General features: G+C 38.4%; 1 pseudogene; it reads left to right on the top strand.

Annotated features, from left to right (window-relative positions):
* Positions 1 to 163,421: 163,421 nt before the first annotated feature.
* LOC149235667 (large ribosomal subunit protein uL2x pseudogene) lies at positions 163,422 to 167,419 on the top strand (annotated as a pseudogene).
* The last annotated feature ends 120,939 nt before the right edge of the window (positions 167,420 to 288,358 follow it).

A 288,358-nucleotide genomic window follows, 5' to 3' on the forward strand; every position in this document is an offset into this window, starting at 1 on the left:
AGTAGGAAGATTGGATTCAATCTTTGTGTTCATTTTGTTTTGGTGACCTTTTTGTTTGCTTAACGAAATCATTTTTGTGACCATTTGCTCCTTCGTTTCGGGAAAGTTGTTTGTTACCATTTTCTTGAAACTTGTCTTTTGATCTTTTGGACTTTCATTGCTGCTTTTGATTGTCAAGAGCGATTTCAAACACATTTATTTTTGTTGGGTTTTCATCATTTGAAAGGTGTCAATTCACAAAAGTGTTTGGTTGCATATTCATCAATCATTGGTGTCAGTATTTCTGAGAGCATTCTTTGAAAAAAGACTTCTTGACTTGATTGAAAGAAAATCTTTTGAAAGTTTGGAGTTTCGCTTTCTTAAACTTGCTTTTCATTTGATTTCCTTTTTTGCGAAGTGAAAGTGCTTTGTGTTTATCTTAGAACTTGTTTTTATTGTTTGGACGAAATGATTGGTAACACATCATCTTCTATCTAAGCATTTTAGTGGCAAGACAAATTTGATAAGGCAACATCTTTCCTTCTTTGTTTTTAGAGTAGTCTTTAAATCGTGCATCCACATATAGTTCTTGCATTAGGATAGATTTGCATCTCTTTTTAGGCATATATAGTTTTGTTAGTTTTTGTGAGTGTGGAGTCTAAAAAGAAAAGGAAAATTTGTTTATATTAGAAGTACCTCTGAACCTCATAGAAATTGCTCTTCATCGAAAACAAAAAGTGCATGTGCATGTAGCTAAGTTTTATTAATTTCTTTTGCGTCCATAAAAACACCACAAGTTTCATCTCCATTACCTTGTGACTTAAAGAACAGCCTAATAAAATCAAGCGCTAATTAAAATCCACTAGAACTTTTTGTTTTAGTCAGTTACACCAACAAGTTTAGGATTTTAGGGCCTTGGATTAGGCGAGCGGAGAGTTAACTCTCCAAGGCCACATAAAACGTCAAACATAAGAGTATGAATAACGAGAGAAAATCCAATAGCGTTAGGAAGACCAGGAAAGCTCTGGATCTGGGAGTTAAGCACGAGGGTCTGTGAAGACAGGGAAGAGAGATACCCCCCCTCCTACTTGTCCGAACTTACCTCACGACTGTTCCGCCTGGCTTCTGCGACGAGTTGGTACCCATAGTTGCCTCTCCTAGGGATCTACACAGGTGGCTGTGGAGGGGAATCCCGTGGCACCTGAGGTTGACGTTGTATCACTCTCGACAGTACTACTGGAGGGCACCCTTGCGAAGCTTGGGGGCTTGCACCGGCGCAGGCTGTTGTTAGGAGGTCAGCGTAACTTCCTCTGATACCTTCGCTGATAGGACTGGGCCCTCATCATCCCAGACTATCTTCGGAAGGCCCCTTATTTCACTTTCTCGTATTTTGGTGTCCGGTCCTAATCACCCGGAGCGGAAATACTTGGAAGTTGTTTGACTGGCTGTATCTTTAGGGACTTTATAGTGTGTGCTCTGTGCTCCTAGTTGGCCTAGATTTCAATTTTTTGAGTCTTTAGTTAGATCATAACAAAAAATTCAAAGTGGCTGACCGATCTCCAAGACGGTCTCGAAGACTTCGTGGTCTCTCGCCACCAAGTTTAGAGCCTTCTCCTAGAAGGCGCAGAGGCAATACTACCGGTGGGGTCCGTCCTACGCCGGTTGATGCATCGGGGATTGATCCTCCTCTCGGGGACATTAGCGGCCAAGCAAGGCCTGGCACTTCTGAGCAAGAGAGGGACACTCCAGTCCTTTCTCGAGTTTGCTTTCAAGCGGAGAATAACGTAGAGGTAGAAGAATTCTCAGAGTCGTTAGGGGCTCCAAATTCTCCACTACCATCTAGTCATCCAGACGTATTGCAATACGTTGGGCCTCCGTTACATAGACCATCAAGTCCAGGTTACGCTACGCGCTTACCATTCATGACCACTACTGGAAGCATGGCTTCTACGAGTGCTATGACTATGCAAACCCCTACATCGGTGCAAGGGGGAGGAACCATTTCCATCCCCTTCGCTTCCTTGTTCGGATCTTTTGCTAGCACATCTTTAGTTGGGTCTACCTCCATTCCGTCCACGAGGGGAAATGCCCAAACCAATGCTTTTGGTACTGGACTCTTCCCTTTTGGCACCCAATCACAGGGTATTCTATCGGTTCCGTTTAGTGCCGCTACGTCCATCATGGGCGGATCAGCTCCATTCCAGGGTTTTCCTTTCGGAAGTGGTCATATACCACATTCCAACCCGACGGTAGGATCCATGCCTTTTTCTTCTATAGGACAAAGCAGCAATCCTTTCCAAGGTTGGAATAACCCTAGGGTTAGTAGCGTGGGAACTGGGAATTCGTTTAACGGCCAACAAGGGAATAGGTCGTACTCCACGGTTAGCATGTTTCAAAGTATTCCTCCCCTTGCTTCGGCTTGGAATCCGTATCAGGGGTTATCAACTCCCTACAATCCTTTAGGAGGAAACTTTGCTGGTTATGGAGGTTATACAGCAGGAGTTGGTCAAACTCCGAATTTTGCTGGACCACAAGGCTTTCCTTTTGGTTCAGCCAGTTCTACTGGTCACTTCAAGCAGCCTGGTGCCTCCCAAATTCCAGGACAATCTTTTCAGAGCTTTGGGAGTTCTGCCCAGTCTGGGTGGAATCCCCAAGGTCCTCCTAGGCTTCCGTTTCTGGCAATGTTAAACTTGCCATATCTCACTAAGTTAACAAACCACCCTATCAAGTACAATCCAGCCTGGCCTCCGGTCCCAACCAAACTCCCTTCGGATATTCCAAAATTCGAAGGGAAGAGTGGTGAGGACCCAGGCGACCACGTAACCACATTCCATCTGTGGTGCTCATCTAACTCCCTTATCGATGACTCGGTTAGGTTGAGACTCTTTCAGCGCACCTTGACTGGTAATGCGGCCAAATGGTATATAGAGTTGCCTGGGGGCAGCTTTACATCGTTCGCTGACTTGGCCAACATCTTCTTAAATCACTTTCAGTTGCCTGTCCGCTATGACGCCGGAACTGAACTTCTGGCCACCTTTCGTCAGGATAAGGCTACTCACATTTCCGATCACATTCAGGAATGGAGACGGAGAAAGAGGCTCATTAAAGCCGAAATTTCTCCGGAATACCGTCTCGAGTGGTTTTTGAAATCTTTACAACCTGAGATCTCCAAAGATGTCTCCATGTCTGGGGTCTATTCTGAGGAGCAAGCCATTTTTAGGGCCCAACAATTAGAATTGATCTACTCTCAGTCTGGGATCCTACAAAAGTACTTGCCATATGCTCCTGGATCTAAGGTTGATTTAGCTAAGCCGAAGCCAGGTCCGCACGCGGATGGTATCGTCGGGTCAGTAGACACAACTACAGTGAACTTGTTGAATCAATTGCAACAGTTATCTTTGCAAACTGCTTCTAATAACCAAGTCACATTGTCTAATCCTCTCGCTTCCCAAACTTCTTCAATTAATGCCATCCAATCCGATAACCCCAAAGGAAATCAAAGTTCCAATGGGAAAAAGAAAGGACGTGGTAAGAAGAAGAACTCGGATGGGAAGCCCAATGCAAATAAATCCGGTAACAACGCTGGTGGTGGTAAAGGTGAGTCGAGAAAGAAAGTTAAGTTTCCTTGCAAGTTATGCAGTGGAGACCATCTAACTCATCTCTACCCTAGGATTGAAGACGCTCAGCGCTTGTTAGGGTAGCAAGGGACTTCTAGTTCGCAAGCTGTGTTAACTAACCTGTTTCCCCAAGGGCAGCAACTTCTTGTTGGCGCGAGTTCGAACCCTGGGACCTCCTCAGGGGGCAACCAGGAAGGGGAAAAAGCATCAAATGTTTTTATGATGGGTTCAAATGTCCATGTGACTACTCGGTCACGTGATTATGGTGGAGCCGAAACATCTAAGGATAAAACTGTTCCCGGAGGTACTGACCTTCATATTGAGTGACCCCCTGTTGAGACTATACCTCGGATACCGAAAGGTTCCGCCAAACACGCGATGATTAACCCTAACGCTAGGGCCGCCCAGAATTACTCCATTGTGGAGGATCTGGCTCAAAGCCCGTGTGCTATGTCCTCTTTGGAGGTTCTCCAGTCGTGTCCGGCTCAGAGAAGTGCTTTACTCTCCGCAAATGGAGCAGTTGATCTGGCTAATTCTTTAGTGCTCACTTTTGACATGTTAAATGTCAAAAAGCGACTCCCTCATCATATGGATTTTCAGATAAAGTCTACATACCGGAAAATCAATATTTTTCGCACCGTTATAGATGAAGGAGCTTCCACATGTGTCATGTCGATGTCATGTTGGAAGGCTATTGGTTCACCTTCGGCTGTTCCTTCACCAACCGTCTTGACTGCATTTGATGGTCATTCTCACAAGGCGCATGGGATTATCCCGGCCTTTCCTATATGTGTTGGAGGGAAGGTCGTTAATATCGAGGTTGAAGTCGTAGATGCTAACCTAGACTATAATCTCCTATTAGGAAGGAACTGGGTATACGAAATGGAAGCCGTTGTATCGACTCTGTTTCGTGTCATTTGCTTTCCTCATGAGGGGAAAATCGTTAAGGTTGATCAATTGGACTATTCCCCAATCGATCCTCAAGCAACCTCCGACTCTACTGTTCCTTTGGTGGATAACCCTCGCCCGCCGACTGAGAATTTAGGAGTAGGGATGTATTCCTCATTGATGGGTACGTTTGATCTTCCCTCTCCTTTTGCAAAAATCAATGCTATTTCATCATCCAAGGAGTCTCCTCGAGAAGAGTTCTTCCGAACTCATTATTTTTCCGACCCTTGGACCTTTCCTTCACTTACGACCACATTAGTTGAAGGACAAGCAAATGGAATGGCGTTTCCTATATCCACAGATGAGCTTAGATATCAGTCTATCGTAGACGCTGCAGATAACCACTCCACTCCTTATTCTGAAGAAGAGTTGGATGGTCATGTGGCCCCAGCCTGGAGCTTAGATTCTATCTCTACCTTGGATTTCTTAGATTCAATTTTACCTTCTGAAGAAGCAATCCTTGAAGCAATGATGGGTATAGATCAACCTTGGGAAGACTTACACCATCGTTCGTATTTTCTTCCTCCTCTGCAGGAAGTGGAATCTAGGTTTTCCGAGCTCTGTACTAGTGATGTTGATATGGTGTCGAACCCTTTGGCTCCAGCACACATTTGTGCCGAAGGTAATATGTCGGTAATTTCAAAAATGATACCCATCAACATCTCTAGGGACCCTAACATCATTGAGAATATCTTCATCGGAATCGAGTGTTCCCCTGAAGAAATTCAAATCTACACCGACCTCTTTAAGGAATATCGTGACGTATTTGCTTGGTCTTATGAAGAAATTCCTGGCATTGATCCTTCTATAGTTCAACATGAGATCAAGACATATGAAAACGCGAAACCTGTTCGTCAAAGACTTCGTCCGGTTAACCCTAGGAAAGCAGCAGCTATCAAATCTGAGGTCCAGAAGCTGCTAAAGGCGGGTTTTATATACCCTGTTCCTCTTACTGATTGGGTTTCTAATCCAGTCCGCGTAGATAAAAAGCAAGGAACAATCCAAGTATGCATCGATTTTAGGGATCTAAATAAGGCTTGTCCAAAAGACAATTACCCCACGCCATTTATTGATCAAATTATCGACGAGTGTGTGGGTAACGAGATTTTTTCCTTCATGGATGGTTTTTCAGGTTATAATCAAATTTCTATCCATCCCGAAGATCAGCATAAGACAGCCTTCATATGTCCCTGCGGTACCTTTGCATATCGAAAGATGCCTTTTGGTCTTAAAAATGCTGGAGCCACTTTTCAGCGGGCCATGTCATACGCTTTCCACGACATCAAACATGTCATCGAGGCATACTTAGATGATCTCACTGCTCGTTCTCGAAAGAGAACAGATCACCCTAGTCATCTTCGATTAGTCTTTGAGCGATGTTGTTTTTATAAAATCTGGTTGAATGCCAACAAGTGCGTTTTCGCGGTTACGTCCGGTCGGCTGTTAGGGTTTATTGTGTCCAATGAAGGGATTCGGGTTGATCCCTTCAAGGTTGAGGCAATAATTCAGTTGCCTCCCTTGTCTTCACTTCGGCAACTTCAAAGTCTTCAAGGGAAGGCTAACTTCTTGAGACGGTTTATAGCAAATTACGCCGAGATCACTAAAGGGTTCATGCGTCTACTACGGAAAGGAGTTCCATTTATATGGGGTGACTTTGCATAGCAGTCGTTTGATGCTTTGAAAAAAGCATTAGTCTCTGCCCCGCTTTTGAGTCCACCAGATTATGGTAGAGACTTCCTTTTATATCTCGCTGCAGCAGAATCAACCATTGGTATGGTTCTAGTTCAGGAGGACGATGCTCTCGCCGAGCACGTCATTTATTATTTGAGCCGAGGCTTAATAGGCCCTGAACTTCGCTATTCTCCGGTTGAGAAGTTGGCCTTGGCAGCTGTCCATGCTGTCCAACGGCTCCGTCATTATATTTTGCTACGTAAAACTTTTGTCTTAGCGGCAGTCAATCCATTTCAATTTGTCGTCAATAGGCGAGTGATTGGGGGCAAATATAATAGATGGATAGTCATTTTGCAAGAATTCGATCTCGAGTTCTTGTCTACCAAGTCTAAGAAATCCATGGTTTTTGTGGAACTTATCTCGGAGCTACCTTGTGGAGATGATATTGTTTATGAAGAAAGTTTACCCGACGAACATATATTCCTCATCTCTGCACAAGACCCTTGGTATGGAGATATCATTGTTTATCTCCAGACTTCGAAGTGCCCCTCTACTTTCTCCAAGGATGAATGTCGCAAATTACGTCACCTGGCAAAAAACTATGTTATTGTTGGTGACACATTATATCGTCGAGGGGTTGACTCAATCCTCCGGCATTGTTTAACCTTAGAGGAAGCAGAGTCCGTGCTCAATGATTGCCACAGTGGAGCTTGTGGTGGTCATCTATCAGGGCTTTCTATAGCCCAACGCATCTTATGTGCCGGCTATTTTTGGCCTTCACTTTTTAAAGACTGTGTGGAAGCAGTCAAACGCTGCCACCCGTGTCAAATTTTAACTCGGAATATGCGTGCGCATCCAGCTCCTCTTTTTCCCATTGTCACTGTCGGTCCCTTTACTAAGTGGGGCATTGACTTTATGACTTGTAATCCGCCTTCAGCGGCGAATCACAAGTACATTATCGTGGCTGTATACTACTTCACGAAGTGGGCTGAGGCCATGCCTACTTATAAGAACGATAGTGACATGGCAGCTTTGTTTCTTTTTAATCAGATCATCTCAAGATTCGGTATCCCAAAGGAGATTGTCACTGACCATGGCAGTCATTTCCAGAATCAACTGATGTCCGAATTGGCTCGTAAATTAGGCTTCCGTCAGGAGCATTCGTCCCCTTATTATCCTCAGGCCAATGGGCAGGTCGAGGCAGTTAACAAAACTCTTAAGACGATACTCCAATGGACAATCGATAAAAATCGGTCCAATTGGCACATTATGTTGTATCCGGCTCTATGGGCATACCGAACCTCCATCAAAACGGCTACTGGTTTTACACCTTTTCAGTTGGTTTATGGGATGGAATCCATCTTCCCGGTCGAATGTGAAATTCCATCTCTTAAGTTGGCTGTTGAACTCCTTCCAGAGACTTCCAGTCTCGAAGAGCGCCTAGTTCACTTGGAACATCTCGATGAGCAGCGTCGAGACGCCGCCACGATGAATGAGGCTCACAAGAAAAGGGTTAAAACGCAATATGATAAGTCTGTCCGTCCTCGAGTCTTTTCTGAAGGTGACCTTGTCTTGGTCTACGACCAAGATAAAGACACCTTGGGGGCAGGCAAATTTAGGCCTATGTGGTACGGTCCTTTCATTGTTAAACGAGTTTTAGAAAAAGGGTCGTATGAGTTAATCGACTTTGAAGGGAACAAGTTGGCGGAGCCCCGAAATGGGCTCTACCTAAAGAAGTACTTTGCTTAGTTCAGGCTGGGCAATGACTTCTTTGTACTTTATGTATATATTTATACATATATCGTCGAGCGTTTTCTGATATCAGTGCTTTTTGGTCTGCTGTGGCAGGTGCTGATGGATGATTTGGTCTATTTTGGGTTTGCCGATGGTGCTAGTCGACACACTCGGAATCTTGCTTCCGCAGCTTGGGTACTTTATTATCCAACTGGTCAATTGATGGTATCGAGAGGCGTGTGTATCGGTCCTGCTTCAAACAATATGGCCGAGTATACAACTGTTATCAATTTATTATCTGAGGCAATCTATTATGGGATCGACTCGTTGGTAGTATATCTTGATTCTCAATTGATAGTGTCTCAATTAAATAACATTTATCGGGTTAGGGATCCATTATTATATCGCCAATATTTAAGGGTGAGGTTCTTGCAAAGATCATTTATTTACATTAATTATTTGCACATTCCAAGATCTCAAAATTGGTTAGCTGATCCTATCGCTAATCAAGCATTAGACTGGCATATCAATCATTCATCATCATAAAATCATGCATCAAAAAGTCAAACTGTATATATATATATATATATCATAAAGCGCCTCGAGTGTACATATGTGTGTCCAAAAATATACAAAATTGGGACTCAAATGCCCATAATCATGTCAGGCATATCTAATGCCTCGGCTCAGGATGAGCGTCTAAGTATGTCACTATAGCATTGGCCACGCGCCGAAAGACGCGAACCCAGTCATGTGGCATGCCAACCACATGACGCTGCATATCTGGAGGAAGGTCCTCTATCTCGGCCATCGGTACTCGGCAGCTCAGTCTCGCCAAGTGTCGCTGGACGTTGTTTAGGGTCCGTTCCGTATCGGCAGCCGCCTCTTCGGCTCCTCGGCCACGCCGTCCATGCCACGGGAATCCATCTGGTCATACAGGCCCAATGTCTGGAACATGATCATCATATTAGTCATTTGAATCTCATCAAAAACTATTTTTCAAAATTCATCATTATATTTGAGAAATCCAAAAAAATCATAAAATCAAGAAAAAATTCTCACCAATCTCGCCCCATGCTGCATCCGGTGGTAACACTAGATCAGGATCTCCTCAGAAATCCAGCCCAGCATAGGGGTAATCATCTATGGCGATGATTTGCTGCTCCCACCAGGTAAAGAAGTCATTGTCAAATGCATTCCTTGGGACTTCCCCACCCCCCAGATGTTTCATCAAGTCAGCCCACTGGCCCATGCGTGGATCACGTGGGCTACTGATGGCAACTGCTACCCTGGGGCAGAGTGCGGGAACCTTCTCAAAGAAGAAAGTGCACAAGATGGTTCCGAACCCAAAGTTCTTGGTATGTCCCCTCCTGATAGAAGTGAGTTGTTCCTTCATGTTGGCCAAAAGAGGAGTACACCAGTCAAACACAGTAGTGAGACAGTCCACTGCCAGGCTCATGGTTACCTGTGACACCTGATGTAGTGAGGATGATCCGTTCACTCGAGCTATGGTGAACAAGATTATCCTGAGTGACAAACTCGCCACATGTGGGATAGAGATCTGGCTCCCGACCTTCCGATGACCCGGGCAGTAAATCTGTACATAGTCATCTACACTGAGGCTATTCCGTGTCCTGCCCCGGGAATGTACTACCTCTCCCCTTCGGGAAAGGCCCGTGATAAAATATATGTCTTCCACTTCTATCCTGAGTGGCATCTGATCAATTATGAATGCTTCCTCATCGACATCCCAATAATCAATGAGCCTCTCGAGCAGACGCGTGTTCGCTTTCATATTTGGCAATTTGAAGAATTTAAGCAACCCGCATCCCCGTAGGGCATCTAATGCTTCATCATTGCCCATGACTTCATTATCCACGGCTGAGTGCTCTCTTTCACGCCATGTGATAGTCATCCTGGAAGAAAAAATCATTTTCATCCGTTAGTTTTGTTTATAAAAATAGTTCGCTGCGCACACGCAGGTTACTATATACACAGTCGCGTGTAGGGCCGTCGTATACGCGAGTTCAATATTGCCAACCCGCGTGTACGCCGCGAAGGAATTTTTTGCAAAAATCCAACGGTGAAACATCAACTAAAATTCCTAAAAACTATCACAATTAATTGCAAGACAAGTTTAAGGCTTACCTGGAAGTTTTCGGCAAGTTTGAACGGTTGAATTGGTCACAGGGAAGTTTGCTCCTTTTGCTCCACAATTTTTGCTCTCCAAGTCAAATGGTGAAAATGGTGAGTCAAAAATGCCTTTTATAAGTTTTGAAAATGCAAAATTTTTTCAAAATTTTATTTTGTTTGGCCTCATGTGACTTTTAACTTGGGAGCTTGGAATGCTGAGTTTGGTTTGTTTTTCAGGACATTTTGGACATTTTTCGACAGTTCGAGACGGTTCCATGACCGCTGACCCGTCATGGCAGGTATCGTGTTTTAACTGGCATATAGGTTAGGGACACCATTTTTCCGTTGCATTATGCATACTAGCCTCCATTTGACCGATACATCTGCCGTAGGGTCCATCCCATCGTGTTATGGTTCGTAAGCCATTTTCACTCGCTGATTCTTTAAATCATGACACGATGTTAGAGCCACCCCTTTACATGGGCATCGTAGTTAGCACCTCACTGACATTTGTTGCCCATGCTGCTTCGTTTTGAGTAGGCTCGGGAGTCCTCTGTAGTCCCGCCATGACTTATGCGTTGAAGACTCATTCCTCTTTGCTTCTTCGCTTCGTTCTGGCCTTATACCCTAGAGGCTCCTATGTGTGTCGAGTTGTACTTCTGCATTGCATGTTGACCATTTGCACCTTTTGGCCTAGAGCCGGCTTCACTTGGACTCGTGTTTAAGCCAACTTTTGACCATGACGTCTGCAAAATCAACCTTGCATACCTTTGACTTCTGCAGCTTGACATACCCAGATCCGTGGAAGGAACACACCTCTGAGTGTCACTGACCAGTTTTCACCTCCCTGCATTGAGCATAGGAACGTTCCTTTCCTAGGAGCTAGATCATCTGTTTCACCGATACTCGTTCTTTCCACTGTACCATAGCATTCTTTTATTCTTTTTCTGACTTAACAGAAAAAGAAAAAAAAATTAAATATTCCAAAAAAAGAGCGGGAATAGGGACATTATTTCCATTTATTGTTGGCAGCTAGAGTCAGTCGTGTCACCCTTGAACAAAGCACTCAAAACAAAGTCTCCTCCGCATGGGTGGGATTTAGTTTGACTTAGGTATGCCATAACCTTGTTATTGAGTCAGTTCTCCCCTGATTGGTTATCTCTTCCAATCATATGGAGGGTTCGTTCGTGCCTCCTGCATGGCGAACTTATACAGAGTCATCATATGCTGCCACATAGGCACATTGAGTCGTGCTTTTGTTCAAGGGAAGTTAGCCTGAGTCGGCCTCTCTGCGGTGTCTCTTGACTCATTTTAAAGTCGGCCATCCCTGGTTGTCAGTATCATGTCTATCATCACATCAGCTATATTGGTCTTTTGCTCGTGCCGGTTTGAGAAGGTCCCCATTGACTTCTTGCTGGTGGGTCTTGTCCTTATCGATGACGACACCTTGCTCTGAGGACAGGCCTAGAGCCGCACCCTAGCCCTATTTTCATTATTGATAGGTCACCTTGTGCTCAGCATCGATCAGTATCATGGGTCTTTGACTGAGTGGTTTCCCTTGTGTTCGACATCAGCATACATTATCACACATTGGGATTCATGCAGTACCTTGGTTTCCTTTTGACCCTATTGGTGGATACCTCGCCTCTGTGTCAGCTTTCATTATTGGTTGGTTCAGAGGGTTTCTGCCGTGCGCTAGCCACATCTTGTGTACGCCCGAAACGTACTTCGGTTGGGTTACTACATCTTTTTCGTCTGATTCCTTCCACATTATTGGCCTACGGGTTACACTCGCGCTAGATTGATGGAGGATGCCTTAATGCCTCCCTTCTAGCGGATCTTTCCCTATCGACTCCGACTCATTGCTTTGGGGCAAAGATCTAGAGTCCATTTGGCAGTACCTTGGGGTTTGCAGTCATTAGTGGCAGATCCTTCGCTATCGACAGTGGGAAACCATCATTGTCTCCTGATCGATAGATTCTTACAGGTGTTCAACTTCAGCTGATCTATTCACACTTGTTAGATTGTACTGGGTACCTTGACGCTCATTATCATTATTGGTGAGTAGTCTCGCGTTTGTTAACGGTATACATCAATGATCGGTAATCAAACGATTTCTCAGATGGTCGACTTCAGATCATTTATTCCCATGGTGTAGAAATGTACCACGGCGGTCGGTGAAGACCTCAGGTTGTATCAGCATTCATTGGTTCACTTGATAGTTGCTCCTGTTGCTGCTAGTTGATACCACTCCACCTTATATGTTGCAGTCAGTCATGGCGACGTTCTATATGCTGGCACCTGAGTTTGCAGTGTAGTACCATCCTATTCCATCATGTTCAGTTGGTACCTTTTGGGATCAGTCTTTGATATCAGTGATCCGTTGCAGCTTTCAGCATCATTGACAGTCTTATATGTGATATTCAGACATGTACTTGCTCATCATGATCAGATGATCCATTATGTATCTTCCAGTCATTTATACTTGTATACTTAGTGGATCCACTTGTACTTGATATGCGGACATGCTTTACTTTTTTTGAGCATGGGTATGCCCACCTCAGACAGTGTTTCTTTCTGATCTCCTTTTGGTGGCTTGGCAGGCTGAATTCTGGTGAAGTCCTCCTCGGTCTCTCGACAGACTTCCTTTCCATGTACTTACATAATATATTTCATCCATCATGTTCCCCTTCTAACCTCATATATTAGGGGGCATCTGTTATAGCTCCAAATCTCACTCTTATGGTTTGTGATGCTGCACTCATGGCCTAAGGCAACCCCTCCTTCCAGACCTGGTCCTAAAATTTAAAAAACTGTGTTTTATCCCTTATACGTGACATTGCCCTGAGTTAAACGCGTGTACACGTGGGTCTGTGTATACCCAACCCACGTGTATGTATTAAAACACTTAAAAAAATAAATAATTCCTTATTTTCGGGCGGAGATCGAGGGTTTTACGTGCTGATCACCTGTTAGTGCCCGTGGCCCAACTGTTCCCAACCAACTCCTAACTAAAAAACTACTTTGGAGATGGTATAAAAAGACATCAAAGGGAAGGCCTAAGGGAGAGAGAAAAGAGAGCAAGATTATTATGCTGAGATTTTTCCCTTAGAGCAGGTTTGAAGTCCTTGGTGCATTCTACACTTCCCCCATTCTGCATAGGAAACCCTTGTTTCCATGTGTATTGGTGATCACTCATCCTTTATATCACCATTGAGTAAGACTTGGAAGGATCTCTTGTTGGAGGCTTGAGGCTGGAACGAATCCAGGAGGAAGCTTTGCTTGGAGCCTGCTGAAGGTGTTTTAGGTGAAATCTTTCCGTCATATGTACTTTACTTTCCTTTATATAAAGAAACACGTCATGGTTCCCGAAACAATCTTTCTTTGTGCTTATGAGATTCATGTTTTGAATTCTTATGCAAGTAGTTACTTAAAGATTTTTATAACTAACTTTATAGCATGAAGATGGTTTCTGTATAAGTATTTGTCCATGTACTGCTATGCTCTTTGATTTGTTTGTTTTACAGGTCAAAGGAGAAGAAGGGAACTCCAAGAAGGGTTTGGACCCTAAAGGCCTTCTCGAACGTAGGACCTTAGGTACGTACCCTCAACATTAGAATTTGCTTACAGTAAAGATAATGGCTCTCTGTGTGTTTCTTTGAATAAGCAATTTTCAGTCTGGTAGAGTCTTAACCCAAAGGACCCTAGGGGTACTTCCCCCTCAACCAGGATCCCACAAATTCACACCCGAGCACCACCTAATGGGAGAGGTTATGAGCAAAACACCCTACATAAATGGGAGGTTCAGACACCTTAACCCACACACCGCTCACCACCGTTTGACAGGAATAAGACAAACACGTCGGTATCCACACCGGATAGCCTTCACCACTTTTGCCATAGACACCCAAGGAATAAATCAATCCACTAAGAACCCACTAATTTTTGCTCGAGCACCACCAGATGGGAAGAGCTCTAGACTAACCACTATAAAGAGAGACGAAGAGACTCACACTCCTTATCCCACACATAGGCAAGAAGGAGTGATGAGACAAATTCCTTCTGCTCGAGCTAGTGACGGGCCAGAGTCTGGTGCTGGCTCACCTTTACACTTATTCACTTCCCCAATTCCTAAGCGTAAAGCGAACCATGAGCCCCAAACCACACCACAGGGCCTTGATCCCCAAAAATGCCTCTCAGCCAAGGTCGAAACCCCGGGGAGCCACCTTGAATACAGACCCAGACTGCTTGCTTACCAAAACTCATCTCCCAAGCTTCCACACTAAACTTCCTTTGCAACCAGCTTGCAATTATAAACATGGTAGGACTCTCCCACATACCTTTGTATTGAATGCACTGAGTTTTCATGAGTGTGAAGTTATGAAGCACATTGAGCCGGATCAAGTCTCGAGGGCTGCTCTGGTGCCACTTGTACCACTATCCAATCACCTCCATCGAGGGGAGGAGAGTCTTTTTCTATGAGGTCCCAAAGCAGCTGAGCATTCCTAGGGTGTAAGTTAGCTGCATCAAGAACTTCGTGTCAAGGGGAGGTGAAATCACGATACTTATGTGATTCTCTACTGTTAGCCAACCAGTCTGCCACTTTGTTACCTGCTTGGAGAACATGACAAATAGTGACATAATCAAATCTTTCCAAGATATATCTTATGCATTTGAGTTGAACCTCTAGCTGTCCACTCTTGGCAATTTTGGTGGTAGGAAAACCATTAATAAGCTTATGGGACATCTAGATGAACAATTTTGAGTCTCCTATGATATGAACTTTGTGACAATCCAGATTCTGAGCAAGTAAGAAGCCTTTCTCAAGAGCCATCAATTCTTCTACATTGTTTGTCATGGAGCCACATAAGGCAACATAGATCCCAAAGGGAGAGTCATTAGAGGATCTCATGATACCCCTGTACCCAGTAGGGCTTGGGTTTCATTTAGAGGCTTTGTCAAAATTGATTTGAATGAATCCTTGTGGGATTAGTTGGAATATAGATGGTGAAGAAACATGGTGATCTTTCCTAGAAGTCATTTGAGGAATGGACATGTTCTAAGCTAGTTTAAGGGATACAAGAATGGTTGTCTCATGCAGGTTGGCCTTCCAATCATCTAGATTGCATCTCTTTGACATGACTGTCTCCCTTTTGTTTTCTTTCACAAGACCCCAAGTAGAGACACTTGAAGAGGGTTGGTCTTGAAATATAGCTTTGTTCCTTTCTTTCCATACATTCCAAAGGATAAATCCTAGGATTAGGCTCCAAGATCAGTTAACAATTGGGTTTTTGAAATAGTTGTTGGGATAATGCTCAATCATAGCTAGAGATTCCTGTTGATTAAGATTTTTGGTTCCAAAGAGATCAACAACAAGATCCCACACTTCCCTAAGAAAGGGGAAAATGAGCAAAAGGTGCTCCATAGTTTCCTCCTAAACTCAGCACAAAGGGCACTGAGAGGGACCAACAAAGCCATGTTTCAGCAGGCGGTCTCAGATAAGGATCCGCTTGTTCCCTATCAACCAAAAGAAATGAGAGAATTTGGGCCATATGTTGTCCCCCCAAAGTCTTCTCCACATTTTCTGTCTCGGTGTGTTGTGGGCCTGAGTCTTATTAATATAGGACTCTTTAAAGGAGAAAGATCTCGCAGATGAGTATTCCTAACACAGTTTATCATGTTCTAGGGAGAAGGGGATGTGTCTTTTTTGCTACTGCATAAAGTGCTGCTAATTGATGAGCGCTAATATTACAACAAGGACACTGCAACCCATGGGCTACTAGCTTTACTTATCAACCCAGGTTTCATACAAACTTGGAGGTGATAGTGCTATATGCACAAGTAGAAGTGAAGGTCATGCCCATTGTCACTTGTTCATCTAGCGAGAGACCCCAGATGTTCCAATCCAAACTTCTATAGAGTTGGAAGAAGCTTGATTCTTTGATTGAAGAAGAGAAAATCTATTCTAAGAGAGCTACTCTACTGCAGCAATGAAGAAAACAACATTTATTGCTAAATCACACCATATCCTAATTAACCATTTAAACAACTATGTTAAGAAAAATTGCTAAATCAACACTAACCTAATGCTACTATTTAAGTTATAGAAGTAAAAAGAATCAAACCAAACTAACGTGTAAGCAAGGAAACTAGACTAAATCTGTTTTCGTGTTTTTGGTTTTTTTGGTAAAATCAAGCATGCAAGGAGTCAAGCGGAAGAGCAAGTGAAGATAGAAGTCAGTGAAAGGAGGACGTAACAAAGCAGCAATGCATGGGAACCATTGGATCAGTCAGATCAACAAACAACATAAATCGAAGAGGAGCAGTGGAGATCATATTGCTTGGGATTAAGTGGATAGAGGTATGAAAAGGATTAACGGGAGATGAATGGTGGAGATCTTATTGCTGGAATTAAGTGAATTGATGGATGGATCGATCAACAAAGAAGATTAATAGGAGATGAATGGTGGAGATCTTATCACAGAGTTTAAGTGAATTGAGGGATGAACAGGATTAATGGGAGGTGAATGGCGAAGATATTATCGTGGTGATGAAGTGAATAGATGGATGGATCACATCAAGTCACGTGGTGACAGAAGGGTAAAAAACGTGTGGAATTATGGAGTGGGTTTTGTAGGTGGTAAGAATTTTCTTGTGCATCCTCAAAGCTTTAAGCTGTATTTCTAAATTTTATGCGATTAGTCTAAGTGAGTGACACGTAGCACGAGAAAAACACTTTTCTTGCGTGCTCATGAGCAGATATTTGCCATGCAGGAATTCGCACAAGATTGCGTGATAGTCGTTGGATCATGTAGGATTGATCAATGGTGGAGATTAGCCAAGCTACTTGGCGATTGGGTGATGTGATAGCTATTGGATCGAGGGCATGACAGATCGATGGTGGAGATTTGGAGCGCATAAATTAGGTGGAAGAATTCACAATAGCCATTGGATCAAGCTAGACAGATCGACGGTGGAGATCTGGAGTGCATAAAGTCAAGCATTGAAATGAATCAGACAGTGATTGGTCATGTTTGTTGTGGATCGAATGGTAAGGAAATCTACGGTTATAATCTGATCAAGACGTGTTTTATTAGCTTCTGCTTCAGCATTTTGTGCTAAAGGAAATGAGCATATGAGAAAAAAGTGACAAAAAAGGACAACATTGAAATGAGCCTCATACTGAATCAAGACAACAAACTTCATGTAACAACTCCTGGCTAACCTGCTAATTGAAAGAAGGCACAAACAGAAGCAAACTAAAACACAACTAATCTACGCTACACTACTGTAATGGAAATGCATCTACTTAATAAAATGAATGATTAAACCATGAATCTACACTAGCGTACATGTACAATAAAGAGGAGCCTTAGTTTCTTGGGTTGGGCCCTAACCTAAGAACTTCAGCCCTCTGAGTTAACTCAATGCTGGCTCAAAACAAAACTCATTCTTATTATCAAAACAATGGATTACATCAAAATTGTCACAAGTCTTGTAGATCGAAAATACAGTAGATTTTTACAATAAAAAATCCAAATCCGACTGAGCTCCTAGGCCTCTCTACTTATACCTCTGAAGTCTCCAACGACTTCCTTAAAATTAGTTAGGCTCATCTCTCGAACTCGATATAAATTGTTGCTTTGACTTCCACTTGCTCGATTGCCTTCTAGTCCTCATGATTTGGCTATTTGTACTCTGATCTGATGGAGGAATATTCGAATTGGGGGTAGTAAATGGGGAGGATTTCCGTCCTATAATTCCCATCCCTTCTCCCATTTGAGTTTTGACAAAGGTCTTTGCTAAAATTCCTTGCTTTTGTGCTTTAATCCTACATTAAATGCACATTAGACCACAAAGCAAAATATCCAACTCTAACTCATCTCATAAACAAAATATGATCAAAAGTATGCAAGAAGTTGTGAGAATAGTTGGTTTGACTAAGCTAGGAGGTGAATTAAGGACCATATAATTACCCAATGATGTGGATCATCATCACTCTCCTACTGAAAGTGTTTCTCATCCTCTGAGCAACTTAGTCAATGTCCATGGCCTTCATGGCTCTGGTAGCCTCTCTGACATCCCATGCTTTTGTTGTGGTCTCTTCTTCTTATTCATAGAAGCCTGATTTGCTTTCTACTTCTTCCCACTACCTCTTTTCCTCTTCTTCTTTTCTACCTTCTAGCATCCCTAGGAGTAGTGGTGGACTGAGTTTTAGGCCTATCCAATTGACCTTCAACCTTTTCCTTGATTTCTTATACATTGGTGTCCTGTTGAGTGCCTCCCTCAACCTTTGAGGGAAGTGATATTATCTGATCTTCAAGCTGTGTGGTAGTGTGTTCCATCTCCTTAAGCAGGCATGTATACTATCTTCTCCTACCAACCTAAACATATCCTCAAAATGTGAAATTGCTTGCTCTTGGGCAACAATATATCTAGGTTCCAGTTGAGGATCATTTGCAATTAGATTATGGGTGGTGATTAGGGCCATGGGATTTGATTGTTCAGCTCTGATGAAAAGAGGTTCATTTTGCTCTTTGGCCAATATTATTTTCATCTCTGCAGCCCTTAACTCCTCATGGTTCATCCATGATGCCAAAGCCATTAATTGTAGATCTCCTAGCTCGGAATTAGGATCCCAAACATTCATGTCTCTGAGGACCATGTTGTGCAAGTAAAACTCAGCCATTTTGGCCCTCTCCTCTAGTGTACTTTTGTCACCAAGATCAATAAACTTCCTATAGTCATGAAATGGAATGGTGCTCTTTTGTGCTACTATTTTAATTTGAAATTGCAGCCATTGTTCTCTGAGGTAAAGAGCATAGGATTTAGCTGGCATCCTACACTAGATGGCCTCCAAGGAAAGGCTGGCCATACATGCTAGCTGGTTTTCCCTTTCCTGCGACTGTCCTCTTAGCTATGCATTTTCCCTCTCAAGTCAATGTCTCATTATTGCTTCTATGCCCCTTGCTGTAGGGGAATCTTCAATCTCAATAGGGATTTTTGTTGATATTTATGGCTTCCCTTCTTTGATTCTTGTGCTCTTTCTTTTTCTGATATATAGAGGACTTTACCTCCTTCTTTTCCTTTTTTGCTTAACTGGGGTGTTGAGAGCAGTGAAGGCAGCTACTACCTCCCTCTAAGGGTGTTGGCATTTTGACATAGGTTTGGCACTATGGCACAGGTGTTGTCCTTGATGGCAACTTACTCTGATGGAAGATCTCAGTTCAGGCTCTCAGAATGAAAGAAAAAGAGATATACGTTGGTTCCTCTTAACCAAGTCGCGTATACACGCAGGTTTGATGATCAAAAGGCACGTATATGTATGCACACACTTTCATGCAAGGAAAAGCATGTACATGTGGGAAAACTTATTTTTGGTCCATGGAATTTAGTCCTTGGTATTTGGACCTATGGTTTTGGACCATGGTATCTCATCTAAAGTGTTGAACCCACGTATTGGGTGGATGGTATTGATTCTCTATGGTTTTGGACCATGCTATTGAGTAAGGCCTAAGACTATAAAAGGGGAAGGAGATCATTAGGCAAAGGAATTCACTCAAGCATTGAATATCTTATGAAAAGAAAGATCTAGAATTGGGTTATGGTGCATAGCTGGACCTGAACCAAGGAGGAACCTAAGCACTAGAAGAAGCATAAGTTCTATTGTTGGGTCAAGATCTTAAGGCTTGAATAGTAGTATCTTTGTGTGATTTTGATCTATTATATTTGGTGCATGACTTGATATATAAATCTGATAATCTGGGTATAACTAATGTCTGAATAAGTGAAAAGGGTAAATTATCTTTTATAGATCTGTACGCAGGTTCGGCACAGCAGAGGTGCGTATACACGGTTAAGTAAGTCAAAACAATGTATACGTTGGTTGGCCTTAATACAGAAGCATATGCATGTAGGTTCTACATATTGAAGTAGCGTACATCTCATGAAATATGTTTTAACTACTTTTGTTTATTGCTGCAGTGTTTTGGGTTCGCGATTGGTTTCTAGTTACTGTTAATGTATTCTGGTTACAGCATTCAGAGAAGTAATTGTTTGATTCAATTTTGATTGAAGCAAAGGAGATTGGTTGATGCAGATGTATTTGGTGTTTGATTATTGTCATTGATGGATCCAGTCTGAGAGTTTATGAAATGTGGTCCCTGGAAGAAAGAGAAGGTTGTAGCCTTCTGTAGGTCAACACCTACGTACTAGTACATCAGCTAGTACAAGAACTAAGGGGGTTGTAGCTCCCTTCCAGGAGAAGCTGGAGAATGAGAGAAGGTAGTTTCCTTCTGCAGGTAGAAGCCTGCGTACTAGTATAAGACTGCACCAGTACAGAAATATTGTAAAAAGGAGTTTCTTATTAAAACAAGATAGAGAGGAATTGCAGCAGGTGGCTTTCACCCACATTAGGATTCCACCTTATATATTGTGTCCATGTGTCTAATGATCTGTTCTGTTTTACTGCACCTGTTTACTATTCTTATGGTTAATGAAGTTCTGATGCACTAATTAAATATCAACATTTAATGAATCATAAGTTTACTGATATATGCTGGTTGCTTTAGACACAGTAGCGTATATATGCAGTTTCCCATAACTGAAGTAGCATATACAAATCTGATTGTGAAATGAAAAATAATTGATTTGATAATACTGATTCACCCCCCCTCTCAATATTATTTCCAACAATTGGTATCGGAGCAGGTCCTTCAGAAGAAGCTTGATCGCTTGAAGGAAGATCTATCATCATGAGCAACTACGAAAAAGAAGCATCTATCAGGCCACCAATATTTGATGGGAGAAACTTCGTCTATTGGATGGTAAGAATCACAACCTATCTTTAATCTCTTGGTACAGAAGTTTGGGATATCGTGGAAGAAGGATACACATTTCCATCAGCAACTCCTATAGATATGGCTGGTAAGAAGCAGTATGAAACAAATGCAAATGCTGTCAATACTCTATTAGGGAGTTTATCTCAATCAGAATTCGTGAGGATTATGCAGCTCAAAACCACAAAAGAAATATGGGACAAGATCGTTCTAAGCTATGAAGGAGACGATCAGGTAAAACGTGCAAAAATACAATCTCTCAGAATTCAATATGAAAATATCAGAATGCACAATGATGAAAGTGTGGCTAATTATTTCTTACGTATAGATGAGATTGTTAATCATATGAAAAAATTGGGTGAAGAGATAAAAGAAGTTACTTCGGTTGAAAAGGTTCTAAGATCTTTGTCTTCTAAGTTTGAATCAAAAGTTTCTGCCATAGAAGAAAAGCAGAATCTACAGAGCATTACCATGTCACAGTTGCATGGAATCCTAACTACTTTCGAAATGAGAAAAGGGGAACCATCAGATAGGAGAGAAGCCGCATTCAAGGCTTCAGGAAAAGGAGATTACAATGAGTCAGGACATATGTCAGAAGGAGATGAAGAATCAAACTTTGTCAAGAACCTTCAACGGGGTTCTGGAAGATTCAGAGGTAAGTTGCCTTTCAAATGTTTTTCTTATGGAAGAGTCGGTCACTATGCAGCCAAGTGTCCTCATAAAGATAAGCTTGACAAAGGTAAGGAACCAATTAGATGGAACAGTAAAGAGAATGTAAGTAAGAAGAGCTATTATACACATGAAGATAGTGATGGATTTCCAATTAGTGATGAAGATGAACAATGTAATGACTATAGACTTTTGATGGCTTTTGAAGATAATGATTTCTTGGATGCTATAAATGAAGATGATCTCTATGAAGAAATTTATAAACTTAAAATCTGTTTAGAAGAAAAAAGTATGATCATAGATACTCTAACATTCCAACTCATTGAAAGGGAAAACCACAATGAAAATTTAGAATGTGAAATTGTGGGACTTAGAAAAGATATTGAGAAAACAAAAGCTCTTAATATTAGATTTGCTAAAGGATCTGAAACCTTAGATGAGATTATCAATGTGCAGCATTCTCCTCTAATCAAGACAGGTCTTGGATATTTTGAAGAAGCATCTCAAGCACAAAAGCCATCCACCTCCAGAAGTTATCTAGATGCAGCAAGGAGAAGTGAACAGGTTGACAATCGACAACAAAGGCATAAAGCAGATCACCAGGTAAATCAAGGTCAATCTACTCCAAGGATGAACAGAGATCACCAAGTAAATCAGGGGAAATCTACTTCAAGGATGAATAGAAATTACAACCAAGTGCAGGTAAATCATTCTCAATTTGTCTATGGAAACTACAATCACCTGGATGATAGGTTTGACAATCGCAGGAATTTCTTCAATGGCCAATGATTCTCTTGCCATAACTTTGGACATAAAGCTACTCAATGTGTTGCCTACAAGACCATCATGACTAGAGAAGCACGAAATCAAAGGAGTGTGACTGGGATCATGAAAAGTACCTACAATAACTTTTCTACTCTTGAGAATGAAATAGAATGTTCTATTTGTAACAACTTTGTTCATGAAGATTCTGAATGTAGGAGTAGGTTTCGGCAAACAACTCAGAAGGATCAAGCTTCATTGAGTCCCAAAACATGGAGAAAGAAAGAACCAAAACTAGAAAGATGTGGTATAGCCTTATATGCAGAAGGATAGGAAAATCAGTGGTACATCGACAGTGGATGCTTGAAACATATGACAGGTGATAAAGAAAAAATTCAGTCATATAGTGCCTTAGAAAAGGAAAGGAAGGTCTCATTTAGAAATGACACCCCTGCACTCATAAAAGGTAAAGGTTTTGTTCTTTTGAAAGAAAAGGTCAAAGCTAGAAACATTATGTATGTTGATGGCTTAAAGCATAATCTATTGAGTGTCAGTCAAATGTGTGATCATGGAAATGAGGTAATATTTCGATCAAATTGATGTATTGTTCGTGAGCTTGATACAGGAGAAACAATGATCAAAGGCATAAGAACTCCGAATAATTTATACATACTCAAGGGAGGACAAAAACAATGCCATCTAAGCAAGAATGATGAACACTGGCTATGGCACAGAAGATTGGGGCATCTAAGCTTCTCTCAGATAAGGAAAGCATGCAAATATCAAGCGGTTCGTGATATTCCTAACATCAAAATTCTAGACAATACAATATGAAAATCATGTCAGTTTGGCAAACAAACCAGAACTAATTTCCCTGAGAAGGAAGGATCAGCTAGTAAGCCACTTGAACTTGTCCATACTAATGTATGTGGTCCATCCACGAAAAGGTCAGCTCGAGGAGAAGAATACTTTATATTTTTCATTGACAACTTTTCCAGGATGTGTTGGATAGGACTTCTAAAGCATAAAGATGAAGCTTTCGAAAAGTTCAAAGCATTCAAAGCCTTGGTTGAAAACGAATTAGATCGTAGAATCAAATGTCTTAGGTCTGATCAAGGAGGGGAATTTACCTGGGATGAATTTTTCGATTTTTGTGAAGAACGTGGAATAATAAGGGAATTATTTATTGCAAGGACTCCTTAGCAAAATGTAGTAGTGGAAAGGATGAACAGAACGATTCAACAAATCTCTCATGCTATGCTTGATGAGTCTGGAACTCCTACAACCTTCCGGGGTAAAGCTGCATTTGTTGTAGTTACTATTCTCAACAAGACAAACGTCTGGGTGAACAACACTCAAACTCTTCATGAACTTTGGTATGGTAAGACTCCTACTATAAAATACTTCAAAATTTTTGGAAGCAAATGTTACATCAAAAGAACTGATGAAAGCCTTGGCAAGTTTGAACCTAGAGCAGATGAAGGCATTCTCCTTGGTTACTCTTCCCAAAGCAAAGGATATAAGTGTTACAATAAAAGACTTGGAAAAATTGTTGAAAGTATTGATGTAGTGGTTGATGAAGAAGCAAACAATCCAAGGCAGGTAAAATCCAAAGATTTCGAAGATGATGAGGACTATCCTTCAACATCAAATCAGACTTATGATGAAGAAGAAACCTATGAGGCACCAGAAGAACAGATAAGGGTAGAAGAAAATACTCCATCCAGGTATGTCCAGAAGAATCATCCAGAGACTCAAATTTTAGGGCAGAAAGAGGCAGGTGTACAAACAAGAAGAACTATTTCAGAAGCTTCAAGCTATCTAGCATTGCTCTCCTCCACTGAACCACGAAATGTAAGTGAAGCATGCAAAGATGAATGCTAGGTCAAGGCCATGAATGAAGAACTTGAGCAGATTGAAAAGAATAACACTTGGGAGTTGGTTCCTAGACCAACCGATAAGAATGTCATAGGGACAAAATGGATATTCAAAAACAAGCTGAATGAGAATGGAGATGTTATTAGAAACAAGGCCAGACTTGTTTGTAAAGGGTATGCTCAACAAGAAGGTATAGACTTTGAAGAAACTTTTGCACCAGTTGCTAGACATGATGCCATAAGAATGTTCCTTGCTCTTTCTAGCTTTCAGGAGTTCAAAGTATATCAAATTGATGTGAAATCTGATTTTCTAAATGGAGACTTAGAAGAAGAAGTGTACATTGAGCAACCAGATGGATTCATGCTTGTGAATGATCCAAAACTTGTATGCAGACTCAAAAAGGCTCTCTATGGTCTTAAACAAGCTCCAAGGGCTTGGTATTTTTGGTTGGACAAATATCTTTATCAACAAGGTTTCTCAAAGGGATCAACAGATAGCAATCTATATATAAAAATTGACAATGATAAATTGCTAATACTTTTTGTGTATGTTGATGATATCATCTTTGGTAGCAATCAAGAAACCATGAGTCAAAAATTTGCTTTGGTGATGCAGAAATAATTTGAAATGTCCTTACTTGGTGAGCTCACATATTTTCTTGGTTTACAAGTCCAACAAAACAAAGACGGTATTTTTTTGTCAGAAACCAAGTACCTCAAGCAGATCTTGAAGAAATATGGGATGGAGGATCCAAAACCAGTATGTACCCCTATGGTAACACGATGCAGCCTCAGCACAAATGATGAATCAGCAGCAGTACATCAACCAACCTATAGATCCATGATTGGTAGTCTGCTCTATCTGACAAGTACCTGACCAGACATCATGCATGCAGTGGGAATAGTTGGAAGATTCCAGGAAAATCCAAAGGAAGCACACCTTCAGGCAGTTAAGAGAATTTTCAAATATCTTCAAGGAACGCAAAATTATGGCTTATGGTATCCTAGAGATATAGATCTCACACTTCATGCATATACAGATGCAGATTGGGCAGGAAGCGTGGATGACAGAAAAAGCACTAGTGGTGGTACATTCCTTATGGGTTCCAGATTAGTATCTTGGTTCAGCAAGAAACAAATCTCAATTGCATTATCTACAACTAAAGCAGAATATGTGGCTGCTGCATCTTGCTACACACAACTCCTTTGGATGATGCAAACATTGCAAGATATTCAAATCACTTGTACTCCACCTATCTCCATTTTTTGTGATAATACAAGTGCAATCAATATTTCAAATAATCCAGTCATGCATTTGAAGATCAAGCACATACCTATCAAATATCATTTTCTCTGGGAACAAGTGCTTGAACAAAAGGTCAAATTGGAGTATGTTCCCTCCAAGGAATAGGTTGCTGATATATTCACCAAACCACTACCTAGGGAGACATTTGAATACCTTAGACAGAAGCTGGGAGTAGTTGATGCATCATCTTGCTGTTGAAATTATCTGTTTCAGAGAACAGTGGTTGTACGCGAGTTTCATGGAGCGTATCTGCGTACATACACCAGTTTATGTGGATACAGTCGTGTATATGTTGGTTTGAAGAAAAACAGTGGGGCCAGACTCAGGATGAAAAGAGTTTGATATGGATCTGACAGAGACCATCTGGCACAGGTTCAGGAGGAGCATATATTTCTAATAATGCATTGTTGACATTATTTTAGAAGATCTTAGATCAATTTCACAACTATTTTTGTTCAGATGGAATAGGTGCAGAGGAAGATCATGGTTGCAGGTGTGAATGATGATTGACAGATGCTGCTGATGTTAGTTGCTGATGATTATCATAGTCTTGTCTTAGATATTTAGTCTCTATGTCATGTATTTCTTTTATTATCAAGGTCATGTAACGGCCTATGTTGGTTTCCCCACTATGCCTGGGATGGATGATGTAATGTTCTTATTTCATCATGTGTAAACTGTTGGTGTATCCCCACTTGGTTGGGAGATGGACGTATGTATGAGTCTTTGATGATAGGAAGGTCATTTATCATGTATAAAGTCATGTTTCTTCTTGTAGAACATCTTCTTGCAGACCTTGCCTATAATTAGGGGGAGCATGGACAGCACAATAGAATAAAGATTTCAGCATGTACTCAGGGGAAGCATAACTCTTTGCCCTTGATGACAAAGGGGGAGAATGACTTTGAGTGACTTGGGGTTGCCATCAAGTCCAAAGGCAGAGATTGCTGGAATTATGACACAGGTTTGGCACTATGGCACATGTCTTGTCCTTGATGGCAACTCACTCAGATGGAAGATCTCAATTCAAGCTCTTAGAATGAAAGAAAAAGAGATATACGCAAGTTCCTCTTAACCAAGTCGTGTATACACGCGGGTTCGACGATCAAAAGGCACGTATACGTATGCACGCACTTTCATGCAAGGAAAAGCATGTACATGTGGGAAAACTTATTTTTCGTCCATAGTATTTAGTCCTTGGTATTTGGACCTATGCTTTTGGACCATGGTATCTCATCCGAAGTGTTGAACCCAGGTATTGGGTCCATGGTATTGATTCTCTATGGTTTTGGACCATGGTATTGAGTAAGGCCTAAGACTATAAAAGGGGAAGGAGATCATTAGGCAAAGGCATTCACTCAAGCATTGAATATCTTATGGAAAGCAAGATCTAGAATTGGGTTATGGTGAATAGCTAGATCTAAATCAAGGAGGAACCTGAGCACTAGAAGAAGCATAATTTCTATTGTTGGTTCAAGATGTTAAGGCTTGAATAGTAGTATCTTTGTGTGATTTTGATCTGTTATATTTGGTGCATGACTTGATCTATAAATCTGATAATTTGGGTATAACAGATGTCTAAATAAGTGAAAAGGTTAAATTATCTTTTATAGATTTGTACGTAGGTTCGAGACAGTAGAGGCGCATATACACGCTAGTTAAGTAAGTCAAAACAGCGTATACACTGGTTGGCCTTAATACAGAAGCGTATGCATGAAGGATCTACATATTGAAGTAGCGTACATCTCATGAAATATGTTTTAGCTGCTTCTATTTATTATTGTAGTGTTCTGGGTTTAGGATTGGTTTCTGGTTACTATTAATGTATTTTGGTTACATAATTCAGAGAAGCAATTGTTTGATTCGGTTTTGATTGAAGCAAAGGAGATTGGTTGATGCAGATGTATTTGATGTTTGATTATTGTCATTGATGGATCGAGTCTGAAAATTTATGAAATGTGGTCCCTGGAAGAAAGAGAAGGTTGTAGCCTTCTGTAGGTCAACATCTACGTACTAGTACATCAGCTAGTACAAGAGCTAAGGGGCTTGTAGCTCCCTTCCAGGAGAAGCTGGAGAAAGAGAGAAGGTAGTTTCCTTTTGCAAATAGAAGCTTGCATACTGGTATAAGACTGCACCAGTATAGAAATATTGTAAAAAGAAGTTTCTTATTAAAAGAAGATAGAGACGAATTGCAGCAGGTGGTTTTCACCCACATTGGATTTCCACCTTATATCTTGTGTCCATGTGTGTGATGATCTGTTCTATTTTACTGCACCTATTTACTGTTCTTATGGTTAATGAAGTTCTGATGCACTAATTAAAGATCAACATTTAATGAATCATAAGTTTACTGATATACGCTGGTTGCTTTAGACACAGTAGCATATATACGCATTTTCCCATAACTGAAGTAGCATATACAAATCTGGTTGTGAAATGAAAAATAATTGATTTGATAATACTGATTCACCCCCTCCCCTCTCAGTATTATTTCCAACAATTGGTATCGGAGTAGGTCCTTCAGAAGAAGCTTGATCGCTTGAAGGAAGATCTATCATCATGAGCAACTACGAAAAAGAAGCATCTATCAGGCCACCAATCTTTGATGGGAGCAACTTCGTCTATTGGAAGGTAAGAATCACAACCTATCTTCAATCTCTTGGTACAGAAGTTTGGGATATCATAGAAGCAGGATACACATTTTCATCAGCAACTCCTACAGATACAGCTGGTAAGAAGCAGTATGAAACAAATGCAAAGGCTGTCAATACCCTAGGTGACTCGTCCTCATGTTCTTCCCATTCTGTTTGAATGCCTTCTTCCTCTCTGTTTTTCTTATCTTCTTCCTCTTGTTGTTCTTTGTTCTCTCCATCAGTTTCTTCCTTCATTTCCTCCTCTGTTTCAGCATCATCCTACTTCTCTTCTCCTTCATCATGTTCCTCTATATTAGTTTCTTCTTCATCCATCTCATCCCCATCTAACTTTATATCTTCTTCTTTTAGTTTGTCTCCTCCTCACTAACAGAAGGACTAACATCATAGGTGAGGGTTTTGATTTCATCCTCTATTGGTAAGTCTCTGAAGAATGACCATGTTATAAGGATCCTGAGGTTTTGGAGGGCATCCTCAATGAGGATCCTTATCAACCCATTGTGAGACAATTGTTGGGAATTCCCTTCCTTTTCTTTGTTGTTGGAGTCTATGAGTGATTGCATCAAGAAATAGGGTATGTTGAGTCTTTTGTGAACTGGTGTTTCTACCCCAAATCTTAATTCTTCAAGCATCCTAAAATGGTAGCCATAAACAACATTGTATCTACCCTCACATGAGATATATTTGATGAGTTGGTAACTTACCTCACTCCATGGGTATGGTAAACTATCTCTCCTTACTCCATTTTTATCCTCTATGGGTTCTTCACCTTCTAAAAAGAATTTCATTTTTTCCATCTCACTATCTGCTTTGTCTTCTTTTCTCCACTATGGGAAGTGTGGTGACCCTACTGATGAGCTCTGGTGTGATATCTATAGTGAGCCCTCTAACTATAATAGTGGTATGGATTCTGTTGTGTGGAGTGAGGGAATGAGCAAATTCTTGAGCCACCTCATCATCATACCCTATGAATTTTTTGAAAAACCCCATTCCTTGGTGTCTTATAAAGATTTCAAGAACTTGGGGGTGTTGTTGTATCCTCACAATCTTTGTGGGTTCTCTCCTATTAAACCCTCTTATCATCTTGCTTGTGAGGATTGAGGATGAAATGAGAGGTTTGACACAAGAATTTTAAATTCAAGAGAAAACAGAGTTTCCTGTGTATGTAATTCACCTCCCATAGTTGCTATATGCACTAGCTTTTAGAGCAAGTCTAGTTCATTTGCTTGTAAATGGGGATGGATTTTTAGATCCTACCTCTTTAGAATGGTCACAATGGACAGTTCTCGTGATATTCCCTCTTCAGCCCCTATTTTCCTATCTTGTAGACTACCTCTATGTATCCTGTAGACTGCTCGTATAGACTGTCCCTGTAGGAATTCCTGTGCATGCTCCTGTAGAAATTCTCTTGCAGAATGATGGATCCCTACTTTCGATGGGTGGCCAGAGTTATAAGCGCGACTTGAATGATGGATTTTAGAGGAGGTGGAATGCATGAATGCATGAAAATGATGTTGTATTTCCCACTCCTCATAATCAGCTCCCACCTCTTAGATCTGTAGTTAACCACTTCTTGTCCTACTCCTCCTCTGTCTTTGAGTTGACTACGGCCATGTGTGAGAGGACACTCGGTTTTGTATGTGATGACTAAATGAAGGTGGCTAAGTTAACTGGTCACCTTTTCACTTATAAACCTAATACCTCGTAACCTTTACAACTTTTGATCGAATTATGCATATGGGTGACTAAGCGGGATACTTACTTGTGGTCTCAATGCCATGCTACAGTTGTCGAAGATCAGATGTGTTGTGTTGTTTATTTGTTGCATGGTCATTCTTCTTCCTCCTCTGCTATCTATGACTTAAGAACTAATGTTGTTGTTGCTGTGGAGCTCCTGGATCATCCTAGTGAAGACCTATAGCTGATGATTGATATGCTGTGGGATAGGCTACTACAGGACCTAACCAACCTACCATTCACCCTCGGATTGCTTATTGTAGGTTTTCAGGGGATCCTGTAGGAATACAGGGGATCCTTTAGAAAACACAGCCTTCACCTAAATAGAATCAATTAAGTGAAAAAACAATTGAATTGATGGATGGATGCATGGTAAGGAGTGGAGGAGATGACTATATGTGATGCAGGGTTCCCTTTGGATCTTCCCTTTTCTCCTTGATTGTCTTTCCCACCCACCTGAAAATAACAATTATGTCTTTTTCTCTCTTTTTTTTTTTGAAAAAACACCTAGGCTGCCTCAGAGAGCTTTTCACCCTAGATATTTGCCATGGGCGCCTCAAGGAAGGTTTTCAGCTAGGGATATTCTTATTCCTTTTTCATTTTTTTTCATCATTAGGCTGCCTCACGAGGTTTTCAACCCAAATATGGGACTCAGGGGCCTCATGGAGATTTTCACCAGAATACTCATTCTTTTTTCCTTTTTTTTTTTTTTTTTTTTCAGTGACTTGATCAGGGAGGAGCTGGAACTTACTCCACCATCATCACTATATTATTGATATTGTCAATGAACACTTGTTTTGATAAAGGCCTCTTGTACATTTTCAATCGGTGTCCATTAACAAGAAATGGAATGGCTTCTTCATATATAGTCCTAATTTTCATTGAACCATTATCATGGCATCTTTCCACCACATAAGGTCTGAGCCATCTTGTCCTTGGCTTGCCCTTGAAGTCTTTATACCTAGAATCATATAACAATGCCCAATTGCCCTCTTGAAATTGCTTCTCCTTAATATGCTTATCATGCTCGATCCTCCTCTAAAGCTGAACTATTAATGTATGTAGGAGTGTCTGCATTCTGAATTCATCCAAGCCATTCAAAGGGAACAATCTTTCCTTCTATGCATGATTGAGATCCAAATCTAGTTGCACTACCATCCTAAATGTGTTATATTCAAACTCAATGGACAACAAAGCATTTTTCCAATAGACCAGCTCATAGGGTGTAAATCTAGTGGTGGTCTTCCATGTTGTATTATAGGCCCAGGTGGCCTCAACTAGTCTCTCTACCCAATCCTTCCTGCTATTGCTCACTACCTTGGTTAAGATGCTCTCCAGTGCTTTGTTGGTCACCTCCACTTGCCCATTAGCTTGTGGATGATAATGAGTGCAGGTACTATGCTTGATTTTGTTATGGCTGAGTAGTTCTTCAATCATGTTGGAGGTAAACTAGCTGCCTTGGTCTGTGACTAGCTCTCTATGGTACCCAAATTTGTAGAATACATTCTCCTTTAGGAACTCAGCCACCTTCTCTTCTGTTGATGCCTTAATTGCCTTAGTTTCAGCCCACTTAGTCAAATAATCAGTGTACAAAATAATGCACTATTTATACTTTGAAGGAGGGTTGATAAGACAAATGAAGTCCTGGCCCCACTTGTCAAATGGATCAAAAGTCACTTGAGGTCGTAGGGGCATTTCATCTCTTGGAGTAGGCTTTCCCATCCTCTAGCACCGATCACACTGACTAATGTACTTCTTCACATCCTAATGAAGAGTGGGCCAATAATAGTCCGCTTGTAACACTTTGAATGTTGTCCTCTTTGCTACAAAGTGAAATCCACAAGGCCCATGATGACAGGTCAGAAGGACGCCAAAAAATTCATCTTCTGTTACACACCTTCTCAAGATTTGATCTGGGCCAAGTTTGAAGAGATTGCCCCCAATCCAAGTTAAGTGGGTGCTTTTCTTGACTATCTTGCTCTTTTCTTTGGAGGGCAAGTTTGGTCGAAACTATGTTGATACCAAATAGTTTGCTATATCAGCAAACCATGGGGAGAGAACTGAAATATAAAACAAATGCTTGTCTAGTTGCTGGTAATCCACCATTCCTTCTTCACCTGCAGGTAGATTCATCCTAGATAGAAAGTGTGCAACAACATTTTCCTTACCAGGCTTATCAACAATAGTTAGATCAAACTGTTGTAACAAAAGCAATCATCTTATAATTCTAGCATTCACATCTCGTTTGTTCATTAAATATTTGATTAAAACATGGTTACTATGCACAAATGTTTGATATCCTGTAATGTAATGCCTAAATTTTTTTAATGAATGCACAACAGCCAGGAGTTCCTTTTTGGTCACAGTATAATTTAGCTCAGCCTTTAACAAGTTCTTACTGATAAAATAGATGGCATAGGGAAATTTCTCCTCTACCTGACCTAAGGCCGCTCCTATGGCTTTGTGTGAGGCATCAACATGAATATGAAAAGGGAGGGCCCGGTTTGGGCCTCGAAGAATTGGTGAAGTGGTTAACTTACCCTTTTAAATGTCTAAGGCCTCTTGACAACTCTTTAACCATATAAACTCATAATCTTTGGCCAACAACCCAAATAAAGGAGAGGCCAACTTGTTGAAGTCCTTTATGAACCTTCGGTAGTATCTAGCTAACCCCAAGAAACTCCTAACATCCCTCTACTTTTGAGCAAGTGGGACCCTTTGGATGATTTCTATTTTGTTTGGGTCCACCTACAGTCCTTGCTGGGATATTGAATTGCCTAGCACGGTCACTTTAGTCATTAAGAATTTAGATTTTTCTAGACTAAGAGACAGGTTCATTTCAATACATTTGTGCAATACCTTACCTAGGTTAGTCGGTGGTTCTTGAAAATCATAGCCATAAGGTGTAAAATTATCCATATAAATTTCCACCGCATCATGTACTCATTCAGCAAAAATACTCAAGATTGCTCTCTAGAAAGTGGCAGGAGCATTGCATAGGTCAAAAGGGAGGACCCTATAGGCAAAATTACATCAAGGAAAGGTGAATGTGGTCTTATCCTAGTCTTTTGGGAAGCTTTTGATTTGGTTGTACCCACTGACTCCATCTAGGAAAGAAAAGAACTTCTTCCCTGCCAGGCCATCTAGAACTTGGTCAATGAAGGGTATGGGAAAATGATCCTGTAATGATCCTTCCTTGCTAGGTCATCTAGAACTTGGTCAATGATCCTTGTTTGTGGCTTTGTTCAACTCCCTGTAATCGACACAAATCCTACACTTACCATTTTTCTTGGGAACTAACACTAAAGGAGAGACCCACTCACTGTCAGAGATAGGATAAATGATTCCTGCATCTAGCAGTTTCGCAGTTCTTCTTTGACTATATCTTTAAGGGCTAGATTCATCCTCCTCTGTGGTTGCTAGACTAGCTTGCAACCTTCCTTGATGTATATGTGGTGAGTACACAATGAGGGGTGTACTCCCTTCACTTCCTTGTAAATCCTAGTGAAGGCTTCTAGGTTTTCTCTCAACATGTTGCATAGCTTTTCCTCCTCGAGAGTAGAAAGAGATGGATTAATTTTAAAAGTTTTCTCTAGGCCAAATTCTATGGTTTTGACACAAAGTGGGTTGGAATTGGCCAAGCATAAGTCATTTGGATGATTTTTTTGGTTTCCTTTACTTATATTTCTAATGGTAACGAACTAGGAGTTGGACTTTGGAGTAGGTGTTCAATTAAGTAATCATTATCTTGTTTTCCTCCTCCTATGGTTGCTTCCAAAGCATCAAGTTGTGTTGAATAAACCTCGTCTTCTTCCTCCTCCTCCAACCATAAAGGTAAATCATGCTCTAGAGAAGGTTGAGCAAGAAGTTATAGGACTAATTGATTGGACATATGCCCATTCTTCATGGTCATATGGTAAGCTCTACAGCTAATGTAAGCATCAACTGTGGCCAACCATAGCCTCCCAAGGATGAGAGGGTAACCGGTAAGCTTAGCCTTAGGCTAGAGAACTAGGAAATTTGCAGGGTTCTCCCAAGAATCAATTTAGACCATCACATCCTCCACAATTCACTCAGGGGTGACTGTGGAATGGTCTGCAAGTTGCAAAACTATTGTGGTCTTCCTCAATGCCCCTTGGAGGTTGAGCTTGAGCATGGTGTCCTTGGTCATCACATTAATAACAACCCCCATGTTAGCACTCAGGTTGTTCCCTTTGACTCCTAAGGGAATACGGCCGAGGTAACCACAGACCAATCTTTGGATCACAGGTTCTAGCCTACCTGCAATCAGAGAGGGCTCTCTCTTTAGAATTTAGCTTTGTTTTAGTAATGTTTTTAGGCTAGTTATGATGCACTGAATTTTGTTTAAAGTTTTGGTTGAATGATGTCTTCTAACAGCTAAAATGTAATCTTCAGGGGTTTCAGTCCATTGGGCATTGGAGTCTGTGATTATGTGTTGTTTGAGGTGTTGAGTGAGAGTGATGAAACTGCAGGGCCATATGGGTACTCATGAAACAATCTTCAAATTGTGGAATATGGACTATTTCCAGCCAGTGAGAAGGCAACTAAGAATCTTTCACTATACTGGTGATATGGAGAAATGAAATATTACTCAGGAGCAGGTCAGAATTCCTGAACAATATTTACTATGAAAGATTCAGTGTAAATGTGAGCAATTAAGAATTTCACATTCATAACCAATTCTGAAGAAAACATTCATAACAACAGAGATTGAGTTTAGGGTGTTCAATGAACAAATCCTGAACTATTCTTTTTCTCTAATGCTAAACCTATGAAACATACAGCATAAGTGGATTATGAAAGAGCGGAATACATAATAACATGGTTCAGAAAACTTATTGTGACATGAAATAGCGCAGGAATCCTGTAGCAGCAAGCAAGCCCATCACAACACTCCAAACAACTCAAAACTTCAAAAATTCCATTAGCTTCTTATATTAAAGTCTGAAATTAGAGTATAGCTCTTCAGAAGAAAAATCAACAACCCCAACAAGTTTATGCGTGGGGTTATATATACAATCGTTTTACAAAAATATCTTAACGATGAGTCATTTGCTCAATAACTGTCTTTACCAACTTTCAAAAATAGCAGATGCAATAGTTATTGCTACTTTAAATGAACAATGAATGACTGTTCACTTCTGTCAGAAATCTTTTGACTTTTGGAGGCAACCGGGTCGGTCGGGTGCATCGCACTAATTTGAGGAATCTGCCCTTTACTGCCTTGTCATGGTATGGCTGCCTTAGCCCCGTCATCTGCATCTGTAGGCATCTGCTTTGGTTGCCAGATTCGATTGCTGAGTTGGCCCTGTCCACTCCTTTCACAGTCAGAGCAAATATTTCAATTTTCTGAAAATGCCAACTCACGATCGATGCACAAAAATTTGGTGATAAAACCTTTTTCTTCACAGCAACGTTTGTATCATGCCCGTCCACCATTCCTGTGTAGGCAATTGGTGTCTTAGGATTATGCCAAAAGTCTCATCTGCCTCAGTATATTTGTAATAGTTTGGAGGCACTTCAAAAAGATGTCTAATCTCATTCATAATAAAAAATAAATTCTCTAGTTTGTCATAGAGACTCTGCCCAGATGGAGGACCTGTTTCCTCTGGGGCACTTGCTGATGCAGTAATCTGGTTTGTGGCATACGTGTTGACTCTTTTGGCATATTTTTCATGAGATAGTAACCTTCCTGCACTGGTTACCAAGCTGGGAAGACCTCTGTTATGTAGTGCTGTAATTTTCTCAATGAATTTGTTCACATCTGCCTGCATTTCTTGACACCTTCTATCCAATGTCTGTACATGATTTCTCAAGGTAAGCACTCTCTTTACTAGTAAAATGGTATTAGTTCTCTTAGTGATACCCATTGCTGCTAGCTGGGGGCCAGTGCGATTGTTAAGGACATTGATCATCCTGTTGGCTATTTCAGGCATATTGCCTAGAGATGCTCTTGCTCTTTGACTTTCTAATTGGGCCCTGCCTATGAGATCCATATGTTCATGGATAGTTTCAATGTATTGCCACTGATCTGTAATAGATTGACCAATATTGGCCCACAGGATTTTCTTGATTTCAACTACAACCTTATCAAGAGAGAGCTCTTTCTCCAGTTCCTTTATTCTCTTCTCAAGAGCCCTTACCTCTCTTGTTTTTTCAGCTACACTCTGCTTTGATTTATCATACTTTTCTTCAATGGCAGCCAATTTATCCTTGGTCTCTTTTAGTTCAGCCATCTGTGCTTCTAAAGCCTCAAGCTCCTTCATCATGTTCTGCATGCTTAGGCTGGGTCCCTGTTCTGGTGTTGTTGCTGGCGCTGATACTCCTGTAGCTGGTGCTGATGTTGAAGGGCCTGCCTCTGATGTTTGTGCTGGCTGCATTGGTAATTCAGCTTGTCTTGTTTTCAATGCTACCTCCAGTGCACTCTCTGTTTCCATCAATCTTTTGTATAAACTTAGGAGTAAAGCCACCACATCCTGATCCTTCTTTTGCTCTGCCACCTCCCCAGTCTGAGGGTGAAGGGTAGCTGGCAGCTTGATATGCTTTCTCATAGCTGCTATATCTTCATCTCTTTTCTTTAATAATGCCTGCACACCCTTAGGGTCCTTTGGATCATGACCCAACTCTATAATGATCTCTTCCAAGGACTTGATTCTGTTGTCCTTGGCTTGAGATGATGCCTTTTCTAATTCAAGCTGGGCAGTAGTATTGTGTAAAGAATTTTGTAATTGGTGTGCCAGTAGGGTCTTATCAGCTAATGTGGAATAGAGCATCTCCCCGGTTTTCCTGTGTAGCTCAATTTGATCCATGGGGTGGATGTCTTTGGCAAAAATTTCCAAATTAGTTCTGATATAATCGGCAGTTGTTTGAGGTTGCTGCATAGTAGGCCTGAAATGACTAAGAGTCATTTTTTGTTCTTGAATGTCATAAGCAGACATTAATCGTTGCTGATTAGTTGGTGCCATTTTCAAGAGTTGGTTGTAGATTTGGTATTTGAGGGGCTCATTCCTTTTCTTGATATCTATGAACTGCTGCTTGATGCTAGAGTCCTCCTTAGATCGTTGCCTTGAAGAGCTCACCTCTGCCCCATGTGGCATGTCCTGTCCTTGCTGTAAGGAGCTGGTCGATGTTTCAATGCTAGGAGGGGGCATAGTATCAATTGGTCTCTCTGCTAATTCCTCCTCTGAAAAGGGATTTAGCCTCTGTCGTTTTTCTCCTTGCTGATCCGCTGAAGTAGTTGGAGGAGTGTCCTGTTGGCTATCTCTTTTTCTCATTCTTTCCTCATTAGCAGGTGTTTGTAAAACTGAGGATTCAACTGTTACCTCCTGCCTTGAAGGGATTTTCTCTTGCGTTTGCTGTTCTGTGGAGGCAGGTTCCTTGGCTGTACCTTCCTGCTGCTCTACTTGTTGTTCCACATTTGGAGGTGACTCCTCTTGTTGTACTGCTTTGCCTTTGGCCATGTTTGCTGCTTGATCAGTTGTTTTGGCAGGCTGCTGGGGAACGGTGGATGAAGAGGCAGCTTCTCCAAGATGCTGAGGGGCTGAAGACCAAACCTGTCCAAAATATTCCAAGTCAACTGCCTTTTCTAAAGTTTTAATGGCTCTTTCTGCTAATTCTTCTTCAGAATAATCTTCCACTAAGGTGCCTTCCCTCCACTCTAGTTGGTTAGCATGTTTTTCAATTTCTAGAATGCTAAAATGATCATAGGTGGCAAGCCTATACTTGATTCTTCTGAGGCTTATGAAATGGTTAGGGTGATAGGGTGCCCAATAGAAGCTTGTCTTGAGGAGGAGGCTTTTTAGAATTTTGTCTACCTCTTCCCAAGCTTCTTCCCTCTTATTAAAGATAAATGGACCCAATTGATGCTTAATTTTCAGCTGTGCTTTCTTGTTTCTGCTATGGAAGTGAATCATATCTGCATTGCCGAACTGCCTGAAGTATTCTAGTGCAAAGAGTCTCATGGGAACATACTTTGGTAGCCTGTATGGTGCTAACTCACAGCCATATATTCTGATCACTGTGTGGTCTTGGTAAAAGTACCAATCTCCAATGCTATAGTTCTTAGAAAGCTGGAGGACTTTTTGCATATCATCAGTGAGTCTAGGAGGAGGGGAACTCTGCAGCAGTGACAAGGCTGGGTGAATGAAGAGGTCAATAAACTCACAGTAATTGTATGGTGAGTAATGAATATGATGGCAGACTGATGTCCAGAACATTACAGATCTTCTATTTCCCTTTGCATCTAGTTTCTTGAGAAAAAGAGGAAAGCCATCAGGCTGATTGTACAATAGCAGATGATATATATAGGAGGTGTACTTGAATACCCTCTCTCTCTCCAAGTTCATGAACTGTTCATGAATTTTGTTGGCTATAAATGTAGCATAGTCATACTGGACAGCAGGGGGCTGTCCTGGGGTAAAAATGGATAGCACTACCAATGTTGTCTCATCCACAAACTCACTGGTTTTGAACCCTAGGATGGAGGATATCATGTCTACTAGCAGTCTCCCTATGTCATTGAACCAGACATGTAGATAAGGGGGAGGCTGCTTAGGCTGAAATTCTGGAAGCATAAACAATTGGCCAATTCTTGTAATTTGTGAGTTGGAGAGCTTGGCACCTTGTTCTAGTAAAAGCTGCATAGTAAGAGGAACCAGTGATTTTGTAGGTTGAAACTGTAGCATTTGGTTGATGGCTTCAGGAGTAATATGGAATAAGACAGAGCCTGAAGGACTCAGAACAGCCCTTTGATTGGGGTCATAGTTTGTGCAGCACTGGTGAATCAAGTCAGGGAACTCATTGACCTGAGGGAGATAATAGATTGGCAAATGGGATTTCCAGATTCCCAGGAGGTCTGTACCATCTCTGTGTTTCTTTCTTAACTCACAAACTGTTTCTATGTGGTATTTGTTACACAGCTCTACAGTTTCTCTCATCTGATAATCTCTGTCAGCAAGGGCCAACCATTCCAGGTCCTTATGTGGGGCATTCAAAGGTGCAATGTTTAATGCCACAGGGGTCTCCATGGTTAACTGATACTTGAAGTTGTGTTTGAACTTGATTTTCTGGGCACAGCAATATAGAGCAGTGAATTTTCAATGAGCAGGGAAATTTGCAGAGAGGACAAGGTAAATTGGGGTGAAACTGAGTTGAAATGCTCCTGGGAGAGATTTAAAGAGCAAATGCTGGGACTGAGAACTGAGAATTTCTTTTTCGGTGGATTTGTCTGGCAATGGTTTAGATTCGCAAATGCGCAATAGGCAGTGAATTTGTAATAATTTGGCACAATGGGGGACCTCTGTAGGTGAATTTGGGATTACAGTGGGGAAATGAAGCTCCAGTTATTGAGGATTCCTAGCAGTTCTTATGTTTTCCCTCTTTTCTTGTTTGCTTTAGTGAATTATGCAAGGACCAAGGTATACAGAGGGAATCTGATAAATACCTGGGCAGAGTATGACGATGGTGTTGAAAGTCAGGTGGACACACGGCGCCAGCAGCGAGGGAGCAAGCTTCAAAGTTGGCGGATAAGCAACGTAAACACTCATGCAGGAGTACAGTGCGTATTTCGGCGAAAAAAGGGGAAAAAACGATTTTTGCGCACTTATATAAACAATTTGGTATTTGGCACCTTTTTAGTGGATGACATCATCATGATGTCATTGGTCCGACAAGGTACGGAGGAGTGACGTGGCAGCTAGTTGTTGGGAGTGACATGGACGGGCGATGTGGCAGACAGGTCTGAGGAATGGCAGGGAGTGGGGTGAGGTAGAGCTGATGTGGAGATGACGTGGGGCAGGAGCGGGATAGTGGTAATGAAAGCGGTTAGTGGTATTTATCGGATCGCTAAGAGTATGGGCTTGGTAATGGTCAGAGGTCACCCACTCCAATAATAGGCGGGCACGTGTCCCTGGCCCTACGTCACCCTCTGAAAAATTTCGGGCGGTAAAGGGCAGATGGAGGGAGTGGTCCAAAATTGTTGTGGGCCGTCGGATGGGAGGGCCCAGATCCGACAGACAACGGGCTGCAGATGTGCGAAGGCAATACGGCGGGACTCAGCGGGGATTTTGTTTTTTTAATATTTTTTGTTTTTTGGTGGGGCGCGCCGAAATACAGACTTTGGAAAAGCGGAAAAAAGTGGGTTTTTTAACAAAATTTATACAATGGCGTGGATAATGCAATGTTGTGGGTTTGCAAAGCGGATAAGGGTAGGAACGGGTTATTAAACTAACCAAATGTTAATCCAATCCCCAATCTTTAAAGTGACCCAAATACAAGAACCCTTTGATTCTGTATCATTCTCCAAACTTTGAAAATATGGCTATAATGCCCAAGGGGGGGGGTATTTACATATTTTTTGGGCTTTTCTCACAATAGTGCTATAGTAGTAGGGGAAAAGGGGCACTTAGGGATTTAGATAATAAAGTTAGAAGTCAATGTGAATTGGGGATATGAAAGATTGAAAGTGAGGAATAGAAAACTAAGTTTAGTGAGTAAACCTAGATTTTTAGAAGTAGATGGGGAATGATTTTACACAAGAAATGTGGCTTCTTTTTGGAGAAGAAGGTGAAAACCTGTCATGAATTTTTCCAAGGAGAAATACAAGGAGGACTATTTTAGGAAGGTCCTAAAGTCCTCCAGGGGATGTTAGAAAGAGAGTCTTTGGGGGAAAACAGGGGGAGTTAGTCATGCTTCTATACTTTGCCTTCAAAATGCTGCATAGATACCTCTGCAATTGCTAACATGTGCCTTCTTGATCAAGGCCAAAACTGAATAGGATCAGGATTCTGCAACTTCTGGCTACCTACCCAACCTAGTACCTAGCATTTTTTGTTACTTCAGGGAGGGTGCACTTAGACTTGCAAACCCTCATATGCTCTTTTATTTTAGCTACCCTCCTGTCTAGATCTACCCTTATATCTTCCAAGGGCCCAGATTAAGCTGGTGGGCTCCTTCCTTTCTCTATCCAGCTAGTCATCTGTCAAACTTGAACTGTTTGAACAGGTACTCATTACCTACTCTAAAACAAGCAATTTAAAACATGGCATGGCCCAGCTTGAACTGTTGAGCCATACATCAAGATAGCAGTGGCATTTTGATTGGCCACTTTCCTGGTCTTTCTTTGGGGTTCATTTCAATTATTTTTTCTTTTGACCAGTTCATTTTCTTGCCTTTTGATTATTCTTTTAAGGCATACCCTCTTTACATTTTTTAACTTTTTGCTTTGTCCACAAAAATGGAACCTTTGTATCACCAAAGATGAACATTTTTAGCACTTCCACTGTCAATCATGAAATATGAAACCCTATTGGTATAGGAGGCTAACACCCCAGATCAGTCAAAGTGTGTGGGACAATGGTGCCATTGATGTGCACATTTACTATAGGGCTTCTAGGGTCCAAATATTTTGGACATATTACCTACCCCAACATTAATTTAGACAACTTCCCAATGACATTAATGGTAGGGGCATCCAATTTTTCTTATTCCTAGATGCTTGAAGCATTTCTCCTTAATCAACTTATTCTAAATGGGAACATCTTTTATTGCTTGGAAAAGGTGGATCCTTACACATAGATTTTTCAATTCTCCCAGAAGTTTAGTTTCTTCTGGGGTAGGCTGGCATGGTTGGGCTAATCTCCTAGGAAAGGGTGGATTTATTTTAAGGTTTCTTTCCTCTCTTTCTTCCACAACCTCCCTATGTGGATAGGGAGGTTGGTTATCTTGGAGAATTCTCCCAGATCTTAGGTTGATCTCCTGAATTTCGACAACATAAGTTGGGTATGATGTCTCTCCATTGTATGCTTGTTGAGCCTTCCTATTGTTCAGGTTCAGATTTGTCTAGGTAAGCATGTGGGGTTGCTTGGGTAGAGTAAAGTGTACAAGTTGTGGTTGGGTAGGTGGTGGAGGCAATAGAGCTGAAACATTGTTGTATTGGGGCCTCCACCCATGGAGTGGGGTATTTCACTGAGGTTATGGTGGAACATAAGGTTGAAATGACTCATTGGCTGGCTAGGAATGATACTGAGATGCATAGGACCAAGGAGAGGGTGTAGACCAGGAAAGATGAGCAATGGGTCCCAAAGAAGGTATAGTTGTGGTTTATTTGGGGTTGTAATATCCATGGGATGACCCTTGCATACCCTGCTAGTATGGTCTAGGCCCAAGGAGTCTCCTTTGGTTGATGTAGAGAAGCTGCTCAGTGACCCCTTTAGCTCCTTGATATACAAATTTGAGTCCGAGTAAAGAAGGGCACTTATCTGTGGAGTGGTTTTCTTCATAGACCGAGTAAATATCAATGCAGTTCAATGGACATTCGTTCCTAGGATGCCTCTTGGTGCATCTAGGATGAAAGATGGCCAAGGCTCTCTTTGCTTCCTCTTGCTTCCTTTTGATGTTCATGGTGTCCAATTGTAAGGCAAGGGTTTGCAACACCTCACTTTTGAAATCTTCTAGCATATTTCCAATTTCACCCTTGATGGATGAGTTGGAAGATGATGTACTGGCCATAGGCTGAATACTCCTATCCTTTTTCCTGGCTGCCCTAGAATGGTTTTTAAAGAAAGTCTTAATATCCTCATAGGGTAATTGGTAGATATCCCCTCCTACTAAAAAGTTTAAGGTATCCAGAAGATCTTCCCTTACTCCTCTAAGCAAGACGAGCTTTAGTGACTCGGGGTCAAGTGTGCACCTGGCCCTTTTGTAACTGAGCTAGAATATTTCTTCATAGTCTTCTAAGGATTCATCCTAGTCGATGGTCATCCTGAAAATCTCTTCTTTAGTATCCTTTGACCTACAGTAGTCCCTATATTTGTTTTTGAAAGCTTGTTGCATATGAGCCCAAGTTGTGATGCTATCTCTAGGTAAACACATGAACCAACGTAATGTTGCATCCTTGATGGCAGATGGAAATAATTTTAACCTTTTCTCATCATCTGTATAGTCATAGGTTCGAAATATAACAAAAAAATCAAATAGGAAAGTGTCTGAGTCCTCTCTGGTCAGGCCATGGAAATGAGGTACGACAGAGGGGCTTATATTCTTCATCTTAGTGTCCCCATTGGTTTCCCTGATGGGGAAGGCACCCTCAACTCTCTCTCTATTCCCTCTGTCATTTCAGTTTTCAGCCATTGGTTCAATAGGAATGGGTTCTTCTTCTTCTTCTTACCCTATAGTTTCTTCAAATATGTCAGGTTGCTCACCTAAAGGTTTCTCTAGTTCACAGCCACCGAAGAAGAGATAAGGTTGGCTGTTGGATGCAGTGGGGGTATTTGGCAAGAATTTCCCTAAATTGTCCCTACTCCTACGAGGCATGAAAGTAAATGTTTTTGGGTTTGCTTTTAAGAGATTTTTTTTTTTTAAGCTGGAAAGTAATTTGCTGAGATGAAATTGCTGATTGAATGAAAACTATTGACAGAAAGAAAAGTTACTTGCTGAATTGAAATTCTACATGTAGAATGGAAAGTAAAGTAGATAATGACAAAAGAAATAAAGGAAGCTACTAGAGTACATTTGTAGAAATAAACTAATGGAAGAAAGTTGAAGACTAGAAATAGAAGGAAATAAAGAGGACTAGAAATAGAAGAGAGCAGTACTCACATTCTACTCAGACACCTCCCTGGCAACAGTCCCAAAAAGTGATGAGTTCTAGTATTATAGCAAGGATGTTGCAACTCCTTGGCTACCAACTTTACTTATCAACCCAAGGTTCATACAAACTTGGAGGTGACAGTGCTATATGCACATGTATAAGTGAAGGTCCTGCCTGTTGTCACTTGTGCATTTGGCAAGAGACCCTTGGGGTTCCAAGCCAGACTTCTGTAGAGTCAGAAGAAGCTTGATTCTTTGATGGAAGAAGAGAAAATCTATTCTAAGAGAGCTAATATACTAAAGTAATGAAGAAAACAACATGTGATGCTAAATCACACCATATCCTAATTAAACATTTAAATAGCTATGCTAAGAAAAATTGCTAAAGCAACACTAACCTAATGCTGCTATCTAAGTTATAGAAGTAAAGAGAATCAAACCAAACTAATGTGTAAGAAAAGAAACTAGACTAAATCTGTTTTCGTGTTTTTGGTTTTTCTGGTAAAATCAAGCATGCAAGGAGTCAAGCGGAAGAGCAAGCAAAGATCGAAATTAGTGAAAGGATGACATAACAAAACAACAGTGCATGGGAACCGTTGGATCAATTGTATCAATGAATAGTTTAAACAGAAGATGAGTGGCAAAGATTGTATCGCATGGGATTAAGTGGATAGAGGGATGAACATGATTAACGAGATATGAATGGCAAATATCTTAAGTGAATAGATGGATGGATCGATTAATGAACAAAATTAACAGGAGATGAATGGTGGAGATCTTATCATAGTGTTTAAGTGAATCGAGGGATGAACAAGATTAACGGGAGATGAATGGCGAAGACCTTATCCCGGTGATGAAGTGAATAGATGGATGGATCACATCAAGTCACATGGCAACAAAAGGGTAAAAATTGTGCAGAATGATGGAGCGGGTTTCGTAGGTGGTAAGCAGTTTCTTGCATGCCCTCAAAGTTGTAAGTTGTATTTCTAAATTTTGCACAATTAGCCTAAGTGAGTGAAACATAGCACAAGAAAACCACTTTACTTGCGTGTTCTCGGGCAGTTATCGACCGTGCAGGAATTCGCACGAGATTGCATGATAGCTGATGGATCATGTAGGATTGATCAATGGTGGAGATCAGCCAAGCTAGTTGGTGATTGGGTGACACGATAGCCATTGGATCAAGGGTGTGATAAATCGAAGGTGCAAATTTGGAGTGCATAAAGTATGTGGAAGAATTCACGATAGCCGTTGGATCAATCTAGATAGATCGACGGTGGATATATGGAGCACATAAATTCAAGCATTGAAATGAATCAGGCGGCGATTGGTTAGGTTTGTTGTGGATCAGATGGTAAGGAAATATACAAGTGTAATCTGATCAAGATGTGTTTTATTAGCTTCCGCTTAAGCATTTCGTGTTGAAGGAAATGAGCATATGAGAAAAAAGTGATGGAAAATGACAACAATGAAATGAAGCTCATACTGAACCAAGACAAAAAACTTCATGCAAGAACTCTTGGCTAACTTGCTAATTGAAAGGAGGCACAAATGGAAGCAAACTAAAACACAACTAATCTACGCTACACTACTATAATGGAAATGCAAATACTTAAACAAATGAATGATTAAACCATGAATCTATGCTAGCATACATGTAAAATAAAGTGGAGCCTTAGCTATTAGGGTTGGGCCCTAACCTAAGAGCTTCAGCCCTCTGAGTTAACTCAGTGCTGGCTCAAAACAAAACTCATTGTTATTATCAAAACAATGGATTACATCAAAATTGTCACAAGTCTTGCAGCTCGAGAATACAGTAGAGTTTTACAATAAAAATTATGAATCCTACTGAGGTCTTAGGCCTCTCCAGTTATATTTTTGAAGTCTCCAATGACTTCCTTAAAATTAGGGAGGCTCAGCTCCAAAACTCAAGATAAACTGGTGCTTTGACTTCCACTTGCTTGGTTGGCTTCTAGTCGTCATGATTTGGTTATTCGTACTCCGAGCTGATGGAGGAATATTCAAATGGAGGGGTAGTAATGAGGAGGATTTCCCTCCTATAATTCCTCTCCCTTGTCTTATTCGATTTTTGACCAAGGTCTTTGCTAAAATTCCTTGCTTTTATCCTTTAACCCTACATTAAAAGCACATTGGACCACAAAGCAAAATATCCAACTCTAATTCATCTCATAAACAAAATATGATCATAAGTATGCAATAAGTTGTGAGAATAGTTGGTTTGACTAAGCTAGGAGGTGAATTAACGCACATATAATTACCCAATGATGAGGTTCATCACCAATCAGCCTGAGCGACCTCTATATTCCAATCAAATTGAAATTTCCATCATCACCATTCTTATAGAGCTTGGTTCTCAATTCAGTAATCAACTATACAACCCTAAGAATGATGAAGAAGCGAGAGGTGAAGAGCCTGTATAGAGGCTTATTTAGCCAGGCAGGGCAAATGTTGCCACGATTCCTCCCAACAGAGTGTTTTTTTTCCATTTTTTATTTCCTAGAAGAAATGGTCTCTAATGAGGTGGATATTCTAGTTAGCCAAGCTCCAAATGGCAGAGCCTTGTGGGTAGGAGTGATCTCTTAGTAGCATACTCTGCATTCTTCTTTGACCATACTCTTGGGACCAAATTTGTTTCCATTGCTTTGTTCTACCATGTACCCAATGCAACCATAGCTTCACCCCCAGTGTCGTGTTAATATCTCTAGGATCTCTCAAACAAAGACTCCCTGGGTCCTTGGGAAGACAATGTTTTTCCCAACCAACAAGGGGCATTTTTGTTTAGGGTTTGCACCTTACCATAGAAACATCCTGAAGATAGAGACCATTTCTTTGTATATTTCCGTGGGGGTAGGGAGAATAGAGAGTTGATAAATAGGGATTGCTCACAGGACCAAATTTAAGAGTGTGGCTCAACCATCTAGATTCATAATTCTAAAGGTCAAATTTGATAGTTTTTTCATTATTTTGGTGCATAACTCCTTCTAGTGGCTAATACAGAGAGGATTTACCAAAAATGGAATTCCTAGATACTTTGACAGAAGGGCCCGAATAGGGAATCCTAGAATATGGGCCAAAAACAGTTGAATGGGCCAAGGAGTATTGAAAAATAGACATTAGACTTTTCCTTGTTTAGAAGCATATGTGAAGTAGCTTGGAATTCTACTATGATTGCATGATACATTAAGGCTTATTAAATTGTCACTGCCACATACAACAAGTTATCTTCCACAAATTGTTGGCAGGTCATTGAGATGTTAGTGCGTAGGATTTGGATGCCCTTCAAATCATTCTTCAATTTTTCCACCTTAATCGCATGACTCAAGCCCTCAAATGCTATAATAAATAGAAATGGGAAGACATGATCTCCTTGCTTGGGCACTCAAGAGGATTGGAAGGTAGGAGAAGGAGCCCCATTGACCAAGATAGAGAAGAATATGGTAGAGATCATTGAGTAAATACAATGCAACCATTCATATTCAAAGCCAAAATCTCACATCACCGAGATGAGGTAAGACCAACTAAGTTGATCATAGGTCTTTGAGAGGTCCAATTTAAGTAAAATTCCCCTTTCCTTTCGGCTCATGAGAGAATGGATGACTTCATGAGTGGAGACTATTCCATCCAGAATTCGTGGTACCTTGACAAACCCAGATTTCTCTTGGCTGATGATGTAGTGAGGGATGGGCTTCAATCTTTGGACCAAAGTAAAGGACATGATTTTATAGATCACATTGAAAAGGGTGATCAGTCTAAATGCACCTAGGGTATTTTCCTCTTTGGTCTTAGGGATAAGGGTGAAGAAAGTAGCATTGATACCTGACTAGATTTGAGGCCTTTAGAGAGACTCTTCCATAATATATACAATCTTAGAGCCCAGGAAATGACAACATGCTTTGAAGAATTTATAAGTTAAGTCATTCAGATTAGGAGCCTTACTAGAGGGAATTTCGTTCACCACCGCCTCCACCTTTTCATATGATACACGTCACATAAGAGCCTCATTCTGATCCTCAATCACAAGCCGAGTAATATGACAGGTGATTCTCTCTATTTTTGTCCTTGTTATGTCTCTAGAGTCTACCTAAATTCCTTTTTTCTGGTATAACATTTCTAGATCAGTCTGTTTTGGTGCTTATCCTTCTATTTATAGGATCTCATATTGTGTCTTGCTGAATAGGGGACAGAGTTGAGATCAACAAACCTAAATTCAGCCTTGTTAGAAGAATCAATAGGGTTATGTGTTGAAGATCTTTTCAATTATCTATTGGAATGAATGATGTTGTTAGACCCTACGATCCAACAAATTACATGCTAAATTTTCTCTTAAAACAGGCCCAACTTTTGCTTATTTCTGTGAGATGGATGTCCAGCTATATAATATCAACAAAAAATAGGATGCAAACTTGGACACTTTATGCAAAGGAGATCAAAACATTGATCACAAATTTAATATCATTGATGGATATTAAGTCATTTATTCCATATGGATTTGAAACAATGCCTAGATGTCTCCTCGAAGTGCTTCTAACATTAATAGAGCTTATTCATTCTCAATATAAAAAGTACCAGGAAACGGAGAACCAAATATAGATAGGAAGCATCTAGGAGATGTCCTTTGTGATGTTTCTCTTATGAGCTTGGAATTTCTACATGTTCTTTGCAGTTGTGTTGAAAAAACAATGTTACGAAGCTATCTTTAGTTGTAATTGATATGCTCTTAAAACTGTTCCTGGCACCTAATACCTAGATGCTTGTTTTTCAAAATACTTTTCCCATACAATGTGTAATTAGTTGGCTTAAACATGATAGTTGGAGAGATTCAGCTCCTGTAATCTTGAATTTTTGTTTATTTCTAGCACGTGTTAGAGAAGCTGTTGAGATGCTGCAGTCTGTTGGGATTTTTTCAAGCTTGTCAACATTTAGTCACTTCCTATGGGATGAACTTTCATTAGACTCTAGAGACAGAGAGGGTCCATTCTCAGTGTTGCATAAAGATAGACAATGTGATGGGTTATGGGACATAGAGCTAACCGTTGTAACAATGATGGTGAATTATCTTGGAGGAAATGCTACTCGTGATTCAATTACTCATGGAAGTTAGAATGTAACAATGACTATCTTTTTATTTTTAAGAAACATCTTATATTTATTTATTGTTGAGGCATGTGGACACAAATGTTTTGGATACAAGTTGCAACACATTCTTTTTTGAGTACTTTGAGGAAGTCACCTTTGCAGAGAAACATGATTATTGTGAAAGAAGCAATGCACGAAACCTACACATAGTTGGATATTTTATCCATTTGTCATAATTTTACTTGGTGTTAAACCATTATGTATAACTCCAATGCATGCCAGATGATTTCTATTAATTTTCAATTGAATTTATATAGACTAAGTGACTCTTCACTTCATTTTCCCTCAAAATGATAGAAATTGGACCCCTGTTTAGCATAATTTCCTTGCGCTCATACCCATCTATGATACCTCGTGCATGCCCATTTAAGAACACATCACCAAGGTATTCAGTGTAGCCAAATGGGTGTTCGAATATGGTTAAACATCTCATAAAATGCATTACTCCCATTACCAAAACACTTGGATATTCTCATAATGCAAGGAATCCTTCAACTACAGTCTATTCCTATGTATACCATTTTCTAGGAGGGAACTTCACTTCCAGATTCTCCCATTATGCAATATGAAACTACGTCTCTAGCCATGTTCATTTTCTTTCAATTCATTTTCACCAACCATCATGTACCATGCCACGTCCTCTATAGCATTTGTACCTTGCATATCATTGATCCTTCCAACTCCACCTTTCTTTGAGGGGAAATCTTAACATTAATGTCCCCACACTTGCCTCGGCATTTGGAACTGATCACATCAATTTTCATCTCCCTAACATGCATTAGAAAGTGCCTTATTGTCATGTAAGCATGGTTTGTCTTGGGCATGACATATGGATGAAGGTTGTAACCTTTTTGACATCTACATATGTTCTTTCTCCTCATTTTGCTATATTCATGCCTTCATGTACTTAGGAGTAGTCTCTGAAGGCTCAACAAAGATGGATTAGTCTATTAAGGTATAGAGTGATCCACTTTGATGTGTCTTCTGCTCAGATATATATAAGACAAAAGTCAAAGAAACATCAATATGCTATTTCAACATCGTCTAGACACTTTTTGTTATTTTGGATGATAGATTCATTGAATTTCATATGGTTCTTAGAGTTGTGCAGAAGGTTGGCTGGTTTACATTCTTATTCAAGAGAGAAGAGGTGTTGTTTTCGTCTATGGGGTGACCAACAAATTATTGTATTTATGTGAGCTTTCATGGCCCCCCGGGTCAAAAACTTGCCATATTACCTCAAAGAGGACAAAACCATATTGAAAATTTTGATTGTACATGTTCAAAATCCTGCATATCGAAAGAAGAAAAGTTTTACTACATGGTTTCTAGAAGATCAAAGGATTATTGAGGTCAATTAAAACTAGTTGCTTCTAAACCTCAAAAGTATCAATGAGAGAATAGTGAGATTGGAGATAAAAAGGGTGGAGTTATGATTCTGTGAATACTTGTATGACTAGAGAGCCTACTTCATCTCTTGTACTTTGGTCCTTACTTAAAATAAAGTAAAAGAGTAGGTTATTTTGTTACCTCCTTTTAGAGGACATTGAAGTAGTCTAGAAAATTGTACATCTTGAAATCATTACAATTATAAATTGCGTTGACCAACTGTCCAAAAGATGAAGTATAGCTGGGATTTTGACTAATCATGCAATAAATTATATGCATGACATCTCCTCTTCGATAAAACGAGCTAGGACCACTGGCAGCATATCATTATTCTCCTTCAACAACCAATAAAGGCCAATTCACAGTTTGGAAGGATGGTATCTCTACTATCTATATCAATCCAATTACATCAAAAGGAGATTCAGATTGTTTTATGAATTTTTATGGTCTGTAAATATGGTGCAAATTGTTTATTCAAACATTGAGACAATTTCACTAAGTAGGGAGAAGATCATGGGTGTTTTAGTCTAGATTATAAGAAATTTTTGGGCCCATTACTATCTCATTTCATAGGGACATGTATTTTAATATGTTTTATCCTCTAATGTGTCCAAGTGGTTTGGTAAATTCAATTTAGCAATTAGTATATTGTCTCTCTAGGTAGTGGGAAGTTACTTTATTTGTCGAAAATATGGAAGGAGCATTTTCTCTATTTAAAGAACCAACTTTTGTAGGTACATGCCTTTTAGTATGACTTTTCGTCTAATGTGTCTAAGTATTTTTGTAACTCTCATTTAGTAATTAGAGTGTTGTCCTTCAAGGTAATGGGAAGTTATGCTAGTCAAAAAAATGGAAGTCCTTTTTGAGAGTGAAAACTGCTACATGGTTTAATAATCTTTCCTAAAGTTTTCTTGCCCTTTTCCTATGAAATGGTTGTTCTCCAGAAAATAAGATAAGAATTTATTGAGAGAATTAAAAGAATGGAACACTGGTGGTCGCTTATCATTCCATCAACCTCACTAGTGAATTCACATCATGTTGGCTAGTATCAGATGCTTTTTAAGTGGAAAAAGTAATTCAACTTATGACTGTGTTCTATCATTTGATATATTTTTAGTTAGAATATGAGTCATACAACCATGAACTATGGTGTCATATTTGTGGTAATGGATTTATTGAAACTTATTTATAGAATCAAGTGGTGGTAAAGTATTATTGCAGGATAATTTGGGTTGGGAAGGATGGACAATTGTTGGGTTGTGTTATATTCTTTCCACGACTAGCCCACATAGTTAACCGGGGGGTTAAAAGGGGAATAGAGCCCCCCCTTCGTTGCACTGATTGCATAGTGAGGGGAGTCACATGGGGTTTGAGGGGTGCAGGTAAACCCACTCTATGGGGTCCAGGGCAGCGCCCTGAAAAATTTTGTTTTTTGGACCTTATATTAGGTTGGGCAGACCTACCTATGGTTTTGTGAATTTTTTCGCACATGGTTTTGGACGCGATGGTTTTGGGTCCATGGTTTTGGTCGCGATGGTTTTCGGTCCATGGTATTGGATGCTTTGGCATGTATAAATATGTATTGTAACATTGAAAGGAACATAATGAAAAATCAAGCTGGTAGTCCCGGTTTTGGAATCCAGGGGAAAATATTTGTGTATATGTGTTTTATGTGTTATGCTCTCACATTCTTTATTTTCTATGTTTTAGAATTCATATGTAGGTAATTTATGTATGGGGTTAAAACCTACATTAGTATTAGAGTTGTTTTGGCTTCAAGGGAATGACTTTGTTGCTGAGGGGTTTCGCTTGGGCCTGTGGTAGACCCTGTTCAGTGGGAGATCTATGAGATCGATTCTAGGGGTGAAAGAAGATGGCGAGCAGTGGAAAGATAGAGATCATTTAATTTAATGGTTAGAGTTTTTAGTTGTGGAAAATAAAGATGGAGGATCTGTTGGTGGATAAAGATCAATGGATCGTGGTAGATCTGGGTACTAAACCAACGGGAGTGTCTGATGAAGAATGGAAGAAGTTGGATCGGAAGGAAAATAGCACAATATGATTATGATTCTTGGATTCAGTATTGTTGAATGTATCAGGGGAAGCTACGGCTAAGGTTTTGTGGGACAAGTTAGGGACTTTGTACCAATTTAAGTCCCTGGTGAATAAATTGTTCCTGTGGAAAAAGTTGTATAACCTGAGGATGAAAGATGGAGACTCGGTGACAGAGCATCTGAATGCATTTAATACTTTGGTAAGTCAGTTACCATATGTTGATATCAAAATTCAGATGAAGATAAGTGCATTATTTTGTTGTGTTCTCTACCAAATTCACGGGATAGTCTAATTATTGCAATAGGTAGCAATGCAACTTCTTTGCAGTTTGATGAAATAGTCTCATCCTTGCTGACGGAGGAGATGAGATGGAAAAATATGTAGAGCCAGAATGTTGATGCCTTGTCTATAAGAGGACGGTCCCAGAATAGAAACAAAAATAAGTCATCAAGTGGGAGATCTAAATCTAGAGGGAGATCTAAATCTCTAGGAAAACCTGTAAATGCAGGGTGTTGGAAATGTGGAAAGGAAGGGCACTACAAAAGGGACTGTAAACCTAATTCTCCTGACAAAGGAAAGGGATATGATGATGCTCCTTCTAAAGAGGTGAAAACCACCTCAAATGAAGGTGGGGATGTGTACTTGGCTTCTTCAAGTACACATGTAGATCATGAGGCATGGTTGATTGACTTAGGTGCATCCTTTCACTTCACTCGCCATGGAGAGTGGTTCTAGGAGTATGAGAAATACGATGGTGGTGATGTCTTCTTAGGGGAGGATAGGAAGGCTAGAATCGTTGGTCGCAGAAAAGTAAATTTGAAGTTGCAAGGTGGAAGGGTTAGAACACTTTCGGGTGTTTTGCATATTCCTGCATTGGCTAGAAATCTGATTTTTGTAGGAAAGATGGATGATATAGGTGTAAAAATAGTGTTCGAGAAGGATACCTGTAAGATGGTTCGAAGGGCACTGGTATTGATCTGGGGAGTTCGAATTGGAACTCTGTACAAGCTGCAAGGTAGCACTATTGTTGACGGGTGCAATAGTTCTGTGGTTCCTGAAAGTGGAACGGAAATTCTAGTGCTCTCTAGACAGAAGACCATCCTGGGGCATCAAAGGCTTGGACATATTGGAGAGAATGGCCTTTGAATACTTCATGGTAAAGGTATTGTAGAAGGTATGAGTAATAGCTCTCTGGATTTGATTTCTGTGAAAATTGTGTATATGGGAAGCCGAATCGGGTGAGTTTCCCCTCTAGTGGTAAGAGGGCGAAACAAATATTAGAGCTTGTGCACAGTGATGTGTTTGGACCTGTGAAGGTTCCATCACTAGGTAAGTCTGTGTACTATGTATCATTTATAGATGACTTCTCAAGGAATACATGGATATATTTTCTTAAGAAGAAATCTGAAGTCTTTGACATGTTTAAACAATTTAAGGCTCTGGTGGAAAGCTAGAGAGAGAAGAAGATAAAGGTGTTGAGGACAGATAATGGTGGAGAGTTTTGTAGAAAGGAATTTGAAGAATTCTATAAGAAGTGTGGTATAGCATGACAGAAGACTACTACATATACACCTCAGCAAATTGGAGTTGTAGAAATAATGAACAAGACGTTGCTAGAAAGGGCAAGAAGCATGCTCAGTGGTGCCAGGTTAGGACAGGAATTCCGGGCAGAGTTAGTGGAGACAACATGTTACCTGGTCAACAGATCACCTTCATCAGTGTTGGAGGATAAGACTCCACAAGAGGCATGGACTTGTAAGAAACCCTCTCTTTCACATCTGAGGGTATTTGGATGTGACGCATATATACTTGTTCCAAAGGAGAAATGAACCAAGTTGGATAGTAAATCTGAAAACTTCATCTTTATTGGGTATAAGGATGGTTTAAAGGGTTATAATCTTTGGAACCCAGTAACAAAGAAGGTTGTGTACAGTTGAGATGTGGTGTTCAGAGAGGTGAAAGATGTTATTAAACATGCAGTCCAACCAAAGGAACCTCAGAAGATGGAGTTTGAGCTAAAGGAGGAAGAATCAGTCTCTACGGTAGAGGAGGAATCAGAAGATGAAGAGACACAAACTCTGGGTGTGAGAAGATCAGTTCGAGAAAGAAGGCATCCAGAAAGTTATAATCCATCTACTTTCTATTCAAATTTTTCTTTATCTGTTACTGATGATGATCCCATAACTGTGAAGGAAGCAGTAGATCCAGAGGATGGAAAACTCTGGAAAGGGGCGATGGTTGATGAAATGGCATCTTTGCACAAAAATGAGGCTTGGGATCTGGTGGAGCTGCCAGCTGGAAGGAAACCCATTGGAAGAAAATGGGTGTTCAAGAAGAAGACAAATGCAGAAGGAAAGGTGGAGGAATACAAAGCTCAGTTGGTAGCAAAAGGTTATTCCCAAGTACTGAGAATTGATTTTGGTGATATTTTTTCTTCTGTTGCCAAGGTAACTTCTATTAGATTAATTTTATCTGATGTTGTTGCTTTTTATTTTGAGGTAGAACAGATGAATCTGAAGACAACATTTCTTCACAGGATCTGGAAGAGGAGATCTATATCAAGAAACTTGAAGGCTTTGCAGTGAAGGGTAAGAAAGAAATGGTATGCAAGTTAAAGAATTCTCTATATGGGTTGAAACAGTTACCAAGGATGTGGTATCAGAAATTTGATGCATTTATACCGGGACTTGGCTTCACCAGAAGAGAAGCAGATCACTGTGTGTATTTTAAATTAATTGGTGACCGTGTTATTTATCTGGTCTTGTATGCGGATGATATGTTGCTGGTTGGAAATGACAAAGAAATTATCTAGGATTTGAAGACCCAATTATTTTCCAAATTCGACATGAAAGATCTTGGTGTTGCAAACTATGTTTTGGGCATGGAAATTAAAGGAGGTCGGACAAAGAGGAAGCTCTGGTTAAACTAGAGGAAGTATGTCGAGACAATATTGCAGAGGTTTAATATGCAGGATAGTAAATCGGTGAAGGTTCCTATTCTTGTAGGTGTAAAGTTATCTGGTGAACAATGTCCCAAGACACAAGAAGAGGAAGAGGACATGTCCCATGTTGCATATGAAAGTGCAGTCTGTAGCCTGATGTATGCAATGGTCTGTACTAGACCAGACATTTCACATGTAGTGGGATTATTGAGCAGGTTTATATCAAAACCAGGGAAGGAGCACTAGACAGCAGTGAGGCAGGTTTTCAAGTATTTGCGTGGCACTAGTGATTATGGTTTGTGCTACTAAGAAAGACCAGGATTGGACAGAGTGTTAGATATTCATGGCTTTGTTGATACAGACTAGGTTGGAGATTTGAATTAGAGAAGATCTACAAGTGGGTATGTGTTTAACCTATTTGGAGGTGCAGTTAGTTGGATGAGTAAGAAACAATCTCTAGTGGCACTATCAACTACAGAGGTAGAATACATGGTAGCCACTCATGCAAGCAAGGAAGTAGTTTGGTTGCAGAGATTGTGTTCAAGTATGGGGCTAGTACAGGGAGCTATAAGGATAGACTGTGACAACCAAAGTGCAATCTTCTTGGTAAAGAACCCTTCATATCATTCAAATACAAAGCAAATTGATGTTCAGTATCACTTTGTGAGGGATATGATAGAAGACAAAAATGTGTTGATGGTAAAGGTGGACACTTTGAAGAATAATGCAAATGCATTGACAAAATCTATGAGCTCGAAGAAGTTCTCTTGGTGTAGAGAAACAATGGGTGTTACAGAGCTGGATAAATGACTAAGCTCTCTTGTGGCCCCCTGTGGAAAGAAAACAACTAGTGGGAGAATGTTGGGTTGTGTTATATTCTTTCCACAACTAGCCCATGTAGTTAACCAGGGATTTAGAAGGGGGGCGGAGCCCCCCCTTCATTGCACCGATTGCATAGCGAGTGGAGTCACAGGGGGTTTGAGGGGTGCAGGTAACCCCACTCTATGGGATTCGGGAAAATGTACCTATGGTTTTGTGTAGTTTTTCGCACATGGTTTTGGATGCAATGGTTTTCAGTCCATGGTATTGGATGCTTCGACATGTATAAATATGTATTATGAAATTAAAAGGAACATAATGAAAAATCAAGCTGGTAGTCCCAGTTTTTGGATCCAGGGGAAAATCTCTGTGTATATGTGTTTTATGTGTTATGCTCTCACATTGTTTATTTTCTGTGTTTTAGAATTCATATGCAGGTAACTTATGTACGGGGTTAAAACCTACAACAACTACCATATATACACTTTTAAGGTCTGCACTTCACCATACAAACACAATTCAACAACAAAACATTGCCACTTAATATGATTCTTGCCACCGGGAATCAAAAAGTGCATTTGGTATTGGGAAATGGTACATGTTTAAAAATGTCACTTATAGATTTCTAGGAAACTCAGAAATGACGTGACACAATAATTAATGTGTAAATGAAAATCTGCTATAAATGAATTGCAATGTAACTAGTTTGACATAGGAGTATAGGAATAATTTTTTTTGAAAATAATACAAATATAGTTTCCTAGATTTACCATGGGAACAAGTTTTCAATCAACCTTTCTATTACAAAAGACTCTACATATATTGTGAGGACTTAGCCATCATGTAAATTTTGAAGCCACAACCTCTTTTATTGTGGATTTCTAGGACTCTTATGAGGATTGAGTACATATAGGCGTTGATCTTGTCTTGATAGAAAACTAGTTTGTCATATAGTACATGAAATTCCATCAAGCGATAAATAATCTAGGCTTATTAATTAAGCATATATGGATGATCATCATTAACTCCAAGTTTCCATTAATTCATGCATATGCTTTTGGTACCCTGAAATTATGTTTGACATTTTCTTATGTGACATTAGGTTTGTCATCTTTCACTTCTTTTGTTGCGACTTTTCTATTTCCTAATACTCCAAGTCTGGACTTAATAGGATCCCCTTCATCACTATCTGATGGTTTTCTATTGTAAGCAATCTAGACATAACCAGTCCAAGATAGATTAGATTCCTTAGTCTCCAATTTTTTATGCATTTACCTTTTGATCACAAGGATAATAACGCCATCAACATTTTTTACATGGAGGTTGTCAATGCATGTAGGGGTCTCTCAGAGGGAGAAGGCATTATTCCCTACAAAAATGAGTGATTTCCATTTTTTATCTCAAGTGCATCCTTTGCAGTAAGCACTGGCCTGACATACATCTACTAGTTTGCAACTAATGCCAACGATAGCATGTAGTCTAGCTCCCCAATGAAATTTGATGTCATATACAAATGCATTGAGAAAGGCTAAAGTTGCAATTCCAAATCTCTTATTATGGGTCTTTCCATATCTAACATTTTATGATAGATGTCTCCTAGAAGAATATCCAACTCTTTTTTCTTTGAAGTACGATAAAAATACACTTCCTCATGTTTCTTTTCACCTGCACAAGCAAACTCCACATCTTTAAGATTTTCCAATTCACTATTGTCGAGTTTTAGTCCAGAAAGGCACAATTGTTAACCAATTTGAGGTATAAACACAATAGACCTGTGTTTGGGATTATAAGCTTGGCATGGAAGGCATTTTAGCTCAAGTGATGAAATCTCCTCAAGCAAGCCCTCATCTATTTCCTTCAATTCATCCAACTCTAGAAAAATCATGTATGCAATCATCATTCCGTATTTGTTTCTATTGCTTTGATGAAAGTCAAATAATCCCTTTATTAGTTCAAATTTAATAGATATGGACAAGCTCAATTTTAATGCATGTAAGAGTTTGTCTTACAATATTCAAATTGAACGTTCCTGCATGCTCATGCTATCTTTATAAAATCCTGATTTCAAAAAATTTCCTTGTATGTAAAATGGAACTCATACACTTTGACATTGCTATCTAATAAGCCAATGTTGACAGATAACTTGAACAATGAAATCTTGAGTAGATGTGGAATATCTTTCACATTTTTCGAAGTGTTTTGCAGGGTTGGCATCATTTCATCACAGTGATGTCATAGTGGTATAGTGGTGAGATGCCCATTCAAGATGTTGAGATCTAATATAGGCCTTAATAACCAAGTTCTTAAAAGACCTAGCTAACGACAATGAAATAGTTGTTAAACATGTCAAATAATAAAATGCCTTCCTTTTCTTTGCCAATACCCATGCTACTTCAACGATTATCAACTTGAAAAATTTGCAAGGCATCATAACTTGTACCATCAACTTTTAGAATTTTTTTAATGAGATCTCTGAAACCCTGTCAAATTTTATTGGTGCGGTGTAATATTCCTTCATTTCAATAGTGTTGATAAGCATCTCTAGTTGTAGCCTAGAAAGAAGGTCCACAACAACACAAACTTGCACATCACTTTCAATGTTCATCATGGAATTGAGCTGCTCATGAGCACATGCACAAACCACTAAATGATCATGTTCATTAAAAACTTCCAAACACTTGTTAAAAAGCTTAACGTGCTTCCACATGTAGTTTGGGAACTTTGAAAGTAACAACTTGTGAGCCAGCCAATACTCAAGGCTTCGAGCAATTCCTAAAAAGGTAGCTATTAGATCACCATAATACAAGAGTTATCATTTCCAAAAAATTTGTAGTACATACGAAGTTCAGGTGTAATAAATAAAAAGGTTTCATTATTTATGAGGTCATCTAGAGAAAACTTGAGAACATGTTCCAAGATTGATAAACTAAAGTGACTTGCCCTTATATGCATCTGCAATAGCTCTAAACAAAATTTGTAGGAAAACATCTCTTTGTCATAAGAGTCTTGTTTTGAGAGCATCCTAGAGTCTACATATACATGGATGTCTTGAGCTAATTTCCCATTTACAATCTATATGCAGGAGCTGGAGGATGGTAATGATTTTCTGTGATATTGCTCACTGAAAATCAATATTGCAAGGTCCCAAAGAAAAATGAAATGTAACCAGATGTGTTGGTATCGAGTGAATTCATTTCTTTGGTATTTTGGGTGTAATTTTTTCGATGCCCAAACTTCGTTGGGGTTACATCCAAAGTGCTACATTGAAGGATAATTGGTCTAACTTCATGTAGACATGGTAGAACAACTGATCCAATGGCTATTGATTGAGTGCCATCGAGAAATACCTTGTACTCCTTTGAGAGCACACACATATGTAGAAGTGTATGATTTCAGGGAAGCCCAATTCAACATTGTTTGAGGAGGGTTGGGCCATTTGGAAAAAATGGTACAATGCATAATATTCTATAACGTCAGGCTTACTCTTCATGCAACAATATGCATATTCCTTGATACCTTCATGAGGTGCAAGAAGTATTATTTTTACCTTACATCCAATATATTTTACAAATGAAGGGTAATAGAGGCATCCAGATGTTAACAGTGGTGATGCAACCAAAGTTTGAGTCTACCCTGTTTAGCACATAGAGTAAACCACTCCAAGATAGATTAGATTCCTTAGTCTCAAATTTTTTATGTATTGACCTTCTGATCAGAGGGACAATAGTGCCATCAATAGTCTATACAAGTAGGCTTCCAATGTTTACATGGGTTTTTGAGAGGGAGAAGGCATTATTCCCTTTAGAAAATGAGTGATTTCCTTTTTTTTTTATCTCAAGTGCATCCTTTGCAGTGAGAACTGCCCTGACATACATGTACTGGTGTGCAAATAATGCCAAGGAGAGCATGCAATCCAGATCCGTAATGAATTTTGATGTCATATGAAAATGCATTTAGAAATGCTAAAGCTGTAATTCCAAATATCTGATTATGGCTCTTTCAATATCTAACATTTTATGATAGATGTCTCCTAGAAAAAGATATGACTCTTTTGTATTTGAACTACGAAAAAAATATGCTTTCTAATGATCCTTTTCACCTACACAAGCAAACTCTCTGTCATTAAGATTTTCCAATTCACTATCATCGAGATTGAATCCAAAAAGGCACAATTGATAACCAATTTGGGGTATATACACAATGGTCCCATGTTTGGGATTATTAGCTTGGCATGGGAGGCATTTTAGCTCAAGTGTTGAAATCTCCTCAAGCAAGCCCTCATATATTTCCTTCAATTCATCCAACTCTAGACAAATCCCAAATGCAATCATCTTTCCATATTTGTTTCTATTGTTTTCATTAAAGTCAAAGATTCCATTTATTAGTTCAAACTTCATAGATATGGACAAGATCAATTGTAATGCATGTAAAATCCTATCTTACAATATTGAAATTGAACATTCCTCCATGTTCATGTTGTCTTTCTGAAATCCAAATTTCAAAAAATTTCCTTGTATGTGAAATGGAACTCATACTCTTTGACATTGTTTTCCAATCTTCTAATGTTGATATATAACCTAGACACTGAAATCTTGAGTATATGTGGAATATCATTACAAATTTCAAAGTGATGTGTAGGGTTGACATCATTTCATCACAATGATGGAGCAGTGGTATATTGTTGATACTACCATTCAAAATGTTGAGGTCTAATATAGGCCTTAAGAATCAAGTACTTAAAAGTCTACACCAGCCCATGACAATAACACAGTTGTTAAACATTCCAAATAAGAAAATATTACCTTTGCTTTGCCAATTCCCATGAAATTTTGCAAGGCATCATAACCTGTAGCATCAATTTTCATAAATTTGTTTAATGAGATCTATGAAATGCTTTCAAATTTTATTAGTGTGGTGTCATATTTCTTCATTTCAATAGTGTTGACAAGCATCTCTTGTTGTAGCAGAGCAAGAAGGTCCCGAACATCATGAACTTGCACATCACTTTCAATGTTCATCATGGAACTTAGTTGTTCATGAGCACATGCACAAACTGCCAAATACTCTTGTTCATTCAAAAATTCCAAACACTTTTTCAAACACTGAGCATGCTTCAACATGTTGTTTCAGACCTTTGAATGTAAAAAACTATGAGCCAACCAATACTCAAGGCTCCCAACAACTATTTAAAATGTAGATATTAGATCACCATGATTAGGAATATCAGAGTTATTATTTCCAAAAATGTTGGAGTGCACAAAAAATTTAGGTGCAATAAATAAAAAGATATCATTGTTTATGTGATCATCCAGATAAAACTTGAGAACATTTTCCAAGACTGATAAGACTAAAGTGACTGCACATATAAGCATTGTTGGGTCTCAATTTTGTCTTATTTTATTTATTTCTCTCATGCTTTCGATTGGATAAATGAGTATTTTCAAAGAGTATTTGTTACTTCTTTGTTTTAACATGATTAAAATAGCATTAATGAGATTTTAATTAAGGTTTCTATGTTGCAGGATTAAAACCGGTTTGATTATACTTTGGGATGTGCCTACACCATTGCATTTACCTGCCTACACCATTTTATGGCTTCCTGCACTATGTTGAACTCAAACTTGGTCTTATGTCTATTCATGAAGGCAGTGATGTGACTAAGTATTTTACTGGCAGCAGATTTGCACTTGTCCATGCAAACTCTTACACTGATATCATCATGTTTGAAGTTGTACCTGTACTCAAACCCTCCAGTTCATGGGGCTCAAATTGTGGAAAATGTTATTGGCAATCCTATGATAATCTTTCTGCTATCTCTACACATTATGGATTGCTGCAAAAAAGGGACTATTTTCACTCGTTATAAACCTCCAAGTACCTGTTCTGACACACTGAAGCATGGTCATATATTTCAAATCGAAGCAGTTGTTGCTGGGGTCACTATCACAACATTTTATAGATAGAGATGATGAATTTAGGAATAGCAAGCTGAAGGTTATTCCATCTGTTCCAAAGGGTTCTTGGATTGTGAGGCAGAGTGTTGGGAGTACACCTTGTATTTTGGGCGAGGCCGTTGACTGTAATTATTACCGTGGGCAAAAGTACCTAGAGGTAGATGTTGATATAGGTTCTTCAATTGTTGCTAATGGAGTGTTGGGATTAGTGAGTTGGTCCAATATTGGATGGTATCGGGTGTCTAGATGCTAAAGTTATGGTGCAAGAAAGAAAATTTAGGGAAATTCTTATAGACAAATCAAATTTAGAGTCACTGCAGCAAATGAATGATGAAACAAGACAACGAAATATAGCAACATTAAAAGTGGATGAATAGGGCTCGAAAGCCACACTTTTAACTGTGAAAACAGAGAGATCTGGCCTTGGGCAAAGGCTTAGTGAAGCACAACGTTTATCTAGGATTGAAGTTGGAAATCATTGGCCTGAAGATAAATTTTCCCCTTCTGATATCTTTTCTTGCGAGCCTTGTGCCCATCACGGCCCATAGAACATGCATCTCCCACATTAGGCTGCTATATAGCTAATGTGCCTATGGTTCCTCCTGAATTCGCTTCACTGAAACTACCACAGAGAAACGAAGCTATTCCCAAAACCATGTCTAACAATAGATTACCTGAAAGTTTAGAATAGAATGGTAGCCACATCAACGCTAGAGTCAACACAATGCCATGTCCACATATATGCCAAGTGGTTATGAGACAGTGTTGCACCCATTCTATGTGGATTCCAGCAACATCACCGTTCTAGGAAAAGAGCAACGATTCACCAAAATTGTCCTTGTTTCGACATTCAGTTGCAAACCAACTTTATTCATGGCAAATTGTTGAGATCTTCTTCATATATTCTAATCAGCTAGTTAAAAAGGCCCAGTTTGTAATTCAATGCTATATAAGAGATTGTTGGGAGCATGAATGATAAGGTTAGTTAGTAAATTAATCAGATAGATAGGAATCAAGAAACCAATCCAGAGGCATTGCACACGGAAGGAAGCACATAAGGGAGGAGAAGTTGTCCCAATGTAGTAGCACGTGGATTCTAGTTGTGGATCACTTCTCCTACTTACTGGAGTTAAGCCAATGTCTGCTTGATGTAAATATTGTTTTTCATGAGTTAATATAAGCGATTTTTATCCATGAACTATCTATTTATTTTTTGTATGTAATGGCATTAATTTCTTTGTGAACCAGGCACTGAAAGAGGGTGTGAGATGGTTGGGTTAGCCGCCAGACCAGCTTGACACTGCTCTCATCTTTTAAACTAAGTAGCATTTCAATTCTTATTTGCTGTGCAAATTTTATTTGTTTATTTACAGTTCTTTTCCTTCCTCAAGTTAATATTATTTAATTTGCTGCAACGTTTTCCTTTCAGATATAAACTTCATTGATTTTCCGTATTAAGAAATTATTCATGTACTTCAGGTTTGTGCTTACACTTGGGATATTTCTCCATTTGTTCTTATTTACAAGATCCGCTAATGCATTGCTGAGTTGTCATTGATCTATATTCCAGAACATGAAAACGATGTGAGTGATTATGGTTTTGAGGTACTGACATATTCATTTAAAACCATATATTACTTTTATGTCGCAGAGCCAATATTAATGAAAGAAAATTGTGTCATCTTGAAAACAATAATATTTGCTTTCCATTAAATTTCTAGACAGTTCTCTAAGATTTATTTTCAGTGACAAGGAAGGAGAGATTCGTATTAATTTAATTTCTTTCATAAGTTTATTTACACAATCAATTTCCTTGATTAAATTAGTGCAGGTAGAATTAGTGCATGCAGAATGGTTTTGAATTTCTTTTGAATTAATTCCAGCAATTACAGTCTTTTTGTTATTGTTCTAGCATGCTTGAATTCTAGTTCTGATTTCCCTTCTAGTTGCTCATACATAGAATTTCCTTTTGCATCGTTAATTGCCTTTTATTTCCAACATGATTTAATTGTTTGGGTTGGTGTTTTCTCGAATTCTCTTTTAGTACAAGATTTCATTTATTGATAAGATTGATATGCAAGATAGACTAGCATTTATTTTGTAGGTTCTCAGGGGCTTTCTCTGGCATTTCCAGTGTTGCATCTCGAAGTTCATGAACTTTTAGGATTGAAAAAATAAATGTTGGTACATTTATAAACCCTATACTTCACCGAACATTTTGGCACCATTGCCAAGGAGGCGCTTAGGGGATTGACCCTGGTGATCTGCCACATTTGGTTTTTTTCCTTCACCTAGTTTCTCTTGTAATTTTATGTTCTTTGAATTTATTTATTTTCTGCATTGTTTCTTTAAGGTTTCTTATTTTCTTTAATGTTGTAAGAACCCCCCACCCACGCTACACATATATATACATCATTCAGGTCCTAATGAATGTACCAGTTGGCTTGTTAAAGACAAGAAAATGGTATTTTGAGGAATCATTCAAATGACGAATTTTTTTACTGCTACGGAGACATACAATTCATCCAATGAAGAATTAAAAATTTAAAATTTTAATATTTTGATGAAACATAAAAATGGTATTATTAAATCTTTGATTTCAAAATTGGATGATTTGCAGGAAGAGTGGGAGCAGGATGAAAACCCACCGCTTATCTTTTGCACCAACTGTAGAAAGAGACACCTCCTTGGAAGGTGTCCACTTAGTAGCCTGAAAATTTGCAAAATTTGTGAAGAGGATCATCCAACAGAACGTTGCCCATCACTACTTTGATGACTACATGTACTTGGGAAATCAAGTGAGGAATTAAATAAACTACTAGGTATAACTCAAGACCCATCACTATTTGATACTTGGAATATGGTTTATTATCCTGAGTAGGTTCCCCAACATGTTTATAATCCTGCAGTTTCTTGGAAAACTTTTAATCCTCCTCCAATCAAATATCCTACTTCATGGCTATAGTGGCCCTCTCCTTGGCCCTCATCCTCAAGCCAGATATCACCATAGCCTCAAGAATTGTTTGGATCCTTATCTCTAAGGAAATCTCCCATGAAAATTAAATCATATGAGCACCAAAAACAACCACAATTTATTTCCAATGCACCATTAAGTCATCCCCCTCCATGGTCTTAGCCGCATGTTCAACCTTACCCTAGCCTTAATGCATACCCTACCCCTTATCGTAATCCTTACCCATACCCTAGCTCTCATTCAAACCCTAATCCGTACCCTAACCCTAGTCCATACCCTCATCCATACCCTAACCCTAGTCCATACCCTTATCCATACCCTAGACGTAACCCTAGTCCAAACCCTAATCCCAATCCAAACCCAAGCCTTAGTCCAAGCATTAACCAAAACCCTAGCCCAAACCATATCATAAACCCTAATCTAAATCATGAGGTTTCACAACAGTTGGAACCACTTATTATTCCGGTTGATTCCCATCTTGAAAAGAATAATACATCTTCCATGTTTGGAAAGGGAATGAATTTGGAAACTTCCCCCATTACTATAGAATATTCACCCCAAGAAGTTATCATTCAAGAACCACCAGAGGAGCAATCTTTCATTGGAACTTGTTCTTAACAGGTTGTTGAAACTCGAAACCCTAGAATCTATTTCAACCCTTCTTGTCAATTTGAAAATCAAATATTTGAGCATGAATTTGAGGGATTTATTGTTTGTCTTTCACCAGATTCTTTGTGCCTTCAGGAAAATGACTATCAAATTGTTGAAGACTTGCATTAGTTGGAGAATCATATATATGTGGATTCCATTGGATCCTGGTTTCGAGTAGTACTCCGACCACCTTATTTCCTCATAATTTGGAAACACTTGGTACCATGTCAATTGAAGCATTTGGTTTCTCATGCTTTGGTATGTCTCAAAGTCTATCCTTTAAAACTAAGTGTGATTATAATCAACATTTTGTTACGCACATGGCTTCATTGGAAGTATGCCTTCACTTAAAGGTGATATTTATTTCCTTGAAAAAAGTGTGGGATAATATGAGAATAATGAATAAAGATTTTTAACAACACTCTTGAACTTGTGATTCCCTAAAAGAAAAACTTTTTGAAATTTCTATTATCATGCACTCTCATGGTAAGACTTGTCGAAATAAATTTACACTTAATACCACATATTTTAAAGTTACTTTGATTATGGATTAACATGTCAATCAAGGATAGTGTTTTAAGTTACATGTAATACTTTTTCATATTCTAACAAACTATCATACGGAAATATTTTCAAATTCTTCTTTGAAGGGACCAGTGAAAAACTTCCTATGGTGAACCACACCTACAAAACTCTAATAAGCTTTGATAAAGAACCCTGAGATGATCAATTCAAGGAATATTCTTGGTCGTTATCTGAGATGTTTTCAAAATAATTTCTTAGGATTGAACGACCAACCAGTAAGGAATAGTAATTAAAAACTTTTCACGCCATCCTGCACTCTTAAAGAGTATATTTTCTTCCCCACCTATTAAGTAACCCATCTGAGGTTAATCATAATCAGAGTTTTTTTTCTAAAATAAAAACATAAATGAATTAATTGAGGGAGAGGAGGTCTCATTGTGATTCGACCTACTATGATCATGGTTCCTAAGGAGAATGAAATTATCGCACTGGTCACCAAGCCAAGGTAATGGCTTTCTGTTGAAAAACTGGAAGACGAGAGGTCCCATTGTGAGCCGGCTTGTTCATTCTTGTTAGTTCTCATGAATGGCACTGTCGATAGCTGGTTACCAAGTGAAGACATTGGCCTTCAATTTACCTCTAAAAAGAGAAAATGTAAAATCCTCTTAAATAACTCTGAATCTACATCTAATAGGTGGGACACAAGCATTTCATGAGGTTAAAAGGTATCCCTATCAAGGCTATAGATGCCTACTGGTAGCAGGGCCATGTCTGTGGTATTAAAGTTAATCTACACTATAATTTACTTGGTTGTTTTTGGTTTCCTTGAACTCATTATCAATTTCTTTGAGGATGGATTTAAAATCCTTCTGTTGTTATACCTTGGAGTTCTATCTTTTTGGAATGATTTTTATGAACGTGGGACCCTTAATGCAGGTTATTCACTGTGCCCAAACAAGATGAGCTTCAAATATACATGGATAATGGTAAAATGGTCACTATGGGAAGGTATTACTATGTCTATTTTTAACACCATGCTTTTAAATCATGTCACTCAAAATTTACAATGAGGATTATAAAGTGTAACTTCTGATCAAGGATGTCTGCAAGATATTCTTTTGGAAATTTTAAAAGTTGGCTATTTTAAGCAAGTAATAACACCATATGTGCAATTTAGTTTTTATGGTAGTTTTCATTTTAGGTTTTCTTGAAATCAGTTTAAGCAAATAAAGAGTCGAGTAGACACTCTATTTTAGAGCAATATTTATCTAGTGCAGGAAATGTGATCATGAAAAATTGCAGGAACATCATTTTGAATGCCTACAAATGTTTCTAATTTTGTTTTTTGCGAGGACGTAACAGTACTAGATTTCCTTGCATGAGGACATGCAAGATGGTCAACATGGGGGGATGTTGGGTCTCAGTATTGTCCTATTTTTATTTATCTCTCTCATGCTTTTGACTGGATAAATGGGTATTTTCGAAGAGTATTTGTTACTTCTTTGTTTTAACAGGATTAAAATAGCATTCATGAGAGTTTAATTAACATTTGTATGTTGCAGGATTAAAAATGGTTTGTTTATACTTTGGGACGTGCTTGCACCACTACATTTATGTGCCTGCACCATTGCATTTACCTTCCTACACCATTTTATGGCTTCCTGCACTATGCTGAACTCAAACCTGGTCCTATGTCTATTCATGAAGGCAATGATGTGGCAAAGTATTTTACTGGCAATGGATTTTCACTTTTCCATGCAAACTCTTACACTGATATCATCATGTTTGAAGTTGTACCTGTTCTCAAACCCTCCAGTTCATGGGGCTCGAATTGTGGCAAATGTTATTAGCAATCCTATGATAATCTTTCTATGATCTCTGTACATTATGGATTGCTACAGGAAAGGGACTATTTTCACTAGTTATAATAGCAGGTTGAAGCTTATTCCATCTGTTCCAAAGGGTTCCTAGATTGTTAGGCAGAGCATTGGGAGTACACCTTGTATTTTGGGCAAGGCAGTTGATTATAATTAATACCGTGGACAAAAGTGCCTAGAGGTAGATGCTGATATAGGTTCTTCAATTGCCGCTAATGGAGTGTTGGGTTTAGTGAGTTGTGCCAATATTGAATGGTATCGGGCATCCTGACACTGAAGTTATGATGAATGAAATCAAAGTTAGGGAAATCCTTATGGATAAATCAAATTTAGAGTCGCTGCATCAAAGGAATGATGAAACAAGACAACAAAATATAGCAACATTAAAAGCAGAGAAAGAGGACTCGAAAGACACACTTTTAAGTGTGCAAACAAAGAATTCTGGCCTTGGGTAAAGGATTAGTGAAGCACAATGTCTATATAGGATTGAAGTTGGAAATTATTGGCCTAACAGTAAATTTTCCCCTTCCAATATCTTGTCTTTCCAGCCTTGTGCCCATCACGGCCCACAAAATATGCATCTCCCGCATCAGGCCGCTATCCAGCTAATGTGGCCATGGTTCCTCCTGAATTCACTTCACTGAAACTACTACAGAGAAACAAAGCTATTCACTGAACCATGTCTAATAGCAGATTACTTGAAAGTTTATAATAGAATGGCAACCACATCAACACTGGAGTCAATGCAATGCCATGTCCACATCTACGCCAAGTGGTTATGAGACAACGTTGCGCCCATCCTACGTGGAGTCCAGCAGCATCACCATCCCTAGAAAAGAGAAACAATTCACCAGAATTGTCCCTGTTTGAACATTCAGTTGTAAACCAACTTTATTCATGGCAAATTGTTGAGATGTACTTCCCATATTCTAATCATCTAATTAAAAAGGCCCAATTTGTAATTCAATTCTATATAAGAGATTTCCAGGAGGAAGAATGATTAGCTTAGTCAGTCAATTAATTAGATAGACAGGAATTAGGAAATCGATCTAGAGGAAATGTGCATGGAAGGAAGCGCAGAAGGGAGGGGAAGTTGTCTCAATGTAGTAGCATGCAGATTCTAGTTGTGGATCACTTCTCGTGCTTGCTTGAGTTAAGCCGATGTCTGGTTGATGTACATATTAGTTTTTGGGAGTTAATTGAAGTGATTTTTATCCATGAACTGTCTATTTATCTTCTGCATCTAATGGTGTTAACTTTTGTGTGAACCAGGCACTCAAAGAGGGTTTGAGCTGGCTGGGTTGGACACCATACCAGCTCGACACTGCTATCATATTTTAAACTAATTAGGGTTTCAATTCTTATTTGATGTGCAAATTTTATTTGTTTATTTACAATTCTTTTCCTTCTTCAAGTTAATGTTATTTAATTTGATGCAATGTTTTCCTTTTAGCTCTAAACTTAATTGATTTGCTGCATTAAGAAATTATTCCTGTACTTGAGATTTGTGCTTACACTTGGGATATTTCTCCATTTCTTCTTATTTACAAGATCCGCTTATGCTTTGATGAGTTGTCATTGATCTATATTCAAGAACATGAAAACAATGTGAGTGATTATGGTTTTGAGGTACTAACATATCCATTTAAAACTGTATATTACTTGTATGTCGGGGAGCCAATGTTAATGAATGAAAATTGCATCATGCTGAAAACAATAATATTTACTTTCCATTAAACTTCTGAACAATTCTCCAAGATTTATTTTTAGGGACAAGGAAGGTGAGATTCATATTAATTTAATTTCCTTCCTAAGTTTATTTACACAATAAATTTCCTTGATTAAATTAGTGCAAGTAGAATGGTTTTGAATTTCTTTCGAATTTATTCCAGCATTTACAATCTTTTTGTTATTGTTCCAGCATGCTTGATTTCCCTTCTGGTTGCTCGTACTTAGAATTTCTTTTCGCGTTGTTAATTGCCTTTTATTTCCCACACAATTTGATTGTTGGGATTGGCGTTTTCTTGAATTCTCTTTTAGTGCAAGATTTCATTTATTGATAAGAATAATACATAAGATAGACTAGCATTTATTTTGCAGGTTGCCAGGGGATTTCTCTCCCATTTCCAGTGATGTGTCTCAAAGTTCACAAACTTTCCAGATTGACAAATTAAATGTTGATACATTTATAGACCCTATACTACACCCAACAAGCATCTACAAGATCTCCAGACAAAATTTGTAGGAAAGAATCTCATTTTCATAAAATTCTTGTTTTGAGAGCAACCTGGAGTCTACATTTGTATGGATGTATTGAGATAGTTTTCAATTTATAATGTAGATGTAGGAGTTGGAGGATGGTAATGATTTTGCATGGTATTGGTCACACAAAATCAGTATTGCAAGGCCCTGTAGAAAACTAAAATCTTGTATTCCCAATTGAACCATGACACAACTAGACGTGTTGGTATCTAGTGAATTCATTTCTTTCGTATTTTGGGTGTAAGGGTTTCCATGCCCAAACTAAGTTGGGGCTGCATACAAAGCGCTAGATTGAAGAATAATTGGTTTGAATTCATATAGATATTGTAGAAAAACTTATCTAATGGTTATTGATTGAGTTCCATCGAGATATATCTTGTACTCCTTTGAGAGAACACATATATGTAGAAGTGTATGATTTTGGTGAAGTCCAACCCAACATTGCTCAAGGAGTGTTGGGTCATTTGAAAAAAATGGTACAATTACATGTTATTCAGTAATTTCATGCCTACTCTTCGTGCAACAATATGCATATGCCTTGAAAACTGTGTGAGCTTCAAGAAGTTTGATTTTCACCTTACATCTAATCCGTTTTACAAATGAAGGGTAATAGAGGCATCCAGATGTTAACAATGGTGATGCAACCAATATTAGGGTCTACCCTCTTTAGCACACAAAGGAAACCAATCCATGATAGATTATATTCCTTAGTCTCTAATTTTTTATGTATTGATATTTTGATCATAAGGTAAATAGTGCCATCAACAATTAAGTTGTCAATGCTTGCAGGGGTTTTTGAGAGGGAGAAGGCATCATTCCCTACAAATAATGTATTCTTTCCTCTTTTTAATCTCAATTACATCCTCTGCAGTGAGCACTAGCCTTACATACAAGTACATATGTGCAGCTAATGCCAACAAGAGCATGCATTCTAGCTCCCCAACAAACTTTGATTTCATATGCAAATGCATTGAGAAAGGCTAAAGCTGCAATTCCAAATATCTTATTATAGTTCTTTCCATATCATAACATTTTATGATAGATATCTCCTAGAATAAGATGCAACTCTTTTGTCTTTGAAGTCTTTTGTCTTTTAAGTACGGTAAAGGTATGCTTCTTGATGATCGTTTTCACTTGTAAGAGAAAACTTTGTCTCCTTAGGATTTTCCAATTCACTATCATCGAGTTTTATAGAAAGGCAAAATTGATAAAAAATTTGATGTATATACACAATGGACCCATGTTTGGGATTATTCGCTTGGAATGGGAGGAATTTTAGCTCAAGTGCTGAAATATCCCCAAGCAAGCCATTGTATATTTCCTTCAATTCGTCAAAATCTAGAGAAATGTCAGATGCAATCAACATTCCATATGTGTTTCTATTGCTTTGATTAAATTCAAAGACTCGATTTATCAGTTCAAACTTCATAGATATGGAAAAGCTCAATTGTAATGCATGTAAAAGCCTATCTTACAATATTCAAATTGAACATTCCTTCATGCTCATGTTGTCTTTTTGAAATCCCAATTTCAAAAATTTTCCTTGTATCTAAAATGGAAATCATACTCTTTGACATTTTTTTCCAATCATCTAATGTTGATAGATAACATGGACACCGAAATCTTGAGTAGACATGGAATATTTTTCACATATTTCAAAGTGTTCTGCAGGACTGACATCATGTCATCACAATGATGGAGGAGTGGTATAGTGTTGAAACAACCATTCAAAATGTTGAGATCTAATATAGGCCTTAAGAATCAAGGCCTTAAAAGACAACAACTCATGATAATGAAACACTTGTTAAACATACCAAATAACAAAAATCCTTCCTTGGCTTTGCCAATGCCCATGCTACTTGGATACTTATCACCTTGAAAAATTTGCAAGGAATCATAACTTGTAGCATCAATTTTCAAAAAATTATTTAATGAGATCTTTGAAACCCTGTCAATTTTTATTGCTGAGGAGTCATATTCCTTAATTTCAATAGTGTTGACAAGAATCTCTTGTTGTAGCATAGAAAGAAGCTCCTCAACAACACAAACATGCACATCACTTTCAGTGTTCATCATGGAATTGAGTTGTTCATGAGCACATGAACAAACCATCAAATGCTCTTATTCATTTAAAAATTCCAAACACTTGTTCAAAAGCTTAGCATGATTTAACCTGTTGTTTGGTACCTTGTGAGCCAGCCAATACTCAAGGCTTCCAATAATTATTTAAAATGTATCTATTATATCACCATGAATAGGAATAATAGAGTTATCATTTCCAAAATTGTTGTAGTACATACAAAGTTCAAGTGCAATAAATAAAAAGATTTCATTGTTTATGCGATCATCCAGATAAAACTTGAGAACCTGTTCCAAGATTGATAAGGCTAAAGTGACTGCCCATATAAGCATCTGCAAGAGCTCTAGACAAAATTTGCAGGAAAGCATCTCTTTGTCATAAAAGTCTTGTTTTGAGAGCAACCTGGAGTCTACATTTGTATGGATGTCTTGAGCTAGTTTTCCATTTATAATGTAGATGTAGGAGTTGGATGATGGTAATGATTTTGCATGGTATTGCTCACACAAAATCAGTATTTCAAGGCCCCAAAGAAAACTAAAATATTGTATTCCCAATTAAACCACGATCCAACTAGACATGTTAGCATCCAATGAATTCATTTCTTTGGTATTTTGGGTGTAAGGATTTCCATGCCCAAACTTCATTGGGACTACATGAAAAACACTAGGTTGAAGAATAATTGGTCTGACTTCATGTAGATATGGTAGCACAACTGATCTAGTGGCTATTGATTGAGTGTCATCCAAAAATATCTTGTACTCCTTTGAGAATACACACATATGTAGAAGTGTATGATTTTGGAGAATCCCAATCCAATATTGTTGAAGGAGGGTTGGGTCATTTGAAAAAAATGGTACAAATACCTGATATTCTGTAATGTCAGACTTTCTCTTCATGCAAAAATATGAATATGCCTTGACAACTACATGAGCTGCAAGAAGTTTTATTTTCACCTTACAACCAATATCGTTTACAAATTAAGTGTAATAGAGGTCTCCAGATGTTAACAGTGGTGATGCAACCAAAGTTTGGTTCTGCCCGATTTAGCACATAGAGGAAACCAATTGCCCATCGACATCATGTACCTCTTGACCATTCACTAGGTCTACACAGTTAAGCTTGTAAGATTCCACTGGTATTGGAAAATATTCATGATAGAAAAACACCTCATTTGACTTTGAACTAGTAGAATTATACCTGTCAGCAAGAGAAAGCCCCATGAGGTTCTTTTCATTTTATACCCCAAATATGTTAGAATAGGGTCGCAAAGTATACTTCTTGTACTTGTTGCCAGGTTCCAAGGCTTGAGTGTGCCATCAATTCAAGCTGAGATAAAGTTGGTTGAGTCAAGAGACTTCATATTATCCACATTTTTCCTGTGATGTGCCAAAATGCACCATGTTGTTTTTATCTTTCAAATATTGTCACAATGTATTTTATAATATGCAAATCTAGATGGAAGTAGCTAGTGGAGAGCCTGGTGGAAACTGAAGAAAACTTTCTTCCTAATTAATATTTTGAAGTTTCACATAGCCATTGCCCATTTGCATAGTGCTCATTTCTAATAAGCTAGTGCAATTTGTTAGACTGTCAGGCCTTTTTGATTACTTAGTAATGGGTTCCAATATGTTGGTTCTACAATTTATTCCATTATTTTGACACCATATACTACAATATAATTTTACTTCTTGCATTTGTTGGAAACCACGAGCCAGTTAACTTGTAGGATTGGGAAAATTTGTAGTGTTTGTGTATAATTATCCATCTCTTATCGATTATGCGACTATAGATTCTTTTCCTCCAAAACGTCTATAGAATGGCCCACCTCTATAGTTGAGAAATCCTCAAAGAGACTGTAACCTCACATTTTATGCGTATATCTTCCCTTTCCTTGATCATAAACTATAATTGTGTTGTCAAATAACTTAGTAAAAGGATTTTGGTCAGCAAACAATGAAACTAATTCGTTCGTTGCTGAAAGTACTATGTGTTTTTTGCAGTTCTCTGTCCTATACTTTTCTTCAACAGGAAAAATTCCTCCAAATATGTCCTTGATATCTCGATCTTGGACTTCACCTTCAAATATAGGAGTTGCATCTTTTGTAGGATTTAACATCTTTCCCATACCTTTATTTATCTTTTGGCACAATACAAATGGTTTTTTCAAAGATTCAATCGCATCTAGATCCTCTACAGAATCAACTGCTTCCATGTCTTCATCATTATCTATCTTCTCAACTAAATGTCCTAAGCCTTCAGTCCTACTTGTATCAACTTCAGGTTTGTCATTACTTCTTCCCTTCTTGGAAGCCCTTGATGATAACCAGGTTTCCAAGAGTTTGGTTACCTTTATGAGGGCTTTTCGATAGTCTTCAATTTTTTTATTTGGAAACTTTTTTCTTCCTAGTTACCTTAGACCTTTTTATTCTAGTTCTAAAATTCCTTTTCAATATGTTCTAGTTCCATAGTTGGCAAGGAGCATGCTTTGATACCATTATGATGTACCAATTCTAAATTATGCAATTTTTTCCTTCCTAAACAAACTTTCTTTGAGAAATGATTAAAAATAGTTAAAGTGAAATAATTTCATCAAACATGTGGCGTGCACAATAAGGGAAATACTACAACAAGAGGAAATTGGAGGCAATCATTAATTTTATTGCTTAATTTAGAAAGCTATTATAGTATAGGAAGATCAAGGAAACTAGATATACTGATCTAGATTTAAACAAGAACACAATAAAATACAGAGATAACCATAACGACAGATATGCAACAGAAATAATACTTCATTTCATTACTGTAAAATACTGAAATATGCTTACAAATAGAAATGGAAATAACCCAGCTAGGGCGATGGTAGCTTATCTCTGAGAAGAGATGTGGTGGCTACATGCCACTGAACTGTCTTACAATGAGGCTCAAGGAAATTTTTATTATTGAACAATAAGAGAAAACCATAAACAACGAAAACCCTTACCCGAGGAGATGTAACACCAAGAGTTTGTGGGCCCCGTTCGGGTGAGTTGGACAGCCAACCTCCGAGGGTCACGAATTGGTCATATTATCTCAATTTGGCATGCATGATAGCCCGTTGGAAAGATCTCTCTGAGGACTACAACGAAAAAGATGATTTTAGATAGAAAATCGTTGGCGGTATATTTCCCAAAAAAAAAATGTTGTTTAGGGCGTCAAAATGGCTCCGAAAGTTTATGACCCAAAAAACTGCTAAAAATAGTAAACTGTGCTATAATTAAGGAAACTGAAAAAAACTGAAAGAAGCACTGGTGGGGATCCAAGTGGAATTATCAGGTGACCACCAATATCCACCTGGATCATTCCTGCCCCCTTAGGAAGCAATGGTCCCCATTGCATTGAGTTCCTCCATGAGATGAGGGAACTTCTGCTGAACTTGGTCCCTGGTGAACCACTTGCCCTGGTGAAGGAGTTGGCCTACTTTAACAACTCGATACAGTCGGATATTCTGCTGGCGAGTGTGCTTGATCTATGTGTCCATGATCCGATTAGTTGTAGCTTGTTCCATGCAATTTGGATTTAACTCTATGGGTGTGAGCTATTCTGCAATGTGGGATGTGTCTAGTAATGGTCGAAAGGGTCCACATTGAACGCTGGGTGCAGGCCAAGGAATGGGGGAATGCTGAGATCAAATGCATTGTCTCCCATAGCCTTGGCAATGGTTTAAGAACAATATCAAAGTGGTCTGAGTTTCCGATAGGCTCCAGTAAGGCATTCCTTTTGCAAATGCAACCAGACTTTGTCGCCCACTTTAAACTTGTGTGGCACTCGATGCTGGTCATGTCGCTGCTTGTACTTGACATTTGATTCCTCCAGAATGTCATGGACCTGCTGGTGAATATGTTGGATGTGATCAATGAAGTTGTTTGCCTTATCTGTTTCGGACTGGACATGAGCAGAATCTGCGTGAGTAGCTGCAAATGGCATGGCCACATCAATGGGACATAGTGGCTGGAATCCCAAGCCCAACTAAAAAGGGATATGGCTGATCGAGCCGTGGAGAGCCTGGTTGTAGCTGTGTTGAACATAGGGGAGGCTCTCGTCCCATGTGTGTGGATTCTTTGAGTTGTACATGTGTAGAATGTGTACGATCATCCTGTTGACGACCTCTGTCTGACCATCAGTTTGAGGATGGAAGGCCGTGGACTTAGTGAGTTTGGTGTCCAACATCGACCAGAGACTAGACCAAAATGTACTAAGGAACCTGCTGTCCCGATCTGAAATGATAGATTGTGGGATCCCAATGTGTACCCACACTCGTCCAAACAAGAGTTTAGCAGTGGCTTCTACTGTGATATTCTTCTTGCAAGCTACCCTAATGGCCATCTTCGAGAACCTGTCGACGACCACAAAAACACGATCATTTCCATGCTTAGAGGAAGGAAGGCTTGACATGTAATCCATGGAGATTGATTCCCAAGGTCGACTAGGGGTAGGCAGCGGGGAATAGAGGTGTTGCTTCTTGATGGTCGATTTGGCAATGGTGCAAGCAGTGCATGATTTGATGTACTTCCCGACATCCTGTCGAAGATTCAGCCAATAGGAATATTTCTGTAATACTACCACCGTTTTTTCAACCCCGAAATGCCCAATAGCTTGATTATAGTGTGCTTCCCAAATCATCTTGGCACGCTCGCTTAAAGGAACACAAAGGTGACCTAGGTGGCATAACAGGTCATCCTAGAGGTGAAAATCTGGAACATGCTGACCCTCCAAGAGTGTCTGGTATGTGTGGCCGAATTCCGGGCCACTTTTGTAGAGCAGTGTCAAATCAGAAGTCTCGTTCCCATAAGAGTTAACCACGATGGTTAACGCCATGATCGGTGGTCGACTGAGGCAATCTGCAACATTATTGGTGTTGCCCTTCTTATACTTGATATTCAAATGGAACTGTTGCAGGTATGTGGACCACTTCTGATGGCGATCATTCTGCAATTTCCCTTGGGTTTGTATGAACTGCAAGGGTCGGTGGTTTGTGTGGATGACCCTTTCCTTCACCAAAATGTAATGCTTCCATTGTCGGTAGGCCTGCACAATGGAATACATCTCTTTGTCATAAGTGGGATACTTCCGGACTGTGTCTGAAAGTGTCTCACTATGATATGCTACTAGATGCCCGTGTTGAGTAAGGACTGCCCCAATAGCATAGTCAGAGGCATCTGTCTCGACCTCAAATGGTTGTTGCAAGTCTGGTAATGCAAGAACTGGTGTTATGCAGAGGCGATATTTCAACTCTGTGAATGCCTTCTATTGAGATTCAGACCAAAAGAATTTTGCTTTCACTCCTCCCTTGGTGACTTGACTCAAGGGCCAAGTGATATGATAAAATCACAACACGAACCTGCGATAGAATTTGGCAAGGCCTAGAAAGCTGCGAAGCTCTGTCAGAGTGGTTGTAGATGGCCAATCCTGAATGACTTGGATCTTTGCTGGATCCATATGCACCCCCCGTTCATCAATAATGTATTCTAGATACTGAACCTGGGTCATGCCAAAAGTGCATTTCTCGAAATTGGCACATAACTTGTGTTGCCACAGTGTTTGGAGAACCTATCGGATGTGGTGGAGGTGCTCTTCCCAACTCTTGCTAAAGATCAAGATGTCATCCAAGTATACCACTACAAATGATTTGGTGAATGGCCGAAAGATGTCATCCATTAGCCTCATGAAGGTTGCAGGAGCATTCGTCAATCTGAAATGCATAACCAACCATTTGAAAAGGCCCTCCTTGGATTTGAAGGCAGCCTTCCACACATCAGAGGGTTTGATTGGTACCTGGTGATATCCTGACTTCAAATCGATCTTGCTGAAATATGTTTCCCCCTTTAGTTGGTCCAGGAGGTCATCAATCCATGGGATTGGGTACTTATTATGGACAGTGATCTTGTTCAGTGCCTGATAGTCAATACAGAGTCTCCAAATCCCATCCTTCTTCTGTACCAGCACGATCGGGCTCTGACAGGGCAAAGAACTTGGACGGATGTGACCATTTTGCAGCAGCTTCTGAATTTACCTCTTGATTTCATCGTTCTCTAGAACAGAGTGCCAATAGATTGGTCCATTGGGCAGCGGCGAACTTGGGGTCAAATCAATGGAGTGCTTGACCCGACAGTGCAGAGGAACCCCTGCGAGGGAGGTGAAGATGTCCTCATACTCCTCCACGACCTTGTCCATCTGTAGTTGTCGTGCGGAGGGGCCCTGTTTGGAGGTCGTGGCCACCATCTTCTTCTTTTCTTGAGGGCATATCATCAAGAAAACAAATTTCCTAGTTTTGGAAATGATCTTACTGCATTGTTTTGCAGGAACCAAAGAGATGGCGGTAGGCGGTGCTACCTCTGGTATCCTGTACAACTTATTTCCCAAAGTAACAATAACAGCACGCGACCTTGACTCATACATAGCATGTCTCTTCCACAAGTATGGTTGTCTTAATAACACATCATAAACTTCAAGGGGAGCAATGTCACACAGTACCTCATCCGTGAAGGGCTTGATGTTGTATGGAAGGCGACACTGTTGGCTCACACGAAGATCCCGTCCTTGGTGTAGCCACCCGATGGTGTATGGTTTTGGATGTGCTGTGGTCGGTAAGCCCAGCCATTTCACAACCTCTACCAAAATGAGGTTCTTTTGGCTCCAGTTGTTGACAAAGAACTATAGTGGGGAGCCCTTTACCCACATCTGGGAGTGGAAGAGCGGCTCCTCCTCCTCTGGATCTTCAAGTTCCTCCTTTTGGATCTTCGTGGTGGCAACGGTGGCGTTGGGCTCCGCATCAATAATATGCTTCCCTTTGTCATTCCCCTTATCGGGTTCTGACTCAGAGTCAAAACGTGCATCTGATTCTAAAACCTTTAGCTCAGCCACCAGTGACTGCTTGGCCCGACACTCACTTGTGTTGTGAGTGGAGCTCTTATGTAACTCACACCACTTTCCTGTGTCCTTTTTCGGCTTCGCGGCGTTGTTCCTTGCTTGCAATTTTGGCGGGTTGTCTTGGGCTGCCCCGCCTTAGCTTTGTCCTTTGTTATGTGGTTTGGGGGCACCTTTCCCTTGTTTCGAATTCGCAGACCCAAAGTCTCGCTTCTTCTATTTAAACTTTTGCTCGACCTTGACGACATATCAGTATGCTGTGCCGAGCGAGGAGATGTTCAGGAACACTATTTCTTCTTGGATGTACATGTGCAAGCACCAACAGTATTTGAGTACCAAATGCTACTCTATATCCTTGATACCCAACTTTGTATGAAGGGTATGGAAAATATTGGTAAACTCTGGTATGTCTTGGTCCCTTCCCTGCCGCAGTGTGGTCCACTTTATGTATTGATCCTCATAGCTTCTGATAGGGTAGTACTACTCCTTGATGGCATCCCGGAATGAATTCCAAGTCAATGCGACTCAAAAATAGTGAGCCTATGCTTTCATCCTTCTGCTCGTAGTAGGTTTCCCACTAATCCTTGACGTGGGGGGCTGCTTTGAGAAGAGCGAAAATAATCTTTTCCTGATTGGAAAAATCATGAACAGAAAAATAACCCTCTAGCACATTTAACCATTTATCGACGACATCTATGTCTATTTGACCCTTGAATATGGGGATTTAAAAATTATCTTGTACCTTAAATGGTGTGGCAGTTCCAGAGGTGCTGTTGGAAGCCGATTCGTCGCCCCTGGGTAGTCGCTGAAGGATTTGGGCAAAGTTGTCCATCATCTGATTCCTTTGTCGCTTGAGGGCTTCTTCAAGCAAGATTTTGATAGGATCTCCTGCTCCCTCGTCTTTCTTTTCATCCGCCATGGGAGGCCGTTAGGATTTGCAAGGCTAGTCTTGTAAAGGTTCGACCAGTTCAAGCCCTAACACCTTATATCCCGACCTCATTGGGGACATGCAAAGAAAAACAGAGAAGAAAAGCAGACCGCTCTGATACCACTGATCCGGATTTAAACAGGAATGCAATAAAATACAAAGATAACCATAATGACAGATATGTAGTGGAAATAATACTTCATTTCATTACTGTAAAACACTGAAATATGCTTACAAATAGTAATGGAAATAACCCAGCTAGGGCGATGGTAGCTTATCTCTAAGAAGAGATGTGGTGGCTACATGCCTCTGAATTGTCTTACAATGAGGCTAAAGGGCCTTTTTATTATTAAACAATAAGAGAAAACCCTAAACAACCAAAACCCTAACCCGAGGAGATGTAACACCAAGAGTTTGTGAGCCTCGTTGGGGTGAGTTGGACAACCAACTTCCCGAGGTCATGATTTGGTCATATTATCTCTGTTTGACACACATGATAGCCCGTTGGAAAGATCTCTCCGAGGACTACGACAAAAAAGATGATTTTAGATAGAAAATCTATGGCAGTAGATTTCCCAAAAAAACGTCGTTTAGGGCCTCAAAACAGCTCCGGAAGTTTACGACCGGAAAAACTGCTAAAAATAGTAAACTGTGCTATAATTAAGGAAACTGAAAAAACTGAAAGAAGCACTAGTGGGGATCCAAGTGGAATTAGCGGGTGGCCACCAATATCCACCTGGATCATTCCTCCCCCCTTAGGAAGCAATGGTCCCCATTGTGTTGAGTTCCTCCATGTGATGAGGGAACTTCTACTGAACTTGGTCCCTCGTGAACCACTTGCCCTGGTGAAGGAGTTGACCTACTTTGACATCATGTACCTCTTGACCATTCACTAGGTCTACACAGTTAAACTTGCAAGATTCCACTGGTATTGGAAAATATTCATGATAGAAAAACAACTCATTTGACTTTGAACTAGTAGAATTATACCTGTTAGTAACAGAAAGCCCCATGACATTCTTTTCATTTTATACCAAAAATATGTTAGAATAGGGTCGCAAAGTATACTTCTTGCATTTGTTGCCAGGTTCCAAGGCTTGAGTGTACCATCAATTGAAGCTGAGACAAAGTTGGTTGAGTCAAGAGACTTGATATTATCCACATTTTTCCTGTGATGTGCCAAAATGCACCATGTTATTTTTATCATTCAAAGATTGTCACGATATATTTTATAATTTGCAAATCTAGATGGAAGTAGCTCGTGTAAAGCCTGGTGGAAACTGAAGAACACTTTCTTCCTAATTAATATTTTGAAGTTTCACATAGCCATTGCCCATTTGCATAGTGCTCATTTCTAATAAGCTAGTGCAATTTGTTATACTGTCAGGCCTTTTTGATTACTTAGTAATGGGTTCCAGTATGTTGGTTCCAGATTTTATTCCATTATTTTGATAGCATATACTACAATATGATTTTACTTCTTGCATTTGTTGGAAACCATGAGCCAGTTAACTTGTAGGATTGGGAAAATTTGTAGTGTTTGTGTATAATTATCCATCTCTTATGGATTATGGGTCTATAGATTCTTTTCCTCCAAAATGTCTATAGAATGGCCCACCTCTATAGTTGATAAATCCTCCAAGAGACTGTAACCTCACATTTTATGTGTGTATCTTCCCTTGCCTTGATCATAAACTATAATTGTGCTGTCAAATAACTGAGTAAAAGGATTTTGGTCAGCGAACAATGAAACTAATTCGTTCGTTGCTGAAAGTGCTATGCGTTTTTTGCAATTCTCTATCCTATACTTTTCTTCAACAGGAAAAATTCCTCCAAATATGTCGTTGATATCTCGATCTTGGACTTCACCTTCAAATATAGGAGTTGCGTATTTTGTAGGATTTAACATCTTTCCCATACCTTTATTTACCTTTTGGCGCAATATAAATGGATTTTTCAAAGATTCAATTACATCTAGATCCTCTACAGAATCAACTGCTTCCATGTCTTCATCCTTATCTATCTTCTCAACTAAATGTACTAAGCCTTCAGTCCTACTTGTATCAACTTCAGGTTTGTCATTACTTCTTCCCTTCTTGGAAGCCCTTGATGATACTTGGGTTTCCAAGAGTTTGGTTACCTTTATGAAGGCTTTTCCATAGTCTTCAATTTTTTTATTTGGAAACTTTTTTCTTCCTGGTTACCTTAGACCTTTTTATTCTAGTTCCAAAATTCCTTTTCAATATGTTCTAGTTCCATAGTTGGCAAGGAGCATGCTCTGATACCATTATGATGTACCAATTCTAAATTATGCAATTTTTTGCTTCCTAAACAAACTTTCTTTGAGAAATGATTAAAAATAGTTAAAGTGAAATAATTTCATCAAACATGTGGCGTGCACAGTAAGGGAAATACTACAACAAGAGGAAATTGGAGGCAATCATTAATTTTATTGCTTAATTTAGAAAGCTATCATAGTATAGGAAGATCAAGGAAACTAGAGCTACTGATCTGGATTTAAACAAGAACGAAATAAAATATAGAGATAACCATAACGACAGATATGCAGTGGAAATAATACTTCATTTCATTACTATAAAATACTGAAATATGCTTACAAATAGAAATGGAAATAACCCAGCTAGGGCGATGGTAGCTTATCTCTGAGAAGAGATGTGGTGGCTACATGCCTCTGAACTGTCTTACAATGAGGCTCTAGGGCCCTTTTATTATTGAACAATAAGAGAAAACCCTAAACAACCAAAACCCTAACCCGAGGAGATGTAACACCAAGAGTTTGTGGGCCCCGTTGGCGTGAGTTGGACAACCAACTTCCCGGGGTCGTGAATTGGTCATATTATCTCCATTTGACACGCATGATAGCCCGTTGGAAAGATCTCTCTGAGGACTACGATGAAAAAGATGATTTTAGACAAAAAATCACTGGTGGTAGATTTCCCAAAAAAAATGTCGTTTAGGGCCTCAAAACAGCTTCGGAAGTTTAGAACCTGAAAAACTACTAAAAATAGTAAACTGTGCTATAATTAAGGAAACTGAAAAAACTGAAAGAGGCACTGGTGGGGATCCAAGTGGAATTAGTGGGTGGCCACCAATATCCACCTAGATCATTCCTCCCCCCTTATGAAGCAATGGTCCCCATTACATTGAGTTCCTCCATGAGATGAGGGAACTTATGTTGAACTTGGTCCCTGGTGAACCACTTGCCCTGGTGAAGGAGTTGGCCTCCTTTGACAACTCGATACAGTTCGATATTCTGCTGGCGAGTGTGCTTGATCTGTGTGTCCATGATCTGATTAGTTGTAGCTTGTTCTATGCAATCTATATTTAGCTCTGTGGGTGTGAGCTGTTCTACAATGTCAGATGTGTCTAGTAATGGTGGAAAGTATGGCCGAAGGCAGTCCACATTGAATGCTGGGTGCAGGCCAAGGAATGGGGGAATGCTGAGCTCAAATGCATTCTCTCCCACAGCATTGGTAATGGTGTAAGGACAATATCAAAGTGGTCTGAGTTTTCGATAGGCTCCAGTAAGGCGTTCCTTTTGCAAATGAAACCAGACTTTGTCGCCCACTTTAAACTTGTGTGGCACCCGATGTTGGTCATGTCGCTACTTCTACTTGGCATTTGATTCCTCCAGAATGTCATGGACCTACTGGTGAATATGTTGGATGTGCTCAATGAAGTTGTTTTCCTTATCTGTTTCGGACTAGACATGAGAAAAATCTACGTGAGTAGCTGCAAATGGCATGGCCACATCAATGGGACATAGTGGTTGGAACCCCAAGCCCACCTGAAAAGAGTTGTGGCCAGTGGAGCTGTGGACAGACCGGTTATAGCTGTGCTGAACATAGGGGAGGCTCTCGTCCCATGTGCATGGATTCTTTGAGTTGCACATGTGCAGAATGTGTACGATCATCCTGTTGACGACCTTTGTCTGGCCATCAGTTTGAGGATGGAAGGCTGTTGACTTAGTGAGTTTGGTGTCCAGCATTGATCAGAGACTAGACTGAAATGTACTAAGGAACCTGCTGTCCTGATCTGAAATGATAGATTGTGGGATCCCAAAGTGTACCCACACTCATTCAAAGAAGAGTTTAGCAGTGGCTTCTGCTGTGATATTCTTCTTGCAGGCTGCCATAATGGCCATCTTCGAGAACCTGTTGACAACCACAAAAACACGGTCATTTCCATGCTTAGTGGAAGGAAGGCCTGACATGTAATCCATGGAGATGGATTCCCAAGGTCGACTAGGGGTAGCCAACGGGGTATAGAGGCCTTGCTTCTTGATGGTCGATTTGGCAATGGTGCAAGCAGTGCATGATCTGATGTACTTCCCGACATCCTGTCGAAGATTCAGCCAATAGAAATATTTCTGCAGTACTGCCATCGTTTTTTCAACCCCAAAATGCCCAATAGCCCGACTGTAGTGTGCTTCCCAAATCATCTTGGCACGTTCGCCTGAAGGAACAGAAAGGTGACCCGGGTGGCATAACAAGTCGTCCTAGAGGTGAAAATCTAGAACATGCTGACCCTCTAAGAGTGTCTGGTATGTGTGGCCAAATTCCAGGTCGCTTTTTTAGAGAAGTGGCCTATCATAAGTCACGTGCCCACAAGAGTTGAGCACGGTGGTTAATGCCATGATCGATGGTCAACTGAGGTAATATGCAACATTATTGGTGTTGCCCTTCTAATACTTGATATTCAAATGGAACCGTTGCAGGTATGTGGACCACATCTGATGGTGATCATTCTGCAATTTCCCTTGGGTCTGTATGAACTGTAGGGGTCGGTGGTCTGTGTGGATGACCGTTTCCTTCCCCAAAATGTAATGCTTCCATTGTCGGCAGGCCTGCACAATGGAATACATCTCTTTGTCATTAGTGGGATACTTCCGAACTGTTTCTGAAAGTGTCTCACTGTGATATGCCACTGGATGCCCGTGTTGAGTAAGGACTGCCCCAATAGCATAGTCAGAGGTATCTGTCTCAACCTCAAATGGTTGTTGCAAGTCTGGTAATGCAAGAACTGGTGCTGTGCAGAGGTGATTTTTCAACTCTGTGAATGCCTTCTGTTGAGATTCAGACCAAAATAATTTTGCGTTCTTTCCTCCCTTGGTGACTTGACTCAAGGGCCCAGTGATATGAGGAAATCCCAACACGAACCTGCGGTAGAAGTTGGAAAGGCCTAGAAAGTTGCGAAGCTCTATCAGACTGGTTGGAGATGACCAATCCTGAATGACTTGGATATTGGCCGGATCCACATGCACCCCTTGTTCATCAATAATGTATCCCAAAGACTGAACCTGGGTCATGCCAAAAGTGCATTTCTACAAATTGGCACATAACTTGTGTTGCCGCAGTGTTTGGAGAACCTGTCGAATGTGGTGGAGGTGCTCTTCCCAACTCTTGCTAAATATCAAGATGTCATCCAAGTATACCACTACAAATGAGTTGGTGAATGGCCGCAATATGTCATCCATTAGCCTCATGAAGGTTGCAGGAGCATTTGTCAATCCGAAATGCATAACCAACCATTTGAAAAGGCCCTCCTTGGCTTTGAAGGCAGTCTTCCACACATCAGAGGGTTTGATTGGTACCTGATGATATCCTAACTTTAAATCGATCTTGCTGAAATATTTTCCCCCCTTTAGTTGGTCCAGGAGGTCATAAATCCATGGGATTGGGTACCTATTACAGATAGTGATCTTGTTCAGTGCCCGATAGTCAATACAAAGTCTCCAAGTCCCATCCTTCTTCTATACTAGCACAATCAGGCTCCCATAGGGCGATGAACTTAGACGGATGTGACCCTTTTGCAGCAGCTTCTGAATCTGCCTCTTGATTTCATCGTTCTCCAGAACAGAGCGCCGATAGATTGGTCCATTAGGCAGCAGCGAACCTGGGGTCGAATCAATGGAGTGCCTGACCTGACAGTGCAGAGAAACCCCTGCGGGGGAGGTGAAGATGTCCTCATACTCCTCCATGACCTTGTCCATCTGTAGTTGTCATGCGGAGGGGCCCTGTCTGGAGGTCATGGCCACCGTCTTCTTCTTTTCTTGAGGGCGTATCATCAAGAAAACAAATTTCCTAGTTTTGGAAATGAGCTTACTGCATTGTTTTACAGTAACCAAAGAGATGGCGGTAGGCGGTGCTACCTCTGGTATCCTGTACAACTTATTTCCCAAAGTAACAATAACAGCACAGGGCCTTGACTCATACACAACATGTCTCTTCCACAAGTATGGTTGTCCTAATAACACATCACAAACTTCAAGGGGAGAAATGTCACAAAATACCTCATTCATGAAGGGCTTGATGTTGTATGGAAGGCGACACTGTTGGCTCACGCAAAGATCATGTCCTTGGTGCAGCCACCCGATGGCGTACAGTTGTGGATGTGCTATGGTTGGTAAGCCCAGCTATTTCACGACCTCTGCCGAAATGAGGTTCTTTTGGCTCCGACTGTCGACAATGAAATGTAGTGGGGAGCCCTTTACCCACATCTGGGAGTGGAAGAGCCGCTCCTCCTCCTTTGGATCTTCAGGTTCCTCCTTCTGGATCTTCGTGGTGGCAACGGTGGCATTGGGCTCTGCATCGATAATCTGCTTCCCTTTGTCATTCCCCTTATCGAGTTCTGACTCAGAGTCAGAACATGCATATGATTCTAAAACCTTTAGATCCGCCACCAGTGACTGCTTGGCCCGACACTCACTTGTGTTGTGAGTGGAGCTCTTATGGAACTCACACCACTTTCTTGTGTCCTTTTTTGGCTTTGCGGCGTTGCTCTTTGCTTGTAGTTTTGGCGGGTTGTCTTGGGCCGCCCCACCTTGGCTTTGTCCTTTGTTCTGCGGTTTGGGGGCACCTTTCCCTTGTTTCTAATTTGTAGACCAAAAGTCTCGCTTCTTCTGTTTAAACTTTTGCTTGACCTTGACAGCATATCGGTATGCCGTGCCGAGCAAGGAGATGTTCAGGAACTCTATTTCTTCTTGGATGTACATGTGCAAGTAGCCACGGTATTTGAGTACCAAATGCTGCTCTGTATCCTTGATACCCAACTTTGTGCGAAGGGTATGGAAAATATTGGTAAACTCTGGTACGTCTTGGTCCCTTCCCTGCCGCAGCATGGTCAACTTTATGTATTGATCCTCATAGCTTCTGACAGGGTAGTACTGCTCCTTGATGGCATCCCGGAATGAATTCCAAGTCGGTGCAACTGAAAATAGTGAGCCTGTACTTTCATCCTTCTTCTCGCAGTAGGTTACCCACCAATCCTTGACATGGGGGGCTGCTTTGAGAAGAGAAAAAATAATCTTTTCCCGGACTGGAAAAATCATGAACAAAAAAATAATCCTCTAGCACATTTAACCATTTATCAATGGCATCTTTGTCTATCTGACCCTTGAATATGGGGATTTCAAAATTAACTTGTACCTTAAATGGTGTGGCGTTTCAATAGTGTTTATGGGAAAACTAGTGTCTTTTTTATTGACTAGCCCTCTAGGTTTGGTAGCTACCCTAGAAACAACAGTTCAAAGCAAATCACGATTTCTTCTATGTATAATAGATAAGAGAAAGACAAAGGAACCAACCTGGATCTTCCGCTTAACTCCTTGCTTGATCTCTCTCCCCCTTGACAGAGCTTGCAACTCCTCTCCGTACTTATCCCACCTGGAGAGTACCTATAGAAACATAGTAGCAAATAACCGTCAAAGCATATTGATCTATTATATCATAAGAATTACAGAATCAGAAATATAATGAACATATAATAACATTCATAAATAATAACATTCACAATTGCACAGTTATATGGAAGAAAACTCAAAGAACTTTAATAAATAGAAGGGATAATTACAACCCAGTTGTCTGATCCAGCATCATCCTCCCAGCATCAAAGCCCTCTTCACCTCATGAAATAGCAAGATCACACCAAAAATACAATGCTCTTTCTCAAATACAAACTATCAACACTTCCTTGCAAATTACAAAATTCCAGCCTTTAGATCTCTTAGATGAGGGATCCATTTATAGATGTGTGCAAAGGTGTGAGTCATCTCTGGGTTTTTGATTTGTGTCATTCCACTTGTTGCATTTGGTTCCACTTGGAGATTTATTGGATCTCTTACTCATCCTTGGGTGAATTCAGAGAGGCAAGTGTCATAGGAGAAGTTTCTAGAAGATTCCCTGATCATCCACTTAGCAAACTGTCTCATAAATTTGTCCATCCTCACTCATCGCACCCTACAGAAGGCCTCATTAGTATGCATCATACCTGGCTAGTGTAGAAGTCAGTATGCATCGCACCTTGACAGTGGAGCAGTCAGTATGGTCCAGTTTAGGCCAATTCTAGATGGTTTTTCAGTTGGAACTTTTGTGGAATGATGTAATCAGTTGACCATGTTCTTTTAGGGTATGAAACAATACTTTTAGGGGTTTAAGAGCCCTAGTTTATCTAGATATAATATTTGGGTTGAAGTTCCAAAATATGTCTATAACATTTTCCCCCTAAAGCATGAAGTCGTAAATCTTTGATGTTAGGTGAAATGCTTTATCATGAAGATCCGAGGTTCCGAATTGGAAGGTGACCTGTATAAGTTACAATACAATACATCATCATAATATAATTTTCATGATCTAGTTGAGGTGGGAATTCCCATGCTCAACTTTATAAATTCATTTCATGTACATAGAAAAGATAGTTGTCTGCATACGCATACTGGTGATTCTTCAAATGTGCGCCTTTTGTGTACATTTGATGTATTTATTTCCCTGAATATATTGTAGCCCAGATGGATGAAACTAGATTCAGTGTCTTCAAACTCGTTCAATCTTTGCCTAATGTACAAGTCAATCCATGTGAAGATATGTTCTGAAGTCGAACATGGAAAGACATCGCCTAATTACCAGCCGATAATGTGAGTTGTTAACAGACATGAGAGGAATCACTGATAATGATAATGACCCTCAAGGTACTGCAGTACAATTCATGTGGTGTGAATATATGATCTGATGTCGAACACCACAAAAAATCTTTCAGTCAAAGGGCATTGATGTTAACCTGTCACCGGAAGTGAGAAACTTGCCATTGAGGCATGCAAACTTCAAAGTACTAAAAGGGGTGTTTCTAGGTCAAATTCTTGGATAATGAGCTGATGTTGATAGGAAGTGACCCATTGTAGGAGGGCCTTAATGTATCCCACATCTACGACATGAAACGAAGCAAATGATTTTCTAGAAGTGAAAACGATCTAACGACACAAGGTTCAGGAATGGCGGTCATGAAAACTGGAGGGTGAAGGTATTGTAGTGCATGAGGCATTAACTGGAGTGTGGTTTCTCAACTGAATGACTTCTCTTGAACATATCGGCAACCCTGAAATGGATTGATAGTGTTAACCCCAATAGATGGATGGTGTGGAATACCAATGGTGAAATGACCGGTGAACGGAATAACCCAACCCAACTCAATCAAGGTGATGGAGTGAAAGTGTCATGTTCAAGAGAAACTTGCTACCATAAAATTCTTCAAGTTTTCTTCCCTTTTTCCTCTGTCATTGCTAACCAGTACCTCTTTATTTTTTCCAAGCTCGAGGAGGATAACATATGCTTGTTCTATAATTTGCCCTTCCAGCAAACCTGTCCTTATGTTTTAACGAGTCTAGCGATAGTGAAACTCATTCCTGTCTAGGGGACAAGTTTTTCACTATTGTTTTAACAAGTTTAATGACAAAGACAACTCGGTCCTTTTCATGTTTAGAGATTTTTAAAAGGGACGAAAAGGAAACTCCAACAGTTCTTTTTCATAAATTAATCCCTTAGGTCCGAAAAAGGATAAAATATTACAAAACGGATGACTTTTCCGATCACTTTAACGAGCCAAAAAAGATAAGCACTCGAAATTTTTCGTGAGATAGTCCCTCAGGTCCAAAAAAGATTAAAATATACATGAGGGATGGCAATTCCAATCACTTTAATGAGATAGAAAGGCCAATTGCTCAACAATCTTTTCATATTTAATGAGTCTGAAAAGAGTTTAAAGGAGACTCATTTTTTAGGAATGAGTGGTGTCTAGGGTAGTGACTTGTTCCAGGTAAGCTTGGAACTTCTCAAAACATGGTGATGTGGAGAGGTTGGCTAACAAGAGCACTCATCACAACTATTCCTCAAAAAGGGTAAACGATCAAGTGGAAGCATATGATCGGCCAAAAGAATGGAGGTGATGGGAGGAACACAACCAAGGCTCAAAAGGCTAATAGCATGGCAATCACAAAGGTTATTTACCAAAGTTGGGTTCATTTTTTAATGAGCTTGAACCATGTGGGAACATATGCTCTATACAGGTTTCATTTTTTTTACAAGCTTGAAACGAACAAACATATGCTTTGTCGGTGGTCAAAAATGTTTAATTCACTATTTAGCACATCATATTATTTCATCAATCGTTCAACCTGCTCAATCACTCCATCAAACTGATTAGAAATACATATATATGTATGAAAAATGAATTAAAACTAACATTTTACTTGAAGTACGTGAATAGTAAACATAAAAAGTAGTTTTACCTTTCATTTTCATCATTCTATTTCAAATTTGGGATTTTGGAGCTCTTGGAGTGGTTTTCCCCCTCAAATTACATCAGTCAATTTTAGGAGATCCGGTGGACTATTCTCTATGCCGTCAGGACTAGGTAGGAGCTAACCCTGAGCTCTTCATTTTCATTCCATCTTTCTTTGATTCTGAGCAAGTTTTTTCACATTTCTGGGCCCTTGGGGTTTGAAGATCTCGTTCCCCAATCATCGCACCTAGCCAGTATCGAAAGGTGCGATTCATACTGAGCTGCCAACTGGCTAGTCAGTATGCATCCCACCTTGCTCAAAGGCAGGGTGTGATGGGCGCAGAAGGGCATCTTTACACAATGATTTTTCATCAAATTTTTGCCTGTTTTTGCTCAAATTTGGATCCTAACTCATCTTTTGTTTGCATTTCAGATTTTTGTTGGATCAAGATGGTTGTCACATGGCGTGAATGCGAACATGAAGAAGAGGACATGATTGCTTTACATGACCAGGGCACAGTTGCTGCATTAAGAAACTGTGGTTTCCTGAAGTTCTTCCGTATATCCAGCATGAGGCAACAGATAAGCTTTTTACGATATTTTCTCAATGCTTGGGACCTAATTGATCAGGTATTCCAGATTAGAGGTAAATCCATTCCATTAACATTCGAAGACATTTACTTTCTGACGGGGTTGTCGAGATGTACCGCCCCTCCTTCACTTTCAGGATTCGCTCGTGGGGGTGAATCCGTGAAAGATTACATTCGTTAGTTCTATAGAGATGGATCTCAACCCAACAGAGATGGTAAGATCAATATCTGGGATGTCACTAATCGGCCCCTGAGGACCATTTTATTTACCTTTTCTAGATTGGCTTGTAGCGCAGCTTTGCATTTGGCAAACAGATCTTACATGCAGTACGCCCTCGAATGCCCGGAACTGAAGGTGTTTAGTTGGTGCGAGGAGGTACTTCTAGTCATAAAAGAACAACTCTGCAAAGTAAAGAATGGAAGAACCAAGAATTTTGGCCATGGTTCCATATTGACTGCTTTTTCTTTGGAGAGGATTCCACTGATGCAACCTCAGAACATTTCATTGGGATTGTCAGCACTGAGGGAACCACGGATGCAGAGATGGGTTGATCTTATGGCTAGACATGCCGGTCAATCACAGATTTCCTTCTCTGATGCCTTTTTCGAGTGGTTCGACCGTCAAAAGATGGTGTTTGTGGAGTATCCATACATCGGGATGGATTTCCGAGGCGACCTGGATTTGGCGTTACCAGCGGGCAAGCAGTGGAGTGCTATAGGTAAAATGATTCGACCACATCTTTGTTTCTCTGTTTTATAATGTTTTTGTGTTTTTAAACGTTACCAAGACTAATCAAACTTATATGCGTGTGTAGATATTGGACCAGTGCAGCCAGTGGCGTGCCCGCGGGCGACAAATGACACTCTGGCAGGAGAGGCTGTAGGGAGGGCTGTCCTTCAGAATCTGGACATATCAAAGACCCTGGCAGTGCTGCAGGATCATATCAAGGGCCTCACTCTCAGTATTCAATATGTCAAGACCGATGAGTTACCTTTTAGGTTACAGCGCCATACTACTAGCATGCCAAGTTGATGGACTAGGCTCCTGCACATGATCGCATAGGCGATGACATGTTATCACCAGCATCATTAGTCTAGGATGCTTCCCTGCATTCATTTTTTTGAGTTTCTTGGTCATATGACCGATTTTTTCTTGGACACAAAACATTTTGTAAAAACTATAAACAGTTACATATTTTTTATTTTCAAAGTTTTATTTTGGTTAAGTTACGCAATATTGATGCAAATGTTAATGTAAAATTATTTCTTTACAAATGCTACAAATGTCTATCTAACACATAGTTTTCTAATGAATCAATCAATGTGTTTAAGTTTGTGGAAATGTGTTGATATTGAAAGGAATCAAACTGTCTTTCCAAAATCCTGACCCTTAGAAACATGCGATAAATAGCTAGGTTCCGAATGGAATAAATTCTTGTAAGCTATAGAATGACGAGTTGTGAATCTAGCCTGACAACGAGTCAGCGTATGCCATGTGAAATGGCATCAGAGAGAAGTTCAATCAACACGCTCTACTTAGTGATGTTGTTCGTTGATCGACCAATACATATCCCCCTGAAACTCACTAACTCACCGCTTGGAGCGAAAATGGCCCAGGCCGCAAAGGATAGGTTCTGTATACTATGACTAGATCCATCGGCATACCCAACAAATGGTTCCAAAAAGTCTGACATCTACAACAAAAGCGAAGTGGATTACCTAACCAAAATGACAACTCTGAAAGAAAAATAAAAATCATATATACCATAAGCGTACTACACTTAATCATGCATAGTAATGTTTAATATATAACCCGTTTCGGGGTTGTGAAAGTGGAATCCCATCATAATCGACCAATTCATACGCTCCTTTTGTCAATACTCATTCAAAAATGTAGGGGCCCATCCATGATGGTTCGAATTTACCTGCTCCTAATTTGTCAGAGTCCTGATCGTAAAGCAAGACCAGTTCACCTTCTGAGAAGACACGAGGCTTGATATTTTTGTCAAATTGTGCCTAGACACATTTCTTATGTGCTTCGTTAGCCAATGCAGCATCACGACGGGTTTCATCCAAGTAGATTAGTTCCAAGAAACGAGCCTCTTCTTCATAAGTTTCAGGAAGCAGATCAATTGCGAGCTTGAGGGATGAAATCTCACACTGAATTGGTAAGACAGCTTCCAGACCATACAGCAACTGAAAGGGTGTAAATCCCATCGCATTTCTCATTGAAGTCCTATATGCCCACAGACCCAAGTACAGGATTAAATGCCAATTCCATTTGTGGACTCCAATCATTCTCTGCAGCATGCGCTTAAGGACTTTGTTGATTGCTTCAACTTGTTCGTTAGCCTGTGGATAATATGGAGTAGAACTATCATGGGATAGTCCTAATTTGGCAGTCAATTTGATCATCATGTGATTGTGAAAATTTGACCCATGATCTGTGACTATAGCCTGTGGTACACCAAATCTACAAACTACATGGTTAAAAAGAAAAGAGTAGCCGTTTCGCCACTATTGTTTAATGTATGCATCGCCTCGGCCCATTTTGTAAAATAGTCGACAACGACTATAATATACCCATGCCCCCCAGCCAAATGGCCCAATGACAACTACTGGATGCAGTGGTGCAAGTGGTAATCTGGTTTTGTGATCAAAAATCCGACAAGCATGGAAACTTCAAACTATAGTTAGGCAATCTCTGAATATGGTGAGCGAGAAGTAACCTGCTCATAAGATCTTTTGTGTAGTAGCATAACTAGATAAATGCCCTCCACAAGCACCTGAATGACAATCATTCAAAACTTTTTCGGCCTCCTCATGCGTGAGGCACCTTCGTAGAACTGTATCGATACCATGACAGTAAAGCATATCACCAATGATCAGGTAGTCTTTGGCTTGGTATCAAGTACGCCATTGTTCAGAGAGAGAGGTGCTAGGCCTAAAAGTTTGGGTTTGGAGATAGACCAGTTTATCCCCATACCACAGATCGCTTGACAATATCAGAAACGAAGTCTCATCCATGATTGATGCTTTGGATGTCAAATTGTTGGATGACGGTGGAAGGCCACAAAGTAACTCTATGAAGACGAGAGATTTCTTTGATTTGGATTTGGTGAATTCCAGATCAAACTCTTGCAAAATGGCTATCCATTTGGAATATTTGCCCCCCAGTAATTGACGTGACAAAATTTAGGTCATAGGGTTGCAATATGACACAATGGTAGTCTTGCAAAAGAGAACATAGTGTCGAAATCTCTGTACTACTTGAACGGCTGCTAAAGCCAGCTTTTCAACATAGGAGTATTTTATTTCTGTATCATTAAGGTTTCTACTTAAATAATATATAGGATGTTCTATTCCATTATCTTCTTGTACTAAAACCATGGTGATGGTTGTATCTGCGGCGGCGAGATACAGGTTAAAGTATTTTTGATAGTCAGGAGCGTACATTAATGATGCTTTTATCAAGGAATATTTTAAAGCATCAAAGGAAGCTTGCACAACCTGATCCCAGTGGAAGGGTACTCATTTTTTCAAAAGATGCGTATAACCTTTAGCGAGTTCAGCATAATGTGGAATCAACCTCCTCAAAAAGTTAGCTTTCCCCTGGAGTCTCTAAATCTAAAGCAAATTTGAAGGTGGAGGCATGTCAAGTATTGCCTGAACCTTAAAAAGTTCAAGTAAAATTCCATCCTTAGAAACTACGAAACCAAGTAATCGACCAGAACCAACACAAAAAAAACACTTGTGCGGATTGAGTCGTTTCTTGTAGTGTCGGCAACATAGGAATATGGATCTCAAATGTTGTGGATGATCAGTCCGCTTTCGCGAATGAGTCGGTAGATCGTCGAGATACGGTTGAATGATGTGTTGCATGTCATGGAAGGGGTAGTTCACTGCCCTCTGAAAAGTTTCCCCTATGTTCTTCAAACCGAAAGGTAATTTATGATACGCGAATGTGTCCCACGAACATATAAATGCAGTCTTTGACTAGTCCTGTGGGTGGATATTGATTTGATTATATCCAGAAAATCCATCCATAAATGAGAAGATTTCACATCCTACACATTCATCAATTATCTGGTCGATGAAAGGTGTAGGATAGTTGTCCTTTGGACACACTTGATTTACATCCCTATAATCAATGCACACTCTAATCATTCCTTGTTTTTTCATTACAGGAACAATATTCGATACCCAATCAGTGAGAGGAACAGGCTAAATGAAACCATCATGCAAAAGTTTTTCAACTTCTACCTTAATGGAAATGGCTTTCTTCGGATGGATAGGTCAAAGCCATTGTCATACTAGTTTGACATCGAGATACATCTTGATTTCATGTTCAACAATTCTCAAGTCAATGCCTAGCATTTCTTCATATGACCATGCAAAGACATCTCTGAATTCATGAAAGAGAGCGCAATATATTTCCAGTTATGATGGAGAACATGATTTGCCAACATGAATATTCTCCACAACATTTGGTTTGGTCGAGATGTTAATGGCAATAGTTTCTTCAATATTGGATAGATTTCGCTCGGAATCCACTATATTTACAATATTTGATAAAAAATAAAAAACTGAAGGATGATTAAGGTCGCTTGAATAATCTTCATTGTTATTTTGAAGGTGGGAATGATGGTGGTAATCTTCCCACGGTGTCTCTCCTATCATCATTGACTCGATGATTCCTTTGTCTGTAGAATGTATATGAGACCAAGGATTGGAAGAGGTACCATATTCTAGAGACCTATCTATCCAAACACTCATCGAGTGTTGATTTGGGTTTGCCGCCCAGGCCCAGAAAATTGATTGCTACAAAGATTCTATGGGGCTTGGGGGCAACAACTCATGGTGATCCACACTATCAAAATGGTCAGAGTTCTTCTTGATCTCAGGTGATTTAGAAGATATCATATGATAGGTTTTCACTGTGGTCACTTCCACAAGTCCAGGTGGAGGCGGGAGGGCAAAAGCACCCATTAAGGAAGGGTCTTTTAGGAGACCTACTCCGACATTTTGAGGCAATTGAGAACTTCCATGGATCAATGGAATTCTTCCAACAACTTGTGAACTGTTAGGAAAAAAGGCTAGTTGGTCAACGATTGTAATTCCACCTTGGAAGGGAAATGCAGTCTTTCTAAAATATGTAGACACAACAGCAGCCATAGCATAAATCCAGGGCCTTCCCAGTAAGAAATTGTAGTCAAGGTTTCCATCAATGACCTCGACTTCAATCTCTATTGTCTTGCCCCCCAGTTCGACTTGCAAGTTACTTAAAATCCCATACGACGTGTATGTTCTTCCATCTAATGCTTTTAATGTCATTGATGATCGTGACAAGGGTGGTGAGCCTAGAGTTTTCCAGCAAGTCATTCACATAATACACATAGGTAGATGCCCCCTCATCAATGATTGTTCGATGAACATTTTTATTGAGGGCTTTCATCTGTATAAGGAAAGTGTGTTGGGTTTGTAACTGAGGTGTATATCCTTTATGATTAAAGGCCACAAGATTGGAATCTGCTAGATCAATCCCACCTATTGCTGATAACAAAGCCTGCTTTTGGGAGAGGCAATTTTGCAGTACTTCAAGTGTCGACATAACATATGGCGATTGAGCCAGATCCTCCACTATATTATAATTCTGTGCAACTCGAGCACGAGGATTAAACGTTAATTTATATATGACTCCCTTTGGTGGCTTTATAGTTAATTCAGTAATAATGGGTGTAACAAATTCTAGTGAAGTCATCATCGAACTAATAAGTTTATCTATAACCTGGTTATTTGACGACGATGGATTCCCATAATATTTATTCCTTGTCGATATCAAAGTATCATTTTGTTGTTTTGAGATGGATAGCATAAGCACTTGGGATGTGGAAGCTTGATCAATAGCAACCAGATTAGTTTCTGGGTTCGGAAATAGATCAATCAACACCACTGAGGTATTTGAAGTCTTTAAAAGTTTTGCAATCTCAGCTCGATGTGGACAATCTCTCCTCCGATGCTCCTCGTTACATATGTAACATGGAAAACGAGGTTTCTTTTTCCCAGTAGGGTTTTCATAACATATTTCAGGAGTTGAATTCTCTTGTTTCTTCTTATTATTTTTCTCTTTCTTCTTGCCCCCTGGTTGCTTTGGAATCTTGCCCTTGTCAGATGACACGACATTAATCTTCGAGGCAAGAGGTTTGTCATTTTATTTTTGACTAGAAATTGCAAGGGATTTACCAGATGGAACCGTTGCAGTTTGTGTGCTTGAGGTACTGATCACGCCATCACCGGCGTGAGAGTACCTGTTCGATTTAGGAGGTGGAGGAACATAAAATTTTGGTTTGGGAGCATCAGGAATTTTGTCGTAGAGTGTGCTAGACTGAGTATAGATCAAGTCTAAATATTGGGCACGAGCTATGACTTTCTCTTCAGTGACAACTCCTCCTTTCGCCATGTCCTCAGTGATCGAAGGCAATAAGGACTTAATAAACGACTCAGCCAAAAGCTGATCAAGGGCATACATCTTTACCATTCATCGACGATGTCACCACTCATGAATATGATCAAATATGTGAGTAGCGGTGGTCTGTTTAAAGTTGGTAAGGAGTTCTATTCCCATTTTGTAACTTATGGGTAACTGAAAGTGGGTTAGAAAAGTAGTGGCAAGGGCGCTGAAGTTATCAAACGAAGCTCTAGGCAATTCAATATACAATTTCACTTCGGACCAGTGAGAGTTCTCTAAAAAAGGCAAAGTCTAATTGAATCATCATTTAGGGTGTTAGATGAGCACCACAAATGAAAAGTCATTACGTGATTCGATGGATCTTCGCCTGGATTTCCATTGAATTTAGGAATATCGGAGGGAAGTTTATGAGGAATCGCTAGCCACCAAGGGGCATATACAATTGGATCATTCATCAGCCGGTTCAAATCTAGTAATTCTAGAGTTGCCACAAAAGGCAACTATTGATTCAGGTTAGGTGAAGCATACCCAAGATAAGACAGAATCGCCTAAGCAGTAGATCTTTGCATACCAGCATAATATATCTGATGCTGGTAACTTTGATAAGGTTGTTGGACATAATTAGTATAGTGTGGTTGTTGATAACCATTTTGAAAATGCGGTTGTCCATTACCTACAAAGCCTTGCTGCTCAGGTCCTTGGTAGGTTTGATATTGACCACGCCCAACTTGAGGTTGGGTTTGCTGGAACTGCGGTTTTTGGTATTGCACCAGCCATGGTTTTTGGACCATTTATTTTTGCCCAATACTGGAAGATTGACCAAGATGCAAATGATAATACCCATTTGAGCCTGAGTCATTCTAAGTGAGGAAACAGTAACTTGAGGTTGTGATTGAGCCGTATAGACAAGAGGTTGTTGTATTGCAACCTGAGAGACTGGAGGTTGAGACACAACACGCAGTGCTTGTACTTCCAACACAGTCACAATAGTAGGTGTAGAGGGAATATTTGACATAGGTTGGATCGGTTGCATTGAATATACAACCCTTGGTTGTTTTGGCAGTATTAGTACCCAACTGTTGGATGTAATTCTCGTTTGACCTAAATTTTGTTGTAAACTCTCATATGGTTTTTCTCTACGAGGGAACAATGAAAAAGCATACTGCCCTCCATATGGCAACAGTCCAATGTTCAAAGGATATATCGGTCTTTGAAGACTGGTCTGTCCAAATTGATACTGGTCTGCAGGATCAATTTGCTGAGTTTCAACATAAGAAATACCAGATGGGACTCCGGATGAATAAATAGGAGTAGACCATGTCGTTGAAATAGCCCCTGAGTGGACTCCAGCTAGTGACTGATAACTAGCTGGGACAGATGGTATACCAGCAAACATTGTAGGAATGGCAGCAGGAAGTTCTGTTGTGGATGTATCAGATGACACAGTCCTAGATGTTGATGGCTGCTCAAACATGTTTAGTCTATCTAAAAGATTTCCTAGCTATTCAACAGGAACTTGCGATGAAGAATGATTAAAAGAACCAACTTTAGGAGTAGAAGGATACAGATGAATCCCAGTTCCAAAATGTAACAGGGTACTGGATGGAGGGTCCTCTACTACCTCCTCTATAGCAATCAGTCTAGGTGGAAGAGGTAGACCGTTAGGTCCATAAAATATTTTTGGAGCCGAAGAAGGTGTAGCTTTTGTAGTGACAGATACGGGAGGGGTGACACCTTCTCAATTCAGGAACTCAACTTCTGGATGTTTAGGTAAGTGAACTTCAGTCTTCGGATCAACTCTAGAAGGAGTTGTTTCAGGTATAGAAGTGTCTACCATTACACTAGGATCAGTTCTAATGTCCTTTTGTAATTGCGGAACTTCTTCTCTAGAGGCAGATGTACCAGAAATGATTAGAGTAACTGTAGTCTTTGATGACGTTGAAACAAAAGTTTCAAATAAACTAGATGAATTGGACTCAGTTAAATGAGACCGCTTTTCCCATAATGGTTTCATTTGCGGAGTCAAAGATGTTTGAGTCACTAGTCTCTTCAAATGATGGGGTTTTGATTGACTTTCTTCCACAATTGCAGATTACTTGATCAATGGAAAATTAAGGGGAAAATAGTATTATTCCGAATTCAATAAATTTTAATAATGCTTTGACACAACTTTTCTTTTTCAATTTTTAAGAGTCGAGAAAAAGCTAAAGATGACTCTAGTCCCCTTCGATTTTTAATGAGCTTGAAGTGACAAGTGCTCAAATGGACCTTTTCTTTTAAAGAGTCGAAAAGGAACGAAAGTGACTACTCTGGAAATCTAGATAGAGGGATTACCAAACCAATCGCAAAACTACAATATACATCTTGGTGATAAATTAAAGAGAAATTATGAAGGACTTATGTATGGCAGTCAATCTTCTCGAATGTTGTGTTCAGTGCATTGCAATCAATAGGGCGGCAGACACGGCTTCCTATGGATAAAGGATGTAAGCCTATTGTGGTCTCCCAATATATACTCAATGGTACGGGGAGCACAAGTCTATGCTAGCACTTATCATATCAAGGAGGAGGAATCACCCAACTTCGATGAAAACAATAGTTACTAGTTTTTACGACGCCGAAACACGTCTCTAGCCTAGACCTCTAGATGTGTTGCGTTAGGTTCCAAAGCGCTGTTAGGTTCATTGAGATTTATTTTAGAGTTGATCTTGTTTAGAAATTTGCCTTTCAATGGTTCACCGCGTGATGTTGATTTGAAATTCCTAAAAATGCAATCTATAATGATAAACAATCATTGTTTATTTTGATCAATGAAAATCCTAGCTACTAGCGAAAGAAAATTACGATTCTTTCAAAAAAAGAGCAAAGAGCACACACTAATGCACTTTCCTAAATCATTTTTTTGCACGCAAACTAAATGCAAATGCAAATGAATGTATTTGTTTTCCATTCTCCTTAATGTGAAAAATGCCAAAAAGGAAAATCAAATGTAGCAAAGATCTGAAATACTTTACTCAATGCGACATTTAGACAATTTCTTTTTCAAAATAGAAAGGAAGACTAAATGAAACTTTTCAATTTTGAATAGAAAATTCATTCGACACTTCGAATAACAACAAATCAAATTATATACTTGAAGAAAAGTTCAATCGACTATTCAGGGAAGGAAGACTCAACGACACTTCTCTTTTTGACACAAAACGACAGTAACGACACTTTTTGTACCAAAACGACAGATCGATTTAAGCGACTTTTTGATAAAGGGTTGTAAATGATGGACAAATACATAAAAACATTTACTAATCCTAATCAATGGAGGCTGATCTATGTGATGCAAGCAGGCTTTAGTAAGGAGGCATTGTTCATAGGCAGCAAATCAACTAAACAGAACTGAAAATATGAACAGAAACCTAAAATTTCAAGAATGGAAATGGGTTCAGTCAGTCATTGAACCTGGGCTTCACAAAAACAGGGATGAATCGCATCTACTACACTCAGGAAGTGTGATGCATAATGGTTGATAGTGACAGACACTGCGATGGGCTAGGGAGCACAACTAAAGTGGGTTTTGGTTCAAATTTGCAACTGATTTCAGTGAGTTAAGCTGAGCTGTGATAGATAGTAAAGAGAAAAGTATAGAGGAATGATCTTGGGAGGTTACTGAGCTACCAAAAGGGCATCTAGAATCCTTGTAATTCAAATGTTCAATTCATAAACTAAACCGGAGATTAACTGAAGCAGCATTCATCTACTATGCAATTGTAGAGAAAGAGCAGTTCGAAGGCTACATGGATGACTTTAGGGTCCATCTATAGTTTATAAAAAAAACAAAAACAACCAACAAACATCTATTCGATCCCCAATGGAGTCACCATTTTTTTTTTGGGAAAACTAGTGTCTTTTTGATTGACTAGCCCTCTAGGTTTGGCAGCTACCCTAGAAACAACAGTTCAAAGCAAATCGCGATTTCTTCTATGTATAATAGATAAGACAAAGACAAAGGAACCAACCTGGATCTTCCACTTAACTCCTTGCTTGATCTCTCTCCCCCTTGACAGAGCTTGCAACTCATCTCTGTACTTATCCCGCTTGGAGAGTACATGTAGAAACACAGTAGCAAAGAACCATCAAAGAATCTTGATCTATTATATCATAAGCATTACAGAATCAGAAATATAATGAACATATAATGGCATTCATAAATAATAACATTCACAATTGCATAGTTATATGGAGGAAAAGTCGAAGAACTTTATTAAATAGAAAGGAGAATTACAACCCAGTTGTCTGATCCAGCATCATCTACATGAATCAAAGCCATCTTCACCTCATGAAATAGCAAGATCACACCAAAAATATAATGCTCTTTCTCAAATACAAACTATCAGTACTTCCTTGCAAATTACAAAATTCCAGCCTTTAGATCTCTTAGATGAGGGATCCATTTATAGATGTGTGCAAGGGTGTGAGTCATCTTTGGGTTTTTTATTAGTGTCATTCCACTTGTTGCATTTGGTTCCACTTGGAGATTTCTTGGATCTCTAACTCATCCCCGGGTGAATTCAGAGAGGCAAGTGTCATAGGAGAAGTTTCTAGAAGATTCCTTGAGCATCGACTTAGAAAACTGTCTCGAACATTTGTCCACCCTCGCTCATCACAACCTATAGAAGGCGTCATCAGTATTGCATTGTACCTGGCTAGTGTAGAAGTTAGTATGCATCGCACCCTGACAGTGGAGCAGTTAGTATGGTCCAGTTTAGGCCAATTCTAGATGGTTTTTCAGGTGGAACTTTTGGGGAATGATGTAATCATTTGACCATGTTCTTTTAGGGTATGAAACAACACTTTTAGGGGTTGAAGAGCCCTAGTTTATCGACATATAAGATTGGGGTTGAAGTGCCCAAATATGTCTATAACAATTAGACTCAAAACAATAGTAGAAAATGATGAAATTAGTGACTATGTGACTAAAAAAGTTAGTCACCGCAATTATTTCTAGTGAATTACTACTAAATTTGAGAAATTTTATGTGATTGAACTAAAAATGACTAACATAAATGACTAATTTAGTCCAGGACTGAAATATATGACAAGATAAGAAGTGACAAAATTAATAAGGATTAACGTAAATGACTACTATAGTCCAAGAATAAAAATATGACCAAATAATAAGTACAACAAGTATATGAATTAGTCATTTAAGTTAGTACTTTTTAATTGTGTCACTTTGGAAATGGAAAATTTCAGTTTTGATACAAAAGTGTTTCATTTCGCTACAGGGGTCTCTGAATCTATATTCTATAGTGTTAAAATTCAAAATACCCATATGTCTCTAAATTTTAACACTGTAAATGGATTAAGATATTCTCAACATCAGTTTGACCTTATTTTGTCGTCGAGGCAAGGCTCTCCTTCGCCAACTCATCGAAGGAGGGCAAGGCCAATGACACTTGATATGAAGGACAAGAAAAAAGATACATTTAAGTAATTCATAACTTATGAAAACCCTAAGAAAGTCATAATACATTGCATGTATTTCTCTGATCTCTAGGATGAAAGGGAAACCAAACTCAAAGCTAGACAACCCCAAGAAGAGTTTTTAATCCCTTCACAAATGGCCTCGAGCCCTGGGTTGGCCGAAACTAGAGGACCTAAACTATGCACAATTGGAGCAGAGGTTAGGGCCTATGAATCGTTAGAAGATTATTGTATCAAATTATTAACTTTGATTTCTAAAGACCTAGTGAGATTGAAATCTCAGACATGGTGACATTTCGATCTAACTTCCAAATGCAAATGGATAAAATACTTATGCTGAACCAAATTTGTTGAAAACCCCCTACTCCAATGCATAATCCACCAACTCCTCCTCCTTCACATGTGGTTATGATAGTAAGAAACCAACATCTCATCTGAAAAAACATATTTGATGAGTAATTGTGTGTCTTCGAAGGATTTATCATGACAATGATATTTTTACTTAAAAAATATACATGATGTGAATAAAAATCTCATAGTTATCATTTAATCTTATTTTGGATTTTGACAAGGATATCAGAGCCTGGCATTGTCCATAGCCCATTCACTCTTCATCAAAATTATGCCTCGCTCTAGTCAGAAACTCCACACCCCTTTCTTCGCCTGCAATTTTTCCATGGACATATAGGGTTTCTCCATAATTATTGAATTCCTCTTCCATGGTGGAGATGTTGTGATGTCCTCTTTAACATGCATACATACATACATACATACATACATACATACATACATACATACATACATACATACATACATACATACATACATACATACATACATACATACATACATACATACATACATACATACATACATACATACATACATACATACATACATACATATATATATATATATATATATATATATATATATATATATATATATATATATATATATAAACCATTCTACGGAGGAATCAAATATTTCATAAGGTGCTAACATAGAAAAATAAAATAACTTGTAAATTAAACAACCTTTCTTTTCGAAAAATATTAAAACATTTATAACATTAGATAACTTTAAAAATATATATATATTATTATATTTGAAAACTATTTTTTACAATATAAAAGTATTTGGGACTTTTCATTTGGAATATAATTTTCCCACTCATCAAATTTAATATTTAATAGGATATGCCAAAAAAGGACTGGTGGGGTATGGAAAAAGAAGATTGGCTGGAAATAACATTAGGTTAACATAAAAATAGAGGGTATTGCGAAGGAGGATAGGAAAGGAACAAGCTGATAACATTATTTAAAAGCATGAATTAGTGGAGCCTTAAGACTCTAGATATTGCATAGGATAGTGCATTTTATAGTTGATAAAATTGAATTTGGGATTAAAAATGGGATTAGAGAAAGGCATGCTGACATTGTTTACGTAAATAAATTATTTTTGCGGATTGCCAAAGTAGTGGGAGTTTTCAGTGATACATAGCATTTGAAACACGAATATGAAGATTTGAAAAGTATATGAAAGATACCATATTCAGAAGAAAAAAAAATGAAGCAAAGGCTCTACAAATGGAACAAATCATTCAATTTCTTCATTCTTGAGATGTGGCATCTTTTGCCAAAGAGAGGGATACAATATATTAGGAGAAAAGGATCTTTTTGGGAAGTCATTCCTTTCCTACCTTACAATCCCACTATAATGTGACGAAATTCGATGAAGAATCCACAATTTATTCTTCCTGTGGACTGGCAGTGGTGTCGCAGTCTAATTAGTAATGGACATGGATTGGCACAGATAAAAATGTCAATAGGAAGCCACATATTAGTAATGGTTACAGACTGGCACAAACCAAAATCTCAACAAGAAGCCACATCTGATGCAGAGATTATTAGAGCCAATTTATTGTTCCTATGGATTGGAATTGGTGTCGTAGTCCAATTAGTAATATTATGAGAAAAGGATTTTTTTAGGAAGTCATTGTTTGCCTCCCTTACAATCCTTTTATTGTCTAAATTCTTGAGAGGTAATGAAAGATCTTGTTGAGATATCTTCTTGTCAAATGTTTGATAGAAGTTCTATTGAAAGATGGTTTACAGAGGCACGCACTACTTGTCCCATGACTAATCAGGCATTAATCAGTAAAGAGCTTAGACCAAATATCATACTCTGAAGGTATATAGAAAAACAGAAGGAAAGAAATACAATGGTCGCAATAGCTTCATTGAAACCTAATCTGGATTTTTTTGAGGAACAAACTCTGTTGTATTCTCTTAATGAATTACTAAGGTTAAGAAATGAAAAATAAAAGCAACATTGATTCAAGAAGAGCACAAGTTTTTTTTCGAGGATACTCAGCCTCTCATTTCAGGTAACAACCCAAATGGCGCACTGGAAACTTTAGGGTGGCCATTAAATCTATGAATATTGGTAGCTTTTTGTAATATAACTCATGGTGACCTCTGTCAAAAACCTATGAATGTAATTTTTTGCTTAAATATCTACAATGTAGTGGAGGGCAATGGAATTATGTCTGATGAATACTTCCAACTTGTAGGCCTTATTTTTTTTTTGTTGGGTGTTATTCATGTTTTACATTAGGAAGATATTGTATTTGTTGTAGGACTAAAATTGCAGTGTGGAATTTGTGAGGTCACCATTCTTAGTTCAAGAAGGGGAAATCCCTTCTAGGAATGGTAGCATGAAAGAGACCCTCGGGTTGGATGTGATGGATAAATTTTCTCCCAACTACAAGAAAGCATATGCCATTGTTTTCAATACATGGCATTGGTGGAGCCATGGAAAAACTTCTTGATGGTATTTGTCCTCTCCTTATTTTTTCCATAACACATATGTAGTGAGATCAAGTGAGAGCCAGGGTCTCAGTGGCATAGTTTTGTTTAATTTTATTCTTGCTTTCTCTAGGCCATTTGAGATTAATTTTTATATCATGATTGTATTGAAGCTATAATAGGAAGGACAATTATCAAGAAGGGAACAATGTTTAACCGTTATTGGATGGGCTTGAAGCATTCAGGAAGGCTATCAGGATGTGGGGTCATTGGTTAGATAGCAGCATTGATTCAAGAAGAACACAAGTTTTCTTTCAGAGATACTCAGCCTCTCATTTCAAGTAACAACTCAAATGGCACATGGAACACTTTACGGTGGCCATTAAATCTAGCAATCTTTGTATATATTTGTAATATAAGTCATTAGGACCTCTATAAAAAACCTATGAATGTCATTTTTTTGCTCAAATATCTACAATGCAGTGGAGGAAAATGGAATTTTGTCACCTAAATACTTCAAAATTGTAGGTCTTATTTTTGTTTTGTTGGGTGTTATTCGTGTGTTACATTGGGAAGTTATCGTTTTTGTTGTAGGACTAAAATTACAGTGGGAATTTGTGAGGGAACCTTTCTTAGCTCAATAAGGGAAAATGCCTTATGGGAATGGTAGCATGAAAGAGACCCTCAGGTTGGATGTGATGGATAACTTTGCTCCCATGTACAAGAAAGAATATTTCATTGTTTTCAATACAAGACATTGGTGGAGCCACGGAAATACTTCTCAAGGGTATTTTTCCTCTTCTTCTTTTTTCCATAACACATATGTAGTGAGAGCCAGTGAGAGCCAAGGTCTTAGTGGCATATTTTTGTTTAATTTGATTATTACTTTCTCTAGGACATTTGAGATTCATTTTTGTTTCATGGTTGTATTAAACCTATAATAGGAAGGACTATTGTCAAGAAGGGAACAATGTGTATCCACTGTTGGATGGGCTTGAAGCATTCAGGAAGACTATCAGGACGTGGGGCCATTGTTTAGATAGAAAAATTGATTCAATAAGAACACGAGTTTTCTTTCAGGGATACTCAACCTCTCATTTTATGTAACTACCCAAATGGCACACTGAACATTTTAGGGTGGCCATTAAATCTAGTAATCTTTGTATATTTTTGTAATATAAGTCATGGCGACCTCCATCAAAAACCTATGAATGTAATATTTTTGCTTAAATATCTACAATGTGGTGGAGATCAATAGAATTCTCTCTGCAGAATACTTCAAAATTGAAGGTCTTATTTTTGTTTTGTTGGGTGTTATTCGTGTTTTACATTGGGAAGTTATTGTCTTTGTCATAGTACTACAATTGCAATGTGGAATTTGTGAGGGAACCTTTCTTAGTTCAAGAAGGGAAAATGCCTTCTTAGAATGGTAGCATAAAGGAGACCCTCAAGCTAGATGTGATGGATAACTTTGCTCATGTTAGAGCCTAGATTTACCTCAGGCTGAAAAGGTAAGATTCTAGGTCCACATCAAACCACGCTCAGCCTGGTAGCTAGCCCTACCAGGTCAGGAGAGGGCTCTCTCCAGGTCAATCTCAGCAGATTATGATCACTAAGTGCTTGACATTGACTGATATAGTTACTGATCTTAGGCTAGGTATATAAAAAACTAAAGCAAACTTCAAGTAGAGCATTGCAATTTCAATGTATTCTACTTACACTCTTGTTTGATTTAGCTGAGAAGAAATAAGAGAGAAATGATATACATAACTCATGAATAAATTCACAAAGACATAAGAAAGCACTGTACCAAAAAAAATTCCATAGGGATCCCAAAGAGTGTTGCAAACCCTGGTCTCAATTCCTTAGCCAAAATACTGATATGAGTGTACAATGAAGCTCCTTGCTTTCTCAAGAGTCCAACCCTGCTAATGACTGAAAAAATACATAATATAGACATAGCATAGCTCATCCTTTCCTCTAGGGGTCAAGCTCATATGTTTAGGAGCTGTTCTAACTGATTCTAAACTAGGAACTAGAAATCAGGCAATGAAACAACATGCCTCTAGAAACAAGGGAACTGATTCATTCAGTTTCAAACAACTTTTTAACTGATGAATCTACCTAAACAAGTGAAAATTTGACATATTTACATCATGATCCATCAATGTACATGAAATTACATCACAATTTGACATTAAGAAAGTGAAAAAGTCAAACTGGCCAAAACTGGGCGAAAAACAGAGCAATACTTGGTCAAACTGGCAAAATTTCCTCTATGCGCCGCGCCTGTTTGGACCCACTTTTGGAGGCCTTCCCGATGTCAAAATTAGCTCCAAGTATGCTTGTTGGAAAGGTCTACCTGTCTAACTTCTAAACGAAGTGGAATTTTCCAATTTTTCCTTCATTTTCCCTATCAAAAATCAAATCTCCCAAGACTGCTTCCTGTGTGTCAAAATAGGGTCAGTAAGGTCATTTTTTAAAGTGTTTTTGACCTTTTTGAGGGTTCAAAACCTGCCCAAATTTCTTGGCCATAGGTAGGAAAGCATAATTATTCATTCCAAATCCAAAAATGTTGAGTTTTTTTTTATTTAAAGGCTCCTAGCAAAAGCGAGCGCCACATGGCACAGTGCATAGGGCAGAATTTCCTGTTTTTGTGCCAAAAAATTTCAAAAATGCAAAAAGTGCTCCAAATTTTTTGAAATTTGGGTTGAGTCTTCTCTATCAAGAACTATGTTGGGCCAAGGAAGCCTCAGCCAATATCCAAAGTTGATCATGCTCCTTTCGCCTCTTTGATGCCTTCTTCAATTTTTCCTTTAAACTCCTTATTCTTGCCTTGCAAACTTTGTTCCTCGCCATGTAATGAAAAGCCATGTGTCTCAACAAGTCTTTCTCCTTGTTAGCCTTCTCCAAAAATCTCTCTAAGTGGATATTGACTCTCTCGAGCCAAGACTCCCGATCGGCATTGATCTCTTGCTCAAGTGAAGTGAACTCCACCCTCCTTCTTTGGGCAGCTTGGCGATTCTCCCGAATGTTTTGTAACTCCATGATCACCTGCTGATCTTCAAGCTGCTTATTCCTTTGCTCCAAGTATTTTATAATCCACTTAGCCCTCTCCAAGTTGAGGGACAAGGCCTTGATGTCTGTCTGCTGCTCTTGGATGATTTCTTTGAGATTTGTGCTTTGTGGGCCCATGTCTGTATCATCATCCTCAATAAGAATAAAGTCCCGCTCACCTGAAGGCCCCTCATCCTGCATTGGCCTCTTGCCTTTGTCCTGAACCTGTGGTGTTGATGATGGAAGTGAGACCCCTTCCAACCTAGGTGGAGATAATACTCATTTTGTTGCTGCGAATAACTGCCTAGTGCCCTTTTGATAAGTGATAAACACCCACATACTGGTGACCTGTGTCTCATGACCCTCATGCTGATAAGAAGGTCCACCTGTCTCATGCAAAGCCTCTGAAGGTCCCTGAGGAGCTGTGAAAAACTCACGAGAGATGAAATCCTCCCAAGTGATACCCTGTAAGCCAAGCTGATGGATGACCATAATTTTGATGAGAGCAAAATGGTAAATACTGTTGAACTGCTGCTGAGGAGTTTTGTGCTGCACTAGAGTGGTCATCCTTTCGATATTTTGGCACATGAAGTAAGGGATGTTCATCATCCGTACCCGGGTAAAATGCATCAGCAGCCTGATATGATAAGCATACAAATGGGAGAACCGGCCCTCACAACTGAAATACTTCATGATCAGTTTCATTAAAGGAGCATATTCATCTCTGAGGTACCGAAAAGGAAACACTCTCTTGAGCTGTCTCAAAAATCCGGGCTTGATGTATGGTTCATAATGCTACCGGTCAATTTGCTGCCTCTTGTTCCATTGCTCTCCAATGTTGGGAATACCGGTTGCTAGTGAAATGGATTCTAGTGTTAATGTGAAAGTGACACCAGCTAGAGTGGCTTGACCATCATGTAAATTCAACACAAATAAGTAGGCCAACTCATGGTGAAATTGAATGCTGGCAACCTTCTCACAAAATTCATAGCAGGACTGGTGTCGGAAACAAGAGATGGCAAGTGGGCAAGCATGTGACTCAGCAAGAGTGGTTGGTTCTTCTCGAATATGTTTGCCACCTCTATGAGGCCTCCTGGGTGCATGTACCTCTATTGGTGAATCACTATGTGTCTCCTCTTCATACTCATATTAAGGATTAGATGCCATCTCTACTAGTGGATAAACTGTCTTGGAGCTGCTTTGATGAGAAGTAGGTGATTGTGATGTTTCTGACTTTTGCTACCAAGGGAAACAATGACATGAGGGATTGTGGAGGGGGAAAATAGTGAGGGATTTAGGGACTGTTGGGGTAGGGTTTATTTAAGGGAACAAGGAATTAGGGAAGGGTTTATTAATTTTTATATAGGACTAGGGTTTGGGAGTGAGAGAGTATTTGGGATTTTTGGGAAATAGGAATTGGGATATGGGATTAGTGAACTTTAGGGATATGTGAGTTTAGGGATAGGGAGATCAAGAGAAAAATGGAATAAGGGAGTGGTGAGGGAATAAAGGATGGACTTGGTAGCAAAACAACAATTTGAAACCCTAGGCAGCAATTTGCTTTGAGAAATTTCAAAGGTAGGGGTTGGTTTCTTTTGAACACTCAACATACAACGAACACCATCAAACCACCATCAAATTTGGATGAAAAGTAGTGAAAGAGGGTTAACCTACTTGAACAAGTGATGATCCACAAGTTTCGGGTGATTTAGAGCAAGTTTTGGCAGTTTCGGGCTTTTTGGCTATGTGCGCCGCACGTCCAACCCAATGCGCCGCACCCAGTGTATGCGCTGCGCCTGTGCAAAACTGAACTGGAGGTTGTAGCTCAGTGTGTCGTGCCAGTTATGTGTGCTGCGCCACCTGCCAAGTGTGCCGCGCCCAGTGACTTGGAGCGATTTCACCAATTTTGCCTTGCTCAAACCCAAAACGACTTTTCTTTGCTTCCAAGAGTGCAAATGAGCTTTAAACATTTGGAGACATGACTTATACATGGAGCTTTTTAAAATTTTGATTGATAAAACCCACTTTCATAATGTTTTGAAAATGAATTTATTTTTAAACTCTGTTTTTGGACTTTTTCACTTCTTTGGAGCTTTGTGATGAACAAAATGACTTGTGCTTTGCTTGTTCTGCAGGTGTTGAAGCTACTGGGGATAGGGAAAGTGACCAAGGTTGCAGTGGAGTAATTTACATATGAAGAAAATAACATTACATGATTTTTGTACAATAAAAACAATAATACTATGTTTTTCCTCAAAACTCTGTTTTGAGGAAAGACACATCTCTAAACACTTGATGATGAATTTTATTGATGCTAGAACCTCCTCATGTGCCTGTTGGGTGTTATTGGACCTTTTTAAAACAATTTTCGATGAAACCCTAATGAAGCCATAGACCTAAATGACAATAGAGCCTTAAAACAAAACCTTTGCAATCTTTAAGACAAAAGATGACTGTATATGCTTTTTAATGAGCAAACATGAGCTAGCAGGTAAATGACATGAGGTAAAAAAGTAGGAGAAACCACTACCGTTAGATGATCCATGCACCTAATGGAATGCAACTGACTGGGCGGGACACATAATATAAAATGAAACAAGAGGATTTGATCTCTGACGAAGGGATGAAGATAGTGACACTAACAGCTCCCAAGTACAAGAAAGAAAATGTCATTGTTTTCAATACAGGGCATTGGTGGAGCCATGTTAAAACTTCTCGACGATATTTTTCCTCTTATTCTTTTTTCCATAACACATATGTAGCGAGAGCCAGTGAGATTCAGGGTCTCAGTGGCATAGTTTTGTTTAATTTGATAATTACTTTCTCTAGGCCATTTGAGATTCTTTTTTATATCATGGTTGTATTGAAGCTATAATAGGAAGGACTATTACCGAGAAGGAAACAATGTCTATCCACTGTTGGATGGGCTTGAGGCATCCAAGAAGGCTATTAGGATGTGGGGTTATTGGTTACATAGCAACATTGATTCAAGAAGAACACAAGTTTTTTTTTGGGGATACTCAGCATCTCATTTCAGGTAACAACCCAAATGCCACACTGAACACTTTAGGGTGGCCATTACATCTAGTAATCTCTATAGCTTTTTCAAATATAAATAATAGTGACCTCTGTCAAAAACCTATGAATGTAATTTTTTTGCTTAAATATCTACAATGTAGTGGAGGGAAATGGAATTTTGTCTGCTGAATACTTCAAAATTGTAGGTCTTATTTTTATTTTGTTTTGTTATTTATGTTTTACATTGGGAAGTTATTGTGTTTGTTGCAGGGCTACAATTGCAGTGTGGAATTTGTGAGGGCACATTTCTTAGTTCAATAAGGAAAAATGCCTTCTAGGAATGGTAGCATGAAAGAGACCCTCAGGTTGGATGTGATGGATAACGTTTCTACCAAGTATGAGAAATAATATGTCATTGTTTCCAATACAAGGCATTGGTGGAGGCATGGAAAATTCTCGAGGGTATTTTTCCTCCTCTTATTTTTTCCATAACACATATGTAGTGAGAGCCAGTGAGAGCAAGGGTATCAGTGACATAGTTTTATTTAATTTTATTATTACTTTCTCTAGGCCATTTGAGATTCATTTTTATATCATGGTTGTATTGAACCTATAAAAGGAAGGACTATTATCAACAAGGGCACAATATCTATCCACTGCTAGATGGGCTTGAAGCATTTAGGAAGGCTATCAGGACATGGGGTCATTGGTTAGATAGCAACATTGATTCAAGAAGAGCACAAGCTTTCTTTCGAGGATACTTAGCTTCTCATTATAGATAACAACCCAAATGGCACATTGAACACTTTAGGGTGGCCATTAAATCAACTAATATATGTATATTTTTGTAATATAAGTCATGGTGACCTCTGTCAAAAACCTATGAATGCGATTTTTTTGCCTAAATATCTACAATGCAGTGGAGGGAAATGGAATTTTGTCTATTGAATACTTCAAAATTGCAGGTCTTATTTTTGTTTTGTTGGGCTTTATTCGTGTTTTACATTGGGAAGTTATTGTGTTTGTTGCAGGACTACAGTTCCAATGTGGAATTTGTGAGGCCACCTTTCTTAGTTCAAGAAGGGTAAATTCCTTTTGGGAATGGTAGCATGACAAAGATCCTCAAGTTGGATGTGATGGATAACTTTACTCCCAGGTACAAGAAAGAAGATGTCATTGTCTTCAATACAGGGCATTGGTGGAGCCATCGCAAAACTTCTCGAGGTTATTTGTCCACTTCTTCTTTTTTCCATAACACATATGTAGTGAGAGCCAGTGAGAGCTAGGGTATTAGTGGCATAGTTTTGTTTAATTTGATTATTACTTTCTCTAAGCCATTTAAGATTCATTTTCATATTGTGGTTGTATTGAAGCTATAACGGGAACAACTATTATCAAGAAGGGAACAATGTCTATCAACTGTTGAATGGGCTTGAAGCATTTAGGAAGGCTATCAGGATGTTGGATCATTTGTTACATAGCAACATTAATTCAAGAGGAACATGAGTATTCTTCTAGGGATACTTAGCCTCTCATTTCAGGTAACAACCCAAATGACACACTGAACACTTTAGGGTGGCCATTAAATCTAGTAGTCTTTGTATCATTTTGTAATATAAGTCATGGTGACCTCTGTTAAAAACCTATGAATGCAATTTTTTGCTTAAATTTCTAAAATGCAGTGGAGGGTAATGGAATTTAGGTGGGAAGTGCCACAAATAATCTCAACCAATTTTTAATGAAATTTATATCGCAAAACAACCACCAATGATGGATGTACTAGAGTCTGTGATGAAGGAGATAAGACACCTATAACCTACCTAAAAATCATCAAAATCATAGATTACCGCAAGAATGCTCATCCTTTCATTTACTGCAAGCAATACCTTTCTCAAAACGAGCAACTAACTCTAGAAAAGTATCAATATTGCAGCCACTAGTGCTTACCTAGAGTTCCAGACAAATGGAATGAACTCTTGTATGCATCATTATTGATGACAAGGCAAGTTTTATGGGCACTCTGACCATACCATGCATTTTTCTTAATGTAAACTAGACCATAGTTGTGCTATTAGCCTTTGACAAAAAGTATAGATTGTGAGGGATATGAACCAAACTAAATCTTAGCAGGTTAGAAATTACTTATTTTATTGGTACTTTATGACTATCTTCCCCCAGTCATTCTAGGGCACAAGCAGTGAAAACACAACACACCAATAGTGCTAGGAAAGCTCCTTTTCGTAGGTGTACCCATTTCTCTCTTTAAATGAAAGGTTGGTTTAAAAAGAGTGTTTGGGAAGATTTTGATGTATCAATTAATCTACTCAAATCACTCAATGCCTTTCAAATTCCACTTCTGGTAGCATATGTGTTGAGCTAAGTTTTGAGAGCTTGGAATCACATTAAGTACATTTTCAAAGGATTTTATGTTTGTTATTGAAACAGTGGATTTCCTTTTATCCTTTCCCCTATAGTTAATTTAGTTTGGAAAGAAATATATATAATATTATTGTTGTGCTCATTGATGTGCCTTCAGCCTTGTATTTGGGCTTTGTCTTCTCACAAAGAAGTATAAAAGGCTACAAAAGGTAAAGTCTCCTCATTCCTTATGGAATCAATTGAGAGGGTTTGGAAAAGAGTAGTGTTCTGGGTTTTTTGTTTGGAAGATGCTTATTGAATGTAAAGGATCAACCTATGCGCATCTCTAAAATTTTCATATCAAAGGAAAGGGGTTCATGACAAATAAATATCATTCCAAGTATCTTGAAATCTGAAACACCATGTTCTAAAATCTCAGGAGTTTCTCAGGGAACTTCAGCAATTACAACAAATTTGTTGCACTTTGCAACACTTAAAGAGATAGGATGGCTAAGAAAAGACAAGCAAGTACATGTGGATCCTTCCTAGCCCCATTAACATTACAAGAAAAGTATTCAAGTGATTATTTGATGCATCAAGCTATCTCTTGTTGAAATTGTCTGGGACAAGAAAAATTTTCTGGCTCTTCTTTCAAAATAGTGAAATCTAATAGCCTATTATAATAGCCTCAAATCGTTTGCAGTAAATCCAAGTCTTGCATTAAGACTAATGTGTAGATGTATCATATCTACAACCTGCAAATATCATCAAAAAATCCCATTTGTATGGAAATCTATGGTATGTTCTCAATTCACAACATGCTCATTAGTCATCATATGCAACTCACATATGGATGGAATTACATAATTGATATAGCAGTGAGGCAGATTTACATTGGCACAATATCATAGTATCACTCCATTTATATTTTTCAAGATGTTGCTAATGAATTAAAAATTATTAATAGGTACAAGACTGCATATGCTCGTTAAACCTTTCATGGTATTTTGGATATATGGTGTCATGAATATATATATATATATATATATATATATATATATATATATATATATATATATATATATATATATATATATATATATATAGATAGATTATGACGTCAATATCCTGTAGCATTTTTGAGATATATGATGAAATATCATCTCCAATGAAATCCTAATGACTGTAAGATATCTTATGATTGAAAAAAGTATTGACAAGATCGATAATAAAGACAATATCTCTCTTAGTTATTTCATTCAACTCACAAATATAATTGTGAACTGACTTATATTTAGTATTTACTCTAGGAGGTCTGTTGGTATATCTCATCGTACATTATATCTCAACTAAAGGAAGGGTTTGTTCAAAACTGAGGGATAATAGATATAAGGGCAGTCTCCCAGATTGATGTTGCAGTCAACTCCACAATATTTTTTATAAAATCAAATATTTTATAGTAAAGGGTCCATTTGATGAAAACTTTCAATAGTTAAAGGATTAATCCCTGCAAAAGTCTTTTTCTATCTAGTAGTAGTCCCATTATGTTCAAAATTTGTCCATTGTTGCAGAAGTATGGTGGAAGGACAACTTAATTCAAGTATCATAATAAAGGTCCTCTTTGATATGATTGGAGATGTTTGGAACAATACTGATAAAGGCTAGTCACCTTGATGTAATCAAAATTAGAGCAAATCATTCCAAAGAAATCTTAGATCAAGCCTCGTGGAATGTCCATGTAGTCAGAGTACCTGTAATATTGAGGTACTATCAATACAACATATTAATATCTCATTCTAAACAAGAGGAGCAAAGCTGAATGTCCAACTTAGGTAAGACCTTAGAGGGAGCCATAAAATCCCTATTAGAATGGACAACCTTGGTACTTCGTACGATTGTAGAAAAACTCAATATCTATGCTTCGTCCAAGATAATTTGTGTCAAGATATAGTGCGTTCAGAAGATTATCCTCTCCAACAGTAGTTGATTTTTTTAAAAGGCCATCATTAAAAAAAAAAACAGGTCTGATGAAATGAAGAAGTTGTTATCCACATATAGACAACTTGAGAAGATCCTGGCAGACACCCTGATATTTCACCTCAAAAGGATAGGACAATGAAAGGATCTTGTCTAACATATTTACTGATGATGCCTATAAAGCTCCTTTGAAGCTCCCTTAGGAATTTGAGGAAAATGAATAAGTGAATGATGATTACATATTTAGTGTCAAAGAGCCTGCTGACCTTTCCTAGCAAAGGACATCCTTGTTTATGGAAGAGCAATGACTAAATTATGACATGTTTGATTGCATCAAATTATTATCTACAAGGAGGACGGATCTGATGATGAGCAGGATTCTAGATATACACTTTGAAAAGACAAGATTAAGCTTATGGTCTCCCTAACAGGGAGTAAGAATGTCAAATATTTTCTTCATCAAGATATGCAAATGGCAGAGGATTATTGAGTACTGCCAAGATCTCTTCTATATACACATCTATAGAAGTGGATTCGACATTGAATGCGAAGTCAACTTTACCAACCCATGAGCTAGGAGCCCCATCAACTGAAACTAGATCATAACTTATAAGAGACAATAGAAAGAAGGCTTGGGTATGGTGCCACTAATGCAGTATCACAATCATGATCATCAACGTAACCACAAGACAAAATAAATGTCTTGCTCAAGCAAGAATGAGTTGTTAATATTAAAAGGTGTAGTTCTCTCCCTTATACATTTTTAATCACTTACCTATCAAAAATATGGGACAAGAAATGAACAATAGAAGGTATAGTTCTCTCCTTTGTTTGGCCATACTATATCCAGTTTTAGGTGTTGGGCTTCACTTTCCTCTTGGTAGCTTTAGATGTGCTCACATCAGTTGAGAGTTGAGACAGATCACGATCTTCACCTGGTAGAAATGATTTGCAGACTTTTCTCTTTGCATGAGGTGGAGACTAAGGAGTACTTTATGTTTAAATATTCTGTCTAAATGAGATAAGAGGGAGGTTTGATTTCATCTACAGGAGCCTGGGTAGAATTTTATCGAAATTCTTCAAGCACTTCAATCAGCAATTCCTTGCCTTGCAAATTGGAGATACATTTTCTCTTAGATTGTGCCTCTTTAAAAGAAATTCTAGAGAAGCTACCCACAACTCCTCCTCTTTTCATCAGATCCAGGACAATGGGGGATTGAAATTCTTCATGACACATAGTTGGAAAACGTAAGAACCATCCATCATTGCTCCCTACACTGTACCACCAAGGCTCTAGACTTTGCCACGTTGAGAGTACCTATGAAAATAAAACATTCTCAAAAGCATCACCACTGCAGAACTCCTACTCAAAGAAGCATTACCAGTTTCTCCCCATCTAGTAGGAGTGTAGATTCTACAAAATGTATTCAAAATTTCATCAACTTCCACCTTTATCACCACCATTTCACTCACATGTCACAACTTCATGACCATATAACCTTTCATTAGCCTCCATTTTCATAATCATGTGCGTTCCATTTGTGTTTTCCAAAAGTTAATGATTTCTAGTATTATAAGTGAATTAAATGGTTAAAACTTAGAAAAATGGCATATAATTAAAAGTGGCTTGAGTTTCATGACATGTGTAGGTCATTTGGAAGCTTCCAATGCACCCTAATGTGGCCTCCAATGTTCAAATTCGAATTTCCTTCAAGATATGGAAGAAGATTTGGATAAAGGTCAAAGAGGATATGTGTCTCATCATTACCTATTTAAGTTGTAACTATATGAGATTTTCTAAGGATGTAGAGAGAGAATAATGGACCTCCATTAATGAGGTAGCTTCTTATGTTTTTGTATAAATAGGAGAGCCTTATCCTTCCAAAGGCATGTGAAAAGTTGGGGAAATGCTCATGTTTTGAATATAGAATTTTGATTTGGCACCATGCTCATGAGTGACGTTCACTTTGATTTGATTATGCTTGTATTTGGAGCCTCTAAACTTTCTATCACTCATAATTTTGGATTGGCCACCTATAATGTGCAAGATTTATTGTTTTTCATAGATTAAAATTTATTTTTTTCATAGATTTAGATTTATTGTTTTTCATAGATTAAGATTTATTTATTTCATATCCTTTCCAGTGTGAGATGTTAACAGTGATTTTTTTTACTTGCTTTCATATCTACAGGTTAAGAATGATTGTTTTTGCTTTCATTTCATATCATGTGGTTTTGATTATTCATTTCATAGGATCTTGATTTGATAATCCACACATGATCCCTTAGAGTAGATTTCATTTCATACAATTTCATTTCTGAAATAGTGGTGTGCTTTTCAATTCCTCCAAGTGTGGTAGATCAAGATTTAAATTCCTACAAGTGTGGTAGATCAAGATTTCAATTCCTACAGTTGTGGTAGATCAAGATTTCAATTCCTACAAGTGTTATGGATTAAGATTTTAATTCCACGCACTGTGCTATAATTTCTTTTGAATTGATTGTTGAATTAGAATAGGTGATTTGGTTTGTCGTTATTTTGTTTCATGCTTAGATTGATCTAAATTGAATGTTAATTCCTAGCATATACAATGCACGCATGCTTCACAAGTTTTACGAAACCCCCAGGTTGACAATTAAATGATAGGTAATTAATTTTCCTCAACATTTTGGCACCGTTTCTAGGGAAGTGTCCATAGGAACTAGCTTTCAATCTAGAGTTCATTTTTTTTTAGTTTTTTCTAGATGCATGATTAAAGCATGTAGATGCATAAATCATTTACTTGCATATCATTTTTATAATATATATATATATATATATATATAGATATATATATATATATATATATATATATGTATATATATATATATATATATATATATATATATATATATATATATATATATATATATATATATATATATATATATATAAACCTTCAATCACCTACCACCCCCACTATATCACATGGTGCAGTAAGAGCCACACATCCACATCATGAATTCTTATTTTTGTAGGTAGAAGAGATGACAAAGGAGAATGAAAAAATGGATGGAGATCCTTTTGGATTTCCCATTCAAGAAACTGATGTTAATGTTCAAATCAAGAACATCCCTCCATCCGTACTTCCTAACTTCAAAGCTATGAGATCAGAAGACCCAAAAAATTTTCTTTCTAAATTTGAAATCATTTGTAGATCTTATGGCTACTCATTACATATTCAAAAGTTAAATTTGTTTCCAACAACATTGAAGGATAAAGCTCTTAGATGTTTCATGACTTCGGGAAAAAATTCTATAAGGACATGGGATGATATCGAAAGAGTATTTTTGGAAAAATATAAAAATCATTACAAACACCATGACCTTAGAAATGAAGTCTTTAAGATGAACCAAAAAAAGTATGAAAACCTAGAAGACCTAGTGGAGAGATTTACTTATAATATCAAAAGATCTAAAATGCATAATTTAGGATGAGACATATTAAAAACTCTCCTACTAAATGTTATAAAGGATGAATGGATTGATCTTCTTAACCTAGTGGGAAAAGGATATATTTATCAATTGTCATTTCAAAAGATTTGTGAACTATGCAAGAACATATCAAGAGGAGAAGCAAAGTGTGGAAGATCTCCTCAAGATCTAGTTACAACAAGGGAAAGTAAGTTGACAACGGGATTGGTAAGTCAAACTGAACTTAACAATTTGCTAAACATTCTTGGTAATTGAAATGAACAAATTGAGATGCTAAGAATGCAAAACAAGAAAAATGTTTAAAATGTTGCTTTGCATGAATGTCCACCTGATAACATTAAAATTTGTAAAACTTGTGCATGGTCACATGCTACTAAAGATTTCCGATCATTACCAGGGTTAAAGGCAGTTTACCAAAATGATAGTGGAGTGAATCAAGCTCCAAGAGGACCATGGCAGCCTCATCAACCCAATATGATGCAATATCCTTGTGCACAATTTTAGGGTTATGCACAACATAATTAGCAAACACATTTGCTTTGGTAACCTTGGCCATCTCAATCCCAATCTCAAAACCAATCTTGGAAACAAGGTTGGGAAGAGCCTTATAAAGGAAATCCACCATATACTCAATCTTTCCCTCACTATCCTCAATACCAATATCAATGTTATCCATACCATTCACCTCCACCACAACATTAGTTTCACCCTCAATTAATCTCAATTCAACCTTTCCCATTACCACACACACAAACACCCCAAAGATCCATTCCCACTAAACTACCTGCACAAAAATTTGGAATCCCCAACAATAAAACACCTCAATCCACTTACAATGTTGAGGTATTGCAAAATGATTCACTAGCTGCCATTGGAGAACAATAACCAGAAGAAGAAGATTCAGATAACGTCCGAGAATCATGCATGCCCATCGATAAAGAACAATTGCTGGAACCTAAGATTGAAAAGTTTCATGCATGCCTATCACTAGATTCTATAAATGGAGATCACATATGTGAGGACTTGCATGGCATGATAGAAGGAAGTCAAGGAAGACAAAATTATATTAAATCTTGGTTCAAGACAGTCACTAGATCCCAGTATTCCATTCTTTAGTATCTTCTGACATCATCTTAATCAAGACAGTTGCTCTCTCAAACATGGGTATGTATCAAAGAATATATTTCAAACCCGCATATGAGCATACCTATCATTTTGTTACACACATGGCTCCATTGGAAACATTCATATACTTAAAAATTAAAAAAAAAAATCAAGTAGATAAATTAGGAAAAATAAAATAAAACTTGATTGTATTTTTTTTAAATTTCTTAATTGCATTTTTATTTAGAATTTAGAATTCTTAAATTGTATTTATTTTCTTTCATTTTAATAATTTGACAAAAAAAAAAAAATTTAAAAATGAAATAATAAAACATTATAAAAAAGTAAAAAATAAAATAATAAATAAATAAAAACAAAAAGACAAAATTGAAAATAAAACAAATTTAAACCAATCAAACAATTAACAAAACCCAGTTAATAAAAATAAAAAATAAAAACTCAAGGGGTTCTTGAATTTGGAATTTTTTATTTTATTTTATTTTTTATTTTATTTTCATTTCTTAGGCTTTTGCCTCCCTTAGACTTGCAAATAAACCATTTAATATAAATCCCATCAACCTTTCAACTCTGGTTGGATGTCAAAATAATGTTGCATTCTCTTGATTTAAGAAAAAAACGAATTTCACCCAGCAGTTTCCTGAAGAGAGGCCAAATACATAGAGGTTAAAAACGTCATTTTTTCAAATGAATTTTGTGACCAAATGGGAACAAATTTCATAAATCTAAAACATGGGTTTTTCTCAGAACGAGGTGAATTATGTTTATCATGGTAGCTTTCCTCAAAATTCGTAACCATTTGAGAGATTTCCAGGGTTTTGTAGAGGCTTATTTGCTAGGTTGCGTGGAGAAAAAAAACGGTTTTCAACTAAATGTAGCCAGCAGCCATGGCCAACCAACGACCTAACTACAGAGCCATGGTCATCTAGAAATGTTGCCATGCTACAGAGAAAAAAATTAATCAATAAATTTAAAAAATAAAATGATAAAAATAACAATTTTAATAATTAAATAACAAAAGAAAATATTAATTAAAAAATAAAAAAAAAATAAAAATATAAAAAAATCTTACTACAGAAATTTTCAGAAATGATATTTTCTCCATACTTACAGCCTACAACAAAAAAAATTATATAAAAGAAATCATAAACATTTCCCAAGCTTTTATAGCATAAAAATTGGTTAAAAATCCACTTTCTAGGCAAAAATGACGAGTTCAAAAGATATGAAAAATGATTTGGCAAATAGTTTGGAATCTCATTTTCCTAAAAATCATAGAATGGATGAATTCAAAAGATATGAAAATATTTTGGAATCATATTTTCCTAAAAATCTTGGATTTAGATTGGCCACTTGTCAAGTTGTTGTTTCAATTTTCATTTTTAGAATAATTAAAATTTCCAAAATTCCATTAAAGTCATAAATGTGACTTCTGATCTATTGGTATGTCATTCAAATTGCATAATGGATGTCATGAGTTCAAATTTTATGGGGATTGAAATTTTTTAATTACTCTACAATTTTGACACAACATTAATTAAACAACAATTTTTCCACCACATGATAGCAGAACATTGTTGGCATTATGATTCAAGTGTTGTCCTTGATGGCAACTCACTCAGAGGTTGGTACAGGTGCTCAGAGGTTGGTACAGGTGCTCAGAGGTTGGTACAGGTGATGGCAACTTAATCAGAAGACAGATCTCAGTACAGCATGCCAAGGAAGTTCATACACGCCATTTCGTTAAGCCCAAGTCGCGTGTACACGCTAGTTCGATTCAGAAAAAGCGCGTGTATGTGGAAAGGTTCCTTTGGTCCATGGTGGTTAGTCCTTGGAAGTTGTGCCTATGATTTCAGACCATTATGTCTCGACGGGCGTGTCGATCCCTAGTTTTAAAGTTGATGGTATTGTGTTACTATGGTTTTGGCTCTTGGTATTGAGCAAGGCCTAAGGCTATATAAGGAGAAGAAGATCATTAGGCAATCTCATCTTTCGACAAGGCTTGAATATCTAAGAGAGAAAGAGATCTGATATGCAGGGTTCGGGTTGCTTGATATGAGCTAAGGAGAAATCACATCGGTGGATGGAAGACTAGATCTAAGGACAAATCAGAATCTAATGGTTTGAAATGCTCTATTATGATATGGTTGATTATGTGTATTTCTAGATCTGCATACTGTCGCAATATTATGTTCTGGATCTAACTGATGTCTGGTACAGCTGCAAGTTGAGAGAATCTATTTTTAGATCTGTACGCAGGTTGGCTTAAGTAAAAACGCGTGTACACGCGGGTTTCGCTCATTGAAGTAGCGTATATCTCTTAAAGCTTGATTTTTAGGTTTGCAGTTGGATCTGACTGTTATTGCAGAGTTCTGTAGACTGCTCTGGGTTCTGGTATCTGGTGATTGACAGGGTTCAGTGGTTCAGTGATTCAAAGTTTGATAATTCTAGTATTGGTTGTTTTATGCTTCATGGATCTGTTATGAAAGTTGAATGAATTGGGTTCTACAGATTGAATGATGTGCTTCAGGAATATCCAGTCTGAAAATGTATGAAAGGTGGTACCTGAAAGAAAGAAGATTGTAGGCCAGCACCTACGTACTAGTATCTTGGCTAGTACAAGAGCAAAGGGGGTTGGAGCTCCCTTCCAAGGAAGTTTGGAGAATGAGAGAAGGTTGTAGCCTTCTGCAGGTTGTAGCCTGCGTACTGGTACAAGGCTGCACCAGTACAAAATATTGTAAACTGAAGTTTCTTATTAAAGAAAGATAGAGACAACTTGCAGCAGGTGGTTTTCACCCACATTGGGTTTCCACCTTATATCTTGGTGTTCATATGTGTGGTTTTTGATCTGTTCTGTTATACTGCACCTGCTTACTGTTAATGTGGTGAATAATGTCCTGATGAACTTAACTGAAGAATAAGCTAACTAAATTATGAGTTTTCTTCTTATACGTTGTTTTACTTAATCACAGTAGCGTGTACACGCTGGTTCACCTAACTGAAGTAGCGTATATGTTTCTGAGCATTGAAAAGTTTGATTGATCTGATAATACTGATTCACCCCCCCCTCTCAGTATTATTTCCAACAATTGGTATCAGAGCAGGTCCTTCAGAGAAGCTTGATCGCTTGAAGGTAGATCATTCATCATGAGCAGCTACGAGAAAGAAGCATCAATCAGGCCACCGATTTTTGATGGGACAAATTTCAATTATTGGAAGGTAAGAGTTACTGCATATCTTCAATCTCTTGGTACAGAAGTTTGGAACATTGTAGAAACAGGCTATGCTTTTCCTTCAGCTACTCCTACAGATCCAGCTGAGAAAAAGAAGTATGAAACAAATGCAAAAGCAGTCAGTACTCTATTAGGAAGTATATCTCAAACAGAATTCATGAAGGTCATGCACTTCAAATCAGCAAAAGAAATATGGGACAAAATGATCACTAGCTATGAAGGAGATGAATAGGTAAAGCAAGCTAAACTTCAAACTCTCAGGATTCAATATGAGACTCTCAAGATGTATAATGATGAAAGTGTGGCTAATTATTTTCTTCGGGTAGATGAGATTGTTAATTGTATGAAAAATTTGGGTGAAGAAATAAGAGAAACTATAGTAGTTCAAAAGATTCTAAGATCATTATCCCCCAAGTTTGAATCTAAAGTATCTGCAATAGAAGAAAAAGAAAATCTCCGTGTTCTCACTATGTCTCAGCTACATGGAATTCTAACCGCTTATGAAATGAGAAAGGGAGGTCCATCTGACAGAAGGGAAGCTGCTTTTAAGGCATCAGGAAAAGAAGATTACTATGAAGCAAGCCATGTTCCAGAAGAAGAGGAAGAAGAATCAAATTTTGTCAGAAATCTTCAAAGGGGTTCTGGAAGGTTCAGAGGTAAGCTACCTTTCAAATGCTTTGCTTGTGGGAGAGTAGGTCATTATGCTGCAAAATGTCCTTATAAGGATAAAGGAAAAGAACCTGCTAGATGGAACAAGAAACAAAGTGCAAATAAGAAAAGCTACTACACCCATGAAGATAGTGATGGCTTATCAAACAGTGATGAAGATGAACAAGGTAATAAATATAAGCTGTTAATGGCATTTGAAGATGATGATTATGAGGATGCTGTAGATGTGGATAATCTCTATAATGAAATCACTAGACTCAAGAGAGGCATAGAAGAAAAGAATGTGATCATTGATACTTTGCAATTTCAAATTGATGAAAAGGAAAAACATCTTGAAAAACTAGAAGGTGAAATTGTTGGTCTCAGAAAGGAAATTGAGAAAACAAAAGCTATTAATCTTAAATTTGTCAAAGGATCTGAAACTTTGGATGAGATTATCAGTGTGCAGCGGTCTCCTCTAAACAAGACAGGTTTGGGCTATAATGGAGAAACCTCTCAAGCATCCACCTCAAAAAGTTATCTTGATGCAGCAAGAAGAAATGAGCGGAAGAACAATGAAGATAATCAGGTAAAGCAGGGACGAATTACAAACAGAAACTATCAGGGACAATCCTCCTTAAGGATGAACAAAAGCTACAACCAACCACAGGTAAAATCTTCTCAGTTTGGCTCAAGAATAGATGAAAATAGAAATTACAATCAGTTGGCTGGTAGATTCAATAACCGCAGAAGCTTCTTCAATGGACAATGCTTTTCTTGCCACAACTTTGGTCACAGAGCAGCTCAATGTGTTGCATATAAAACAATCATGACTAGGGAAGCTCAAAAACAAAGAAGTATGACAGGGATTACAAAAAGGACCTATAACAACTTTTCAGTTCTTGAAAATGAAGTTGAATGTTCTATTTGCAATAATTTTGGTCATAAAGACTCTGAATGCAGGAGCAGGTTTCAGGAGAAAAAGGAACAAGCCACGAGCACCAAAACATGGAGAATAAAGGAACCTCAAACAGAAAGATGTGGGATAGCATTTTATGCAGAAGGACAGGAAAATCTATGGTACATTGACAGTGGATGTTCGAAACATATGACAGGTGATAAAGAAAAACTTGAATCTTATTCTACTTTAGAAAAGGGAAAGAAAGTTTCTTTTGGAAATGATACTCCTGCAACTATAAAAGGAAAAGGTATTGCTCCTTTGAAAGAAAAGGTCAAGGCTGGAAATGTTTTATATGTTGATGGATTGAAGCATAATCTTCTAAGTGTCAGCCAGATGTGTGATAAAAAACCGAGGTTATTTTTAGATCGAATGGATGTCTTGTTCGTGATCTTGATACAGGAAAAACAGTTCTCAAGGGCAAAAGAACTCCAAATAATCTGTACATATTTGAAGAAGGACAACAAAAATGCTATCTTAGCAAGGATGAAGAGCACTGGTTATGGCATCGAAGGTTGGGACATCTAAGTTTCTCACAAATAAGGAAAGCATGCAAATATCAGGCAGTTCGCGATCTTCCAGATATCAAAATTCCAGACAACACCATATGCAAATCTTGTCAGTTTGGAAAGCAAACCAGAACTAACTTTCCAGAGAAGGAAGGATCAGCTAGCTTGCCTCTTGAGCTAGTCCATACAGATGTATGTGGTCCATTTAGGAAAAGGACACCTCGAGGAGAAGAATATCTGATATTATTCATTGATGATTTCTCAAGGTTTGTTTGGTTAGGGCTTATGAAGCACAAAGATGAAGCATTCGAAAAATTCAAATCCTTCAAAGCATTGGCTGAAAATGAATCAGGACACAAAATTAAGTGCCTCAGATCTGACAGAGGTGGGGAGTTCACATCAAATGAATTTTTCGATTTCTGCGATGAACATGGGATAAGAAGAGAATTCTCTACAGCTAGAACTCCTCAGCAAAATGGGGTTGTGGAAAGAATGAACAGAACTATCCAACAAATGGCTCGTGCTATGCTCGATGAATCAGGTACTCCTGCAACCTTCTGGGGTGAAGCTGCACATGCTGCTGTTATTATTCTTAACAAAACAAATGTCCGAGTAAACAGCACTCAAACACCTCATGAGCTTTGGAGTGGTAAAACTCCTTCCGTGAAGCTCTTCAAAATCTTTGGGAGCAAATGTTATATCAAGAATACTGATGAGCAACTTGGCAAACTTGAACCTAGAGCAGATGAGGGCATTCTTCTTGGTTATTCTCCACATAGCAAAGCATACAAGTGCTACAATAAAAGACTTGGCAGAATTGTTGACAGTATTGATATAGTGGTTGATGAGAAGGGATATATTCCTAGGCAAGTTCATCATGAAGACATTGAAGAAGATGAAGGTTACTCTCAAAGGCGAAATAATGAAGAAGAAGAACCTCAAGAAGAAGAAGAATCTCAAGAAGAACCAGAGGAGCAGACAAGAATAGAAGAGAAGACTCCATCCAGATATGTTCAAAAGAATCATCCAGAAACTCAGATTGTGGGGCAGAAAGAAGCAGGAGTACAAACAAGAAGGACACTTGCAGAAGCTTCAAGCTACTTGGCATTACTCTCCTCCACTGAACCACAAAATGTGAAAGAGGCATGCAAAGATGAATGTTGGGTCAAAGCAATGGATGAAGAACTTGAGCAAATCGAAAAGAACAACACTTGGGAATTAGTTCCTAGACCAAAAGATAAGAATGTAATAGGAACAAAATGGGTCTTCAAGAATAAATTAAATGAAAATGGAGAAGTAATTAGAAACAAGGCCAGACTTGTTTGTAAAGGGTATGCACAGCAAGAAGGAATAGATTTTGAAGAGACCTTTGCTCCTGTGGCAAGACTTGAGGCCATCCGAATGTTCCTTGCTCTCTCAAGCTTTCAAAACTTCAAGGTATTTCAAATGGACGTGAAATCAGCCTTCCTGAATGGAGACTTAGAAGAAGAAGTATATATTGAGCAGCCAGATGGTTTCATTCTTGGGAATGATCCAAACCTTGTATGCAGATTGAAAAAGGCACTCTATGGACTCAAACAAGCTCCAAGGGCTTGGTACTATCGGTTGGACAAATATCTTCACCAACAAGGCTTTTCAAAAGGATCAGCAGATAGCAATCTCTATATAAAAGTTGAAAATAACAAATTGCTAATTCTTGTTGTTTATGTAGATGATATTATTTTTGGCAGCAATGAAGAGACTATGAGTCAGAACTTTGCCTTGGTTATGCAGAAAGAATTCGAAATGTCACTTCTTGGAGAATTGACATATTTTCTTGGATTGCAAATCCAACAAAATGAAGGAGGTATCTTCTTGTCTCAAACCAAATACCTCAAGCAGATCTTGAAGAAGTATGGCATGGAAGAGTCAAAGCCAGTATGTACACCCATGGTTACAGGATGCAGCCTCAGTGCAAATGATGAATCAGCAGCAGTTCACCAACCCACTTATAGATCCATGATTGGGAGTTTGCTCTATTTGACAGGTACTCGACCAGATATTACACATGCAGTAGGAATGGTTGGAAGATTTCAAGCCAACCCAAAGGAAACTCATCTTCAGGCAGTCAAAAGAATCTTCAAATATCTTCAAGGGACCCAAAACTATGGCTTATGGTATCCTAGAAATACAGATCTCACTCTTCATGCTTACACAGATGCAGATTGGGCTGGAAGTGTGGATGATAGGAAAAGCACAAGTGGTGGTGCTTTCTTCATGGGTTCCAGATTAGTATCTTCGTTCAGCAAGAAGCAGAGTTCGATTGCCTTATCTACAGCTGAAGCAGAATATGTGGCTGCAGCATCTTGTTGCACACAACTTCTTTGGATGATGCAGACCTTGCAGGACTTTCAAATCACTTGCACTCCACCCGTCTCTATCTTATGTGATAATACAAGTGCAATCAGCATTTCAAAGAATCCAGTCATGCACTCAAAGACCAAGCACATACCAATCAAGTACCATTTCCTTCGGGAACAAGTGCTTGAGCAGAAGGTCAAGTTGGAGTATGTTCCTTCTAAGGAACAAGTTGCTGATATTCTCACAAAACCACTGCCCAGGGAAACTTTTGAATATCTCAGACAAAAGCTGGGAGTAGTTGATGCTTCATCCTGCTGTTGAAGCTTGTCTGTTCTACAGAAAAGTTGGTATACGCAAGTTACGAAAGGTATATACGCGTATACACGCGGATTTATGGTGGGAAAGTCGCGTGTATGGTGTACGCATGTTGCAGAGAGTATATCCGCGTTCATACGCCGTTTTGTGCAGGATAAAACGCGTATATGGAGTTCTGAGCAGCAAGGGCAAACTCTGGAGTCCTGAACAGCAATGGGTATGTCAGAATTCTTCAAGCACGGTTTCAGGGGGTGTAGCAGGCACAGGTTCAGGGGGAGCAGCTTAAAAGTCTCATAAAGTTTTGTTGGCATTCAGATGTTTTGGTTGTTGATTTCAGGAAAAGGAGCTCGGAAAGAAATCCTGGTTGCTGATCTAAAAAGATGTTTATCATATGCTGCTGGTGACTTTCATAAGTCTTGGTCTAGATCTGTTGTCTCTATGTCATGTTTCTCTCTTGTCAAGGTCATGTAACGGCCTATGTTGGTTTCCCCACTATGCCTGGGATGAATGATGTAATATAATTGGTTGTTTCTGATATGTCCCTTCTTGGTAGGGAATATGGATGTATGTATTGAGTCTTTTGGTGATAGGAAGGTCCCTTATGGTGTATAAGTCCTGTTGAAGAACATCTTTTGCAGATCTGGCCTACTGTCAGGGGGAGCATGAGTCAGCACAGCAAGCAGAGGTATCAGCATGTCCTCAGGGGGAGCACAGCCCTTTGCCCTTGATGTCAAAGGGGGAGAATGACTTGGTGTGGTGGTTGCCATCAAGTCCAAAGGGGGAGATTGTTGGCATTATGATTCAAGTGTTGTCCTTGATGGCAACTCACTCAGAGGTTGGTACAGGTGCTCAGAGGTTGGTACAGGTGCTCAGAGGTTGGTACAGGTGATGGCAACTTAATCAGAAGACAGATCTCAGTACAGCATGCCAAGGAAGTTCATACACGCCGTTTCGTTAAGCCCAAGTCGCGTGTACACGCTAGTTCGATTCAGAAAAAGCGCGTGTATGTGGAAAGGTTCCTTTGGTCCATGGTGGTTAGTCCTTGGAAGTTGTGCCTATGATTTCAGACCATTATGTCTCAACGGGCGTGTCGATCCCTAGTTTTAAAGTTGATGGTATTGTGTTACTATGGTTTTGGCTCTTGGTATTGAGCAAGGCCTAAGGCTATATAAGGAGAAGAAGATCATTAGGCAATCTCATCTTTCGACAAGGCTTGAATATCTAAGAGAGAAAGAGATCTGATATGCAGGGTTCGGGTTGCTTGATATGAGCTAAGGAGAAATCACATCGGCGGATGGAAGACTAGATCTAAGGACAAATCGGAATCTAATGATTTGAAATGCTCTATTATGATATGGTTGATTATGCGTATTTCTAGATCTGCATACTGTCGCAATATTATGTTCTGGATCTAACTGATGTCTGGTACAGCTGCAAGTTGAGAGAATCTATTTTTAGATCTGTACGCAGGTTGGCTTAAGTAAAAACGTGTGTACACGCGGGTTTCGCTCATTGAAGTAGCGTATATCTCTTAAAGCTTGATTTTTGGGTTTGCAGTTGGATCTGACTGTTATTGCAGAGTTCTGTAGACTGCTCTGGGTTCTGGTATCTGGTGATTGACAGGGTTCAGTGGTTCAGTGATTCAAAGTTTGATAATTCTAGTATTGGTTGTTTTATGCTTCATGGATCTGTTATGAAAGTTGAATGAATTGGGTTCTACAGATTGAATGATGTGCTTCAGGAATATCCAGTCTGAAAATGTATGAAAGGTGGTACCTGAAAGAAAGAAGATTGTAGGCCAGCACCTACGTACTAGTATCTTGGCTAGTACAAGAGCAAAGGGGGTTGGAGCTCCCTTCCAAGGAAGTTTGGAGAACGAGAGAAGGTTGTAGCCTTCTGCAGGTTGTAGCCTGCGTACTGGTACAAGGCTGCACCAGTACAAAATATTGTAAACTGAAGTTTCTTATTAAAGAAAGATAGAGACAACTTGCAGCAGGTGGTTTTCACCCACATTGGGTTTCCACCTTATATCTTGGTGTTCATATGTGTGGTTTTTGATCTGTTCTGTTATACTGCACCTGCTTACTGTTAATGTGGTGAATAATGTCCTGATGAACTTAACTGAAGAATAAGCTAACTAAATTATGAGTTTTCTTCTTATACGCTGTTTTACTTAATCACAGTAGCGTGTACACGCTTGTTCACCTAACTGAAGTAGCGTATATGTTTCTGAGCATTGAAAAGTTTGATTGATCTGATAATACTGATTCACCCCCCCCTCTCAGTATTATTTCCAACAAACATCGGCCAATATTTGACATTCATCACCATATCATCAGGCAACATGTCACATCATCTATTTGCCATGTGAGCCACTGCCACATCACTATTACACAGTCACCCTCCATCTTCCAGCTCATTTTTCAACACTAAAAATGGATCAAGAATAAGAATGATAAGGGTGCTTCATCTACAAGATTATTGTTTTGCAAAATACCTTGAAGAGAATCCTATAGATGGAGGATTGAATCGTGTAGACATGCATTTTCGTTTCATAAAGTATTTGTATATGATCATGTTTCTTTGAGTCTTGTTGATACATAAGCCAACGACATCACAAACAGGAAAATTTTATGTCATGACTTAGCCGATGAAGATTGACAAGATTTTTAGATGCAAGAATGGCACAATTCTGCAACTCAGAAACCTCATGACAATCTTCACTGTTTCACCCACATTTGAAATCAACCTAACTTTCTCATATGACATCGGATTTTGAGGATTCAAGCGTCGTTGGAAAGATCTCGATGAGATATACATAATGAGAAAGTTATCATCAAATTTTGAAACATAGAAAGAATTAGTAAATTTCTAACAAGACACAACAGGTAACCTGAGACACTAGTTTGGATACAAGTAAAACTTCGTTTGGTTTTCTTTTGTGAATTTGTTTTATTAGTACCGATTCTCAGTTTTTTATGTAAATGTCATTAATAGAGAGATTGATCACCTCTGTCTTTTGATAATATTACATTCCATTGCAGAAGAAGTAATAAATTTTTTTTAGGTTCCAGGAGGAAGAATAGATGACCATAACCGAACAGTGTCTCTCTCAAAGACCACATTTATTTCACAAAAACATGATCAAAGAAACATCAAAGATGAAACATCAAATCATGAGCATATGACGTCAGATCAGATCCAACACTTGAGAGCTTTCATATGCTAGTCTCACCATTGAATTTCTCCATTTTCAGTAAATAAAACCTGTTAGGGCCTAAATCTACCTTAGGCTGAGAAAGGCAGGATCTAGGGTAACATCAAACCACGCTTAACCTGGTAGCTAGCCCTACCAGGTCGGGAGAGGGCTCTCTCCTTGTCAATCTCAGGAAAATATGATCAATAAAGCTTGAGATAACTGATGTAAAGACTAATTTTAGGCTAGGTATATGCTCAGAGGAGTTTGATTGAATTCAATGTTGGTTTGCTGGCTCAAATGTGAAAGGCAGATTTGGGTTTGGGGAATGGACACAATCTTGCAGAGGTTTTTGTGGGGCGAGGTAGGCAAATGATTTAGTACTTTGAAATTGAGTGAGATGGAGAGTCTTAAGACTGGTGAGGAGTTGGAGAGGGCATGAAAGTCTTAGGGATCCCCTTCAAACAACTGAAAACATGAATAACTAAACAAACCTTAGGTAGAGCACTGCAACATCAATGAATTATACCTTTATCCTTGATTCATTTAGTTAAGCTGAACAGAGAGAGCTAATGGCATACATAAAAACATGTAAACTTGAATTACAGAAGGAAAGACAATACCAAATCAACTTGCCACAAGAATCCCACAAAATGCTACAAACCCTGGTCTATTCCTTTGCCAAACTGCAGAGATGAATGTACAATAATGCTCAAAGCATTCACAAGAGTCCAACCTTTACCAATGAATGAAAAACTACTAAATATAGGCAACAAACAACTCATGCTAGGATTTAGGGGTCAAATTCATGAGTTTATGAGCTGTTTCAACAAGATCTAAACTAAAAACTAAAAAAGTAGGCAATGGAACAGCTTGCCTCTAAATCCTAGGAAACTAATTCATTTAGTTTCAAACTACCTTTTCATGATGTATCTACCTCCATGAGTGAAATTTTAGCATATTTACATCAAATTCCATCAGGTTACATCAAATTATGTCATGAGTTTGACTATGAGAGAGTGAAAAGTCAAACTGAGAAAAAGCTAGGTGAAGAAAAAAACGTTTTTTGGCAAAAAATTCAATTTTCCATCCTATGCGCCGTGCCTCTGTCCCTGTGCATCGTGCCTTTTTGCAGCTAATTTTGGAGGCCTTCCCATGCACCAAATTTTTTCCAAGTGGGATTTTTGGAACGATCTATCTGTCTAATTTCCAGAATAGGTTGAATTTCTGAATTTGGTGTCCATTTGCCCCTCCAAATGTGAGTTTTCCCAACATTGCTCCCTATGTGGCCAAAAAAGGGCAGAGAGGGAATATTTAAGGTGTTTTTGACCCTTTTGGAAGCTCAAAACTTGAAAAAATTTCTTGGACATTTGTGGGCATTCATATTTTTGCATGGGGAATCCAAAAATGCTGAGTTTTTCTCCAAAGGAAGTCCCTAGCAAAAGCGCGCGCCAAGTGGCGCGATGCACTAGGCAGAAAAACCTATTTTTTAGGCCAAAAAGCCAAAATTTGCAAAAAGTTTCCCAAATTTCCTGAAATTTGGGGTGAGTGTCCTTCATTAAGTGCTATGTTGGGCTAAGGAAGCCTTAGCCAAGATCTGGAGTCTATCTTTTTTTTTTCTCTTCCTCAATGCTTTCTTCAACTTGGCCTTCAAAATCCTTATTCTTGCTTTGCACACCTTTTTTCTCGCCAAGTAGTGGTAGGCCATGTGCCTCAACATCTTTTTCTCTTTGTTGGACTTCTCTAGCATCTTTTCCAAGTGCATGTTTGCCCTCTTAATCCAAGATTCACGATTAGCTTCAATTTCTTGTTCAAGTGGTGTCAACTTGACTTTCCTCCTCTTGGCAACTTGTCGGTTTTCTCTTATATTTTGGAGCTCCATGATGGTTTGCTGATCCTATAACTATTTGTTCCTTTACTCCAGATAGTTGATTATCCACTTGGCTCTTTCCAGGTTGAGAGACAAATCATGAATGTCATCTTGCTGCTCTTGAATGATGTCCTTGAGCTTTGAGCTTTGGGAGCCCAAATCAGTGTCATAATCCTGAATGAGAATGAAATCTCTCTCTTGACCTTCTGAAGGCCCCTCATCATGTAATGGCTACTTACCCTTTTCCTGTACTTGCTTTATTGTTGAAGGAAACGTGACCCGTTCCACCCTGGGTGGAGATAGTACTCATTTTGCTACTGCAAACAATCTCCTTGTGCCCTTTTGGTAAGTGACAAACACTGGCACACTAGTGGTTTGAGTCTCATGCACCTCTTACTCATGTGAAGGCTCTCCTGCCTTATGAAAAAATGATGGGGGCACTTGTGGACCTGTGAAGACTTCATGTGAAATGAAATCCTCCCATGAAACATTCAATAAACTAAGCTGATGCAAAACCACAATTTTGATTAGTGCAAAGTGATAGATGTTGTTATACTACTGACGAGGAGGCTTCCTTTGAACCAATGTGGTCATCTTTTCAATATTTTGACAAATGAAATAGGGGAGGTTCATCATCCTCACCCTAGTGAAATGCATTAATAATCTGATGTGGTAGGCATATAGGCGAGAAAATATGTCTTCACAGCTGAAATATTTAATTATGAGCTTCATCAATGGAGCATATGTCTCCTGAAGGTACCTAAAAGGGAAAAATCTACTAATCTACCTCTGAAAACTAGCCTTGATATAAGGCTCATAATGATCTCTGTCTACCACCTGCCCCTTATTCCACTGCTCACCTACATTCGGAATACCGATTGCTTGAGATATAGTCTCAGGTGTCAAGGTGAATGACACATCTGCCAAATTGACTTGGCCATTGTAAATATGGAGTACGAATACTTTGGCAACCTCATGGTGGTATTTGACTCTTTCCACCATCTCACAAAATTGGTAACAAGATTGATGTTCGAAGCATGTGACACCAAGAGGACAAGCCAATAGGTCAGCAAGTGAAGTAAGCTCCTCTCGGTTATGTTTTCCATTCTTGTGGGGTCTCCTTGGTGCATTAATTTCTCTAGAAGAGTCACTGACTATTTCCTCATTTCTATGATAAGAAGAATGTGACTCCATGTTTGCCAATGCTTGATTTTACTTAGATGAGTATGAAGAGATTTTATAGTGTCAATGGGTATTTGCTGCTAAAAGAAAGGGTTTGATGATAAGGACTATGGAGGGACTGTGTATGAGGGATTGGGGATGCTGCTGGTAGGGTTTTTGGGGAATAGAAGGGTTTGGGGAATGATATTTATGGTTTAGGATTGTTGATTAGGGTTTGGGATAAGTGAAGGTAGGGATTAGGGTTAGTAGTTTTAGGGATGTGGGGAATAGGGAATGGGTAAGTATGAATGAAAAGGGAGGGAGAAAATGAAGTGAGGGAGTGAGGGAGTGAAAATGATAGGGGTAGGATTTAGCAGCAAAAACAACAATTTGTAAACCCTAGGCAGTGTTTTTTCAACAAACAGTGCAAAGAGCTAGGGTTTAAATTTTTCCCTATTGAATCACCATGAACACTGAAGCAAACTCATGCATTGAGCATATGGGAGTGTGAACTTACTTGTGCAATGAGGAATTTACAATTTGAGAGCCTTTGGAGGAAGATGTGAACGATTTCGGGCCTTGTAGACTGGTGCGCCGTGCCACCTCACAGGTGTGCCGCGCCTCTCTGGTGCATCACGCCAGTTATAAATTACAACGTGGAGTGGGCTCTATGTGCACTGCGTTGTCTCAGTGCGCCATGCCTCGACCCAGGTGCACTTCCCCTCAGAATTTCTCACTATTTGCAGCCAACTCACTCCTTTGGCTCCAAAAACATGATTTAGCACTTGCTCTTTCTCCTTTGGCACACAAATGAGCTTCTTTGACATGAAAAGACTTTATATACAAATGATTTTGATTTTTCACTTATGAAAACCCACTTTCCTAATGTTTGTATTTCACTTGCTGTTTTAAAACTCTGTTTTGGTAGTTTGAGTTGCTTTTTTGCCTTTGATGGACTAAATGCTTTGACTTTTTGATTCTTTTGTAGGGGTTGGAATGCAGGAGCTTGGCAAAGTGACCAGGGCTGCATCTTGAAATTATTACATATAGGAAATGTTAGTGTCAGTCTTTGCAGTCTTCCTCCACTGATCAAACATGCTCTTACAAAGTGATTTTAAGGTGTCAAGGTCAAATTTTATCATTTCAGTGAGTCTTCAAGCAAAATTTGGTCACTAGGTATTAGGTCTAGGATTTGAATTTACTCCTATCAAATTTGTCCAAATGTCGGTCCATGTCACCATTCAGCTGGGTGTACAATCATTCAGAGGGTTTTCATCATCATGTCAAGTTCCACTTGGTCATTTTACACCTTGTTCATGCTTCAGTTGTGCCTAGGTAAAGTTCATTTCCCTCTCCTAGGGTTTTGAAGGCAATTTATATTGGATGGTCAAATCATCAGAAAAAATTGTATCCCGATGTTCATACACCTTCCCCTATCCCTAATGTACCTTATTAAACACTTCCCATCACTGAGATCCCCCAAATTCCTCATTTTCGTACAAACCCTAGTTTCTTGCTACAACTTGGCAATTTTCTAGGCTAGGCCTATGTTTTGCTCTTTTGGACCTCTTCCCCTCCCTCAATCTTTGGAATTCCACTTTCCCCTACTTCCTAACATCCCTCCCTACAACCAAAAATTTTCTCAATAATTTAGAAGTACCTTATCCCCTTCATTTCGCTTCATTTTGACAAATCCCCTGTTCCACACATCGGGGTAGGTTTTACTCAAATGATGTTTCTGAGAAAGAAAAGGTAAATTTTGGAAACATTAAAGAGTTTTTTGTCCAAAATAGGCCAAGGACAAAAAAACTCCTTCACGTTTTACACAGGTGTCATGGTTTTAGAGAAATGTCAAAAATACAGTCGCCTCGAGAGAATTGATGCACCTCTGAAGTTACCTTGGGAAAATCAAGTTTTCTCCTAGCATGGTTGGCCAAATTACTTTCTTGTTGAGTCAAATGATAATTAGACACAAATATATTTCCAATGCGCTATCCTGAGCTCAATTTGGAGTTGAGGAACACCTTCAAAAGTTGACTGTAACAGCACTCTGCCTTTAGGCAGCCTCATTTGGCACATTTTGACCAGTCTTGGGAGATTTGATTTTTTATAATAAAAATTAACTCCAAATTGAAAAATTCTAGTTGGGTTGGAAATTAGACTCAAAGATCTTTCCAACGAGCTATCCTGTGCCCAATTTGGACACCGAGAAGGCCTCCAAAAGTCTCTTGCAAAAAGAACTATGCATAGGGCAGGTGGCGCGGCGCACATAACTCGCGCGGTGCATTGGGCTCAAATTTCCAGTGTAAAAATACACTGGCGCGGCGCATAGAGAAGGCGTGGTGCGTTGGGCTTGAGGCGCGGTGCATAGAGCTGCCAAGGCCAATTTTTTCAAAAAATTTCTCCAAATTTCCAATAACTCAAACGGATTTGCCAGGTAGAGCCTCTATCTTGATGTTTCATCCAATTTTGTGATATGCTATGGTGGTTTATGGATGGTGATGGTCTAAACATATAATCAAACCCTACCTTGTCAAAGCCCTCACATAAAAATGGCTGCCTAGGGTTTCAACAACTGTTTTCCACCAAGTTTATTCTCTTCCCATTCTCCCTTATTCCATTTTCCCCTGATTTCATTGTTCCCTATTCCCTAAAATTACTAAACCCTTATCCCAAATTCCCTTTCCCAAATTCTCAAATCCAAAACCTCAAACCCTAACCCTATGCAAAAATTCCCAACCCTATACATAAATTCCCAAACTCTCCCATATTTCCCTAACTGAGTTTATCCCATCAGTCCCTTAATTCTCCACTATCTTTCCCTCACCTTAAACCCATCATCCCTATTAAATCCCCTGTTCCTCTACATCCCAAATCACTTATTTCTAAAGTCCTATTTTCCTATCCCTAAACCCTACCATACCCTATTACTCTCTCTTTCCCATACCATTTGCAAAATTCCTAAATCCCCAAACCTCACACTCCTAAAACACAATCAAGTGACTGTCCTCACATTGAAGACTTCACTTGATTGAACCATATCCTTTCCCTCACTCCATTATACCTACTGTTCCATATTTCTCACAATCCCTCATTTCCCTTTGGCATATTTGGCACTTGGAGACAAAGACATCAAGTCTTCATTTCTCATTTTCAACAAACCAAACATACACTTAACATACACCTTGCAGCACCATGGAGATGGACACCGACATATCATATGAACAAGACAATGATTTCCACCACTGAAACTGCATGCACCAGGAGGACACTAAAACGTCGAAAAAGAGGATGAAGGACTTAAAATCTTGGCTGAGGCTTCCTTGGCCCATCTTAGCACTTGATAAAGATGACTCAGCATTGACATTTTGAAATTTTTTGCACTAAAAAACAGGGTTTTCCTCCCTATGCACCGCGCCACGTGGCGCGCGCTTTTTCTAGGGAGCTCCAAATTACAAAAAATTTGCATTTCTAGATTTGGCATGAAAATTCATGGTTTATGGTGCATGGCCAAGAAATTTTGGCAAGTTTTGAGTCCTCTAGAGGCCAAAAACACTCAAAAAATGACCTCACTGCCCCTATTTTGACACACAGGAAGCAGTCTTGGGAGATTAATGTTTTGGAGGGGCAAATGACATCTAAATTCAGAAATTACACTTGGGTTGGAAGGTAGATAGGCATGGATTTCCAACAAGCACACTTGGGCTCAATTTGGACTTCAGGAAGTGCCTCAAAATCAGCTCGAAAGTGGCGTGATGCATAGAGAATCAAGCACGACACATAGGGGATTTTTGCCCATTTTTCACTGTTCAGCTCAGCAAGTCACCCAGTTTTGACCAGTTTTGCTTATTGATGTTATTCTTGACTTTTCATGATGTAATTTGATAACCATGATGTAATATTGGCACATCTTTACTTGTTCCAGAGGATTCATTCACTAAAAAGTGAAAATTAAATGAATGAATCAGTTTCCTAGCATATAGGGGTAAGTTGTTTGACTACCTAGATTTTAGTTCCTTGTTTAGAATTGGTTCAAACAGCTCCTAGAATGATGAGCTCGACCCCTAGAGGAATGAGAAGGAGTTAGGCTTGTCTATATTATGTAATTTCTCAGACATTTTCAGGTTTGATACTGGGGATTGCTTGGGACTCTATTGTACATTTCATTTCTGCAATTTTGGCAAAGGAAAGACCAGGGTTTTGCAGCACTTGTTGGAATCCATGTGGCTCTATGTTTTGATGGTGTGTTTCTCTATGTATTTGTAAGTTTACTGATGTTTATGTGTATCATTTTCCCTTCTCTTGTCTTCTGCAATTAAACAAATGAGTGATTAACGTAGAATTCATTGGACTGTTATGCTCTGCCTTGATATTTTGTTAAATTCTTCATGTTTTCATCTGTTTGAGGAGGACTCTTGAAACCCGCTTGCCCTCCTTGGCTCCTCACTAGTTTGATCCACCCATTCATTCAATACAAAGCATCAAAACGATTGCCTTCCTTGCCCCAATCAGAACTCTGCAAAAATTTGGTCTCATCCCCAGACCCAAAATTTCCTTTCCATCTTTCCAACAAAAATCTCCCAAAAACTCAAATCAATCTTTGCACCTCATACCTAGCCTAATATTAGTTGTTAGATTGGTCATCTCAAGCCCCATATGATTATCCTTTGTTGAGATTGACCCAGAGAGAGCCCTCTCCTGTCCTCGTAGGGCGAGCTACGAGGCTGAGCGTGGTTTGATGTGGACCTAGAAGCTTACCTTTTCAACCTGAGGTAAATCTAGGCTCTAATAGGAAAAATGAAATTACATAAAATTATATATATAAACATAAAAAACTCTGTTTTTCCTCAAAACAAAGTTTTGAGGAAAAATCAATCACTGAGCATGTGAGTATTGAAATTTATGTTGTTGAGACTTTATTTGACCTCCTCATGTGCTTGCTAACCATTATTGAGATTTTACAAGACTTTATGGACAAACCCTAGACCTAATGAGACCTAAAACCTAAAAATGACTTTTTGCAAATGTAAAGACAAAAATGACTATAAATGACCTAAAAATGGGCCAGCAGTTAAAGATCATGAGGGAAAAACTTATAAAATGCCACTACCATTAGATGATCCATGATCCTAATGGAATGTAGATGATCAGATGAGACACCTAAAATGCAATGCAACAAGAGAATTTTGATCACTGATGGAGGGATGAAGATACCAACAGTAATAAAACCTTCATTGCATTTCCATTTCTTCAGTCAATAATATTTTCATTCCATTTTCCTTTTCATGTTTTCAAATAAAACCTTGATCCACTATTCATTTTCCCTCATAGTCATTATACTTTCTTGCTTCTCTTTCACTAAACTTTAAACCCAACAATAAAACCATTCAGCTCCCCTACAAAGATGATTCATTCCATTTTCCATTTTCTCTTTTGCAAATAAACCTTGAATCCACTGCAAAACTTTTTCATTCATAGTCCTTCAAAATCATTCTTTCATGCTCGCGTTAGATAATGGAGGATTCCTTAAGGCCTCCCTTCTAACAAGTCTTGGCCTATCGACATCAACGCATTATCTAGGTTCAAGGCTAGCATCCTTATTAGTACCTTGAGGCTTGTATGCATCAATGGCAAGTTCTCTGGCTGACAATCATGGGAATACCTCAATGTCCTTTGATCGTTAAATCTTGCAAGTGGCTCGACATTAGCTTATCTATTCGCACTTTGCAAGATGTACTTATGTACCTTGGAACTCCGTGACATTAATGGTTAGTTTGCCTCACATTGGTTAACGACATTCATCAATGGCTGGTAATCCAATGACTTCTCTTCATGCTCGACAACAACACATTTATTCGCATGACTAGAATTGTACCATCGGGTTTTGTAGCAGGTGAAGACTATATCATTTCAGCGTTTTGCAGTAGATACAATAGATTTAGCAGCAGCAATAAAGAATCCACTTTCACCACCTCATCCACCATTTATGTAACCAAGAAGCAGATGAAATTCTACATTCAATTCCATGATCCAGCAGCAACTACAAATTCTCTACATATGCACAATTTGTCCACTTCCTAGGTAAGTAAAGGTATGTTCTTTTCTAGCTTTTAATCATAGAATTTCTTCAATACTAAAATTATAATTTTTGGAAAATACTTCACCATATTTCCTTTCTCATTTGAAAAAAACAACCATAAACACCTTTAGTTGGGGGGAAGGGACATCCATTTATGATCACTCTTCATATAACTTCATTCCATTCCACTTCATTTCATCCTAACATGTCCTAATCAATTATGATTGCATTATGGTTCAAAAGTTATGTTATTTGCAATGCCTAAAAGATGAGCATATTATATGGCTAATATATGCATTCTTAAACATGTTCAATGAATCTTGCTACAACAAAATGAAACAAGGTATTGAAACACAAGAACCAATACCAACTAAGATTTGGTTGTCACACAACAACCAACCAAATATGTTGCAATTCAATATATGACAAGGAATACTTTGCAAAATGAAATAAAATTGTCAAATACTATCAAATGCAAAGTTTAAGGACAATTGATATAAGCCAAGCTCATTCAAAAGAACATCATGATTAAGCACTGCAGTAGATTGCATGAGTACATGCAATAACATTAGTTGGGGGGTATGTAGAGTCTCTAAAATTTATTCAAAATATCATCCACTTTCAGCTTTATCCCCACCATTTCACTCACATGTCGCAACTCCATGACCATATAACCTTTCATTAGCCTCCATTTTCATAATTATATGGGTTCCATTTGTGTTTTCCAAAAGTTAATGATTTCTAGTATTATAAGTGAATTAAATGGTTAAAACTTAGAAAAATGGAATATACTTGCTAATACATAAAAGTGGCTTCAGTTTCATGACATGTGTAGGTCATTTGGAAGCTTCCAAGGCACCCTTATGTGGCCTCCAATGCTCAAATTCGAATTTCCTTCAAGATATGGAAGACGATTTGGATAGAGGTCAAAGAGGATATGTGTCTCATCATTACCTATTTAACTTGTAACTATATGAGATTTTCTAGAGATCTAGGGAGAGAATAATGGACCTCCCTTAATGAGGTAGCTTCTCATGTTTTTGTATAAATAGGAGAGCCTTCTCCTTCCAAAGGCATGTGAAAAGTTGGGGAAATGCTCATGTTTTTAATATAGAATTTGGATTTGGAACCATGCTCATGAGTGATGTTCACTTTGATTTGGTTATTCTTGTATTCAGAGCCTCTCAAATTTCCCTCCCTCATGCTTTTGGATTGGCCACCTATAATGTGTGAGATTTATTGTTTTTCATAGATTAAGATTTATTGTTTTTAATAGATTGAGATTTATTGTTTTTCATAGATTAAGATTTATTTCTTTCATACATTTTCTAGTGTGAAAGGTTAAGAGTGATTATTTTTATTTCCTTTCATATCTAGAGGTTAAGAATTATTGTTTTTGCTTTCATTTCATATCATGTGGTTTTGATTATTCATTTCATAGAATCCTTATTTGATAATGCACACATGATCCCTTAGAGTAGATTTCATTTCATGCAATTTCATTTTTGAAAGACTGGCGTGCGTTTTAATTCTTGCAAGTGTGGTAGATCAAGATTTCAATTCCTACAAGTGTGGTTGATCACGATTTCAATTCCTACAATTGTGGTAGATCATGATTTCAATTCCTGCAAGTGTGATAGATTAAGATTTCAATTCCACACACTATACTATAATTTCTTTTGAATTGATTTTTGAATTAGAATAGGTGAATTTGGTTTGTCTTTATTTGGTTTCGTAGTTAGATTGATCTAAATTGAAAGTTAATTTCTAGCATATACAATGCACACATGCTTCACAAGTTTTACGAAACCCCCAGGTTGACAATTAAATGATAGGTAATTAATTTGCCTCAACAAGGAGTTCTTCAACATTGTATGTAAGGAGTCGTTGTACTTCTTGTACCTCCACTTCAACCAATAATCAAGAGCAATTTTATGTCAGCCAAGATTACTCACCACAACCCTATTAGTCCAGGCATCTTTCTAGAATAAATTATTTAGCAAACATGTGGTGTTGATGCCCATACCATTAATTTGGATGATGAGAAGGAATTTCCACCTCCTCTAGTGGTAGTGGCACCTTATTTTAGGAAATGTTTCTTTTACTTCCCCTTCTTCACTTTCTAGGGTTTTCCTTCTCGGGACAACACTCTTATACATCAATGTTTATCTCATTTGATGTTTCTCTTGTACTCATTTTTCATTTCATTTTAAAGGGGCTTTTGTTTCACCCTACTATCTTTTGTTTGGCTACAATTGTTGGTTATCACTAGTTCCTTAGTTCATATTGAGTTAGAAATCTGATCAAACTTTGACCAGATTTGTCCTAACCGTATGAAATCTACAAAAACATGTATAGATACCAAACACACATTGGACTAAGCAAAACGACAGTTATATAGATGTTTGACCTGCCCATACAAACTGTATGGACATATGTATGAATTGTCTATGTAAATGTATGGATCTGAAAAATACTTTCTTTAAGATTGTACAAATATGTATTGTGCTATCCACACAGAAGCCAAAGACTAGGGGATCCTACATTTCATTTGAATCAAATGAAAAAAATCCATGTAAACACAAATAATAGTTATCTTTATTGGAGTTTGATATAGATGAGACAATGAGTTTACATTACAAGTTATGAATCACAATGTTTAAACTGTAAACTAGACTTTCCAAGTGACTACTGATACGGTTGCATGTACCCAGATGTAGGCTACCCTCAACATGGATTAGTCATGAGGACTTCATCCAAATTCATATCCAGACATTGGTTTGAAAATGCCACCTACTATCTTGGGCATTGATGCCCAATGGGAGATGTGGGCACTAGAGGTACAGTTGGCATGGAGGACAAAGTGGATCTTCTTGGCATCCTATGTTCAGTGCACGTTCTATGCCATTTTATTTGTGCCCAATAGCTATGTTGTCTAAAAATTTCAGAAGGAAAATTCCAGGGGATCCTAGAGTTCATTAGAATCAAATGAAAAAGTCCATGTAAACACAAAGAATAGCTATCTTGATTGCAATTTGATATATATGAGACAATGTGTTTACAGTCCAAGTTATGAATCATAGTGTTTAAACTTTTAATTGGAATTTCCATGTGACTACTTATCGGGTTGCATGTACCTAGATGTGGGCTACCCTCAACGTGGATTGATCGTGAGGACTTCATGCAAATTCATATATAAGAATTAGTTGGAAGATGCCACCTACTAGCTTGGGCATTGATGCCCAATGGGAGATGTGGGCAATAGAGGTAAGTTTGGCATGGAGGACAAAGTGGATAGCCTACCAATTCTCATGGATATTATAGAAAAGGACTGGACAATGAATGCAAAGTCAGTTTCAGCAACCCATGAGATGGGAGCCCTATCAACTAAAACCAGATCATAACTTATAACAAATGGCTGCAAGAAGGCTTGGGTATGGTGGCACTAATGTAGTATCACAGTCACGATTATCAAGGTAATCATGAGACAAAATAAATGCCTTTCTCGAGCAGGAATGAGTTGGGAATATTGAACAAGAAGTGAATATAAAAGGGTGTAGTTATCTCCTTTATACATATTTAATCAGTTATCTGTCAGAAATATGGGACAAGAACTGAACAACATAAGGCACAATGCTCTCCCTTGTTTGGCCATAATATCTCTAGTTCCATATGTTGGGCTTCCATTTCCTCTTGGTAGCTTCAGATGTGCTCACATCAGTTGAGGGTTGAGACAAACCACCATCTTCCCCTAGCAGAAATGATTTTCATACTTTGCTCTTTGCCTGAGGTAGAGACTAAGGAGCACTTTATGTTTAAATATCCTCTCTAAATGAGATAAGAGGGAGGTTTTATTGCATCTATAGGTACTTGGGTAGAATTTTATCAACATTGTTCAAACACTTCAATAAAAAATTCCTTCCCTTTCAAATTAGAGATACATTTTCTCTCATATTTTCCTATTTCAGAGAAATTCTACAGCAGCTACGCACAACACCTCATCTTTTCGTCAAATCGAAGACAATGGGGGATTGGAATTCTTCATGATACTTGGTTGGACAATGCAAGAACCATCTATCATTGCTCACTGGCCTACATCACCAAGGCTCCAAATTGTGCCACCATGGCTCAAAATGATCTCAAACTACTTCTTATGTTCACATTGAACCTATGCATAACTTCGCGTCTGAGCTATAATTCTCAATAATGAGATTTTTAGTATCGCAAAAAGTGTCAAGTAAATCAAAATTAATGGCAGCAACAAGAAGAAAATATCTTGGAAAAAATTTTCTTGACCGTAAAATATGGTTAATATGATTGATTGACCATCATATATCACAAATCATCTAAGTTCAAAAATTATTTTTGAAAATTTGCTTCTTTTGGAAATTGCCTTACTAGTTCACTAAGCCATGTAATTATTACATGTAACCCCTCTAAATCAACTGATGTGTTTAAGTTTAAGAGAGACACATCACATATAGTTAAGTGATAGACTTGTGTAAACTGATCTCTATATAGATGAAATGTAAGGGATATAGTGCTTGGTTAAACTCCTCCATTATGTATTTCTTTCCCTAGTAGGTTTCTCAGCAAAATTTAGAAGTGAGCTTCAACAATATTAGTCCACTGTCTCAATATAAATTCCCAACTTTTTTATGTAAATTATCCATGGATTCTTTGCAGTCAGATTGAAGTTTCTTCTCATTTTTCTCTATATTTTTCACAAACTCTTTACATTTATATTGAAGTTTGTTTGAATAGAATTGCTAAAACATTGATGATGGAGTTTTAGTGATTTAAAAATTCCAAATCCATTTGATTTATGTTTTTTCTTGAAGCCCAACTGTATTTAATGTTGAAAAAAATGGTAAAGCACAAAATCACTAAAGCTTGTGTGAACTTTCATTGTTGTTTGCAGCACCATGTTTGCCTCAGTGGTGTTTTATTAGAAATTTTGATGGATGATTTGTCCAAGATTATTTTTATCAATTTTGATGGGTTTTTTGTCCTTGTTTATTTTTAGCAATTTTGTCAGATATTTTGTTTAATTTTCAGAGAGAAAGATTGTAGACTGGAAGTTGGAAGCCGTATTAATACTTGCATGGAGCATTGAGCCTATCTCAAGTTTCAATTTTTGGTTACGATCCCTTCACTCAAATTTTGATGTTGCCTCACTTTGTGGGATGGCACTATGAACAAGTAAGAATAAATTGATCTCAACAATAAAGAGCAAATGTATTGTTAGAATCTATTCTCAAAGTTGCAAATTTTATTGAAACTTGCAATATGTTTTGAATTTGAACTTTGAGTTAAATCCATAATTGCACATAAATGGTAAATGGTAGGGTTTCTGTACAAAGAAATTTCAAACTGTTTGTGATAATTTCATTGGAATATAATGCTATCAAAATTGTAATTTCCCATGTAGAATGTGTGCTAAGGAGAAAAGTGAGAAAAGATAAATTACAAGTCATGATGGTAATCTTAGTGTGCCTATTAGATGAGTTCAATGTCAAGAGTTTTTGGGGGTGAGATATGTTTCTTACATCTGTCGAAGTGTTAATCAAAGGTGATGTAGCACTATATATAAAACATAGTGAAAATGATTGTATTTTCTAATGGAAGAGACAATTATAGCTCAAAACCAAGACATTATTATTCATATTCTTCTCAACATGAAAAGGCATGTCCTTGATGAGTATTGCCTCCTTATATGTCAATGGTGGCTTGGAAGAGATGCGTTTAGCTTCCTCCTCCACTTACACTATTGCTTCTATTGTGACCTTAAGAGTGTCTATCTATGATGATGATGAGTATCTCTTATCATGATTTATATGTTTTTCTCTTTGACAAATACCTCATATATTTCCAAATGTAGATCATCGAAACTATGGACCTCATCTCTCCACAACTTTTGGCACAAGCTAGTAGGCTGCACCACTACCACCCTCCTCCAAGGCACCAATATGTGATCATTGATATCTTTCCTTTATGTCGAATTTCAAGAGAGTCATGGTTAATTTCATCCAACTTCTTTCAAGAAATTCTCAAACATGTTCTCGCAGACACACACTCTGCAATAATTTTGTGTGTATGTTATGTGCAACTTTAGTAAAAATAAGACTTAAGCAAAGATTACTAACAAACCAACACATCCCTTCCAAGAAAGCTTAGATAAGAAAACCTCTAAGATAGGAGGGAATGCATTGTTAAACAGCTAATTACTAGGAAACTCACCCCCCCCTCCCCCCGCCACTAATATTTCACCATTAGAAATGTAAACCGAAACACCTTAGAAATGCCTCAAAAACTACTAGAAATATTTCCAAATAAAATATTGCTCTTTCCAACCTATAGGGGTGTTTCCAATTCCCATAATTATTGATTATGCCTTTGTTTATAAAAGGAAATAAAAATAATAAGAAATAAAACCACTTATAATTTTCAATGATAGGAAAAATACCTTGCAAGTTAGTTAATTTCAAGCATTTTTGGAAACTTTTGTTAATTTATGTACAAATACAACCTACATAACTACCACCATGCTCTACATATGAGGGCAATGAGATACATATCATGGAAAAAGTCAGCCCTTAAGTGTGGCATTGCTTGTAATAAAGTAGGGGAAGAACGTTTTGGATCATTTCAGTGGAATTTAGCCCTAAGTTGGAAAATCTTAATAAATATAACAATAATTTTATTATTTTATGAGTCTTTTATTACTTTGTTGACTATGTTTATCTTTATACTTTTCTTGACAATTTGCTATTATAAAATATATGTAGTCTACTTTAGATTATATTCTAGTGTTATTTGTCCTTCATATCTTATATTTTACATTGTATATTCTTTCATTTTCAAAAGTGGAACTCATTATTGATGGGAAGAATGTTATGAAACTAGCTCACAAAAAGATAGAAAAGATAGTTGAACGCCTTAGAATTCAGCCTCTTCGAGGGGGAAACCTCCTTTACATTACACAAATGAGCAATTCTTGGATGATTCAAATGACAAAACCTCCTTTCTATATATAGGAGTCTAAGGGGTCACAATATAACCAAGCCGACCTAACAATAATAATATAAAGGCACAAAAATAACAATAGAGGGATTCTGTGGGGCACAATAATAACAATATGGGGACAATAGGGGCACAACAATATTAATAAGGGATACAACTATAATATTAATGGGGGAATCACTAGTATTATAGCGACCTAACATGCCACTCTCCTTCAGCGGATAAGTTCTTCCACTTGTTGAGATACTCTGAAATGGATCGATTTCGTAGTTGTAGAGTTCTTGTTTCTATTACTGCTTCCAGTTCCAATATAATTTTTCCTTCCTCGTCAAGTCATGGCAATATTGTTTGAATTGGGATCTTGTCGCCTATAACCTTCTTTAAACATGATACATGGAAAACTGGGTGCACTCGAGAAGCTGCAGGAAGCTCCAATTTGTATGCAATAGTACCAATCTTTTACAACACCTTGTACGAACCATAATACTTTGGTGACAATTTATTATCCTTCTTAGCATGCTTGAGGGACATTTTATTATATGGTTGTAGCCGTAGGAATACCCAGTCACCTACATCAAAACTTCTTTCACTGTGATGTTGATCTGCCTGTTGTTTCATTCTATTTTGTGCCAACATGAGGTTATCCTTTAAGAGGTGGAGAAATTGTTGTTGATTCTCGATGTTATGTTCCACTGCTTGAACCTTAGAATTTTCTCTTAAATATGATGTGATGGATGGTGGCTGATATCCATAAAGTGCCATAAATGGGGTCATTTTTGTTGTAGTATGGAAGGAATTGTTATACCACCATTCAGCCAGAGGCAACCATTTGACCCATTGTGTCTATTTATTAGATACAAATCAACAAAGATATCCTTCCAAACATTTGTTTACTGTCTCCACTTTCCCATCAGATTGAGGATGATAAGATGAGCTATGAGCTAACTGAGTACCAAGACAAGAAAATAATTCTGTCAAAATTTTTTTGGAAAAATTGGGATCTTTGTCACTTGCAATAATCTCTGGGTTTCCATGTAGCTTTTGAATTGTTTCAATAAATTCTGTAGAAACTGTGCTGGCTTTAAATGGATGTGATAATGCACAAAAGTGTGCATACTTGGTAAGTCTGTCAACTACCACCATGATGACACTCTTTCCCTCAGACTTGGGTAAACCTGTGATAAAATCCATTGAAACCTCCTCCCAACGTTGGCTTGGAATGGATAAAGGTTGTAATAGACCTGGTGTCTTAATTGTTTCAGCTTTATTTTGTTGGCATACCAAACATTCCGCCATAGACTTTTGAATATCCGATTTAAGGCCATCCCAAAAAAATTCCTTCTTAACCCTATGGTACGTTTTTAGAAATCCTAAGTGCCCTCCTAAGGTAGAAGCTTGCAATTCTAGAAGAATCTTTTGTTTGAGTTGGGAATTCTTATAGAGGTATAAGCGATCTTTGTACCATAACGAATCATTTTTCCATCTAAATGTATCAGATGTACTAGAATCTTGTTGTAACTTTCGAATAAGTTCCCACAGTTCTCCCATTCCTCCCTTGCTTCGTTTATCCAATCTGGTTGGATAATAGAAATGGCGCACAACAATGCTTCCACATCCTCATCCTTTCTTGAGAGTGCATCTACCACAACATTTTGCTTCCCTTTTTTGTATATGATTTCAAAGTCATAACCCAACATCTTTGCGACCCATCTTTTTTGTTCTTCAGAGAATAATCTTTGTTCTAAAAGGTATTTAAGGCTATCATGATCCGTTTTTACCTTAAAGTGTCTTCCCATTAGGTAGGGTCACCATTTCTTAAGTGCATGTAGTATTTCCAACATTTCCTTCTCATAAATAGCTTTGTGTAAATACATTCCCTTGATTGGACGACTTTCGAAAGCAATGGGTCTTTCATCTTGCATTAAAACAACACCAATTCCATTTCTGGAAGCATCACGTTCCATAATAAAGGTTTTTGTGAAGTCTAGTGTAGCTAAGACCGGTGCTTGGCACATTGCCTCTTTAAGATATTCAAAGGCCTTTGTTGCTTCTGGAGTCCATCAAAATGCATCGTTAGAGGTGCTGCTATTTTCCCATAATTCTTAACAAACTTGTGATAATACCCTATCAACCTGAGAAATCCTCACAAATGCTTTATGGATGTGGGGATTTCCCATTCCTTAATGGCTTTAATTTTGCTAGGGTCTACCTTAACTCCTTCATGAGATACAATATGACCCAAATATTCCACCTCTTGTACTCCAAAGAAACATTTGGATCTTTTTGCATATAATTGTTTCTCCTCCAATAGTTGTAGCACCCTGTCAACGTGTTCAACATGATCCTTCCAAGACTTGTTGTAGATTAGTATATCATCAAAAAATACTAACACAAATTTTCTAAGGGTTTGAAAATGGAATTCATCAAACTTTGAAATGTAGAAGGTGCATTAGTAAGGCCAAAATGCATGATCAAAAACTCATAGTGACCCTCATGAGTTCTAAATGTTGTTTTCAGAATGTCTTGAGTCTTCATTTTGATTTGATGATATCCTAAACGAAGATCTAACTTCGTGAAGTAAATTGATCCATGCAATTCATCCAATAATTCATCAATGATAGGAATGGGAAACTTATCTTTAATAGTGAGCTTGTTGAGGTCCTTATAATCTGGACACGTGCGCCATGATCCATCCTTCTTGTGCACCAATACTACTGGAGTAGAGAAAGAACTTTGCCTAGGTTGAATTATACCAGCCTCAAGCATTTCTGCAACCATACATTCAATTTCACTCTTTTGAGCATAGGGATACTTGTACGGCCTGATGTTTGGAGGAACACTTCCTGGAATCAAATGAATAGCATGATCATGATCACGAATAGGTGGGACACCTTTTGGAGTCTCAAATACCTTCGAATGATTTTCCAAGACTTTTTGGAGATCTGGAGAAATAGATGATTTCGATGTGGAAACATCTAGCGAAACAAATGTGTAACTACACCTCGTTGTTCCTTTTTTAGAAGCTTTGTCATACCGTTAGAGCTTATTATCTTTCCCGGTTACCCTGCAATACCCCATAATTCAACTTCCTTTCCTTCTGCATAAAATTTCATGAAAAGTTCTTGAAAGTTAAAAACTATTGTACCCAAGGATTGTAGCCATTGGACTCCTAGTAAAACATCAGCACCTCCCATTGGAATGGAAAGCATTGGGCTCTTCAATACATATTCTCCAATGGATAGCTTGATATTATGGTGCTGTCCTGAGAAATTTATCGTTCCTGCATTTGCAACCATCACTTGACACTCCAGTGCTGGATATAGGAAGCAATTCAATTCTTTTGCTATCTTACAATGAATAAAATTGTGGGTACTTCCTGAATCAATCAACATTATTACCTTTTTCTTCTTGATTTGTCCTTCTATCCTGATGGTTTGAGGAGTGGTAATTCTAGCCAATGCATTACAAGATATGGTCGGATTCATTTGTTCTTTATCTAGGTTTTTCTCCTGGAGTATATCCTCTTATTTTGACTTTTCTTGTTCCTTTTCTTCCTCCTCTTCACAATCTATGTAGAATAATTTCTTCTCAGCAGCCTTTTGACCTTTAGTGTATTTGCTATCACAACTGTAACAAAGCCCTTTTTCTCTTTTTTCTTCCAATTGTTGTGGTGCCAACCTTATAGGTTGTGGAAGGCTAGGGGCAACAACACTTCAATCTTTATAGTTGTGAGTGGTATGCTTCTTGGTTGCCATAATTTTTCTTTCCATTTTTTTTGCTAACCTAAATGCCTTCTCTAATGAATTAGGTTCCCAAAGGTGAACATCATGTTGGATATTATCCTTTAAAGTCCCTATGAACACATCAATCCTATGCTCCTCGAGAATATTTTTTACCCTTATGTTCAATTTTTGGAACTCCTCAATGTGCTCCATTATTGAATCATTTTGTTTGAGACTTATCAATTGGATAAAAAAAGTGTTTCTTTTTGTATCCTCATAATGTGCTGTCATTTCTTCCGTAAAAATTTCCCAAGTGATAATTTGTTTTCGAGAGCAAAGCCATTGATACTATACAAACTGATTTGGTTCCAAATATAAAGTTACGATACGTACCTTTTGTGTGTTTTGCACATTATTGAGATCGAAAAATTGCTCCATCTGTAGTATCCATGTTGTGGGATCCTTGCCATCAAACTTCCTCATATCAATTTTTGGAATATGGTGGGTCTTCGATCCAATATTAGATTCTATGAAATCATGATTAACATTTCTTTTGTTCTCATCATGAGTTTCCTTTACTACCCTTTCACCATTAGTAAGAATTTCTTGTAGAAACTTTGTCAAACCTGTCTTCAAATCTATACTCAAATCTTCCATGCCTGTCTTCAAATCTTCCATGCTTGTCTTCAAATCTGTCTTCAAATCTATCTTCAAATCATCCATCTTAGCTTCCACGTCATTCATCTTAGCTTCTACGCCTTTCTTTAAACAATCCATCTTAGCTTCTACGCCTTCCTTTAAACAATCCATCTTAGCTTCTACATCTTTCTTCAAGCCATCCATCTTAGATTCTGTTACTTTTTGTGCAAGTGTCACTTCTTGCACTTGGTCTCGTATTTTTGATATATCATGTTGCATTTCTTCCTCTTCTTCATGAGTCATGCTAGAGCTTTCAGGTTGCTTACTAGGTGTTTGCATTTTCTTTCCTCGGGGCATCAATTACTGATAATAATGCTTTACTATGCCCTTTGAATTCCTTCAAACTAAATTTTCAAACCAAGCTTATGAAAAAATTTAAAAAAAGAACTACACACCTTTTTTTACTTTGTAGGAGCTTGATATTGAATCTGATGTATCTCTATAATTTCGGATCATCCAGTTCTGAAATTGTGACCTGTAGTAGCCCTCTGTGTCCTCTTTCCAATGCTACCAGTCTTATCCAAATTGGATTCTCCAGGGAAGAGTTATGTCAAATCTCCCACAGTGACCTGATTATAGACTAGTTCAGTAGAGCGAACTTGTATGACATGCCACATGTAACTGTTTCAACCTTTGGCTCTGAAAAATATATAAAAAAACTACAGTCCGTCCTCTTTCTGTACCTTCTTACGAAATTTCAATCCGATGCTCAGAGAGAAAGTTTTGACGATTTTTCCCAGGTCACCTCTTTGGAATGTAATTCAGGAGTCTACAAAAGGACCAAATTCCTTAGATCATATCTCCGCAAATATAGTGCGAAAAGCTCTAAAATTTGTACCCGAGGTTCAGTCCGATTTCGTCTCAAATGGGGTTTTTTTTCGCTTCTGAGATGTTGCAGAAAAAAGTTATAGCGAAAATTCCATGATGACCTATTTGGAGCAGCGAAACCCTAAAATCCAAAGCTTCGATACCAAATATTATGAAACCAGCTCACAAAAAAGATAGAAAAGATAGTTGAACGCCTTAGAATTCAACCTCTTTGAGGGGCCAACCTCCTTTACATTACACAAATGAACAATTCTTGGATGATTCAAATGACAAAACCTCCTTTCTATATATAGGAGTCTAAGGGGTCACAATATAACTAAGCCGACCTAACAATAATAATATAAAGGCACAAAAATAACAATAGAGGGATTCTATGGGGCACAATAATAACAATATGGGGACAATAGGGGCACAACAATATTAATAAGGTATACAATTACAATATTAATGGGGGACTCACTAGTATTATAGGGACCTAACAAAGAAGCAAGAATTGAATAAAAAGGTTAACAATGTCTTGCCAACACAGTATGAATTCATTTACTAATCTGGTTGTTTTGAAATTCATTTGCTAATATTTTATACAAATTTTTATGTATGATGTTTTAAATTTCTACCATCATATCAATTTCATGAATAAATGATTTCTTTTTGTTTTTAAATAGACGATTGTGTGAGAACTACCTCCAAACTCAACTGTGAAGGATTTGCTTGAAAAAATAGCTTGTGGTAATTCACTTTGTACATCATATAGTTTGGCAATACAAGGGGAGCGCATGTACTTGAGCTATCAACTTTGGAAATGTTTCTAGGGATTACTATGGTTTTTAATGTTTTGATTCTTTAACCTCGTGGTTATTTTGGGCAAGCAAATGGTTTAGGAATGCTAGACAAGACACCGGTGGACAAGTAAACATATATTTTATAATTGCAATGTCCATTCCACGATATCTTCTCTTTTTTATTTGATTGTATTTTGAATGTTTCCTTTGATTTTGTTTTTCTTTTAAATATGAAATTGAAAATACTTGGTATCATGTCCATTTAAACAAAATCCAAAGATTGAAGATGAGATTAGTAATACACGATATTAATTGAAATCCTTTTCGTTGTTTTGTGTTAAGAAAATTCCATGACTATTAGAAAAGTTTACCATGATATTGTTATTTAAGCACAATTTTTCTATATATTTGACCAAGTTCATGCATTACAAAATGAAATTTTGTTGCGAATAAAATGACAAGGATTAGATATCACACCTCAAATTATTTGTTTTCACAAAGTATCCACATCCTAAGCATTTTAACGTGTAAGTTCGCATGATTGTGCTTAAGATTTCTCTGGAGGTTAACTACTAAGCTATTAAGGTGTTCTTTTCTTTGGGGACATTTTTTTTGTTTTGTTTCTACATGACATTTGGCCACATAGTGGCCACTATCACCAAAGTGAAGAAAAATTGTTCGAGTTTCTTACTTTTATGGGGAAAAATGGCATTGACATTACTAATGTTGAGGTATATGTCGTATAAATATTTTATAGTCTGCTTTAGTTTATAACCCAATATTCATTGTCTTTCATGTCTTATAATCTTCATTGTATATTCTTTTGTTTTCAGGAGAGGAATTGATCAATATTGATGGTAAGAAGCAAGAATTGAAGAAAGATGAGAACAATAACATTCACTAGTAGAAAATTATGAAATTATTGACTAGGTGACTAAAAACGTTAGTCACCGCAATTATTTCAAGTGAATTACTACTAAATTTGAGCAATTTTAAGTGACTGAACTAGAAATTACTAACTTAAATGGCCAATTTAGTCTAGGGATAAGATATGCAACTAGCTAATAAGTGACTAAACGAAAAGCAACTAACATAAATGACTAATTTAGTCTAGGATTAAAATATATGACTAGATAATAAGTGAAAAAATTATTTCATGACGAGACTACCCTACAAGCCACCAAATTTCTATCATATCCATGAGGTCAATAGAAATTTGTTGTTTAAGAGATAGCTAATTTGGAACAAACTTAGCTCTAGAGCCTAGGAGTTTTTTCCACCTCTAATGTTTATGGACAAAGAGATCAATTTCTAAAGCATGTGGGAGCCAAACTATCACCTTTCCCATGTTGTCTCCCTCTATTGAACATCATGGAAAATCTTCATAGATTAGTCATGCTTACTAAAACAAACATTTCATTGGAAATGATCATTAATCCTATCAGATTACTACTTCACTATACTTTTTGACCACACAAAGCTTATTTTGATGTCTAACCTTATTATTTCATGACAATACTACAGTACAAGCCACCAAATTTCTATCATATCCATGAGGTCAACACCAATTTGTGGTTCAATATACAACTAAGTTGGAACAAACTTAGCTCTAGAACCTATGTTATTTTTTCACCCCTAATGTTTATGGAAAAAGAGATATCAATTTTCTAAAACATGTGAGAGCCAAAGTTTTACCTTTCCCATGTTGACTCCCTCTATTGAACATCATGAAAAATCTCCATAAATTAGTTATCTTTATTAAACCGAACATTTAATTGGAAATTATGATTGATCATTACCATGACATTGCTAGTTTTCTGCAGTTTTTAACCACACAAAGCTTGTTTTGATATCACCATAATTCACTTTTAATAAATCAACCAAAATCCCCTCAAATAATATTGGTGACATCAATACCTAACAATTTTATAAATTAATAATTATTTATAATTATAATTAACTCCCACTAAACGCAAGAAAATACTCAACATTTTATTTAATGGAATTCACTTCACCTTGAAAACAAAAAAGAATTTAAGACAACCATTTCATTTAAGTTCCATTCAAGGTTTCATGGATTTGTTTCTTTCAAATATCAATTTTTTTTATTTTCCTCCATTTGAAAGGTTTGTCTAGGGGGAAGAAGGAGAAGGAGAGGCGTGGCCATGCCATCACACATATGATTTGATTCACTTGGTTGAATTCATGAGATTGGATTCTCCATGCCTCCAATCATGGTGAGATTGAATTTGCACAAGATTGCCCATGCTACTAGGTGATGGCCCATAACCAAGCCCTCCATCTCTCTAAGCAACTTAAAAATACTTCTAGACAAGGACAAATAGGTGCTCAACTAGCAGAGATCTATTTGGGAGAGTCGGAAATGTTAGGAAACCTAGCTATGGAAATGGGAATGAAAACGGACCTCACCTTTAATAAATATAGCCATATCAAGGATACTACAATCCATCAATCAATATTTCTTGTCAGATTATGTATTGGGGCCTAGAGGGAATCCCTGATACCAGTGGGGTTGGGAAGGAAAAAATAGGTTCCTAAAACAGGGATTCGAAGGTTAAAGCCCATGTTTCATTAGGTTATTTCCATTGTCAAATAGGATTGGATGGAGAAGTTGTTTGGTTGGTGCACCTCACACTAATTAGGAATTGTTTCTCTATCAGTGTAAGCTAGATCGACTATATGTTTCTTTTTCTCTCTTGTCCTCCCTGACTTGTATTATGAGGCCATACGTCCATGATTCCATGGAGGAAGATGAACCCAAAGGAATAAGCGATAATGGCTTCACGAAAGAAGACGACATGTGCCTTTTTGACACAAAAATCATCCAAGAAAATAAGCAGATAAGAGAGAAAGAATGCTTTTACTATGACAAGGAAATCAGATATCCTAAGACCATATGTGGTCACAAGGTAGATGCTCTAGTGTAGATGGATTCTTATGATCTAATCATCCCTAAAAATGATAGAGACCCAAAAAGAACCACAGATTCGCCTAGACCAGGGCTTTTGAGAGTCCCAGAGCAAAGAAATAAGATTTCGAGGAAATGGACTTGGGCTCAGACAAGAAAGATTGAGGCTTTGCACCAGAGGAGAAGTTTACAGAGGCCAAACCCACTCAAAAGGTAAGTAGCAAACTAGATTTTATCTTTATTTTTTAATTATAATAATTACTGATTCTTTCCCATGAGGAACTTGAAAGAGTCTCAAGCTCTCTAGGATGAGACTACAAAGCCAACCTTCCACTTTATTAAACACAAAAGAAAATGAATATGTATATATACAATGGGATGAGCCCCATGGATAACCTCCATAGTGGGAAAATAGAAAAGCTATGTGAGCTTACAACTCACAACACAACAAAGAAAACTAATTTTCTTTCTTTAGAAATTACCAACACCAACACCCCCCCATAAGCAAAACGTAGTGAGGAAATAAACAAATGGGTCGCAACAACTAGGCCTGATGAGGTACCCATGTACAACAACAATGAACCCCATAGAAACCGAGAAACAAGAAAACAAAGAAAAAATAAATTAGTGAAGGTAGGAGGATTTAAGAGGACCCCTCAAAGACTACTTCCTTCACCCAAAGCATCAAATGAAGTTGAAAACACCTAGGAGATGCAAAAGGTTTAGTGAAGATGTCATCCACTTGCGCTTTAGTAGGCAGATATTCTAGATGTATAACACTATCTTGGATCAATTGCTGGATAAAGTGCATGTAGATCTTTATGTGTTTTCTTCGCTAATGTTGAACTGGATTTCTAGAGTTGTTGATGGAGCTTTTGTTATCACACCTAAGTGGTAAGATGCTCCTATTCGATTACAAAATCCATCAGTAACTATGAAATCCAAAGTACCTCTTTACTAGCCAAGATTGTAGCATGTTATTTAGCCCCCATGAAAGACATTGCAATTACATATTGTTTCTTGTAGGACCAAACAATAGGAGCTGAACCAAGATGGTAAACAAAGCCTGATGTAGACTTCCGAACATGAACAGAACCAGCCCAATCAGAGTCAGTAAAACCTTCTGGATCAGAAGAACCAACGATGTACTGAATGAGAAACTTGGAAGTGCCTTGAATATAATAAAGAATGGACTTAACTGCTTTCCAGTGACTCTCATGTGGATCCTAAGAGAACCGACAGACAAGTACAACTGCAAAAGAGATGTCTGGTCAGGTATGTTTCAAGTACAACAAAATCCAAACCAACTATCCATACAAGGTCAGATCAACACTGAGTGGTGAGAAACTAGCAGTAAGTGTCACACCTGACTCAAATGGAGAGGGCGTTGAGTTACAATCAGCCATGGCAAATATTTGAAGAAAATCAAGAGCATAGTTTTGCTGATAAATGAAGATTCCATCTAAATATTGATGGACTTGCAAACCAAGAAAATAATGCATAAAGCCAAGATCTATCATGTCAAACTGCTTCATCAACTGTTGTTGTACACTCTATATCATGGATGAATAACTCTAGGTAATAATCAAATCATCCACATATAGAAATAATACCAAAGATTATTTCCCTCTCTTTTAGTATAAATTGTAGGATCTAAGTGACAATGAAAAAAGTTTGTAATCAATAGAAAACTATTCATCATCTAATATCAAGCTCGCAGAGCATGTTTGACACCATACAAAGAACAACAAAGCCTACAGACAAGAGAAGAGTCCTGCACGAAACCAAGAGGCTGCTCCATGTAGATTTCTTCCTGCAAATCTCCATGAAAGAAAGCACTCTTCACATCCATCTAATAATGTAACCTGCGTTGTGAGGTAGCAAGAGACAACAAAAGACATATGGAATTCATTTTGGCAACAGGGGAAAAAGATTCAAAGTAATCAATACCTTCAACCTGTGAAAACACCTTGGCCACTATTTGTGCCTTATACATGTCAACAGTACCATATGCAACATAATTTGTCATATAGGCCAATTTTCAATGAACTAGTTTTCTTCCCTTAGGAAGAGGAACGAGATCCCATGTGTGATTTGTCATCAAAGAAGAATACTCTTCTATCATGGAAGCTTCCCATTAAGGTATCCCAACAACATCAAAAAATTGTTGGGGATCCTCTGAAATGGCATGAATGAAAAGATAAATACCAACTATCTTGGGTTGAATATTGCTAGGAGTAGGAGAAAAATAACTAAAATCAGATACATCATATCCATGCCTTTCAGGCTGCTTTTTCTAGGGAAGGTTTCTCCACCCTTGTTCTTGATTAAGTTTGTTCTTGTGTAGGCTTATCAACTGCAGGAAGTGGTTGTTCTTCTGGCTGATTTTCATCTTCAGGAGGAAGATTCTCATTATCCTCTTGATCATCAAGAATAAAACTATCATCATGACCTACACCATCATGGTAATATATGGAGAGAGTGGCTTATGATGATTGTTTGAAGTTATCATCAAAACGAATAGGTCTACCAAACAAAACATCCTTTGAAACGGGATCAAACAATATATATGCTTTCGTGTCTTCACAGTAGCCAACAAAAAATAGTGGTTGGCTCTTTTTCTCCATAGCTTTACATTTCTCATTTGGAATCAAGGCCCATGCTGCAATGCCAAAGAATCTAAAAGTAAAGACATCAGGTTTGACAATAGTCCGAGCTTCCTTTGGAATCATATATAACACTGCTTTATAAGGCATATGATTCTGAATATAATTGTCACAGTTCACTGCTTCAGCCCAGAAGGAGGATGGAAGGTTCTTGGATTGAATCATGCAATTGGGAATTTCTTTCAATGTCTTGTTCTTCCTTTCAGCAATGCCATTGTACTAAGGGGTGTAGGGAATAAAATGTTGATGCAAGATGCCATGTTCTTTACAAAAATATTTGAATGCCTAATTGACATAATCCCCACCATTATCTGTGCGAAGATTCTTTATATAAAGAGATGATTTCTTCTCAACAAAATCTTTAAATGTTTTGAAAGTAGCCAAGAATTCACTTTTAAACTTAAGAAAATATACCCAATATCTGCATGAGAAATCATAAATGAAGGTAGTGCATACTAAGCTCCTAAAAATGAATGAGTTGGAAATATCATAAGGTCACTATGCATCAACTCGAGAGGAATAGTAACCCGTAAAGCTTTCCATGTTGGAAAGGGGCCTTGATATTGTTTGCCAAGAACACATCTTGGACAAACTCCATCTGTGAATGGCGCCTAAGGAAGCCCAAGAAAAATATTTTGAGAATTCATTTGCTGAAAATATATGTAGTTAAGGTGCCCAAATATTTCATTCCAAAGCTTACTTAATGAATCTGCATGTGCAATAAAAGAGTTACGAAAAGAAGGTTCAAAACCTGGAAATCTATATAAGTGAGAGTTGTGATCTACCTGTCCATATGCAACAAATGTTCTTGTATCTTGTAGTTCTTGAATGACTATACCATTGGGAGAAAACTCAACTATTTTCCCATCCCCGGAATGGTAGATCTAATAAATAGAAAGTAAAGTTTTGGAGATTTTAGGCACAAGCAAAAAAATTTTGATGCAACCATCATCTACCTGCATAGTGCTTGATAACGAACATCAAGTTGTGAAGATTCTCCCACTTCAATCTGGGAAACACTACAATCAGATGGAAATGGAAGCAAATTACTAGAATGAGTCATATGATGAGATGAACCTGAGTCAAATATCCAATTGTTGAGAATGCATGTAAGGCTCGAGTAGATAAAACATGGTTTGCTTGACTATTCACACACTTATGTTTGTTAAGGAACTTCCCTTCATTACTCATTGACCTAGCTTAGCTCAATATTTAAGGATTATCGCCTAGACAAGGATATCCTTCTTGTAGTCTAAAGAGTGAGAGAAGGTCACCAAGGTGACATTTGGTGGCTTCCTTGAGAGTTTCCTTTTAAGCATTTTGGGTGGGGTTAAGATTTTTTTTTTTTCTATGAGAGTGTTTGAGTGGAGACATAATTTAGAAAATGCTTACAAGGAAATTAGTTTCCCTTGTTGAGATCACCTAAACTACTTCAAATAAAATCTTGTGCTTTTACTAACATCTAATTTTGATAAATAACTAATTTAATAAAATTGAAAAAATAAGATTAATATGATTATTGTTATTTTTTGTATATGGTAGAATCTATAACTATAGCGAGCTTGTACTTACGTGACAGGGGACCGATTCTATCCACTACCACAATCACCTCCAAGTGTAAAAACATTGCCTCACACGTGGCACACTGAGCTAATTGAAGTTTAAACCAATAACATCATAAGAAATTCCTTAACAAACCATTCTATCATGATCTACACCATGGGGCAATTTAAAAAAAAACTTTTAATATTAAAAAATATAGCCATTTTATTTTATTTGAAAATCAATTTTAATAACTAATTTAAGGGAGCCGACTAAAATAAAACTATTTTGCAGGTGAGAGGAGTATAAATTTTCAGGTTGGATGCTATGGGTAAAAATAGGCATTTCAAAAGCAATGAACAGGGGGATCACATGAAACAAACAAAGGCTTCGTGTTGGCTTGATTGTAACACATGCATGCGAGATCAGTAAGCCTCTCCCATTTACATAATTTTGCTAGCCATCTTTTGACCATCTTCCCATGCCTACCCAAATCCTCTATTCTGCACTTCAAATTGTTGGGATTCTAAGGTGTTTTTCACTCTCCTTGTTTTTCTCTTTTTCGCAATTCACTTTTCTTGCTTTATTGTTTGAGTTCTTCCTCTACTTTTATTTTCTCATCGAAATTTCAGCTCTCATTAAGGATGTTTTTCCATCATGGTATAAATGTGTGGACTAGAATTGGTTGATCACAAGGGAAAAAATGATTAAACTGTAGAGGCCATAAATTTGGGGTTTTGGGTGCCCTGGTGGTAAACCCCAAGGGTTATAAATTGTAGATCCTTCCTTGATAATTGGCATTGTTTTACAACTTGGCATTGTTTCAGTGATGATAGCACCTCGACCATCCAGATCTTTGTAGTGGGGTTGGATTTTCAATAGATATCTATGTTTAGTGCCCCTAAATCCCAGCATCTCAACCACCCGAGTGATTTCAGATTCTATTTGTGCTTATAATTGCAATTGAACTAGGGACAACTAGTTCTGAACTACCAATTCCATATCTTCCATATATGTTATATTATGGAATTGCACCATTTTACTAGTGTATCCAACCTTTATCGATATATTGGGTGCACAATTTGAATTTGAATTGTATTTTCCATGGCATGATTGATTCTTCCACCCTTACAAAGTTTGTAGTGCGTGCTATTAAATCATGTAATAGTTCATCTTCTATGCAATCCCTATATTTGGGGTCATGAATAGAGGAATCGTGGGATTTGCGTCAAACAACCGTTGGATACAGACAAAACCTCTTCAATCACATGTCTTCAAACCATAGTTACCAAGATCGAATTCGGATTCATATTTGAATTCGATACGATATGGTAAAAATTCGAATAATAAATTTTCAATTCTAAAAAAATTCGACAACATACATCTTAAAGGTTAACAAATATGTAGTTTTCTTTCTATAACAACCACTGCTTTTGCTCATTTCTTTCCATTAATTTTGAAATTTAAATAATTTCTATTAATTTTGACAAATATAAACAATTTTAAAATTACAATTCACCAAAAAAAAAGGGCATTTCACTCCTCCCTCCAAAAATTTATTTTATTTTCAAAATTTAAAACTTTAATCGAAAATCTAAATATTAAATATTAAAAATATATAAAAATTCTTGTTATATAAACCTACTAAAATTTTCAATTAATTAAATTTAAAAATTAATATATAATTAAAAATTAAATATCAAAAATATAAAAATTAATTAATTAATTAATATAAATATATATAAAATTTCAAATAATTTGCATTACAAATCAAACTTTCTGACTTCAGAACTCAAATTCTTCCATCCTACAGCCATTTATTTTGGCTTTAGTGGCCACCCCTCTATGTATGTGGATATAGAATAAACTCTCAACCCAATTTCCTTATAGGCAGATGATAAACTAATCCTGTAAAACGAATGGAATTTTTTCTGAACAATTCGATATACGAATGGAATTGCCAATTTTCATATTTTTCACAACAGATCCAAAATCTTTGTGTAGTGATTTTCTTTGGTCTTCAGACACAGGTCACATTATTCGTGCACAAAGAAAAGGAGCAAGCTCCCCATTCAAATCCCACACCCATCACAGGAAGGGACCTGCACGTTTTAGAAGCCTTGAGTATGGCAAGCATAATGGATACATCAAGGGAATTGTAATTGGTGACATACACAACCCCGGCCACGACACTCCCCTCTGCAAGGTGACCTTCAAGAACCCATTCCTTTACAAGCATCCGAAATAGCTCTTGGTAGCAGACGAAGGTATGTACACAGGACAATTTGTTTACTGCGGAAACGAGGCCAATTTGACCGTGTGTAATGTGCTTCCCTTGAGGTCTATTCCAGAGGGAGCCATTGTTTGTAATGTGGAACAGAATGTCGGTGATCGGGGTTCTTTTGCTATGTCTTCTGGAGACTATGCCATTGTCGTCAACCACAGCCTCAATAACGACACTACCAGGTTTGTTTTTCAATTATATTTAGGGTGGGTTTGTTTTTGGCACCACTGGTGTTGGCCACAATCCTGACCATAGCACTACAGGTTTGATTGGTTTTTATATCTTAAGGATGATGGTTTTCAAGGATAGAAATTCTTAGGGTTTCGTTATGTTTTCCCCCATGATAGTTGTATTTGGAGATCTAATTGCTTAATATCATTAGGTTGAATTGCATTAGCGGGTTTGTTTTCAATGCCTACCTCTAGGAGTTTATTGGTAACTGTGAAAACCTTAAGTTGGGGTCTTTGTTAAAAAGGATAAGTCTTAAATATATTCTTTCAAAAGATAAATTCTTTGTGTTTATCTTTAGTGCTTCCAAAACAATACTTGGATTTGTGAAACGTCAACGGTACTACAAGATAGGCTTGACCACCCCACTGGCCTACATATGCTAGCCATGCCTATCCTCTCTTCATGAATTTATCTGAACATGTTAGAGTAATGGGGGAATTGAACTCTACTGGGCGTATCACCACCCCCGCTTGAAAACTAATCAAGTCTCTAGTGAATAAACAATTTGTGTTTTCCCTCAATTTCATTTTTGTTGCAAGTAAATAAAAGTTTATTAGAGAGAAATTAATGTACAAGATCTCTACGTCAAGTATTTATCTTATAGGATACATTGTTTGGTCTTTAGGTAAATTATCGATAGAAACTTTATACTTCGAGACTGACAACATTACATATTATACTAGCTAATTAAAAACCCTATCAGGAAGTTGACCAAAAAACATCAATTTATCTCACCTCCCCTTGATTGAATGGTCATATAATCTGAACGTTTTCCCCTTTTATTTCTTATTTAACTCAAATTCAATTTAACCCTTGTCATCATATTTCAAAGAATAATTCTCTAAAGTTCAAGGTTCCTTAGGAATCATGATTGGCCTTCACCTATCTGTTTATTCAAATGATTGATTTCCAACATCTTCCCCTGCTCAGAACACACATTAGCCACATCATTTGCTACAATTTCATCAAACATCTTAGGACCAGGACTGGCCCGATGAGGATGTAAGATTTACATTCAACCTTAAGCTTATCAGAAAGATCTCGTTTTATTTTCTTTTAGCTGCAACATCTCCCCTAGCTAATATGACATATTATCCATAATATTATTTGCTACAGTTCCCCTAACATTGGTAGGAACAGTGCTAGTAACAGAGGAAGCTGAGCATTTCAGAGTCAGGAGGGCCTGATATCATAGTTATGTGATATTTTTTCTACCCAATGGTGATTGAACACATTGTCCTCTCAGCATGTGTTCCTCTATTTATGTGTGTACATTCATGAGAAAAAGTTTCAGATTTAGCCGTTAGACGAGGTTATGCTCAGAAAGAAATGTGTTCATAATCCAACATTTATGTCCAACTACAATGATTATAATATATCATAAATTTTCCTGTAAGAACCTTTCTTAAATCAATTTAAAGTATTTGGGTAGAGGTATAATTTGACAGATCAGCTATCCTTGTGGGCATGAAAACAAATCTACGAAAACATTTCTAATTGCATTGAGCGAGTTGGAATTTAGACATCTAATAGGTAGGCTAGACATTTGCGCCTAGATAATGCCGAAGGATAAGAATTCAATGAATATATTAAAACCTATCTTCCATGGCATTGGAAAAAAATATCTAACCCTCCATAAATCAAGTCATATTGTACATAAGATTTTCTTTGTCAAGAACAAAGATAAATGCAATGATCAAAAACTCTTTCCCCTGGGGTGTATCACCATAGTAGTTTGCAAGAAGAATCCTCAAGACCTAGATAGACATTGATATCTTTCAGCATCAGAAATACACTATTTAATATATAATCAACCTATGGGAATGGTAGTAAGACTCCTCCACCTTAACCTAGGAGGCATAGAGAATCATAACCAATATCAAGGTTGGCTTGTAGGTGTAAAAGAATGAACATGAGGGATTATTTGAGATAAAATAAAATCCTTTAAAGAGAAAAATTTTTGGGTCATCCCTATATTGCTTTGATCCATAAAAGAAAATGGGATTGTTTCTTTGTCAAGTGGAGCTTTTCGAGGAGCCAAGCCAATTTTGATTGAAAATCTAAATGCCTATATGCCCTTTTCATTTATCATATATATAGAGGGACATTTGGAGTAGGTTTTGGGTCATCACTACCACTGAGTGTGAAACCATAAGCAGAGAGATTGTGGTGATTGAATATCCATAAGTGGATGGTGTATGCCTGCAAAGACAACATGAGATGTTTGGAGCCCAATAAGCATGAAGTTGTGTTTAGCGTGAAAGCATAATCAAAAGCTTCAAACAAGTTAACAGACTTTAGCTTGGATGTTTAGGAGACATTCTCCTGCCCACCTAGATTTGAATCGTTCTTTTGACATGTGGTCCTTGTGGTCTATTTGACTCTCCAAGGAGCCATTTCATGTGGATGGGGCAAAGAACAATCCTTGGGTGACTTTGATGGGTTAGATTCCGACCAGTCAGTCGCATAGCCAAGAATTGACTCCACAAATATGCTAGTAGATATTAGCTTTTCCAATAGATCGGGGAGTAAACACTATAGGAAAAACCAAGAAATATGAAAAGGTCAAATAAGCCATATCTTAGATTTGCAAATATACATTCAATGAGTTAGAAGAATATTTACATGAGTAACAGATGAATCAGCTTACATAGCCTTATTGGATGTGTCGTGCCCATAATATTTATCGATAATAGATATGCAAGGTGGCATGTAAGAAAAATGGAGTTCAAAATAAGAGAACATGATCTCATGTGGTGATTTCGTCTAGCTTATAACACCATGCATAGAAAAAATAATATAGTCAACATTAACAGATTTATTTAAATGACTTTAAGCTAGAATATTTGGTAGTGGAAACATGAGAACAAAGAGTGGGACTGCTTAACTTTTATCATGGATCCATAGATCTATGTTGTCTGAAAGGGAATATTAGAAAGAAAAAATAATTATTTTAATTCTTCTTAAAATTTATAGGAAACATGTTAATCATAGTTTACAAGATACTTGGGGCCCTATTTTCATATTGTATGTTGAATCTTGGTTCTATGTTGAAGTTCAATTTTGTTATATGATGTGATTGTCTCATTTTCCAGGGTGAAGCTTCCCTCTGGAGCTAAGAAGATTGTGCCAAGTGGTTGTAGATCAATGATTGGTCAAGTTTCTCAAGGTGGAAGAACAGAAAAACCAATGCTCAAGGTTGGCAATGCATACCACAAATACAAGGTCAAAAGAAATTGTTGGACCAAGGTTCGTGGTGCGACTATGAATCTAGTTGACATCCTCATGGTGGTGGTAACCATCAACATATTGGTCATGCTAGTAATGTACGTCGTGATGCACCACAAAAGAAAAAATTTGGGCTTATTTCTACCATAAGAATTATTCGTCTACATGGACAAGCTGCATCAGTAGGTGCAAATATGGAAAACTAATCTTAGTTCATTTATATTTGCAAGGATTTCATTGTCTTACTTTGGTGTGTTATTTTGTCATAATGTATCTAATGAATTCTCCTATGGATACAAGGATGTGGACACTAGTTGAATGACCTACTTAGCCTTAGGCACCATTGAGAATGGAAGCGGATGGCAGTCTCTTAGAGTGGGTATGCAACATTTTTCCCCATTTTCATTTTGTTTATCATTCAATGTTTGTGCTGGTTCTGATAACCAATTTTAATTATTTATCTTTTTTTCAATTTATATCATTAACATTCCATGTTTCCCAGGCCAGGTAACATTTTTGGTTGTTTTATATGAGCAACCTGTAGGATTAGGATGTTCCTAATGAGTTTTGAACATTTGTCAAGTACGCCTTGTCGATTCTAGATTTTCGTTGTAGGTTATCACTTGAATTGTTATCAGGTTTTACATTTGATTGACAATGAAATTCCCTACTTCTTATAAATTAGTTGTATGTCAATTTTTAAGATTATTTAACAAAATTGTCTTCTATAGCCACACTTCAAACAATTGATTTCACGCTACCAGGTTTAAGGTTTGGGTTATTTATTTGGTTAAAATTTCCCAAGATTTATATCATATATCAGGTGTTAGGTTTGATTTATTATTTGGTCAAAATTTCCCAAGATTTATATCATATCTCAACCTTTTGAAATTCATTTCATTCGAGTGTAACAGATCATGACAAGGATGAGCCCTATTAAGCTCACCAACTCTTTTACTACGCTTCATGAATCTTAATGCAAATGGACTCTGAATTTAATTATTTTCCTTGAATAAACAGTATTAAGCAAACTCCTCTGAGTTAATCTTAGCCCCAAGTCATACTAGAAATTTTGACATGTCAATAATATTGGCTCAGCAACGAGTTTGACACGCAATTCCTTGCAAGTAAGACAAGACTGTCTGTTTAAAAAATAAATTGATCACATCCTTAAACTTTTAGCCCTTGGACTCCCTCATTAAAGAGAATATCATTCTATGATCCTAGTAATGTTCCATTGTAAGAGGCATCCACTGATTCACATTCCTCAGCTCATGACCATAACGATAATTCTTCTTGAACATTTTGCCTAGATCTGGACATATAGTCCTTATCATCATCAAGTATATATTTTCTTTCTTCACCTGTGCTCCACCTCCCCCCTCAAAATTTTAAATAAGAATCAATTTCTATTGCATGCATCCCTTCGATTGAAAATTTATACACATACTTGACATCCTCATCTTGATCCTGGTTCTTATGCTTCTCTTATTCTTCTAAGCTAAGCAATTGAGAAACCATTACATCCCTACCACCATGAATAGTTAAACCATTTTTCCCCGTCTTTCAAGCTCCATAGGAGGAATACTAAAAAAACTCTCAACTTGTTTCTCCCTCTGCAATCACCAACGAAGCATCTTGATTTGGACCAAATCCGTCTATTATGTTCGTAAGATTGGCTTTAGAACTGTCAAGGTCCTTCAATGGTGGGGCATATCCACATATTAAATGAAAAGGAGGTACATTTGAATTTCTAGCCCAAAGAAAGGTAGCTCTCAGTTTATTGATATAAGCATTTGAAAAGAGAAACTAGTCTAACCAAACCTAGAGAGCTTTCATCACTCTCTCCTGCAAGAATGACAAAATATAAATGTGAAAAAATTCATAGAGTGATCCAAAAAGTTATTAAACTTATTATGATATTTATTATTTTATGATTAAAAATTACGAGTTGCCTTGCTAATTGATTATCATTAATGTAATATTACATACACTTTTCCCATAGACAAGATAAATCAAATCTAAAACTGTCAAATAAGTGGTAAATATAAGATAGACTAGCATTAAGTTTCCTATGAAAACTCTCAAGCAGCTCAAAAATGTCCAGGAATTGCAAACACTATGATGGTACCAATGCCATTATAAATGATCAAAATATAAAAACTTGAAAGTCCTAACATGGTGCTTCTCAAAAATGAGAATCTTAAAACCTAAGTTTTATAAAGAACCATTTATTCATCCTTTCCTTGAACCTCTCCTCAAAGGATGATATCGCACCACAACCCTGGAAACGCTAATGTCACTAGTAGTAAACATAGAGCACTCATAGGTCATGGGTACACCCATGTAACAACGTCAATAAAAATTGTAGTAAAAAGGGAAAAACCAAGGCTATGGTATAGAGAATCTGATCTAGTGTCTTTATTAGTCACGAGGCCTATTAACCCATATTCAACTTCTAATCTTTTTATGTGGGAAGAGATATTCTTTCAATTTCTCTGACATTCTTAGTGACACGTTCTTCAAGAGACTCAAGATACTGATGAGTGTTACCTCCATTTGACGTTGATTTTGCCTGATATTACACGTTTATAGTATCAAACCAGATGGTATATATATAAAGGAACAAAATAAATTAGCATCCTAGAGGCAAGGAGAATCACCTGCGACCTTCATCCATTCCACTGTCATTAAGAGTAGAAGCAATGTTTTCCATTATGACTTCTTGTTTGTCTTCTTTCCCAGAACCCCCAAATATGTCATCGCTACCAGAAGAAGAGTAATTCAAACCAAGTCCCTTAAGCTCTACATTATCCTCTATATCAGTTCCACCATCCTCACAAGTCCACTTTGAAGCCTGTAATATAGGATGTGTTTCATAGAATTTCATGTTAAAGGTCTTAGATCTAGTTGTGGGAATGATGAATTTGAGGTACCCACCACACCAACATATTTTAGTAAAGTTCCACTACAAGAGGCATTCATTTATTCACGTTCCTCAAACCCTTACCATAAAGATGATTCTTCCTGAACATTTTTCCTATATTTGGACATATATTCCTTATCTTTATCAAGCATGGATTTTCTTTCTTCACCTGTGCTCCACCTTCCCCCTCCCAATTTTAAATTAGCATTAGTTTCTTTTACATGGTTCCCTCCTATTGCAGAGTTATACCCATGCCTGACCTCCTCATCTTGATCTTGGTTCTTATGCTTCTATGCTTCTTCTAAGCTAAGAAATCAGGAAACCGTTACCTCCCTACCACCATGAATATACAAACCATTTTTCCTACACCGTCTTTCAAGCTCCACAAGAGAAATACTAAACAATTCTCGAGTTGCTTCTCCCTCTCCAATCACTAGAGTAACATCTTGATTGGACCAGATCTGTATGTTATGTCTGTAAGATTAGCTTGAGAACTATTAAGGTCCTTCAATGGTGGGGAATCTCCACATATTGAATGCAAAGGAGGGACACCTGAATTTCAATTTTGAAGAAAGGTAGCTCTCAGTCTGTTCACATAAGCATCTGAAAAGAGAAACCAGTCTAACCAAACCTGGAGATACTTCATCACTCTTTCCCTCAAACCTTTAGCAATAATCGACCAGTGATGTTTCGGTATAATTCATTAAAGTTTTCCATAATATCATGCAATGTTGCTTCAAACTGTTTCCTATATGCATAAGCATTTTTGACAGGAGCACAATTATTGTAAAGAATATCATAAACTAACATGAGTCTTGCAACTTTAGATGGAATAGGAATCTTCTTTAGAGTCAAAGACTGTGTAACTACCTCAACTACCCTGCCAGTTGCGTCGACATTGTCCAAAGCAAACCCCATTGCTTATTTTGTTTCATTTATTTTCAAGGTTAAAGGATGAAGGATATCCTCAAATTCATCTCTTTGGCCCTCTGTTAAGGCACGTTCCTGATCCACTCTCTTGGTCCTTCTACCAGCATAAGTTGAAGTTTAGGCTTTCTCATGCTCATGGACGTGTTCATATTTAATCACACGAGTGGGGGAACTTAGACATATTCTGAATTGATAAAATTATTATTATGGAAATATGTCTATAAGATTTATTTCTTGCAATGAAAGCTGCATATTATTTTCACAAGCATGAAACAAATCATGTTACAAAGATTCGAGGGAGGGATTGCTTTAAAAAGTCAAGTTTTAGCCTACCTTTAGGCTGGGTTAGTTCCTATGGAATTATAAAGCACCTAAATATAGATTGTATGCAGACCAACAAGAATAAATGTATACCAAACTAGAGAAATCGAAGCTACAGGTACAATGTTGATATTTAGATTTGAAAATCCTCTAGACTATATAAGTTTTCAAGTAATTTTTGGAAAGGACAAACCGTATTCTTTTAGATGTAGACCCAATATATTCTTGATTGTTTTCATAAAATTAGAAAACATGGAGAATCTAAATCTTAATGAAACTTAAAGGCTTTTGATCTTCATACATGATTTGTTTTCATCATTATTATCCTCAACATGTTCTATTATTTAGAGTGGGATTTCATGAATTGGTAGGCATGTTTTCCCACATTGTTGTTTTTATATCCCACACAATTGGAATCCTTATATATTTGGCCTCCTCTACTTCCCTAGGCCACATGTGTTAACACAAATGATATGTTCTTTTACCATAAGTTCTCCTCATTTTTTGGATGGATTTTGTGGAAATTTTACGCATGCCTATTATGTGGCAGGAAACAATGTTCCATTATTCTTTTTTATCATATCTTGTTTCTGAGTTAGCATGCTACTATTGTACTATTTCATTAGGCCTATTTTATGTGAAGATCGAGTTGAGTGGGTTTTAGATTTGATTTCCGCTATAGTCAACAACTGAATATATATGTTTTTTGTGTAGGTTGGATGATGGGACGACACAATTTGATTTACACTATTGCTCTCTTTTTCATATACTATCACAAGTGCACAAATACAAACTCACTTTTTATTTCCTGGATAAGAAAATAATGATAGCCTTGTCTTTTGTAGTGACAATGATAACTATGTATTGGAGATAGACCTTGAGCCCTTCAATTCATCCTTTCCTTACCTAACATGACCATCTCCTATTGGTAATGTAGTTCAATTTTTGAATATACATTTCTCTTCAATACTATTTCATGATAAAGAAAGCACACAATCGTAGTTGGATTTTCTTCGAGCACACAAATACTACAGTCATGTCATTTTTCTTTCCTTGGTTAATATATTTCATCGTTGTGTTTGATAGTTTGTTAGGCCCCTATACTACTAGTGTAACCCCTTATTGTTATTAGTACAACCCCCTATTATATTGTTGTGCCCATGTAGTCCCCATATTGCTATTATTGTGCCCCATAGAAGCCCACTATTTCTATTATTGTGCCCTTAAATTATTATTGTTATGTCAGCTCTGATTATATTATGATCCCTTAGACTTCTATATATAGAAAGGAGGTCTTGTCATTTGTATCATCTAAGAATTGTTCATTTGTGTAATGTAAAAGAGGTTTCCCCCTCAAAGAAGCTTATTCTAAGGCGTTCATCTATCTTTTCTATCTTTTTGTGAGCTGGTTTCATAACATTTGGTATCAGAACTGTGGATTCTAGGGTTTCACTTCTCCAAACAGGTCATTGTGGTATTTTCACTATAACTATTTCGCTACAAAGTATCAGAAGCTAAGAAAAAACCCATTTGAGACGAAATCGGTCTAAACCTCTGCTCCGAATTTCAGATCTTGTCTCACTATATTTTCAGAGATGTTGTCTGAGGAAGTTAGGGTTTTTGCAGACCCCTGAATTACATTCCAAACAAGTGACCTGGGGAAAATCATCATAACTTTTTTTGTGTGCATCTGATTGAAATTTTGTAAGAGGTTACAGAAAGAGGACAGACTGTAGTTTCCTGTATATATTTTTGAGATCCTAAGGTCAAAACAGTGACACATGGCACTTCATACAATTTTGCTCTTCTGAAAAGGTCTATAATCAGGTCACCGTGGAAGATTTGGCATAACTCTTCCTTGGAGAATCCAATTTGGATTAGAATGGTGGGATTGGAAAGAGGACACAAAGGGCTACTACAGGTTGCAATTTCAGAACTAGAAGATCCGAAATTACAAAGTTACATTCGTTTCAAGATTGAGCTCCTAAAATCAAGAAAAAATGAGATGAGGAAGTTTGATGGCAAGGATCCGGTAAATTGGATACTACAGATGGAGAAATATTTTGATCTACATGGTGTACCACTGTTACAAAAGGTATGTATTGCATCTAATTATTTAGAACCGAATCAATTTTTATGGTATAAAGGGCTTTTTTCTCGTAAACCACTTGTCATGTGGTCAATTTTCACAAAGGAAATGATAGCACATTATGAGGATACAAAGGGAAACTCCTTATTTAGCCAATTGATAAATCTCAAAAAAAAGGGTTCAATGGAAGAGCACATTGAAGACTTTCAAAAATTGAATATAAGGGTAAATTATATTCCAAAGAAGAAAAGGATTGATGTCTTCATAGGGACTTTAAAGGATAACGTTCAACATGAGGTTCGTTTTTGGGAACCTGATTCATTGGAGGAGGCATTCGAGTTGGCAAGAAAAATTGAAAGTGAAATTATGAAAACAAGGAATCCCACCACTCATGACTATAATTATGGAAGTGTTTCTTCTCCTAGCCTTCCACAACCTACAAGGCTTACACCACAACAATTGGAAGAAAAAAGAGAAAAAGGGCTTTGTTCCAATTGTGACAGAAAATGCACTAAAGGTCATAAGTGTGATAAGAAGAAATTATTTTACATAAAGTATGAAGAGGAGAAAGAAAAGGATCAAAAAACATTAAAAGAAGAGGATATACGCTAGGACCCAACCCCAGAGAAAGAAGAAATGAATTCGACCATATCTTGTAAAGCACTGGCAAGAATTACCACTCAAACTCTCAAGATAGAAGGACATATCAAGAAGAAAAAGGCTCAAGAATTGAAAGATCACATCGAGAAAGAAGAAATGAATCCAACCATATCTTGTAATGCATTGGCCGAAATTACTACTCCTCAAACTATCAAGATAGAAGGACATATCAAGAAGAAAAAAGTTCAAGAAGTTAAAGATCACATCGAGCATCAAGAAATGTATCCGACCATATCTTGTAAAGCATTGGAAGAAATTACCATTCCTCAAACTCTCAAGATAGAAGGAAATATCAAGAAGAAAAAGGTTCAAGCAGTGAAAGATCATATTGAGCATCAACAACAAGTTCTCCAACTTTTAAAGGATAATGCCACATTGGTGCAGAATCGAATGAAAAAATAGGTAGATCAACATCACAATGAAAAATGTTTTGATATAGGTGATTGGGTGTTTTTACGGTTACATCTCAAGCAAGCTATTTATGAAAAGGAAATGTTGACAATACTACATGCACTTAAGAAATGGCGACCTTACCCAATGGGAAGACACTTCAAGGTAAAAATGGATCATGATAGTCTTAAATACCTTTTAGAACAAATATTATCTTTAGGAGAATAGAAAAAATGGGTCACAAATATGCTGGGTTATGACTTTGACATCATCTATAGAAAAGGGAAGAAAATTTTTGTTGCATATGCACTCTCAAGAAAGGATGAGGATGTGGAAGCATTGTTTTTTGGTATTTCTATTATCCAACCAGATTGGATAAACGAAGCAAGGAATGAATGGAAGAAGGACAAAGAAGTGTGGCCACTCATTCAAAAGTTGCAGAATATCCCAATTCAAACAATATTGTCAGAACTTGAAGAGGAAGGAAAAATCATATTGGAACCTGGAGCAGTCACAGAAACAAGAACCTGACAGCTACAAAATTGATTAATTTCATAGTATGTCATCAAGTGAAAGAACTTACTTGCTAAATATTCCACATGGGATGACACGAATTTTATATAGGAGCATCAAGAACTACTCAAGCGTTGAGGACAACACTTTTTGAAGGAGAGGGACATGTTAGGCCCCTATACTACTAGTGTAACCCCTTATTGTTATTAGTACAACCCCCTTATTATATTGTTGTGCCTGTGTAGTCCCCATATTGTTATTATTGTGCCCCATAGAAGCCTACTATTGCTATTATTGTGCTCTGAAATTATTATTGTTATGTCAGCTTTGATTATATTATGACCCCTTAGACTCCTATATATAGAAAGGAGGTCCTGTAATTTGTATCATCTAAGAATTGTTCATTTCTGTAATGTAAAGGAGGTTTCCCCCTCGAAGAGGCTTATTTCTAAGGTGTTCATCTATCTTTTCTATCTTTTTGTGAGCTGGTTTCATAACATAGTTAATTCATTATTATTTTATTCACAAGAAATCTCTATCAAATAGAAGAGAAGTATGCGCTTGTTGTTTTAGAGATATATAATATGAATTGATTAAAAATTCACAGGGCTATTTCAATTCTCATCTTTCTATTTCACTTCATTAGAGAAAACTATATATTTAAATACAAACTCAACTCAAACCAAACTAAAATAGAGAATCCTAATTATGTATATGTTTCTCTCTCCATACCTTGCAATGGCATTTTTTTTCTCTGAATTATACTTGAATTTCATTGATGATAACCTGGATTTATATATTGCTTTTAGCACCAAATCGACATCATGGTAAACATACAAATATCCCATTAAATATGACCTAAAGATGATTCAAATAATATTACCTTTAGTCTAATCACATCGTAGAGTAATTTCTAAGGTGTGATGTTTTACTAAAGGCATTGTTTGTTTGTTTGTTTGTTTGTTTAGGTCAGATAAGGGTATTCTCTTGCTTTTATGTGACTTTCAATTTATCATATGTACCATGTTGAGAAATGGGAAAGAATAATGTGGAACATTCATCTTGCAGAAATTGACGTTGAACGAAAGGATATAGAGTTTAACGAAGCTACAATCCACTTTGATAAAGGTAGATGGACATCTTAAAAATCTACCCAAGAATAGACCATATACAGAGTTTGAACACAAGTAATATATGGTTTTTTCTTTTGCAGATACGTTCTTTTTTCTATCCAAGATATCGCAACAAAACAGATACAGATATTATAGAAATTGTTAGAGGACCTCATTGAGGTTGATTTTTATGATGTACTACTTGATTGATACCTTCTCATGACATGAAGGCTTTAAAAACAAATTAATATGTTCTCAAAACAAATTAGACTCAAAGTTTATAGATATAAAAGATAAAAATAAATGTAAATGACTTCATTTGATTGTTACCTGATTTTGGTGTGGGTAGGTTACATGAAATGTGATTGGAAAAAGGATGGGGAGACAATGTAGATGACGTTTTGGATATGATTCATTTGTTGTTAGAGATGCTTCAGGCACTTGAGTCATCGACTTTGGAAATGTTTCTAGTAGGTATTCCTATGGTTTTTAACATTGTCATTCTTTCAACTAATGGTTATTTTGGGAAAGCAAATTTTTTAGGAATGTCTGATAAGACATCGATGGATAGGTAAACAAATTTTTTATAATTGCAAATGTTCATTCCATGATGTCCTCTCTTTATTGTTTAATTGTATTTTGAATGTTTATTTTGATTTTTCTTTGTATTTTAACAATGAAATTGAAAATTATCATGTTTGTTTAAACAACAACCAAAGCTTGAAGATGAAATTAGTGTTACATGATATTGATTGAAATCCTTTAAACTGTTTTGTGTTGAAATATTTTGATAACTATTAGAAAATTTTACCTTCATGTTGTTATTTGAGCACATGTTATTTATATAGTTGACCAAGTTCATGTGTTAGAGAAAAAAATGTTGTTGCAAATAAAATGAGAAGGATTAAACATCTCACGTCACATTATTTGTTTCATAAGATATTTACAACTTGAGCTTTTTAGCATGTAACTTAATTGGAATGATTGTGCCTAAGTTCTCCCTGAAGGTTGAATACTAAGGTTGTATTTTCTATGGTGACATTTACTTGTTTAAATAGGTCATCTGACCACATAGTGGTATTTATCGCTCAACTGAAGAAAACTTGTTCGAGTTTCTTGCTTTTGTGGGAAAGAATGGCTTTAACATTCTTGGTGTTGAGGTATATGTCAAATAAATCCTTTATAGTCTACTTTAGTTGATATTCTAGTGTTCATCATCTTTCATGTCTTACACTCTGCATTGTATCTTCTTCTTTTTTTAGAAAATGAACTCAATATTGATGGTAAGCAACAAAATTTGAATAAAGTGGAGAGCACTAACACTGGAGCGACAAATGAAAAAAGGGAGAGAAGAGAACTGGTCTAGTGATACCCTTAAAGTCAATATCCCACATAAGACACAGACATAGAGACCTATGCTCAAGTCTTTAGAGTTGGTGAATTAACCTGCAATGACTTGTCAACACAATGATAATATTTTGTAGTGATGAAACTACATTTCATGTGTAAATTGTAGTCCTACCAATGTTAAGTTGAAAACTCATATTGTAATCCTTGACATTTCATATAATATAATTTATGTGGTTGAAATTATTTATAGTTGCACTCGATATTGTTTAGTATTTTAATTAACATATGTAATTTTTCATTTTAATATTAGATAAATCAGTGCACATTGTATGACATTTAATTTAGTTGCAAAATCATACTAATTAATTTATGTTGATTAATAATGTACACATAAAATTAGTCTAAAACAACTAAATTAGTAGTTTATATTGATTAATGATGAACACAAATAAAATGAATATGCGACTAAATTAGTCATTTATAATGATTATTAATAAAAATAAATGAAATGAATATAAACTACTAAATTAGTCATTTATATAATGAATATGAAACTACCAAAAAAATATAAATGACTACTGCGAATGATTAATTTGTGAATACAAATGACAACTAAATTTTGCATATATACGACTATTAGTAGCTAATTTAGAGTGTCTTATAACATGACAAAAATTTAGTCATATTTCTTTGGTCATTAATTGGTTTCAAATAACAACTAAAATTTTCATATATATGACTATTAGTAGCTAATTTACAGTATCTTATAACACAACTAACATTTTGGTCATATTTATTTGGTCATTAATTGGTTTTCGTGGATGATCATATAGTAATATATTTTGTTATATATTTGGTCATTAATTGTGGAAATTAATGACTAAATCAATGACCAAATTAATGATCAAATTTATGACTAAATATACTACTAGATGATAAAATTGAGACAACCAATTAATGACTAAGCTAAAAATGAATAAAAGTTCATCACGTTATAAGATACTGTAAATTAACTACTACTCGTCACCAACTGAGAAATGGTTGTTTATATGAAAATTTTAGTCATTGTCTTAGTAACTAATTAGTCAAATTGTACTAGTGATTGGAGTAGCAAATGCAAAAAGCAAGAGAGAAGAAAACTGGTCTAGTGATGCACCTGGAGCCAATATCTGGCATAAGACACACACATAGAGACTGATGGTCATGTCTTCGGAGTTGGTGAATTCACTTGCAATGCCTTGGCAACACAGTGATAATGTTTTGAAGTGATAAAACAATATCTCATGTGTATTGTAGTCCAACTAATTAATATCAAGTTGGAAACTAATATTTTAATACTTGACATTTTATATAATATAATTTGTGGTTGAAATTATTTATAGTTGCACTTGATATTATTTAGTATTGTAATTAACATATGTAACTTTGTATTTTCATATTATATGAACATGCACATTGTATGCCAAGCTTTTTTAGTTTAGTCGCAAAATCATACTAATTAATTTATGTTGATTAATAACGAATACATAAAATCGCTCTAAAACTACCAAATTTGTAGCTTATATTGATTAGTGATGAACAAAAATAAAATTAATACACGAATAAATTAATCATTTATAATGATTATTAATGAAAGTAAATGAAACGAATATAAACTACTAAATCAATCATTTATATAAAGAATATGAAGCTACCAGAAAAAGGATAAATGACTACTGCAAATGATAAATTTGTGATTAGAAATGATGACTAAATTCTGAATATATACGACTATTAGTCACTAATTTACAGTATCTAACACAATGGGAACTATAAACTAAAAACGAGAACTCTAGCCCAAAAACCCCGAAAAACATTAAAAATAGTGCTAAAAGCGAAAAGTGTGTATACTCGAACGATGGTTTTTTTTAGGGTAAATTTTGAACATGTTTTAAAAATGGCAGTGAAAACAAATTTTGTGTGCAAAAATTGTGCAAAAAATGCCTTGAAAATTAAAATCGTTGATACTGGAATAATGGTTTTTTTTTTCTAGGGTCAATTTTCAACATTTTTAAAAAATGCTAATAAAACTGATTTTTTATGTGTAAAATTTGGGTAAAAACCGCCCTCAAAACGAAAAGTGTATTGCTGCAATAACGCCTTTTTTTTAGGGTAAATTTTCAACATGTTTTAAAAATGGCAGTGAAATCCAATTTTTTGTGCAAAATTTGTGAAAAAAACACCCTCAAAATGAAAAGTGTTATGCTTGAATAACAATTTTTTTCCTGGGGTAAATTTTCAACATTTTGAAATAATGGTGTAAACGATTTTATCATGACTTCGGAAAACATTAAAATTTCAAAAGAATAATGAAAACATAAAATTAGAAATAAAAACAAAATTAAAACAATGAAAAAAAACAAAAAATAAGTTAAAAAAAATAACAAAACGTAAATAAAAATATATATTTAAAAAATAAAAAATAAAAATAAAAATAAAATAAATCAAATATACAAAAAAGACAAAAAGAAAAATATTCAAAATTCAAAAAAAAATCAATCATAAAAATGTCTAAAAAAAACAAGATATAAAAAATATGAATTAAAAAACTATAAAACAAAATTTAAAAAAATACAAAGAAATAAATAATAAGAAAAACATATTTTTAGAAAAAATTACATTTTTTTTGTTTTATCTCGTAAACCATAAAAATAAATAAATTGGAAAAAGAAAGAAACACCGAATTTTAAGAAAATTAAAATATTAAGCAAGTAAAAATAGAAAATTTTTAAAAAGCATATACTTATAAAAAAAAACAAAAAAAACTAAAAAAAACAAAGATATACTGAAATTAAAAAAAAAAAACAAAAACAAACACCAAAAAACTATTTTAATTTTTAAAAAATATATATATTTTCAAATTTTAAAAAAAAATCAGAAAGTATTTAATTAAAAAAAGTATATATATATATATATATATAGATATATATAAAAGAAAAACATTTAAAATTTTGTATTAAAAACTTAAAAGTTAAAAAAGCTAAATATATTTTCGATTTAAAAAAAAAAAAAAAAACATTCAAAATATTTAAAAAAAAATATGTATTTTAAAAATATATATAAAATTAAAAAACAGATCAAACATTTTTTTTTAATACATTTAACATTTAAATTTAAATAAAAAAAATCTTTTTCCAAACATGTTAAATGTATTAAAAAAAAAAAATTTAATGTTAAATGTCTTTTTAAATTTTATATATATTTTTAAATATTTTAAATGTAATTTTTTTCAAATATTCTAAATGTTCTTTTTTAAATCAAAAGTATACTTCGTTTTCTTTAATTTTAAATGTTTTTTATTTATTAAAAATGTAGGTTTAAATTTTTAAATGTTTTTTTAACGAAATTCAAATATATATATATATATATATATATATATATATATATATATATATATATTTTTAAATTTAAAATATTTTTATTTATTGTTACTATATATATATATATATATTTTGGTTTGGTTTTTTTAGGTTTTTTGTTTTTGTTTTTAATCTTAGATTTTTATTGATTTTTTTTAATCTAGTTTGTTTTTAATTTTTAATTTTTATTTTAGCTTTTTGTTAATGCTTTTTAAAAATTTTCTATTTTTAGTAAACTCTAAAATTGAAACAACAAATTAATGACTAAGCTAAAAATGACTACAAGTTGGCCGCGTTATAAGACACTGTAAATTAGCTACTATTGGTCACCAACTGAAAAATGGTCGTTTATATGCAAATTTTAGTCATTTTTTTAGTAATTAATTAGCTATTTTGTACTAGTGAAATAAATTAAAATAATACCTCATTGGTAGCTTGTTAATAAGGTACACTTGCAATTCTGCTTACTTCCTATCACAATAAGTAAAACTAGCTCATCGATCAAATCATCATATATAAGCATATCACATCTAATTAGCTCAAAATGCAACCATCATAAATCAAAGTCATATGCATAAAAAAACTGAAATAAAATATTGATACTTGTCCTTTAATTGGTCCTCACTTCTGCCTCTGTTAGTTCCATAGACAAATTGGTTCAGTTGCCGCACCAAGCAAGCACCTAGTGCCTTCGCTTCTATTCAATTATGTACACTACACATAGTGTACACCACAACACATGCACTCACACACATCATACAACACCAAACAATACATGCACCTACACCCGTCATACAACAAAACACATACAGCTACACCCGATGTACAAAATAACATGTACACCTACAACTAGTGTAAAAAAAACACATACATGTACCCCTAGTGTACAACACAACACATACTCCTCACTACAAGAAAAACGGTCATTGGTGAGGGTCATGCCTATGACGGACCTTTAGGGTCCATCACCAATGTCACATATGGTGACAGTCTTTAAAAAAGCGTTCTTGTAAGTGTATATAGTGATGGTCATTTAAGGTTTGTCACCAAAGCCATTTTCAATGACACTTTTGGTGAGGCTCATTAAAGGCTCGTCACTAATTCTCTCTTTGGTGACACTTTTGGTGAGTTTCGTTAAAGGCCCAACACTAATTCTCTCTTTGGTGAAACTTCTAGTGCCGATCTTTTATTGACCATCACTAATGATCTTTTTGGTTACTTTTGGTGACAGTCAATAAATGTTCATCATCATTGATCATTCCAATGATTTTTTGATGACGCTTCATGCCTCTGATGGACCTTTAAGGTCTGTCACTAATGTCGCATATGGTGATGGTCTTTAAAAAATCGTTGTTGTAAGTTTATATAGTGATGGTCCTTTAAGTTTTATCACCAAATCCATTTTCAATGCAACTTTTGGTGAGGGTCGTTAAAGGCCCGTTACTAATTCTCTATTTTTGGTGACACTTTTGGTGAGGGTCGTTAAAGGCCCATCACTAATTTTCTCTTTTGTGACACTTCTAGTGACGATCTTTTATTGACCCTCACCAATGCTCTTTTTGGTTACTTTTGGTGACGGCCAAAAAATGTTCGTCATCATTGATCATTCCAATGAGTTTTTGATGACGCTATGTATCTGTTACTATATTTTTTTTCAAAATATAACAATTTAAGACCATTGTTGTGGATTATTTTTCATTATGTGTCCAGGGTCATAGTTGTTATAATAGTCAATCAATTTGTTAAGAAGTAATTCGTGTGTATCATTTCCTTCAAGTCATAAGAATATAGTTTTCCTATGAGTAAACACATGATTCATCTCTATTAGGTTTATTATCAAGAAAATTTCCTTTAAAAAAAGTTCCACTGGTGTGTCTAGGAACTATATTATTTAATACATAATCAAGCTCTGTCAATTCTATTAATGAGAGAGACCTAGTACTCGTCAACACTCATGGCACACCTTAACATGCTTTGGAATAGTACACTAACATTCCTTGGCACCTCACATGTCTTGGAACATCATTGTACCTGGAACATCTTTGTACCTAGAACATCTTGCCATGAGTAGGAAGCCCAAGCACATGTTGGCATGCCCTACCATAGGATAGCACTCCCCTATCATGTGTTGGCATGACCTGTAGTCCCTAGCATGCCTTGGAACACCTTCGCATAATATTGTGTTGACAAACATTAGCACCTGGCACACATTGGCACTTGGTATGTATTGGAACATATTATTAGTGTGCTTAGCATGCCCCTTTTGAAAAACATAAAGTCCCGACTTATTAACCCTCTTATGTGTTCATTTCCTTGCAATTTAGCTTGGTTATTTCTTTTCATTCCTTGAAACTCCTTGATGCATATTGACATACTCTGGCACCCTGCACATCCTAGCATGTCTTAACACCTTGCATGCCTTGGTGCTATTTGGCACATGTTATCACACCCCGAAAATACCTATCACACTCTAGCACTTCTTGACATTCCCTGATATTCCATAGCATGTCTTACCCATTTTTAGCATACCTTTTCACTCCCTCCTTGGCATGACATCTAGCACTCATTGACACTCCTTGACACAACCTAATATTCATTCCCCTCCATGCATTTTGACCTAGTGCTCCCTTTTGTTTTCTTAGTACTCCCTAACACTCCTTAGCATGCGTTGACACTCATTAGCACACCTTAGTAGTCTTCAATATGCTCTGCCACTTCATAGCATGCATCACACTCCCCAATGCACATTGGCACTTCGAACATGTTGGCACTTGGAAAGTGTTATAAGCATGTTTGGCATGCGTTGAGATGACTTGGTATGCTTTGGAATGGTTTAATATTAAAGTTATTTGAGATCAATTATTGGAAACTAGATGAGAAGAAACGAAGGAAGATTTGGCACTTAGAATGCTTTGACACTTGGCACTTGGCACCTATTGTTGGTGTGCCTAGCACGCCCCTCATGGAAAAGGTAAATTGATGACTTATTAACCCTATTATGTGCTCATTTCCTTGTAGTTTAACTTGTTCCTCCTTTTGTTGCCTTGATAGTCCATGGCATGCATTATCACACCCTTGTACTTCTTGGCATGCCTTAGCTTGTTTGAAATGTCTTCGTACTATATGACACATGTTAGCATGCCCTAGCATTCCCTAACACACCTTTGCAGTCATGACCTCACAACTAGCATTACACTTTTCCATGACTTGGGAACCTTACTTTCACTACGATACCTTGGCACTCCCTAGTTATCATGCCCACTGCTATCCTCCACAATGTCCCAGGATGATGAGGATATCGACGAGGTAACCATAGAACAAGATTTTAGTTTGGTAGGTAGCCCTACCAAACCAGAGAGGGCTCTCCCTATGAAATCATTGCTAAGAGATGATTGGAATGTAAAGGATTCTAGGCTAGATAGATATGCTTAGGTGGGTTTTGTAAAATTTAGGCTCATCATGTTTGCTTGATCATCCCACCTCCATGGGTTATACTGACATGGTTTGATGCTAGCTTGGTGAAGTGGTTATATGCATTTTCAAGGCTGCCTCAATGAAGGTGTCTCATGTCATGTTCTTCTCTTTCACTTGAGGGAGTACTATAACCTTTATCAGGCTATGGTGAAAGAGGCTAGGATAATGCACGTTTCCTTTCAATTGCACCCTTTCATACATTTTGGTTAGGCTCATATACAAGTAGATAGACAAATTTAGAGACTTGTGAGCTGTAAAGTGCATGAGCAGTGTTATGTGGTATTGATATAGCCTAGAAAATCTTCCCTCACATGTGAATAACTTCATGACAACCTTCATCAATGGCGCATATCTCTCCAACAAGTATCTGAATGGGAAAACATGTGAGTGAGCTCCTTTGTATTCTGATTTCAAGTAGGGTTTGTAATATTCTAGTTCTAGGTTCATGCCTTTGAACCAATTTTCACAATGGTTTGGTATGCTTGTAGCTTGAGAGATGGCATCCACTGAAAACATGAAATCACTCCCTACAATGGTGATCTTGTCTTCCTTCGGGGTGAGGAAAAATATACCTATGAGATGCTCATGGAAACCTACTTCGTGCACTGTTTAAAAAAACCCTAAACAATTGACATCTTCAAAGCATTTCATGGCAAATGGGGAGGAGGTGATTTCATTGCAATTAGAGGGCTCAAACCTCAGTATCTTTTCCCCCTCAGTATCTTTAGACCAAAAGAATTGATGCTATTATAGCTAGGTACCTTTGGGCTAGGCATAAATCCATAAATAAGATACTTTTGGTCTATTTAGAGGTGCTTGCGAGACATGAGAAGGATTTAAAGTGGGTTATAAAGGACACAGAATGTTTTAGAAAGGATTTAATTGTCAAGAAATTATGGAAAAATTTCCAGGGAAAAGGTATTTGGTAATAGGTTATTAAAGAGAAATATCTAAAAAATAGACAGCTTAAGCAATGGATTAAAGAGGCGGCTCCAAACAAGAAGGTGGCATCTTATATATGGAGAAGCATGATGAAAAACAAATATTGGCGACTGCAAAATCTAAGATGGGAGGTTGGAAGTGGGAATAGGATAGCAATAGGACTAGATGATATCAAAGGAGTGTTGGGTGTGTAGCCTGATTATCTTCTGTATACAAAGGTATTGCCTCATTGGACCCCCGTTCAAAATGGAGATGATATCAAAGGAGTGTTGGGTGTGGAGCCTAATTATCTTTTGTATACAAAGGTATCGCCACATTGGACCCTAGTTCAAAATGGGGTGGCAACACTGCTCGTAAAATATTTGTTGCAGGGGGGGTCCGGGGGGGTGGTTGCGACCTTTCGGGAGCCCCACCTAGTGGGGGGTTTCGGGGTAGCACCACTGAAGCTAAGAATAGATGTAAAATTGCCTTGTAAAATGTTGTAATATCGTAGTAAATCTGGGACGTTCATTATGCGGAGATCTGACGGTATAAGTTATGTTTAATTTATGGTTTTTTCCCCTAGAAGGCAACCCCTCACTATAGATGAGGGAATTGTATTGCGTCTATGTATATCTTAATTCTGAGTGAGGAAGAGAGAGGAGATTGAGATCAAAGAGGGAGTTACAGCGGATCTATTGTAGGTTGTATCTCTTCAGTTTGTTAGATAATATAAAAAGAAGGACTGGTTATTTCTCCATGGACATAGCCCAAACTAGGTGAACCAAATATATCTGTGTCTGTCTTGTTTTATGCGGTTTCTGTGTTTATATTTATGTAATATTTTATGTGTTCAATTTCTCTATAATATATAATTTACTAACAACTGGTATCAGAGCCGAAGGTCTATTTCGATGATAAACTCATAGGAGAGAGAAGGGTTCCTAGTTCGAGTGGGAGCAATGGCGGAAGATGGTAGGTTTAGGGTCAAAAAATTCAACGGCCAAAACTACCAGCCGTGGAAGATGCAGATGGAAAATTATCTATACCAGAGAGATATATACCTACCATTGAGTGGAAAGACAAAGAAGCTGACGAGTATGATAGACACAAAATGGAATATCCTCGATAGAAAGGCACTTGGAACAATACGGTTGTGCCTAGCGCCATGAGTAGCGTTTAATATTTCAAAGGAAATGATAACAGAGGGTTTAATGTCGACATTGGCCAAACTATATGAAAAACCCTCGGCCTCAAATAAGGTATTTCTTATGAAGTGTTCATTTAATATGAAGATGTCAAAAGGTGGATCGGTTGCAAACCATTTAAATGATTTTAATATAGTTACAAGTCAGTTAAGTTTTGTAGGGGTAAATTTTGATGATGAAGTTAGGGCTCTGTTACTTCTATGCTCATTGCCAGAAAGTTGGAATGGTTTAACTATGGCCATTAGTAACTCTGTCTCTGGATCTAGTACATTAAAGTTTGATGATGTTGTCAGTGTAATCCTTAGTGAGGAAATGCGACGGAAAAGCTCTGGTGAGACTTCAGGTAATGCTTTGAGTATAGAGAGTAGGGGAAGAAAAATGGAAAGAGGAAAGAGCCTAGGATATCGCAGTAAGTCAAGAAAAGGTAGATCCAAGTCCAGATCGAGGATAGTGTGTTAGAAATGTGGGAAGAAAGGACACCTGAAGAAAGACTGCAAGTCTTGGAAGGGAAAAGAAGGAGACGCGCAGCAAGAAACTAATCATGAAGAAAATGTAACAGGTGATGTGTTGCAATATGCTTTGATTCTTTCATTAGAAAATATTATTGATTCCTGGGTGGTAGATTTAGGGGCCTCATTCCATGCCACACTTGATAAGAAACATTTTCATGATTATGTTTAAGGAGATTTTGGACAGGTTCGATTAGGTGATGATAAACCCTGTAAAGTCATTAGAATGGGTACAGTTTTCATAAAACAACAAAATGTAAATCAGTGGTTATGGAAGGAGGTAAGGCATGTTCCAAATCTAAAGAAAAATTTTATTTCAACAGGGTAGTTGGGAGGTGAAGGTTGTGTAATTGCTTTCACAGATAAAACCTAGAAGGTCACTAAAGGATCCTTGGTAATAGCGAAAGGAGGAAAGGTTGGTACATTGTATTTATGCAATGGTATTTCTAATTCTGTTAATGATTTAACCTCTACAGGAGAAGATACGGCATTGTGGCATCATAGGCTCAGGCACATGAGTGAGAAGGGGATGAAAATTCTTCACTCAAGAAATATGTTGCTAGGTTTGAAGCATGTTGATTTAAAATTCTGTGAGAATTGTGTCTATGGAAAATAGAAGAGAGTCAGATTCCTTAGTGTTGGGAAAGAAAAGAAGAGCGGAAAATTAGAGCTTGTGCAAACAAATGTATGGGGACCTGCTCAGGTATCATCTCTTGGTGGCTCTCATTATTATGTTACTTTTATTGATGAAGCAACCAGAAAAACTTGGATTTATTGTATTCGAAATAAATCTGATGTATTTGATACTTTCAAGAAATGGAAAGCTTTGGTTGAAAATGAGACAGGAAAAAGGTTGAGGTGTCTCAGATCAGAAAATGGAGGTGAATATTGCAGAAAAGAGTTTGATAGGTATTGTTCAGAGAATGGAATTCGTAGAGAGAAGACAGTTCCAGGAACACCACAATAAAATGGTGTGTCAGAAAGGATGAACAGGACAATCATGGAGCGTGCAAGGTGCACGAGATTGCATGTAGGATTGCCTTTACAATTTTGGGTAGATGTTGTAGATACTTGTTTCTCTAATAAACAAAGGGCCTTCAAGTTCCTTGGATGGTGGTATTCCAGAGGAGGCATAGACAGGTAAAAAGGTAAACTACGCTTTTTTAAAGACTTTTGGTTGTGAAGCCTTTGTCCACATTAACAAAGAAAATAGAAGAAATCTTGAGGAAAAATCAAAGAAATGTACATTTATTGGATATGGTGTTAATGATTTTGGTTATCGCTTTTATGATTATGAAACACACACAATTATTAGGAGCAGAGATGTAATATTCAATGAAAAGGTTTTGTATAAGGATCAACTGTAGGAAAAGAAACAGGAAAAAGAAAATAGAGAATACACAGTGCTTGACGAGATCACAGAAAAAGTGATGGCGCCTGAAAATCATAATGATCAACAACCAGAATAGCAACCACAACATCAAAAAGCACTTCAAACACTTAAAAGTGATGTTAGGATATCTACCAGGATGAGTAGATCCCCTGAACGATACTCTCCTTCATTATATTATGTATTGTTGACTGATTTTGGTGAACCAGAATTTTATGAAGAAGCAGTGCAGGTAGAAACTAGGAAGAAGTGGGAGCAAGCCATGAAAGAAGAGATGGACTCCTTAGCACATAACCAGACTTGGGACTTAGTCAGTTTTCCTGCAGGTAAAACAAAATTACAAAATAAATGGGTTTACAAGTTGAAGGAAGAAGATGGAGGTAGAAAAAGGTACAAAGCTAGACTTGTGGTGAAGGGGTTTGCACGGAAGAAAGGTATTGATTTTGATGAAATATTTTCTGCTGTTGTTAAAATGACTTCAATCAGAACTATTTTAAATCTAGTAGTATTTGAAGATTTGCATCTTGAGCACTTAGATGTAAAGACAACCTTTCTCCATGGGGATTTGGAGGAAGAGATATATATGCAGCAAACACAACGATATGAGGTAAAAGGGAAGGAGAAAATAGTGTGCAGGTTGAAGAAGAGCTTGTATGGCTTAAAACAGGCTCCAGGGAAGTGGTATCTAAAATTTGACAAGTTTATGTCTGAACAAGGTTATTGTAGATGTCACTCTAATCATTGTGTTTATCTGAAAAATCAAAATGATGGAAGCCATATTATATTGTTATTGTATGTAGATGACATGCTTGTTGCAGGGTCTAACATGCAGGAAATAAATGTGCTCAAAAGAAAACTGGCAAATTCATTTGCAATGAAGGATTTGGGAGCTGCAAAACAAATCCTTGGTATGAGAATAACTAGAGATAGAAAAAATCGCAAATTAACATTGTCTCAGAATGAGTACATACAAAAGGTGTTGAAAAGATTTAAAATGCACAATGCAAAACGAGTTAGTACACCTTTTGCTAGCCATTTCAAACTTAGTAAGGAGATGTTCCCAAAGACCCAAGAAGACATGGATTATATGTATAAAGTTCCATATGCATCAGCAGTTGGAAGCTTAATATATGCAATGGTCTTTAGAAGGCCTGATATTGCACATGCAGTGGGAGTTGTAAGCAGGTACATGAACAATCCAGGAAAAGAACATTGGATGGCGGTGAAGTGGATTTTTGGGTATTTGAGAGGTACCACAAATCAAGCATTATGCTTTGGTGGTTCAAACATTGCTCTACAGGGATATGTTGATTCAGATATGGCGGGTGATAGAGATAACGGGAGGAGCACAATAGGGTATGTGTTTACTATAGGTGGAACACCTGTCGGTTGGGTCTCAAAACTGCAAAGTGTTGTTGCACTCTCAACAACAGAAGAAGAGTATGTTGCTGCCATAGAGGCTAGTAAAGAAATGATTTGGTTACAAAGGTTTCTAGATGAATTGGGTAAGAAGCAGGAGTTGAATAGGTTATATAGTGATAGCCAGAGTGTCATACATCTTGCAAAGAACTCTGCATTTCATTCCATGACTAACCATATACAGCCCAAGTATCATTTCATACGGTCAACATTGGAAGATGGACAGTTGAAGCTGGAAAAGATACACACTAGCCAGAATCCTGCAGATATGCTAACAAAAGTTGTAACCAAGGAGAAACTGAGAATCTACTCAGTGTCAATTGGTCTTCAAGTATGATAAAGAATATGAGAAACAATCAGGTCCAAAGTGGAGTCATTGTCTAGCAATTGAAGCAGCGGTGCAGTTGTTGTAATCAGTCTCCAAGTAGGAGATTGTTGGGTTTGGAGCTTGATTATCTTCTGTATACAAAGGTATCACCACATTGGATCCCAGTTCAAAATGGGGCGGCAACCATGCCCGTAAAATATTCATTGTAGGGCAGGTCCAGAGGGGTGGTTGCGACCTTTGGGGAGCCCCCCTGGCAGTGGGTTTCGGGGGAAAAGCCCCCGAAGCTAAGAATACATGTAAAATTGTTTTGTAAAATGTTGTAATTTCGTAGTCAATCTAGGCCATTCATTAAGCAGATATCTAGCGGTAGAAGTTATGTTTAATTTAGGGTTTTTTGCCCTAGCAGGCAACCACTCACTATATATGAGGGAATTGTATTCCGTCTAAGTATATTTGTATTTAGAGTGAGGAAGAGAGAGGAGATTGAGAGCGAAGAGGGAGTTACAACGAATTTGTTGTAGGTTGTTTCTCTTCAGTTTGCTGAATAATATAAAAAGAAGGACTGGCTGTTTCTCCATGGACGTAGCCCAAACTGGTGAACCACATATATCTATGTCTCTCTTGTCTTATGCAGTTTTTATGTTTATATTTATGCAATATTTTATGTGTTCCATTGCTCTATAATATATAATTTACTAACAAGGAGTGGAGGGAATACATACTCTTTCTATTCGCATCCTTGAGCACTTACATAAGAAAATGATTTACTTTATGAACTAAATCTCTTGTGATTGAGGATCTTCTTTTGTTACAAGTTATCAGCTTGATTTATTTGAACTTGGGTTTCTAGAGGATCTATTTGTGGAATGGGCATGTTTCGTAACACAATTAAGTCTAACAGGTTTAAAACTCATAGAGAAGAAAGAAAAGCTAAAATGGGAAGGTGTTATGTATAATGAGCAGATCTTGGTTAAAGAGATTTCTAAACATATTTCTCATGGACGTGGCTTGAATGATAATGCTTTTTGGTTTCATAACATATGGAGATGGGATATACCTCTCAAATTAAAGTGTTTTATGTGGCCGGTGGTCCATAACAATATTTTAACTTGGGATAATATCCATAAAAGGGGCTTTCATGATATTGGAAGATGCTCTTTATGCAAAGAAGATTTAGAAGACATGGAACATCTATTTCTAACATGTCCTTTTGCGATCTTGGTATGGAGTGGGCTTCTTCAAACACTTAAAATACGTGTAATATAGAACATTTTTTCCATTCAGAGATGTATCACTCAATGGTTTGAAGGTTTCAAGACATATCGTTCCTTTCCTTTCTATATTTTGTGGGGCATATGGAGAAGGAGGAATGAGAAGATTTTTGAACAAACAGAACCAGATACTAGAGATGCCTATTTAAAGATATTTGCATATTTTATGGAGATATGGCTAATGAAGGAGGAACAACCTAGAAGACATTTTCGACTCATGGAGCTATGGTCATACTTTTTTTTCTTATCATTTATTTTTTATGAAGTATCCACCAACAGGGTTTATGGAAGTGGGACACATTTGGTTTTGAAGCCAGACAACACCTTCCATTTCAGTAGGTATAATGGCATAGGGTCAAATAATAGAGTTGAGCTAATCATACTCTTGGGGGCTCTTCTATGTGCTAACTAGCTTGCAATTGAAGATTTACCTGTTTGGAGATTCCAAGATGATCCTAGATTGGGTACTGTTATCACTCAGGTTGTTCCCTTTGACTCCTAAGGGAATACGACCGAGGTAACCACAGACCAATCTTTGGATCACAGGTCCTAGCCTACCTGCAATCAGAGAGGGCTCTCTCTTTAGGATTTAGCTTTGTTTTGGTAATGTTTTAGGCTAGTTATGATGTACTGAATTATGTTTAAAGTTTTGGTTGAATGATGTCTTCTAGCAGCTGAGGTGAGATCCTTAGAAGGTTCAGTCCATTGGGAAATGGAGTCTGTGATTATGTGTTGTTTGAGGTATTGAGTAAGAGTGATGAAACTGCAGGGCCATATAGATATATCATGAAACAAACTTCAAATTGTGAATATGAAATATGTCCAGCCAGTGAGAGGAAACTAAGAATCTTTCACTAAGCTGGTGATGTGGGGAAAGGAAATATCACTCAGGAGCAGATTTGAATTCCTGAAAAATATTTACTGTGAAAGTTTTAGTATGAAAGTGAGCAACTAAGAATTACACATTCATAACTAATACTGGAGAAAACATTCATAACAGCATAGATTGAGTTTAGGGTGTTTTAATGAACAAATCCTAAACTATTCTTTTTCTGTGCTACTAAACCTGTGAAATATAGAGCATGAGCGGATTATGCAAGAACAAAATACATAACAAGATGGTTCAGAAAACTTATTGTGCCATGAAATAGCATAGGAATCCTGTAGCAGCAAGCAACCACACCACAACACATCAAAACAACTCAGAACTTCAGAAATTCCATTAGCTCCCTGTATTAAAAGTCTGAAATTTACAGCATAACTTCTCCAGAAGAAAAATCAACAACCCCAGCAAGTTCATGCGTGGGGATATATATACAATCGTTTTTACAAAATATCTTAGCGCTGACTCATTTGCTCAATAACTGCGTTTACCAACTTTCAAAAATATTAGAGACAATAGTTATTGCTACTTAAATGGTCAATGAATGCCCTTTCAACTCTGTCAGGAGCTCTTTGACTTTTGGAGGCCACTGGGTCAGTTGGGTACTTTGTATTAATTTTGAATGATACTCTCTTTATTGCTCTGTCGAGGTGCGGCTATCTCAGCCCCATCATCTACTTTTGCTGGTCAAGCTGGATTGCTGAGTTGGCCTTTTCCTTAATCTCTCTCCCAGTCAAAACAAATATGTATTAACTTTTTCTGAAATTGCTGACTTCTATGATGAAAATACAAAAATATGGTGGACAATCTGTTTTCTACAGCAGTGTTTGTATCATGCCTGTCCACCATTCCTGAGTAGGCAATTGGTGCCTTAAAATTATGCCTAGAGTTTCATCTGCCTCAGTATATTTGTAGTAGTTTGGAGGCACTTCAAAAAGATGTCTGATCTCATTCATAATAAAAAACAAATTCTCTAGTTTGTCATAGAGATCTTGCCCAGATGGAGGCCTTGTTCCCTCTGAGGTACTTGTTGCTGTAGTGATTTGATTTGTAGCATATGTGTCTACCCTCTTGGCATAATTTTCATGAGAAAGTAATCTTCCTACACTGGTTACTAAGCTGGGAAGGCCTCTGTTATGCAATGTTGTGATCTTCTCAATGAATCTGTTCACCTCTGTCTGCATCTCCTGACACCTCCTGTCCAATGTTTGCACATGATTTCTTAAAGTGAGCACTCTCTTCACTAGTAAAATGGTATCAGTCCTGCTAGTGATACCCATTGCTGCCAGCTGAGGGCCAGTGCGGTTATTCAGGACATTGATCATCCTATTAGCTATTTCAGGCATGTTTCCAAGAGATGCTCTCGCTCTTTGGCTTTCTTTTTGGGCCCTGCCTATCAGATCCATATGGTCATGGATAGTTTCTATGTATTTCCACTGGTCTGTAATAGATTGACCAATGTTGGTCCACATGATCTTCTTAATTTCAATCACAATTTTATCAAGAGAGAGTTCCTTTTCTAATTCCTTTATTCTCTTCTCAAGAGCTCTTACCTCTCTTGTTTTTTCAACTACACTTTGCTTGGATTTGTCATATTTTTCCTCAATGGCAGCCAACTTATCTTTGGTTTCTTTCAGCTCAGCCATCTGTGCTTCTAGAGCTTCCAGCTCCTTCATCATGTTCTGCATACTCAAGCTGGGCCCCTGATCTGGTGCTGTTGTTGGTGCTGATGTTGAAGGACCAATTTCTGATGTCTGTCCTGTGGGAGGTGCTGCTGCAGTAGCAGAAAGTGGCACACCTTCAGTAGATGCAGATGTCTGTGCTGGCTGCATTGGTGCCTCACTTTGTCTTGTTTTCAGTGCCACCTCTAGTGCACTCTTTGTTTCCATTAACCTCTTGTATAAACTCAGGAGTAGAGCCATTACATCCTAATCCTTTTTCTGCTCTGATACTTCTCCAGTTTGAGGGTGAAGGCCAGCTGGGAGCTTGATCTGCTTTCTCATAGCTGCTATATCTTCATCCCTTTTCTTCAATAATGCTTGCACACCTTTAGGGTCCTTTGGATCATGGCCCAACTCTATGATGATCTCTTCCAAGGACTTGATTCTATTGTCCTTGGCCTGAGATGATGCTTTCTCCAATTCTAGTTGAGCTGCAGTGTTGTGTAGAGAATTTTGTAGTTGGTGTGCCAACAAGGTCTTATCAGCTAATGTAGAATATATCATTTCCCCTGTTTGTCTATGTAGCTCAATTTGATCCAAGGGGTGGATATCTCTGGCAAAAATTTCTAGATTAGTTTTGATGTAATCTGCAGCTGTTTGAGGTTGCTGCATGGTAGGCCTGAAATGGGTGAGAGTCATTTTCTGCTCTTGGATTTCATAGGCAGACATTAATCTTTGCTGATTTGTTGGCGCCATTTTCAGGAGATGGTTGTGGATTTGGTGCTTAAGGGGCTCATTCCTTTTCTTTATATCAATAAATTGCTGCTTGATGCTGGAATCTGCCTTTGATTTCTGCCTAGAAGAGCTGACCTCTATCCCATGTGGAATGTCCTGCCCTTGCTGTAAAGAACTGGTGGATGTCTCAAAACTAGGAGGGGGCATGTAGTCAATCGGCCTTTCTGGTAATTCCTCCTCAGAAAAAGGGTTTAACCTTTGTCTCTTTTCTCCTTGCTGGTCCATAGAGGTAGTGAGAGGAGTGTCCTCTTGCCTATCCCTCTTTCTTGTCCTGTCCTCATTTATAGGTGTTTGTAATACAAAGGTGTCAACTGTTACCTCCTGCCTTGGAGGAATTTGTTCATGTGTTTGCTGTTCTGTGTGGGCAGGTTGTTTGGCTCTGCTTTCCTGCTGCTCTGCCTGCTGCTCCACAATTGGAGGTGTTTCTCGTTGCTGCACTGTTTTGCCTTTAGTCATGTCTGCTGCCGGATTAGCTGTTTTGGCAGGTTGCTAAGGAATAGTGGATGAAGAGGCAGCTTCTCCATGATGCTGAATGCCTGAAGACCAGACCTGTTGAAAATATTCCAAGTCAACTGCCTTTTCTAAAGTTTTAATATCTTTCTTTGCTATTTCTTCTTCACTATAATCTTCCACTAATGTACCCTTTTTCCACTCTATTTGATTAGCATATTGTTCAACCTTTGGAATGCTAATGTGGTCATATGTAGTAAGCCTATGCTTGATCCTTCTTAGGCTTATGAAGTGGTTAGGGTCATAGGGTGCCCAATAGAAGCTTGTCTTGAGCTGGAGGGCTTTTAGCATTTGGTCTGCCTCATCCCAAGCTTCTTCTCTCTTGTTAAAAATGAATGGACCCAATTGATGCTTAATTTTGAGTTGTGCCTTCTTGTTTTTGCTATGGAAGTGGATCATATCTGCATTGCCAAACTGTCTAAAGTACTCTAGAGCAAAGAGTCTCATGGGGACATATCTTGGCAGCCTGTATGCTGCTAACTCACAGCCATATATCCTGATCACTGTATGGTGTTGGTAAAAGTACCAATCCCCTATGCTATAGTTCTTGGACAGCTGAAGGATTTTCTGCATATCATCTGTGAGCCTAGGAGGAGGGGAACTCTACAGTAGTGACAAGGCTGGATGAATGAATAGGTCAATAAATTCATAGTAGTTCTATGGTGAAAAATGGATGTGAGGACATACTGATGTCCAGAATGTTACAGATCTTCTGTCTCCCTTTGCATCGAATTTCTTGAGGGAAACAGGAAATTTGTCAGGTTGATTGTATAGAAACAGATGATATATGTAGGACGTGTACTTGAAAACCCTCTCTCTCTCCAAATTCATGAACTGTTCATGAATTTTATTGGCTATAAATGAGGCATAATCATACTGGATAGCAGGAGGCGGTCCTGGAGTAAAAATAGATAGAACCACCAGTGTTGTCTCATCTACAAACTCACTGGTCTTGAAGCCTAGGATGGAAGATATAATGTCTACCAGCAGTCTCCCTATGTCATTGAACCAGTCATGCAGATAAGGGGGAGGCTGTAAAGGCTGGTACTTTGGGCGTATGAATAATTGTCCAATCCTTGTAATTTGTGAGTTGGAGAGCTTGGCGCCCTACTCTAGTAAAAACTGCATGGAAAGGGGCACCAGTGGTCTTGTAGGTTTGAACTGCAGCATTTGGTTTATAGATTTAGGAGAAATGTGGAACAAGACAGAGCCTAAAGGACTCAGAACAGCTCTTTGATTGGGGTCATAGTTTGAGCGGCACTGGTGAATCAAGTCAGGGAATTCATTGACCTGAGGGAGATAATAAATTGGCAAATTGGATTTCTAGATTCCCAGGAGGTCTGTACCATCTCTATGCTTCTTTCTCAACTCACAAACTGTCTCTATATGGCATGTGTTGGTCCTCTCTACAGTTTCTCTCATCTGAAAATCTCTGTCAGCAAGGGCTAACCACTCCAGGTTCTTGTGTGGGGCATTTAATGGGGCAATGTTCAATGCCACTGGAGTCTCCATGGTCAACTGAATTTGGAATTATTTTTGAGAATTTTTCGTTGGGCACAGTAATGTAGAGCAGTGGATTTCCAATGACGGAGGCAATTTGCAGAGGAGAAGAGGCAAATTGGGGTGAAAATAAGTCAAAATGCTCCTAGGATAGATTCAATAAGCAAATGCTGGGATTAGCGACTTTCTTGTTCAGAGAGCTTGCTTGGCAATGTTTCAATTTTCCGAATGCGCAAATAGACTGTGAATTTATGGTAATTTGGCACAATGGGGACTTCTGTGAGTGAAATTGGGCTTACAGTGTGGAAAAGGACCACTGGTTCATGAGGTTTTCTGGTTATTACTATGTTTCTTCTTTTCTTAGTTTCTTCAGTGAATTATGTAAAAAACCAGGCACGGAGGGGGTAAACTGATAAATACCTGGTACAAGCGGGCAATGGTGGGAATGTAGGTGAATTCAGGGTGCCAACAGCAAGGAGTAGTCTTCAAAGTTGACAGGTGAACGATGTATTTTCTCATGCAGAGGTACAATGAGCAAACTTTTCAAATAACGCAAAAAACGAGGTTTTTGGGCAAAATAGGGAAAATTTGGCTTTTGGCGCGTTTTTGTCGGATGACGTCAGCATGACATCATGGGTGGGGTTGGGTACGGAATGATGACGTGGCGGCCATGTTAACGGGAAAAGTGTCTATTCAGAACGACCCTATCCCACTGAGGTGTGACAGTGACCTCAGAAACAAACAGGGAAAACTACTTTCGTATTCCCCTTTATGAACTATAAACGAAGAGGAATAGGATGAACCAACCTGTGTCTTGCGCTAGTCCTTTGATCCAATCTCTCTCCTCTTTGACAGCTTCCAGCTACCTGCTCCCTTACTTGCCCAGCTTCACCAAGTTCCTGTAAGATCACAGAAGAAGGAAACTACACAAAGACATGGATTTATATTCATAAATAGCTTAGGATCAGATTTAAGCTAAACATACAAATGTAAACAACATCAATGATATACAAGCATGTAGGAGAAACTCAAATAGTTTTATTGATAAAACAAGAAGATCCAGGAGGAGTTACAACCGATGATTCCTGATCCAGCATCAACCTCCCAGCATAGAATCCCCTCTTCACCTCCAACAAAGCATAAATCACCCAATACTCTGATATCTATCTCAAAACCAACAGCAATTCTCTGCACTGTACAAAATTCCAGCCTCTGGATCTCTTGGTGAGGGATCCATATATAGATGTATGCAAAGAGGATGAGTCAGCTCATGAATTGATTAGTGGCTTCTCTCTGTCAGTTCTTGCTTCCACTTGGAGACTGAGAGCCTCTTACTCATCACTGGTCGAATTCAGTGAGGCAAGTGTCATTGGGGAAGATTCTGGAAGCTTCCATTGTCTCTCCACCTCGTGGAATGACTCTGCCACTTGTCATTTCCCGCTCAACGCACCCTGGTAGTGCATTTAGGTGCGTTGCAACACACCTAGCTAGTGTATTTGGGTGCTTTGCAACACAGCTGGCTAGTGGAGCAGCTGAAATGATCCTGATTTGACTAGTTCTGAGCAGTTTCTGGTGGAGAACTTCTGGGAGAAGCTATAATTTGTTGACCTTGTTTCTTTAGGAGCTGGAACAACACTTCTAGGGACTTAGGATCCCTTGGTTTATGGACATTTCATGCTTAGAGCTGTAAGGCACAAAAATGTCTATAACAGTTGTCCCCTAAAGTATGAGGCCGTTTATCGGGTGAAATGCTTTATTAGGAGGATCCGAAGTTCTTTCAATGCTGGGAGGAGACCTGTAATAAGATACAATACAATACATTATCTTCATACTGTTTTCATGATCTAGTTGAGGCGGGCATTCCCATGCTCAACTTTATAAATTCATTTTCATGTACATAGGATAGACAATCGTCTGATGGTAGACTGATGATTCTGATGGAGTCATCATCCTTTTGGTAGGATGATTATCTGTGTTGCAATGCTGTACATTTCAATGTCTTTATTTTTTCTGAATATATATCGCAGCCCAGATGGATGAAACTAGATCCGGGGTCTTCAATCTCATCCGATCTTCACTCGAAGTACAAGTCGATCCACGTGAGAAATGTTTTGAAGTCGAACATGGAAAGACATCGCTTGATTACCAGTCAATGATGTAAACTGTTAACAAGCGCGAGAGGAATCACCGATAATGATAATGACCCTCAAGGTACTGCAGTACAATTCACGTGGTGTGAATAAAGGACTTGGTGTCGAACACCACGCAAAATCTTTCGGTCGAAGGTCATTGATGTATACCTGTTGCCGAAAGTGAGAAACTTGCCATTGAGGCATGCAAGCTTCAAAGTACTGAAGGGGTTGTTCCTAGATCAACTTCTTGGATAATGAGCTGATGTCGACAAGAAGCGATCCATCAAAGGAGGGCCTTAATGAATCCCACATCAATGACATGGAACGGAGCAAATGATTTTGATGGAGGTGAAAACGATCTGATGATATATGGTTCAGGGTGGCGGTCATGAAAGAATGAGGTATAATGTATTGTAGTGGATGGGACACAAGTGACTTCTCTGGATGAATTCTCTTGAACATGTCGGCGACACTTATGTGATGGATTGGTAGCATTTACCCCAAATTTGGATGGTGTGGCGTGACCATGGTGATGTGACCGGTGAATGAAACAACCCAACCCGACTCAGGCACGGAGTGGAAGTGTCATGTTCAAGAGCGACTTGCTACCAATAAAGTTTCTTTGAGTTTTCTTCCCAATTTTTCCCCAGTCATTGCTGACCGGTACCTCTTTATTTTTGTCAAGCTTAAGGAGGATAACATATGCTTGTTCTATAATTTTCCCTTCGGGCAAACCCATCGCTATGTTTTAACGAGCCTAGCGATAGTGAAACTCGTTCTCGTCTAAAGACAAGTTTGTCGCTATTAATCTTTTTAACGAGTCTAACGACAAAGATAACTCAGTCCTTTTCATTTCTAGAGAGTCTGAAAAGGTACGTAAAGGTAACTCCGAAGTTCCTTTTTCGTCATCTAATCCCTTAAGTCCGAAAAAGTATAAAACAATACAGAAGGGATGAATTTTCGATTAGCTTTAACGAGCCGAACAAAACAAGCGCTCGATCTTTTTGTGCAATAATCCCTCAGGTCCAAAAAGATTAAAATCTAGAGGAGGGATAGCACTTCCGGTCGCTTTAACGAGCTGGAAGGCCAAAACTCGGCAATCTTTTCATATTTTACGAGTCAGTTGAAAAGAGCTTAAAGAAGACTCGTCTTTTGAGGAACGAGTGATAAAATGGGTAGCAGCTGATTCCAGGTAAGGTTTGGAATTTTCCAATCACGGCAGTGTCACAAGGATGGCTAGTGAAATCACTCTTCACAGCTGTTCCTCAAAATGGGTAAACAATCAAATGGAGGTGAATGATCGGCGAATGGAAAAGTGGAGGTGACGGTGCAAACACGACCAAGGCTTTAATGGCTGAAAATGCTTCATTCACGGTGGTTATTTACTGGGGGGATAGTTCATTTTTTAACGAGCTTAAAGGTGGGTGGAAACATTTGCTCGGTCTTATGTTTATTTTTTAACGAGCTTGAACTATGCGCTAAAACTGCTCGATTAGATGGTCTTGTTTTGATTTTTACCATAAATAGCTTTGTCCTTCCAAAGATAGTACTGTATTTTCAACTCTCATTTTACCATTTCATTTGAACTTGGTTTGTTGGAGCTTTGGAGGTGTTTTCCCCCTTGATTTTCATTAGTTGATTTCGGGAGATTCTGTGGACTATTATCGGCGCCGTCTGGACCAGGTAGGAGCTAAACCTGAGCTCTTTCATTTCATGGTCTCCTTTTTGCATTCTGTGCTTTATTCCCTACTTTTCGGAGCCCCTGGGGTTTGATGGGTTCGTTCTGCCATCAACGCACCCTCAGCACATCGAAACCTGTGTTGAATGTTGGCCTGTATGAAGGCAGTTTGACATTCAACGCACCTGGAACACTGTTGCAAGTGCGTTGGGCGCAGAAAGGGAATTTGTTGCACAGTTTTTGATGGAATTTTTGCCTGTTTCTCATCAAAATCAGGATCTAACTCCTCTCTTGTTTGTTTTTTCATAGATCTCGGAGCAAAATGACCCTTACATGGTGAGAACGAGAACATGAAGAAGAGAACATGATTGCCCTACATGATCCTATTACAGTGAACGCGCTGCGGAATTGTGGCTTGCTGAAGTTCTTTTGCATCTCTAGCATGAGACAGCAAATTAACTTACTGAAGTATTTGCTTAACGCCTGGGATCCTATCAACCAGGTTTTCCAGATTAGGGGCAAATCTATCCCCTTGACTGCAGTAGACATCTATTTCTTGACTGGCTTGTCGAGGCGGGGAGCCCCCATCTCTTTGTCAGGTTCGGCCCGAGGAGGCGATTCTGTGAGAGATTATGTCCGCCAATATTGCAGGGAAGGATCTCAGCCGAGTAAAGACGGCAAGATCATCATCCGTGATGTCACTGACAGGTCCCTTAGGACTATCCTATTTACTTTTGGTAGTATGGCCGGTAGTGCGTCTCTTCATGTAATCAACAGATCCTATATGCAGCATGCCTTGGAATGCCTCCAACCAAAGGTGTTCAACTGGTGCAACACAGTACTTCTTGTGATGAAAGAACAGTTGACCAAGATAAAGAATGGGAGGTTGAATAACTTTGGGTTCGGTTCTATTTTGACTGCCTTTGCCTTGGAGAAGATAGCACTGATGCAGCCGCAGTACATTGCACTCGATTTACCTTCTCCTACTGAACAACGTATGCAGAGATGGGTTGACCATATGTCTAGGCATGCTGGCCAGTCTCAGATTTCATTTTCTGATACCTTCTTCAGGTGGTTTTATCGTCAGGAGATGGTTTATTCCGAGTATCAATATGTTGGCATGGACTTCCGGGGTGATCCAGATTTGGTACTGCCAGATGGCGAGCAGTGAGGTGCTATTGGTAAAATCTTTGACCATATTGTTGTTTACTGTTTTCGTTTATAATGTCCTTGTGCTTTATTCTATCAAGACTTTTAATCAAACTCATGTGTACATGCAGATGTTGGTCTTGTTCATCCAGTAGTTCGCCTGAGAGTACCAGCTGTTGCCCCAGCAGGAGAGGCCGCCGGAAGGGTTATTCTTCGCGACCTCGATGTGGCCGAGACTCTCACAGCTGTGCAGGAGCAGGTTGAGAGCCTTACTCTCGGTATTCCTGATGTGAGGATCGACGAGCTACCTTTGCAGTTACAGCGGCACACTACTGGTGTGCCCAGACGATGGACTCGTCTCTTACGCATGATCGCACAGGCTGTGACTTGCTATCACGAGCATCATTAGACTAGGGTGCTTCCTATCATTTTGAGTTTTTGGGTCGCGTGACCGATTTTGTCTTGGTTACAGAACATTATATGTAAACCATAAACAGCTATATATATTTTTGATTTTCGGAGTTTTATTCTCGTTGAGTTATGTGATCCACATGTAAAACATTGATGGTGTGTTTCTTTTTATAAATGTTGCAAATGTCTACCTAACACATAGTTTTCTAATGAGTCAGTTAATGTGTTTAAGTTTCTGGAAATATGTTGGTATTGAATAAGATCAAACTGTCTTTCCAAAATCTTAACCCTTAGGAACATGCGATAAATAGCTGGGTTTCGGACGGAATATATACCATTGAGTTGTAGTATTACGAGCTGTGAGTCTAGCCTGACGATTAGTCGACGTATACCATGAGTGATGGCATCAGAGAGAAGTTCTATCAATGCGCTATATTCAGCGATATTGTTCGTTGATCGACCAATACATACACCTCTGAAACTTACTAACTCGCTGCTTGGATCAAAAATGGCCCAGGCTGCGGAGGACAGGTTCCGCGAACTACGACTTGCTCCGTCGGCATATACAACACATGGCTCCAATGGGTTTAACATCTGTAATAAATGTAAAAAGGTGGATTACTCGACCAAAACAAACATTCTAGCAAAAACAAAAATATAACAAAAGCATATTGGTTACTACTAGGCGTAGTAACGCTTGAGGTACAACCCATTACGAGGTTGCGCCAGTGGAATCCCGTCGTAATCCATGAACTCGTAGGCTCCTTTCGCTAACACTTGTTTAACAATATAGGGGCCCATCCATAAAGACTTAAATTTACCTGCTCCCAATTTATCGGATTCTTGGTCGTAAAGCAGGACCAAGTCACCTTCCGAGAAGACACGGGGTTTGACATTTTTGTCGAACTGCGCCTTGACTCGTTTCTTATGGGCTTCGTTAGCCAAAGCGGCGTCACGACGGGTTTCATCCAATTGGATTAATCCCAAGAAACGAGCTTCTTCTTCTGAAGTTCCAGGGAGGAGATCAATTGCGAGTTTGAGAGACGAGATTTCACACTGGACTGGTAAGACTGCTTCCAGGCCATATACCAGTTGGAAGGGTGTGAACCCGGTTGCATTCCTTATCGATGTTCGGTAAGCCCACAAAGCTGAGTATAGGATTAGGTGCCATCTTCTTTTGTGAACTCCGATCATCCTTTGCAGCATGCGCTTCAGGACCTTGTTGATCACTTCAACTTGTCCGTTGGCCTGCGGATAATATGGAGTAGAGCTGTCGTGGGATAGCCCTAGTTTGGCAGCTAATTGAACCATCATGTGATTGCAAAAATGTGATCCGTGATCTGTGACTATAGCCTGTGGTACGCCGAATCTGGCAACTACATGATTGAAAAAGAAAAGGGCAGCTGTTTCACCAGTATTATCTAATGTAGGCATCGCCTCTGCCCATTTGGTAAAATAGTCAACTACGACTATGATATACCCATGCCCCCCGGTCGAGGTGGGGTTACATGTCATGAAATCGATGCCCCATTTGGCGAATGGCCCAACAGCAACTATTGGCTGTAAAGGTGCGGGTGGTCTTCTGGTTTTGCTATCAAAAATTTGACAAGCATGGCAACTTCTGACTGCGGTTATGCAATCTTTGAACATTGTTGGCCAGAAGTATCCTGCTCGTAATATTTTTTGTGCTGTAGCATATCCAGATTGATGCCCCCCACACGCGCCTAAATGACACTCATTCAGGGCTTTTTTAGCTTCCTCATGGGTGAGGCACCTTCTCAGACCTGTATCAACACCGCGACGGTAAAGCGTATCACCGACGATCATGTAGTCTTTTGCTTGGTATCGAATACGTTTTTGTTCAGAGTGAGAGGTGTTTGGCCTGAATTTTTGGGTTTGGAGATAAATGATTATATCCCCATACCACTCATTGCTTGTAGATATCAAAAACAAACTTTCATCGACGATTTATTCTTCGGATGCTTCATCGTTGGATGACGATGGGAGATCGCATAATAATTCTGCGAAAACTAGAGATTTCTTTGACTTGGATTTTATAAATTCCAGATCAAACTCTTGAAGGATTGCTATCCATTTTGAATATTTGCCCCCCAGCAACTTTCGCGACAATATATAAGTCATGGGGTTGCAATCTGACAGAATGGTAGTTTTCCGAAAGAGGACATAGTGTCGAAATCTATGTATCGCTTGAACAGCTGCAAGCGCTAGTTTTTCTACATAAGAATATTTTCTTTCTGTATCATTTAAGTTCTTACTTAAATAATATATAGGATGTTCAATTCCATCGACTTCTTGAACTAAAACCATTGCGATGGTCGTATCTGCTGCAGCCAGATACAGGTTAAAATCTCTTTGGTAATCGGGGGCGTACATTAATGATGCTTTCATTAGGGAATCTTTTAAAGCATCAAAGGAAGCTTGCGTAACCTGATCCCAGACAAAGGGTACCCCCTTTTTCAAAAGACATGTATAACCTTTAGCAAGTTCGGCGTAATTTGGAATGAACCTCCCCAGAAAGTTTGCTTTCCCTTGGAGTTTCTGAATCTGAAGCAAATTTGAAGGTGGAGGCAAATTTATGATTGCCTGGACCTTACACGGGTCGAGACGAATCCCATCCTTGGAAACTACAAAGCCAAGTAAACAACCAGAACTGACGCAAAATACAGATTTGTGCGGATTGAGTCGTATCTTGTAGTGTCGGCAACGTAGAAATATCTCTCTTAAATGCTGCGGATGATCAGTCCGCTTTCGCGAATGAGCCGGAAGGTCATCGAGGTAAGGTTGAACGATGTTTTTGATGTCATGGAAGGCATAATTCATTGCCCTCTGAAACGTCGCCCCTGCATTCTTTAAACCAAAGGGTCATTTTCGATATGCGAATGTGGCCCACGGACAAATGAATGGAGTCTTTGACTGGTCCTGTGGGCGGATATTTATTTGATTATACCCAGAGAATCCATCCATGAATGAAAAGATTTCGCTTCCGGCGCATTCATCAATTATCTGGTCGATGAAGGGTTTAGGGTAGTTGTCTTTTGGACAAGCTTGATTTACATCCCTATAATCGACACACACTCTAATTGTCCCCTGTTTCTTCATAACAGGGACAATATTCGATACCCAATCTGTTAGCGGAACCGGGTAGATGAAACCAGCATGGAGAAGTTTTTCAACTTCCGCCTTAATGGCAGTGGCTTTTTTGGGGTGCACCTGCCTTAGCCGTTGTCGTACTGGTTTGACATCTGGATACATCTTAATTTCATGTTCAACGATACTCGAGTCGATACCTGGCATTTCATTGTATGACCAAGCAAAGACATCTCTGAATTCGCGAAAAAGAGTGTTATATATTTCCAGTTCTGAAGGAGAACAACATTTGCCAACATAAATATTCTCTACAACATCTGTTTTAGTCAAGATATTTATGGCTATAGTCTCTTCAATGTTGGATAAGTTTCGCTCGGAATCCACCGTATTTACAGTATTTGATAGAAAATCAAAAACTGAAGGATGATAAAGGTCATTTTGAGTCTCTTCTTCACAATCCGGAAGAAGGGAACGATGGTGGGAATCATTCCATGGTGCTCCTTCAGTTACCATAGCTTAGAGAATTCCTTCGTCGATGACATGCACCTGCGACCAAGGATCTGAAGGAGTACCATATTCTCTAGACCTATCTATCCAGACGCTTGATGAGCGTTGATTTGGGTTTGCCTCCCATGCCAGAAACATTGATTGCTATAATATTTCTATCGGGCTCGGGGGCAAAACCATTGCATGATCCATGTTGATATCGCCTTCTGAGATCTTTGTGGAAGATATCATGTTGCAGGTTCCTATCGATGCTACTTGCGCCAGATTGACTGGAGGTGGAAGAGAGAAAGTTCCCATCAATATAGGATCTTTTAATAGGCCTACTCCGATATTCTGAAGCGAATGGGGGCTTCCATGGATCATGGGAATGCTTCTTGTAACTTGAGAACTATTTGGGAGGAAGTTTTGCTGGTCGACGATTGTAATCCCTCCTTGGAAATGAAATTCAATCTTTCTAAAATAGGTCGACACAACTGCCGCCATGGAATATATCCATGGTCGTCCTAGTAGGATGTTGTAATCAAGATTCCCATTGATGACTTCAACATCTATTTCTACTATTTTCCCTCCTAATTCAACTTTCAAGTTATTTAGGATACCGTATGGGGTATATGTCCTTCCGTCGAATGCTTTTAATGTTGTCGCAGATCGCAACAAGGTTGGAGATCCTAAAGTTCTCCAGCAACTCATCGACATAATACATGTAGATGCCCCCTCATCAATAATCATTCGGTGAACAATTTTGTTGAGGGCTTTCACTTGAACAAGGAAAGCTAATTGAGCTGGTAACTGAGGATCGTACCCTTTGTGGTCGAAGGATACAAGATTGGAATCCTTTGGATCAATCCCACCAATGGCTGATAACAAAGCCTGCCTTTAGGATGGGCAATTTTGTAGTACTTTAAGAGTCGACATAGCGGATGGCGATTGGGCCAAATCTTTCACTATGTTATAATGCTGCGCCGCTCTAGCGCGAGGATTAAATGTTGACTTGTGTACTACTCCCTTTGGCAGTTTTATTGTCAATTCAGGGATGGTGGGTGGTACAACTTCTGTCGAAGTTGTTGTCGAACTACTTGGTTGATCTTTATCCTTGTTGTTCGACAGCTGCAGATTCCCGTAATCTTTGTTCCTTGTCGAAATCAAAGCATCATTCTGCTGTTTTGAAATTGACAACATTAGCACTTGAGATGGGGAAGCATTTCCACTTTCAACAAGATTCGTTCCTGGATTCGGAAACGGATCAGTTAACATTGCTGAGGTTTTTGAATTCTTAAAGAATTTTTTAAGCTCAGCTCTGTGTGGACAATCTAAAGTCTGATGATCCTCATCGCATATCATGCATGGATATTTTTGTCTCCTATTTCCAGGAGGGTTTGAAGAAGATTTTTCAGGTGATGTTTCATCCTGTTTCTTCTTCTTCCCTTTGCCCTTCTTCTTGCTTACTGGTTGTTTGGTTTCTTTGCCCTTATCTGTCGATACGACATTTACTTCTAAAGCAAGAAGTTCATATTTTTCATTTTGATCTGAAATCTTACGGGCCTTCTTGGACATAGCCTTTGTCGATTTCGTGTCTGTTGTGCCAATCACGCCATCGCCAGCGTGAGAGTCATTGTTCGATTTAGGAGGAGGAGGAATTGAGTATTCCGGTCTAGGGGCGTCAGGTATTTTGTCGTAGAGCGTGCTGGACTGAGTGTAAATCAAGTCCAGATATTGTGCACGAGCGATCACTTGCTCTTCCGTTACGACTCTCCCCTTTACCACATCTTTCGTGATGGAAGGCAGTAATGACTTGATAAACCATTCAGCTAGTAGCTGATCGGGAACGTACGTTTTTACCATCCTACGACGACGTCGCCACTCATGTATATGATCAGATATGTGAGTGGCCGTCGTCTGTTTGAAGTTGGTAAGCAGTTCTATTCCCGTTTCATACCTTATCGGTAATTGAAAATGGGTTAAAAAGGTTGTGGCTAAGGTGCTGAAGTTGTCGAACGAAGCTCTAGGCAATTCAATGTACCATTTTGCCACTGGACCCGTTAACGTCCTCTGAAAAAGGCGAAGTCTTATCGAATCATCATTTAAAGAGTTTGATGAACACCATAGATGAAATGTCATCACGTGATTCGATGGATCTTCACCCGGATTTCCATTAAATTTAGGAATATCTGATGGAAGTTTATGCGGAATCACTGGCCACCAAGGGGCGTAAGCAATTGGATCGTTTGTTAACCGGTTTAAATCAGGTAACTCTAAAGTTGCCACGAATGGTAACTATTGATTTAGGTTAGGTGAAGCATACCCAGGATACGATGGAATCGCTTGAGCAGTTGGACTTTGCATACTGGCATAATGCATTTGATGCTGGTATGTTTGGTAAGGTTGGTGGACTTGACCATTATAAAATGGTTGATTTTGACCGTTTTGAATGTATGACTGTCCACTGTTTGCAAAGATTTGCTGCTCAGTACCTTGGTATACTCGCTGGAATTGTGGTTGTTGGTATTGCACCAGCCACGGTTGTGAAGCCATGTGTTGTTGCCTGATACTAACCGTTTGACCAAGGTGAGGGGTAATTGTACCCGTCTGGGCCTGTGTCGCCCCACTAGTCGGCGATTGTGGTTGAGTCGCAGGGTCAAGGGGCTGTTGCATTACAACCTGAGAAACCTGAGGTTGGCATACAACAGGCATCGCTTGAACTTGCGATACCGTCACAATAGCTGGTGTAGTCGGTATGTTCGACACAGGTACGCATTGTTGCATTGAATATACAACTCTTGGTTGTTGAGGTAGTATAGGTACCCAACCACTTGAAGTAATTCCAGTATAACCTGAATGTTGTTGTGAACTCCCGTATGGATATCCTCCCGGAGGGGATAATGAAAGGGCATACTGCCCCCCATACGGTGGTAATCCAGAACTGAACGGAATTGTTTGCCCTTGGGGACCGGACTGCCCAAATTGACCTCCAAATGGATCAATTTGTTGAGACTCAACATAAGAGTTTCCGGATATAATTCCGGATGAACAAACAGGAACGGACCGGACTGTCGAAATAGCCCTTGGATGGGCTCCTTCTAGCAGTTGTGAGCTAGTCGGGACAGATGATATGCCCACGAACATTGTCGAAGTGACAACAGGGAGTTCTGCCGTCGTTGTGTCAGAAGACACAATCCTAGATGTTGACGGTTGTTCAGACATTTGTAGTCTATCCAAAAGATTACCTAGCGATTCTATAGGAACTTCCGCTGGTGGTAGACTAACTTCTGATGTCGAAGGAAATAGAGTGATCCCGACTCCAAAGTGCGTTGGAGTACTTGCTTGAGGATCTTCTACAATTTCTTCTATCGCAATCAGACCAGGTGGAAGGGGAAGACCATCAGGTCCGTAAAATATTTCTAGTGCCGAAGAGGCAGCGACAGATGTTTGAAGAGTAAGACTCTCTGAACCGGTTATAGATGGAACTGGTTCAGTAACACAAGGGTTTATTCTCAAACTAGGATCAGTACCACTGTCCTTCTGTGGCTGTTGAACTTCTTCTGTCAAGGCAGGGATTCCATAAATGTTTGGAGTAACCGGAGTCTCTGATGTCGTTGGAACACTTGTTCTAACTTTGATAGGAGACTTGGATCCAATTAAACGAGTTCGCTTTGTCCGTACTGGTTTCGCTTCTGGAGGCAAAGACGGTTGACTCGTAAGCCTCCGCGAACGACGGGGTTTCAATTGACTTTCTTCCACGATTGCGTATTACTCGATCAACTATTTTTTTTCTGAAGGGATTACTCGATCAACTAAAATAAAAGGGAAAGTATGTTTCCGTATTAAATGAATTTTAGACGCTTTTGACACAACTTGTTTTTTCAGTTTTTAAGAGTCGAGAAAAAACAAAAGATGACTCTAGTCTCCTTCGATTTTTAATGAGCCTGAAGTGACAAGTGCTCAGATGGACCTTTTCCGTTAAGGAGTCTGAAAAGGAACGAAAGGGACTGCTCTGGAGGTCTAGGTAGAGGGAGTACCAAACCAATCGCAAAACTGCAGAACACTTTTTATGGTACGGTAGTCAATCTTCCCGAATGCTGTGTTCGGTGCATTGCGATCAGTAGGGCGGCCGACACGGTTTCCTATGGATAAAGGTTTTATGCCTATAGGGGTCTCCCAATATATACTCGACGGTACGTGGGAGCACAAGTCCATACTGGCACTTATCGTCTCAAATTGGAGGAATCACCCAACCATCAGTGAGGACAACAGTTACCAGGCTTTACGACGCTGGAATACGTCTTTAGCCTAGACCTCTAAATGTTGTGCGTTAAGTTACAAAGCGTTGTTAAGTTCATTGAATTTATTTTAAGTTGATCTTTCTTATGAAGTTTGCCTTTTGGGTTCACCACGAGATGTAGATGTAATTCCTAAAATGCAATCTAAAGATGATAAGCAAGCTTTTATCTCTTTTCAGCAATGAAAATCCTAGCTACAAGGGGAAAAGAAAGACACAATATTTTCTCAAAGAGCAAAGAGCACACTGTAAATGCGCTTTTCCTAAATCAAGACAAACAGACTGTCAATATACAAATGCACATGTGAATGTATTTGTTTTTCACTTTCTTAATATTGATGCCTAAAAAGAAAGTTGTTGTACAAATTTGAATTCGTTTTCAAGTGAAAAACACAAACAAGCTTCTTTTCGAAATCAAAAGGTAGAGATGATTACGACACTTTATGATTTTGAAATAAACACTTGTTTTGACACTAGAAATTCACAAATTCAAGCCAAAGGAAAAAGTAAAAGCATAATCAACTGTCAACAGCAAATAAACTTTTTCCTAAGATCAAAATCGACACTTACGATAGATCTAAATCAAAGGATGACAGTATGACTATTCTACTTTTGCAATGGGAAACTGTAAATGACGTAAAAAACACACAAAAGCATATACAGTTTCTTTTATACAACTGAGGCGGAATCAAGGCAAAGAAAAGGGGCTTTTAAAAAGACACACACACTAATCACAGGCTGCAAAAATCAGAGACAAAACTGAAAAAATTGAGCAAAGAACCTCAGCTGCACAAGGTTAGGCTGATCAACGCACCTGCTACACAGAGAAACTTGATTGCAACGCAGGTTTCCCTCTCGGGAACTGCGCTGAAATGCAGGATCTCTTCACAGAGCCTGCGCTGGGGTAGAAACGAGAATTCTATCCGGGTTCTGGGTCACGGTTTGCAGTTTAATCTATGGTTTTTGGCCGGGTAAAAGAAATCAGTAATGCACAATCAGAGGGTAGATTTAAAAGAGGTTTAAGAGCTATCACAAAGGGTAATCATATCATTTGTGAATCAGCTATTCAAATCATAAACAGATCCAGTGAATGGATTGAAGTAGCAGATGTCTACTTTGCATTTGTTAATGGCAAATGCAGTTCGATTCGCTACTTCTAAGTTTATGAAACAAACAACAAGAGAAACACAAACAAACTAACTAGACACGATCCCCAGCGGAGTCGCCATTTTGTTAACGGGAAAAGTGTCTATTCAGAACAACCCTATCCCACTGAGGTGTGACAGTGACCTCAGAAACAAACAGGGAAAACTACTTTCGTATTCTCCTTTATGAACTATAAACGAAGAGGAATAGGATGAACCAACCTGTGTCTTGCGCTAGTCCTTTGATCCAATCTCTCTCCTCTTTGATAGCTTCTAGCTACCTGCTCCCTTACTTGCCCAGCTTCACCAAGTTCCTGTAAGATCACAAAAGAAGGAAACTACACAAAGACATGGATTTATATTCATAAATAGCTTAGGATCAGATTTAAGCTAAACATACAAATGTAAACAACATCAATGATATACAAGCATGTAGGAGAAACTCAAATAGTTTTATTGATAAAACAAGAAGATCCAGGAGGAGTTACAACTGATGATTCCTGATCCAGCATCAATCTCCCAGCATAGAATCCCCTCTTCACCTCCAACAAAGCATAAATCACCCAATACTCTGATATCTATCTCAAAACCAACAGCAATTCTCTGCAATGTACAAAATTCCAGCCTCTAGATCTCTTGGTGAGGGATCCATATATAGATGTATGCAAAGAGGATGAGTCAGCTCATGAATTGATTAGTGGCTTCTCTCTGTCATTTCTTGCTTCCACTTCGAGACTGAGAGCCTCTTACTCATCACTGGTCGAATTCAGTGAGGCAAGTGTCATTGGGGAAGATTCTAGAAGCTTCCATTGTCTCTCCACCTCGTGGAATGACTCTGCTACTTGTCATTTCCCGCTCAACGCACCCTGGTAGTGCATTTAGGTGCATTGCAACGCACCCAGCTAGTGTATTTGGGTGCTTTGCAACGCAGCTGGCTAGTGGAGCAGCTGAAATGATCCTGATTTGACTAGTTCTAAGCAGTTTCTAGTGGAGAACTTCTGGGATAAGCTGTAATTTGTTGACCTTGTTTCTTTAGGAGCTGGAACAACACTTTTAGGGACTTAGGATCCCTTGGTTTATGGACATTTCATGCTTAGAGCTGTAAGGCACAAAAATGTCTATAACAGGCCGGTGAGCGACCCTACGTGGATAGGTGACATGGGGGACAGCTCGGAGCAAAGGCGAATGGGGCGGCAACATAGTGTTGAGGAGGCAGTGACGTCTGGGTGACATGGAGGTGACGTATGGTGGAGAAACAATGGCGGTAAGTGGTAATTTCAGACTGCTTATAGTACGGGAGCGGTTTTGGCAGGAGGCCGCCCGATACAACTTGGGAACGACACGCGTCCGAGCCCTGGCGTCATGCTCTGACAGATTTCGGGCACTGTCATTCCGGCATCGGAGGTGGTCCGATATTGTTGTGAGCTGTCGGATGGGAGGGCAAATCGCCAACATGATACGGTGGGACCCGGCGCATTTATTAATAATTTTTCGTTATTTGGCATAGCGCGCCGAGAGGTAAAAAACTTTGGATATATGAAATTTGTGGGTTTTGCGATGATTTATAAGCCAAATGGGTTAATTGATATTTATTCGCAAAATGGGGTTAGGGCTGTTAAACCAAGCAGATCTTGATTTAATCCCGAGACTTTGCTTTTTGCGCTATTTTGCCTATTGCGCTTAAATCTCTTAGCGCTCTGACCTTTTGGAACTATAAGGCTATATTGCCTAGGGAAGGGGGAATATACATATTTTTGGGGTTTTTTATATACAATGGTGATATAATAATAGGGAGAGGGGGAACATAGGGAATTAAGTAATAATAGATTTAATAGTTAATATGGGAGGGAGATATAAATGAGAGGTAATAGACACTAAGTTTCTAGGGAACAAACTTAGTTTTGAGAGTAGATCAAAATGAAAATATTTTTGCACAAGAAATGTGGTTCTACTCTATAACAAACGTGATATTGGGATGTTAGTAAGGAGTTTGATAGGGAATGATTGGGAAATTAGACCTGCTTCACTTTGATACCACCAAAATGCTGAATAAGAGAATCTACTCTGGCCACCATGGGTTTCCTTTGCTAGGCCAGCAATATGAGAGGAGACATGCTTCTGCAACCTCACTACCTGCCCATCTTATTTCCTAGCATTTTTTGTTTCTTCAGGGAGGGTGCACTTAGACTTGCAAACCCTCATGTGCTCTTTTCTTTTTGCTGCCCTCCTATCTAAATCTACCCTTATATCTTCCAAGGGCCCAGATTAAACTAGTGGGCTCCTTTCCTTCTCTATCCAACTAGTCATCTGTCAAGCTTAAACTGTTTGAACAGGTACTCATTACCTAGTCTAAAACAAGCAATTTAAAAGATGGCATGGCCCAGATTAAGCTGTTGAGCCATACATCAAGATAGCAGTGGCATTTTGATTGGCCACTTTCCTGGTCTTTGTTTGGGGTTCATTTCAATTCTTTTTCTTTTGACCAAATCATTTTCTTGCCCTTTGATTATTCTTTTAAGGCATACCCTCTTTACATTTTTAAAATTTTTGCTTTGTTCACATAAAAATGGAACCTTTGATTCACCAAAGATGATCATTTTTAGCATTTCCACTGTCAATCATGAAATATGAAACCCTATTGGTATAGGAGGCTAACAGTGGCTCCACTTGGGGATGACTTTTCCAGATGAAAAGTCAAGATCAGCAGGTCAGATTGCCTTCTTTTTCCACCTTTCTGCAGTTTAACCTTTCCTTTTGTTGGAGACTGAATATCTAAATCCATGAAACTTGCATGCAATACTACTTAAGCTGATCTGCTGTGAAATTACAGCCCTGTTTTTGCCTTGCTTCTTTGATTGTTTCTCATTTTCTAGATAATTTCCAAGTACTTTCTCTCATTCTCCCATGCCAAAGTGAATAGTATTTATCAAAATAGTGTAGCACCTTAGTTCTTCTCAAAATTTTCTTTATTTGGAGCTCTATCTATCCACTGAATTTAAACATACTGAAATTACAAATTAATGTACAATATACAATTGAGCAATGCTTGATTAGAGGGGATCAAAGTAGTGCTTGAGCATCCTCCCATTGATTGGGCCTTCCTCAGTGTTTGAGCCATCCAAGCTCTTTAGAAAATAAGTGTTATTACCTTGTACAACACAAATTACATAAGGTCCCTTCCATAAGAAGTCAAATTTTCCATGTTTTCCTTTGTCCTCTCTTCTGGAATCCCATCTTAGTACTTTGTTTCCTATAGAGAAGTCTTCAGCTTTGGATCTTTTGTCAAATATTCTTTTGAGCTTTTCTTGCAGTACTTGGGTTCTTTCATAGACTTCCTCCCTTGTTTGCTGCAGGTGAATTGTCTGATTGATCCTCCTCTGAATGTCATTTGGTTCAGCTTGTATTTCTTGCAACAACTTGATTACAGGGACACCTAGAGATGAAGGGAACCTTGCTTCCATTCCATAAACTAGTTCATATGGACTTGTACCAATGGATTTTTTGGTGGTTAGTCTATCTGCCCATAGGGCATTCATTAACTTCTTATGCCAATTCTTTTTGTTTTCTTCCAAAACTTTTTTGATGATGTTGATTAGGCTTTTATTGGAAGACTCAGCTAGGCCATTTCCTTGAGGATAATAGGTTGTGGAATGACCTAAGGTCATATGATATTTGTGACAAAAGTTGATCATTTTTTTGGATTTGAAAGTAGCAGTATTGTCTGTAATAATTTAGTCTGGACAGCCAAATCTGGACAAGATGTTGGTCTCTAGAAATTGTATGATAATGGAGTCATTGGCCTACCTACAGGGGATAGCTTCTATCCATTTGGTGAAATAGTCTGTAGCAGTCAGAATCCACCTATGATGGCCAGAGGATGGGGGGTGAGTTTCATCAATAAAGTCTAGACCCCATTGTTGGAATGGTCTCTCAATTGAAACAGGTTTGAGTGGTAAAGGCAACAACTTTCTCTTCCCTTCAAAGATTTGACATTTGTGACAAGACATTATAAATTTTCTCACATCAGTAAACAAGCAGGGCCAATAAAAACCAGCCCTTAGGATTTTATCAGCTGTGGATTTCCAGTATAAGTGTCCTCCACAGTCACCTGCATGAAATTCTTTGAGGACATTGTCAGTTTCATCCAATGTCAAGCAATTAAGTAAGATCCCTTCATGGTTTCTCCAAAACAAATCATTGTTAATAATACAAAATTTTGATGCTTTCATTTTCAAGAACCTTTTCTTAGTTCTGGACAACCCTGGAGGAGCTTGCAGGTTTAACAATACAAAACATATATCAGTATACCAGGGGGATTGCATAATGGCTTGGTTGATCTGTGGAGTCGCCATCTCCTGTTCATTGTCTAGTTCATTAATGTCAAGAGCTTGAAAATTGGTTTCAGCCATCAACTTGGCTAGACCCTGTCCTTTTATCAGTTTGGTAGGCTTGATTTCCATATCATATTCTAGGATTTTGGTGATCCATTTGCCTCTCCTACCTTCAATTCCTTCTTGGGTTAGAATGTCTTTCACTACTGCGTTTGGGACATAGGAAATCATGTGGGAGTACAGGATATAGATTCTAAAGTCCTTAATTGCTTTCACCAGTGCATATGCTTGTTTTTCCATGATCTGATATTTCAAGGGAGCATCCCTAAGAGCTCTGCTAAAGAATGCAATGGGTTTCTCACAGCCTTGATCATCCTTTTGTAGTAAAACAACAACAATTGTATGCTCAGAAGCAAAGGAAAAAATGATGAAATCTCTATCAAATCTAGGACTTGTTAGGACTGGAGTATTTGTTAATGCTTTTTTAATATCCTCAAAGGCTTGTCTAGCTTCTAAGGTCCATTTGACCTTGGATTCCTTTTTTAGCATGTTGTTTAACAGTCTTGTGAGCTCAGCCAAATTTGGGATGAATCTTCTCAAGAAGTTGATTTTTCCTAGAAAGCTTTGGAGTTCCTTGATGTTTCTTAGATGTGGTACTTGTAGGATGGCTTGAATTCTGTCCGGATCAATCCTAATACCATCTTTTGAGATTATATGTCCTAAGAGTTTACCTTCCTCTAGCCCAAACAGTGATTTCTTTGGATTTAAAGATATGCCATATTTTCTACAAATTGTGAAAACTTGCCTCAAGTGTTCTAAGTGTTCTTGGTCTGATTTTGAAAAGGCAGTTAGATCATCCAGGTAGACCACTAGAAAATCATGAATTTCCTTGGCAAAGGCTATATCCATAACTCTTTGGAAAGTAGCCCCTGCATTCTTAAGCCCAAAAGGCATTTTGACATATTTGAAAGTTCCCCAAGGTGTTGTAAAGGCAGTTTTGTCTTGGTCATCTGGGTGTACTAGAATCTGATTGAATCCTGAAAAACCATCTAATAATGAGATCCTAGAGGCTCCTACTACTCTTTGCAGGATATGATCCATTTTTGGCAAGGGGTAGTGGTCTTTGAGAGACACTTTGTTTAAATTTCTTAGGTCAACACACAGTCTGATTTCTCCTGTATTTTTCCTAGTAGGCACTAGGTTTGATATCCATTCTGAGAATCTGATTGGAGCAATGATTCCTGCTTGATACATACACTTCACCTCTTTTTCAATGAGAGGAAGGAGCACAGGGTTCACTCTTCTGAGTTTTTGTTTGAAAGGCTTTTGATTTTCTTTTAAAGGTATAGTGTGCTGGATGACTGAGGTATCATAAGACTTGAGGCCCTCATAGCTCTAGGAAAAGACATCTTGGAACTCTTTAAATAACTCAATGTATTTTAGTTTCTGCTCAGGTGGTAATGCTCTGGATAATTTTACCATTTTGGGATTTTCTGGAGTTCCAATGTTACAATCTTCTATTTCAGCATTCAATGGTTGCATTTTTGCTTTTCTTGAAATATCATTTGAATCAAACAGATCCTCCAAAGGGGTTAAACCTGTGGGCAAAAAATTATCTTTCAACTCAATTACCTCTGTTTCTGTTTCAGCCAGTTCATCTTCATTTATCTGACCCAACTTTTGTATACTTTCGTTATTGAAGGTGGTAGGGTGCAAAACCAGATTAGCTGTTTCAGCTGACATTTTCTATGTATTGATATATGCTTGTGGTTGATCATCTCCAGTGATTGAGTCAATGTTAATTCCAGAGAATTCCTCTTTTAGAGTGAGGAAATTATTTATCTGAGTATCACTCTCAAAGACTTGCCAGTTTTTGATGTTGTCTGGAACTGCTGGCCTATGTTTGATTTCAGCGAGTAACGTATGATTGGGTTTGAAAGGCAGCTTACAAGTGCTGGCAAAGGTTGCCAAACTGTGAGCATGAAGATTGAGTTCTCTGGAAATTTTAGTCAATTGTGATTGTGAAAAGGTGTCAAGTACCTAAATAGCTGCTGCCTTATATGCTCTCAACCTTAAATCATTTGTAGTAAAGTTTCCTTTAATTTGTTGTATGATTAGATCTGAATCCCCTAAGATTGAAATTTTAGTTGCACCCAGGTTTTTTATGAGTTTGAGACCTAGCAGAAGGGCCTCATACTCAGCCATGTTTTTTGTACATCGGAAGTTTAACCTATATGCATGACCCTCAGCCTGGTCATTGTGCATATTATGGATCCAGATTCCTGCTCCAGCTCCTAACTTATTTACAGAGCCATCAAATTCTAAGCACCATAAGGTTTCATGTTCAAGACTTGGATTTAGATTTTTAGAGAGTTGAATCATAGGCAAATTTATTTTATGCAGATTTGTTGATACATTGTGTTCTGTCGCTGCCTCAGCTATTCCTACAGTCCTTTGGTCTTGTGGAGCATATTGTTCATTTGATTTCTCTGCCTTTGCTGCTATTAATAGTTCAGAATAAGCCTTGCTGCAGATGTCAGTATTGTAGAGAATAAATGAATCCATGTCAGAGTGTATTGAATAGATTGGGAAGTTTTGGGGTTTGTCTTGACTGCTTACCACATATTTCATCAAAGTTTCACGGTATAATCTCTTTGGCTGCCCAAATACTGAGATGGTTGCATAGGACATATCTAATTGCAAAGATCCTTGGAGTTTGTCCCCCCAGGATCTGGACAAGAGCATGCCATACTTAGGAGGTATGTCAGCTACCACCACATCCATCAATATCGTTTTGGTTGGGTATTGGACCAGAGAGACACATAAGTCTTTAATCAATCCTAAGCACCTGACCTGGCTTGAATCAAATGAGAATAGATCTTTATAAGGTCTTGTGATGTCTAGGTCGAGTTTTTCCATTACAGATTTGGGCATTAAGTTGTGTGAGGCCCCAGAATCAAACATTGCATTATGCAGATCCTTATCATGAATGTTTAAACTGACGTAGAAGGGTGGAACCCCTCCATTTTCTATTTTTCCATTAACCTCAGGTCCGAACAACAACTCTGGTTGGTCATCTAGGACATTCACAGCATCTTTATTATCTGATACTTGGAGTGACTTGTTGATCTGCTGTCTGTATATTTCATGTTTGGCTAATTCCGAAAGAGGAATTGATATCTTGAGTTTACTTATTTCTGTCTCCAAGTTAAAGGGCTTTTCAATTTGCATCTTGGCATTAAGTGCAGCAGGTTTTTCTTTTTCAGCTGGGTTATCAATGATCTTTTGTTCATGGTTGGTATGATTTTGAGTAAAATTGGTACCATGTTTGTTTCCAAGGGTATTATCTGACTTCATTTTTGCTGGAGGGAGTGGGTCTGGCTGTTTTTCAGATGTCTGTTGCTCTTAAATGTCCTCCATAGTGACTTCTGAGGAGTGTGGGTTTGAATTGCCAGCTGATTGTGGGAGAGTACTCTTATCATTGATCCTTTTGGGCAGCTTATTGTCCTTTGGTTTAAGAGGCTCAGGTACATCTATCGTTCTGGTCCTTAGCTTATACTGTTTGTGTACCTCATACACAGCTGCATCATAACCTTCTTTGAAATCAAATGATTCTCCTGATTTAGTGTGGTATTGATTATCATTGTAAACCTCTTGATCTTCTTGTGTTAAGAATACTTGATGCTCATTGTCCAAACCCATTAGGTTGATGTGAGGGTCCTCATTAGTTTCACTAGATGTTGAAGCCTCAGCATAATTTTCTTGGAAAGGAGGTCTGACATGTTGGTCAGGATCAGTCCTTCCAACGTTGGGATTTTGATTCTTTCTAAAGTTTGGGTTTCTAATATTGCTTGTTTGACCTTCCCATGATGACTTTCTTTCTATGGTTTCCACTCTATCCCCAAGTCTATCCATACCTTTGATGATTGCATCTAGCTTTTGCTCAAATGATGAGGGTTCTTCCTTAAAAGTAGTTCTTCTTTTAGTTCTTGCCTGGTTCCTCTTAGCAATCAGATTTGCCTCTACACTTACAGCTATGGTTTGCATGTCTTCCAGGGTTGCAGGGGCTCTTTCTCTTAGTTGATATGCCATATCAGCATCAAACCCATCAGGGAACTTAATCAATGCCAAATCAGGTGGAGGCCTGAGATTTTGAGGAATGGCATTATACATAGTATTGAATCTGGTGCAATAGTCCAAGACAGTTTCTTGAGGGCCTCTCCTTATGGTGTCATATTCAGATAAAATATGTAGAGGATCCTTTTTCTTTTCCCATCTGTTCATAAAGGACTGATAAAGAGCGCCTGAATCAGGTATAGAATTTGCAGCAAGCGCTCTAAACCAAGTTCTTACTTCACCTGTCAGACTTTGTACAAAAATTTTCATTCTTACATCATCCTCATCTATCTCATAGTTTTCAAAGTAATCTTGCATTTTCTTAGTATGTTGTAAGGCAGTGTATGTATTGGTTCCATCAAAATAAGTAATCTTGCTTTGGTAGTCCTGAGGCATAGCCCCCGGATTGCCAGGTAACTGAAGGGGTGCATAACGATTAGCCATATTTGGAGGAATAAATGGGACAATGGGTGGAAAGGGAAGAACTAGAACAAGAGGGACAGCAATAGCAGTTTGTGTATTAGGTGTAGACAATGTATTTTGTGAAGTGGATGAGGAAGAGGGGGAAGAATGAATTATATGAAGGTGGACTGATGGTTTAGCAGGGGTTGGAATAAAACTTTGTTGAACTGCCTCAGGGCTGGATTTAGGAGATTGTTCTGGTTCCTTTTGGTTCCTAAGAGTCTTATGGATCAAATTAGGGTTATCAAAAAGAGGTGGAGGATTTGGGTTAGGATTTGACCTTGTATGCCTAGTTCTCTTTTTAGGAGCCAGCTTCTGAACTGGTTTTTGGTAATATTTGAGAATATTTTAAGAATGATCAAGGGAATGCTTAAATTTTGGAACCACTATCTAGAACAGACAGCAGTTGACACATTAGTTCGATTCCCCTGTGGAGTCGTCAGTTATGTTATCACTCAAGTTGTTCCCTTTGACTCCTAAGGGAATACGGCTGAGGTAACCATAGACCAATCTTTGGATCACAGGTCCTAGCCTACCTGCAATCAGAGAGGGCTCTCTCTTTAGGATTTAGCTTTGTTTTGGTAATGTTTTAGGCTAGTTATGATGTACTGAATTATGTTTAAAGTTTTGGTTGAATGATGTCTTCTAGCAGCTGAGATGAGATCTTCAGAAGGTTCAGTCCATTGGGCAATGGAGTCTGTGATTATGTGTTGTTTGAGGTATTGAGTAAGAGTGATGAAACTGCAGGGCCATATAGATATATCATGAAACAAACTTCAAATTGTGAATATGAAATATGTCCAGCCAGTGAGAGGCAATTAAGAATCTTTCACTAAGCTGGTGATGTGGGGAAAGGAAATATCACTCAGGAGCAGATTTGAATTCCTGAACAATATTTACTGTGAAAGTTTTAGTATGAAGGTGAGCAACTAAGAATTACACATTCATAACTAATACTGGAGAAAACATTCATAACAACATAGATTGAGTTTAGGGTGTTTTAATGAACAAATCCTGAACTATTCTTTTTCTGTGCTATTAAACCTGTGAAATATAGAGCATGAGCGGATTATGAAAGAACGAAATACATAACAAGATGGTTCAGAAAACTTATTGTGCCATGAAATAGCGTAGGAATCCTGTAGCAGCAAGAAACCACACCACAACACATCAAAACAACTCAGAACTTCAGAAATTCCATTAGCTCCCTGTATTAAAAGTCTGAAATTTACAGCATAACTTCTCCAGAAGAAAAATCAACAACCCCAGCAAGTTCATGCGTGGGGATATATATACAATCGTTTTTACAAAATATCTTAACGCTGAGTCATTTGCTCAATAACTGCGTTTACCAACTTTCAAAAAATATCAGAGACAATAGTTATTGCTACTTAAATGGTCAATGAATGCCCTTTCAACTCTGTCAGAAACTCTTTGACTTTTGGAGGCCACTGGGTCGGTTGGGTACTTTGTATTAATTCTGAATGATACGCTCTTTATTGCTTTGTTGAGGTGCGGCTATCTCAGCCCCGTCATCTGCTTTTGCTAGTCAAGCTGGATTGCTGAGTTGGCCTTTTCCTTAATCTCTCTCTGAGTCAAAACAAATATGTATTAACTTTTTCTGAAATTGCTGACTTCTATAATGAAAGTAAAAAAATATGGTGGACAATCTGTTTTCTACAGTAGTGTTTGTATCATGCCTGTCCACCATTCCTGAGTAGGCAATTGGTGCCTTAAAATTATGCCTAGAGTTTCATCTGCCTCAGTATATTTGTAGTAGTTTGGAGGCACTTCAAAAAGATGTCTGATCTCATTCATAATAAAAAACAAATTCTCTAGTTTGTCATAGAGATCTTGCCCAGATGGAGGCCCTGTTCCCTCTGAGGTACTTGCTGCTGCAGTGATTTGATTTGTAGCATATGTGTCTACCCTCTTTGCATAATTTTCATGAGAAAGTAATCTTCCTGCACTGGTTACTAAGATGGGAAGGCCTCTGTTACGCAATGCTGTGATCTTGTCGATGAATCTGTTCACCTCTGTCTGCATCTCCTGACACCTCCTGTCTAATGTTTGCACATGATTTCTTAAAGTGAGCACTCTCTTCACTAGTAAAATGGTATCAGTCCTGTTAGTGATACCCATTGCTGCCAGCTGAGGGCCAGTGTGGTTATATAGGACATTGATCATCCTATTAGCTATTTCAGGCATGTTTCCAAGAGATTCTCTCGCTCTTTGGCTTTCTTTTTGGGCCCTGCCTATCAGATCCATATGCTCATGGATAGTTTCTATGTATTTCCACTGGTCTGTAATAGATTGACCAATGTTGGTCCACATGATCTTCTTAATTTCAATCACAAATTTATCAAGAGAGAGTTCCTTTTCTAATTCCTTTATTCTCTTCTCAAGAGCGCTTACCTCTCTTGTTTTTTTAGCTACACTTTGCTTGGATTTGTCATATTTTTCCTCAATGGCAGCCAACTTATCTTTGGTTTCTTTCAGCTCAGCCATCTGTGCTTCTAGAGCTTCCAGCTACTTCATCATGTTCAGCATACTCAGGCTGGGCCCCTGATCTGGTGCTGTTGTTGGTGCTGTTGTTGAAGGACCAATTTCTGATGTCTGTCCTGTGGGAGGTGCTGCTGCAGTAGTAGAAAGTGGCACACCTTCAGTAGATGCAGATGTCTGTGCTGGCTGCATTGGTGCCTCACTTTGTCTTGTTTTCAGTGCCACCTCTAGTGCACTCTCTATTTCCATTAACCTCTTGTATAAACTCAGGAGTAGAGCCATTACATCCTGATCCTTTTTCTGCTCTGCTACTTCTCCAGTTTGAGGGTGAAGGTCAGCTGGGAGCTTGATCTGCTTTCTCATAGCTGCTATATCTTCATCGCTTTTCTTCAATAATGCTTGCAGACCTTTAGGGTCCTTTGGATCATGACCCAATTCTATGATGATCTCTTCCGAGGACTTGATTCTGTTGTCCTTGGCCTGAGATGATGCTTTCTCCAATTCTAGTTGAGCTGCAGTGTTGTGTAGAGAATTTTGTAGTTGGTGTGCCAACAGGGTCTTATCAGCTAATGTAGAATATATCATTTCCCCTGTTTGTCTATGTAGTTCAATTTGATCCAAGGGGTGGATATCTCTAGCAAAAATTTCCAGATTAGTTCTGATGTAATCTGCAGCTGTTTGAGGTTACTGCATGGTAGGCCTGAAATGGCTGAGAGTCATTTTCTACTCTTGGATGTCATAGGTAGACATTAATCTCTGCTGATTTGTTGATGCCATTTTCAGGAGATGGTTGTAGATTTGGTGCCTGAGGGGCTCATTCCTTTTCTTTATATCAATAAATTGTTGCTTGATGCTGGAATCTGCCTTTGATTTCTGCCTAGAAGAGCTGACCTCTGTCCCATGTGGAATGTCTTGCCCTTGCTGTAAAGAACTGGTGGATGTCTCAAAACTAGGAGGGGGCATGTAGTCAATCGACCTTTCTGGTAATTCCTCCTCAGAAAAGGGTTTAACCTTTGTCTCTTTTCTCCTTGTTGGTCCATAGAGGTACTGAGAGGAGTGTCCTCTTGCCTATCCCTCTCTCTTGTCCTGTCCTCATTTACAGGTGTTTGTAATACAGAGGTGTCAACTGTTACCTCCTGCCTTGGAGGAATTTGTTCATGTGTTTGCTGTTCTGTGTGGGCGGGTTGTTTGGCTCTGCTTTCCTGCTGCTCTGCCTACTGCTCCACAATTGGAGGTGTTTCTTGTTGCTGCACTGTTTTTCCTTTAGTCATGTGTGCTACCGGATTAGCTGTTTTGGCAGGTTGCTGAGGAATAGTGGATGAAGATGCAGCTTCGCCACGATGCTGAATGCTTGAAGACCAGACCTGTCGAAAATATTCCAAGTCAACTACCTTTTCTAAAGTTTTAATATCTTTCTCTGCTATTTCTTCTTCACTATAATCTTCCACTAATGTACCCTTTTTCCACTCTATTTGATTAGCATATTTTTCAACCTCTGGAATGCTAATGTGGTCATATGTAGCAAGCTTGTGCTTGATTCTTCTGAGGCTTATGAAGTGGTTAGGGTCATAGGGTGCCCAATAGAAGCTTGTCTTGAGCTGGAAGGCTTTTAGCATTTGGTCTGCCTCATCCCAAGCTTCTTCTCTCGTGTTAAAAATGAATGGACCCAATTGATGCTTAATTTTGAGCTGTGCCTTCTTGTTTTTGCTATGGAAGTGGATCATATCTGCATTGCCAAACTGTCTGAAGTACTCTAGAGCAAAGAGTCTCATGGGGACATATCTTGGCAGCCTGTATGGTGCTAACTCACAGCCATATATCCTGATCACTGTATGGTGTTGGTAAAAGTACCAATCCCCTATGCTATAGTTCTTTGACAGCTGAAGGATTTTCTGCATATCATCTGTGAGCCTAGGAGGAGGGGAACTCTGCAGTAGTGACAAGGCTGGATGAATGAATAGGTCAATAAATTCACAGTAGTTGTATGGTGAAAAATGGATGTGATGACATACTGATGTCCAGAATGTTACAGATCTTCTGTCTCCCTTTGCATCCAATTTCTTGAGGGAAACAGGAAAGTTGTCAGGTTGATTGTATAGAAACAGATGATATATGTAGGAGGTGTACTTGAAATCCCTCTCTCTCTCCAAATTCATGAACTATTCATGAGTTTTGTTGGCTATAAATGAGGCATAATCATACTGGACAGCAGGAGGCTATCTTGGAGTAAAAATAGATAGAACCACCAGTGTTGTCTCATCTACAAACTCACTGGTCTTGAAGCCTAGGATGGAAGATATAATGTCTACCAGCAGTCTCCCTATGTCATTGAACCAGTCATGCAGATAAGGGGGAGGCTGTAAAGGCTGGTACTCTGGGCGCATGAATAATTGTCCAATCCTTGTAATTTGTGAGTTGGAGAGCTTGGCGCCCAGCTCTAGTAAAAACTGCATGGAAAGGGGCACCAGTGGTCTTGTAGGTTTGAAATGCAGCATTTGGTTTATAGCTTCAGGAGAAATGTGGAACAAGACAGAGCCTGAAGGACTCAGAACAGCTCTTTGATTGGGGTCATAGTTTGAGCGGCACTGGTGAGTCAAGTCAGGGAATTCATTGACCTGAGGGAGATAATAAATTGGCAAATTGGATTTCCAGATTCCCAGGAGGTCTGTACCATCTCTATGCTTCTTTCTCAACTCACAAACTATCTCTATATGGTATGTGTTGGTCCTCTCTACAGTTTCTCTCATCTGAAAATCTCTGTCAGCAAGGGCTAACCACTCCAGGTTCTTGTGTGGGGCATTTAATGGGGCAATGTTCAATGCCACTGGAGTCTCCATGGTCAACTGAATTTGGAATTATATTTGAGAATTTTTCCTTGGGCACAGTAATGCAGAGCAGTGGATTTCCAATGAGGGAGGCAATTTGCAGAGGAGAAGAGGCAAATTGGGGTGAAAATAAGTCAAAATGCTCCTAGGATAGATTCAATAAGCAAATGCTAGGATTTGAGAGTTGCTTGTTCAGAGAGCTTGCTTGGCAATGGTTCAGATTTGCGAATGCGCAAATAGACTGTGAATTTATGGTAATTTGGCACAATGGGGACTTCCGTGAGTGAAATTGGGCTTACAGTGTGGAAAAGGACCACTGGTTCATGAGGATTTCTGGTTATTACTGTGTTTCTTCTTTTCTTAGTTTCTTCAGTGAATTATGTAAAAAACTAGGCGTGGAGGGGGTAAACTGATAAATACCTGGTACAAGCAGGCAATGGTGGGAATGTAGGTGAATTCAGGGTGCCAGCAGCAAGGAGTAGTCTTCAGAGTTGACAGGTAAATGACGTATTTGCTCATGCAGAGGTACAGTGAGCAAACTTTGCAAATAACGCAAAAAACGGGTTTTTTGGGCAAAATAGTGAAAATTTGGCTTTTGGCGCGTTTTTGTCGGATGACGTCATGGGTGGGGTCGGGTACGGAATGATGACGTGGCGGCCTGTGGGCGACCCACGTGGACAGGTGACATGGCAGACAGCTTGGAGCAAGGGCGGATGGGGCGGCAACGTAGCGCTGAGGAGGCAGTGACGTCAGGGTGACATGGAGGTGACGTATGGCGGAGAAACAAAGGCGGTAAGTGGTAATTTCGGACCGCTTATAGTACGAGAGCGGTTTTGGCAGGAGGCCGCCCGATACAACTTGGGAATGACACGCGTCCGAGCCCTGACGTCATGCTCTGACAGATTTCGGGCGCTATCGTTCGGGCATCGGAGGCGGTCCGATATTGTTGTGAGCTGTCGGATGGGAGGGCCCAGATCCGACGGACGACGGGAGGGCAAATCGCCAACACGATACGGCGGGACCCGGCACGTTTATTAATAATTTTTCATTATTTGGCATAGCGCGCCGAGAGGTAAAAAACTTTGGATATATGAAATTTGTGGGTTTTGCGATGATTTATAAGCCAAATGGGTTAATTGATATTTATTCGCAAAATGGGGTTAGGGCTGTTAAACCAAGCAGATCTTGATTTAATCCCGAGACTTTGCTTTTTGCGTTATTTTTCCTATTGCGCTTAAATCTCTTAGCGCTCCGACCTTTTGGAACTATAAGGCTATATTGCCTAGGGAAGGGGGAATATACATATTTTTGGGGTTTTTTATATACAATGGTGATATAATAATAGGGAGAGGGGGTACATAGGGAATTAAGTAATAATAGAGTTAATAGTTAATATGGGAGGGAGATATAAATGAGAGGTAATAGACACTAAGTTTCTAGGGAACAAACTTAGTTTTGAGAGTAGATCAAAATGAAAAGATTTTTGCACAAGAAATGTGGTTCTACTCTATAACAAAAGTGATATTGGGATGTTAGTAAGGAGTTTGATATGGAATGATTGGGAAATTAGACATGCTTCACTTTGATACCACCAAAATGCTGAATAAGAGAATCTGCTCTGGCCACCATGGGTTTCCTTTGCTAGGCCAGCAATATGAGAGGAGACATGCTTCTGCAACCTCACTACCTACCCATCTTATTTCCTAGCATTTTTTGTTTCTTGAGGGAGGGTGCACTTAGACTTGCAAACCCTCATGTGCTCTTTTCTTTTTGCTGCCCTCCTATCTAAATCTACCCTTATATCTTCCAAGGGCCCAGATTAAACTGGTGGGCTCCTTTCCTTCTCTATCCAGCTAGTCATCTATCAAGCTTAAACTGTTTGAACAGGTACTCATTACCTACTCTAAAACAAGCAATTTAAAAGATGGCATGGCCCAGATTAAGCTGTTGAGCCATACATCAAGATAGCAGTGGCATTTTGATTGGCCACTTTCCTGGTCTTTGTTTGGGGTTCATTTCAATTCTTTTTCTTTTGACCAAATCATTTTCTTGCCCTTTGATTATTCTTTTAAGGCATACCCTCTTTACATTTTTTAACTTTTTGCTTTGTTCACAAAAATGGAACCTTTGATTCATCAAAGATGATCATTTTTAGCATTTCCACTGTCAATCATGAAATATGAAACCCTATTGGTATAGGAGGCTAACAGGTACAATTGAGAAGAAAATTTGGACCACCTTCCCTTACTTTTTGGATGCAATGCATAAGATCTTTTATGAATACCTTTCAAAGATTGGCCTCTAATAATTTCTATAGAGAGTAGAATCAAGTGGCAAATCTCCTATCAAAGAAGGGATGCAACTATGTGCCAAGGAGGATTTTCTACTCAGTTTTTGAGAAAGGAATTGTTGACGGTGCTGGACCCGCCAACATGTCAAGGGGATATCCCTGGTAAGAAGTCCCAATTATACCTCAGATCGTTTGGTGTAGGAGTCACAGCAGAGGATCGTAAAGCAATGCCTTGACCGTGATGTTGCACAAAGGCAAGTAAGATAACTCGGTCAGTAGGAAGGGTGTGACTACTATAGTGAGTTAAGGAAGGTGCATGAGAGGTTCTAACAGAGGTGGATTGGGATGAGTGCGCCCCTTGGAAACCTGTAATGGTACTCTGTTGGGAAGGGAACACATGAGCGAAGATGCATCAGAAGCTAGAAATCAGGTCAGTCGGTAGTACAAAGTGATGGTCAAACCAACAACACATCTACAATAAGATTCATATAATTGCATACAAAGTAGTTCATACACAATACGTATGTTAAACAACATATATTGCTACAAAAACTAGAACAATCCAACTACAATAACAACATATGCATTAAAACATATTGGCTGTTATTATATAAAGAAGTGTAAGTTCCGATCATAAAATACATCCATGTAAACCTACTAGCCCCAACAGTGGAACGTTACAACCACATTTTCCTGCTCCTCTAAAGAGATGAACTAGCTTCGTGCAGTGGAGAAGCCAAGGCACGTTACAATACTATCCAAGATCTTTCAAAGATAGTCTTATGAGAAACTTGGTTGACTAAAAGCCTATACAATGAGTTACGAGGGACCATTTATAGTAAAGGGTGGGGTGACCCTTGACATTCCGCTTTGTGACCATTCAACTACCCTCATGACTCTTCACCTACTCTATGACTATTACATCCACTATTGACACTTGACTTACACTTGACATGACTTAACATTACAATGCACATGTACCCATGTGAACAAAAATGGTTTGAGCAAGCCAAACTAGACATCACTCTGACTTAGAAAACTACAGAAGTCCAACTGCATATTGATGCCAAGATTTGTAGTCCTTGATAGTGTCTATGTGTTCAGCTATGACATCTGTCAAACTTGAAACTTTCCTCCATAGAATCTGGATACATTGCTTAGGCTCCTCTATCTAACTTGTTTGAAAGAATGTGCATCATTGTCTTCAATATGGCCGAACCAGCAACATACTTGTGCATGATGTCTACACTGATAGCCAAGTCTGGGCTAGTGTCAATGTGCATCAACTCATCAAAGTATGAGTCAAGCTCTAGTCGAACCTGCTTCTTGGTCTTCACGTGGGTGAGAGTCCCAAGTGATGCGATCGCATGTGTGAGCACCATAACATCCATGCTCTTGAATATTCATGCATGGGAAGACTATATGCTAGTGATGAGTTGCGGGAGGTCCTCGTAGTTACGTATCTGACTCTGGATATGTGATTGCAGTTTCACCGCATTGGCCCTCATCATATTTGGCAAGTGAATTGGGGCTCCCTTGTACTTCATCATCCATGTTTACATGTTATCAACAGCAGCATGCACGTTCATCAAGATGCATGCTCTTCTAGCACATCGCTTCTTCCATCCGTTGAGATGGATGACTACCTTGTGCACGGTACCAAACATGGAGTACAATTCTCACATAACTGTGTCAAAGGTTAATACTTCATCTCGTATTGCCTTATTCAGTTCAGCTCAAGTGGACATTGCAACCAAGTCTCCTCCTTGCTTGGCCACCTGTAGTTCCTTCACCCTTCACTCATTCTCAGCTATCAGAAAGTGAAAACTTGAGCTAGTGGCTTCGGCATACACTCTGGTTGCATTAGCCAAGGAAACTGGATGGTTGTGCACATCAATCAAAATCACTCGCTCCTCAACTTGCGTAGGAGATGTTTGATCCTCTAGAGTTGGTACTCTGTGAGACCGTACAACTCTGTGATGAGATTCATCAAAAGTGATGTTGTGCATCTCTCCTTCCGATTGACCACCAAGGATCTCAGTACCACCTTGTTCATTCGAGACTTTCTCATAATCTCGATGCATTGAAGTGTGTGAGTCGACCTCTTTGTGGTGAGGCATGAGGTTGGTGTCCTATTCCAACTCCTATTGCTCCATGTTTGCATCCAACTATTGAAGTGCTTGTTCTATCTCATGAGCGAAGTCTCGCTCCTACGATGGTTCACCCTATTTTCCTAATGCTAATTGTTAATATGAATCAACTACTTATATGGGAGATGCTTCTTCTATCTGCATATGTTGCACCCCCTACTGTATCTGCTGCTGCTACACTTCCCTCTCATGTTTTCATAACTCTTGTTCTTTTCAAAGTTGCTCCCTTAGCTCATGCAACTCCTCCTCTGCTTCTTCCATTGTCTCCTTATCCCTCTACCTTCATGCAATTCGCTTGTTGTGTTGCTTCATCTTTGCTTGAATAGCCATAGCTACTTGTTCTACAAGTGGATCTGCTCAAAACTTGCAACTTTTCTCCTCCTCCATGCAATCGAAAATCTTCCCCTTCCCTTTGTCATGCATAGGTATCGATCTAAATTCTTGAATACTTGATTTATCCAAATCTAAAATAAATCTAATAACAATGTTGAATTCCAATTCCAAGTCCACTCGACTAGTGCACATTACCTCATTCAATAGCATTGTGAACCATTACATGTAGTTACATAAAATTATCCCACCCAATTTTAAAATCAACTTCATCAAAAAACTCTAACTTCAATCCAGACCAGCACAAGGATCCAGTCGAACTTTTCATATTTAGTTAATTGAGACACCAAACATCCAATACTACATCAAAATTGTCAACATTGGTTGCAATCTGAACTTCCTCGTAACTGATAGTTGGGTAAGTCAAGAGTCAGTGTCATCACTTGCATCAAACTCCCATATATTGGATTAGTTAAAGAAACTAATTTTTATCTGTTATAATCCCTCAGGGGGATTTTCTGTTTTGATTTGGAATCTCAGTTGTGAGCAACCAAACTTCTTATTATTGGACTTCCAACATCAATCATCAATTTTCTGTATTGGCACTTTGGGTTCTAAATATCTGATTTTGTACCCTCACAATAGACATATATATATAGTAGATTAGAGATCTTATTCGGTGGAATTTATATGGAACGGGGGTTGATCTTGAATCTTTGACAAACACAACTTTAGGATCCATAACAGGGCTCATTAGAACTACCATACTGCATCTCTTAGATACATGTAAGACCAAGTACTAGGCGAAGGTTTATGCCAGGGGTCAATAGAAATACAGGCTTGTAGCTCCAGTGCATATTTTCCTTAGAATTAAACTGGGTTGTTTCTTTTTTTTGGAATGGGTTTTGCTGAGTTCAGTATGTGACACATGTATTTCCTTAGAAATCATCTAGGTTGAGTATTTTGAAATGAATTTTGTATCTAGTCTCAATTTGGGTCACTGGATCCTTGGTTAATCCTTTGGTTAGTATGCTTAAATTTGGTGGGGTTGATCCTCCTTAGCACACTTGGAACCCGCTAACACTCCCTATCACACACTCTTATTCATTCATTTCCATGCAATTGAAACTAGTGTTCCCTTCTGTTTCCCTAGCACTCCCTAACATGCGTTGGTGCCACACTGTATAACCTAGCACATATTGGCATGTATTGGTATGCCTAACATGTCTTAGAACTGTCTCACATGTGTTAGCACTTCTTGTCATTCACTAGCACACCTTGGCACTCCCTAGTTATCATGCCCTTATAGATAGCCTTACTTTTTTTTTCGATTTGGGAACCCAACCAAGTCATTGAAAAAATAGTGTTGTGCATAGACCAAAGTCTCCCTCTATCTAAAACTGCTTTTTCCAAACCCCTTATTGCAATCATAGACTTCCCTCCTGCAAGTCCTATTTTTTCCCAACCTCTTTGAAAGGTCTTTCACTTTCCTTTTCCTTTTCCCATTTTAATATTTTGTCGTGATTTTTGTTGTGCATTAAGAAGGTGAGATTTTCAACCTACTGTATTTGGGATTTCTGGTTATGAAGCTAATCCTCTTTTTGATAAACATTCTTCCATTATTATAACCTTAGGCTTGAGAGTGTTGGGGAAATTTGAATGTTTAGGCTTATTCATTACTTGATATCCTTACCAATGACCATTGAAAACTTATCCTTTTTCACTCTAGCATAGAGCTTTGGCTGAGTGAATGCTCTGGAACCATGGGGGACCAAAAGAGGCTTAAAAAGCTTAAATGAAAGGGAGTTTGGTTGAGATTTAGGGATAACTAATACCTCAAAGCTAGAATGAGAGCTTAGCTCTTTTGTGCTACTATTTTTTCTTAAAATGAAAACAACCTTGGACAAATCATGCTCAAACTAAATATCTACCTTGGAACACCATCCATCTTGGAAACACCTCATGATTTGGTTGGAGATGATCTATTAAGACAATGAAGTGTCACCTGTAAATTCATACTAGGATTTGAATGCCTCCCGTGGACATGATTGGGCTCATAATTAACAATATCAACTTCCATTCGAAACTATCGAGGGACGTAATTAATTGTTGACAAGACCCACTATTCGACAACCAAGGCAATGAAAGCCCTTGGGAAAAATAAAGAGAGTACACAAACTTTACTTGTTGTTGGAGAAAAGTGCCTTCAACTCTAACCACTAGGTTTGAACATGTCCAACTTTGTAACAAATGAAATAATGAAATGATATTTTCCAATAATCAATGTTATGGGTCTATAGATTTTCCTCATAAACCAACTCAATGGCCTTGAATAAAATATCTTTGATATCTACTTTGACTATAATTAAGGCCTGATGCCTATTAATTGAAACATACGAATTAGGGTCCAAAGAAATAAATCTACAAAACTTCATGCCAATAATGTGAAGGGCCTCATCTATCTAGAAGAAAAGGGGAGGGCTCGACAATATAGCCCAAAGTTGTTTCACTAAGAAATTTTTATATGCAAGATCACAATCCACCACCCATGTTTCTAGGACTAGGCCCGATGGCCCCAAATCCCATTCTACCTCGTTCATCTTATTATTGTCCCCCCCCCCAATGAAAATTGAAAGAATATCCAATTGTGAAAAAATCCATGGAAAATTGACATATAACCCATGGATGACATCCAATTGTCCAAAACCCATGCCATGAGAGATGCCTTTTGCATTGTCGTACCATAAAATCTTCCTACCAAAGTAGCTTCTAACAAGTTTGGGATGTCCTTGAACTTGATATCCTTACCAATGACCATTGAAAACTTCTCTTGCTTCACTCTAAGATAGAACTTTGGCTTATGCAAAGCTCTCAAACCATGGGGGACCAAAAGAGGCTTAAAAGGATTGAATGAAAGGGAGTTTGGTTGAGACACAAGGATAACTACTACCTCAAAGCTAGAATGAGAGCTTAGCTCTTTTGCAGCACTATATTTTCTTGAGATGAAAAAAACCTTGGACAACTCATGCTCAGATTAAATATATACCTTGGAACACCATCCATTTTGGAAACACATCGTGATTTGGTTCGAGATGATCTGTCAAGACAATGAAGTGTAACTTGTAAATTCATCCTGGGATTTGAGTGCATCCTCTAGACATGATTGAGCTCATAATCAACAATATCAACTTCCATTCAAAATTGTGGTGGGATGGAATTAATTCAAATTCCATTTGAAACTGTGGCGGGATAGAATTAATTGTTTACAGGACCCACTGTCTGACAGCCAAGATAGTGAAAACCCTCGGGGAAAAGAAAGAGAGTACACAAACATTACTTGTTTTCAGAGAAAAGTGTAAAAGCAGCGAAGCTCCATCTTTTCTCAAAAAACATTGGAACCATTATTTTATAATATCCTTTGAGTATAATAAAGAAAATATAAATTTCATACCAATAGAGTGTTCTCTTTATAATAATATCTTTTCTTCTATATAAATGTATAAAAATTCACCAGATAATTTTTCTCATTCCTAAAATAATATCTAAACAATGAGGATGATATCCAAGGGACTTAATACCACAACCTCCTACTCATAATCTACAACACTCAGTGACTCAAATTAACTCATTACATGTCTTTGAACTAAAAAAACATCTTTAAACAAAAATGATTAAACAAACACCATAAATCACAAAATATTATTTTTTAAATAATATGATAAATATATCAGCTCTAAATAAAATTTATAATTAATAATATAAATTAATAATGCTATTGCATATATAAAGAAAATAAATTATAACCTATATTTAATGGAGTCCACATTTCTCAAATTATCATTAATCTTACTTTTATTTAAGTGCTCAAGGATGAGAATGAGATTTAAGTCAGTTAATTAATGTCACTATTACTAAATATAAAAAATACGATATAATTGAATAGATGTCTAGCATCCCAAAAGGAAAAGTTAAACACTCAGCTAGCAGATGACATTGCGACCAGGCAAGAAGATTGATTCTCTATTCTATTTCAACATAATTGGACACCATATCGCCCACCAGATATAAATAAAAGTTCAAAATAAGATTGTTATTTTACTTGAGTTTCTATATGTTTGGAGGAAGGATGGGAGAGTTTGAGAACAAATCAGTGTAAAAAAAAGTAAAAGAAGAGTTTAAGATTATAATTTATCATTTTCTTTCCCACCATTTTTCACAAAAGAAGGCCAACAGAGCAGAGCACATCACGATATTACGTTCTAAGGAGATTTCCCAGGTATGATCGGGGAGATCGACAGATTTGTTGGATTGATCTTCCCGATTTATCCATAATTTGTTTTGGATTTTCTGTTTGAATAGGCGGGGATAATGAGTGAAGTATTTGAAGGATATGAGTGACAATATTGCAAGCTCTTTGCAAATCTTTCATGGAAATACACCTCAGCAGCTCTTCTCAATGGAGGTAAGAGGATCGATGATAAGTTGTTTGAACACTTTTATAGAAATTATTAATTTTTTCTTTCAGTTGATACAAAAACCAAATGTAATAAAGATTGAACCTTTCAACTCTGCTGATAATTTGATGTCTTCATCAATGCACCACAGGAAGATTTCCATATTTCCCTTACCCTTGTATCTTCGGCCTCTTTTCTTTGCTTTTTGGCTAGTTGGAAAAAAAAATCAAAATTGATACTTGTGATGCGATAACCATGTATATGAAGACACCCTAAATCTTTGAGACTAAGACCTATGGTTTGATAGAATTTAAATATATACTCTTTTTTGGTGGGGTTGGTTAATTTGTTGGGTACTTCAAATCATAAACACCGAGTTTGTGAATAATCTTCTGTTAGTTTATTGAATTTCGATTGTGAAGGATTTCTCTAGTATAATGGATGCTATGTCAAAGGATGGTTGGATCACTTTCCTATAGATTACTTAAATGTTGTATTTATGGGAATTTAGATATAAAAAAATGTTCAATTGTCTGTCTATTTGTCTGTATAGGAGATTTCTTGTGGTTTGATTTATGTGGACAACCCACTGAACAAATCTATTCATAATAGTTTATGGTTTGATACCCCTTTTGGTTTCTATTTTTGATGGAGAAGCCTCTGACAGTACACCTTTTACCACAAAGATGTTGTTGTTGGATAGAAATCTCCAGAGGAGTCTTACACCAAACATATAAATGGATATTGTATATCACAATAATAAGCATTAACATATGAATATGTGGCACACTGTAAACTTTGTGCATTCAATCCGTTGCTTTTTCTTTAACGACAAATTTATTTCTGCATAGTAGATGTGTTGTGGCACTTGAGTGTGTTTGCATCAATGATTCTAAGGCTAAACCTGGATTCTCATGTGTCATGGAAATTCAACATATGACTTGTTCACCTAAGAACTACCTGTAACTCATATTAGGCTACTCATCTACAATCTCAACTCATCCCACCTAACAAGTTACCAAGACAAGGCTCATCACATGCAACCGTGGTCTAAAATAATTAAGCAACACAATTTACATCTTGACATTCCATAGCACCTGACATGTCTTAGAATTCCTTGGCACTATGTGGCATGTGTTAACATCCCCTACATTCCTTGGCATGCTTTGACACTCCCTATCACACCGTGGCACTTCTTGACATGCCTTGGTAGTTTAGCATACCTTGCCATTGCCTAGCATATAACCTTGTCACTCACTCCTTAACATACCTAGAACTCATTGAAAATCCCTCTCACACACTCTTATTTGTTAATGTGTGATAATAGGTTGCAAAATATCTCACCACCCTCATTGACTACATCAAGGCCTATAAATATTACGCCTATGAGTGTCCGTTATTCTCTTATGCGGTCTTGGGTCAAATTACTTTTTCTCATCCGACTATATGAGTCGAGCTATATGATCTTTAACCCCACCATTGATAGATTTCTTTATACTTGTATCATGCCCCTGGTATAAAGACATATGTATAGGTTATTATGGTATATGTTTAACTTTTTTTATTACGCTCACCTTGAAGTCATTAAGGTTCCACCCAACTCCCCCTAGTTAATACAAGGTCCATTGAGTTAGAAAAATGTGCCATCAATAATTATAAGTGGTTACCTTAAGGAAGGACCATTGGTTGAAGCCTCATCAATGGAGATTGGGTCAATGTTTAGGGTTTTGATTCAGTTAGACACTATTCACTATAATATTTGTTGGCATAGAGTAATTATGATCTTCCCCATGTACACAAGGATAGCTGAGAAGTGTTTCCCATAATCATGCAAGTGGAACTTCAACATGTACATTAGCATAACCACAAAATATTTACATATTTATACAATGCAAGGTGATAGGAAAATATTTACAATATATACATGAATGCCCTAAGATCATGACCATTAGCATCATATCTACATACTTTCCACGAGACGAGGGTCATTACAACCCCTTAAAAATAGCCATAAGGCCTTCCTCTTTTGCAGCTCCTTGACCACAAGGGTTTAATTGAAAAACACATATTTCCTTTAAATATTTGAAGGTTGAGGCAACCACTTCAGGCCCTTGAACTTAAACATAATCAAATATTTTCAATTTGTTACAATAATAAGTCCATTAGGCACACTCCTCATCTTAAAGTTGGGTAGAGAGGGAGAATAATTTATTGATGCCAACATTGTAAATGAACAACTTTTCCTACTCATTGGTTGGACTCTCCACCACTAGTTGACACCACTAACACACACCAAAAGTCCAAGATACCCATAAGATGTGCCCTACACCCAAGGGCTTAGACTACACCTCCATAAAATGTACCTTAAACTTTAGATGTCCCAAAACATTAATATCCTAACCAAATATAGCCTATTTGTTATATTTTTGTAACTTTCTCCTTAATTAACACTTGTTTTTAACTATTTAATCCACTTAACATATACTCTGTCTTCTTTGCACCCACCTAGTATACAAGAACACTTATGTTTTCAATACAACCAAGTTAAGAGGGCATGTTTCTTTCTTACACTTAAATGTTTTCAATACAACCAAGTTAAGAGCACGTGTTTCCTTTTCAAATTCCAAAAATATAACATGTCTATCTCTATAAACTAACAATAAAATCATTGCATAAAAAAGGTAAGCTTAAAATTAAATTAAAATTAGATTATTATTATTATTATTATGATAAATACACCAAATATGGAAAAAAAAATGTTTTCAAACACAACCGTAAAAAAAAGTGTTAGTTTGTCAAATACAACTACAAACTTATTAAACCATCCTAGATCCATCTTAACCCGGATCTATCAAATGCCAAGAGGGATCCAATCTCTCGATGTGCAAACCTCTTTTTTGGCACTTGATAGATCTAGGTTAAGATGGATCTATTCTAGTTATATAATACTATATAATATCTATATTTGTATCTATGTGTCTCTTTCTTCTTCACTCTCTGTATCTCACCCCCCAAACATACACACTCTCTCTCCATATCTGCCTCTCTCTCTTCCCTCTATCTCTCCTCTCTCCATTGCTCCCTTGTCACTCCCTCTCTCTCTCTACCTTTCTCCCTCTATGTATTTCTTGTTCCTTCCCTCTCTCTCCCCCTCCAACTTTATTTGTCTCTCCTCTCTCTTAGTCGTCTCTCTCCCTTTCTCTCTCACCTCCCTCTGTCCCCCCCCAATCACTCTCTCTCTCTCTCTCTCTCCCCCCTCCATCTCTATGCCTCCCTCTCTCTCTTTCTCTTATCTCCCTATCTTTATCCACACCTATTCTCTCTCTTCCATCCTCTCTTCTCTCCCTCTCTCTCTATCCATCTATCCCTTCTCACTCCCTCTTTCTCTCCACCTCTATCTCCCTATGCCTTAGTTCTTTCCTCCCTCTTTCTCCCCCTCCAACTCCATATCTCTCTCCTCCCTTCTCTTCTTCTCTCTCTCTCTCCTCTCTCTCTTCCTACCTCCTTCTCTCCATCTCCCCCCATCACACTCTGTTTTTCTCTCTTTCTCCCTCTCCACCCTCCATCTTTGTCACTATCTCCCTACCCCTCTCTTCCTTTTCTTGCTATCATCACTTGGATCCTTAGCTAAGATAGATCTATGTTGGTTCTTACTAATATTTGTATTAGATAAATTTCACATCTTTAAATATAAAAGTATTCTCATTTTTCTTTTATTAAAACCTTAATTTAATTTATATGGGAATAATTTTAGTATTCGTGAGGATAGAGGGTTTATATATATCTCAAAACTAATTACAACCCTTTTCCTATTATCTTCAAATAAAAGATGTTATAAAATGTTATAAAATTAAAATATTTTTATTGTGAAATAAGTTATGGTTTTTGGGCATGTGGTATTGATAAGCCATGGTATTGTAACAAAGCCTATTTACAAGTTAATAATATCCATGGTAAAGTGGGGGTGAATATCTATGGTTAAGAATATTTTCATATTGTTATAAAGTATTTATATTGTGAAATAAGATATGATTTTTTTGGCATGTGGTATTGATAAGCCATGGCATTGGCCCATGCTATTGTAACAAACCCTATTCACAAGTTCATAATATCAATGACAAAGTGGGGGTGAATATCCATGACTAAGAATCCTGTCATATTCTTATAAAATATTTTGATTTTGAAATAAGTTATGTTTTTTGGGCATGTGGTATTGATAAGCCATGGTATTGGCCTATGGTATTGTAACAAAGTCTATTTACAAGTTAATAATATCCATGGTAAAGTGAGAATGAATATCCATGGTTAAGAATATTTTCATATTGTTATAAAATATTTTGATTGTGAAATAAGTAATGTTCTTAGAGCATATGGTATTGATAGGCCATAACATTGGCCCCATGGTATTATAACAAAGCCAAACTTTTACAAGTTAATAATATCCACTATAAAGTGGGGGGTGAATATCCATGGTTAATAATCTTGTCATATTGTTATAAAATATTTTGGTCGTGAAATAAGTTATGGTTTTTGGGCTTGAGGTATTGATAATCCATGGTATTGGCTCATGGTATTGTAACAAAACTTATTCCCGACTTAATAACAAAATCATTATTTTTATTATTAATTGAGCCAACATTTAGATTTTTGCACTCATCCCCATACTTTATACTTTTATTATTATTATTTAACCAAGCCCATATTTAGAATTGTTTACATACTTACATTACACCTACACATCTACTGTATACTCTATAAATATTTTATTTATTGTTTTTTAGGGAGGAAAATTTTAACATTTTTGAAAAAATTCAGCCTCAATTTTGATGTAACAAAGCCCTCCCAAATACAGTATTTATTTACGTTCTAAAACAAGTAGTACATTTTCACTTTTCATAAAGCTGAGGGAAAACGAGTAGCACATTTTCACTTTTCACAGGGCGGGAAGGAAAATGAGATTAAAAAAAGTAGTATATTTTTACTTTTCATAGGGCAGAGGAAAAATGACTAGCACATTTTCACTTTTCACAGGGTGGAGGGAAAACGAGATTGAAGAGAGTTGTGAATTAAGGTTATAAATACCAATACCAGATTGATATCGAACCCCACCATTGGATCTTTAGTCCATTAATGGCACCCAGGTATGTTTATTTTCTAACCTCATTTCATTTCCACCCCACTTTTAGTCTTCTTCCACACAGGGAGGAGTACACACATCTCATATCTCTAGTTCAAAATTCACTTTTTTTTCATCCTTGCTTTTAATTTTATGTGTTAATATATGTGTCACACTTTGTTATTGTTTGCAGGGATGGCATTGGCATTTCATGATTTTGGGAGGCCATTTAACATAATAAATAAGAAGAGGCAGAAGACCCAAATTATAGGATTAGATGTTCAAATTTTCTAACATTGTGGTCACCAAGGCTATTATGAGAATACTACGCACCTCACTGGACTCCAATGGAATAAAATTGACGCTCTAGAATCCCTGTTGTGATGTCATCATCAGTAAGTTCCTATACCTTTTATTCATTTTTTGGATCGGTGAAACCACCCTTAAATTATGAAAATTAGTAGAATTTACTTTAAAAAGTGCATGATTCATAACTAAAAATTACTTAATTTTTGTAAGACTGAAATAAGCCAATACTTTGCTACTCACTCTTTCTCACAAACCTTGAGGCCCTCCGAGCTAGATGCTCTACATATGTTGATGCCTTCCTACTAAAGCTCTTAAAATTGGTGAATGCATTCAGATGTCGTTTGGATCATTGGATGTCTAATTTGCATTAAGGGCATTTCAACCCCTAGATTTTTATGTGCCATATTCCATCTTGTTGGTTCAATTCTCCTATTTTATAGGAGCTAAATTTTTAGGGCGTGCGTGTCAAACATAGATACATGGTATTGGTCCATGCATGTAACTTCTATGCACTTTTAGGATGTGGTACTTTAGTTTACCATCCAAATTCACACAAAAACTGAACCCAAATTCACACAAATTTACGAAGTAACTAAACTGAATTGTTTTTGCTATCAACTATTTACTATTGTCAGACATGAAACTATAGATTTATGCAACCTAAATGCACACAACCATTCCATTATTCATAAATCCATAAATCACAAATGAAGCTAACACAAGCAGTTAGAGAGGCAACCTAAAAATTAATTCATCCATGAAATAAACCATAAAAAAATAGTAATAATTCAATACAATTCATATGTACATTTAGGAATACTTATTTGGAATTTTTCAACAATTAGTTGCAAAAGGGGGAAGTAAGATCACAACCATATAACCGAAGATCAATCATAGTTCATATTTTACTCGAAAGTATATCACAACCATATAACCAAAGATCAATCACAGTTCATATTTTACTTGATCACTCGCTTCATCATTGACATTGGCACTATTTCACTTGATCATAGGATCCATTGTTAGTAAGATCTTTGTTTGACAATAGACCACACATAAGGTTATGCAAGCGTATTGTCTTACTTTCCATAAGCATCCCTGAAATATAATCTCTTCATGAGTATAATTGATGGCCTTTACTATATTGGAGCTAAGCAGTTGCTAAATTGAAGATTAATTTTTGCAAAGGATAGTGAGTAATTTCAGTGCCTTTTTTTCATAAATATTCCTCCCAAACTTGTAGTTGTTCATAGATGATAGGTACAGACAAAACAATATGATGCACTTCTTGTTTTCACATTATTGTTTGTCAACTCTATGCTTCGAACAAGACATAATAGCTCTTTTGACGATACAAAAAAAAACACTTAATAATTGGTGAATAATCTGAAGAGGTGCCTTGGTGTTGTTGTGCACAAACTTATGGACAAGAAAAAGAAATTTAAAGAGCTGTAAAATTTGTTAGAACATATATTTTCTACTGATCACTAGATCCATAACTAATGATCCCACAATATTAGTAGAAAATTGTTCCTTCAAATAATGATCCTCATATGTCTCGGGTTAGTTTTGTTTTATTCCACCTTCCATGGTGCTAATCTGGAATGTGGAAGAAATTTTATGATGAAGGTTGTTAGATTAACCCACCAACTTCATAGGGCTCCAATTGACATTCTTATGTCTAGCTTCTAATTTCTAGCCTTTCTGGACTATCTATATAAATAGTTGATCTTTGACTAGATAGACAATGGAGTTAGCAGCTTGAAGTTTTCTATCACATTTTTATTTTAAAAGAGATTCCTCTAGTTCTTCTCTTAGGCTTCCTCTCAGGCTTCCTTGTTTCCCTTCATGTTCACTTCCATCATTTACTTTGGCTATAATTTTTCTTAGCTGAGTTGTTTCTATGGTTTTAGTGTTGTAGTAATTGTTCTCAACATCTTTGTATTGTTTGCATTTCTTCAATATATGCTTCTCCAATTCACGTCCACTCCTCCACATACCATGTTTTTTTCTTTTTGCAACCAACTTATGGACATCATATTACCAGTTCTCATCCTAGAGCTTCTTCTCTCCCCTGAATCTCCTTTGTTGGATTTGTAACAAAGGAGGGAGAAAAAAATATGCTTTGTTGGATTTGCCTGGCTACAGGTTCTTCCTGCTTTAATACTAATTGATGGGTGATGGAAAACACAAAACCTATGAAAATGCACACTAATTTGCAATAGGTAGATAAGAAATAAAATTTACTACCCATCTTAGTGGATGGTGTCAATCACAGTTAATGTATTTCACTAAACAGAGGCCAAACAATTCCACATGACGATTTTATCATTAAAATTGTATTATAACATTCAAGTAAATTACTAAAATAATAGTGATGCTACTCAATTACATTCACTTTGCAGCGGAAATTAATCCTCATGCATGGGATTAAGAAAGGATAAATAAAAAGAAATACTTTGTTTCTCACAGAACAATTAGTTACAGAGTTTCTTGTTTAGGCAAAGATTCCACAGTAGTTCTCCTTCCAGGAGTTTACCCTTCTTGCTTCTTGGTGATTATTCCTTAAAAATCTCCTTCATTATCAATGAGGTGATCTTCCTCAATTGCCCCATGATATGCCTCAACTAATCCAAGGATCTTCTTGCCCAATGATTGTGCTCAATTTCATTTGTGGAGAATACAAAATCCCTATATAGTAACATCATCAGATGTGAGTACCAAATACACGTCATTTCCATTCTCTAGCAAAGATTTGGAAGCAATTTCCCCTTCCACCAGAGCTATAATTTTGCTCCACTTCAGAGATATATCGAGGGAATAACCAACATCCAACTTCTGCTTTCCTAGCCTTGTATTTGCCATGGAGATGGCCTTATTGGACTGACCACAATATCTCTAAGTGATTTTACACCAGGCATAAAGAGGGCTCTAGGGTCTTGATGACTTCCAAGGACTAAACAGAATCTGCCATAGTGGAATGCTGAGTAAGGCTAAATCGACCATACCAAATTAGATCAACATCCACAGTAGGACTATTGGTGAGTATGGGACAATTTTGATAAGTTAAAACAAGGGGTTTCTATTCAACCAAATGGAGGAACACAGATCAGTTAGAAGAAGCAGACATACAATAAACTTAAACCCTCCCATTCTCAAAATCAGAGAAACCTTATGAACCCTAGTGCTGTTGGGTTTTGCGTCATAGACAAGAAACTCCTAAATTTTTTTCTCCCTCCTTTGTTGGATTTTCCTTACTCTAGGTTATTCCTGCTTTAATATTAATCGATGGGTGCTAGAAAACACAAAACCTACACAAATGCATACTAATCTGTTGTAGGTAGATAAGAAATAAAATTTACTACCCATCTTAGTGGATGGTGTCAATCACAACCAACGTACATCACTAAATAGAAGCCAAACAATTCCACATGAGGATTTTATCATTGAACTTGTATTATAACTTTCAATTAAATCAGTGAAATAACAATGATGCTACTCAATTACATTCACTATGTAGCAGAAATTGATCCTCATGCACGGGATTAAGAAAGGATGAATAAAAGAAAGTACTCTATTTCTCACACAAAAATGGGTTGCATAGTTTCTTGTTTAAGCACAGATTCCATGCTAGTTCTCCTTCCAGGAATTTACCCTTCTTGTTGCTCAATGATTATTCCTTAACAATCTCCTTCATTTTCAGTGGACTAATCTTCCTCAATTTCCCATTGATATGCCTCAACTACTTCAAGGATCTTCTTTCTCAATTATTGTGCTCAATTGCATTTGTCGAAGTCGTCGCCTTCTTCTTGAGAGAGTCCATTGCTTCTCTTAATTTGTTTTCCTCAATGAATTCTTCAACTTTAACCTAGCGATTTCTGGTCTATGTTAAAATTTCTTTCTCAATGATCTCCTCCATTGCAATTACTGTCTTAATTATTGCAGGAGTCGATTTCTGTTTCATCATTCAGCAAGATTGTTGAGCCACAGAAATGGGTAACTATATGGGCTCATTATGCCTATTATTTTCATTTAATCCACCATTCTCAATAGTTTTGTGCATGTTTTTGAATATATTTATGTTAATAGAGTGAATGTGGATAGTCACATTGCCATGTGGTCTAATGAGTGTTTATTGCAGATTTTTTGGACAATTTTGGACAAGGACAAGGAATTTAGCAGCAAAATGATAGCAAAACTCAAGGAAACAAGGATGAGGACTTATAGGAGGGTTTTCCCCTTCATTAAATGACCCCTTCCTCGAATTCTTCATCAATAGCTCGGAGTGCAAGGGCCCACATTGATGATTCCAAAGGGCAGCCGAGCAAGTCAAGTAGGGTTGTTGTTATCTTCAGTTCCAGGCAGCCAAGTTCCTTAAGTTTAGGAGGACTGTTGGGAGTCCCCACTTGTATAAATAAGAAGGCTTCAAGCCTCAGTAGGTTAGCCATTTGATAGTCTATTTTCGCACTTTTGTGCAGTCTTGTACTCAGCTCATTTTCAAGCTCTTTTTGAAGACAGTTTTGTGATGTAACTGCTATTTTTTTTATCAATGAAGATGAATCCAGTTTTGAACCAGCACTGATCTTTCCTAGAGGGTTGAAGCTCTTGGGTTAGGGCCCAACCCAAGTGCCCAGCACCTCCTTTGTGTATTTATATTTTTTTGCTTGCATTCATAAGATAATTTTTGTTGTTTAGGTTAATCTTGCTCTATTAAATTAGGTTGCTTTTGATGGTTAGAATAGTTGTTCTTGCTTCAAGTTGTTTAAGTAGTTTGCTACAGTAACAGAGAAAGATCCAAAAAGGTTACTAGTAGGTCTTGATCTCCTTTCTCCCTCCTTGGGACCATGATTTGAGGTCAAGGCACTACTGCTGCCACCAAAAACATAGTCTTTGCTCTTCCAATGCAATTGCTGGTGTGATATTTCAAGTTGGAGAAGTTGATATTAGATTAGATTCACATATTTAGATCCTTTCATGTCATTTACCATGGTTTTCTTGCATAGTTTTCTATTCATAAAGTTGTGTTCATCATTTTTCTGGTTTTAGGTCAGATTCTAGGTTAAAATAGACAAAACTTTGTTTTTCGGTTCTTGCTTGGGTCAAATTCAAGAAGTAAATGTGCAACTCACTTGTAGAACATTCCAACTCATCATTCCTCAATAGCATAGCCTATACCTGTTCATCTTTCAAATATTTCCCCACTCTTTTTCCATATTTCGCCAATCTGCGCTAATTCCTACATTTTTCCATAAAGTCACTTTCTTGCCTTTTGAACAAATCCGACCATCTCCTTCATTCCTGATCTTCATTGATAGAGTCCTAGACCCCTCAACACCTTCATCCAGCCTCCATTTCCATTTTTCAATCATTCTCCCACCTTCAAACCTCGAAAAACCACTTTCGGCCTCCTCCTGTAGATCCTCCAGTAGAATCTCCTATAGATCCCCTACAGCCTCCTGTAGAAGTTCATGCGAGTGATTTTTCGAAGTCTGACCACAATGGAAGTCTCCAGAAGGGTACTAGGGACTTCTTAGGACCTCTCCACACCTTCCTCACCATCTACAAAAGCCAACTCCATCTTCCTTGACCACTAAACCTCTGCACAGTCACAACCAGTCAAACCATAAGCATAATAATTCCACATAAAAATACTCAAAAGTACAAAAAGATGATTCCCTCTCATTTCTCTTCAGAAGTAGCTTGAATAAATGCAATTTACCATTTTAGTAGTCAATGGCACCTCTTTCAATTGTTTCTATCTATTTTCTTGCAAAATTAGGGTTTGCTAGGGTTTGCATTTCCTTTTGGTTTTCCTTATCTTTCTGCAAGTAGAATAGCCTATATAGAGTTAGCTTTCTTCAATCACAGTAAAGGCTTCTTCTGAGAACTCATAGAAGTTGGCTTAAGCTCTTAGCGAACTTGCGCCAGCTGATCAAGTGACAGCCTATAGTAAGAGCTAGTACTTGTGCGTACAACACCGTCGCTTCCAAGTTTGTTACGAACTACTGGGTTGATAAAAGTAAAGAAGGAAACCCTAGGAGTTGCAGCATTATTGCTGCAATACTAAAGCTCACCACTCTTTTCGGCACCAGTGTTGGGGACGCGTCAGAGTGTCTTGTGGTCGCTACTTTTCTTCTCTTTTCTGCCAGAACATTCTGCTAAGTAGTTTATTTCAGCAAAAGTAGAGTAGTTGTTTTATTTCAATTCTGCAATTTCATTTCTGCAAAAGTATATTAGATATTTCCTGCTTTCATTTCAATTCTGCAATTTCATTTCAACAAGTGTAGATTAGACATTTCTTGCTTTCATTTCAATTCTGCAATTTCATTTCTGCAAAAGTAGATTAGACATTTCCTGCTTTCATTTCAATTCTGAAATTTCATTTCAGCAAGCGTAGATTAGACAATTTCTGCTTTCATTTCAATTCTGCAATTTCATTTCAGAAAGTGTAGATTAGACATTTTCTGCTTCCATTTCAATTCTGCAATTTCCATTTCAGGAAGATTCATTTCAGTTAGTTGCAATTTTTTGTTCAATCCATTTCAGTTTTGCAGGTACAAGCAGAAAAAAACAAAAATCACCCAAAAATAGATTTTCTTTCATGCCTTCGTAGGAACAGATCAATTCAGGAAAATTCCTACCCAACACCCCCAACACATCACTGAGTCACCCTTCTCACTTCTTTGGTGGTAGAGATCCAGAAGAACCTATAGGTGAACCTCCAGAGATATACAAAGATCCTATAACAGAATAAGAGCAAGAAACCATTCCTCCTGAGACCATGGCTGAAAACAGAAACATTAGAGGAAATGGGGAAAGAATAGAAGATGCCTTTCCTATTCGAGAGACAAATGGGGACACAAAAATGAAAAACATAAGCCCATCAGCCTTACCTCACTTCCATGGACTGATTACCAAAGATCCTAATACCTTCTTGTTTGAATTTGCTGTCATCTGTGGAACCTATGACTATGCAGAAGATGAGTAGAAGTTGAAACTGTTTCCTTCCACCCTCAAGGATGCAGCCTTGCGCTGGTTCATGGGGTTACCAGGAAACAGTATCACAAGTTGGGCTCAGATGCAGCAAGCCTTTAAGAAAAAAATACCGGTACTACTGTAGGTCAAAGGATACCAAGGAAGAAATCTCCCGAATGACCATAAGAAGTGATGAAACTTTAGAATATTATGAAGAAAGGTTTCAACTCAGTTATAAAAGGGCCAGGTTCACACTTGACCCTAAATATCTGAAGTTGGTTCTGCTCAGAGGAGTCCCTGAAGACCTTCTAGATACCCTCTATTTGCTGGCTGGGGGAGACATCTATCAACTACCTTATGATGACATAAATATTGTGTTTAGAAACCATTCTAGGTCAGCTAGAAAGAGAGGTAGGGGAAGTCAACCTTTAGCCAGTACATCCTCATCTAGTTCATTCCTTAGAAACGAACTTGAGAATTGGCTGGAAGATTTCAAGAGCGAGGTGAGGTAGACTCTTGCCATGCAAATGAATACCCTACATATCAAAAGGAAACAACAGGAAGCCGAGAGGGCTTTGGCCATCTTCTGTCCCAGGTGCACTAGAAAGCATCCTACTAATGAGTGTCCATTACACTCTATAGAGGTGTGTGTAGTTTTTGAAGAAGACCATCCTACAAACCAGTGCCCTACCTTGCCTGAAATCAAAGCACCCATATCAAGGGGGCTGAAGGAGCCACTGAACCACTCTATTTCATGAACCAAAGGAAACCACATGGACCCAGATCATACCAGCAATGAATGCAAGGGACATCCCAAAACTGTTACAACCCCAATCAAGCCACTTCCATGCATTCTTGGGGTCCCCCTACTCATCCTTCCTGGTCCACACCCCCTCCTTGGTCATATCCTCCTTAATACCAGGCTCCGCCAGTTGCTCACTCATTTCACTCTTATGCTCAGCCACAGCCTTAGTGGAATGCACCTCATTAGGGGTGGAGGCCCCAGTATAACTCTCCTCCCACTCTTTTGCCTCCACCACCTGCTCAACCACAACCATTACCTCCTGCTCCACCAAGACTGTTATCGGGAAAAGTGTCTATTTAGAACTACTCTATCCCACTAAGGTGTGACAGCTACCTTAGAAACAAACAGAGAAAACTACTTTTGTATTATTCTTTATGAACTACAAACAAAGAGGAATAGGATGAACCAACCTGTGTCTTGCACTAGTCCTTTAATCCAATCTCTCTCCTCTTTGACAGCTTCCAGCTACCTGCTCTCTCACTTGCCCAGCTTCACCAAGTACCTGTAAGATCACAAAAGAAGGAAACTATACAAAGACATGGGTTTATATTCACAAATAACTTAGGATCAGATTTAAGTTAACCATACAAATGTAACAAGCATCAATGAAACACAAGCATGGAGAAGAAACTCAAATAGTTTTATTGATATACAAGAAGATCCAGGAGGAGTTACAACCGATGATTCCTGACCCAACATCAACCTCCCAGCAAAGAAGTCCCTTCTTCAACCCCAACAAAGCATAGATCACCCAATTATCTGATATGTATCTCAAAACCAACAGCAATTCCTTACAATGTGCAAAGTTCCAGCCTCTGGATCTCTGGGATGAGGGATCCATATATAGATGTATGCAAGGAGGATGAGTCAGCTCATGATTTGATTAGTGGCTTCTCTCTGTCAGTTCTTACTTCCACTTGGAGACTGAAAGCCTCTTACTCATCCTTGGTCGAATTCAGTGAGGCAAGTGTCATTGGAGAAGATTCTGGAAGCTTCCATTGTCTCTCCACCTCGTGGAATGACACTGCCACTTGTCGTTTCCCGCTCAACGCACCCTGGTAGTGCATTTAGGTGCATTGCAACGCACCTAGCTAGTGGAATTAGGTGCTATGCAACGCACTTGGCTAGTGGAGCAGCTGAAATGATCTTGTTTTGACTTATTCTGAGCAGTTTCTGGTGGAGAACTTTTGGGAGAAGCTGTAATTTGTTGACCTTGTTCCTTTAGGAGTTAGAACAACACTTTTAGGGACTTAGGAGCCCTTGGTTTATGGACATTTCATCCTTAGAGCTGTAAGGCACAAAAATGTCTATAACAGTTGCCCCCTAAAGTATGAGGCCGTTTATCTGGTGAAATGCTTTATTAGGAGGATCCGAAGTTCTTTCAATGCTGGGAGGAGACCTATAATAAGATACAATACAATACAGTATCTTCATATTGTTTTCATGATCTAGCTGAGGCGGGCATTCCCATGCTCAGCTTTATAAATTCATTTTCATGTACATAGGATAGACAATCGTCTGATGGTAGACTGATGATTCTGATAGAGCCATCATCCTTTTGGTAGGATGATTATCTTTGCTGCAATGTTGTACATTTCAATGTCTTTATTTTCTTGAATATATATCGCAGCCCGGATGGATGAAACTAGATCCAGGGTCTTCAATCTCGTCCAATCTTCACTCGAAGTACAAGTCGATCCATGTGAGAAATGTTTTGAAGTCGAACATGGAAAGACATCGCTTGATTACCAGTCAATGATGTAAACTGTTAACAAGCACAAGAGGAATCACCGATAATGATAATGACCCTCAAGGTACTGCAGTACAATTCACGTGGTGTGAATAAAGGACTTGGTGTCGAACACCACAGAAAATCTTTCAGTCGAAGGTCATTGATGTAAACCTGTCACCGGAAGTGAGAAACTTGCCATTGAGGCATGCAAGCTTCAAAGTACTGAATGGGGTGTTCCTAGATCAACTTCTTGGATAATGAGCTGATGTCGACAAGAAGTGATCCGTCATAGGAGGGCATTAATGAATCCCACATCAATGACACGGAACGGAGCAAATGATTTTGATGGAGGTGAAAACGATCTGATGATATATGGTTCAGGGTGGCAGTCATGAAAGAATGGAGTATAATGTATGGTAGTGGGCGGGACACAGGTGGCCTTTCTGGATGACTTCTCTTGAACATGTCGGTGACACTTATGTGATGGATTGGTAGCATTAACCCCAAATGTGGATGGTATGGCGTGACCATGGCGATGTGACCAGTGAATGAAACAACCCAACCCGACTCGAGCACGGAGTGGAAGTGTCATGTTCAAGAGCGACTTGCTACCAATAAAGATTCTTTGAGTTTTCTTCCCAATTTTCCCTAGTCATTGATGACCAGTACCTCTTTATTTTTGTCAAGCTTGAGGAGGATAACATATGCTTGTTCTATAATTTGCCCTTCGGGCAAACCCATCGCTATGTTTTAACGAGCCTAGCGATAGTGAAACTCGTTCTCGTCTAAAGACAAGTTTGTCGCTATTAACCTTTTTAATGAGTTTAACGACAAAGATAACTCGGTCCTTTTCATTTTTAGAGAGTCTGAAAAAGTACGTAAAGGTAACTCCAAAATTCCTTTTTTTTTCATCCAATCCCTTAAGTCCGAAAAAGTATAAACAATACAGAAGGGATGAATTTTCGATTAGCTTTAACGAGCCGAACAAAACAAGCGCTCGATCTTTTTGTGCAATAATCCCTCAGGTCAAAAAAGATTAAAATCTAGAGGAGGGATAGCACTTCCTGTCCCTTTAACGAGCTGGAAGGCCAAGGACTCGGCAATCTTTTCATATTTTATGAGTCAGTTGAAAAGAGCTTAAATAAGACTCGTCTTTTGAGGAACGAGTGATAAAATGGGTAGCAGCTGATTCCAGGTAAGGTTTGGAATTTTCCAATCACAGCAGTATCACAAGGATGGCTAGTGAAATCACTTTTCGCAGCTGTTCCTCAAAATGGGTAAACAATCAAATGGAGGTGAATGATCGACCAATGGAAAAGTGGAGGTGACGGTGCAAACATGACCAAGGCTTTAATGGCTGAAATGTTACATTCACGGTGCTTATTTACCAGGGGATAGTTCATTTTTTAACGAGCTTAAACGCGGGTGGAAACATTTGCTCGGTCCGGGTTTATTTTTTAACAAGCTTGAACCTCGCGGTAAACACTGCTCGATTAGATGGTCTTTTTTTTATCTTTTACCATAAATAGCTTTGTCCTTCCAAAGATCGTACTGTATTTTCAACTGCTTCATCAAACTAGTCAGAAATGAACAATATTTGCTTGAAAACGAGATTAAAACGCTAATATTTTACTTTGAACTACGTAAAAGTGATTAAAAAGTGTTTTTTACCTCTCATTTTACCATTTCATTTGAACTTGGTTTGTTGGAGCTTTGGAGGTGTTTCCCCCCTCGATTTTCATTAGTTGATTTCGGGAGATTCTGTGGACGATTCTCGGCGCCGTCTGGACCAGGTAGGAGCTAAACCTGAGCTCTTTCATTTCATGGTTTCCATTTTGCATTTTGAGCCTGATTCCCTGCTTTTCTGAGCCCCTGGGGTTTGAGGGACTCGTTCTGCCATCAACGCACCCCCAGTGTATCGAAACCTGCGTTGAATGCTGGCCTGTCTGAAGGCAATCTGGCTTTCAACGCACCTAGAACACTGCTGCAGGTGCGTTGGGCGCAGAAAGGGAATTTGTTGCACAATTTTTGATGGAATTTTTGCCTGTTTCTCACCAAAATCAGGATCTAACTCCTCTCTTGTTTGTTTTTCAGAGATCTTGGAGCAAGATGACTCTTACATGGCGAGAACATGAGCATGAAGAAGAGGACATGATTGCCCTACATGATCCAGTTACAGTGAACGCGCTGCGGAATTGTTGCTTGCTGAAGTTCTTCCGCATTTCTAGCATGAGACAACAAATCAACTTACTACAGTATTTTCTCGATGCTTGGGATCCTATCAATCAGGTTTTCTATATTAGGGGCAAATCTATCCCCTTGACTGCAGTAGACATCTATTTCTTGACTGGCTTGTCGAGGCGGGGTGCCCCCATCGTTTTGTCAGGTTCGGCCGGAGGAGGCGATTCTGTGAGAGATTATGTCCGTCAGTATTGCAGACAAGGATCTCAGCCGAGTAAAGACGGCAAGATCATCATCTGTGATGTCACTGACAGGTCCCTTAGGACTATTCTATTTACTTTTGGTAGGATGGCCAGTAGTGCGTCTCTTCATGTAGCCAACAGATCCTATATGCAGCATGCCTTGGAATGCCTCCAACCGAAGGTGTTCAACTGGTGCGACGCAGTACTTCTTGTGATGAAAGAATAGTTGACCAAGATAAAGAACGGGAGGTTGAAGAACTTTGGGTATGGTTCTATTTTGACCTCCTTTGCCTTGGAGAAGATACCACTGATGCAGCCGCAGTACATTGCACTCGATTTACCTTCTCCTACGGAACCACGTATGCAGAGATGGGTTGACCATATGTCTAGGCATGCTAGCCAATCTCAGATTTCATTTTCTGATACCTTCTTCAGGTGATTTGATCGTCAGGAGATGGCTTATACCGAGTATCCATATGCTGGCATGGACTTCCGGGGTGATCCAGATTTAGTACTGTCGGATGGCGAGCAGTGGGGTGCTATTGGTAAAATCTCTGACCATATTGCTGTTTACTGTCTTTTTTTATAATGTCCTTGTGCTTTGTTCTATCAAGATGCTAATCAAACTCATGTGTACATGCAGATGTTGATCCTGTTCATCCAGTAGTTCGCCTGAGAGTACCAGCTGTTGCCCCAGCAGGAGAGGCCGCCGGAAGGGCTATTCTTCACGACCTCGATGTGGCCGAGACTCTCACAGCTTTGCAGGAGCAGGTTGAGGGCCTCACTCTTGGTATACCAGATGTGAGGACTAACGAGCTACCTTTGCGGTTACAGCGGCATACTACTGGTGTGCCCAGATGATGGACTCGTCTCCTACGCATGATCGCACAGGCTGTGACTTGCTATCACGAGCATCATTAGACTAGGGTGCCCCCTAGCATTTTGAGTTTTTGGGTCGCATGACCGATTTTGTCTTGGTTACAGAACATTATATGTAAACCATAAACAGCTATATATATTTTTGATTTTCGGAGTTTTATTTTGGTTGAGCTACATGATACACATGTAAAACATTGATGATGTGTTTCTTTTTATAAATGTTGCAAATGTCTATCTAACACATAGTTTGCTAATGAGTCAGTTAATGTGTTTAAGTTTCTGGAAATATGTTGGTATTGAATAAGATCAAATTGTCTTTCCAAAATCTTAACCCTTAGTAACATGCGATAAATAGCTGGGTTTCGGACGGAATATATACCATTGAGTTGTAGTATTACAAGCTGTGAGTCTGGCCTAACAATTAGTCGGCGTATACCATGAGTGATGGCATCAGAGAGAAGTTCTATCAACGCGCTATACTCAGCGATGTTATTCGTTGATCGACCAATACATACACCTCTGAAACTTACTAACTCGCCGCTTGGATCAAAAATGGCCCAGGCTGCGGAGGAAAGGTTCTGTGAACTACGACTCACTAGGTCGGCATATCCAACACATGGCTCCAATGGGTTTGACATCTGCAATAAATGTAAAAAGGTGGATTACTCTACCAAAACAAACACTTTAGCGAAAACAAAAATATAACAAAAGCATACTGGTTAATACTACGCGTAGTAACGCTTGAGGTACAACCCATTACGAGGTTGCGCCAGTGGAATTCCGTCATAATCCATTAACTCGTAGGTTCCCTTTGCTAACACCCGCTTAACAATATAGGGGCCCATCCATAAAGACTTAAATTTACCTGCTCCCAATTTATCAGATTCTTGGTCGTAAAGCAAGACCAAGTCACCTTCTGAGAAGACACGGGGTTTGACATTTTTGTCGAACTACGCCTTGACTCATTTCTTATGGGCTTCGTTAGCCAAAGCGGCGTCACGACGGGTTTCATCCAATTGGATTGATTCCAAGAAATGAGCCTCTTCTTCTGAAGTTCCGGGGAGGAGATCAATTGCGAGTTTGAGAGATGAGATTTCACACTGGACTGGTAAGACTGCTTCCAGGCCATATACCAGTTGGAAGGGTGTGAACCCAGTTGCATTCCTTACTGATGTTCGGTAATCCCACAAAGCTGAGTATAGGATTAGGTGCCATCTTCTTTTGTGAACTCCGATCATCCTTTGCAGCATGCGTTTCAGGACCTTGTTGATCACTTCAACTTGTCCATTGGCCTGCGGATAATACGGACTAGAGCTGTCATGAGACAACCCTAGTTTGGCAGCTAATTCAACCATCATGTGATTGGGGAAATGCGATCCATGATCTATGACTATAGCCTGTGGTACGCGAATCTAGCGACTACATGATTGAAAAAGAAAAGGGCAGCTGTTTCACCAGTATTATCTAATGTAGGCATCGCCTCGGCCCATTTGGTAAAATAGTCAATAGCGACTATGATATACCCATGCCCCCCGGTCGAGGTGGGGTTACATGTCATGAAATCGATGCCCAATTTGGCGAATGGCCCAACAACAACTATTGGTTGTAGAGGTGCGGGTGGTCTTCTGGTTTTGCTATCAAAAATTTGACAAGCATGGCAACTTCTGACTACGGTTATGCAATCTTTGAACATTGTTGGCCAGAAGTATCCTGCTCGTAAGATTTTTTGTGCTGTAGCATATCCAGATTGATGCCCCCCGCACGCGCCTGAATGACAGTCATTCAGGACTTTTTCGGCCTCCTCATGGGTGAGGCACCTTCCCAGAACTGTATCAATACCACGACGGTAAAGTGTATCACCGACGATCATGTAGTCTTTTGCTTGGTATCGTATACGTCTTTGTTGAGAGTGAGAGGTGTTTGGCCTAAATTTCTGGGTTCGGAGATAAATGATTATATCCCCATACCACTCATTGCTTGTAGATATCAGAAACAAAATTTCATCCACGATTGTTTCTTCGGATGTTTCATTGTTGGACGACGATGGGAGATCGCATAATAATTCTGCAAAACTAGAGCTTTCTTTGATTTGGATTTTACAAATTCTAGATCAAACTCTTGAAGGATTGCTATCCATTTTGAATATTTGCCCCCCAGCAACTGTCGCGACAATATATAAGTCATGGGGTTGCAATCTGACAAAATGGTAGTTTTCCGAAAGAGGACATAGTGTCGAAATCTTTGTATCGCTTGAACAGCTGCAAGCGCTAGTTTTTCAACATAAGAATATTTTCTTTCTGTATCATTTAAGTTCTTACTTAAATAATATATAGGATGTTCAATTCCATCGTCTTCTTGAACTAAAACCATTGCGATGGTCGTATCTGCTACAGCCAGATACAGGTTAAAGTCTCTTTGATAATCGGGGGCGTACATTAATGATGCTTTCATTAGGGAATCTTTTAAAGCATCAAAGGAAGCTTGCACAACCTGATCCCAGACAAACGGTACTTCCTTTTTCAAGAGACGAGTATAACCTTTAGCAAGTTTAGCGTAATTTGGATTGAACCTCCTCAGAAAGTTTGCTTTCCCTTGGAGGTTCTGAATCTGAAGCAAATTCGAAGGTGGAGGCAAATTTATGATTGCCTGGACCTTACACGGGTTGGGATGAATCCCATCCTTGGAGACTACAAAGCCAAGTAAACGACCAGAGCTGACGCAAAATACACATTTGTGCGGATTGAGTCGTATCTTGTAGTGTCGGCAACATAGAAATATCGCTCTTAAATGCTGCGGATGATCAGTCTGCTTTCGCGAATGAGTCGGAAGGTCGTCGAGGTATGGTTGAACAATGTTTTTGATGTCATGGAAGGCATAATTCATTGCCCTCTGAAACGTCGCCCCTGCGTTCTTTAAACCAGAGGGTAATTTTCGATATGCGAATGTGCCCCACGGACAAATGAATGCAGTCTTTGACTGGTCCTGTGGGCGGATATTTATTTGATTATACCTAGAGAATCCATCCATGAATGAAAAGATTTCGCATCCAGCGCATTCATCAATTATCTGGTCAATGAAGGGTGTAGGGTAGTTGTCTTTTGGACAAGCTTGATTTACATCCCTATAATCGACGCACACTCTAATTGTCCCCTGTTTTTTCATGACAGGGACAATATTCAACACCCAATCGGTTAGAGGAACTGGGTAGATGAAACCAGCGTGGAGAAGTTTTTCAACTTCTACCTTAATGGCAGCGGCTTTCTTGGGGTGCACCTGCCTTAGCCGTTGTCGTACTGGTTTGACATCTGGATACATCTTAATTTCGTGTTCAACGATACTCGAGTCGATGCCTGGAATTTCACTGTATGACCAAGCAAAGACATCTCTGAATTCGCGAAAAAGAGCGTTATATATTTCCAGTTCTAAAGGAGAACAACATTTTCCGACATAAATATTCTCTACAACATCTGTTTTGGTCGAGATATTTATGGCTATAGTCTCTTCAATGTTGGACAAGTTTCACTCGGAATCCACCGTATTTACAGTATTTGATAGAAAATCAACTACTGAAGGATGGTAAAGGTCATTTTGAGTATCTTCTTCACAATCCGGAAGAAGAGAACGATGGTGGGAATCATTCCATGGTGCTCCTTCAATTACCATAGCTTGGAGAATTCCTTCGTCGGTGACATGCACTCGCGACCAAGGATCTGAAGGAGTACCATATTCTCTAGACCTATCTATCCAAACGCTTGATGAGCGTTGATTTGGGTTTGCCTCCCATGCTAGGAACATTGATTGCTATAATACTTCCATTGGGCTTGGGGGAAAAACCACTGCATGATCCATGTCGATATCGTTTTCTGAGATCTTTATAGAAGATATCATGTTGCAAGTTCCTATCGATGCTACTTCCGCCAGATTGATTGGAGGTGGAAGAGTGAAAGTTCCCATTAGTATAGGATCTTTTAGTAGGCCTACTCGGATATTCTGAAGCGAATGGGGGCTTCCATGGATCATGGGAATGCTTCCTGTAACTTGAGAACCATTGGGGAGGAAGTTTTGCTGATCGACAATTGTAATCCCTCCTTGAAAGGGAAATGCAATCTTTCTAAAATAGGTCGACACAACAGCTGCCATGGCATATATCCATGGTCGTCCCAGTAGGATGTTGTAATCAAGATTCCCATCGATGACTTCAACATCTATTTCTACTGTTTTCCCTCCTAGTTCAACTTTCAAGTTATTTAGGATACCATACGGGGTATATGTCCTTCCGTCGAATGTTTTGAATGTCGTCGCAGACCGCGACAAGGTTGGAGATCCTAAATTTTTCCAGCAACTCATCGACATAATACATGTAGATGCCCCCTCATCAATAATTGTTCGATGAACAATTTTGTTGAGGGCTTTCACTTGAACAAGGAAACCTAATTGAGCCGGTAACTGAGGATCGTATCCTTTCTGGTCGAAGGATACAAGATTGGAATCCTTTGGATCAATCCCACCAATGGCCAATAATAAATCCTGCCTTTGGGATGGGCAATTTTGTAGTGCTTCAAGAGTCGACATAGCGCATGGCGATTGGGCCAAATCTTCCACTATGTTATAATGTTTTGCCGCTCTAGCGCGGGGATTAAACGTCGACTTGTGTACTACCTTCGGCGGTTTTAATGTTAATTCAGGGATGGTGGGTGGTACAACTTCTCTCGGAGTTGTTGTCGAACTACTTGGTTGATCTTTATCCTTGTTGTTCGACAGCTACGGATTCCCGTAATCTTTGTTCCTTGTCGAAATCAAAGCATCATTCTACTGTTTTGAAATCGACAACATTAGCACTTGAGACAGGGAAGCATTTCCACTTTCAACCAGATTTGTTCCTGGATTTGGAAATGGATCAGTTAACACTGCTGATGTTTTTGAATTCTTAAAGAACTTCTTAAGCTCAGCTCTGTGTGGACAATTCGCGGTCCAATGATCCTCATCGCATATAAAGCATGGATTTTTTGGTTTCCTATCTCCAGGAGGGTTTGAAGAAGATTTTTCAGGTGATGATTCATCCTGTTTCTTCTTCTTCCCTTTGCCTTTCTTCTTGCTTCCTGGTTGTTTGGTTTCTTTGCCCTTATCTGTCGATACGACATTTACTTCCGAAGCAAGAAGTTCGTCTTTTGCATTTTGACCTGAAATCTTACGAGCCTTTTTGGATGCAGCCTTTGTCGATTTCGTGTCTGTCGTGCCAATCACACCATCGCCGGCATGAGAGTCATTGTTTGATTTAGGAGGAGGAGGAATTGAGAATTCCGGTCTAGGGGCATCAGGTATTTTGTCGTAGAGCGTGCTGGACTGAGTGTAAATCAAGTCCAAATATTGTGCACGAGCGATCACTTGCTCTTCCGTTACGACTCCCCCCTTTGCCACATCTTCCGTGATGGAAGGCAGTAATGACTTGATAAACCATTCAGCTAATAGCCGATCGGGAACGTACGTTTTTACCATCCTACGACGACGTCGCCACTCATGTATATGATCAGATATGTGAGTGGTCGTTGTCCGTTTGAAGTTGGTAAGAAGTTCTGTTCCCGTTTTGTACCTTATCGGTAATTGAAAATGGGTTAAAAAGGTTGTGGCTAAGGTACTGAAGTTGTCGAATGAAGCTCTAGGCAATTCAATGTACCATTTTGCCGCTAGACCCGTCAACGTCCTCTAAAAGAGGCGAAGTCTTATCGAATCATCATTTAGGGTGTTTGATGAACACCATAGATGAAAGGTCATCACGTGATTCGATGGATATTCACCCGGATTTCTATTAAATTTAGGAATATCTGATGGAAGTTTATGCGGAATCACTGGCCACCAAGGGGCGTAAGCAATTGGATCGTTTGTTAACCGGTTTAAATCAGGTAACTCTAAATTTGCCACGAATGGTAACTGTTGATTCAGGTTAGGTGAAGCATACCCAGGATACGATGGAATCGCCTGAGTAGTTGGTCTTTGCATAGCGGCATAATTCATTTGATGCTGGTATGTTTGGTAAGGTTGGTGGACTTGACCATTGTAAAATGGTTGATTTTGACCGTTTTGAATGTACGGCTGTCCACTGTTCACAAAGATTTGCTGCTCAGAACCTTGGTATACTTGTTGGAATTGCGGTTGTTGGTATTGCACCAGCCATGGTTGTGAAGCCATGTGCTGTTGCCCGATACTAACTGTTTGACCAAGGTGAGGGGTAATTGTACCCGTCTGGACCTGTGTCGCCCCACTAGTCAGCGATTGTGGTTGAGTTGCCGGGTCAAGGGGCTGTTGCATTACAACCTGAGGTTGACATACAACAGGTAGCGCTTGAACTTGCGACGCCGTCACAATAGCTGGCGTAGTCGGGATGTTCGACATAGGTACGCATTGTTGCATCGAACACACAACTCTTGGTTGTTGAGGTAGTATAGGTACCCAACCACTTGAGGTAATTCCAGTATAGCCTGAATGTTGTTGTGAACTCCCGTATGGATATCCTCCCGGAGGGGATAATGAAAGGGCATACTGCCCCCCATACGGTGGTAATCCAGAACTCAAGGGAATTGTTTTCCCTTGGGGACTGGACTACCCAAATTGACCTCCAAATGGATCAATTTGTCGAGACTCAACATAAGAGTTTCCGGATACTATTCTGGATGAACAAACAGGAACGGACCAGACTGTCGAAATAGCCCCTGAGTGGGCTCCTTCTAGCGGTTGAGAGCTAGTCGCGACAGATGGTATGCCGCCAAACATTTTCGGAATGATAGCAGGGAGTTCTGCCGTCGCCGTGTCAGATGACACAGTCCTAGATGTTGACGGTTGTTCAAACATTTGTAGTCTATCCAAAAGATTACCTAGCAATTCTACAGGGACTTTCGCTGGTCGTAGACTAACTTCTGATGTCGAAGGATATAGAGTGATCCCGACTCCAAAGTGCGTTGGAGTACTTGTTTGAGGATCTTCTATAATTTCTTCTATTGCAATCATACCAGGTGGAAGGGGAAGACCTTCAGGTCCGTAAAATATTTTTGGTGCCAAAGAAGGTGTAAAATCAGCAGCGACAGATGTTTGGAGAGTAATACTCCCCGAACCGGTTGTAGATGGAACTGGTTCGGTAACACAAGTGTTTATTCTCAAACTAGGATCAGTACCACTGTCCTTCTATGGCTGTTGAACTTCTTCTGTTGAGGCAGGGATTCTAGAAATGTTTGGAGTAGCCGGAGTCTCTGATGTTGTTGGAACACTTGTTCTAACTTTGATAGGAGACTTGGAACTGGTTAAACGAGTTCGCTTTGTCCGTACTAGTTTCGCTTCCAGAGACAAAGACGGTTGACTCGTATGCCTCCGTGAACGATGGGTTTTAATTGACTTTCTTCCACGATTGCGGATTACTCGATCAACTAAAATAAAGGGAAGGTATGTTTCCGAATTAAATGAATTTTAGATGCTTTTGACACAACTTGTTTATTCAGTTTTTAAGAGTCGAGAAAAAAGAAAAGATGATTCTAGTCTCCTTCGATTTTTAATGAGCCTGAAGTGACAAGTGCTCAGATGGACCTTTTCCGTTAAGGAGTCTGAAAAGGAACGAAAGGGACTGCTCTGGAGGTCTAGGTAGAGGGAGTACCAAACCAATCGCAAAACTGCAGAATATTTTTTACGGTATGGCAGTTAATCTTCCCGAATGTTGTGTTCGGTGCATTGCGATCAGTAGGGCGGCCGACACAGCTTCCTATGGATAAAGGGTTTAAGCCTATAGGGATCTCCCAATATATACTCGACGGTACGTGGGAGCACAAGTCTGTACTGACACTTATCGTCTCAAAGTGGAGGAATCACCCAACCATCAGTGAGGACAACAGTTACCAGGCTTTACGACGCCGGAATACGTCTCTAGCCTAGACCTCTAAATGTTGTGTGTTAAGTTCCAAAGCGTTGTTAGGTTCATTGAATTTATTTCAAGTTGATCTTTCTTATGAAGTTTTCCTTTTGGGATCACCACGAGATGTAGATGTAATTCCTAAAATGCAATCTAAAGATGATAAACAAACTTTTATCTCTTTTCAGCAATGAAAATCCTAGCTACTAGGGGAAAAGAAAGACACAATCTTTTCGCAAAGAGCAAAGAGCACACTGTAAATGCACTTTCCTAAATCAAGCCAAACAGACTGCCAATATGCAAATGCACATGCATGTGTTTTGTTTTTCACTTTCCTAATATTGATGCCTAAAAAGAAAGTTGATGTACAAATCTGAATTTGCTTTCAAGTGACAAACACAAACAAGCTTCTTTTTGAAATCAAAAGGTAGAGATGATTACGACACTTTATGATTTTGAAATAAATACTCGTTTCTACACTAGAAAGTCACAAATTCAAACCAAAGGCAAAAGTAAAAGCATAATCGACTATCAACAGCAAATAAACTTTCTCCTATGATCAAAATCGACACTTGCGACAGATCTAAATCAAAGGACGACAGTACGACTATTATACTTTTGCAATGGAAAACTGTAAACGACGCAACAAACACATAAAAACATCTACAGTTTCTTTTGTACAACTGAGGCGGAATATCAGTAAGGAAAAGGGGTTTGAAACAGTCAAATACTGATCACAGGCTGCAAAAATCAGAGACAAAACTGGAAAAATGAAGCAAAGAACCTCAGCTGCACAGGGCTAGGCTGATCAGCGCACCTGTTACATAGAGAAACTGCATTGCAGCGCAGGTAGCCCTCTTGGGAAGTGCGTTGAAATGCAGAACCTCTTCACAGAGCCTGCGCTGGGGCAGAAACGAGAATTCTATCCAGGTTCTGGGTCACAGTTTGCAGTTTAATCTATGGTTTTTGGCTGAGTAAAAGCAATCAGAAATGCACAATCAGAGGTAGATCTAAGGGGGGGTCTAAGAGCTATCACAAGGGTAATCAGTTAGTTTATGAATCAGCTGTTCAAATCATAAACAGATCCAGTGAATGGATTGAAGCAGCAGATGTCTACTTTGCATTTGTTAATGGCAAATGCAGTTCGATTGCTACTTCTAAGTTTATGAAATAAACAACAAGAGAAACACAAACAAACTAACTAGACACGATCCCCAGTGGAGTCGCCATTTTGTTATCGGGAAAAGTGTCTATTTAGAACTACTCTATCCCACTAAGGTGTGATAGATACCTTAGAAACAAACAGAGAAAACTACTTTTGTATTCTTCTTTATGAACTACAAACAAAGAGGAATAAGATGAACCAACCTGTGTCTTGCACCAGTCCTTTGATCCAATCTCTCTCCTCTTTGACAGCTTCCAGCTACCTGCTCTCTCACTTGCTCGGCTTCACCAAGTACCTGTAAGATCACAGAAGAAGGAAACTATACAAAGACATGTGTTTATATTCACAAATAACTTAGGATCAGATTTAAGTTAACCATACAAATGTAACAAGCATCAATGAAACACAAGCATGGAGAAGAAACTCAAATAGTTTTATTGATATACAAGAAGATCCAGGAGGAGTTACAACGGATGATTCCTGACCCTGCATCAACCTCCCAGCAAAGAAGTTCCTTCTTCAACCCCAACAAAGCATAGATCACCCAATTCTCTTATATGTATCTCAAAACCAACAGCAATTCCTTACAATGTGCAAAGTTGTAGCCTCTGGATCTCTGGGATGAGGGATCCATATATAGATGTATGCAAGGAGGATGAGTTAGCTCATGATTTGATTAGTGGCTTCTCTCTGTCAGTTCTTGCTTCCACTTGGAGACTGAAAGCCTCTTACTCATCCTTGGTCGAATTTAATGAGGCAAGTGTCATTGGAGAAGATTCTGGAAGCTTCCATTGTCTCTCCACCTCGTGGAATGACACTGCCACTTGTCATTTCCCGCTCAACGCACCCTGGTAGTGCATTTAGGTGCGTTGCAATGCACCTAGCTAGTGGACTTAGGTGCTATGCAACGCACTTGGCTAGTGGAGTAGCTGAAATGATCCTGTTTTGACTTATTTTGAGCAGTTTCTGGTGGAAAAATTCTGGGAGAAGCTGTAATTTGTTGACCTTGTTCCTTTAGGAGTTAGAACAACACTTTTAGGGACTTAGGAGCCCTTGGTTTATGGACATTTCATGCTTAGAGCTGTAAGGCACAAAAATGTCTATAACAAAGACCACCCCAAATAGCTGCTCAACCGAACCAGAACCCTAACAACAGATAGGCCCAGTAGGTATATAGTGGAGAAACATCATGCCCGACCTATGCTATGGAGATTTAGGAGATTAACCTACGATCTGGGAAGGTTCTCCCAGATATCCAACCTCCTCCTAAGGAGGATGAGGAAGAAAAACAGGAAAGTGAACCAAAAGTCATTCCACCCTTTCCTGAGAGACTAACTGGAACCACACAACCGACCCTAGAAGAAACTGAACTTCTAGGAGAATTGAAATAATTATGTGTAAAGATACCGCTTCTCCAAGCCATAAAGGATGTGCCTATATACAACAAGATGATCAAGGAGAAGTGCTTTAGGCACCGAGGCAGGCGCAAGAGAGATGCCACAACTATCAATGTCATAGGACAACTGTCCGACCTGATGTTGGGGCAGGTGATCTGTCTGAAATATCTAGACCCTGGGAGTCTTGTAGTCAATGTCCACATCAATGGCACCATAATCCCCCATACCTTGATTGATCTAGGGGCTGCCATTAATGTGATGACCAGGGACACTATGCTCAAAATCAACCTTCAAGGTTCCCTGAGAAAGACCTTAACAGTATTGCAGTTAGCATACCACTCCACCATGACCGCTGAGGGGATTGTGGAAGATGTAATGGTCTCTAATGATTCTTGGGAGTACCCTGTTGATCTCTTGGTTCTCCAGCCAAAGGAAAAACTCACTGGGTATCCTCTCATCCTGGGAAGACCTTGGCTGGCTACTGCAGATGCCTACATCAGTTGTTGAGCTGGGAAAATGACAATCAAGAGCGAGCATATGTCCAAAAAACTAGTCCTATATCCTCCTGCCCAACCTCTGCTACAACATGATTTACCTCTCTAGTTGGAGGAGGAAGATGAGGATGAAGTCTATTCCGCACCATTGTGTACAGTGGAGGCTACCATGGGGGGTCCACAAACTGAGGATGATCTTATTGAAAACTTGATTCAGAATCCACCCCCCAGTGTGTTTCCATTAGAAGAGCGGGTGGAAGAAACCCAAGCTAACCCTTTAGTTGATCTTTGTGTGGCTGATCTGACCTCTCTCCAAGTTGAGAATGTGGAATTCGACCCAGAAAAAACCTTGAAGATCAAATCATCCCTATCCACCTCTCAGGAGAAAGAACTGTGTAGCTTATTGAACAATCACTTGCATGCTTTTTCTTGGAGCTATAAGGAGATGAAGGGAGTCCACCCTTCCCTCTGTACTCATCACATTTACATTAAAGAAGATTGTAAACCAGTCAGGCAGCCTTAAAGTAGGATGAGTCTACCCCTTAAGAACATTGTCAAAGAATAATTGCAAAAGTTGTTGGATGCAAGATTCATCTATCCCATCTCTGATAGTGAATGGGTTTCTCCTTTGGTGCTAGTGCCAAAGAAAAATGGGAAGTGGAGAATTTGTGTAGATTATCAGGAACTAATCAAGGCCACCAAGAAGGACCATTTCCCTTTGCCTTTCATAGATCAAGTGTTAGATGGCCTGGTAGGGAATAAGTTCTTCTCCATCCTAGATGGGTTTAGCGGGTACAACCAGATCCAAATCGGCCCAGAAGACCAAGATAAGACCACTTTCACTTGTTCTTGGGATACTTTTTGTTATCGGGAAAACTAGTGTCTGTGCAGAGCTACTAGTCCCACTAAGGCTGGTAGCTACCTTAGAAACAAACAAAATAAAACTACTTTCATTTTCCTTTATGAGAAATAGATAAGAGGGGAATAAGGAGACCAACCTCTATCTTGCGCTTCGTTCCTTGCTCGATTCCTCTCCCTTCTGATAGATCTTTGCTACTCGCTTCCTTGTCTACCCAACTTCACAGAGCACTTGTAGAAGCAAAGCAGCATAACACTATCCAAGAACATAGATCTATTATCATAAACAATATAGGACCAGATATATATTGACCACACAAATGCACATAACATCAATCATACAAGAATGTGGAGGAAAACTTGAATAGCTTTATTGATAATCAAGAAAGAGCAAAGAGGATTACAACCAATTGTTCTGACCCAGCATCATCCTCTCAGCAAGAAATCCCTTCTTCACCTCATTAAAGCTTAGATCACCCAACACTATGATATTGCACCAAGAAACCAGCAACACTTCCTTACAAGATATAAAATTCCAGCCCCCGGATCTCTGGGATGAGGGATCCATATATAGATGTTTGGAAGGGGGGTGAGTCAGCTTTTGAGATTTGATTAGTGTCCTCTCTCTTATAGTTCTTGAAACCACTTGGAGATTGATGATCTCTTACTCATCCCTGGGCGAATGCAGAGAGGCAAGTGTCACAGGAGAAGTTTCTAGAAGATTCCTTGCTCCTCCACTTTGCAGATTGACCCTGCCATTTGTCCACTTTCGCCCATCGCACCCCATAGAAGGGATTTTCAAGATGCATCGCACCTACTGTGTGTATTTAGGTGGGATGCAGCACACTTTGACCATGGAGCAGGTGAGATGGTCCAGTTTTGACCAGTTCTGAGCAGTTTTTCATGGAGAACTTCTGGGAGAATATGTAATCAGTTGACCTTGTTCTTTTAGAGGTTGGAACAACACTTTTAGGGACTTAAGAGCCCTTGTTTTATGGACATTTATGATTGAGGTTGCAGTGCCCAAAAATCTCTATAACAACTACCCCCTAAAGCATGAGGTTGTTAATTTGTTGATGTCGGGTGAAATGCTTTATCATGAGGATCTGAAGTTTTTTCAAGCTGGAAGGCGACCTATAATAAGATACAATACAATACATTATCTTCATAATATTTTCATGATCTAGCTGAGGCGGGAATTCCCATGCTTAGCTTTATAAATTCATTTTCATGTACATAAGGCAGAAAATCATCTGAGTGTAGACTGATGATTCTGGTAGAGCTATCATCCCTTAGGTTGGATGATTATCTCTGCAGTAATGATGTACATTTGATGTCTTTATTTTCTTGAATATATATCGCAGGATGGATGAAACTAGATCCGGGGTCTTCAATCTCGTTCGATCTTCACTCAAAGTAGAAGTCGATCCATGTGAGAGATGTTCTGAAGTCGAACATGGAAAGGCATCGCTTGATTACCAGCCAATGATGTAAGATGTTAACAGGCGCGAGAGGAATCACCAATAATGATGATGACCCTCAAGGTACTACAGTACAATTCACATGGTGTGAATAAGGGACTTGGCGTCGAACACCACGCAAAACATTTCGGTCGAAGGCCATTGATGTAAACCTGTCACCGGAAGTGAGAAACTTGCCATTGAGACATGCAAGCTTCAAAGTACTGAAAGGGTTGTTCCTAGATCGACTTCTTGGATAACGAGCTGATGTTGACAAGAAGAGATCCGTCATAGGAGGACCTTAGGGAATCCCACATCAATGACACGAAACGGAGAAAATGATTTTAATGGAGGTGAAAACGATCTGGTGATATAAGGTTCAGGGTGGCGGTCATGAAAGAATGGAGCGTGAATGTATTGCAGTGGGTGAGACACAGGTGAATTCTCTGAGCGACTTCTCTTGAACATATCGGTGACACTGACATGATGGATCAGTAGCATTAACCCCAAATATGGATGGTGTGATGAAACCACGGTGATGTGACCAGTGAATGGAGCAACCCAACCCGACTTGGATGCGGAGTGAAAGTGTCATGTTCAAGAGCGACTTGCTATCAATAAAGTTTTTTCAAGTTTTCTTCCCAATTTTCCTGAGTCATTGTTGACCAGTACCTCTTTATTTTTTTCAAGCTTGAGGAGGATAACATATGCTTGTTCTATAATTTGCCCTTCGGGCAAACCCATCGCTATGATTTAACGAGCCTAGCGATAGTGAAACTCATTCGTGTCTGTAATGGACAAGTTTGTCTCTATTCGGTTTTAATGAGTTTAACGACAAGGATAACTCGGTCCTTTTCAATTTTAGAGAGCCTAAAAATGGACGTAAAGAAAACTCCAATAATCCTTTTTCGTCATATAATCCCTTAAGTCTGAAAAAGTATAAAACAATACAAAAGTGATGGATTTTCGATACTTTTAACGAGCCGAACAAAGCAAGCGCTCGATCATTTTGTGTAATAATCCCTCCAGTCCAAAAATATTAAAATCTAAAGGAGGGATAGCACTTTCAGTCCCTTTAATGAGCTGGAGAGGCAAATCACTCGGCAATCTTTTCATATTTTATGAGTCAGTGAAAAGAGCTTAAAGGAGACTCGATTTTTGAGGAACGAGTGATAAATTCGGGTAGCAGCTGATTCCAGGTAAGGTTTGGAATTTTCCAATCACAGCAGTGTCACAAGGATGGCTAACAGGATCACTCTTCGCAGTTGTTCCTCAAAATGGTAAACAATCAGATGGAGGTGAATGATCGGCCAAAACAAAGTGGAGGTGATGATGACAACACGACCAAGGCTTCAAAAGGCTGATGGTAATACATTCACAATGGTTATTTACTGGAAATTGGTTCATTTTTTAATGAGCTTAAACTCTGGGGGAACATTTGCTCATTGCTTATGTTTATTTTTTAACGAGCTTGAATTCCGCGTTAAAACTGCTCGATAATCCAGTCGTATAATAAGGATGTCTCATATAACAATGGCATTTTTCAAAGATTTGCCCCGCATCCTTTCTTTATGTAAGTTAGGAAACGACAAATCCTACGAGTTTAAAGGGTTAGAGGACCTATAACTTTAAAAAATCAATGATCGCTCTTTGCTTGCATGCCAAAACGTTTGCATGCCCCCAGGTATAGGGAAAATTTCCCAAGTTACCAAAGATTGTTCTATCCATACGGCAGATAAAACACTTCCTCGGCGATGTCTACAGAAATAGACAAAGGTGAGTGGTGCAGATGCCTCCACTCACATAACTTTGACGGAGGAATCTTATTCCAGTTTAATCTCATAAACTAGTCATATATCCTTCGCGGAAGCCTACACTATACCTAAAGTTTTCTTGCTGAAGCAGACCAGGGTGCATGCCCCCTGGGTTTCAGTCATGTCCTGCGAATCACTAGCGCTCATCAGCTGGATGGACTAGGGATTGATGAGACATCCCTTGCGTGAAAAGACCATTGAGGGATGGTATATGACTATTTTCTATGTGTGAACCGGGGAATGAAAGCTGGTCTACGAGCTTGACCACTCTTCCTTCATGCGGAAAACACATTACTCTAAATAGTGAGGAGACAATGGCTGCCATGCAATAAATATAGTCCCATCCAAGGCGTAGATTATAATCCAGGGGTCCTTGGACTACCATTACGTTCATGTGAATGTTTTTCCTTCTCAATGTTATCAGCACATTGGGAAGGATCCCTAACGGTCGACTGGTTCCTTTGTCAAAGCCTGTTAGATTTCTCATCTCAGGCAAAAGCGATGGTGAGCCAAGAGCTTTCCAAGCAGTTGAGGAAAGGATACTCACAGAAGCCCCTTCATATATGATGGTACCAACCATGACCATTCTATATATCTGAGCAATGATTCGAAATGGTACACTAGCCGGTAAACGGGGTCTGCCTAGTAGATTCCAATCGAAGGAAACAACTAGGTTGTTGGAGGTGGGCCTGAATAGACGGCCGGATATGACTCTGATGAACTTCCTTCCTGCGGTAAAGGAATGGGTAGACTGTCCCCATGTTCATCGGAGTCTGTGCTTACGAAGAGAATTTGAACGGTGTCGTTCTTGTTCTCTTCGGTGACTGTATCATCTGAAGATGGATCCTTTGAAGGCAAGACCGGGTAAACTATCGCCTCGACCTTTTGATTTTCGTCTGGTGTGGATTCAGATGGTTTATCTTCAATGATAGACACTTCGGCCAACCACAAGGGCGTGTCAGCCGGATTTTCAACTAGTGACGGACTCAGCAAGAGCTTCTTATATCCAGGAGGAAGCCGTAACGGTGAAACCGGACGGTCATCTAAAACTCTTTTAGCCTCGTCTAAGAAGGGAAAACAGTGGATGGCATGATCGCCTTCACATAGTTTACAAGGAAATTTACATTTTCCTTTTTGTCCAGGGGCTTCACTTTCACTAGTTGACGGTGTACTTTCAACATGATCATCAGAGGTTGACGACACCGGATTGTGCAAACGAGGAGACCAGTCCCTTAAGATCTGAGGGATGCAATGACAATCTCGATGATAGTGGTCTCCTTTGCAAATGACACATGCAGATTTAGGCCTGGACGATGTAGTGTGTGGATTTTCACTAGACGATGCTTGGTTGCCCCTTTTCGCCTTTGGCTCCTTCTTCTTCTTCTCTTTCTTCTTCTTCTCCTTCTTCTTCTCGGTTACTTGATTTTTGGCTTTACCAGCTTCATCAAGCGAAGAGGAGGGAGGAGAGGAAGAATTGGACGAAGTAGAGGGTTGGGGGGTAACTCTGGTATTGTTTTGTTGCTGACTAGATTGTTCAGGAATCATGGTGTTCTGAATGACAGAGGTTGAGAAGAGCCATACGGGCAAGCTGATTGCTAATCCTGGAAGCGACAATGTGGCCATATGGGGCGCACCAACATCTCCCCAAGAGGAGAAGGGGCTAGGATTTCCTCCAAGGGGAACTCCTTGGTTGGTGGACTCCATTTTTCTCAACGTAAGACCAACGTAGGAAAGGTGATATTTATTCCGATTAAAATAAACTTTAGACGCTTTGACACAACTTGTTTTTTCAATTTTTAAGAGTCGAGAAAAAACAAAAGATGACTCTAGTCGCCTTCGATTTTTAATGAGCCTGAAGTGACAAGTGCTCAGATGGACCTTTTCCTTTAAGGAGTCTGAAAAGGAACGAAAGGGACTACTCTAGAAATCTAGATAGAGGGATTACCAAACCAATCGCAAAACTGCTGAATACTTTTTACGGTACGGCAGTCAATCTTCCCGAATGTTGTGTTCAGTGCATTGCGATCGATAGGGTGGCAGACACGGCTTCCTATGGATAAAGGATAAAGCCTATTGTGGTCTCCCAATATATACTCAACCGTAAGTGGGAGCACAATTCCGTACTGGCGCTTATCGTCTCAAGGTGGAGGAATCACCCAACCAACAATGAGAACAACAGTTACCAGGCTTAACGACGCTGGATTACGTCTCTAGCCTAGACTTCTTGATGTTGTGCGTTAGGTTCCAAAGCATTTTTAGATTCATTAAATTTATTTTACAGTTGATCTTGCTTAAGAAATTTTCCTTTCAGGTTCACCGCATGATGTAGATGTACAATTCCTAAAATGCAATCTTAGATGATAAACAGTCGTTTAATCTTCTTTTTGCAATGAAAATCCTAGAGACTAAGGAAAGAGAGATGGAATTCTTTCAACATAGAGCAGAGAGCACACACTATATGCACTGTCCTAAATCAAACCAACAAACAGTCTAAATGCAAATGCACGTGCATGTATTTTTTTCAGCCTTCTTAATGTGTGAATGATAAAAAGAAAGCTAAGCACAAATCTAAATTATTTTTCAAAATGACGTTACTAACAAGTTTCTTTTCAAGACAAAATCAAGACAATGACGACACTTTGCGATTTGGAAATGAAAACTTGCTTTCGACACTTGAAAAACTACTAATTCAAATCAAATACAAGAGTAACAGTGTAATCGACTATCAAGAATGATCAGATTCTCTTCTATGACTGAAAATGACACTTGCGACACTTTCAAATCAAGAAACGACAGTACGATTACGCTACTTCTTTGTAAAAGATAACTGAAAATGGCTCAAAATACATAAAAACATTTACATTCCTTTGCACAATAGAGGTGGAATAATGGCAAGGAAAGGGGTGTCAATAGAGGTGTACTAACTACAGGCAGCAAAACTCTTGAATAGAGCTGAAAAGAGTGAACACAGAAACCAAATCTAGGAGCAGGAAAGGCCTTGTCTGATCAGCGCACCTGTAACATAGTGAACTGGAGATGCAGCGCACCTACTACACTCGGGAAGTGTGATGCATCTAGAATTCACAGAAGAGACAGTGCGCTGGACCAAGGATGAGACTTTAACTAGGTTCCAGGTCACAGTTTGCAGCTCAGTTCAGGGATTTAGGCCGAGTAAGTGGTAATCAGTAAATCAATCACAGGGGTAGATCTAAAGAGGTTACTAGAGCCACCACAAGGGCAATTAGAGAGCCTGTAAATTAATTGTTCAGTTCATAAACAAAACTCGGAGATAGACTGAAGCAGCATTGATCTACTTTGCACTTGCATAGAAAATGCAGTTCGAAGGCTAGCTGGCTTAACTTCAGGCTTCGTCTGTAAGTTTATAAAGTAAACAAATGCAGATAAACAAACAATCTATTCGCTCCCCAGCAGAGGCGCCATTTTGTTATCGGGAAAACTAGTGTCTATGCAGAGCTGCTAGTCCCACTAAGGCTGGTAGGTACCTTAGAAACAAACAAAATAAAACTACTTTCGTTTTCCTTTATGAGAAATAGATAAGAGGGGAATAAGGAGACCAACCCCTGTCTTGTGCTTGGTTCCTTGCTCGATTCCTCTCCCTTCTGATAGATCTTTGCTACTCGCTTCCTTGTCTACCCAACTTCATAGAGCACTTGTAGAATCAAAGCAGCATAACACTATCCAAGAACATAGATCTATTATCATAAACAATATAGGACCAGATATATATTGACAACACAAATGCACATAACATCAATCATACAAGAATGTGGAGGAAAACTTGAATAGCTTTATTGATAATCAAGAAAGAGCAAAGAGGATTACAACCAATTGTTCTGACCCGGCATCATCCTCTCAGCAAGAAAGCCCTTCTTCACCTCATGAAAAGCTTAGATCACCCAACACTATGATATTGCACCAAGAAACCAGTAGCACTTCCTTACAAGATATAAAATTCCAGCCCCCGGATCTCTGGGTTGAGGGATCCATATATAGATGTTTGAAAGGGGGGTGAGTCAGCTTTTGAGATTTGATTAGTGTCCTCTCTCTGATAGTTCTTGAAACCACTTGGAGATTGATGATCTCTTACTCATCCTTGGGCGAATGCAAAGAGGCAAGTGTCACAGGAGAAGTTTCTAGAAGATTCCTTGTTCCTCCACCTTGCAGATTGACCCTGCCATTTGTCCACTTTCGCCCATCGCACCCCATAGAAGGGATTTTCAAGATGCATCGCACCTACTGTGTGTATTTAGGTGGGATGCAGCGCACTTTGACCATGGAGCAGGTGAGATGGTCTAGTTTTGACCAGTTCTGAGTAGTTTTTCATGGAGAACTTCTGGGAGAAGATGTAATCAGTTGACCTTGTTCTTTTAGAGGTTGGAACAACACTTTTAGGGACTTAAGAGCCCTTCTTTTATGGACATTTATGATTGGGGTTGCAGTGTCCAAAAATGTCTATAACACTTTTGCCTACCGGGTCCTTCCTATTGGGTTGTGCAATGTTCTTGCCACTTTCGAGAGAGCAGTACTGAGCATATTTGCTGAACTAGTTCATGATTCAGTGGAAATCTATATGGATGACTTTACCCCTTATGGTTCTAACTTCTATGAAGCTTTGACTAACCTCGGAAAATTTTTAACCAAGTGTATTGAAATAAACCTGTCCCTCAATCCTGAAAAATGTGAATTCCTGATGACTGAAGGGACCGTGCTAGGTCATGCAATCTCTCAGCAAGGATTACAGGTGGATCCCAACAAGATTGCTATCATTCAAAGGGTCCCACCTCCTCAAAAGGTAAGAGATGTTCGGAGTTTTCTAGGCTTAGCAGGGTATTATAGAAGATTCATTAAGGATTTTAGTAAGCTAGCCTCTCCATTGTTTGGTATTTTGGGGAAAGATGTTGAGTTCATATGGACTGACAACTGTCAAGAGGCTCTGGATGCCTTCAAAGGTAAGCTAGTAACTGCCCCAATTTTGAGAGGTCCAAACTGGGCCCTACCTTTTCCCATTCACACAGATGCCTCGAACAAAGCGATAGGATCAGCCTTAGGGAAAGTTGAGGAGAAGCTGCCTTATGCCATATACTTTGTCAGTAAAAGCCTGTCCAAGGCAGAATTAAACTACACTATAACCGAAAAGGAGCTCCTAGTTGTAGTCCATGCCCTAAACAAGTTCAGACACTGCATCACCGACTATCAAACATTCGTACACATTGATCATGCTGCAATTAGGTATTTGATGAATAAACCAAATGTAAACGCTCGTACCATTAGATGGTTACTTTTATTGCAGCAATTTGATTTGAACATTGTTGATAAGCCGGGTAAGGAAAATGTTGCTGCTGATTTTCTATCCAGACTAGATCTGCCTGCAGGTGAAGAAGGAATGGTGGATGATCAAATGCCAGATGAACACCTATTTGCTATTTCAATACTCTCTCCATGGTTTTCTGATATAGAAAATTATTTGGTTTCAACACAATTTTCGCCACACCTGTCCTCAAAAGGGAAGAGCAAGATCATCAGGGAAAGTGCCCCATTCACATGGATTGGGGGCAATCTTTTTAAACTTGGCCCAGATCAGATCTTGAGGTGATGTGTCAGGGAGGAGGAAGTTTTTGACATCCTCCTAACCTGTCATGATGGGCCTATGGCGGCCACTTTGCAGCAAAGAGGACTACCTTCAAAATTCTGCAAGTAGGTTACTATTGGCCCACTCTTCATCAAGAAGTCAGGAGATATATCAGCCAATGTGATCGATGTCAAAGGATGGGGAAACCTACTCCAAGCGATGAGATACTCCTGCAACCTCAAGTGACTTTCGAGCCATTTGAGAAGTGGGGCATGGACTTTGTGGGTTTGATCAACCCTCCTTCAAAACAGAAATCTTACATCATTGTGTGTACTGATTATCTGACAAAATGGGCAAAAACCAAGGCAATCAAGGCAACAACAAAAGGAAAAGTAGATGAGTTTTTGAGGGAAAATATCTTCTACAAGTTTGGCTATCCAAGAGAGTGAGTCACAGATCAAGGAAGTCAGTTTACCTCCAGTTTGGTGGAAGACCTGCTCACACATCACAAGATTAAGCACAAAACTTCCACCCCTTATCATCTGCAAGCAAATGGACAGGTGGAAGTCAGTAACAGAGCTTTGGAAGGAATTTTGACTAAGGTAGTGAGCAGCAACAAAAAAGATTGCGCAGATCGACTGGTTGAGGCCACCTGGGCCTATAACACCACCTGGAAAACCACCACAGGGTTTACACCCTATGAGCTAGTCTATGGGAAGAAGGCTTTGCTCTCAATAGAATTTGAACATAACACATTAAGGATGGCAGCTTAGTTGGACCTAGATCTTAGCCATGCACAAAAGGAAAGATTGCTTCAACTAAATGAATTGGATGAACAGAGAATGCAGGCCCTACTCCACTCAGAGGTAGTCCAACTTCAAAGAAAAATATGGCATGACAGAAACCTCAAAGAAAACACTTCCAGCATGGATATTGGGCGCTGCTATATGATTTGAGATATAAATATTTCAAGGGCAAACTGAGGACAAGATGGCTGGGCCCATACATAGTGGAACAATGCAATGACAATGGTTCAGTCCTGATCTGGACCATTGATGAAGAAGCCATCCCCATGCTCGTCAATGGGCATAGGTTGAAGATCTATAGGAAGCCCCTTTCCAAGTAGGAATTCATTGAGAATATGGGTAAAACAGTGTTGGTAGTGGAGCAGGTCCCTGTCTCCACTCCACCCACACCCTGAGCACACCAAAAAAAAGGAGGAAAAAACAAAAAACAAAAAAAAACAGGAAAAGTAATAATATTTCTCTGGGTGAAAACCTCTTGGAGGCACCCATGGCAGGCAGTGAGGGTGAAAACCTCCTGGAGGCACCCTAGCTTCCTCATAAAAAAAAAAGGAGAACAAAGAAAAAAGAAAAAACCTAACTTCTTTTGAATAAATTGCAGGTTGCAGGAGGGTCACACAAGAGAAAAAGACATGGCCAGGTTGCATACACCCTTCATAGTCCATCCCTCCATCGCTGTTATCCTTTCCCAAGCCTTGGTCTCATTTGTTCTGAAAATTTCGCATCCTACAGGAAACTCTATGTATTCTATAGGAGGCTCCTGTAGAAACTACAGAAAGCCCAAAATCAAGTTTAGAGAAGAACCCGAGGGCTGGAAATTTTTCTAAGAGGCCTGTGAACTTCCGTGCCACCATCCATCCGCCTAACTCTCCATTACATCCCTGCACACCCACATTTCCACTCGCTTTTGCTTTCCCTACACAAAAAAATACAGAAATTCTGTTTCTCTCATTCTGTAAACACAAAAAAATGATGATCAATAAAGCAGCAGCTTTCTTTACTTATTCTTACCTGATGCCTTCCAGTTGTTTTTCATTTCATTCAAAACATTCTTCAGTATTCTTTTTGGCCCCTGCTTAAGCATCACCTTGAAAATTCAGAAGGAGAAGCAGCTATAGGAAATCCTACAAGATTCTTGTAGCAGCGGATCGCTCTGATAAACAAACCCCAAAGACAGGGTCAGTGCATCGAAGATGCATGAACCATGCAAGGAGAAAATCCTAATCGAAACATCATTAGCATATGCCAAAGGCTGAGCATGCCGAGCACCAACAACAATGGTAACGAGGAAATGAAGTTCCAAAGTCCAAAGCATGCAGAGGAAAATAGTGACTAGCAGGTAAGTGGCTAAACCTATTCCTTGATTGCATGAATATTTAGAAACTACATGAACTATGGGAATGGTCACGATTAAATAGAATCGGTGGCCAGCTAACTAGCCACCCTCATTCAGTTCAACACACCCTCGTGGAGTTCAAATGAGCCTCGTCCAATTCTCGTAGATCAGATACGCAGTCAGCACGTGTGGCCCATCAACTCGGGAAGAAAAAACTCAGAATCGGTAGTGGTGGCGGCGTATAACGGGAATAAGGGAGGTGATGGCGGTCAGGTGACATGAAGAACCATAATGACACTGGTGTAGGACCAACGGTTGGAATGGGGATAACGTACCCATCCGTCCACCTCACCTTGTCACTGCAGATTATGCCATCAGTTTAAGTACAGTGCAGTCTAAGCCTCCACCACCTTTTGTTTGCATTTCCATCGACGAGTTCTCGATTGCAGTATTGATCTACAACCTTTAGAACAGTGAACCAGTTGTTTTCTGCCAGTTTTTCAAAACCCTCCTACCTATCGGGCTCTACAAGAGCACTACCGCATTCTACAGGAGCAGGAACACCATCTACAGGAGGCTTTCTATAGGAAGGCTAGAGAGCAGCTTTGCGACAGAAAAAGTCGGATTTTTTGTCAAATTTGAGCCAGGAATGAGGTAGGCTCGGAAACCTGCTCTACGTATGATATATCTAGATAAGATGGTGGATTAAAAGTAAATTATTGGGTTGAAAAAGAAAGGAAAAGAGAAGCTGAAAAGTTTGCCTGTGTTTTTCGACGTTCTACACAGTCTCTCCAATTTCTTCTCTGCATTCAAAAATCTATTTTTTTCTTTCCTTTCCTTATTCTCCTAAAAAAAATAGCTGCAACCATAGCAAATCAAGCCTGGGAAGGAAACGAAATTACAAGTCTGTTTACTCTGTGAGAAGAAAAAACATTGTCGTTCTATCAAAGTATTGATTTTTTTCCAAAAACCAAGAAGAAAATTCAAGTTGAAAACAGTTTGAAGAAAGGGAAAAATTGCAAATTGGTGTTGTGAAGAAGAAGCACACGGGAAATTCCTTCTACATTTTAGAAAAAAAACAAAACTCAGCTATCCCTCTATTTCTGGTTTTGGAAGTTATTGCCTTCTTCCTCACCTGAGCATTTTCAGAAAACAACTAAACACCATGCCAGGAGGTTTTATGAGAAAGGAGCCTTTGAACTCCAACAAATTGCATGAGCACCCCGAGGTGGTGGCCCTCTTCACCAGGGCAAACTGGATGTCTTTCTTTGAGAGAATTCATGGATATGATGAGGAGGTGACTGAAGAATTTTTAATGTCCTTAAGACCCCATTCGAAAACACATGCTACAGTCAATTTCAGGGGTCTGACCCTAGAGCTTACACCGGATTTTATTAGCAGAATCACAGGTCTTCCACTTGGGCTCCCCTGGAGCAAAGAGGAAAAACCATTGGGATAGGTTGCTAAGAAGACATTTTTTTAGCTTGATGAGCATCCTGTAGAGGATAAAAATGGGGTCAGAAGGACAAGCTTACCTCCTCCATGGAGTGAAGTCAGCTACCAGATCATGAAGTATATCTCTTGTGAAGGGAGATTCAGTATAGTTTATGGGTATCACTTCAAGTTATTGCATGAATTGAGATATGGGATGGATCTACCAACAGCTAGGAAACTTAGTCTCCCATATTTCCTCCTTCAATATTTGATAGAATGTGGCACCAAGTTGAATGCAAGGGTTCTAGACCAACTAGCCCACCATGGGCTCATCAAATTGTTGGTAGAAGATGCCCTACACACATACACCATCCCCATAGCTTGGGAAATTTTCCGGAACATGTCTAGAGGAGACAACATCAAAACTCTTACTAATGAACTTAGTCCATCCGACAGTGAAGAGGAGGAGTAGACAGAGGAACTTGAAAAGGACATTCATGAGGAGCAAAAAAACATTCAAATAGAAGAGGAAAAATAGGAAGAATAGGAGAAGTCAGACAAAACCACAGTTGCACCTAAGGCAGGAAGGAAAATAGCAGCAAAAGCAGAGAAAAGGAAGAGTAAGAACAGAAACAATGGGAGGAAGTGGACAGGAAAGTAGGTTTTTATGACAGAGAAGAAGACATCACATCAAAGGCTTGGGATGTCAGGGAGGCTGTTAAAGTTATTAAAGATGAAGAACTGGATTAGTTGCTCAGAGGATGAGCAACCCATTCAGCAGGGGGGTGATGATGAGCCCCAGAAATGGGTAACTATATGGGCTCATTATGCCTATTATTTTCATTTAATCCACCATTCTCAATATTTTTGTGCATGTTTTTGAATATATTTATGTCAATAGAGTGAATGGGGATGGTCACTTTGCCATGTGGTCTAATGAGTGTTTATTGCAGATTTTTTGGACAATTTTGGACAAGGACCAGGAATTTAGGAGCAAAATGATAGCCAAAATTGAGGAAATAGGGATGAGGACTTATAGGAGGGATGTCCCCTTCATTAAATGACCCCTTCCTCGAATTCTTCATCAACAGCTCGGAGTGCAAGGGCCCACATTGATGATTCCAAGGGGCAGTCGAGCAAGTCAAGTAGGGTTGTTGTTATCTTCAGTTCCAGGCAGCCAAGTTCCTTAAGTTTAGGAGGAATGTTGGGAGTCCCCACTTGTATAAATAAGAATGCTTCAAGCCTCAGTAGGTTAGCCATTTGATAGTCTATTTTCACACTTTTGTGCAGTCTTGTACTCAGCTCATTTTCGAGCTCTTTTTGAAGACAATTTTGTGATGTAACTGCTATTATTTTTTTATCAATGAAGATGAATCCAGTTTTGAACCAGCACTGATCTTTCCTAGAGGGCTGAAGCTCTTGGGTTAGGGCCCAACCCAAGTTCCCAACACCTCCTTTGTGTATTTATATGTTTTTTCTTGCATTCATAAGATAATTTCTGTTGTTTAGGTTAATCTTGCTTTGTTAAATTAGGTTGCTTTTGATGGTTAGAATAGTTTCTCTTGCTTCAAGTTGATTAAGTAGTTTGCTACGGTAACAGAGAAAGATCCAAAAATGCTACCAGTAGGTCTTGATCTCCTTTCTCCATCCTTGGGACCATGATTTGATGTCAAGGCACTACTGCTACCACAAAAAACACAGTCTTTGCTCTTCCAATGCAATTGTTGGTGTGATATTTCAAGTTGGATAAGTTGATATTAGATTAGATTCACATGTTTAGATCCTTTCATGTCATTTACAATGGTTTTCTCGCATATTTTTCTGTTCATAAAGTTTTGTTCATCATTTTTCTAGGTTTAGGTCAGATTTTAGGTTAAAATAGACAAAACTTTGTTTTTCGGTTCTTGCTTGGGTCAAATTTGAGCAGTAAGTGTGCAGATCACTTGTAGAACATTCCAAATCATCATTACTCCATAGCACAGCCTATACTAGTTCATCTTTCAAAGATTTCCCTACTCTTTCGCCATATTTTGCCAATCTACCCTAATTCTTCCATTTTTTCATAAAGTCACTTTCTTGCCTTTTGAGCAAATCCAACCATCTCCTTCATTCCTGATCTTCATTGACAAAGTCCTAGACCCCTCAACACCTTAATCTAGCCTTCATTTCCCTTTTTCCATCATTTTCCTACCTTCAAACCTCCAAAAACCACTTTCAGCCTCCTTCTGTAGATTCTCCTATAGAATCTCCTGTAGATCCCCTGCAGCCTCCTATAGAAGTTCATACGAGTGATTTTTTGAAGTCTGATCACAATGGAAGTCTCCAGAAAAGTACTAGGGACTTCTTAGGACCTCTCCATACCTTCCTCACCATCTGCAAAAGCAAACTCCATCTTCCTTGACCACCAATCCTCTGCACAGTCACAACCAGTCAAACCATAAGCATAATAATTCCACATAAAAATACTCAAAAGTACGAAAAGATGATTCCCTCTCATCTCGCTTTAGAAGTAGCTTGAATAAATGCAATTTACCATTTCAGTAGTCAACGGCACCACTTTTAGTAGTTTCTATCTCTTTTCTTGCAAAATTAGGGTTTGCTAGGGTTTTCATTTCCTTTCGGTTTTCCTTCTCTTTCTACAAGTAGAATAGCCTCTATAGAGTTAGCTTTCTTCCATCATAGTAAAAGATTCTTTTGAGAACTCATAGAAGTTGGCTTAAGCTCTTAGCGAACTTGCACCAGCTGATCAAGTGGCAACCTGTAGTAAGAGCTAGTACTTGTGCATATGGCACCATCGCTTCCAAGTTTGTTACGAACTATCAGGTTGATAAAAGTAAAGAAGGAAGCCCCAGGAGTTGCAGCATTATTGTTGTAATACTGGAGCTCACCAAAGATGTTTCTAGAAACAGAAAGATCTCTGATGCCATGCCATCGCACCCTGTTGTATTTCTGTTAATTCAGTATCTCTTTGTTTTTGTCCTATTTCTCTAGTAGCAGCAATCTGTCATCTCAACTCCTCTTGTTTTTGTTGTGGTTCTAGTGTAATGGGTGAATAAACTAAGTATGCTATATCTTGCCTTTCCTGCCAGCTATTTTTAGAAATTTCATGTTTAAAGTGGGAGTCGGTGAAACTTAGAGTGATCTCTTGTGGGCTCATGTAAGTCTCGCAAGCACAAATTGATGATTAAACATGAAAAGTATGTTGGAATTTAAAAACGTTTTTGGTGATGCAAGAACATTAATGGACTAGGGATGCTCCTGCATTACTCATTCCAATGTTCAACAGATAACATTTGTTTGAAAATATATGTTGAAGTTACAATTATTTTTCATGTGGCACTATTTGGTGCAGTTATAACAGATTGAGTAGACAAGTAGATGAATATATTCAATAGAGAAGTGGATCCAAGCCTGAGATTCCAATGGTAGTTTTCTTGATTTCGATGATAGGAATTGGATTTGCAACATACCCCTAATGTTTTTAACTATTTTCAAAATTTCCATTTGACAACATGTTTATGCCCTTTTTTGAATGCTAGAATTTAGTTATTTTCCCAATAACTATTTGGAGTAGTTTATGTTCTATTTGCAACAGTAATCTTTATTTATCAGCGTTATTTGAATTTATAGGTTCATGTTTAAAGACATATACATTTGAGTTCCCCTAGGTCTACTTCATTTTATTTCATCCTTTTATTCTATCAATCCTTGTGTTTCTTGGTGATTAACAATTTGGTGATATTAGTTTCCAGCTGCAACACCTTGTTGGATTTCTTAAAGATATTTCCTTGCCTTTATCTTACTATCTTTCCAGTGAAGCATGATTATATATTTGCATATGTGGGTTTGAAGTTTAAGTAGTTGGTTCTGCATTTGAAGGACAATTTTCTTATATGATTTGGTTATGGTTGGCATGTATATCAACCTTTAGAAGGAGAAGTGATGGTATTTATTGATCCCTATCTAAATATAGTTTGCTTAGATTGTAATTAGGCTGGTGATGGTGATCTTTTATTATTGTGTGTTTGCTATGATTCAACATCTCATACATATTGTGTTCACCTTGGAAGGGCTATCCCTGAATGAGATTGGTATTGTCAAGGCTATCAAACATCTATCCCTGGACTGTCCAACACACATGATGAAGATGTTGAGGATTTTATGCTTGATTTTGACAATGGGGATGAAGCTTAGGAATCATAGGATTTGTGGAAGATGCTCCAGTTGGGATGGTTGTAGAAAGAATAAACTTAGAGCTCAATTTATTACCACCTTCTTCTTCTTCTGCGCCTCTCGTAGAGACAAGGCCAACTCATGTAAGAACAATTCACAGAAGGATTTTGTGAAAAAGCACACAAAATCCATCTCCTAGATTTCCAGATGCAGTAAGGTCTTCACTTAGGAAAAATGAAGTATCTGGGTCTACATCCCAAGTATCCATTGTACAGACGAAAACTCTCTCAGGTCAGCACATACTTAAGGAGTCTGTACAAACTTTACATGACAATTGGTCTACACCAGGAAGAGGCTTTTAGTAGTTTCAACTAGCTCTTCCCTTCACAGATTTGGGGCAAGAGATGGGACTGATGAAATTTTACAACCCACACCTAATAGCAGGTCACTTCTCTTTCGTGAATCAGCTTGGAGAAGTAATTTAACCTCTGTTTTAGAGATGGAAAATTATATAGTTAAATCTGATGTTCATCAGGCGTGGGAAATGATGGAACATACTCTAGCATTAAGAGGAGATAATATAGCTCTGGCTAATTCTCATAAAGATGGAAGAAACTGGCAGGGATCATCTTCTAGTCATAAAAAAATGATTTGTAGGAATTGATGGGCAATGCAAGGTAAATTGTTGTGAGTCAAAGCATCTTAAGTGCTCATGTACAATCAAGAACTAGATATAGTCAAGATAGACACATTCCTGCAACTACTAACTATTTAGAAAATACAGAAAGGATAACAGAGGAGATCTCATGTAGGGATGTTGGAAATAATAGGCTGCCAACACCTAGTGTTTCTAACGAGATATTGGGTATAAGATTATCTAAAAGAAGTAGCAGTTTACATCATCAGCTAGACAATGGTAGTTCATTTAGTAAACCTCATGAAAATGGAGTCCGCAAAGTTGAAGGTGCAAAGGAGAAGGTGATATTCATGGTAAAAGCTCACATGAAGTGCACAGTCACAAGGGAACATAGGTAAAATAATTTGTATTTTTCCTTATTTTATGGTTTGTCTCTATAGAGTTGATTTTATTAGGTGTACATTGTATGCATCTCAAAATTTCTCTTTAGAAAATCCTATTTTTATTCTTTCTAAGAAAAACTGTCTCGGGAATCCCAATGGATGTTTCCCCACATTCATGGATGGCATCTCTAGTAAACCCATTGGCATTTACTAGTGCACGTCACCCAAGGGATTTCGAACAGGGCACCTACTAGCACAAAACTAGCCAAATGCCCAATAACATTAATGACATTCAGTTGGGTTAACCCCTTGGGCTCAATAGATGATAATCAACTACACTATTTGCCATATTAACATATTGATCTTGTTTAATATTTTGTTAGAGAAACCATAACAATCCAAGCATGTTCCTATTTTTATTTTGGTTTTTAATTCCTTTTTTGGTGTGGTGACAACTTTATATGACCATATGGATGTTAATTTTTTTTAGAGTATATGTTGAGTAGTAGATGCTCTCTTACATTCTACCTTGTCTATTATGTATTGATGGAGTTCCATTTCATTACTTGTAACCAAATAACTATGTCAATCATGTATAAAAGGATTCTTATATCAATATTTATAAAACAAACATTGTCCTTAAACAAGCAAAGTAGATCCTCAATGCTACATGTTTGCATCTCCAGGAACTTCCAATCCTAATAAATGAGGTCAAATTTAAGTGTTTCCAGAATCCAAATATCAGGTTTTGTGATTTCTCTCATATATGGTCCTGGAAAAGCGAAGTGAAATTTAATTATTTCCAAACCTTAAGTTTTGTGAATTCACTCATATTTGGTGCTAGAATCTTTTGATCAAATGAGAAGAATTTCTTTTAGTTGCATTCAAATTCTCCATAAATAATACTAAATTTCTCCCTAACTAAAATTCTCCCTGAAATGGCTTTGGGATTGAAAAATTTGTAAATATTTTTAGGGAAACAACCCAAAATACCTTTTCCAGATTAGAGTTTTATAACACTAGGTACTAAAACAGTCTTCTATTTTCTGTTGCAAATGTCTGATAGATTATGCCCAGAAACTGATCATATAATTAGGTAGATGCGCTGGACGGACTAAATAATTTTGAACAAATAATCAATTAACATAAATGATATATTTGGTTGCATGAATATATAACTTAGAAGCATGAATTAAAGAAGAAATATCAATGATATTGATATATTCTTAATTGAGTTGAATGAGGCTAGGAATAGCTTTGACTAGAGGGTGTTGAAAATGGCATAATTTTGTTCTAGTTGGATAGATTTAGAACTAAAAATCAGCAATTTTCTTTCTTGCATAACTTGGGAAGTTTTTGTATCTCAAGTATCCATCTTATTGAATAGTATGATTTATGCCTTGCAATGTTGAAAAATGTTGTGATACCACTTGCTAGTAACCTAAACGCTTTGGATGAAAATTTAGTTGTGAATTTTACTTGCAAAAGATATAAGTGAAAATATAGATTAGTTCTCCCTTCTGTAGAATTTCCTTGAAATTTTTATACTGCTTGAATGAATAAATATGAAACTAATTGTTGCACCAAGACAAAAAATATCTCTACCAATTTGTAGTGGAATAGAACAAAAATAAAACACAGCCACACTATAGCAAAAAAAACAAAAATTTCTAGGGAACCCAACTACGAAAACCCTCTGCTAACTGTATAAATTTAAAATACTATCCATATATGAGTTTGAGACACCTTCTTCAAGAACAGGTTCATTGATGTGTATTTCTTTCCATATTCATTTTCATAAGAATTAGGGTTGTTGTTCATCAAATCACAGTAGCTAGAAAGTGTCTCTTTGATTTCAGAAAGCAGACTAGGATCAACTTCATCCAAGAATCCCCTAGATAGCTCATCGGTAGCAAGAAGAAAGGTATTTTTTTATTTTATTTAATCACATGCATCCATCATAATCACTGATTTGTGTTCATTTCTTTCACATTCATTTTCAATGTTAGATGCAAAAGGTAATTTAGTATGATATAATCCTTAGGTAACCAACCTTTAGACATATCGTTGGTTAATTTATGTTGTTTGAAGTTTATTGAGTTTGAGTTTTATCATGAAACTACTAGAAGTGTACTAGCATGGTTGAGTTGATTATCATGATAACAATGTTATGGTTTGATCTAGTCCTTGAAAGGAACCTGTAGATGATGGTCAAAATTTCACATTCCTTTCATTTTTTTATGTTCACATATAACAAATATCTTTATGTTATAGCCTCTAGCTAGAAATATATAGTAACTACTACTCAGAAGTTGGATGCCATCATTTTGGAGCTTGAGATTACTCAACTTGCCTTTGTTTGAGTTGAAAATGTCATTAGATCTCATTATATCGTCTATTGCAGAGCATGAATCCAATTTACCTTTGTTTTAGTTTAAAATGTGATTAGATCTTGCTATATCATCTTTGGTAGAGAATGAATCCAATTTCTCAAAGTCCATTTGCTTGAGGTATAACAAAGCTACTTTAATTCATTAAACTTACTTTTCATATTCTGTTTGCTAATTTCAATTTTGCAAGCCACATCTGCATTGGGAAAGGAGCATATTTAATGAAGTGTGGAAGGAGAGGGAAGCTTCAGTTATGTCCTCTCAAACTTTCTAAGGTATGTAATAAAGTTTTAAAAAAATTCTGCATAGAATGTTCTGCTTTAACTTTTTCTTTTGATAATTGATTATTTATGTGATCTCCCCTCTCTCACACACAACTAGAGTCTAGACATAGATGGTTTTTTGGGATATGTGGACAATGGACAGATTTAGGCTAGCCATTTATCTAGAAATTTACACTGTAGAAGAGCAGGAATTTACAGTTGAATATTTCCTTGCCACTAAATTAGAGTTGAAGAGTCAGACTCCTATTTGTCAAGCATATACCTCACTTTTAAATCAATTTCTTGCTGTCTCTATATAGACCTTCCATGGGAGGACAAAGAGTGATCAATACCATTGCTTAATATCTCTGCAAACCAAGTAAATATTCCAAATGTGTATAAGTTAGTGGCTCCTTGGAGAATCCCAAGATTGGCACTATTGTAGCAACAAGAAATTCATTTATTTTGAGTTCTTCGTTAGTGCATTGATAGTATATTGTTTATTCCATACAATACCTCAAAAGTGTATGATCAAATTACAGTTAAGCCTGTCATAATATTTTGACTTACCCTCTTTTAGAGGGAAACTAGAGTGTGTGTCAAGCTTGCACGTCACAATTGTATCATGCAGATTTTACTTGGGAAAATGTTTGTGGATCTAAGCAGCAAGATACCTATTAGAATTCAAGAGGAAACAATACTACAAAGTGGGAATGAGGTTTCACAGTTAACCTGGATTTCACATTATGGTTGGAGTCGATTTGTTGGCAAGATGTTGGATATCCCAACTTCCTTTTTATGACTGAGTGCAAGATTGAATTCTTTGACATATTCCTCACTCAATTTCATTAAGTGACAGGTTTTCTCACAAGTGATTCACACCTATAAACTTTACCAAAGTTGTTATTGAGTCTTTGGAGGTGGTTATCTTTTTAATGCACACACGTACAAGAAGACAAGAAATAATATGCTTGACTAATTTGAAGTTATCTCCATGCGAATAAGGTGTTTCCATTCATAAACCTGACAACTCACTCTACTTCTTTCTAATGAACAACTTTGGGACTTGCCATGAATGATGAGACAATTCCAATCACATAACTATAAATTTCTTATTTAAATCTATACCCACTAGATTAGAATATGCACAAGGAGGACTCCATTGTTGTTTCGAAATAACCTACAATCGACTTGTACCATGCTATTTAAACTTTTTTGTATTTATTCGCATCCTTGGTTTGTGACATAAAGATGCAATAGGATACCTTGGATTTTCTATACTAACACTCCTAAAAAATAATAAAGTATTCGAAAATCTATCATTTCAAATGTTTTATGTAGCTCACCTTTTGGTTTTTCAATTATCGAATATTTTACCTATATTGATTATATCTTCTACAACCAATACCACAGTGACAATATATGTTATAGTTTTATCCATGTTGCTCTGAAGGTGTTTCTCCTTCATTAGAGAAACAATACACTGCAGTTTCCATTTAGGGGAGAAGTGTACCCAGTAGCAACCTTGGCCTGTGTGAAGATGGGTTGAATGCACATTAGATTCTATCTATTTCTTTGAAGGTGTTTCTCCTTCAATAATACTTCATCTTAGTAAATCCTTTCATTTTGCACCTTCATTAGATGCATGCAGCCTTGGGATACATGTTGTAGATTATAGTTTTCCTATGAGGGTGTAGCCACGATGAAAGAAGTGCATTGATTTTAGGCATCTTGTGCTTGTTGTATGCAAGCATGCTTGTTTAGTGTTTCCCAAACCTAGATAGAGCCATATTTAGTATGCTTTTATAGTTTGACTTAGATGCTCACTTTTCTTAATTTAGGCATTTTTCTTAGTTCTGTTTTATGCACAGATATATCTTTAAGAAAAGTTCACAGTAGAGAAAGGTTCTATATTCTGAGCAGGGGACACATTTCTAGGTAGGAGGTACTCTATTCTAGGAAGCTTTTTTCATGCAGGTTAGGTGCTTTATCCGAGAATCCCAAGAGTGGCACTATTGTAGCAATAAGAAATTTGTTTATTTTGAGTTCTTCATTAGTGAATTGATATTATATTGTTTATTCCATGCAATACCTCAATAGTGTATGATCAATTTACAGTTAAGATTTTCATAATATTTTGACTTACCCTCTTTTAGAGGGAAACGAAAGCATGTGTCAAGCTTGCACATCACAATTTTATCATGCAGAGTTTACCTGGCACAAGTTTTGTGGATCTGAGTAGCCAGATACATGTTGGAATTCAAGAGGCAACAATACTACAAAGTGGGAAAGAGGCTTCACAGTTAACCTACCTTTCAAATTATGGTTGGATTCAGTTTGTTGGCAAGATGTTGGATACCCCAACTTCCTTTTTATGACTGAGTGCAAGATTGAATCCTTTGACATATTCCTTGCTCAACTTTCATTAAGTGATGGGTTTTCTCAAAAGTGCTTCACATCTATAAACTTTACCAGAGACGTTATTGAGTCTTTTGATGTGTTTATCTTTTCAAAGCACAAACGTACAATAAGATGAGAAACAATATGCCAGACTAATTTCAAGTTATCTTCCTGCGAATAGCGTATCGCCTTCCATAAACCTGATGACTCGCTCTGCTTCTTTCCAGTGAAAAAATTTAGGACTTTTCATGAATTGGGAGACAATTCCAACCCCATAGCTGTCAGTTTCTTATTTAAAGTTATACCCACTAGATTAGAACTCACACAAGGAGCATTCCATTCACATTTCAAAAGAACCTGTGATCGACTTATACCATACTATTTAATATTTTATGTATTTCTTTACATCCTTGGCCTGTGACATAAAGACACAACATGCTACCTTTCATTTTCTATACTAACACTCCTACACAATAACAAATTATGCCCAAATCTGTCATTTCAAATTATCTATGCATCTCACCTTTTGGTTTTTCAATTATCGAAGTTATTACCTATATTGATGAGATCATCTACAGCCGAGGCCACAGTGACAATATCTATTAGAGTTTTATCCGTGTTATGCTAAAGGTGTTTTTTCTTCATCAGCACTACAATACATTGCAGTTTCCATTTAGTAGAGAAGTGTACCCAGTAGCATCCTTGGTCTGTGTGAAAATGGGTTGAATTCACAGTAGAATGTATTTTTTGTTTTGAAGGTGTTTCTCCTTTAATATTACTTCATCTCAGCAGATCCTTTCAATCTACACCTTCAGAAGATGCATACAACCTTGGGGTACATGGTATAGTTTCCAGTTTTTTTGTGAGGGTATAGAAACGATGAAATAATCGCATTGATTTTAGGCATCTTATGGTTTTTGTATGCAAGCATGCTTTTCTAGTGTTTCCAAAACTTATATAGAGCCATATTTAGTATAATTTTATAATTTGACTT

This window comes from Pinus tabuliformis, chromosome 8 (genome assembly GCF_031772625.1).
Source record: "Pinus tabuliformis cultivar Carrire ecotype Pingquan chromosome 8, CPIR1, whole genome shotgun sequence".
Taxonomy (NCBI): Eukaryota; Viridiplantae; Streptophyta; class Pinopsida; order Pinales; family Pinaceae; genus Pinus; species Pinus tabuliformis.